Source organism: Thunnus albacares, chromosome 7 (genome assembly GCF_914725855.1).
Source record: "Thunnus albacares chromosome 7, fThuAlb1.1, whole genome shotgun sequence".
Lineage (NCBI taxonomy): Eukaryota > Metazoa > Chordata > Actinopteri > Scombriformes > Scombridae > Thunnus > Thunnus albacares.
The window spans coordinates 17458892-17703217 of NC_058112.1; the positions used below are offsets into that span (position 1 = coordinate 17458892).

The 244326-nt window shown below is 38.4% G+C and overlaps 2 protein-coding genes and 1 long non-coding RNA gene across 5 annotated transcripts; 2 read left to right on the plus strand and 1 right to left on the minus strand.

The window, feature by feature from the left end:
• Window positions 1-19535: 19535 nt before the first annotated feature.
• Window positions 19536-166162, minus strand: nr2f2 (nuclear receptor subfamily 2, group F, member 2). Of its 3 annotated transcripts, XM_044355800.1 has the most exons (5): window positions 166019-166162; window positions 140292-140326; window positions 80376-80430; window positions 23626-24153; window positions 19536-21573 (listed from the first exon to the last, which is right to left on the minus strand). In XM_044355800.1, exons 1-5 carry the CDS (start codon window positions 166041-166043, stop codon window positions 21299-21301), a joined length of 918 nt encoding a protein of 305 aa, XP_044211735.1. In that variant the 5' UTR covers window positions 166044-166162; the 3' UTR covers window positions 19536-21298. The 3 variants fall into 3 exon arrangements, with proteins under 3 accessions (XP_044211735.1, XP_044211733.1, XP_044211734.1); XM_044355798.1 differs by lacking the exons at window positions 80376-80430; window positions 140292-140326; window positions 166019-166162 and adding an exon at window positions 25143-26415 and having other exon boundaries at window positions 23626-24171; XM_044355799.1 differs by lacking the exons at window positions 80376-80430; window positions 140292-140326; window positions 166019-166162 and adding an exon at window positions 25143-26404.
• On the plus strand, window positions 27768-32706 carry LOC122985275. Its single transcript, XR_006404087.1, has 2 exons — window positions 27768-28168; window positions 30176-32706. It is a non-coding gene; the product is annotated as an uncharacterized LOC122985275 (long non-coding RNA).
• A 68492-nt stretch (window positions 166163-234654) lies between the features above and the next one.
• lysmd4 (LysM, putative peptidoglycan-binding, domain containing 4) lies at window positions 234655-240313 on the plus strand. Its single transcript, XM_044357558.1, has 3 exons — window positions 234655-234761; window positions 238132-238409; window positions 238529-240313. Exons 2-3 carry the CDS (start codon window positions 238146-238148, stop codon window positions 239084-239086), a joined length of 822 nt encoding a protein of 273 aa, XP_044213493.1. The 5' UTR covers window positions 234655-234761; window positions 238132-238145; the 3' UTR covers window positions 239087-240313.
• The last annotated feature ends 4013 nt before the right edge of the window (window positions 240314-244326 follow it).

Here is a 244326-nt window from a genome sequence, read left to right on the forward strand (position 1 = left end):
TTGATTATTTTAGTGTGTTGCAGAAATACTGGTTAATTAGGTGGATTGAAGCCTCCGTGAGATCAACAGCATTAACATCAAATCCTTTCCCTCTCATTAAAGGAAACAGAGTCAATTTAATTAATGCATATTAATCCCCGCTGATGCTCATTTTAGGAAAGCGTGGCAGTTTGGACGTCAGATTCATCCGTTTCAAAAAACTCAGGTTTGATCACTTTCTGAATCAACCTCAGTCTGAACATTTTGACAGCATTTTTCATCATCTTTAGCTCCCAATAATTGAATTGCAGGTGGGGATATTGTCTGTAGATATGATCGCCAACAATGTTGCAAATTGGATTTTTTTGTGTGTGTTTACCTATTAATGTTCAATTAGGACTATAGGTGATAATTCATTAATGTAATTTATCGTCTCTTGATATAATTGTGTCAACAATAAATGCCCATAGCGATATTATGGTTCAGTTTTTGTGTCCTAATAAAAAAAATATACAATTTAAAACATCAGCTTTAATGGAGAAAACATCAATTTAACTTTATCATGTGATTTTGTACATTTTAGTTAATACACTAATAGTGAGAAAGACTGTGATAATTATGACTATTATTTATTATCCCCCCTGTAGCTTTCATTACATTGACTGGCTTAATTTCTTGTTTGACTGTTCCCTGCTGTTTGCTCTCTTAACACGGCTTTATGAATGTCACTGGATGCCACTTTAAGTGACTCAATCATCATGATCAGACAGTTAACCACAGTGGGTGAAGTTAAATCAAACCACCTAAGAGCAAAATTTTCACAGAAACAGCTTCTTCTCCAGTGTTACCTGTGTGCTCTTGAGCAAGGCACCTCTATGCCTACACAACTCCAGTCAAGCTGTCTTAATAACATCCTGAGTAATTCCTCATTGACGTTCAAAAATTGCAGCAAAAATTTAATTTGATTACATTTTTTTAATGTTTTGTTGCTCATTGTCAGATTTTGTGTGATTGTTTTTGTATCCACATATTTGAGTTAAAAGAAAAAAAAAATCTTTTGTCCTTCTTAGAATTAACAAATTCCTCTCAGAGAATTTAACATATTGTATTTCTTTTAAAGCACTTTATCCGCAGTTCTTCTCAGAAATAATACGATAACCACACAAGCTGGAGACTGAAGTAGGAGAGAGAAAGAAAAAAAAAAAAGCACAGACCAGAAAATGGAGATCCATTCCCTTCAGATCCCATTTAGAGAGGCCCTGCACATTTTTAAAGTGTCAATTGTTTTTGTCTCTTGAAGTGTAGATGGAATGTTTGAATTCCAGTATTAACTGTAGAGCCTGCTGAGTTAAATTATGGTCCCTGGGCTGTGGGGTGGGAGTAATCAATAAGAATACACGAGGCAGTGTGTAATGTGTCTGCTCCTAGCAGCAGGGACACTGTCCCCCTTACCCTGTCCCCCAGCAGGTTAGATAAATATGATACTGAAACAGGGCACACTGGATTATATGATATCAATGTAGAATCAGGGAAGTGCTATTACACTCCCCTAGCCCACTGTGAGTACTATTGACAAGGTTGGCTTTGAACACGGTAGTGTATTGCTCGCTCTCTCTCTCTCTCTCTCTCCCTCTCTCTCTCTGTGTTTCCTCTCTTTTTTCCTCTCTCTCTCTGCATAATGTGAGGAACCACGGGAGGAAAGGGATCTATATTTCACTTAGCTTTGATTAAAATGGCTATTTTATGCTTGTGCCTTGAAGTTGTGTTTATTGCACTCACAAGTTAATCTGTGAAGGGCATGCTGTGATCATAATTTCTAAATTTCTGGATGCTTTTTTTTTTGCATAAAGAGCCAATAACGTGATGTACAGTCAATATACAATTGATTTGATTTTTAACGCTGCATGACATGGTGCTCATAACATTTTTCTATTGATAACCGGGTCTTTTCTCTTTCTCATGTTGACCCTGTCAGACGTCTTACCAATTAACCAGCGTGCTGATGTTGTTGTTGTTGTCGGCTGCTTAGTAGTTGCTCGTACAGTAACCTCATATCACTGATCTACTCATACTATTGATTAACTTTCCCTCTTCAGTGGTGAAAGGATCAAACCTGGCATGTCTAAAAGGCCATTATCAGCATCCACTTCAGATAACCTGCTACAACCTGATACAGCCCTTTTCACAGGTCGCAACCTCTCTGCCCTCTCCAGCCATCTAACCCCGACCCCACCCTCCCAACCATCATTATCATTCTTGTGTTAAATGACACACAGGTCAAGAAACCTGCACCGTGTTGATGTCTCACATGTGAATAATCCATGTTGCTGCAAGACATTTCCTGCAAAATGTCATGCTGCTGGTTTATCGAGTAGATTTCAGCATACAGGTTAATAAGAGTGTATTAAAGACAGTTAAATTTGTGAAAAGATGCACTACTTTATATAATATGTAATATACTGTATAGGTGTGGGAGAATTTTCATACACAAGGAAATTTTGGAAAACATGTCAGCTCCTTAAGTTCTTAGAGTTTCGTTTCTTAGAATTAAAAAAAACAAAACATGTATAGCAGACAAAGTAAATTCAATTACAGATTTACAGCAGAAACCCTCAGTCTTCATTTTCACACTTCATTTAGACATCCAGTCATTCTTTTATTTCAATTAAAGCCCTCGTGAGTGTGCTGAGGTCTGGATTTCTTGCACTGCTACACTTTTCAAAGTGCATTTTGCATTCTGAGAGGAATCTAGATATTGAAGCTTTTTTTTTTTTAGGCCAGGTATTAGTGACATTGCGGCTGCTTTCACACAAAAGATTTGGCAGAAGCTAATTTGCATAAGGTCAGAGTCAAGCTCCTGATGGAAGTTGTGCAGCATCCCTGTCTCTTAGCAACACTCTGTTGCTCTTGGTGTCTGTGTTGAATTGACTGGTCCTTGGCACTCATCTTTCACCAAGAAATTCATAATGAAAAGCCACCCGGCAACCTGCATCTATCACCAAGAGACACTCCTCACTTCCCTCTCTGGGTTGCAATACTTTTACACTGACATCAGTAAATCAGCACATTGTTTAATGGCACAGCAGAGGAGAATGACACTGCTGTGTGTTCGCTCTTGCTCAGATTTTCTGTGACTTTGGTTTTAGGGGGGGGGGTAAACATATTTATTAAGAATTGTGCCAAGATTAGAGGCAAATTAGCAGGTAATTGGAGACACCTGCAAAACAAAGGGGAGGATGGAGAGGTGGTAATGCGGTGAGTGATAAAGGAAGAGATTGGGCTTCTGGGCTGGCCTCCACTCATCTATTGGTGGGGGAGGCATTTAAAAAGAGGGGATTTGGTATGTTGAAAAAATGACTTTTGTCCTCTTCCATAGTGACGGGATCCAGATGCGGCCAAGAGATGTTAATAGAGGGTCAAATTTTGGACAATAGTATCCATCATTGCTTTCACAACTGCTTCCATCCTCCAAGCTGAACGCTTTCTGTGGTTAAAAGAAGAGATGTGCTCCAATTACTGTTTTTGGCAAAGGCAGCCAGCCATAAACTATACTGTAATTACCGCTCTGATGATGATTTCTATCATCTTGGCCACCTTGGTCACATGTGGTCTTTGCGCAGCACATTTCAACTTTCTGTGAAAGGTCAAATCCATACACCCTTATCGCCCACTCCCTCACGTCCTCCTCGTCCTTTGTCGTCTCGCAGCTCTTCTTCTACGTCCTGCTCGTCAACAACATCCAAGTCAATGACAGGTGCTGGGCGGACATTAAACCTGCTGTTTTCTGTTTCCAAGTCCGCCGTGTTTCACGACTCATTCCCAGGCGGTGCGGAACAAGAAACTGGCTCAGAGCAACTCCGCCTGAGGAGATGTTTCTACGCACTGGGAATTATTTCAGCTTTCAGCTCTCCCTGCTGCTGCACCCAAACACATGCAATCTGAAACTGGCTCATGTCACTGCGCTTCTGAAAATTACGCATTTATTATTATCATTATTATTATTATTATTATTATTATTATTATTATTATTATTATTATTATCTGTTTATTTTAATAAAAAAAAGAGAAATGATTAAAAAATAATAATAATAATAATAATATGTATTGGCCAAGTACACAAGCTCATCACATTTCTACGCAGTGATATATTTTATTTAACAACTACTGAGAACTAAATGAAGAAGTAATGGAGAGGAAGAAGTATGTTTTTGTGTCTAAATTTATTTTATTATTTATTTTATTATTTTATCCATGTAACTCAAGTGTATTATAACATTTGGATTATAATGCCTATATGAGCCTTGTTATTTCAGGAATCGACGGAATGCCCTTTATATGCTCTCTGTCTATGAACTGCTCTATTTCTAGATATTTCTCAGCATGTCACACATAAGACATGCAGCTTTTAGAAACCCTGTGTATCATACATGCTTTGCCGCTCTGCTCTGCTACAACATCAGTATTTTCTCTCCTCTGTTCCGCTGCCAGAGGTCGTCCACTTCTGTCGCGCGGCTTTAAAGGAGCCCAGTGACCAAACGACTCATTAATTGCGACCTAATTTGGCCCCTTCACGCTCATGCAAAGCTGTGTAAAATTGTTCTCACACAAACTGTTGTGAATAACAAACCCTCTTTGTGTGAACCTTATCGATTGATGCACGTGTGAGAGAGGGAGAGCACCTGCTCTATCTGTCCATCTCGGGATCATGAACACACCAAGTAGGTCTAATTTCTGAGACATTCTGCTGGGATGTGTCTCAATTGGGACCGAGATCAGAGGCTGTGATTGTCTATTGGTTTAGATTGGGTTGCTCAGTGCAATTCTGGGAACTTTTATTGCAATCTACAGATTGTAATGATGGAGAGCCCTCGATGTGGCAGCGCTGATTACATCAGCCTGCCTCTGTGTCTACCTTTCATCTCAGGTATTTATTCGTTCTCCGCGCACCATAAATTGCTACAGTTTCCATACGTCTCTCTCATTGCTCATATAGGGATGGACTCTCCATTACTGAAGGTAAGATTTAGAAGCTGGCAGTTTCATTTCACTCATTTATTCGTTCATTTATGGATCTTAATTAGAGAACAGACAAAACACAAACTGCATGTCTTAAAATACAATTCTCATTTCCTATTGGCTGCTTTGTAATTAAATACAGAGAGTTTTTTCTGGGTGGAGTTGGAGGGCAGAAAGCTCCTCCTCAACAGTTTAATGGCCAAGTTATTCTCCACCCTTCAGTCCAGTTAAAGTTACACTGTACTTTTACTTCATAACTTTGATGTACATCACTATATGTATGTAAAGTGTATTTATGTTAATTCTTGGAATTTTTTGTGTTTTTTTTAATACCAGTGGTTTCTTAGTTAAAGGGACACATTCCTACTGAACCAGTGTATGAGGTATTAAGATCTTTTACTGAAGTAAAAGTTGTAATACAACAGTGACTAACTACTTTAAAAGTCCTGCATTTAAAGTTTTACTTAATGAAAAGCAAAGACTGATCAGCAAAACATAGGTAAAATATTCTCATTACGTGTTGTATTACTAGACTATATAGACTATATCACTATTATATCATTGCTGATACGTTAAAGTGGATGCAACCTGTTCGTATTGTAGCCTAGTTATTTTCATATCGAGGTGGGGCTGACTGTATATTGTTGAGTTGTTTAATCTATAACAATGCATCATATTGTATAAACTCAACATGTTTTGCATGTAAAATTTGCAAATGAAATGGAGTAAATGTGCAATATTTCCCTCTGAAAGGTGGAGTAGAGAATAAAATAGCAAAGAATGGAAAGTCTCAAGTGCCTCAAATTTGTACTGAAGTACAGTACTTGAGTAGATTTTCTCAGTTACTTTCCACCACTCTGACTTCTAATAAATCACCCTCATCTGTCTGCTGCTCTTATGAGAACCATTCCTGTGACATATGGAGGTGCTTCTTCCCACAGCCACACCTGACTGCTGCTCTCCTCTCTCTGCACAGATGATATCACACGGCTAACTGCGACAAGATTCCCAAATGGCTCTCCTTTACAGATCTGACCATGTCACCCAGCTAAACCCAAATATTGTGCATTGTTGGTAAAGAGAGGTCAGGCAACTTGTGAGTCGGGTATTTTCAGGATGTGCTCTCTAATTAACTATTCATGAAGCAGCAGTGGGAGCAGAGTATAGGTTTACACGACACTGGAGGTTCCGACGGCATCACCCCCCCACCCCCCACCCCCCCAACCTTCCCCATGTGTAATGCTCGACTTTCCCCCGCCGGCAGACAGGCCATCATTCCTAGTGTACTTCCAGCAATGATATCAAAAAGGTTTTTTGGTCAAGCCAAAGAGAGGTCACTGTAATAATACCCAAGGTCAGCGGTGGGAGCCAGCGAGTCTCCCAGTCATTATTCATTTGTTCACAGAGTTAATGACAGTTGCAGGGGGACGAGAACTTGGAGCCAGTAGCCATGTGATGTCACCAACACATGCCAAGGGATTAGGAGGGCAGGCAGGGGACAAGAAGTGTGGATTATACAGGGAGGGGTGGGGGGGGGACAACAACAACCTGCACTGCTCCGTCACTCAACTCTTCATGTTTAACTGCTGGAGTTATGACAAATAAATGGAGATGTCAGTGAATTATGAGAAGTGGATGATAACACTTAGACACAACTGGCAAATAAAAAAAAAGGAAGCTTGTATTTCCGTTAATAGTGCTTTTATTATTTCATGTTCATAATGCAGAACTGTGATATTCTTTTAGGATATATTTTACATGTTTTAAGCCCTCGGTTTGATAAAAGAACGCGTGTTTAAACAAAACACAATCATTCATTTGCAGTCTTTTGGTAAATGACAAAATATTATGGGTGTTTTCATGGTGAGAGGTGATCCAGCAATTTCACTTTCTCTCATTTATTTCCTTTTTTTTCTACAAATGACAGTGTTTTATAGTCACCAGATTATATGTGATGGCGTAGTGAAGCACAGTGACTATACGCTGACGGAAAACTGGAGCCTGTGGCTTTCACACACAGAGAGAATGAACAATGAACACACCTTATTCAGTCATTGGGCAGCCAGCGCACAGTAAACAATGAACCCCTCCCTCCTGTCTAGCACCATGTCTGATAATGACCACATCCACCACCGCTGATAGCGCTCCTCTTTTATGACCTACATGAGCATAAACACGGCTCAGATAAAACATTTCAGGAAGGATATTGAGAATATGATCAGCTGCGCACGTGTAGCAACAGAAACTGTGTTTTCATGTGTGTTTTGTTTTTTGTTTTTTTTTTTCATAACATTATATTTAAAAAGCCATATGTTGCACATGTACCTGCTGGTCACTTGATCCATGAAGTGAAACGTTATGGATTTGCTTTCTGCACCTAAAACTACTCCATATGTTGTTTTGTTTAAACAGCATTTAGTCAAACTCTTTGTTGCAGAGCAACTGTTAAAGGAGTTGCTCTCTTCTTCAGATACATCTGCTGAATAATGAGTCTGAAAATAATACGCATTTTTGGACAAATTATTCTTCAGGAATCCGCCATTTTTTTTTTTTTTTTTGGCCTTTTGCCTCCGCACCTAACATGTAGATACAGTAGATTCCCTGTTTGAGCGTAAGGTCAGAGTATAAATATGAACTGCATCTTGCATTACTTTCAGATGAGTGAAGCTGTCAGACCAATAATATGAGCTTTCAGTCCTACTTTCTGCCACTTATCCCCCATTCTAGGACCAAGGGGTCATGTGAAAATTGAAAGTGACAGTCAAACCAGCATGTTGAACAGGCTGATTGGACTAAGCTGTCATGGCCCAGATCAGAGCTCTTTAACACCAGGCCTATCAGAGGTCTTTCTGTTGAAGCCACTGGATCCCAATACAGACCAGCCAGAGAAAAGATAACCCAACACAACAGCCATATAAACACAACATTACATAAGAAATCCATACAATGAGCTCTGAGTGATCAACAAAAGTAATTCACAAGAAAGTTTTATTGAGTTGTCTTATAAACTTGAGGAATACCAAGAGCTTTTAGAGTTCACCGGAGGGCTTATTCAACTCTCATTTCCAGTTTCAGATGAATGAAGTCCAGCGTTTGAATGAAAATGTTTGTATCACCTGTTTTTCGGATGATTTAATGAGCGCATGATGCTGTCACATGAAAGACTGTTTTACTTCATCGAAAGCATTCCCTGTCAATTTATATTTTGTTTCATATGCAGCATTGCACGAAGCTCTGTCGAAAGCAATCAGCCCGCCGTCACCCATTCAGATGATAATAAATCACGTCATTATCACTTTTACTTGGGTCCATCTTTGAAACGAGGAGGGGGGGAATGAAATATTTTTTGTCAGGTGGAAGAATAACTTATGATCCTTTTATGTCCTGCTGAGAACCCTTGAAAATAATAATACACCACAGCAGAAGCACATGAACACTGAAAGGCACCGAGTGTTATAAATCTGATGGGATTTGCATATTTTGCCTCCCTAGCAGGAAGCAGGCGAAAGAAATCACATGGCTTATAAAAAAAAAAAAGAAGAAGCGGTTACAAAACACGCTCAGAAGTTAAAGTTCACGTTAAGACGGATATGTTTCTCCAGAACTCACTTGTGATTGAAAAAATCTGAGGTATTCAAGGTAAAAGCTTCTTGAAGAACAGATATTTTTTATTCTTGTATCTGAAGGACTCCCAGTCACAAAGATTATTAACTAAATAATCAGTCATACTGTGCTTATTTGACCTTTGCTCCTTTTTTCTTTTACCCTAACAGTTTCTCTTTAGTTCACTTCTCTCTTCTTTCATCTTGAACAGGTTTACTTTATTCCTGCATTCAGAAATGCTTCAAGTGCCTTCAAAATGCGCTGAAAACCTTGCTGTCAAATAATATTAGTCCTTACTGAGGGAGCACTGTCATTTCACTCAAGAATCAAAGTCTCGCATCTTTTCTTTACTGTCTGTAGTGTCACGGTGGAAGTGAAGGATTAGTTTAAGGTTTGTTACATGTTTAAAAGAGAAAGTTGTCAAATGTGTTAATTTATTCATGTGAATCATTCTGGTTAAACTGTAAGTCTATTATATGATTGTTCTGCAGGTACATCATGTAGAGGAAGAGCAGAAAACCTTAAACTATTGACTCAAGTTTAAATAACACCAGTAAAACTTTCCTGACTAGGATTATATACAAAGAAACTGTTATAATCAACACTCATTCATTTATTTAATTACACATTTTTTTTATTTATTCAAAGCCTTGAGATGCAAAACCTTCAAACTTTTTATAAGAGAATTCACACTGTTGGTTTCTGTCCTTAACTGAACTGCCTACTTTGCTCTGTGTCATCATACATGGGGTGTGTGTGTGTGTGTGTGTGTGTGTGTGTGTGACAAAGAGAGAGGAGGGTGAATTTACCAGGAAAAGATACGATCTTGTTATTATAAGTTAAGATGTTTACATAGTTGTTTTAATTGAATTCATTGTGCTTTCATTTGTAATATTCAGTTGATTGATGACTTCATCATAACTTTTCTACTCACCTTCTTTCCTCTACTGCTGTTCAACACTTAAAACTTGCTCCTGCAGGTTCAAAATCTGTGGTATCATCTGAAAAAAAGGCTTGCAGATAAATATAATGTTTGATCAATCAAACAAGACCCAGAATTAGCAAGTGATCACCACAAAATATCAACTCCTAGCTGCAGCATGGCGTCCTGTTTGGCAAAAAGATCAAAAGTTCTTCAAAACCACACACAGCAAAGCAACTCCAAAAAAAGGTGAATTATAACCTGAAAGAACATTTTAAAAATCAATAAACTTTCAGTTTAATTCCTGCTTTTTATTTTCATGTGTTGAAGTTATACACACTGAAGAGTTTTCCACATTTTAACTATAAAGGTTCTCCAACAGAAACTGCGAGAGGCATGAAACACTTCAGTTTGTTTGCTTCACTCTTTCTTTTTGCACACACACACACACACACACACACACACACAGCAAATTAGAGGCGAGTGTAGAGCAGGTTTTGTACATTAGATTTCCTCTCACACACGCACGCAGACATTAGAGACACTGTTGCTTTAATTGTGTGATACATGTTTTAATGTAAGAACAAAAACTCGGGCTCTCCTCTTTCCTCTAAAGGATCAGGTAAAAAAAAAAAAAAAAAAAAAAAGGCTTGTCTCCTGCCTTCCAATCCCGTGTCCATCCCAACATCAGAATTCTCCAACCCATGTTCTCCTCTTTTTTTTTCTGATTCCACTGATCTGAGCTTGAAATGCGAAGACAGCAAAGCACTAAGCCTTCAAACGTGTGATTTTTTCAAAAGATCTCTAGAAGCAATCTCTGCCTGACTGACCCCTGACAGCTGCAGATCTCTTTATTTCTCTCTCTGCTGGCACTTCATTTGGTAGAAAAGCTCTCAGATTCACACCTCTGTCAGGCAGCACAAGTGTTTATTATGTGCATACACACAGAATATCCCATATAGTGCACACCTCAAAGGCATGTCTGCAGTCTTTTAATAAACATCCTGGACAATTTTACACAAAAACACATGTATCTTTTTTTTTTTTTTTAACTTCCTTCATTTCCCCCCCCCCCCCCCCCCCTCATATTTATTGCAGAAAAATCATCAACATCTAATTTCTTGCTAAACTAAAACTGTATAAATATTGTGACAGGAACACAGTTTTTATATTTATATTCATTCCAGATCCTTGGAGTCAAGAAACCCAGTGTGATCCATGAAATATGTTTCCTTAATACCAACGAAGAAGCTGAACTGTGTGCTCTGCTCTGGCTTATCTGCTCCTCAGTGCAGACACATCAAGTAAAATGGTTTGACTTCCCCTCATGTTTGCATTCCTTCTTCCTTTTTTTTTTTTTTTTTTTAAATCTGATTTTTCACAGTCAAACACAGAAGATCTCACACACTTAATATTACTACAATAACAAAAAATAAATAAATAAAAAACAGACAGTGGTGTCCAAAGGAGAAAAAAAAACAACAACAATGCATCACTGTATGATAACATGGTGCAAAACAGAGGATTTGATTTAAGACATACATACTGTAAGTGACAGTTAAATTTAAATACACGCACATTTATAGATTATAAATATCCCCACCACAACAAATGAGCTGAACAATAACATATATTCTTATGTGCAGTTTGTCTTGGTTTTATCATGGCAGCCTTTCCTCCTCCGTCACGCGGAGAGCAGGGTTTGCTGGTGCCTCCCTCTCTGGAAATGAGACTGCAGGCTCTATCATTAGATCGGATGGCAAGTCTTTATGCAAAGTGTTTTGCATAATTACATACCAAAGCCAGAATAGCCACCCTCAAATTTTATGGGTCACAAAGCATCAACAATTGCCGCATTATTGTCCACCAAAGTCCAGCCCCACCAATGACAAGGAACGAGAAAAAAGAAGAAGAAGAGAAGAGAGAGAGAGAAAAAAAAACTCGTCTGCCTAATCTAAGCTTGGGAGATTGAATTTTCATTCCAATAAAAAAGTAAAGAAGATTATTCCCAAACTGACAACTTGTTTACACAGGACTCGCCAAAGGCTTCAGGGAGCTTGATCACTGAGTCCACAACATGTGAGCTTCATGAAATGGCTCCATTTAAGTCCTTCATATTATTCACCTTCTTATAATAAGAAATGGGGAAACTCAGAGGAAATTAACAAGTTTGTCCTCTGATTTTGTTGATTTGTAACTCGTTTTAAAACATTTTGTAGAGTGAAAAATACACAATAATAATGACAAAATTAGAGAAGTAAGTTTGTGTATTTTATAATACAGTAGTTCAAGTAATTAGAAGTATTATTGTGGTTAAAAATAAATGAATAAGTAAATCTGTCCTAATATTTTGAGCCTACAGGAGAAATTAGTTTCAGCAGCCTTCAGTTCAGACGTGCAGATCACAGCGCGTTAATATGAACTCATTTAGGAGCTTTAATTTTTACTGTAAATAATATAAATAATGTAAATGATAACAATAATAACAACAATAATAATAATTAATTGAAATAAGAAAAATCCGATTGCATTCATTGTAATGTAAGTTTCAAGGTATACAGAGGAGTAAAATCTACAATAAAAAGCGAATTAAAATCACCAAATTACCTCAAAATTACCTCATTTTATTTCCTACAATCCGAAACAGAATATTCGTTTTGTTTCACACCTTAAAAAGGTTCCAAGATGAAAACAGAAACAATATTTCCTTTTCATAAAGGGCAATAAAATAAATGAATGAAAAGAAAACACGGAGCTGGTGACAGCAGAGCGTGTTTCACTTGTATAAAATAACAGCAGATGTGAGAACATGAACATCCTCAGTGAGGGAAAAAAAGGTTTTTCGATGGTTTTGAGACATAATCTCTTTTCAACGAACATAAAATGTGCTCGGTGATCTATTTGAAGTGTAAAAAATATATATATTCGATACATGAGGCACAGATTTATGTGACAGATCAGATTGTTTTAACAAGAACATCTGATTTTTTAAAAAAAAAAATCGAAATAAACAGCGGTGGTGTCTCTACTGGAGAGATACAAGGTTGTTTAGGGGTTTTTTGTACAAAACAAAGTGTCTGAACTTTAGCTTCAATGTGTTTTGTCGAGGTGTTTGTGTTAATTTTTGTTTATATATTATTTCCCTACTAAAACCAATCATTCATTTTTAATTTAACGATTAAATGGACGATAGAATAAATTATTTCCTTCAAAAATGTCTTTGTGCAATTTCAGTAAAAAAAAACAATAAAATGTATGAAATTCCAAACTAAATCCGTCTCACATGGTTACAGCACATTGATTGCATGTGTCTAATATTTTTTTAACATTTTTTAATTGAACCAGTTTGCAGAAAAAACAGCAAGAAGCTCAGGTGGAGATGTGAGACTGAGCAGCCAGTCCGGACACCGGAGCACAGGGAGGTTAAATGTGCAGAATAGCGCCATCTCGCTGTTGCACCACGTTATTCCTTCACCTTTTTTTTTTTTCTTCCTCTACCGAGACTCTCAGTGAAGATTTGTCCTCTCATAAGGTTGACCGATTTCTGTGTGTATAGCCAGCTATGACAACAGCCTGCGTGCTGCTGTCTTTTGGCGGCCACCAGTTCTACGTGTTATCGCTGTTCATTAGTGCAGGGGGTCCCGACGCGGGTCCCAGGACCTGCGAGGGTCAGTGAGGGGAGGAAGAGGAGGAGGAGGAGGAGGAGGAGGGGAGGGGGGGTGAGGCGCGTCCTCTGCAACTTGACAAGTAGGGTAATTTCACTGTAATCTAATTCACCAGAATCGTCCCAGTTGAACATATAAACTAGTTCCCAAAGTGAAGTCCCGGGACGCTGACGGAGGGAGACAAATCAGAAATCAGAGAAATAATTTAATTTCACTGCTGCACATTTACAGGATGTAGATCCTGGATTCAGTTTCTCACTTGCTGTCTGCCCGCCTGCAGTATGTGGACAATGTGCACAAAATCCCATCAAGCCACATAAAATGTCAGATGCGGGTCCCTGTGTGACAAAATCTTATCAAGCGGGGATCCAGGAGCTGCAACGCGTATCTGCGCAGTGTGTTCCTGACATGAAACGGTCTGGGAGAGAAAAATGTTTTTGAACGTGAGGAGAGAAAAAACAATACATATACATAGAACACAGTTTCAATACATATATATTCTGTATATAAGCCTGGTGTAGCTGTACGGTTTCTGCAACAACAGATACAATTAACAATAATCGAGGGAACAGAAAGGACTGGAGATTCCCTGCAAACTGGGACGGTTGAATGTATTTATTTATTTATTTTCGCCCCTTTTAAACGCTTTCTGCACCCTATGAGACTTTTTTCCGCCCTAGAAGAGACCTGGTCAAGAATAAATATTCACCTTCTGCAGCAATAGGGCACAGAGGTCAAATAAACCTAACTAAATAATGCGGGAAAATGCAGCCAGAGTCATTTAATAGTACAGGTTTAACTGTAAGCAGGCCTTTGTATTTTTCAGCCGCAGGTAGGATGCCTAATAAGCTCCGTTGTGCAGAAATGTCAGGCGCACCTTCTGTGCCATTTGTGCGTAGATGGACACAAGGAAAAGGATAAATAAATCTTCACTAGACGCCGCTTTTGTTGGCAACAGTTCTGATAATAAGACTCAACTTTTCGCTATAATGAAGAAAGTTGCGAGAGATTTGTACATTTTATGAATTTACACTGTGAAGATGAGATTAGATTTTGCTTTATTTGACTTGTTTTTTTCACCTGTGGAGTATGTGAACGTGTGGGCTGTATGTTGTGTTTGTGGTGGAAATGATGATGATGGCGGTGATAATAATGATGATGATGACAGTGGTGGTGGTGGTGATGAAGACTGCACGAGAGAATAACGCTCAGGGTGTGAATTTTATTGTTAAAGCACCTTCAGTCTACCACCAGCATCGACCAGAATTACGCCAAATTAATTTCACAGTTCGAGGGAGCTTTGCCAAGAGCGCGTTTGAAGTTTCGGCAAAGGCACACACGTCGACACACACACACACACTCACACACACACACTCACACACACACGGTTCTCTATAAAGAGCATTTGCAGGGAAGAAAATAGAAAACATCTCCATCAGTGGCGGATGAGGACAGAGCCGCGTGTGGAGTGACACGAGCGAGACGTAGGCCTGCCACGTCTCGCCTAATTAATGCAAAATTGATTAAACATTAAGCTCTTATTTGAGCAATTTATGTGGCATTTTACGTCGGCATAAGCTAATGCCCAGTGTCTTCAATATTATCATCACCACTGAGGCAACCATCATCATCATCATCATCGTCGTGTGGCTTGAGTTGCACACACGTGCACCTGTACACCCATCATACATGTGCGCGTAAAGGGTGAAAGATCTGAATAAACAGACCTGAGCAATTGACATTGTTAATTATGTTTACTTAATCAGTCTTTTCGCAGTAACACACACACGCACGCACGCACGCGCGCACACGGGCCGAAACATACGCACGTGATCTCAAACTTAGCGTGTGTGTTAAAGCTGAGGCTCCTTCTCCAAACTACTTCAGAGTGACGAGCCTGTAACATTAATACTGCGACCCCTGGAAGACTGACAACCACTGCGGTGCACCTAATGGGGATCTTAATAAAGTATCTATGTACCCCGAGTAACAAATCAATACAAGATGTAGGCCTATATCGATCAATACCTATGAAGTAGTCCTGATGAAATAATGCGTTAGGGTTTGGGGAGGCTGAGGGGGGCTGTCTAATATCCAGGAGAGTGTTTGCGGTCTCTTCATCATCCCTCTGGCTCACTGCTCGTCTCGGCCCTGTGTGTGTGTGTGTGTGTGTGTGTGTGTGTGTGTGTGTGTGTGTGTGTGTGTGTCTGTGTGATCGTGTGTATTAAGACAAATCAAACTGCATGCTTTTTTTTTTTTTTTTTAAAGTGCTGCTTTAAAACAGTGTGCATACCGTTATTTGATTCCCACCCACTGGCCCGCTTCCCCAAAGTTAGGTCCTCTTACGGCTATAAATACATTTTTTTTTAATATAATAGACTGTAAGTTGTGCTACTCAGTGGCCAAATAGTAGTTTGCGATTTGGCATGCAATATTCAAAGTATCATAGGAAATGTTGGCTGCTCCACTGGCACTGAGATAGCCTCACTGTGAGCGCGCTTGAGTTAAAAGAAAACTGAAATAAGCTTCTCAAAATGGGGGAAATTCAACATGGGGTATATTCACACTCTTGGTCTACATCAGCTGCAGTTGTCTTTATCTCCCCTATTTATATCGCCACAAAGCGCTGCGCCCCTCTTGAAAGTCTGGTTTTTCTTTTTCTTTTCTTTTTTTTCAAATGAACTTTGCCATGTTGGTGTTGATTGGTCCTTCTTTCTGCATTTTTTTTCTTCTTCTCAATTTCGCTTTTCTCGTGTATAACACAAATGAAAACTCCTTGTAGAAGAAAGGTTTGGTTAAGTAGTATTCTTGTTTAAAAGATGATTACTATAGTTTGGTGCAGACAAGTCCTACATTACATGAGTCAAAAAATATATATATTTTTTGCCAACTACAACTTCCAAACCCGCGAACACCGACTAATATCTGGGGACAAAAAGAGCTCTGACTGATGTTGACAACAACATGATCATAGTTATAAATTATAGATGCGCATAATGTTCAGAGAGAAAAAATTTAGAGAAAACTCAGGTGTTATTTTATTTTTTTTTACATAAGCTTTCCAAACAGATTCCTACCGGTTTTTATGTAAATCTCTGCTTCTGCTTATCATGTTAAAATTTACAAGATCACATTTGGACTCTCCTTCAGGCAGAGGTAGCCGGCGGCCATATACTACCTTCCCATGCGCATAGACAGACAGACGCAGTGGGATACAGAGCGGATGACAGGTGCTTAAAACACACATTACTAGTAAAGTTACAGCCTAATAGCAGTCGGCAGCTGCTGTCGTGGATGTGCGAGGAGGCGCCTGAATGTGCAGCACTGGTTTCTTTTTCCCTTTGTGTTAAAAGTGAGCTGAGGTCTCCGAGGTCTTGGGAAGCTACAGTTCCGTGGATAGCGGGTAGATGGCACAATTTTCTTACATTTATGGGCAGAATGCAAGACGCCCTGTGCACTAAGTGTGAGTGAAAAGCAATTTATTTTAATGACAGATGATGAAGTGTGAAAATGTTTTTTTTAAAAAACAAAAAAACAAAAAAACAAAAAAACAAAAAACACATCAACAACTGATATAGTAAATAAAAATAATGTGAAAGAAAAACACTCACTTTTAATTCAGGATCTATGACTAGTTTGTGTTAGAAAAGACAAAAAACAACAACAGCAACAAAAAACAAACAAAAACAAAAAACAGCAATAATAATAAAAATAATGATATTACTAATAATGTTTTCTTTAAAGCCAGTGTACTAACATAAGGAACAGGTGCCCCACCTTGACAAGCGTTTGACTCATAGCTACACTGTGCATGAGATGCGGTGCCTGAGCCTATACAGGCTATGCAATAAAGCGCATGCTGTATGGGCTAATTTGTCATAGTGATAGTGCCAAAGTGCAAATAATGTGCATATTTGTCGCTTAACTGTGCGGGCGTGCATGTGTGTGCATGTGTGTGTGTAATAGAGACAGAGAGAGAGAGAGAGAGAGAGAGAGAGAAGGAGAGAAAGAGAGAGAGAGGGACTGCAACCCATATCCTCATCTTATTAAACAAATAGCCCCACTAATAGCCTGTGAGCCCTAAATAAGTTCTCAGCTTCAGCATAAACCCCAACAAACACACAGACTCTACTGTACAAACCCCTCATCTGCAGCCTGTATGATTTTTTTTATATAGATATATAATTTTATGGTCCTACGAGCTCGTGTGTCAAAAAAATCTCTCGTCACACATACGTAAATAAAAGTGACGTTGCAGCGAGTTACACCTCATTAGTTTTTTTGTGCAAAGCTAATAAATGAGCAGAAGTACAAATTATAGAGTCCAGCATATACACCACGCTCTGTCAACTAAAATCAGCCCCTGTCGAGATCTGACCAATCCAGACCTGTTCTCAATCTCTAGTTTTGATTTCTGAGGGTGAATTTTTAGAGGTGTGTGTGCTGATGGCGGATGTGATGGAGGTTTCCGTGATGGATGTTTTGGTCCAATGAGATCATACTGGCTTCATGGGGTGACGCTAGTGTGTGTGTGTGTGTGTGTGTGTTGTAGGGCTGATGTCCACCTTTAATTATCAATATGGGCTCATAGTGGCCTGAGTGTGATATATGCCTCCGAGACAGTTTGGTTGGACAGGCAGTGAAAGCATCACTGTATGGATAAATAGAGCTTTCAGCAAGAAGCCGAGGATAAAAGACCATCAGCATCACATCACATCATCATAATCATCATTTTCATCAGTATCAACAGCAACAAAACCACACACACGCACACACACACACATACATACACACACACACACATACAAACACACACACCAGCAGCAGCAGCAGCAGCAACAGCAGCAGCAGAAACCGTGGTAAAGTTGGCTTGTATACCCATCCTGATTAAGCCTATGGGCTAATTCTATTTCAGGCCAAACTCTCAACTAAGCCAATACTACTAATAATTACTGATAGGCCAATAGCACGCGCGTAAGTAATTGTCATTTAAACCCATCACATCCACTTCTTGGATACTGACATGTTTATAAAAATTTAAAAAAAAAAGTTCAAATGCATCATGTACAGTAGTGTTTAGCAACTGCCAGTATAAAAAAATACAGCCAGGAAGCAATTATATTTTCAGACAATAAATTGAACTTCTCTATATTTTCCTTTTCAATAGTATTTATGATGTATGATATATGAATTCACCCCTTTAATATTTATGTGAGCGTCCAAAGGTGAAACTGTATTCCGCATATGAAGCTGAGCTGGGTATTTCCTCCACTATATGGACCCTGTTCCGTGTGAGGGGGGGTCTATACTGTTATGAAATGTTATCTGTTGAGGCAGGACGCCTTATTTCAAGAGTTGTATCCAATTTCTGAAGTATCAATCCGGTATTATTTTACACAGTGAATTACAGATCGGGCGTTTTTATAATAAAATTTTTCTAAAAAAAAAAAAAAATCATAACCTTGTAGCAAAAATAAGTGAAGGCGATGAGCGAGCCTGTTGGGTGACTGATTAATTATTTTGTAATTCATTAATCACTCTCATAGGGCAAAAGGGCAACATCCTGCCACAGCAAATTGACTCCAGTCCCCCCATCACCACCACCACCACCACCACCACCACCACCTCCTCCCCCTCCTCCTCCCTCCCTCCTCCCGCCCTTCCCCTCCAGCCGACCGCACACCACACCACACACGCACGCAAACAAACACACACACGCACATTCATGGACAAGTTCACACAGTGCGTTTGGGAAGTAAAAAAACATGAAAAGCTCGTAGTTTCAAATTCATAAATTATAATTTAATACCAAGAACAAATTTACAGCAGAATGCTTGTTTACAATAAGCTAACACAAACAAACAAGAATTGTGTTCAACTATAAACTTTCACACACACTCACATATATCACTTGCAATTAATAATAATAATAATAATAATAATCATAAAAAAAGTATCTATACGTTATCAATACCCTGCAGTCATATATTTTTATATATTTATATAAAAACGTGGGTCAGTTTAAACTGTTCATAATTACAATCATGTATCATTCTCTGGTCCATATGTGGCTACGAACAGCCAAAGATCAGTGTTCAATCAGTGATCCCTTTTAATTCAACCACAACATGGTGTTTTTGTGTGTGTTGAAGAAAAGCCTCAAAACAAGGACAAAATTGCTAGCTTCCAAATACACACACGCACGCACGCACACGCACACACACACACTTACGCACACGCGCGCGCGCACACACACACATACACGCTCACGCACACCACGGCACCTGTCAAAGACCAAAAGGAGCAATAACACTAAAGTTAAAATATCAGCTCCTTTTTTTCCAAACCTGCACACCCTGTTTAAGTCTGTAGCCTAATAATGAACGTTGTTTCTTTTCTTTTTCTTTTTTGTTTCTTTAAATACAAGGGCTGATTACAGATTATATCTATACAGTCAAAAAAAAAGAGAGAGAGAGAGAGAGAGAGAGAAAACATTTACATTTATATATCAAAGGTAAAATAGGTTAGCGACCTGTGGCCATGCATTCACAGTCTAAATATACATGAAAAAGAAAACATTTTGTAGTAATATGTATATACATTAAAAACATAACTTTCAGTGCTACTAGCTAAGTCTGCCACTCAATTTGAAGACGTTGTATTACCGAAAAAAAAATGGCAACCACAGATTTTTCTTAATCACATATACTTCTGTATAAAGGAAAAACTCGTTGAAATGAATTGACCTATATTTACAAGAATACTGCCTCTAATCCGTGTTTTTCAAGTGAAACACACGACTGAAAGTTCTCAAATCTAATTGTGTTCCCCCAAAAATTGTTGCAGGCCTACTTTAACAACGTTTTGATAAGAAGTCACATCATGCTTGTCAGGCACTTAATGCTTGAAGTGAATAAAGGGTGACATTTCAGGGACGCTTTAATAATACTGCTATTAAACACTACTCTGGCTAGGCTTCAAACTTTTATGACCCTTGACCTCTCCATTAAAAAACAAACAAACAAAAAAACAAGTCAGTTATGCTTTTAGTGCAGTTTGAGCGACTGCAAACGCCCTTAAATGCACAAATTACGCATTTTAGAGCAACTTGTGTTTAATATCTTTATAACAGTGGGTCTAGCCAAATTGTAGGATTTTTTTTTTAATTTGCATCCAATTTGGGGAACTGATGCCAAATATTCAGAGGTGGATGAAATAAGGGAAGACTATTCGCCAAGTAATTCAAATTGTGTAAACTCGTCTTGTCTTGCGAGCGTCAAACTAACAAATCCTTATTTTTAAGAGAGCTTATGTGGCTTTAGTGGAAAATAGTAGTGGAAAACAAGTGGATCCTGTAACTTCATATTAATAAAGAGCAAATGTTTCCGCTGGGTCATAAAGTTGAACATGAACTCCAAAAAACCTCCCTTTTCCTCTCCAGATGGAATTGGTCATCCTAAGAATATAAGTGCGCTTGCAGCATTAAGCCTAGATTATAAGCCTATACTCCTATTGCTGTGGTTTTAATTCTTTTTAGAACTTTTTTTTGTACATTATTTCACCTTCTCAAAATAAATCATTGTCTTAAAAAATAACACCACCTGTACTACAGAAATCACCGGTTTGGAACCAGAAAGGAGGAACAAAGAAAGTACAAAACACAGCTATACATGGACACAGGACAAGTCATTTGAGAAAAGAAAATTCACGTTTCGTATTTTCCCTTTCTCCAGTTTTTTTTTTCTTTTTACCCAAATTATCATTTTTAAATGCACTTAATACTTAAAATTTCCTTATAAGGATCAACAAAATCCCTTTTCTTTTTTTTCTCATTTTCTTCTTTCATTAAAAAATGGATCGAAGCAGGTTGTTCTGCATGAACACTGGGAGCTTGTATCTGCCATTTTGAAAGTTCAGTGGATGTCTCAATTTTTTTTTTTTTTTTTCGGAGTAGGGGGGAATTCACAGTCATTTACGTCAATGTCTTTCTTCATGAAAGCCAGCCCCGTGTAACAGCCGGTTGGTTTTTTATTCCTTCCACAAAAGCAGCTATAATCATTGTAGTCTCGCAGCCCCCCAACCCCACCTTTTGTTTGTTCGTCTCCTTCTTGGTTTACTGAATTGACATGTAAGGCCAGTTAAAACTGCTCCCCGAAAGCAACATATCCCTGATGAGAGTTTCAATTGGGGTTTTACCTACCAATCGGACGAAAAATAACTGTTCTATGACCGAGGAAGAGACTGTGCGGAGGGAAGGCAAGCGGAGTAACAACTTCCCAAACCGTGTTGGCTGGTTGGGATACTGGCTCCGGACATATTCCTCCAGGGCGCACTGGGACTTCTCCTGCAAACTTTCCACATGGGCCACATCTGAGAGGCCACAAGCATCTGAGAGGGGGGGAAAGCAAATAAACATTAATAAAGTGTAACCTAAAGTGTTCCTCTCACTATGAGTTTTGTTTTCCCACTGTGGCGATAGCCTGTCAGAGTTTGAAAAAGCAATTATTTTAGGAAATTACTCTTATCCCATTATATCTAAAAAAAAAAAAAAATTGATTATTTGTCTCAAGGCTTGTTTTCATAAATAACTTAGTGCAGATATTTTCCAATGTGAGTGAATCAATTAACTATAACTTGTAGTAATAATAATAACAATGCGCTAGATTAATAATTACCACATCACAGATAAAAATATGGCTCTACGCTGTGATTGCAACTTATATTGCTTTACCGATTATATTATGTTTGTATAAAAATTATAATAAAATAAAACTTGAGTTTTCCACAGTCAAGAAGCAGATGAAAATGGGAGCTTTGCTTCAACTTGCTTCAGTCGGTGTTTATCGCTGTGATAAGTCGCTTATTTCTCTCGATGAAGCCACTTACAGGTGAACTAAATAATTAAGCATATTCATAGCTAAAGACTGTTTTAGATGGGCCTGTCTTTCACAGCCAGAGGGAGAACGAGGTGGAGAGGAGGGGGAGGGAGAGAGAGAGGGAAAGACAGGGAGACCTGCTGACCTTTAGTGAGCAGAGATTTAGCTTGGAAAAAAAGGCCCCATAGCCTACGGAGTTGCCGTCATACTATACCATCAGAGACGCATAATCACTATCTGTGCTGCTGCATGTGGGCGGCAGCTGACTATGTGCCAAAAACGCTTGTACGCGCATTGGTTAAGTTTGTAAAGTTTTATGCATGACAACAACCAAACCACCAGCAAAGGCGTGTCATTCAAGCTACAACACACAGCTCATGTTCAAGCCTCCGGGACTCAGGTATGGAGAAGACAAATTAAGCCATCGTGGCCCTATCAGGGTTTAATAATAAAATTCAATGACCTGTAATATGATTTTTTTTTTTTTTTTTTTAAAGAAAAGCCTAACAAGCCACCAGGAGAACAATAGAAGGCTGCTAGAGCTGAATGAAATACAGAGACTGATGGCTCGCAGGTATGATATCATTTCAAAGACATGCATTAACTCTACGGTGAAACCTTGTAAATCTCTTCCACATTTTTTTATTCCCCCCCGCTTTAATGGTGTAGCTAATGTAACAAAATATCTGGGAAGTTTAGGTCATGACCTAGTTCTGGAGCAAGTCCAGAGACGCCTTGAATCCTACAAGGCGCTAGCGCAGAGAATATTTCTGCAAATAAAAATTAAAGCCGCCCCTCCTGTCACTGCTCAGTATCACACAATACTGCTCTGTACTGACATATTTGCAATTACAGGCGGTGCATGGGTTTCTACATGCTTTTTCTCGGACATGCCTGTCCCCAAATGACAAGAGAGCGTTGAAACCTGCGCTTTGCTTTTACTGTGTGCAAATAGGACATTAGGCTTGTCTTTCTTTTTTTCTATTCCCCTCCCCCTCGGAGCCTGACATCATTTATATCTGTCATTGCCTACAAACAAGACGTGGGGTATACACACATTGATAAATGCTGGGAAAAAAAAAAATCAAAGTGTAGCAATTCATCTGCAAGCTATTGGACTTTCTAAAAGTGTACTAATAGCTATATTTTAGGATGCTCAAGGCTATTATTGTTGAGTTATCAGTCTTGTTTAACTCGAGCTTATTTACTGTTTCAATCAGGTTGTATTATTTCCTCTGTTTTGTCGTCCAATTTAATTAAAAAAAAAATCTTGCGTAGTCATGCCACAATTTTCAGTTTAGCCCTGTGTATGTGTCTGATAAATCAGCTGATTAATAAAGTGGTTTTATAATTTAGTAGCCTAAGGCCTATCCAAAAAAAAGCCCCTGACCATGAAGGCAACATAGGTGAACATTTAAGCAGGATGTTCATCTAAGACAAGCAACAACCTCTAGCCAGTGCAGATATATTTAGGTCAGCGGTGATTTAGCTGATGTCAGTGTGCATGTTATAGTGACATTCACAGAGGCTGAACTTGGGAGTGTGTGCCAGTCTATTGTCTTACCTGTGGTGAAGAGCACAATTGCCTTTAAGCAGCTATATTCAGCAGAGTCAACGTGCAAAGCTTTGAGCTTTTCCACTTGTTCTTGGAAGATCCTAATGTGGTCCATAAAGGCCACCACTCTGTCCGCAGACATGGGGGAGGCGTGAAGGCCAGCCGCCGCCAGGAGAGGAGCCACATGCAGGGGCATGGAGCACTGCGCGGCGTTGAGCACAAATAACTCACTCCACGTCAACCTCAGCAGAGCCACCTGGTCGGTGATCTGAAGGTCTGGAAAGAAGGGAATATTCCTGGCCCACTCCACGGCACTGAAGAGCATCCTGGCTGCTAGTTCACAAATGTTCTCGATGCCCATTATGTTGTTGGGTTGCATGCATTGACTGCCATACCGGGACGTCGGGTAGGGCTCCGCTCTCAACAGGAGAGAGATATATCCGGATAAGTAGGAATGGCAGTGGAGTGGGTCTCCATTTGTCAAGGCGAACTGACCGTGGTGTGGCTGTGTGGGTGGCACCCGTCCCCTTTGCACGGCTGCAGTAAAAAGAGAAACTACAGATATTGAAGCCTGAATTCTACAAATCATCATACAATCACTCTAAGCATGCTATACATTTTTTTTTCTTAAAAAAGTGCTTACACCTTCAGAAAATATATGTCACACAGCATGTTTGCTGTCTCAAAACACACACACATTGTAGCCTATTATTGCACACGAGTTTAAAAACAGACAGGTTGCACTGATAATAATGAAGCCCCCAGTGTGACAAAGCATGTACAGAAACGCCAGCGATGGCTTTAAACGCGTTTAACACAAGCCATGCATATGTCGAGCTTTAAAATGATGTTCTTTAGCAACAGCAACATGAGCTGGCTGTGAAGGAACACAAAGAGGGCAAGGGAGACCTTGCATGTTTAACCCTTAACCTACTTAGCAATTCATCTCGTTTTACCATACATGCAGGCCTATTTTCAAACCAATATTCTAATAATTTCTTGAGGTTATGCGGAGGCTTTGTATGCATAATTCACGCTGATGTCCAGTTTTAGACACAGTGGAGGAGGCAGGCAGCATAGATGTGGAGATGTAGCCTGAACACGCTCTCTCTCTTAGTTCGACACTCGCCATAATAGCGCAGAAGCTATATTGTATCATCTATTCAATACAGATGTATCTATACGCCCTTAGCTTTTGTCTAAATATAAATTCGATAGCCTTAGCGTGGATTTGGGTCGGATCTTATTTGTGAATTGCTGAGCTATAATGCGCTGTAGCTGGATAATAAAATGCAACGCTAAAAAAAAAAACAAAAAAAAAAAAAACAGGACGATCCGGCGAGCCCCGTCTCCACCACAGCGGAGAGCGGCTCCATGGCGTGCTCCAGCCGCACAGCCTCGGAGGGAACAGTCGGGAGGGAGAACAGGCAATAGGGGAGGGGGAGACGACATAAGATGGTTTCATATTGGAAAGCCTATAAACGCACAAACACATACATCAATAAGAAAACAAAAAGTCCCAATACCTTCCCGTCTCATGCCGACTTTAAGGCATTTTTTGAGGCGGCAGTACTGACACTGATTGCGGTGGTGTTGGTCGATTGGACAATTCCTGTTGGCACGGCATGTGTAAGTGAGGTTCCGTCGTACGCTCCGTTTGAAGAAGCTTTTGCACCCCTCGCAAGTAAACTGGCCATAGTGTTTGCCACTGGATTTATCCCCGCAGACCACACATTCAATGTGCTGTGGCTGTTTCTCCGACTGCTGCGTCGTCTGGTTCGTCGGCGTGGACTGTGTGTTGTTCGGGGGTCCTTGGACCGGAGTCTGAGGGGTCGGAGGGGCGACCTGAGAGGCTGTCAGATTCAACTGGCCTGGTTGAGGGGTGGGAAGAGATAGTCCTCCTTGGGTTTGCGAGGAAAGGGCGCCTTGGGTGTCAGCCACATCGTCCTGGGAGCCTCTCCACACTACCATTGCCATATCTATCAGTCAACGTAAAGAAACTTTTTGTCTGCCGTTTTGGTGTCGCGGTGAATAATGTCTCAAGGAAACGCGGTAAACTGTGATTAACAGCCGGACACACACAATGTCAAATCTAGCCTACGTTGAATCCACTCTGGATCTCCCGAAAACTGTCGATTTATTGCTGTTGGAGACGTTGCGAAGCACGTTTTCAAAACTGATGCGATGGCGAGCTGAGTCGCTGCCTTGCGCTTAAAGGCCAAGTCCAGGGGCGCTTACAGTCAGCCATCCAGTACACCCATCAATGGGGAAGGTGGGCTAAATATTAAAATAATCAGCCGAGGTAGCATGGACTATTCAGTAAATGATGGAGCAGGTTGGTGAGACCGTGCCTGCAGCAGCATAAAACAATTGGTGAGCACACTGTAGCAGCTACTATCAAGTTCCAGCACAAGTCTTGAAGAAAATCACCAACTGGGTAAAAAAAATAGCGTCTTCTTCCTTTAATTCTTGTGAGGTAGCGCCAGCAAGCGCGCAGCTGAAGCCAATGTTTTGAGAGCTTTGGAATATGAAGACAACTCTTCCCCCAGAAAAGCGAAAGCACTAAAACAAAAAACAAAAAAACAAAGATCACAACCTACAAACCTCCTCCGTGCGCTGAAAAATAATAGGAAAAAGGAGTAGAGAATCAAAGTGATCAAATATGTTAAAAAGGCGGAGGTTAGGAAGTGATTTGCGATTGGTAGGAGCCGGGCTGGCAGAATGCTTTCTCTCTGATCAGCTCACTGAGCTCTCTATATAGTGAACTTTGACACGACTGCTGCAACTTAGCACACGTTACCATGGAGATCAGCTGCCATATAAGGAAGGAGAGTGTGTTTGACTGGTCAGAGCTCAGGGACCTCCCCCTCAACCCCATTGGCTAGTCGGCACTTGTGCTACTTGGTACCTTGCCAGAGCCAGCATGGAGGTCGAGAGGGCCGCTTGGTCCTAAAAGGAGACGATTTTCGGGAATGAAGAATCATTTCTAGTCACTCAGATTGCCCAGACTATAGGAGGCTATACTCACATGCACGCTCGGTAAAGCCTTAGAAAATTCATGAAAAAGAAAAATCTTAATTCAATTATTTGCCTCATATCGCGTTACAGTATTGAAACAAGCTGAAATATCCAAACAGATTTTGTCCCTAAGACACAGTTGCGCCTTCTCGACATGATATGTGCTCATTACAATAAAACTGTCCATCTATTGTGCCCTTATCTTGATCCTTTAGGTCCGTGGATATGCACAGACTACATGTTTGAACAAAAAAAAAAAAAAAAAAAAAAAACACAAAAAAGACAAAAAGGATGGATGGTACTGTAGATGAGGATTGTCAATATAATAAGATAATAGTAAATACATGTAAAGACTTCTTGGTCTATGCATACACACAGTATAAAGCAGACACTGGACCAGGTGAACAAGACAATAATAATGCCTTTACTAATTTCTACATTTTACAACATGTTTGTGTAAATTCCTGGGATTAGTTTCGGGTTAATATATCTATTAGTGCTTCTAATGACACCAGGTACCATTCATCACAATCCACACCTCTTATAAAAATATTATGATAGGCTACTGACATCATCTGGACACCCGCTGCAGCCTGCTAATCCCCCCTGGTCACAAATATCCCCAACCAAGGCAGGTCAGAAAGGCCAGATCTGGGTCGAAAAAGTCAGAGCTTTGTCTGCATGCTTAAAACGTTAAATGACTGTCTTTAAATAGGGACTACATTTAAAAATGCCATTTGAGGTCAAAGGCCATGCCCTGCACGTTAAAAGTTAGGATGTCACTTCCTGATAGAAAACACTATAAACGCTGTTTGTGGTCATTTAGATGCTTTTTAATGCCTGTCAGATGTTGTTCTTTAATAAATATAATCTGAAGTTCATGACAATAACAAACGTTGTGAAGGATGCATGTAAAACAGGGTCAGTGGTTGGTCAGAGTTGCTTCATATAATATATTTTACTTTGTATTTAAAGAGCAGTAAAGACTGATATACTTCTACTATGCCCGGAGTCTATCAAACTTGTACTGCAGGTAAAAACTTACACAGACATACAGATGAACATATAGCCTGAGCTGTGTGTTGGTGAGCAGCAGCAGCAGCAGCATGCATTGTCCAGGATGTATTACAGTATATGGGTGCCCCCTAGCGTATGAATTTTTCGCTTCAAATAAGATTCAATTTAGAGGAGCCATCCGACACGGAAACTGCTTCAGTCTTGTCTCTCGCATCGACCAAACTAACGAGCCCCATTTTAAACTGATGGCTGTTTGTTTAAATTCTGTTTTACATGACTTGGACGGCAAAGCTTTGAGAGTTGCCAAAGTTGGATTTACTTTTTGCCACTTCAGGCAGTCCCAGCGGTGGTATTTAGACCAATTATGTCTTTATTCTAAAACAAATGAGCCGATTATATTTTGTCTGCATGACTATTTTGTCGGTTTTTATTTACAGATCCCGAAAACACGGAGAGTCTGTAAATAAAATACTACGCAAGGTCTCGACTTATCAAGGATCCAGCTTTGCTCCAAATGGTAAGTATACATTTTGCAACCTTTATTAGGATAAGAGCCAAATAGCAATGCTTTATTCCTCGGCTCTGAATTAAATTTTGTCAAAATGAAGCTTATCTGAAATATAAAGACGGGCTGCTGCAGACTGAGCCTTTAACGTAACCTAAACGGTATTTCCACAGTGCGCATAGAAAACGGGCGACTCTGTCAGTCATTTTCGCTTATTAGCCGAGTGTTCATTTATATGATGATCACAATAAGCTGCACTACTTTGCAAATACTCATTCATAAAGTTATTTGCTAGTCATAGTGAGGCAGGAGGCTGTATTCTTATAATAACAGACCTACCAAATGCATATGTTGCGGATTCTTCCGAGGCGGGATGCATCTTCTCTCTTATTCAGAATATATTAAGTCTTCTCTCTTTTTCGACACAATGCTCAGATTGAAACTGGCAAAGCTTCCTCTTCAACAGACGGGATCAAACACAAAAAAAGCCCCCAGCCACGTTGTTTATTAGAAAACTGCAATGTCTGATCATGCAAAAACTTTGGAGAGCCCGAAACAAACAATCTGATTCACGTCAATGTGTTGCTGAGCGAGAAATTTGGAATATAAACTGACGTGTCGTCCGAGCAGACTATCATTTGACTGCCTCTGGAAATGATAAGTAGGCTTTACAGCAGCAGAGAGCCTGTGCGCCTTTTTCTCTCCTACAGTAATATGGCCAAAACGCGTTTGCACGCCGCTGCTTTGTGTGGGCTACAGAGGAGAGAGGGAGGGGGTGAAGTCAGAACAGACACCTGTCTTTAAGTATGGCGAGCATGCATTACGAGATTCAGCACATTAGAAATTATATGAGGGTGGAAGTAAAGATGCAACAAGAACTGTCATTACAGCTGTAATTAACAAATTACTAAATTTAATTTAAGCATAAAATAAAAAAATCCTCTACGCTGAACTGGAGCCTATAAAAACAGAAGTGTAGTTTTATTATTATTATCATTATTATTATTATTGCTATTTAGCATTAATAATTATAATATACATTAATTGTATATACATTAAAAAATAAAGACATGCGCAACTAAATAAACAATAATATCATGTTTTTTGCAGGCACACCTCTATCAATTATACTTTATGAAGAAAAAAGAAGGCCTATATAATAGATGAAATGAGGACAGCCTTAATTAACCTCGCGTAAATCTATAAGCTACTACCTTGTAAAAATAGAGCACCTTTCACACGCATAAACATTTCCACACTAACACAATTGATTTGCTATTAAAATCCCCCAATACCAAAAAAAAAAAAAAAGCTCTTGTGCTGCAGTTTTTATTTCTCGGGTTTAAAAGTTTCCTGTGTGATTAGTAGTTGTTCTCCCTTCCAGCAGAGGATAAAGCACTATATGCTCAGCAAGCCTGCATGCACACAACAATAGCGCAGCCCAACGGGACTAGTATCGATTAAGACGAGACAGAGGATGTCGCCTGCACTAAATATTTACTGATCACACACAAATAGCTGGATCTTTAACGATTTCCCATGCCCTGGCTGAGAGAAAGGACTAAATCACTTTATTATTGTTAGTATAACAAAGCACACGCTCTGGAACACAGGAGAGGAGAAGTGCTGATTGGGATAAGTGCGGTTAAATTAATCGATAGTGAGTAGATAATAGTTTGAGATTTACGGGCGTGCGAAGAAAAAGCTTCCACTCATGTATCAAGTTAAAGTGACACGTGCACTGAGATTGGTAATTCCCCTTATAAGCCAAAACGCGCGCAGTGGTCAAAACAGGGAAAAGTCAACAGATTATGGACTCAAAGTACGAGCGTGAATTCGGTTAAAAAATATGTAATTTTGCATATAAATCTGACTTTTTAAAAACGCTTTGAGATTGATAATCTAAAATAAAAAGTGTTATCTTATTGGTGGCAAAAGGATTCCTCTCACAGTAAAGTGTAAAAAGTCAAAACTGGAAAAAAAAAAAAGTTGACTTTAATCTTATCTCTGCTCACGCAGATAGAGAGAAACTGACCCGGAGGTCTCCAAGTTCCCGGCCTGATTAACCCTTCCAGACCCGCGCAGGAGCAAAGGTTAACCAGGCTAATCAACTTCAAGAGTCTGATTGAATTAGATGACTGTGGAATCAGGACAGAAACTAAACTGCACCATTTACAAAAAAAAGACACCATGACGTTGGTCATTGGGCTCAAATTAAATGAACTTAAAATTAACCAAAAATATAGGGGTTAATTTCAGATAACAGAGGAGATGGTTTACTTGCAGCCAACAGGTTTCAGCTGTTATTAGTATAAAATGAAACAAGTCCAGCATAGTTTCAATGTTAAAAACTCTCTTCAGCACCAACAAATAGTTTCAAGTTCCTGCTTGATTAAGATCACTTGATTGATGGTGGTTATGCCACATATGTAATGGTGTTTTTATCTGTTGGACTGCATAATATCAATAAGTATCTTTAAAAATATCTCTTTTCTCTTCTTCTAACGCTTCATTGTGATGTTGCTTATATGCAAAGATGAAAAAAACTAGACCAATTAAGTCTAATGTCTGCTTGTACATTTTGCTTAATTTAAGTAAATTCATTTTCTGACAAAACATAATTAAAGTTTCAAGAAGTTACTTTAGACGCAAGATTATCAGAGAGAGAAATACAGCAGCACGAGAAAAATACTCCCTTTTAAGCATATTTATTTAAAATAAAATTTTTAATGATGTAAAATATTTAATTATTGCATGAGTTATAAAATTATTAAACTTGAAACCTAACTTAAACTTAAATTATTATAAAACTACTGATATTGAAAGGAATTTATACATGTGGGTTTCATACATGCTGATAATGTCTGCATATTCTGTTATATATACAGTTTCTTTTGATTCGACTTCCTCTGTTTAAATAGCTTATTCTTATTCTTACTTTTGACCAAGGTGATCACATATCCTTGAAATTATGCTCCTGTTTTTTTTTTTTGTTTGTTAATAATATGTAATTACTAAAAACTGCATTTGATTATCACGATTCAGACCGCCTTATGGTTTGTGTGTGTGTAAGTGATTTGTCTGTGTGCATGCACATGTTGGCTACATATAGAGGCATTTACATACAATGTGAGAAAAAGAGGTGTGTATAACATTAACCTTTTTTCTTTGAACGTGTGCGTGTAAGCAGACAAATGCGTTTTGGTCGAGACCGTTAATAAAGAGTTCATTCAGTGGTGTAGATCACTTTCTCTCTGTCTGCATGCCCTAAGGGCCGCTATCTAAAAAGGCAATAGATCCCAGATAGCTCACTGTTCAATTTGCCAATGATAGATTATAGCGCCAATTTAAACAGATAGGGATCAATTTGTCTCAATGATCACTCTTTAGGCTGACTGCCAGCATGCTCTTAATGTATTTGTAAATGCTGGTTGTTTGAATCACAGCTGTTGGGTTTAAAGTGATCAAAACTGTAGAATGGAGAGAAATGAGCGGTGTAAATGATAAATGATGTGCTGTTTTGGCTGCTAAACACTGCATAGATGAAGCATTAGTGACAATTTCTTCAGGCAGCAGCGCTGTAGCAGCAATGACCAGGAGGTCAGTGGTTTAACTCTGAGGACTCGCTGGGAAAGTCTGGGTAGGGGAATTGTGTGATAAGTGCTCTCTAACCCTTAGGAACTACTGCTGAAGTGCCCTTCGGCAAAGCAGCTTAAACCCCATCTGTCTCATTGGAGCTGCACAGTGACCAGCAGTACAAGATTGCGGTTGTACTGGGTACTTGTGAGATGTGTCTCTTTGAGTGTGACCTGGCCTCCCTTTTTTTTTTTTTTTTTTTTTAAAGAGAGAGAGTGGGCAGTCCACTCGCCTCACACATTTTTTTTTATGTACTCAGACAGTGAAAAAGTTTGGGAGAAGACACAAGAGAGAAAACTCTGGCAGCATTCAGCCCTGCAGACATGGTTCACATGTGGCCCCAAAGGCAGCAGACAGTGTATTGAATTACTGTAACTCAAGGTGTTACATGGTAGCAGTTTGAAGTTTGAACGGCTGTAGGAGAGAATTATTTGAGCCTCAGCTTTCTGATAACTTTAAATTGTTCAGCATGTCTTTTTAAATATCAATTACCATCATTTCTTAGTAATAATGGTGACCTTACTGTGTATAGTGATCATTAAAGTCTCATTATCATTAGATTTACCAGTTACATCACATTGCTGTTGTCATGTGAAAGCACTTAATGTCCAGTTTTAGTGATCATGCATGTATTGTGTATATAGGGGAAGACGTAATACTCATAAAACCTTGCTGGACCAACACATAAATGCATGGTGGTAAAGCTAAAATGTAGTCATGTTTTGTTTTTGTTTTTTTTAACATTTTGGAAGTACATGGTTTTCATGTGACAGTGAAGTACGCACACTTACGGGATGACCAATAAAGTATTGCTGTTTATAACGAAGTAGCCAATTAAGCGGTGCTGTGTATAATTGCAATTTGCAGTGTTACACCTGCTACATCTGTGACCAATAAACTTTTGTTATAACATACTTCAGCTGTGTTTTTTCTCTGTTTAATGTATTCCAGGTACATTTCAAGTGTTTTCAGTTCATGATAGTTTACTGTAAATGAGCCAATAAAGTCTGCTTTTTCTTCTTTCCACTGGAGCTATTGTTTCAACTTAAGGAGACATGCTGTAACAATCTGTAATGATAAGTTGGAAACAGTAAGAGTGTGACTCCCTGTTTGTTACCCAAAGTAACTTTCACATTATTCTCTGCGGCTAATTCAGTCTCTGGCTTCACTGATTCTGCACGATATTTAGATTCAAAACACACTCATCAATGTTGTTTCTGGAGTTTTATCCAAACCACATGAGCATTGTAAGTTTTTTGACTGTCAGTTGTTAACTTCTCATTTAATGAAAATAAGATCAGGACATTCAACATTTTGTTAAGATTATTTCTGTAGTGTAAATAATGAGGACTCAAAAACTGAAAAACATGGAATATTGTAGCATATTATCTTGAAATTTAACAAAGTAGATTTAAAGAAAATGTGAAGAAATGTGCCTGAAGTCTTACCTTCAGCGTCAGGACTGAGAGAAGTATGTTTCAGTTGAACAGTACAGTATCGCTGTCTGAAATGAAAGAATAGCTGGAGGTTTAACACCGAAATAAACAACAGTAACATACACTTATATAGTTTCAAGCATAACGATTGCAGGCTGAGAAATCAATCAAGCTGAAATGTTTTATCACATCATGAAAAGACATAATTTTAGGAACTACAAACAAAATCAGCAGCCCATGAATATTGACGATGTTAACTACATCTTTACTTCCACAGATACTGATTCAACATTGGTGAATGCAACACAACGTATAAACACAAATATTGCTATTTGAGGTTTTTCAATCATAAAAAATCCACGTGATCAATAGTCCTTGAGAAGTGACGGAGGGAATAAAAGGTAAACGTGTGAATGTGATTTGGTACATAAAACCTTCACCAGAGTGATGACTCCAAATGAAGAGAAGACAAGATTTTCTCAGTGTAGAGATGACTTCAAGCAAACAAGAAACAGACTTCGCTCATTCACAGGATTTTAGCTACTTTATTGTCATAAGAGGACAAGCAGAAGCTGCTTTTAGAGCTCATGACATGAGCCAATACTCTGTGGATGATGTCATCAGAGTCAGACCTTAGACTTTCTCCACTGACAATAATTGAGAGGGGGTTTGTGGACATTTGATAGTGCCCGGAGGTTAGAAAAAGGCCAAACTTACCGTGCTCTCACATAAATGCTACAGGGTAAACACTATTTGTGTATAATGTTCCAGTTTATGACCAGGGACCTGCTGATTAACTATCATGGCTAGGAATCATGATATGATATGATGTAATTTTACTATTTATTCAAATTTATGTGACATTATTTTCTCCATAAGCGTACTCTCGCCAAGACTTTTCTACACACACAATGTCCATTGCAGTGCAGAATTTAAACACTATTTGAGACAGACAAGAGGACCAATTTTCTTTTATTAAGATTGTAAAACCCATTCAACACTGAGACAGTGACATGTCATGTCAGTTACTGAATATTTTATGTTTGGCACCAGTGCAGCAGTCAACAAAGAGCAAATAAGGAGTAAGTATTCCCTGCTGTACAGTAGCAGGATGACTGTTTGTCTACAAATAAAGGTATACTTCCTGTTCTACTGTTCCTGAGTCCACACGATGTGTCTCTAATTCATAATCTGTCAAGATGCTCTGTGCTAACAGCCTGATGACATCACAGATTATAGAAGAGTATGTTAAAAGACATTAAAAAGGAGGCGTTACCAACTGTGCTCACTGGCAATATCTTACAGCGACGAAATAAAACCCCTAATGATGTTTGCTTGCCACCTCCTTCTGTCACATAAGCAGTAAAGTGATAAATATTACCCAACAGAAATAATAAAGGTTTAAGACTGAATAAGTAGATATAATTTCTTCAAAGATGACGCTTGGTCCCAACAAGACAGAGATAAATTATCAGATTATCAGAGAAACTGTTATCTGTTTTCAATGGTTTGCTTTAGCAGAATGGCTGAAGTTGTTATGATTTATTAGTGAGGAATGAGTTTAGATAACTGTCACTGTATTTGTTACCAGCATTTTTGCAGGTGCAAGGTGGAAGAAAAAATTACGAAAAATACTAAACTTGTGTCATGTTCTTAGGCTAAGGTGAGCCTTTAATGTTATTTTTATGTGTTTTACACCGCATGAATACTGCTCTCTGTGCAATGGCAGTATTTTTTTTAAAGGATTAAACTAGCAATAAACTACTCACACAACACAGTCTCACTGCACTGAGAAGATTAAGGGGTGTTTTGCACTGCTATATATTTTATGATGAGATGATATTAGAATCTACTTCAGGTACGCCTAAAAACTACAACAAAGCAAAAAAGGCACACACAAAACGACAGGGCGTTGACATCCGAGGTGATTAAAAATGTGGTGAAACCACAGAAAGCACTTGTGGCGGTGGTGAATCACCACCACCACAGAGCTACATCTGTTTGTGGATCAATCAACAGGCGTAACAGAGCTGTAAACAGCAATGGTGGCTGCGGAGCGCTGTCTGTGCAGCCATAGCATCTGGCATAGAGAAACTGGAAGGCATTAAAGCAAATCAAGAACAAAAATGAACTTATTTGCAAAGTGTAAACACTAGCGAGGCAAGAGCAAATGGATGATTATCACTGTCTTTGTACTAAAAAAACAAATGCTATAAACTGGTATAATTTCCATGACAACAGCTGGCACAGGAGTATGTGCCCTCAGGCAAAACCGTAAAAGAAGAGGGTGGCTACACATGTCTTGTGCTGTGTTGAAGTTGAGAAGCCTCGTCTGGCTCGCAGGGCAAAACGTCCGTATGAAAAGAAGAAAAAAAAACAAAAAAACAAATCAAATGTGTCTTGAAGCCAACAAGACAAACATTAAATTACTAATTGAGAGAGGAAAGGCTTGGAGCAGCGGGGGTACCGAGGCGGTAGGTACATACTGTACTGTAGTGAGCAGTGGGTGGGTGTATTGTTAGTACATCATTTAGTTAAGTTGTTTTAATGATGATGATCTAACTGCAGCTCTTTTCTTGACATTTCATACATCATATAGCTTAAAAAAATCTATGAATTACTTATCTAAATGTTTTCTTTTCTGCTTTAATAAGGAAATCAGTCATGCACCTGGATTCACATCATCAATCAGGCACATGAAAAGAGTGTGTCTCTATTATTTTGTCCACTCAGTGTAAGTTAGGTTAGTAGTGTGTGAGTGTACTGTATTCTGCCCTGCAACAACAATTGAGTTACTCTTCAGTTTCTTAACATCTTAAACATGCTTGTAATTCTTTTAAATTAACGTATTATCAATTAAAATTCATTTAAATACTAACTGAATATGCTCTAGGACATGTTCATGTATGATTATCTTCACTTTTAGAACAACTGATGAGCCGCACAGGCACATAACTCTTTGTATGCACCCTTTGGTACATATGTATGTACAGTAGATACACCCACCTACTGGCTCACCTACTTACATCCCTTGAATAGCCGCAATCACTAGAATAGAACCAATGATATTCTGTTGCTTCAATAATCTGCAGTCTGATCATTTTTTTCAGTCATAAAGCCATTAACTACAATGGGTAAGGTAATAATCTTTTACACAGCTTATTTCAGAGGAGGATTTATAGCTTTTCAGATCATTAGACTGCTCTCGAGTGTTAACTAATACTAACTCCTGGCTCCTTTTTTGATCCAGATTTTCCTCTATGAAGGAAACATTAGTAAAGCTCAGCTTGTTAAAGAAGGGTGTGACTGATCCTTTGCAGGGAAAATGGGGGACAACTTTGGACAGTTTAGTTGTGTAACTGGCAGGGCAGTGAGCGTATAATGCAGGGATTAGGTTCTCTAGAGGAAAACTTTAAGGCAAGATGGAAAGATTGTGTACACCGGCTCAAATTTCAGGTTTGCATCACTTATTAAAGCTTTTTATACGAATGTTAATATTTGTCTGAAAGGTAAACAATTAAGCCATGTAGATACTTAATACATGTATAAACTGTTTTTTCTTTCTTTTTTCAGAATATACAGTACAAGTATTAATCGTAGTATGTTTTAATGAAGTTTTGGTGTGAAATGAATGCAAGAAGTCTGCACCCAAGTTATTTATGTGGCCTTTGGAGTTTGCACTGGTGTGATACTTGCCACCAACATCACATGACTTAAGCACCTTGTTTGTTTCTGAACTTGTCCTGCTCAAATTCAACTACGTAGTGTCTGTGCTTTTTAATACAGAAAAAAAGCTTCAGTTTATTTAAACACCATATTGTTTGCAGCTCAAGGTGAAAATAATACCATAAACTATAAGGCTGCCCATAATAATATGGGCTCACATAACCGGGCTGCGAAAAAAAGTAAGGCCCATTTCATCAAGCTAATTGCCTGTTTGTGAGCGGGAGCAAACTTTTCTACCGCCACTCTATTATGGAGGCTCTTTCTTAATCATAAATAGAGCCCTTGTATCCCAGAGGGACTTGCTATTCTAATTTACAATTGAACTAAAGACCAAAGCTATCAATCTTTCACAGACACTTTATTTTCTGCCCCCCTTCTCGCTTGTAATTGTGGTGACATAACCATAAACAACAGAGAAAAGGCTGCTGTGACTGATCTGTGGAAATGACAGCATTAACACATGAGCTGCACATAAGCACTCCCATCCACCATGCACGTGGTTGTGAGCAGGCATGCACACACACACACACACACACACACACACACCTAAAGGTGTATTGAGCAGCCAGGGCATACATGCAGTGACACAAGCTTGAAATTTAATCAAGGCCTCTTCGTGGCACATTAGGATTTGAAGGTTTATTAAATTTCACTATTCTGAATCAAAATAATAATGCATGGAAGCCAATGCAACACTTATGTAGACTCAGATCAACTTTCTAATATGACCCTTTACAAAGAATTCATTCAAGTTGTAACTAATGGCATTATTAAGAATTAATACATAATTTACTAATGATTACAGACGCAATCATCATTAGAAGCAATTTTAGAGAACAACTTTTGGGTTGCCAGGTTGTGAAAAATCCATTTGGCTGATGTTGCTCCTTTCTATTCGTTAGTAATGCAGTTATAAATGTTGGTAATAGAGTGATAAATGCTTGTGGGATTCCCACTTTCTAATAAGTTGTCAAATCTTTAATTAGAAATGATACTGTCATTACAAGGTTTGGGAGTTTCACACTTTATTTTGTTCCAGATGCTCTGCAAACCTTTCCCAGAGGGTAAGAGGTCTGGCAGTCTATTGAGGATCTTTCTGTTGTCTCTTTAGCTTGTTAAAGTGTCATGCTGGAGGAGATGTTTATCCTCCTCAGCTAGTGAAATTTTTAACAACCTGGAAACCCAAAAGTTGGTCTTATTGATGGCTTATAACTGATCTATAAAGCATTATTAAATGATGTATTAAACATTGATTAGTTGCAGTTTATAATTACTTTATAAAGGGTGTCTTATCACAAAGTGGGATTGCAATCTTATATATCATGTTGCATTCTTTCTTCATGTACATCCACCGCACAGTGTATATGAGAACAAGGGAAACTTGATAGCTTCACATCTGCAACAAAGCACTGAGAAAGTCTCATGCTGTCAGCGTGCTGCTGCAGAGCCTTCGACACATTCCTGCTTGCAGTGGCGATGCAGTGTCACCACCGCTGCACCGTGCCTCCGTGATGCCTTTAATGATGAGTCTTTTCGTTAATGAGTTAATGCAAAAACTCTCAATGTCATCAGCAAAGATAAGAGGGAAGAAAGCGGTGCATTGTACACATAATGACAGGCTCCCTGCTTGCCCCTGAGATGTCACGGGTCAGCCATGTTAAGAATGTGTGTGCCCAATCATCCACTGATCTTTATCTGGTGGGCCTGCAGCTAACCATGACATGGGCCCAATCAGGGGTGCTGATGAATGGACAAAGGGCCCCTTGAATTGTTGAAGCTGCCACATGACTGCTTCTCTACTAAATCATGATGACATTAGCAATCAATATACCAATTACTGAACAAGATATTAAACATGCAATGATCTTTGCAAACTATATGCTGTACAGTGCAAGGATCTGAGGAATTTTGTGCATCATAATGTCACTGACAAGTGCATTGCTGTTTTACAACTTTTTATACGGATGTTTAAAGGACAATTTCATGCTCAAGATGACAGATTCTAACAAATAACCATGACAGATTTATTTTTGACCATGCCCTCTCAATTTTGGAAAGTATAATAGTTGTAATCAAATACAACAAAAACAAAGATTATTTATGTTTAAGGTAAGTGAGTGATCACACCATCTAAATTTATTTCTTCCTTTTAACAGAACCCAGATCCATGAATGATGTGCATAGTGACAAATTAGGATCTTAGATGTCTTTGGACGACACAATGAGGTAGAATATAAAAGGTTGAAGAGATAAATTCCAGCTGTCACTGACATCATAAAACCTGACAAATTGTAATAACGGACTGTGTAATCCACACCACTGTCATTCTCATCTCTTCAAGCTCTCTCTGACACAGTCACAGTCTCAGATTCAACTCTGCAGCCAGGTTCAGACAAAAAGCCCCATCCGGTCCGGTGGCATTTGTCTCGTTCTACATTATCTGAAATCAAACGCTCTATTCCACTCCCTCCGTTCCATATAGAACAATCAGTCCAGCCCTAATGTGGGAATGTCTAATCCTCACAAAAGGACGCTGACATTTATACCCGGCAGAAATGAATCAGACAGGGCCTGGATTCCTCCAGTGGCTTTGTGCATGGCACACTAGACTGGGTGGATAGATAATGACACTTTATTACAGGGTCATTATGGCAGGTAGCTCTCAACGATGAAAAGGCAAATCTAGTCAACATGGACAGCTGTGAGACAGGTGACCCAGCATGTTAACAAATATGGCAAATGGGCATTATGGGACTAATGAATTCAAAAGAAGCTCTAGGGAAAGATCAACATAATGGCTGGGCCCATCCAAGGATTGCCAAGAAAGATACACATCTTAAGACTGGTTTAAGGAAGTATTCTCAACTATTGTGACCTTGCTTTCCCACAGTACTGGAAGGTGAAAAGGGGAAGAATCTGAAATATCACACATGTTACACATGCTTCATAACTGCTATGCACAATATCTAGGAATAACAGTAAAGTAGATGTTTAGTTTGGGTGTTGTCTTAGACACTGGTATCATTCTTCTTGTCTGATTGTAATTAGCAGACTGATAACAAATTGATTAATACCACATTCTATTCATAGTGTTACAAAATATGTTCTGAAGTACTCTGAACTCTGAGGTAATCTGTCAAATTTAGCGCAAGTTGTTCTGTTGTGTTCATGCTACATAGGTTGATTTTGGCAGAGCCAGACGAGGTGTTTCCCCCCAGTTCAAGTCTTTATGCTAAGCTAAGCTAACAGCCTGCGGGCTTCAGCTATGTACTTAATACACAGACAGAAGTGTGGTATCGATCTTCTGATCTAACTCTCAGAAAGAAAGCTAAAACTATAAACAACTTCCTCAATATCTTATGAATAGAGCAAAAAGTATCCGAGTAGCCACAAAGCCTGTATTTCAAGTTAAAATAGCTGTTGAGATAATATATTATTTTTTGTTCTTTGGTTCTTTATTTGTGTATATAAAATATAAAACAGAAGAGAAGAAACATACAATAACAAAAAGAAATGAATACAAGGGTTACAATAACATATGTTTGCACTGCTTTCATACACTGTTATCATACCTCATTTATATAGTACTGTACTCCTTCAAGAGAAGCTGTTTAAGATCTTTTTTAAAAATATGAAATGAGGAGTGACTGCGAAGTGAAGCAGAAAAGCTTTTCCATATGACTGGACCTCTGTACCTGATTGAAAACCAGCCATGGCTAGTTCTGTAGAACTGACTTTATAGAAGATCAACAGATCTGATGTGATAACAGTGGATCTGAGATCTAGATACAAAGAAACTGTAAAAATAAATGGGAAGTGAATTGTTAAGAAATCGAAATACAAAAGTACCTATCTGAAGTTTATTGATGTCAGATACAGTATGTTTAATAACCCCATGGTTTGAAATGACAGGGCATTATAAGCTTTCTAGCTAGAGATAGTGACCATCCTAGCAATTTTTTTGGTAATAAAATGAAGGAATAGAGACTGGTCTTATATGTGCTTGCCCATACTATATTGCCATAAGAAATGAAAGGATAAATCATAGAATAATATAGATCCAGAAAGTTTTTTTCTTGACAAAATATATCGCATAGAATACCAATATTTTTAACTTTATTGGACACATAAGAAATATGTTTTCCAATCAAGCTGATCATCGATGATTACACATAAGAACTTAACATGGCAAACATATTTAAGTGCATTATTAGCTAGATTGAAGATAACCTGATAAGGACAACATTAAGGGATATTTTATTGCAGTTGAACCAGATATCCATCCTTTCTAGAAAATTGTTCATATGAGTTATCAACCTATGTTCATCTTTATCTGTGGGAAATATATTGGTATCGTCGCACATAAAATGAAGAGTACTTCTTTTGATACCAAATGTAAATCATTTCTGTATATAAGAAATAAAAGAGGACCTGGTATGGGACCTTGTGGAACACCACACTGTATGTAGCTGTATGATGAGTTAGTTCAACTCCAAATGACATTTTTTCCTGTTAAGCAGGCAGCTTTTAAACCAATTAAGCTCAGTACCAATAATACTGATACCTGATAATGCTGATAATATAATACCAATAATACCATGAGCTTGTAGCTTATTTAATAATATATTATGATCTACAGTATCAAAAGCTTTTGACAAACTGACTAACCTATTGTAAATACTGATGGATTGTCAGCTTTAAATAATGGGATAACCTTGGTCCATTTCAGTTGGTCTGGTACAACACCTGTTTGAAATGAACAACTGAAGATGTGATACAGTGGTTGTAGAATAGCAGTGAGGCAGTAACTTCATTTTAAGATCAACATGACCAGCACCACTTAACTTCAAACTTGATATAATATTACATATTTCACATAGCAAATGACAGCATGGCCTGGAAAACAAGGTGCACCTATTAATTGACTCAATAAAAATGGGTTCAACATAACGATCTGTATTAGGATTACCAATTACTAGATCTTGTCACAGAGTGTACCTAATAGACTCTTTAACAAGGAGGGATACTCTACTGTCTGGTCTATGTTTTATATGATTGAAAACATGATTGTAGCCATTTATTGAGTAGAGAGACACTATAGAGTAATTTAACCAAGTTTGAATAAGACCCACAACAGAAAAATGTAAATGTAGTGAGGCAAAGTAGTCAATTAATGATTCAAAGTGCTTTGCCATACTCTTAACAGGAAGGTTAGGAATGAAGTCTTTATCTAACTTCTGATCTAAAACATTGAAATGATCATCAGGATCAGTGTGAGAGAAGGGTGACAGATATAAGTAGTTGGAAAATGCTGTAAAGTCACTCACTGGTTTGGAGGAGTACAAAACAGGGTTATTAGTGTCCATAGCATTATTGAGACTATTAGACCCAATCTGATTTCGATAATATGGCACATTTTAGATTTGGCAATGATGCAAATGTTACTATAATACACTGTAATAAGATTCCTGTCTTTAATACATAAAATTAAGTCATTTTGAGACATGCTATCGCTTCTTTTACTGCATGTTGTTTGCTGCCTCCTTACACCTGACTGAACAAAACATAAGCAAGTGCAAATTACGAAACCATTGAAAATGTTCAGTGTTGCCCCATATTGATCAATACATACTTAGGGTTCTCTGACCTGCAACATCCCAGTTTAACCACTGAACAAAACTCGAAGTCATACAGTATTTTTCCAGTTTCTTCCAATGTGTCTCAATGTGCATGATGTAAAGTGGGAAAGAAGTGTGTCGAATGTTGCTCCTCAGTCAAACACCAGTATATGGTGAAATGTAAAAATGGTAACATCTGCATTTGTTCTTTTCCAACCAGTCACAGGGGTCAGGTTGCTGTTGGTATATCGATACTACTCACTGAACTTGGATGTTCATCCTGTTCTTTTGTCACTGTGCCAAACGTTTACCCAATGAGATCAGTCTAGGTGGCTGCAAATCCTATAACACGAGATTAGCCCTTTTGACTTCACAGACAAGATAATGACATTAGCTAATGTCTGAACAATAGAATACCTCTGTGTGCATTCTGATACCTCACTGAGACACACACGCACTTTGTTGCTTTGAGTTCTCTGTCTCCACCTGATCAGCTACATTGTCATTCATCTTACATGAAACCTACTTTTCAGAGCAAATTAAAAACAAAGGCTTATTTGTCTTCTGTACTCTATTAATGACTGAGCAGTGCAGTTTTCTTAAAAGTGCTGACCAGAGAGAGTAATTCTCATCACGCACAGTGGTGCTATTAGTGGGTCACACTTAATGCACAAGTGGTTTAACACTGTACCCTGTGAATAGATGTTAACCTGACGATGGCAGGTTAACATCAGATGCTAGTAGCTCCTTCACCTGCAGTTTGATCTCTTTCCTGAACTGAAACTGTGTACTGTATGTTTTTTCTACACAAGGATAAGCCCTAACAGCCTCAAGATGTTGCTCAAATATGACTCACTGAAGACCTTGGAGGAAATTCTGAGCACAAACCATGTGGGAAGTGGTCAAAGACGACAGTGTCCCCTAATGTGTAGCCTGTATGAGCCAGCTCTGGTACATGTTGCATTGTCAGCAACTTTTGCATAGAAGGTCAAATGGGGGACTTTTTGATTTGAACTTTTCTTCACTACTGAGAATTAAAGAAGCATATTTTAACAATAAAATCACATTCAATCACGTTTTTTCACAGAAGTATGTGCATAAATTCTGATTATTATAGTTGCAATACATGTGTTTAAGATTTTCTCCAACGTGTTGCACTTGCACCCAAAATGCATATGAATGACAGTTACACCTTAAGGCAATTGAGGCAACATCAGGACTTGATTCAGTTGAAGGTAATTAAAAGACAGCTTGATTTGTTCAGCTGGATAACAGCAAAGAACATTTCACAGGCTCTGATTTCTTTAGGGAGGTGGCCACTGAATCTATCCAACAGACACAGAAAAAAATGAAACAATGATAGTTTCATAATGCAGTTACATATCATAACCTTATGACAATGAGAGAGGGCACATGCTTTAACATGATGTTATCACATAACAATTAGGAAAAAGCACCAGTGGGAAGGTTCAAAGCACAACCAAGGGTGAAAGTCCCTCAGCCAGTGAACTTTGTGACCTGTGGGTTTTCCATGTGACCCCACCAATAAGAAATGCCTTAGGTAATTTGAATCAAGTGGAGGTGTGTCACTTTCAAACAGACTTGGCTTGAATAGCCCTGCTGGAGCAGCATGCTGCTCCCCTGACCAGATGTGTGGGGCTTTTTTATTACAGGAGAAGGAGAAGCTGATAGTTGCAGGTGCAAGGCTGACATGAGGACCAGCTTTGCAGGCCTTCATAAAGGGGGATATCCATTGCCTGCGTTTAATCAGAGCCAGTGGGACGGGATGGGATTCATTGCTCTTTGATGGAGAGCACTGTTATGAAGATGGACAGTCACTTTGCTCTCTAAGTGAAACCATCGTTTAGCCTCAATTCCCAGAGAAAAGGCCCATTTGTTATCCACAGGGGAGTGCAGCAGGGGTGGTTATGCTAGGTGGAGACTGCATGCATTTTCCACACATTTACATTGCATAGGCATACATTTATGGTCAGAGAAAACTGACTATGCTAAAGCGAAAGTGACATACAATATAGACTTTGAATATCCTTCCCTCTTACACCAACAGAGTAAAACTGCCACACACACGCATACAAACACCTGTGCATGATCTGTGTGCGTGCCTGTGCATGTGTGCAGACATGCTCACTACCGTTTGCTTATATACTGTTAGTGTATATGTGCACATAGTCATATTGCAACTGTGTATTACCAATTTGAAGGAGATGCTGGTGCGTCAAATCATCCAAACCCTATTGCCAGAAAAGAACATCAATATTGGACAAATCTGTGAAAACCCAGATTAAGTTTAATTACAACGTTTTTTGTTTTTTTTTTATGTCCATTGCCAACGATTTTAAAATTCTTGCTCTCTTACAGCATGGCAACTACAGTATGGTAAAGGTTGTGGTACGGTTAATGTTGGACAACTAAAACACTTTATTATGGGAAGGATATGTTTTCAGTCATTAATTGCAGGTCTGTGACAGAGCACAAACTCTGCATGAAAGTCTGAAGCTCTACACGCCCATCCACCTCCACACCGTTAGTTTCCGTGTAAATACATAAAGGGCATGCTACTTCCTGCACTGGCACTGAGCGTTGGCACGAGGTGTTGAATCATCAAACAGGAACGTTATTCCTTTGGATACTGAGCTGAATTATCACCACTTGCCTAAACTGAAAGAGCTGATTAGATGCCTTTAAAAGCAGCTCCTATTAACAGTCTGTCCACTGTAACAGCACTGACCTCCATAAGTCTGTTAGGATTCATTTGGGGACAGGTTTATCAAACTGTTTCTTCACTAACAGGAAAAGAATGAGCCTTGTCAAAGGGAGTGACACAGTGAAGAAGACAAGTGTATATGTCGCCTTAATTCCTTACTCAGTCATCCAAGAGGATGAGAAGTACACCATGTATCATTCTGATAAAGAAGGTCTACTCACCTTGTTCATGAATTTGGACTCAAATTCTAATATGCTAAGTGGGAGTGTGTCTAAAAGGTTAATATATAGCAGAACAGGCCTTTGATTGGACATGAGTTATTGTTAATGATAATAACTAATCAAATTAAAGATTAAATTTGCTGAATTAGATGGTGTGATACAGGCCCACACCCCATACACACACACACACAAATGTGCACAGACATAGTCTCATGAAAAACTCGACAAACTCTTATCAGGTCTGACATGTCCCTAATTTTCTAAGTCTGGCACCAGGCCACAGTATCCTTGCCTTAGCTTTTAGTGATTTTAAATCTCTCTGCTGTATCCACTTTCAGGAATTTTCCAGATCCATTGTTTTGTTTCTAAATAACCTAACTTGACAGGCTCGCCTTGGACCAGTGCTTTATAGTATCAGGGTATCTGTGCCTTTTCAGCCACATGTTGTATTTCACACTTGCATTGCCCTGTCTCAGCTATCATGCCTTTGTTGTGTTTAATGGTATCTCTAGCCTTGGACCACTGATACCAGCTGAGCGGTCAGAGTGTTAGCACTCCTCAATATCTATTACAATTAGTTTTTGATTAAGGAACCCAGCGCGGCTGTTTGAGGCCTTTAATGTTGTGTCAACTGGATGATGATGGAGAGAGCAGCATGGATGCCTCCCAGTAACAAAGCGGCCAGTAAAAGGCTCCAAGTGAACCATTTTATCTTCTTAATGGAAACCAGATGACCTTTCTTTCCTTTTTTTTCTCCCTTTTTAATGTTGAAGTTTTTCTTGAGGTGATACAGACTCAGAGAATTCTCTCACTTATGTAATTTATGCCAGGGCTTTTCGTTTCACCTTTCCTATTTTAACTTTGGCCAGTGTTTTTTTGACACAGCGTTAGCTTTGGAAGAATAAATAATGTACATACCAGCTTAGTAAGACAGTTCAGCAGCTCTAAAGATGATGTGCTCATCATCATCAGGATTTATTCAAACAAATGAAAATATTATATTAATATTATTTGAGAGGTCAAGGTAAGTCACAATTCTATTATATCCTTATATTCTGATGTGTGTAGTGAAATGAGGTCTTTTTTTCATAATATATAAATGAACAAAAGTGCTCACAAAAGATATCTCGAGTGCGTGGTTTACGGACTGAGGTACAATCCAAGAGTAACATACAGTAACATAATATCTTCTTCTCTCATTGGGCAAAATGCAGTAACAAACTTTTTATACAATAAAACATGTATTTGTCAAGCAACAGCCTTCTCTGTCCCCAATCAGGTCTTTGATAATTATGTTAGCAACCATTAGAAATCTTTCATATACTCATTTTTTCTTAATCATGATAAATTAATATAAATCTTTTTTGTAGTCAATGTGTTGTCAATTTGTTGGATTTTTTTGTTTGAAGAGAGAAAGCAAAGAAAAACAATTCTACTTATTTGCTCTTCTTAATTTGACTTAAAATTAAGCTTCAAATATGTACACAAAAGTGTAATGTACATTTGGTAGAGTAACAGATGTTGTTATAAATTTAGCTGTGTGAAGGTAATCATGCCAGAAAAAAAATCCACCAAAAAAAACTTAAGCAAAGCAAATCTTCTAGACTTCTACAGCTGCCTTTCATCAATTATACTGTGGTAGATTATCTTTAAAAATGTATGATATATTATTCATTCATTAAAGACAACTTACATAATTCCTCTCAACACCGTGTGCAGCAAATACCATTATAAAACTTGGAAAACATAGTTGAACTCTAAACAGTGCCTACTGATAAATTTCAAAGTAGCCAAAGGATTTCATAAATAAACATGTCAAGGTCAAACAACCACTGCCTTTCTGTATTTTAAAAAGGTGCAAAATATTCAGGATCTGTGTTTTGGGCAATCTGGTGGTTTTGAGTGATCACATATTGAAGCAATTCACAGAGAAATAAGTTCTCCATACTTACCAGATGAAAATAAGAAAGCAATAAAAAAAAAACTGTTCTCTGCATTTCATCAAAATAAACAAAATGATCATCAGAATAGCTTCAATTATGTGCTGTTGAGGCAGAGAATTAAAGCGCTATTTCCTGCATGGCTGTGACTAGAGAACATGTTCACTGTTATTCATTCTGACACTGAATAACCAGATAACTTGCCTTCCACTCTGTCAGTAAAAAGTGATAAATCAGCTGGGTAATCAATTACTTAGGAAGTTAAAAAAAAAGCATGAATATGCTGCAAACAAGCGATCATAATAACACATGACTGTGCAATTATTATCAGCCACCACTCTAACATCACACATACACTGACTCCTTGTATTACAATTTTCCTAAAAACTGCACAATTTCAAATTCTTTTAATCCTCTTTATTGAGGAAAGAATATGAATTCTTAGCATACTGAAGGTCTTTCCAATGTTTGACACTGCTGAGGACTGTGAGCCCTCTCTGTCACACTCACAAACATGAGGGGGAGATAAAAAAGTCCTGGCATGCAAGCAGTCTGATAAGTTGCAGCTTGTGTAGTTTTGTTTAGTTTACTTAATCCCTGAGCTGGAAATGACCTTGTGAACTTAAGTTGGGTTGAATGTTTTTTTTCTTCTTCCGCCTTTCTCCTTTCATTTTACTCAGTCAGCAGCTAACTCTCTAAACAATACCTGCATTACAATTCGGATGGCTTTCAACAACTTAGATCTCATAGGTGAAGTTGCTATCAAGTGTCTGTGTGACTCTGCTGCTTGACCAAAGTGATCTAGAGCTTTCTCTCTACTGCATTCACACATCACAGGTCAAAGATCGTTGTCCTAGAACAATTACACTCACTCCTTAGCACCAGAATGAACCTGCTTTCATCCAACATACTTTTGTGCACACATGGCCTATAACCTGGCCAACCTTGGCTTAATCATTACCATGACCTGTTTATCTGATTGTCATGCAGGTAACCATTAATAAGTGTTTACTTACCGATGACCTCTGAAAATGTGCACGCCGCCTTTGCCCCACAAATGTCAGCCCCTGCCAGACGAGTTGGAATGATTTTTATTTATTTTTTCTCTGAAAGTGGCTGCACTCTTGGACAACAATAATTCGACTGGGCTAGTATGATAAAACTCCAGATTTATAGATTTGATTTTTCCGTAAATTGTTGCCAATTCCTTCTGAAAAAACCTCTCACAGAGTTCATCCCCGAGCACTGGGATTGCTGTTATTACTTCTTATGTTATTACTTATATTACTTGGAAATTTGGGACAAAGAAAGAAAGAAAGAAAGAAAGAAAGAAAGAAAGAAAGAAAGAAAGAAAGAAAGAAAGAAAGAAAAAAAGATTAATATTGAGGCAAAAATGAATCTGGCTGAGATTTGTATTGGCTTTGTGAAATCCTGCCATTTCCCAGTGACCAGCCGTGTCACCCATCTTGTGTTTAGCTGATGCAGAATGATAACTCACCAGTTGTCTTCCTCAGTGAGATGGGTAATATATAGCTGAGAGGTGTCCTGACATAGTTATATCTGTTGGTGTCCTCGAAAAGACAAGGAGAGTCAATTACAACGGCAGAGCAGAACGCCTGTACGAATGTCAACTCCCCGTGCAGACGGCTGTGATAAATAACACCTGACCTCACACCAGGCGGTGGTTTCTCTGCAGGGCCCGAGACAAGCCTGCATGAGGAAATGTGAAATCAAGGCAGAATGTGGGGCACTATAGGAGGAAGGGTGTAGGGCATAGCACAAGAGGACAGGGGACGTCTGAATGAGCAGCGAGACATGTCAAGAAACATAGTGCAATTGCACTACTGGTGTTTATTTTATGGCAATGCTGTGAAGATATGAAACCTCACTCGGGGGGTGTTGTGGCAGGCCCTGCTGTTATTCATACCTGTTTCTGACAAGAAAAACAAAGCTCCAACCCGTCCTGCGCATACTGTATTTGTCTGCGTGAGACATAAAGCAGCAGGTTGGTCTGCCTGGAACTCCCATTGCGCTTGTCTGAGTGTAATCTTTGTTGACAGAAAGCAAGTGTGGGTATCAGGTCACTTTCTATGGCTTCCAGTAATGCACCACCACAGTGTTCTGAATCCAGCAGAGACAGCGTGCAGATTGTTGATGCTCGAAGTGCACAGACTCTGTGCATGGTCGTGAACAGACTGGATTATTGGGCCCCCGCAAAGCTGACAGTAGCAAGGTGAGGGTAGCATCGAGCACTGCAGCGGTGAACGCAGCTGAATATTCTCACCCTCCCTCTGCATGTGCATGTGGTTTGTGTATATGCATGCACACGAGCGTGTGTGTTAAGGGGCAGAGAGGGGCAAGTGGGGGAGTCCCGGGTCCCATGGGAGACACGCTGGCTGAAAGAAGGGAGGAATGAGCAACAGGCAGACACAAGGGCACAGGCAGATGTGTGCAAAGATAAATGAGGGGATAAATCACTGAGTGTCTGGGCTCAAGGCATTTGCATTCCTGAAATGAAACTCCAAGGAGAAACACTGGTACTGAGCTTCAGGGACTTTAAATAAAATGTATACAATATGTACAGTGTTTGTCTATGGAGTATGTGTGTTTGAGTGTGGGAGACAGAGAGATGATATTTTTCTTTCAGGCAGTTAGACAGTAAAATGTATAACATTACTTCATCAAAACAGTACTGCAGTGATTAAAAAGGATACTAGCTATTCTTCCTGTAACTCTATAATGATGTAAAATGACTGTTACCAAGTGACAACAACTCCCGGCGGGTTCAGCTTGAATCACACGTAGCATTTAAATGAAATAATAGACTTGGGCAAATTGGAGGTAATTTTAATAACAAGCATTCCTCAGCTCTGCATGCTAAAATAAATGGTGGTAGGGGTCACCTACACATGGCTTATTTAAGGCAAGCCATGTTTGATCTATAGAGGTCCTGGGTTGTCTCAATGTCACAAGGAAAGGACACTCCCCTTTTGGGATCTCAGCGTTCCACATCTGATTTTCATGTCCACGGAACAGACAGCTCAGAGAAAAGTATGCTTGACAGATAAATGTGCTTTTAAATTCATATCCAAATCCTGATCAGATTTTTCCTGCCATTACCAACTGCTTTAAGGGATCAACAGTGGGTGAACATCGTTACGGAATAGATATTATGCTCGCCAGGAAACAGAGTTCTTTTGCTGTAAGGACACAATAAAAAATATTGCAGGCTTTGCAACTTATTCAATGCACACTAATAGAATGCTCGCACATTTACTGATTTAGTATGGAAAGTGATTCTTTTTTCCTGTTCCTACATAATCATTCACTCTGGTCATAATGTTACCAACCCTGGGACTTTCCCATGAACAGAACAGGCAGAGAACTGAGAAGACTCGTAGTGGGAGGCTCTGGGTGTGTGGGAGGGAGCATGAAGGAGAGACTGTCATCACTAATTCCTTGCCAGGCAGCCCAAGAAGTGTTGACTAACTAATGACCGTGTTTAACAAGTGAAGTGTATCATGCTTGAGGAAACACAGCTGGATATGGGCCCTGTGCATTGAGTGACTCAGAGAAAACAATTCGTTGTCTTAAATGCTATCCACCCACCGACAGTTTTCTCCTAGCGATGAGGATACGTGATCATGAATGAAGTGAAGAGGGAGTAAAAGTGGCGAAGGGAAACAGCTGGATTTTTTAAAAGTGTGGTTGGCGGTTAGGTCACAAAGGCATATCTCTGTGGTACTGTGGTGGGAGTGGAGGATAAAACGGTAGTCCAAGACTCGTAAATGAGGGATAGAAGGTTTAGGATACGAGTGCAAAGAAGAGGAGTGAAACTTCTCTAAAGGATGTTGGTACAAAAAGGATGAGAGAAACTGAGATATTTCCTCTGTAAATCATAACGCTGTGTCAGCTTGTGAAACAATCAACGGCAGCTCATTTAGAAGAGATTTCTGCACTAATAATAAGTCAAACTGAGTTCAGAGGTGTTGTGTGGGAACAGCATGATGAACATAAATTAGTCTGGAGAAATTAAATCACCTCTTTCTACCAGAAAATGCCTCAAACTTACATGGGATTTAAGCATATGTTATCAACTTGTCTGACAATTATTCTAACTCAGATTTGGCATTTGGCAGCAACACTAACATGTGTTGGGATGATGCAGCGGAGCCAAGTTAATGTTTTATATTATAACTACGGCACTCCTGGCCAGACTAAGGCTCATGCTGTTTTGTATTCCTCTCAAGAGTGTGTTCATAACTCATTTCACATGCCAAGATTCTGTTTGCCTATAATGAGGCAGAAAAAAGGAATTCCATTTTACAGCAGTGTTTTAGTTGAACGGTGAACTAGTGTTTCCCTAAATGTTCCTTCTAATGAGCATTTTTGCCCATTATCATTTATGACCAGGCCGTAGTTGCCTTTTGACCATGTGGTCGAAAAAAAGAAAGAAAGAAAGAAACTGTCCCTATTTATGGCCTCTCCATTACCTTATTACTTACCCCATACAGTATATGCTAAGTCGGTAAAGCAGATTTTACTAATTTATTTGTACGGACATACATACTGCCCTGTCTCCTAGAAATTCTGTTTATATAGTACTAATTTGCAAAATCAAATATAATATGATAATACATTTTGTGAGGAATGTATTATCAGCTGAATAACATTTTTTTTTTATCAATAATGTAAGTGAACTTTTAATGATTGCATCTGCAAAGTCACACAATATCATATTTGAACATGTCTGCAAAACACTGACTGACTTGGTTAAGGTTAGGGGAAAAATCATTCTTATACTTGAAGCAGCTATAATCAGTATTTTAACTACATGAGATCACATGACTATCACTATTATCTGTGATGAACCCACAGAATATCATTACTTTACTCTGCAGTTGCCCCCTACAGCTCTACAGAGCTTTGTAGCATCTTATAGATCATTGTTTTGGCTATGCAGCCCGCAACTTTACTGTTTTAGTTTACTTTGACCATTCTCATAGTGTAGTTTTCAGCTACAGCAGGTGGCTCAGAAAAAATGCTCTAAAAACTGACTGTACATTAGGACTATTTGGCAGACAGACAAAGTTAGCGACTAGCTTGTGACTATATCAACTAAAGAGACAGATATGGAGAGATGGTGGAGAGTCAAATGGAGCTTAACACAGAGAGAATATTAGACTTTGGTTTGTCAGGTGGCCAGAAGCATGACTACAATTGAATGTTGATGTTACCCTGCCCATCTGCTGGATGTGTAAATAAGCAACTGTTAGCTAACAAGTTAACCATAACCTACAAACAGATAATATGTCAGCGTTGTGTTTACAGCTTACTTCAGCCCATTCTCACAAGAAACACAACAGTATAGATCTAAAATTCGGGCCGGCAAATACGACATATAGTTACATTTACACCATCCAGTGGCCCTAGTAATTATGACCTGGGGAAGTGATGCAGCTGAGATGACGTCATTATAAGTTGACTTGATAAGATTATTTTTCCCTTATTGGGAGGAGGCAGGTTGGGTGGATAGCCCAGTGGACTTGGTTGCAGGAGACCACTGTTCACTTCCCGCTTCCAACCATGAGTGTTGTTGGGCCTCAAACCATGGGGTCATACAAAGTAGGCCCACATGTAACCTCTGAGGCCTGACCACGAGGCACCTCTTCTCCTTTGTCCCCCCTGAGATGAAGGAACAGCGCCAAAAAGGTTCACAAACTCCATTTCCCCTGATGCTTTGCAGATTTCGCACCTAGGTGCTAAACAGGAAACAGTCTCAACATACAGTCTCTCATTGGAAGAGAGTTGACTGCTGTTTTCTTCACCACACCGCTGAGGACCAGCTCGCCGTTAGGCCCGCTGACAGCGGCAAGGCACCATCAGCATCCGAGCTGGACCAAAAGAGAGACTGAACACACCCTGCTCGCTTTCTGTAGCGACCTGAAGTAAGAGGCTTAAGTCTGGGCAGAGGCAGTGTTATCGTGTGTTAGTTTCAGCATCGGTGCTGTTGTTTAGCTTTTAGCTTTTTAGCTTTATTGCTATTGTTTTGTTGTGTGGATTGACGGACCGCCGAGTTCCTTTGTCTGCTTTACTCTGAGGAGTATTTTAAGTTTGCTGCCTGTTTAGTTGTGTTCACCACGCTAGACTGTTTTGTGTTGCACGTTCTCTGTGGACAAAGGAACCGCTTCTCTCCCTCTCACGATCGCTTTCCCTCCTCTTTCTTCCCTCTCTTGCGACACACACACACACGCACTGACATCTTTTTGCACATCTGATGGTCAGATAACATGGGACTCGTCCCTCGCTATCCGCCATCAGACACGTGTGTTTTTCACAGAATTTGGTGGGTGCAAAACGCCGACCACCAGATGGCGCCATCTTGCTATTGTCTAACCAAGACATCGCCGTACACCGCCATTTGGTTTTCGCATGACGTGACTTCCTTCCATAGTTACGTTCGCGCCCCAAACCCTCGACGTCATCATGTCAGATCACGTTGCCATCTTGTCACACACACAAACACGCATTCACCTGCATGTGTTCACCTTGTACATAGCTTTGTTGTGTTTTGCTTAGGTAGAATTAGATTTTAGGATAGTGTTTATTGAATGACGCATTTGTTAACTTTGTTAATTCTGTTAAGTTTAATAAACACTTCTATATCTTTAAAGAGAAGTTCTTTTGTCATTATTGTGTTTAACATATTGTGAAAAGTGGCTGATTGAAGCAGTCAGAGCTCGAATTCACCCTTCTTTGTTCACCCTTGAATGTTTATCTCTTAGATATTAACATTCTAGGTGAACTCTTTTATGAGACTACCTTGTTTGGTTATTGGTCCTGGTTTCCGGCTGGTGCTCCGTAATTGTTAATTCATATTAATAATTCTATTAATTGTTATAATTAATTAATTATCATTGATAATTGATAATTATTGCAAATAATCAACTGTGCTCCTCACAGAGCCATCATATTGGTGCCTTCCTGTGTGAGACTCCCCTGATAGCAACAGTTGGTGCCTGAATTATTGATTGATATTAATAATCTCTTGATTTCATAATTCATAATTATCATGATAATTATGAATTATTACTAATAACCAAACGCACTCCTACCCGTCCCAACAGTGTCATGTTTCAAACCGTGAGTCAGGACATTTAAAAAAAAAAACAACAACAACGTAATGTCATGGTGTTTACTGTTGCCATAACAACGAAGGTTGCATAATTTTAAGGAAGTATAAACTGTGTAAACCACAATTCAAGTCATCATTTTAACCCAAACCTGTGTGCCTAAATCTAACTAGGCCTTAACCACAGTGTTGTCACACCACAAAACATCATTATTTTTTAACAGTGATTTGTAACAGTTTTGGAAAGCCGGATTGCATTACTACTGCTGCAAGATGGCGTAAACCTATCTATGGGTTGTTTTTGCCAGCCTGAATTTTAGACCTATACTGTCGTTGTTCTAATGAGGATGTTTTTGGCTTGGATGTTTGGATGTTATTGCAGCTTTAATATTGAGAAAATCAGACTTGAAGCACAGGATGTGTTTACTTTTTAATATTTATCCAAAATCATGATATTTCCCTATTCTTAGCCAAAGTGCTTTTGGAGTCTAAACATAAGCAGACTGTGAACTTGCATGAAAAGTCTCTGGTGTCAAAGTCCTACGTACACCATCATCCACCACAATCACCTCCCTAAGTGTGTGGTACAAGAACGTATGTAGCACTTCCTTCACTGGAAAAACAAAAACTTTGCCACTGAACATGATCCAGGCAGCAAAACTCAAAACATATCTGGGAAAACAAATTAGGAGTATATAAACATAATTTCTGGGAGACATGGCTGACTAATTAAATGTATGCTTTACAAATAAGTACAAAAACAGCAAGAAATCAAATTCAGATAGGAAGAGTTTAACGCAAGCCATTACATGCATACACTCACAAACACACACACACACACACACCACACCACAGCAACACTCTGTGAGGAAGCTGTCCTAAGCCACTTAAATCTGTGCTATTTGATAGTGTTTGTGAAACGTTTACTTGTGACCTGCGCTCTCAAACTCCTTAAGCCATCCACATGACTGAGGGAAGTGAAGGGCCTTTTAAGGCCCTAAGTATTGCCAGAGTCCTCCTTATATTACTGATGATATCTGTCCTGAGGAGTTTGCTGACAAGAGCCCAGGGATCAGAAATAGCCATAAAGCAGATGGGAAATTACATCTTATCCAACACATACTGAAATGGCCTGTCTGTTGATAGAAAAGGCTCACTACGGTGTCTTTAAGCAGGGATTTAGCCTTTGACCCATCCTCCTCAAGCCCATGGACACTACTACATCATGACTCAGTTGCCATAGATAGCTTTACACTGCACTGCAACACACTGTGCTGTAATACTGGTATGTCTGAAGGCTAAACAGGAGTCAGGGAAATCCTTCAGCAAACCATCTGGCAGAAGTACAAAATATGTTCTTGTACGGAGTTCAGCAAATAGATGTATATTGTTAAACTACAGTGATGAGGACATGTTTGTACAAATTGTCCTGTATGCGTTCTCACAGCAGAGTTTGATTGAATATTGGAGAGACAGAGTGAGAGCGCAAGACAACATTAATCCCTTAAGCCCTTCAATGATGGCCTCTGACCAGGCCATATGAGATCCACTACCCTCTACTAATCTGCTCCGAACAGTGATGAACCCAGAAAGTGGCTCTTGCATTTAACAAACTGTTGACAGCAGGATTATCCAGTTTGTGGCAATGCAAACGTCATAAATCCCACCATAAGCGCATGTCTCTTGATGTAAACATGCTATTTTTTCTCCAATCAAACCTATACTAAACTATTACATTTATCCTGTTGAAAATTATTGTTCCAATAGTGACCCAAAGCACCTCTGGAGCTACTGATCACTTATCCTCTGTGGGATATTTACAGATGTATTTACAGACAGTATGATTTATAGTTTAGACGACCACTACTGTCATTTCATGAAAACTGTACTAAACTTTGGAGACGCAATAGTATTTCAGGTGTATTTTTTTTGGTATTTTGGCTTAACATGGTCAAAGAAGGAATGCGTATTTCTCTTAGTAAGAATTGGCACCACACAGCCACAAAATCCTTCTTTGTGGTCTTGGCCTTGGTCTTTTCTGTGGTTTGCATGTTCTCTGTTCACACTTCCCTCCCAGGTGCAAAACTTCAAGGAAGAAACTGCCAGAATGTTGGTATTTTACACTGATTAATCTTTACCTGTTGTTATTATTTAGCTGTTTTAATTCTTTAAAATAGCAAATATTAGAAAGCATTTAATTTTCTTTTATCCCCAAGAAACCCACAGAATGGTGTCCTGCTTTCATTAGCACTGAAACAAGACGAAATGACCTTTTTTAAAAAACATATTGTAAACACAAAAAAGGCTTAAGTTCTACTGTATGTACACAACAGCAGCATTAAATATAGATTAATCAAATGATTATATAATTAAGATAATGAAAATCCCCCCCTTAGAGAATACAGAAAAATTATATTTTCTTAATTGGTATCCAATTTGTTGGAATGCTTTACATGAACCTAAAACAAGTATTTGATACAACATACAGCCATTAGTCAAACTCTTAACATTTCTTGCCAACAAGTTTCCTCTGTTAAGACTTTTCAGATTCAATGTTTAATTTCTGGCTAAAAATGTTATAATAAATATTGTACATTGTTCATAAAGAACACATTCTTCTTCAGCTTTTCCAAAAAAAACGGTTAAATGAAAATAATTGTGGGACATGAACAGAAGATTTACAATCATTTCAGACACTGAGGTCAACCAGATTTTTTTGTGCCTTTATTTCCCACGTATGACTTTCTTGAAACTTTATAAACTTAACTTCACTGAAGACAGAAACTTCCGTTAACCCTCTCACACACACACTGATGCACAATTAAAGTTGTTGTGTGTTAATTTGTGAGTGTGTTAGCACCTAAAAACAAATAACTCCACCGTTCAATTCATTATCTGTAATACCATCACCCTTTGTCTAAAAAAATCCTTGAGTATTTGACTGACACTCTCAGCCATGTTCACACTATGCTGATTAAGATGCATGAAGTACATAAAGTCAGCGTGTTGAGGTCAAATGAATTTCTTCTCTTTGAAAAGGGACAGTGTCAATTAAACAAAGAACCCTTGTATTACCTTCTACCAAAAATTGTCTTGTCACTATCCAGGCCTCCAACCAACAGATAGCAAGACACCAGATCATAAAAGAGTAATTTATTCACATAACAGTGATTTTTGTAGGTTTTTCAATCTGTTGGATTTTAACAAATAATTCACTGTCTTGCAACAAGACCAATCATCATGCATATCAAACCCAAATAAAACTTTATTAGTACAGTAATGGGTTAAAGCCAATTATCTTTTGTTCATCTTTCTTCAGGATGACAAACTCCTCATCTCTTTGGGGGAAGCGTCATCCTGTAACAGGAATCTATGAGATTGGTTTCTCCCATTTTTATGTATTTGGACACAGATAATTTTTATGAATATGCTCAGCCAGTTACGTTGAGCCCATTCAACCCTTGTCAGCAACAGTGAGAACATAGCAAATTATGGTTTCATCAGAGGACAGCTCAAAATTCGTCTATTCCTGCCCCGTTTTGGTTGCGACAGTTGACTCTCTATGGCAGTACCTCGGTGTTGAGTGTGATGCTATCCAGACCAGATAGAGTGTGCTTGTTGGCAGCGGTGCGTCTTTTCTTCAGTAATGTCCTCAAATGGAGCTTTGCTGTGATGACAACACGGCCAAGTGTTGCTGTAGCTGTTCCAAGCCACACCCCTTCATTGCATTGCACTCTCTGCATTATCTGGAGCTGCTTTTCTGATGGATGTAGTGATTCTATGCTTTGTGGTGGTAAAATTTGCCTCACAAATCTTTCTCCTCCTTTGCTCTAGTAATCAGAGTGGGAAGAGTGGCTAAGCTTTCTGTGGTTTATACTAGTACCTATGATAAGCTGAGCTAAAACTCACAGCTGAAGGCCCCATTCCCACTCCACTCTACGCACTTGGTCCAGGGTGCTGTGAGAGGAGTTGCCGACGACAGCGGCCTGTCACAACATAGTTTGGCAGCCATCAGGGACCAAATCTAGGCCCAGTCGGTGAGCAGGAGGCATAATCCTGTTTTTACACAGACTGGCAGCTTAAAGGAAAGTAGGGTCCACCATTTGGATTCGCAGATGATGGAGCTGTCTTCCCAGCTGGCCTCTAATCTAGTGACGGGTGAGAGTAGCTATGCTGCAACTCTCTGTAATATGCAGTCATCCTGCCATACAATGAGTGGACATGTTTGAGGACAGGCTTCTAAATTTAATGTGTCCGCTGCTTTCTCCTTATTGCCATCGGGTATGCTCTTTGGCAGTATGCAGTCACATTATGGGACAATTCAGAAGAAGCCGGGGCTAAGCCAACAATGTCCACAGCCTTTCTAATAGGTGGACAGACTGGCAGTGATGAGTGCCAAGGTGGCCCTTCCTTTCTCTTGGCCTGATGAGCCAGAGTGGAGAGCAGAGTTTGTGGCCCATCCAAGTGAGGAGGAAACCTTGCATGTTCTCAGACTGCCAACCGAATGCAAAGTGAAATGAACCTGGAAAAAGTCGCTCCCAGTTAGCAGTTTTGTTTCACATGTCAAAGAATAGAAAAAAATCATCAGTATGTTGTTTGTTCCGTCCAACAACTTCGTATTGTCAGAATGTATATGGCATCTGCTTGGGGAAGCTAGCTCAACTTTTAGCTCTCAAAAGTTCCACGAAGTTACGTGAAATTCATTTATGTATCCGTACGGAACTGGTCATGCTGGAGGCTTGGTGAGGTAGTGACTACCTGCAGGTCTCACTGTGGCTGGTTTTCTTAATGTAGATAAACCACCAATAGCAGAAGGCTTCACACAGTGTCTACAAGCCTATCAGCCATGTTTTTCAGTCCTCTGTCTGGCACATGTCTGGCAGAACAGATATGTTTGTATTTTAATCAATAAAGCTGTCTACACAGACCACATTTCACTCAGCGCTTTACATGTCTATTTTCTTCAGATTTACATGTAACTACAGTGATTACGTGTTGAGCTCTGAGCGCTGCCAAAACGTGACCTACACTCAATACTGTGCCCGAACATATCCTATGTTGTCGCAGATGGAGGACTGAAGCTGCTACTGCAGCTCTGCTAACTTGCTGCTTCAATTACACGCTGGCAGAGTGGAGTTTTATAAGATTGGATGGTGAAACACAGTTTATATGATATCTTCCTCCATTTCTCTCCCAGAACATTGAAGACAGTTTGCAATTAGTCAGTGGCACAAATTAGTTTGTCAAAGTTCACTAAAGTTGCACCAGACAAAAATCACCACACTAATTTTTTTTTTTTTTTCATTTGTCTTTGAGAGCAAATACTCTGATTGCTATAATTCCATTGAAATTGATTGATTTTGGGCCTTAATTTTGCTGCCATAAATTTTAGTGTTACAGGTCTTCGGTATTGTTTCTCTGTAAATTTCACAATGTCTACAATTGTTTGCTTTTTTTAAGAACATGTGAGAGAGGGAGATATAGACAATGTAGGTTTATGTAGAATAAAGATTAAAAAGTATGAACGTCGTGTTGTCGCACTATGCACTGAAGGCAAATATGTTGCAAACAAACAGAAGAAGACATTTGAAGATCCATAAGATAGGAATTTTCTGTGAGTTTTGTCAAAGGAGCACGAAACATGAAGCACCAAAACATAAGTGAATTATTTAGACTGGATTTGAAGAGCTTAAATATTGTACTGCTGCTGCACAGACCGGAAGATTTGCACAAACACTCCACACACACACAGACACACACACACACACACACACACAATCCTCAGTGTTCTCTGGTTGGCTAGGAATCAGACTTTGCTGGAAGAAAAATCCCTCCAACTCCCATCCTGATAGAGTCCATTGAAACCCAGACCCCACACCAAGACTAATAGCAATGGGAATCAGCTGAAAATATGTGACATAATCACATTAGTGTCTTAAAGAACACAAAGCGCATAGTCAACTTCCCTTGATCAAGGCACATCTGGAGGGGTAGGGGACTTGAAACACAGTCCTGCCTTTCCCCTACTGAAATGAAAACAAGCTGTTTCACTATGCTTCCAGGCCAAAGCAGAACAAGAACTTTGACACAGTAATGGATTGCTCCAGCAGCCGCACAGCTTAATGGGAAGATGCCAGAAAAAAAGGAGAGAAGGGAAGATCTTGAAAGGTTTCAGAATAACGCCCACTGCTTTCCCAGTGCGTTTGAACTCTGACCTGAAAGACTGAACATTCAAAGCTACGATTTTTGCTTGTTCTGCTCTGAAAGTGACTGTATAGCCCTGTGCTGTGGTCCAAACAGTGTTAACAGTGATGCCCAATTATTCCAATGTTTATGTCTATGATCTGTGTTTGATATAACATTTTTTTAAACAGTTAACAGTAAAATGGATTAAAAGTAAACAAAAATACTTGAAAGTCTTGAGAAACAAAGCAAAATGTATGAAATAATCCTTTATATATTCATAGAACATAATTCAAAATGATCATAATTTTTCAAAGCTAAACTGGAGTCCTAAAATTGTATACACCAAGTTGCCAAAGAGTTTCCAGCTGAGCACATATAGAGAGGTGACAGTCATTATAACAGCTTTGCGCTTTGGTCCAAGTGTTCTTTTAAAATATGAATGCCAGTTAATATTTTCCAGAGGTCCTTCTACACACTTTTAATGCCCACTTTTTGTCTTCTCCCTATCCAAGGAACAAAGACTGGTTTCTGTTTCTGCTCTCAGCCTGCTGTGAGAGTAAGGGCCTGGCCAGCCCATTAACACCCACCTCAACATGTTCCATTCCAACATTGGGAGCTAATTACAAACACTGGCTAGGCTTAAAAACCTCTTATAGACAGCAAAGAAAGAAAGAAAGAAAGAGCGAGAGTAAGGCGTTTGAGGGCGTTGGAGAGAGAGAGAGAGAGAAAGAGAGACATAGAGAAAGGCTTGGTGGGGATTGAAGAGGGGGGAGGCCCCAAAGAGGCTAATGAATCCATAGGCAACTCCACCGCTCTGCTACTGCGTAAATAATTGTTCACTATATGCACAGCTACTTAGGCAAAATGGGGCTTCAAAATGTTCTGCTTTTGTCGCTCATCAAATTCCTCAAGAGCACAGGCGCTGAAAGGTGTGGCTGTGTTTTATTCTCCTTGTGCCTCTCTTTCTTTTCGCCCTTTCAACATCTATTCCTGTGTAGTGTGAAGCGGGGGTGGGTGGGCGAGCAATGGCCATAACCCCCAAATAAAGCTGTTCAACTCTGCATTGTGTGTGTGTGTGTGTGTGTGTGTGTGTGTGATAGAGAGAGACCAAGTGTTAATGATAAAATTTTGTTCTATCTTCAATAAATACTAATTAATTTGGGTTAATTAGGACAGTTTGCATGATGTTTAATAACGACTGTTATCTGGAAAAACGTTGCATTTCAAAATCAACAGCTCTAAATTTCAGTAAGACTTTTAGTTAATTTGTTTGAATTTAAGAAACTCTAAAATTTAATGACATTTAAGATTATTACATGAGAGGTTTTAATAGTAGTTATATTGTTGCATTATATAATTGCAAATCTATGTGGTCTGTCTTTTAAGAAATTATTCCTACACAGCATGCATTTATTTATTTATTTTTTAAAAAAAGTAAGATTTCATGTCATCATGTGTTAATACAAAAGGATGAGAACCTTTAGAGGTAACAAATCTTTTGTTTGCGATGATCGACACCACCTTTGTACCAGAAAATGTACTCTCAGATCTAAAACTTTGAAAGAGAAAGTCAAAATACCTTGTGATCACTGTGAAGCGACTGCACCCCTTATCTTTGTAGTTATAACTACAAAGCTTTACCCCAATATATCTAAGCAAAAGACACATGACATGCATGCGGCTGACATTCGCTCCGAGTTGCGGTTAGCGCAGTAGTTCCCACATGTAACTGTCTCTAATCAAGTCCCGTGTCTCGACGCCTGAGGCAGAGAGATCAGACACATCTTAAAGTGTGCCATCAACCACAAATTACAGCCCTTGATTTGAGGTTAACTGAGTGCCACTCCTCCAAGAATAACAGAGACAGTTGTAATACCTAGATCGGCAGGAACCTTTGACAGAGCTTAGGAGTAATGCTTGGTATCAGATTTGGTATGGAATCAGACATTGTTACAGCCGGGTGGAGATGGAGACAAGGGACACCTTTCCTCAGATATATAACTAATGTTATATTATGTTAACAAAAAATTCTTATGGTCACCAGTGTATCCAGGGCAATCTGACCACTAACCTCTGTAATGGTCTAAGGTGATCTAAGGTTTTGAGGGTCTTTTTTTGGTCAGGAGAGGGGAAAACTGGGGGTCTTGGCAGAACACCTTAACTTACTGATAGTCTGGTTTACCTTCACATGCATGTGCAATCCAAATTCCACTTTTTGGAAAACTAAAGCCCTACACAGGTTACATCTCCTGCCAAATACCTACTAAAGTGACCCATAAAAATAAAGAGTGAAGACTGTTTTATTTCACCTCTCGAGGAGTTTTTATCATGTGTACTTTTTGGCACATAAATAAACAGAGCGGGGGTGAGTGGTAGCCTCATAAGGAGCAGCACAATGACATTTTGGGTGCCAGAGTTTAACTTTTGTTTTATGTCATGTCTTACTTTGCAGTCACCTTATTCAGCGCCTTTAGTTACCACATCATAAAGCTGAGGCAGACATTTTCCCCTACTTCTGGCACCTCTTGCTCTTAAATCTACTTTTCAAGAACGCTTGAACTCGTTTGTTAAGATGCAAGCCAAAGTAAAGCAAAAACATTTGTCATTAGTTGGCTGTGGTGGAGGGGTGCCCCAGATGTAGCCCTTGTGCTGGCTTAAATGCACAGTGTGTGTGTGTGTGTGTGTGTGTGTGTGTGTGCTAACCAGCCCAGCTCATGTGGCTGGTAGGCAAGCGGCCAAGAGAAAACAGCCTCCTACTGTTTAATGACAATAAATTTACTGCCCCACTCCGTACTGCTCTTGTATTTTGTAAACAAGGTTAATGCTCCTTTTAATTGAGCACCTGGTGACAGAATATGACCTTGCTCATGGTGACACTTACCTGAACGACTGCATCCCGCCATGGGTCAGGAATTTTTGGCTTAAACGCTCAAAAATCAAAATAATTCAGAATAACAGCTGCATCGTCTTTTACAGTAACTGGATTTCTTATTTTCACATCTGCATGTGCATTCGCTTGGCAACAACTAAAGCCTCGAGCACAAAGTTTTTGTGCTGTTTACGTACAATTACGGCAACTTTTTTTGCTAAGAGAATAATTTTCCCTTCCCTTTTTGTTAAAAAAAAAAAAAAGATGAAAGTGATGTATTTCTTATGCCATCTCACATAAGGTGGTTCTTATTCTATAAGTAAAACTTTAAACCCCTTTATTGTCACCTCAAAAGAGGGATTATGGCTAATTGAGCATTGTAGCCAGATAATTGGGCCCGAGGACCTATCCACATGGAGAGAATAACCCTCCTAGTCTGATTCTGAAAAAGAGACAAAGCCAGGGGGTGGAGTAATGTGAGTTAAGGGATTCTCACCAGCTCTTGTGAGAGCTTGTTTCACATACACAGCTCAAAGTGGAGCTAATAACTTAACGCTAGTGTGTTTTCACTCTTGAGGGGTCTTTCTCCTTGGAACCTAGAACATTCTCCCAGATCCTTTGGTAAGGACTCTTGAGGGACTTTGTTGAGCTTGCCAAATTCTTTACAAAGACTTTCCCTCTCTTTATCTCCCCCTTTCTTGCTCTCTCTCACACACACACACACGCATGAACACACGTACAACAAACACTGCACACCTCAGACATAATTATAAACTGTTTAATTGAAATCAGGTTTAACTGAGTTTGTTATATATGTCATCATCTAAGCGATCCAATTTTTTATATTTTGCTTTTCCAAATTACTTCGGCAAACATTAGTGAATAAAACGTTTTATCTTCCTTAAATATGTTTTTATTGATGAACAAAACTTTTCGTGATATACTTGTCACTTCTTTTTGTGGCAAAACTAAAGACAGTTTCTCTAATTAAGAAAATATTCAATAACTGATGTTCTGATAATTACATAAAACTGTGTTCTTATTTTTATTCTGATTGAACAGAGGATCTTAGCAGAGCTGTCTTAGATCAAACTTATCTTCTCGGTGCTCAGATAGTGATTGAGTTGTAACATTTAGTTCTTCTTCGAGTTGGCAACGGGATCATATCCACAACTACCTGCCTGCATTTCTCTCTCCGTTTTATACTCTACTAATTGATCATGAAATCTTGAAAACTCTGCCTATAATTACTGACGATCATTTAAAGTTTACCCCATGTGAAAAAAGTATCAACAAATACAAATACAGTATATAGTTAACAACTGCTCACTGAGATGTTCTGTACAACAGTTTGTTTTCATTGAACTGTTTTACTCAACTGAACGTCATCATGTTGGATTGCTTTAAGTGATGATAAACAAGCATCTTCTTAGTCTTTTGTGGTCACTGAATAATTTTCCTACTTATGATGCCAACCAGAAAAATGATTCCTCTGCTTAAAATAAGGGCTGCACACATCTGTGTTTTTCCTGCATAATGTAAATTCCCCTCTAGATACCACACTAAAGAGCAATAACAGCTAGCATCTTTCCTTCTCTTGGTGGTAAAAGGCTGAGCTCAATGTCCTGACATGCTAGAGTTTCTGTCTGCAGAAACACTAAAGTTCATCATGAGGAAAAGCAGCGAAATTTAAACTGAAAATGGAGAAAAACAACTGAAAGCCTTCTGTCCAAACTCACTACTACTGTCTACTATACTGCACAGTGCATTGTGGCAGGATCAGGGTCCCCCTCCTTCTTATTACATAACTGTCATGCTAAAGCATGTTTAGAGGTGTGGCCCATAAGGCCTATATTTTTATTTACATTTCTTTACCTGTGGCTTGTAAAACACATTAGTTAAAACATGTTTTCTTTGCAAATTATATTCCAATGTCCGAGAGCCTAAATGTGTAATTTCAGTAAGCTAAGCAGTCAAAAGCTAAGCAAGTGGAAGTAAGAGTAACACCGCTAATGGGGTCTCAATCCTTCTGCAGTGACCCTTACCCCCTCCCATCCTCTTTCAAGACAAACAGCCCATGACTGCCCTTGACTCCTCCTCTGGTGCTACAGCTTGATGCCCCAGTTCTCTCTTAGTGTGACCCTCGGTTGACAGTTCTCTCCCTGCCTTGAACTTAAGCTGCCTTCGCCTAAGCCTGGTCTGACGACAGGGGCATCAAGTGATCACTAGTCTCCGTATGAGAGCCCGCCCCCCAGCGGGAGGCTTGTTAGTGATCTTCTGTTGCTTACAGGAAGAAATGGCCTCACGTTTCCGCTGTCTAGAAACTGTACTCTGAGTCTGAGAAACAGCAGAGAGCAAATTAGTAACACTTTAGCTTTTTAACAGTATTATATCAGTTCAAAGTCTAAGCGATGGGCTATCTGACTTACAGTTTTCCATATTTACTGAATTCAGGTTTGCTTAAGCAGGAATTTTATACTGCACACTCTCCAAACAGATAGTTACCAATAGCAGAGTTCAATTGTTCAGGTACTCGTTTATCCAGTTTGGCTCCTACTTTAAAAAGTGTAAAAAGTTTCTCTGCAGGCATCCTTACTCTGCATTTAAATCAAGTAAGGGTTCGCTGCTAAAGACTCAGGATCCCATCCAAGTTTAAAAAGGTCAGAAAGTCGCCAGAGACCTGATAACAAGATGTGATCATCTACAAACCATTTGTACAGATGTTAAGAGTTAATACTGTTTAGGAATCGGCATGCAATAACACACCGATGCTGGAAATGCTTTATGAGAAATAAATTCAAGAAGAATAGAAAATGAAGAGTCTTGTTTTACGATCAAGGTTTGCCTGCCCGTCTGCATGTTGAAATAGACTACCTACAGCAATATTTTCTATCTTTTTGGTTATACACACATTAATCTGAATAACTACAGTCTGCATAAAAGTTCAATGCCATAGAATTTTCCACTCACTATTTGTGGACCACAATTGTTTGCAGCATTACGCGTATGTCGTCTAATAGCGCTGGCAATACAGCTGTGCTCATCATCATGGCCAGGTTTCTGATGAAATAATGGGCAAGGATATGATAGTATGCATTCTCTAACTGAGCTGCAGGAAAAGGTCACAAGGAAACATATGGAGAATAATAGCTAAAGAACCATCGCAAGCAGTATGTTGCCTTCTGTTAATATCACATAGCTTTCTATTGATGGTGAACTGTGTGGCGACCCTGGGACGAGAGCCAAATAATTCTGAAAGGTCAAAGATTTACTTTGTCTAAATTTTCTCTAAATGTGACTCATATACAAACTGTTTACAATTGCTCTGTCTCATTGCTTGAGGAAATAAAATATTGCCTACTGTCAGGGGAGAGTTACCCCTGAGAAATCGATTTAAGGCTCCAAAAAAATAATGATAGTGTATTTAAACCACAGAGAATGCTATGAAGGTATTTTTAAATTAATTTAAAGCCAGACCATGGAAATAAGAAAAGAAATTTAAAAGTGACCATTAGAACTGGCATTGCATTGGCGTTGCATCATGTAGATATAACCTGGATTTTATTCACTGATCACTCACACTCTTTGGGGCAGAGATTTTCAAAATGGGATTTATGATGACCCCCCACATCAGACGTGCAAAAGAAAATACTTTTTGATCAGTATGCTATTTTTCTGTTCACTGGAATTTTAAACTCCAGCATGGGAAAGTATTAGCTAGGATGAAAATCTCACATTCTCCTTTTACTGACCCCTCTGTGATATCTGAACAGAAACACTTCAGGTCTGCACTACATCAAATATAAAACCACAAATATTCTCCGTTCCCAGATGCTAAATCAACTGACAGGGGTCAGTAACCAACCAGTGAGCCATTTCTGCATTTCAGGGTATATAAAAATAAAGAAATCTAATTTGAAATAATTTCCCACTTAACCCAAACAAGAGCGCACAGTTGGTATGAAAACATTTCAAGCTAATTTGATTAGATAACAGCAACATCTCTTACTGCTGTGGTTTAAGTCCTCAGCACTGTGCGTGGGGACCAGTGGTAGCAGTCAGTGGTTAAACCACAGTAGCAGAAAGGTTAATACACTCAGCACATGTTGCCTCTTACAACAGGTGGTGCAGCACGATCGGCGGCTCCCAGCATTCCAGCTTTTCCATGCTGGTGGCCCCTGGTATTCTGGGATTTACGCTGCCTCCCCTCCTTTCAACCACAGAGGCCTGACTGACAAGCTAATCGTTGGGCTGGGATCCCCTCAGCTATTGATTCCACTGCAACACAACACCTCCCAGTCAATGAAACTGCAATATAATGCTTGAGCTGCAAAGAAAAGGGGAGTATTAGCGTGTTGAGCAACTGGAAGAAATTTGCTGCTGCTGCCTCCACTGCTTGCTCCTTGTTGCAGCTGCCGGTAGGTAGAAACAGAGCGGCACAAATAAAGTAGGAAAAATGTGTCTCAGGGGGTAGAAGCTTGAAGGGGTAGGTTATTAAAAGCCACAAAGTGGAGCCCATGCTGGGCATAGAGAAATAGCCGCAGCATGGTAGAGGCACAATGGAAAAGACGGGAGTCTGCTTTCTAAATTGTTCTAATCCTTTGAGTGTTTTATTTCATTCGGTTTTGTAGTTTAAAAATGCTGCCTTGGTCTGTGCGCAAGCTTTGGCTCAACTACAAGACATCCAAAATGTGGTATAAATATATATTTTTTAAGATAAAAAGAGACATCTGCTGTTTGATTGCAAGATAAATGTATTTAATTTTAAAAATGGTATCTTTTATAGTTTGTCAAATTTCCTCTTGTAAAAAGAATGATCAAAAGTTCTTACAGATTGCTATAAAAAAACAATTTGCCATCAAATTCCCCAAGCCATTTGATCACTCCTTTTACTTTTTTAGAAATCTATACCCAGCTACTCTAAATATTGATCTGTGAGGCACAATGGCTGCAACAGTAACCGCAATTAGTCGTATTACTGTTGGTTCCAGTCATTTAGTCAAGTATCCAATTTCCATGCTGTGTGAACACTTAATTAAAACAAATGTGTTACAAATATATATTGGGGATCAGCAGCCTTCAGAAAGCCTCTTGTGGCTTGGTCAGTCAATGCAACAAGGAGGATAGCAAATCAATTTTGCTGGGCACTTATGCCACAGGGATTTAATCTAACGTGAATAGTGACAATAATGCCAAGAGAGGACAGTGAAATTATGGCTAATAGCCTCTCTGGGAAAAAGACAAAACGTGCTGTTTATGTCCAGTAAGACTTAAAAATAACTGTCGACCATTCCTCATTGTAGATTATATTTAAAAATGCTGAAGTGCTTTCCGAAAAGCATACAAAATATCAATATCCAAACATTAATGAGAGCTGGCAGGAGTGTTCATATCAGTGTTTGATGGGTGGTCGTGTTTTCCAGTGTTTTCACGAGTGTCCTTTTGAATTTCAATATGAGTAACAATGTACTTACTGTAGTGTCAGTGTGACCTCTTGTGATATTTGCGGCCTGTTTATACTTGGTCTTAAACATGTCAAGATAATTGAGGGGATCATATTTGGATGCAGTGAGAGGGCTGTTATTTGTTTCCCTAGTATGATGTGCAAATAAATTATTGGTGGTACAGGCGAAATCTGTTGCTACTGTACAGCGTATAAGCAGAGGTCAGGAAAGTTCATGCACAAACAGTGAAAGACAAACATGCAAATCATCATCCTGGAATTTTTGTACTATATGATCACTAATTTAATGACAGAACCAGCTTCTCATGATAAAAACAAAAACCGCACTTTATCATCTATGGAGATTCGAGGAAAAAGCACTTGTGAACATAACCAGTTCACTGCCTAAATCAGAACCAAAGTTCACTGACTACTTATCTATGAACTTTTATTCAATCAAAGTCAAACAGTATGACAGCTGCCCTGATGATGAATATGACATGGTGGCTAATTAATGTCTCAAGAGTTAAGTAGAACCTTTTCAACAATTGAGTCACACATTTACAGTTGACTAACAAAATGGCTTCAGTTTGGGAAAGATTGTCGTCATGGTTAAAAGAAACCAACGTTGACTGCAGGCTGGACACCGCAACCTCTGGTGTCAAAGTCATACACTTTGTACAAAAGCCCCACCATACACCCTGACCTCCTCCCTAAGACTTTTTGGGGCGGTATAATAACATCCTGCCACTTTCGTTTTTGCTTCTGGGAGATGACAGTGTCTGCAATAGGTCGCTTACTGGGAAAACATAGCCATAGGTCATTTTAAGTGTCTGAACAAATGACCAGTGCTCTCGTTTCTCTGGTGAGGACACACTTGTATTAAAATTTGATCTGAAATTTGATATTCTGCCTGCTGAATGCTCAAGGTGGTTTAAAGTACTGTAAGAGATGACTGGTAATTCTTAAAATGCTCTAAATGTAAAAATAGGACCATTCACAGATGTATTAAACACTCAGTGACTGCTATTAAAAATACTTTCATCCACACCTGTCAATTATGAGCAAATGGGACATTCACAAATTTTCACTTTCGCCCAATGCCTATAAATCTTAAAGCGTCTGAGGCACTCCGTAAAACAGAGACCTTTTGGATGCTCAAATGTGGCGTTTCTCACTTAAAAGTTTAGCAATAAAGTGATTAGTGGTTTTAATTATTTTCAAGTGTGTTTGGTGACTTTTGATAAACAATATGTGATGACAAGTGCCTAACCTTGGCAGAGGCATGACTCTCTCCGACGATGCCCTAATCATTTTGTCGTGTTCAAGATAATGAAGGAATCAGTAGCAGATGGTTAGTGCACCATAAATAGCAAAGGTAATTAGAGAGCCCGTCATAATAGAAATGTGCTGTTGGTTCAGGTAAGAAAAAATAATGCAACCGATTCTATAACTGATAGCCCAGATTTTCTCAAGGGTGTTTCGGAGAATCCCTCAAAGAGCAGAACAGATGATTACATCGTCTTTAGGAGTGTAATTACTGGTTAGTTACTGTTTTAAGAAAATTTCCCAAAGCCAGATGTGTTATTGGACTCAGTGCCAGATGTGGATGTGTTACTGTGCAGCTCAAGTCAGAAAATTAAAATCTTCTGTAAGTGAGAAGAGTCGTTAATGTTGAGAGAACATAATGTACATGCTGTGTGGATGAAATAAAAAAATGCTCCAAAAGTGTCGAGCAAAACAAGATTACAAAACTGCATTCGAAGCAAACAGTATAAAGAAAACACAATAATAATGACTTGCAATGCTTTGAAAATGGAATGAGGAAGTCATGCTCTGTTTATGTATGTGAGCGTCTATAAAGAGCTTCCTCTCTGACCCTGAATAGACAGTGACATGGTTTTGAAGTTTTGCTGAGACATATTCCACATGTTGCACTACAACTAATGACCTTATAACTCAATTTTGTGAACATTTTAAAACAGTCCAGTCTGTGATTTATTTCAGGGTATTTCACTTTAAACTTAACAAACACACATTAATAAAAGTACTTGCAGCGACTCTGTGTGCATCAAGTTTAATCCATGCTTTAACATTGCATAAAATAAATAAACATGTAAGTTGTGCTGCATGATTCATCATTTAAATATGGTGGCAGTTATTATTATTCCTGGGCTTGTTTTCTTGAATTGTTTTAATTGGATGATAGAATCTAGGTTATGGTTTTCAGGTCATTCTCAGGGAGACATGGGCCAAAATATCTTGGAGTAAAAGAGGGCCAAACTGTTTTCTGAATATTCCCCTGCAACGAGCCTGTGCTCTGCATAAACAATATTGCTCCAACAACATATTTTCAGTCCTCAGCCATTTCTAGGGCAAGCTCAGACCCCTGGGAGTGTACAGAAATATCCACAATATCAGAGTGGCTGGCTTTTTCTGTGGCTCACCTTTTGTTGTTTCCAAGGGCCAGAAAAGTCAACTGCAGCTGCTCGACATCTGACAACAAAAGATGAAATGAAATCCCTCTAATTTGGGTTTTTTGGGGTTTTTTTGAATTGGCAGCACTGTACACCTTTTGTTCTTTAACACAATGTGCTTGCAATATTTTTTTAGGAAGTTCATGGGCGAATCATACCATGTTTCTAAACCACACTATACTGCAAACCTAAGTGATCTAATGAGTTTACAGTCTGTAATGACATAGCCAAAACATGTAACAGTAACCATATGTCACAAATGAACAGTATTTACCCAAAGTTTAAATCTACCTTAAAATCAAAGTCATGTTTCAAATTCCTGTGGTAGCATTACTGTAATCTGAGAAAGGAAATTCATATTTCATGATGTACTGATTTTCCCAACATGAAAGCAGCGGGTGATTTTCCAGGGATTTGGGGATGTAATCTGGTTCGGAACATTCAACAACTTTACTGAAAAATGTGGATCATAAGTTTTAGAATGAGACGGATGAGGACAAACTGTGGCTTTCCTGGGTTTTATTCAATTTAAGGGTCCATAAAAAAAAATTAGATTTACTTGTTTCAGTTTTGTACTTCTTATTCTGAGTGGTTAATAGATCTACTGCAAATGCAAGAATATACAAGGATAAACATCTCTAAACTTTGCTGGCTAACATCCAGCTAATGAGCCTGTTCTTCATTTTGTTAACAGCAGTAATCTGAACAATTTAACAGTATCATCGGGTGTGTTATGACCATCAGTTATAAATCGTTTAACTTGAATTAGGTTTTCTGGTCAGTATGGTAAGTTGAAGGGCAATAAATCCTAGAGTACCCATGACTCTCAGTGCCGATTACTGCTTAGACCACACACTTCTAGCATTTTCTTCTTGGGGCTTGTTGCTTACTTATAGTATCTTCTGAGGCTGTTGACTTAAGTCTTCCACTTTTGACTTTTTTCAGTTTACCGGATTTTTCAAAGCAGTTACTTCCCTATTTAAATGGATGATTTAGCTATGCTCATCTGACAAGAACAGTCACAGTTTGTCTGTTACACTATAAACCCACTTACTTACCAACTCTATTGTTTAATTTCTTCTTTTAATACCAGTTATTACTAGTTGATTTTTAAAATGGTTTAAAATACTGTGAAAAATACAGAACTAGTTGGTCTTTTACACTAAAAAAAAAAACAAAAAACAAAACACTTTTACAGCTGGGCTTACTCCACAACATCTTTGTTGATAAGTTAAGAAACAGCCAAAAACTAATGAGACAGAAAGCTGTGTCCTTAAATCTCAGTGGGAACAGGACGACATCACTTGTAAACAATTGATGTCGTCCTGTTCCCACTGAGCCGTCCTGTGCTTATCAACCTGTCAGAGGCTTTGTTGATAAGCAGGGCAGCAGTAACGCTTACTATCGACTGTATCTACAATATCATTTATTATCAGTATAACAGTACCATGGTTGAAAAGGACATTTTTTAAGTGATGAATTGATTCAAAATGATCAGTAGTGATTTTCTTGTATCTTAATTTCAAACTCAGATTTTCTCTTTGAATGTATCTGTGTTTCTGTAAATATCTCAACTAGGTTGAATGTTACAGTCTGCAGTAAAGCAGAAAAACTCTTACAGTCCAGCAGCATGTAACTTTGAACACTTGAAATGTCAGGCATAGCACAGCAAATTACTAATTTCCTGTCTGTGTGTATGGCAGCAGGAAGTTAGAGATACATCCTCCCCTCTGGCTGAAGGGAAGGAAACAGTGTGAATGGAGAGGGGATGTCACTGACCTCTCTGGAGAGAGTCAAGGCTTGACCTTGAAGCCTAGCTGACTAAACAGAGGACTTAAATCACACAGGGCTGAACATGGAGCTCAGTTCCTCTATGTTCTGATATTATTATGGTCAATATTGTGTACTTAATAGTTACTTCATAGACAAACACAGTACATTTAAATGTAGACTGCTGAAATTTGACACTTGCAATGATCTGCGGCTGAAACGACTTCAATGTACATTATTTTAAAAAATGTTGTCAAATGAAACACATCACTTCTCTGTTTATAAGGATTATTACATGAGATGCATTATGAGTAGTTAATACAGATGAAACAGTCACAGTTGAGCAGATCTACATTTTTTGCTCATTTAGCTGAAAAGACATACTGTCTTAAAGTAAACCCACTACTCATCCCACAAAAACTAACATGCTACATGCGTCGGATCATAAAGGTAAGAAGCAACTTCCTGGATTTATGAGCCTACAACATGGGATGAAACCATTTGGTTTTTATTATTCCATTTACTCTTAGCCGGACCACAAAGTGGTTCTGAGAGCCTGTTTTATGTATTCAGCTGCCTTCCCCTCAACAAGCATGTGGAGCCGCTTAAATAAACTATCAACCAGAGCACAGCTGCAACAACAACCGATCGATCGGAGGCAGGTTACCGTCTGAACACTGCGCCGCCAGCACGCTGGCTTCAGCAGGTGGGGTGGGAGTTGTAATTTGCTGCTGAAGGGCTTTTGTGCCTGCCTGACTTCAGAAAAACTGTAACTTGTGCCTCCCTTGATAGATAGCCATGAAGGCTGATAGAATGTGTGTGTTTGGGAGAGATTCGCCGCTGTATAAACAATCGACTCCCTACCTTCCACAACATCTGGGAACTCTCAAGTATTGAGGCTGAAACAAATAACCAGGGACTTGTTAGTTTCTGATTAGATTTTAAACAACTCATCATGGCTCATGGAGTTCCCCTCACTGTGCTGCGTGGCCGGTCATACAGGAATACACAAGGAAAAAAAATAATGGCAAGATTCAAAACAAATGAACATGGGGGCCTTTTCAGTATTCAGACATGCCCTCCTAGGAAATATCATAAACTACATGCTTATGTGTTGTTTTTTTCTTTTTTAAACTATTAACAGTCGAGGGTTTATGACTAGTGTTAAAGAAAGACTCTTCTGGTTACAATAAAGCAAATGGTGCAACTGCTCTGAAGAGTGGGCCTCACTGGTTTGACAATGATGGCAATCTCTCAGTGGTATTTACTTTCCTGAATTCTGTGTTCTCGCTCTCCTTAATCTCCTCGTTCAAACAAACAAGCAGCATCAGATTCTTCTCCCCGTCAGTCAACTCAGTCATGTTTGCCAGCTCTTTTTGAATAAAGACTGTCCACATTATCAGTAATCCTCTTGTCTGTCGTAGTCTAAAGTCTGGATGAGCATTGTGAGTAAAGTCTGGACCTTTCTTTGGCTTAGGAAAAAAAAAAAGTAAAGAGGGGAAAATAAAGAGGAATTCCTTTTTGCATGAGGGAATTCTATCTATCACATAAATTGCATAAAGTTTATCAGTTTGCAGAAAGAATTATATGTATCTATGCCAATTAAAGCCAGACACAAGAAATGTCCCATTGAAATCTTTCCACAGGAAATGGAACATATAACAAAATCATTAATGATGCATAATTTAATTTTGTGCTAAATTTATTGTAACACAAATTATACAAATTTGTAGTACGCTTGCAACCTTTCAAAACAACAGAACTGTGCTTTCGCAACTTTTACTGGCACAGCTGTACAACCTGTCTACCCGGTTCTACAAGCTGCAGGATAACAGAATGTCAAACAAATTAAATCTGTGTTGCATTGCTGTTGCAATTTCAACTCACACACCTTGTTGTGTACTTAATGTGTGTCTGCGGTCTATCCATGCGTTTGGCTTACATTTACACATTCTCCCTCTAACACACAAACACACACACACATAAGATCACACAATCATGTCAGCTGCAGCTGAACTTTTGCACTGCAGCATGGCGCAGGTTCTGCCCCTGCAAATCCGGTTGCTAGACAATCTAAGCCAATTACAGTATGAGGGCAAATGGTTAACCTCTATAATATACATTTCCCAGCCTCTTTCTCTGAGCTTGCTTGTCATCCCCGGAGCAGAGTTATGCACCAGGGCCCAGTGTCCCAGGCGACCCAGTTTGAATTGGCTCAATTCATTAAGCCAGGACCCGTGCACAAGCCTGAGTTCACACGGCGAAGACACTTGCAGCAAACAGCTGCTGCACATTCCTGATGGGAGGGCCAGGCAGATGTCCAAGGAAAATCAAAGGGAGAGACAGGGGAAAGTTTATGAGCCAGCGTTTGCCAACCTCAATGAGAAGCTCTCCATCCCCTCCTCAAAGACAGGGTGCAGCTGGCGGAACTCACGGCCCCGTCCCTGTTTGGGGCTCCCCTGGTTCTCCTTCTCCCACTCAAAACACTGCAACAACTCAACATGCTGACAATATCAGTTGTCTCCTCAGTGCTCTCTATTTGAACCACAACCACTTTGGCACCGGCAGCAGTGGTCTGGCTGAGAGGTTGGAGTAATCATTAAATTTCATTCCTTTGACATTGTTACCCTGACACAATTTATTGTCAAACATTAAGAAGAATCTTTGTAAAATACGAATAAAAAATGAGTCTGTACTGAGTTTAACATTTTGTTTTTGGCTTAGAATTTGAAAACATGTCATTTTGATTTTTAGATTCACTTTTATTGATAAAGTTAAGTGAGGATGAGATGATTCTATTGATGCAATTATTCTGTCAGTATAAATAAAGGTTTTCATACATAACTGAAGAACTTGCTTCTGATAGGAAATCATTATATTGTGTGTTCTTCAAATGATCGTAATGTAATCTTAACGTAAACAAACCTTTTACAGAATCAGAAAACAATTATTCTGAAGGTGAAGTTAGGTACTGTTGCTTTCTTTAAAGTCAACTCTCAAATAACACATCCGACACCACACTGTCCTCTCATTCATCATTTTACAAACAAGGACAGGAGCATGGTCATGCTTATACTTCTCTCTCTGTGATACTTTTTCTTTGTCCTGCATGCCACCTCCTAACCCACTACTGTCTCAGCTCTATCCCTCTTCAACACCCCCGCTCATCTCTGCCCGTGCTCCATTGCACACAAACACAGCGTGATGCCAGTTGTAATCACTGTTGGACACAATTTCAGGGACAATTTGAAGACTATTTATTATCCGTGGTCAATAAAAAAAAACAGGGGACAAGCATTTTGTGGATGTTCATTTAAAACATATTGACAGGTTTATAAGTGGATCACTGAGATAGTAATTTCTGTACATGTATATTCTTTGTGTGTTTTTTATTTTAGCTTTTTTCCAATGAACAACATTTTTTTTTACACTGTCCTCAAATGTTGAATACACTGTATGTGCACTGTCAGACTGATCATGTAATTTATATGTATAACAGTGACATGAATGCTGGCTTTCCTTTTACTGTTTTAACCTTCAGAAATGTTTCTAATACACACAGTATATATCTGTGATTTAAAAGTAAGCCCGATGTATAAAACGCATTTAATCTACAGTGGTGAGTAAGCTCCTGCCTGGTTACTAAATTGAATATGAAGCCTGAGAGAGTTCCCCTGGGAAAAAGAGTGATAAAACTACCGGTAAATGGTGCCGTATCCATTCGTGGCCTCCTCAGATTAGGTGGATGGGACAAACTCCCCTCCAGGGGAAAGTTCCTCTGCAGGGCTCCAGGTAACACAAACCTCTTAATCACACATGACCTGGCAGCTAAGAGAGAGTTAAGCAGCAGCATGGGGCCTCCCATAGTGTTCCCCTCCCTTCCTACAACATCATTAGCAGAGGCACATGGCCCGCCTGCATCCATCCCACTGTTTACAAACATCATCATCTGCGACATGCCAGGAAAACTGTGGCTTATTTTTGGAATTTGCTTATGATGAATTGGAAAGCGTTACAATCTATACTTAACTATTTGAATCGAGTGAATTTCATATTATGGATGGTGTAAACATTTTGTGTAAACACTTGTTATCTGTTGTGCCAAATGTGTTTAACCAGACTACCACTGTGTCAGTTCTGGCAAATTGTAATGGGTTTTCAGCAGTTAATATATAAATCATCATTACTAACACAAAATCTTTAAAGAGGCCATTACATCTGAAAAATGTGTCCTTTTACATGTGTTTGTATAGATTCTTTCCTCCTGTGTACTATAGTTTTAGTGCTGCACACACACACACACACACACACACACACACACACACACACACACACACACAGGTTAATTTATCAAAGTGAACTTGATCTGATGAATGAAAACATCCTGAACAGTTGTTGAAGGTTTGCTGTTAGAGTGACCCAGGGTGGTGCTCAAGTTAGAGGAACAGTCTGTATGCCCTTGGTAGAAGCTGTCAGCGGAGTCGACAATATTTTGGTACAAGAACTTCTAAATATAACATATGTAGCACGTACATCTGTGACAGGCGTTGGCTTAACATTGCTAAGTGAACTTTATCTGAAGTTTCTTTATCACCTCTAACTTTATGAGCTGGTTATGATCAAGATATTCGGTGTCTTGGATTGTAAAGTTGAATTATTTTTGCTTGATTATTTTATAAATGAAGGAACTCTGTGGCAGAAATCATGAAAATTTTGCTATATTCTACTTGATTTCTCTTTTTTAAATGTAAACTTGATTTCCAGCTTGACATGGGTGCATGACAAAATCTCAGTTGATTCAATCAACTTGGGAAGATAAGGAAAGTGTCTACTAAACAATAAATGGTAAGGACTGAGAATTGTTTTTCACAGTGTTGTTGGGTGGTTTAGTGTCTTTTTAATGATCACTGAACCAGAATACAGACTCCATCCAATGGAACATATATTGTGTTTTTGTAGCAGGTTCAATCAGTCAGTGTAATCAGTCAATTTAAATTATTTCTATTTTTACTGTATAGTTGTAAACTTTATGCTTTTGGGTTGTTTGTCAGTGAATCCGCATTAAATGGGAATTAAACTACAATTAACAGCAACCTCAGATTTATCAGCACCATATGAGAGTTCACAGGTTTTCATAGGCTGTTAGTATGACTGTGTTTGATGGAATCACTGTTAAGTTTACAGCTTGCAGTCCACAATGTGCACTCGTTTGTATCAGCAACCACCTTCAACATGCTTTGACATATCTGGTGACACGTGTGCTTTATCAATTGGTGATTGATGCAAAATGATTAATAGGTTATTGTGTGACCAAATGTTAAGAAGGTGGTTTGTGAAATTATGGCCATTGCAACACTCAGGTAGATTAAAATTTAGTCAGTCTTGGCTAACTATCGTGCATTGGCAGTCTAATGTTGATTAATGTACACTGTCCCTAATAAATAAATACAAAGTCCAGTTCCTTGAATATGTTACTGAGGTCAAAAGTGTAAAAGTTTTAAAAGTATTTAAGGGCAGCCTCTGCAGTAAAGGTTTAACTGCCTCAACTTACAGTCTTTTCTTTCTTTCTTTCTGTGTTTATTAGGATCCCCATTAGCACCAGCATAACCACTGGCTATTCTTCCTGGGGTCCACCGCACATACAGTCATACACACTTATACACACTCAAGCCACATAAACACAACAAACAAAACAGTTCATCTCACTGAATTAATGATTAGGTACATATGGAGGAGAAACAAAATTGTCATTGTTTCAATAGACATAAAGCCAAAGACACAATTATTAATCAATCACAATTCCTCAAGAATTCATAGCAAACTTTTTTTCCTTTTTCATACAAATAAATAGTCATTTGTAGTAAATTTAAATCTTTGTCTGAATGACCTTCTTAAATTATATATTTATTCATCCTGCGCTTTCACACATTTAATTCCAAGAAATAGGATATTAAAATACATTTCTCATTCTCTGCCAGGGGCGATTTATAGTTTCACCCAGGTTCACATTTTACTTCTTACACCATTTTTTCCTAGTTTACACACACACACACACACACACACACACACAATTATGGTTCCTAAAATATTTGGAGATACAGTTTTAACAAAATTTGAACCGATCTTTAGTATTATCATGAACAATATGTACTGGCAATGAATTCCACCTGCACATGGCTTTGTACATGCCTGTTTTCTGTATCCTACTTGTTTTCGCTCTTAGTAACATAACTCACATACAGAGCTGACTGATGAGGATGTATAGTACCACTTACACCATTAAGAATAATAAAAGTTGCACGAAGATAACATTAGAGTACCAATTCATTCGACACTTGAAGTTTAACTTGGCCATAATTCAGTTTGTAAACTGCATGGCTTTCGCAAAACACTTTTGCAAGGGGCAAAGGCTAAAGGAGGTCTTTAAGACCTGGGGCAGTTGATCCATGGGCTGGAATGCAGAGGGAGGCTTGTAAATTAGAGACCTAATGAAAACTCTCTGGTGTCCAACTGAAGCAATCATCTGGTTAGAATCAACCAGTTATTCCACTAATTTCCCTACCGCTCTCTCCAAGCCCTCAATGCCTAATTTAGAAGAAAAGTGCATGTTCCATTTTACACACCTGCAGTTTGAACTCGAGACTGTGATCCCTTCAGCAAAGGGTTTTTTTTTTCTTATTTTAAAAGCTGGTTAAAATAATAAATCAAAATGAGGACATTCCATATTTGTTTAAACTGATCAGCCAAAAACGATAAAATACCAAATTGACAGTAACAGCATAAAACAATGCTGAAACATTTTGACTAAATTGTTGTTTAAAGTTTACAATATAAATCATTTACCTGCAACATGCGTCTGTAAAATGCGATACACAAATGATCAATAGCACTAAATGTTTTCTCTAAGATTCTAAAGGATTAGATGGATCGTAGGATAAGAAGTTACTTAAAACGAGGTCTAAAACATCTCCCAAAAGACTTGATCACTACCTTCCTTGAAGTTATTCAACCTTTCACCCACTGGGCCCCCCGAATCTGACCTTTAACCAGATGCCATTTGCTTAAAATCTCCCTGCCAGTTTCAACCTCTGGAATCTGCAACACATTATAAGAGAAGAAGGGAACAAAGGCAGTAGATTAGAGGCCAGCCTGGTTATTAGTTTGCTGATACAGTTTTACAAGGGTCAAATGCAATGATAGAGAAAACAAGATGAGGAAGAAAAAGTGTTTCAGCAACTTAAACTATAGGTTCCTGATAGAGTCGTAGAAAACCTTGTCATGATGATGCAACTTTTTGCTAAATCCAGTTTGCAGCTGGAGATTTACATTAATCTACAAAAAGTGGTCATTTAAAAGAAATACTGTGAAGCATTGTATGTGCCTGTACATTTGCAAGTTGCAAGTTTTATATCACGGCAGCAAATTGTCTTCTATTGCATCGTAATGCTGTTGAATGTCTTGTTTCCATCTATTTTCAGGGGCATTTCCAATGCTACATGTGGACAGGAGATCAAATGATCTATTTCTCCTGTTTTCACTTCTCCTCTTTGCTTGCTTTAAATGTCTTTGTGGATTTCGTTCCCCCTCAATCTCACATTATCTCAGTTAGAAAGTGTGTTTTTACCAGGGAGGGCGGCAGCGAGTGGAGGTGCTGATGTATTGAGCAAAGTTGCTTGTCTTTGCTGAAAGCTTTTGTTTCCTGGGGCTCTCTATTCACCACAAAGCCTTTGGTGGGAAGAGACATAAAGACAGGCTCTGACCCTGGTGTGAGCCCTTTGACCTCTGTGAACCCAAGGGGACAGATTTTCAGCAACTGTGCAATCACTATTAGTTGACCGCAGGGTCTGTAGTGGAAAATGGCTGGAGCCAGACAAAATGAATGGAGGGACATGGTGGGAAAATCTGGTAATTTATAGAAGTTGAGAGTCTATTTCAAAAGAGGTGATGGTGGATCAGCTGACATGTGAGGTCAAAGGTGATGTTTGGGCATGATTTCCTGCCTGTGTTACTGTAACATCTGTGTGTTAAGAGACGTCTGGGACTAAAGTATTTTGACCCCCAGGGGCATGATCGCAAAAAAAAATAAAAAAATAAAGAAGCTGCAGTTTCGATTGCTGGTGTCAATGACCAGGTTTGACATAAAGCCCTTGAGAACTGCTGCTTGTGACAAAACAAAATCTTCTTGAACTGTCGCCATGCAGTTAAACATTATAATGATTAATGTAGCATTAAATTGATGTAAACAATTTTTATAACTAACTTATCACCACAACTTTCAGCATTGCACTTCATTAAATTAACTTTTAAAGACAAAAGATTCTCCCGTAAAACAGCTCCAGTCATGCATCTCCTGTGAGACTGGCTGTGATAAAGTGGATCGTTTTGGCTCTTGCACTGTCATCTACAAGTGTCCAAGTAAAGAAATACTGGGACTCCCCAGCCTCAGGGCTAGCCATTAAGTAAATTGGCCTCTCTAGACCTATAGCTGTGTCACTGTCCGTGACGAGCTGCCACCTATTTGACCCAGGGATAGTCCAGTGCTGACCAGCAGCTGTTCTGTGGGCTTGTCTTTCCAAGCCTGGGAAGTGGTTCCTAATTAGCCTCCCACACCCATAAATGTGTCTAGTAGGTCAGTCACGCCACACTCATTGATCGAACTGATGTTTTCCGTGCTGAGGTTTGACTTTAGCTCCTTCATCAAAACGAACGAGAGGCAGTAGGTGACACAAGCAGACTGCATGTGTCCATAACACTCTCAGAGATAAACTTCTCATTGGAGCAAATGGATGGGTTATCTGGAACTGATTTTTTAAATAGATTTACAAAATCCAACTTTAAAAAAAGAAAAAAAGGTGATTAATTTAATAAGAGATGTAATCCTTGACTGTAGAGGTGAAGCAGGATGAAAATAGTATATTTCTTGTTTCTATCGTCACCGGTTTTCTCCTTAGATTTATTTCTAATGTCCTATTACAGACATCATGACCAGGTCAATACTTCGGCAATAACAACCGCCGGTTATGACTGTAATGATAAATGGATGGAGCTACACTCAGCCCGAGCACAATATCATCTCTGGCATGTCAGACAGGGCTCTCTTTTAGCAGAGTCACAGGAAGCAAGTCTTGAGGGCCTGCCCTCCACAATCACTCCTCCAGATATTTTTCTCGTCCTTTTCTACCCTCCGTGAGTTGTTTTTCTTGCATTTAGCTGGCCTCCACCAATAAAAATGCAAGCCAATTTTCCAGCGCATTAACCCAAGAGATCTTTAATACACAAGAGTTTTGATGCAAAGGGGACGGCAAGGCCTCATGGAAAGATGGATGGGCCTGCCGACTAAGAGTGGGCAGTTTTCCCACTGCCCTGGTCTCAGCCTGGGACAAAGGCCTCATTGAGTGTGATGCTTGACATCAGCATCATAAACTAGTCATTGCTACAAAGACTCTGACACTTTAAAGTACCAGCTACTGCTGCTTTCTTTTCTCTCCTTGTTACAGCATTGCTTAGGCTAATCACATCACCGACAGTTGTTCCTTTTTTCTGCAGGTGCCAATACAAAGAGTTTAAATGTGAAATAATGTCAAGAGGAATTGCTTCCATTTTCACTTTCCTTTCTTTGCAGCTCTTTGCAGAATATTAAATAGACGGTCCTGCTGGATTCACGATTATCTTGATTTTGGTGACACCTTTGGTGATAAGCAGTCATTGCTTTGGTTATGTGATGGCCTGACATACTGTACAGCAATGATGATGCTCAGTGTTATAATGTATGGCTTTCTTCATAAATATTCATATTTCTTTTCAGGGTTTTAATTAAAATATATTTAAACCTGTCTGTGCATCACTTCCTGAATAAGTTTATGATGTTTTTGAGAAAGAGGGACCCTTTTACATGAAGCCTTGCAAATATAACATTTCATATGCTGTGTACATGTTCAATGACTATTGTTTATCAACTGGCAATACAGTGCAGATCTATAAGAGAAATAGTATAAGATTAATTTAAGCACCTGCAGTAATTGGCTTGAGGGCACAAACCTACGGATTTTTTTTTTGGGTCAATCTGATATGGGTCAGAGGTAGAACCTTTAATCTCCCTTACCTTTAATTTCTTTTGAATTATTCATTTATGTTACAGTATCATTTACCTGCAGAGTCTGATCACAGTGAATCAGACTTTTTTCTGACTGCATTTAACTCAAAAGTGCCCCTAATCAACTACAGTGGAAACAAGTAAACAGAATGAATAAAATTCATAATTTCTTGTAGATTATGGGTTTACTGCCAATTCAAATGTTCCTCTAAATAGATTATTGTCTACATTAGTCATTTAGTTGTTTGTGGTCCAGTTTAGTGTACACATCTCTCACTGTAGGCACATAAAACAATTCCAGTATTTTTCTTTTACAGAAAGGGATTATGCAACTGAAACAAAATACAGCTCAATAACCTTAAAGTCGTGGCATCAATAAGACAAGGAGATATGAGTATGCCCATGTCAATGGAAGTCTGATCCTCAAACATGATGTCAGCTCAAAGCCAGTTTCAGATTCTCAATGTCATGGAAAAAGGCAAGGGTGCACTTTAATAGATTAAACACCGAGAGCCAGACAACTGCGCTGCCAGGGAGGTGCTGATGGATGCAGTCACATTTAATATGAATTCATGCTGGATTGCAACAAAAAGTAAGGACCACACCACATGAAACATAAACAGCACGGAGCAAATGTTTTAACATGTTAACCTTGAGGGAAAACTATATAGCATCCTTTGCAAAATAGGTAGATTAAAAAAATGTAAATATAAAAAATGTACCTGTTGTGACTATAAAACCTTGATAATCTTAATAACCTGTTATTAGTTATTAATAACATTATTAATTATTTATCTTATGGAGCATACGCTGTCAAGCATTGTAGAATTAAACTCATATAGTCATACATATTAATTGAGGGATGAAAGCAGACAAATAAAACATACATTTAGCATACAGCCTACATTTTTTTCATGTAAATTATCAGTCACTCTATGTCCATAATTCACCCGTTTACATGTATCTACATTGTCTTCATTGATCAGGTCATAATGATGTTTGACTTGAAGCAATAATTGCTCTCAAGGGCCATAGCTGCAGTACATTAGGAGACAAAGCACCCAGACAGAGAGGAGTGTGTGAGGATGGGATGACAGACACAGTGTGTTTTTGTGTTTGTATCTGTGTGTGAGAGAAGGAGAGTAAGAAAAAGGGGGGGGGGGGGGTGGGTGTTGTGGGGTGAAGCTCAGACTGAACTCATATACAGGGAAACAGCTGCTTCACATTGCTAACCCCTGGAACAATGTCAAAATAGTATGTTTAGACAGGTTTGGGCAAGAATGGAGGTCACCAAACCTTTAGGGGAGATGTCAGTTGTAGCTGTCAGCCACTGGAAACACACAGTGAAATAACATTAGTCCTCATTGGCATCTACTGCCGTTTTACTGCGCTCTAATCTTGCAGGGTAATGCATGAAGAATTTGTTCATTCCTTCAGTGAGTTTGTTACAGAGATGCAATTAAAACTAAGGCAGCAGACCACCTGTCACTGATGTTAGTCTGCATGGATACAGAGCGATCCAAGTTGGTCTGATCACAGGCCCTAAAGTAGGCAAAGACCTCAAAGAAGTGTGACGCTATTCATCGTCGTGACTGACAACCTTGCAGCTGCCCCGGCGATCTATAGGGCGAAGTACTCCACTGTGTTTTTGTCACCTATTTACTCAGGCATGTGTAATCGATCCTTCATGTGTTTGAAAAAAAAAAAAAAGAATACTTCAAGGTCTAAAGATTATCACCCTTGCCAGCTGGCTCACATGTGTCTGCGAGTCTATATTTAAATACAGTAAAATTATGATGAATGACTCGACAAAGAAACCATTACACATTGGCAAGCCAGTGCCTGCTTAAACATACAGCATAGGTCAGTTCAATACAATATATCTGAGACAGTGTACCGTCTCTATCTTGTCATGATATATCGTTCTAGTCTGTGAATTTATGCACATTTAAGTTGCTCGTTTTTCAAAATAATACATTAATAGACCTTGTAGTTAAAGTTCCACTTTTAAATTAAACCTTTTTTTTTCATCTAACATTATCTAATATTGTTGGGTAACATAGTAATTGAGTTATTATGATAAACTGAAAAAGTGAGATAATCTTCTGAGATTATTTGCAACATCACACTAAACCAGCATCCATGCCGTCCTTTCTTTTTAAATGACTGTGGCATTATTCTGTTAATAGTAATCTGTCCTCAAGCCCTTGACCTCCTTGAGTTGTAAACACGTTTTTTACACCACTCTCAGCACTCTTTGACCAAGGGAGTTTTGTCGACAGTGGGGCCCAGAGATAAGCAAGCAGGGGCTGAACCTGTTCCGGCCTGCACTGCCCTCTGCAGCACCTCTGCTCCACACTCAAGTCAAATTTCTCCCAGCGCTGCCGGATCACATGGGTTAATCTCTCCTGACCCCGACTCCTCAAAAGCACAAGCCTGGCTCTTTTGGACTCAGTCCCGGTGTGAGCGCAATGCAGTGCCATGGAAGTAGACCCCACACACATCCCCTGTTCACTGGCACCAGTTTGCAGACTTCAGAATAGTGGAGATAAGGTACAAGAATGTCAGGAAGTCTGACACCAATGAGCGGTATGGTAAACAAACAGTTGCAGACGTCTGCCCGCATCCCCTGCCTCTTAACGACCTTCAATTCCACCCTTTTAAATGTCAAGCTGTGAAATATGGTTCTTTGGTAGGGCTATTAGTTAAGCAAATCAAGCTGCATTAACTCAACAGTCAAAAATATGAGCGTTCAAAATGACTACAAACTATTTACTAAATGGAATTAATCGAACCTGAAAACCAAATTTGCAATGTCAACCTTCAACAGATAATTATATGTATTACTATTTAAATTTTCTTTTAATAATTTACTTTTTCAGAGTGAACAAAATATAGCTGAGACATACAGTAAAACCTATAAAAGGCTGTATAGGCGATACTTAAGTACTGACCTTAAATTATAAAAATAATCAATGCAGTATTTATCTTTTAGTGTCATTTAAAAAAACAGGGCAGGTATTAATTAAAGCTGTATGTCCACATCCAAACTTAATTTATATGCATACTGCATACAAAGTCCAACAGTCCCAGTGCAGCCTCTTGCCAAGGCACTTACGTACATATCACACAATATTGTGTGTGACATGTCCATAGAGGTTGCAGGTAACCCTGAGTGGGAACACTGACAATTATATATGCATACAAGTTAAAGAAACAGAGCAGGATCTCTCACTCTGATATCCTTCCAGGGTATTTGATCCCTCTGGTGTAGTGAAGCAAAAAGCCAATCATTCTTAACCACATAAAAGTTAACAGAGCATGGCCTGGTATTTAGCTTTATGTTTATCTGTGTTATTAATGTGGGCAAGAGGAGCGTGGCCTGTCACTGCGGGTCAGATTGGCAGGTGTTGAGCTGCTCTGACGCTGTGATTTCACAGCCTCTTTGCTCTCTGCTTCAGGTGAGTGAAATGATCCCTGTTTTAATAGGGGACTTCAGCCTGACATGTGTAGGTAGTATCATATGCCTCGACAACAACAACTGTCACACTGGAATCGCTGGGTTTTACTTTGTACTAGTCTCCCTCAAAGAATAAATAAAGCTGTGAGGAATTGTAATTAGTGTGTTGAGGGTTGAAAAAGATAATTCGTTGATCTGCTAAATAGGCAGTGCTTTGAGGGGAGATAGCATCTGGGGGACAAGTGAGTGGCGGTGGGAGAAAGGAAGATAAAGAAATGTGAGCACATTTTTACACATTCCCCGAAACCACAGGCAATTCTGATGAAGATGATAGAGGGAGTCTCTGATTAACCATCCGGTAAGCAGGATGTATGTCCCTGCCAAGGCAGACAAATGGAACTATTGTAATGCTATGACAGTCTTTGATCATTTCTGTGTTCAGGGAGATATCTTCATCAGAAGTGCCCCTTGTTGAAGCTGTCACAGGCTAGCAGGCATAAATATTTGCACTATATTAGATTCCATGGGCCATCAATATATAATAATTACATTGAACATATGAGCACCCTCAGGCAATTTAGAACATTAAAGCACATGATTTGTCTTTCTACTTAATAAAATGAATTTATTTTTATTAAGCTATTCAAAAAAATGAGGGAAGGACATTCTATGGCACATAATGTAAAAAAAAAAAACATCCATTCATTATGTTTACATATTAGGTTCAAATTATCTTAAATTTGTTCTACCAATGTGATTTATCTGCGGTATGTACTTCACAGTGTATTTTTTTAGGCTAACTGACAAAAATCAAGATGTTGGACTGTAGACTAATTGACCTATAGCAGACAGCAGAAAACTTTTCACAGCCAGACGCCCATCTGTATGGTTCTGCTGAATATGCATGGGGCTAAGTATGGTCTAGCCTGAGCCATTAATAATCTTGTCATTACATCTCGGAAGTTTTTTTTTCAGTTATTGTCTAACTTATTTTCCTATCCTCTGGATTCTGACAACTTCCCATTACTACAAATGTCACAGCCTGAGTCCAAAAAAGCAATTGAAAGCAGTGGTTCACTTTTCTTTTCATCTTATAGTGGGATTAAACGCTTGCAAGGGACCGACCCACATACATACAAAACAACTCCCGGCTGTGTGCAGAGGAGACACTTTTAGTGATGCTAGTATGCTGAGGCTGTTACTGTGTGTGAATGTGCATGTGGGAGCTGCCCTCGCCCTATAGTGAGCAACTATCAGGAGTGAGAAAGCAGGGGGTAAGAAGACTGACGCAAGGTAGCATTTGCAATTGGGAGGTTTTGGTTTCAGGCTCTCCAGTCATCAATCATCCCGGGCCTATTCTGTTCTTTGACAGCTCACTACAAGGCTTGACATTTAACACTCACGACCCTGGACCAGGCTGTGCTCAAGACCAGAGACTTCAGAAAACACAAAAATTGAATAGAATGACACTTTCCCCCCTCTTCAGTAAGTGGTAGAACTGAGGCAAAGCAGATACAAATTAATAATTCCCATCTGCAATACACTTCACTCTGGTGAAATTACTGCTTAAGGCCCTGTGTTCCCCCTTTGCCCCTTACTCTAACATACACAAAAGAGCTAAATGAGAAAGTCAGGAGGCCTCTAGGCCTATTACACTAAATGCTAGTATGTTGTTGTTTTTTTTTTATGTGTGGATGGACTCTATGAACTTTGTGCGAGGCAGCTTTGAAAGTTATACAAGTCACGAAATCATTAGTACTGTTTTCAAAAAGAGAGACCAAAGATATTTTTATAGCTTAATGTTTCAGTTAGCAATCCAGCATGATGGAATTTGGATTAATTGTACACATTTCAAATTATGAGGGAGCATTGCTCTGTCCTTAAGCTGCCTCTGAAATTACATTCATTCAAATTTCCAAGGGGAAATGAGCTTATGTTTTGTGACCACATTTGGTTTTCTGCCTTTTTGGGTCAGTAGGTCGCTATAAAGGGAGTAATAATATTGAAAAAACACCGCTGTGATAATAACATGACCTGACATCAACTGGATAACACATGTCACAAATCGGGCTGCGCAGCCATGATGGAAAGAGGGAGACACACACAACCAAGCCAACAAACTATTGAAAAAGGAATAACATGAGAGCAGAGCCTAAACTAACAGTGACATGTGTAATGAGTGAGATCAGCAGTGTAGGTGAGCGCACGAGTGGGGAAATAATGTAGGTATAACGTCGTACAGTGCAGCAACACAAGCCAAACGCCAACCAAAAACCAAAGGGTGTCTCAAGGAGGAGAGCGCACGAGCAACTGAGCTCTAAGAGGGTTTTTAAAGGAGAACTGGCACACAGGGCCCATGTGTTGCTGATGACACTCTGCCACACCCACCTCCACTACCTGCAAAGACAGCAGCAACACAAGCCAAATAACAGGCAGACAGGGTGGGGGGGGGGGGGGGGGGGGGGGGTCATCACACACAACACTACAGCCTATAAAATACCAGATTTACCAAACTTGGCTTTTTTTTTCAATAAGCACAGCTGTCAATCCAGAGATGACTCCATGTGACCTCCCCAAAACTACAAAAAATGGTTCAGCGGCATTATATAACAAACCCCATGCACCTCTCTCTCTCTCCCTATCACACACACACACACACACACACACGTATGCGACCCACGATAACGCGACAAAGAGCGTGTTTTTCATTTACACTGTTTTCTCTCGGGCCATACAAGCATGAACGTCACTGTCTTGCTTCTTTCGTGGATTTAGTATGTGGACACCGATAACATCTCCTGAACATCAGCCATATCCATTCACTCTTATGTCAGGGAATTGATAGCTTCTTTTGGATTGTGTGAGCCACAGAAAATCTCTTCCATCTTTGTGTGTGATACGCTCTGCTTGCTGCATACTAAACATGTTGCCAGACAACTGGTCATGTCTTAACTGTGAAACTGGCAACTATTGTTCGTGCAGCTATTGAACATGCCTCTAACGACTCCAAGGGCAACCTTTCATCTTGCACAAGGTACCAGGGCTCTTAAACCATTTACTATGTTCTGTAAGGCCTCTTATATTGTAACATACAGTAACTCTTTGTGGTTGGATAGTTTAGACAATTATTGAACTATAAACAAACTTTTAAGTAAAACATGTTTTGCACTGTTTGTCTGTTTTACTGAATAACATAAACAAGTGCATTACTACTTGTACCACAAATGTAGTCGTGCAGTATGTCACTCGCGTGTCTCTTGAGGATTTCCGTCATTCTCCTTAATTTGTCACTTTTAATGTGCGGCGAGAGCCACATGCATGCATGACACACACAAAATATGCAAGATGCACACATGTGCACATGCACACAAACAAACACACACACACCAGTGCAGATTGTTGTACAGACGATTGGTTGTGATGTCATCATAGAAAACCTCTTTTCTGAGAAAGATTCATCAGATTATGACCAAAGCAAAGCCTTTCTTGCAACACTCCACTAGCTGCACCATATGGTTGGGTCCTAAAGCCACGGGTGGAGGGTTTAATGACAGAGCGGATGTGCAGCGCACATGCCGAGGGATGTTGGGGGAAGGGCTAAAAAAACACTCATCAAGTCTTTGGCCTGGAAAGGCTGCACAAGGTCAGCTGTGCGGCGGGGGCAGGGTGAGGGAGCCAGACACATGTCTACAACAAAAGGCAGGTTACCGGAGCTAAACTTTGTATAGGAGAAATATAAGAGTGCACAATAAAATATTTTAACATCTAGTATCCTTCAAAATGCTATTCATCATTTAGTATTTCAGTATTTAAACATTTATGATAGTGCTGACCTATTTAGCGATTAATAACAACCATCTTTCCTCAAATCTATGAGGTTGATAGTATAGGCATATCACCAAAATATAGTGACATGGAGATCCAATCCTCTTGGCAAATATGCACAGCTGCCAGTGTGGGGTGTAGGGATGAGTAAACAAAGATGGACTCATAATTAATGTTTACTAAGGCTGATGCAACTGCATGACATTTCTACTGCTGCACGACTTGTCCACTGACCACAAATGATCTTTATAAACACTTAGTTTGACATCTCTCCTTTAGAGCTGCAAACATGTTTAAACATGGATTCTTAATTCTCTCACAAATTGTAGCTGCCTGACACCTCACTTCAGCAGCTATATCGACCGGATCGGATGTGGAGAACAAAATTATTTGTAGCAAAAAAAAAAAAAACGAGCTCGATTTGACTTCTTCTGATTCTCTGCCCTCTAAACATCATCAATATGTATATTTTAAATCCCAAAGTTGTGGAGGAAGAATCAACTTTGTTTTTTAGTCAGTGCATGCCACTACAGACACAGCTTTAGATAATATTAGCCCAGCAGTGGTGAGGTGGGACATGGGGCAGCCTGAGGAGTAAGAAGGCTGGGCAAATGATTGATGGAGTTGTGGTTGGTCTATAAAGGTCTGCAAAGAGTGCTTGGAGATAATCAGAGAGAGGGTGTCTGCAGGCCTCATAACCACCCCCAATGCACACAAACATACCCACATGCGCACACATACGCTGACTCAAGAGAGAGATGAGACGGGCGCTTACGAATTATTAAGCAGACAGAAGCACTGATGATGAAATTCTGAAGGTTGGGCGTAACAAGAGGCACCTTACAAGGGTCACAACCTTTTCCTTGCTGGGTGTTTTGTTCTTTGTACCCCCCTCACAACATCACCTTCCCACCTTTGTGTTCACTGGGGGGCAGGTGAGTGGGGGAGTTGTGTTACATCCCTGTTTATCTGTTCATGACCTCTAGCCGGCAATTCTGCACTTGATAAGAGGAGGGCTCGCCTCATAATGTGCACGGCAGCTGATATCAGCCCTGTATCCTTGTGAAATTGATTACCAAGGCCCAGGGAGCGTGCAGAATATAATAAATAGAGATGACACATAAGGCACACATGGACTTGTAGGCTGATGGGTAACACCGCCTCAGCAATTACCTGCTACCCACTTAAAACAGGGGTCATGCAGGGCAGGCTGGCAGTGGAAGGAGTTATGGTTATTTCTTATTTTCTCTGCAGGGTGAGACACTCGGTGAAACATCTCTCTCTCTCTCTCTCTCTCTCTCTCTCTCCCTCTGCAAAATACGTGTGTGTGTGTGTGCAAGCAGGTGTGTGACAAAGACAAGTCAGAGAGTTTAAAATATGTGAGGTTTGGATGTAAAAGGCCCAGAAATGGTAGTTAATGGACTTTATTTCAATAATGTAGGCATGTTCCAATCATAACTATGAAACATAACAGGAATCATGAATAACAACCAACAATTTGATAAGAATTAGACTTAGTTGCTTTTTGTGGACATTTGTGGGTAATTTGCCCTGAAGCATCTCTCACCATTACTGAAAGATTATTTTGTTGTATATTTATTTATTTTTGTCGTACAGACACTGGTTCATATTGCTTTTATTTCTGTCTGTCTCGCCTATGGACATTACATGTTACATTACTGTAAAATCTCATAATCTAATATTTGCACATTGTGATTTTTGATCTAACACAGCACATTACAGTAACGCAATTTGTATTATTAGTATTATTATTATCATAATTATTATTATTATTTGCACACTGTATATATTGTTTACACTATGAACATTTGTGCATTCCTGTTCCATATTTTGTACATTTCATCTCATTCTCTTACATTTAAAATTTAAACCTGTAGCAGCACTTCTTACTTATATATTACATATTATATACATATTCTACATATTTTTTATTATAAATTTCTTTCTTTCTTTTTTATATTATTTAGGATTACTTAATTTTGTGTATATTTTGACTGTTATGCATCACAACACAAAATTCCTTGTATGTGCAAACCTACTTGGCAATAAACCAGGTTCTGATTTGTGATTTTTCAAGTGGGATTTCCCATCATGACGTCAATGTAAACAAAGTGAATGGGCAAAAATTCGAAAACACTGAATAACTGAGCCTTAATGGTAAAAGCCCTTCAGTGGGAGTGAATGGGTGCCACAGAGTAGTGATAAATATGCTGTAAAAGGAAGCTCCAGGCTTGTCCCTTCACCTGACCCCACCACCAGGCCTAGTAGGGCAATTAAATCATTGGGGCCCTTTTATGAAGCAACTGCAGTGGAGCACTTTTCCAGTTGGTCCATTTACATCAATGCATATAGGATAGGATCTGTATGCATGCTTTCTTTATTTTACTCTTTCCTAATTTAGGATATTTAGTGACTTTAATGGCATATTGGAAGTGTATTATGAAATCAGAAGTTAGTTTTTGCTGCATGCGAGGTGATGTTTCTTTCTTACATAAAGTCATTTTTAATCATTGACCTTTAATGAGGCTTGTAATTAGATAGATAGATAGACAGATAAATATCTCAATATCATCTCATAACATTTAAAGTTGAGACATAAAGTGATTGTTCTCACATCTGCAGTGAGAACATAATCACACAATCTAATCGACAGCTGTATCGGCTGCACAATAAATGCTATGTGATTAGTATGTTATCACTTGTTTATATTCCATCCTGAACCATTTCACTGTGCATTGATCGGTTTTATTGATTTCTTCCAAATATTATAATTTATAGCAACTGATATGTCGTACGAGGAAAAAATTAAACTGTGCTTCATATCTGTGTAAATAGCCAAAGAAAACATTGTTTCTGATCATCTTGTTCCTCACTGTTTATTAATTATAAACAAATAAAACAATCTATTATAATCTATATGTGCTGTCAGTATAGGAACGCTGACAGCATAAAAGTTTAAAAAATTGTTAACATACAACAGGTTGAATGAAACACACACAACGTTATGAAAAACAAGCTAACCTGTTATGATGACAAGGATATTTCATTCAAGGAGAGAAATGCAAATTTTTCTTGATTTAAAATTCTAATATTTTGGCTGATTGATTGTAAAAATAAACACTTTTTCAAATCTGTAATGTTGCTCTTATCCTAAATTAAAATCATAACGTTACGCTCTGATGAATAACACATTATTAGCCAAAGCTGCACAAAAACACATTGTACTTTCAGGCTGTTGTGTTTAAACAGAAACCACAAACATCACAGTTGATTGTGTACTTTCCCAATTAATTGGCTCAAGAGAAAATGTATCTATCCATGTAACTATTCCTAAAGTTTCCACCTGAGATATCTTAGCGAGTGTGGTGCATAATGTATGGTTCATTTCAAAAACAGGCACTCCAGTTGCTTAATGTTAGCATAAAGCAGGCCATGTAGATTTGGTGCTTGCCGTTTCAATGAAGAAATCTGAATGGCTGTAAGCTGCCAGGCAAACCTTTATATCTATTTGTTCCACTTGTCTGGCTCTCAATGAGTTTAATCAGCTGAGAAGAAGCCGTGAGGGGGGTGTTGCCTTACCCGCCCATACATTAGAGGGCCCCCCTTGCACCACACACTCACACTCAAATACACACAACCCCACAGCCCCATTCTCTGTGCATCGATGTGAGAGTTGAGGGTCTCCCTCTCCCCTGTTGCCTCACGGATTATCAAGTACACTTCAATTACTGCCGATCGATACACTTCTGGCTGCAAAAGGGAGTGTGAGGGAAATTAGACAGACTTTGGGTATGGCCGTGACTACAAAGCAATGGATTAACACTGATATGCATCTCTTCATTTACATCAGGAATGGGCCCATTCTCCATCAGCATACTGCACTCTCCTCTGAACGGACGCACATTCACATAGGCTTTAAGGGGACTTTTTGAAAGATTGCTTCTTTAAGTGCTGGGCAAGGTGAGGGCAAGCCTGTCATATACTGTAGGAGGATTAAAACCTACTGTAGTCACTACTGGAAAAGAGCCACTGTAACCAACTGGATACAAGAAAAGAGGTCTTGTGTAGAACCATAATGTCATCATGATAATACTACGTCTTTGTAGAGGTGTCTTGTGTGTGTATGTGTGTTGTGGTCCAAATTGGCTAGGACTCATTAAATGATTAAAGACACAGTAAGCCCAGAGTGCTTCAACACCAAGATTTATAATCCAGCCAGGTTCAAATATTTGCTGTAAGAGAAGAAAGGAGCATTTCCACTCTTTGAAAATGCATGTCAGCAGATAATACAATGGCTGGCGTTCGTAGGAAATAATGCCGGAGTACTCGTCCTCCTAAACTGAGAGGAAAGGGAAATGAAAGCAGTACTGTGGAAGAGGATAAAAAAGAAGTAAAAGTGTAGGAAGAGATAAGCAGTGGCTGTATCCCCCTGAGGCAGGCTGTGAAGGTCTCCCAAGCACGGCCCCTGCCTCTGAACCCCCTCCAGGTCATCTGCCCTCGCTCTCCCACCCTTCCTCTCTACAGAGGCAGTAAAAACACTCCAACACCTGGGTTCCCCCTCTGTTCTGCGCAAGCTACAGTACAACACACCTCCTACTACATTTTTCATCTGCAGAAAACACAAGCTCTCATACACACACACACACACACACATACAGAAAAAGAGGGAGCGCTTTGTGATTAGGGCTTGACATAAAAACAAAATCCCGTCTCTGATAGGTTATTGTGAAGGCCAAGTTATAATGAGTGCCATTACAACATCTGTAAAGAGATTATTATTGACTGACCTTCAAACATTCCTAAAACATAATGTCATTGATGGTTTTTATTTGAGGACTAAAAGGCTACAGGGTTTAATGTAAACTTTTAGAAATCATCAGCGTGTTTTCATCTATCTCAAATTAATTAGTGTTGCAAATATTACCATCCCCTTTCTGAAGCTTGTGAATCAAACAGATAATTTAGATTTGTCTGTCATCAAAGCCTGCGTTTACAAGGCCCGCTGAACCATATCCACTTCTCTCATCTCGGGGTCAGAGTCACATTACACATTACTACCCGGAGTGGGAGTTCAGTTTTGCGTCTAAAATGGCCTCCTTCTCCAAATAAAGATGCCTCTCTATTGAAAGCTCCTCACTCCGCCATGAATTTGGTCCCCCTCCCCTCCTTCCCTCGCACTGCAATCTGTCCTGCCAGCTCCCACGGTTTGTCTTTGGAAGTGATCCGTCCCTGAGCGTTGAGCAGAGCCACTTCATGTTCACATCGGCCCCAGAGGCATTCCTGCCTGCCCACTACTCTTGCTTTCTTTTGTCAGCCAAATGGATACCAATTAAATCAACTGTTCTCCAATTAGAATTTGGAAGAATCTATCTTGTTCAGCGTTCTAAATCCCACTGCTTGACTTCTTTCTCTCATGTAGCTCCTTTCCTGGAATCAGTTACAGAGAAAATGAGACTAGTTATTTCCTGCAATAGGATACTCCTGGGTTTCTTTGTTTTTTTCTGTTTGTTCAATATGTTAATAGTGCATTTAGTCAAATGTTTATAGGACTGTACACAAGGGACATCATTATGGTGCAAGTTAGGTTGAGGGCAATGGTCACTTCTGGAATAACGAATCAGGACTTTGTTACAAAGAATCCTAAAGCCGCGGCAATCATTAACAGCAACGATTTACATTTTAAACTGCAGCTTCTGTCTTTTAACTGTGCGATTCAAAAGCAGCACTTGCTCTTTTTCTCACTGGTGAAAAATAAAATGTAAAAACTTATTTCTGCCTTCAGAAATGTGCATAGGCACTACAGAGGCATGTGCTCATGTACTGCCCTCACACGGAGGCCACTATTTGATTAATACAAGGAGGGGCATATCTTAATCTGCAGACATGGACAGCAAATGGCTTGGACTTCAGCCACGTCATTATTGCCTAATAGTCGTGTTCAGAAAGTATGCCCCATTGTGTTTCATATGACCAGGCAACACCCCCTCCTGCCACTTGAAATCACATCCAGCTAAACAAACCAGCCGGCCTGCTTCCTGTGGAGCAGTGATTCAAATCCCAGGCACTAGTTCAGACCTTTCCAGTCACCATCCACATGTAGACCTCTCATCCCTTCTCCTACTCCTCTGCATTCATATGAATGTACTGCAAGATTAGTCTAGTTTAGTTATGTAAGATAGGATTTGATTTTCACATCCTTACTTGGCTTACATTGCCTATCTTTGTTAACATCAGCCTGTTGTTGGCTTTACAATACTGTTAGGTAATCAACCCCCTGTAGCGATTCAGGAATACAAATACCAATCAGGTCCTCTTGCAATGTAAAGACAATAAAGCCAGATACTAAATGAGGCAAATGTCTTCTCTTTGATTTGCTTGTGATTTATTGAAAAATAAATTGTATCAATTTAACAGCATAGAGTAGTAAAGCCAGTGACGATAACTGGGCAGTACTTCCATATCAAAATAAGTAGATTAGACATTTAATTCAGTTGTGCCTTCATCTAAAGAATCTATATAATTATTTTATCTGGGAGTAATATCAAATGACAAAAGGGTAAATGTGTGTGATTGTCAGGAGACTATTTCAATCAATACAACTTATTCAGCCTCCATGAGAATGGCTAATATGTAAATAGTGTTGCTTGGACACTTCTAGTTTTGGATGTTTGACGGCCCCCTACTTTTACTTTGTTATGCTTATCTGCTTTAAGAATGGAGGCTTATTGTGTCTGAACAATGGAAGCCCTTTTATGTCCATCACTGAACAAAGATGGTAACTGACATTGTGCAACAACACAGTGAGGGAACTAACTATTTCAAACTGTTTGCAGACTTGACATTTTCCTTCTCTGGAGATAAACAGCCTTTGTGATTTCTGAGTTTACTTCTTAAAACTTGGGAAACAACTCCCATTTCTACAGTTAATGTCTGCTTCGAATGGATTACCACTCTGCATATCTATGTATCTAAGTGATGCTCAAAGCAGCAAAAGAGACTAAATGTACATTTTGTCCACTCAACATCTTATTGCCACAAACAAATATATTTGTACGATTCAAGCGTTTTCTTCACACTGTTGCTTCTTGAATAAATACACGTTTATACACTCATGATATTAGTTGGCAGGTCAACAGAATTAAAAATGTAGTTCTTATCTAAGACATGACCTTATTCGGTCTTGATTTCACAGTATTAAAGAACCATTTATCCCCTTGTTCGGTTCTCACATCTGGCACATACCATGTCAAGAATGTATTATCTTTAGTAAGCATTTTGTTACAGAGAAAACAGAATTTATGTTAATACTTAAACTGATGGGATAGACTGTCAGATTCTAGTTTTCCAGATTTACTTACAGTTATACTGAAATATACTATTTTGCGATCAATTAGTATTAAAGAAGTGTTTGATAATATTAAGTAATTATGGACCAAAAGTCCTAAGTTTGACTGTCTGACACATGATAATTTATAATGGAACAATATATTTTTCATGGGGCATTCCTTAACCCACAGAAACTACATCAAATATATGATGTGTTGACTTAAATAAACTAAAATCCAAATTGAAAAAAACAACAGATCAACAGTGCAAACCCATCAGATAAAAAGACAGCAGTGCAGCAGACTAAAACAAACTAAAATAACATACTATAGCACACTGGCCTTAATCTAATCTGCAATTTAATACAAATGTATTCTTTCCACTTTTAATAGTGTTTTTTCAATATGGCTGTTTCATGCATGTTGGTGCATTTTCATACAATGCCCTGAATCTTATATAAGATAAAAACTGCCCATTTTTTTTATAAAGTGCTTGCTCCTTTTTCAGCACTTTCCAACCCCCAACCTCAGAGCTGAACTTCGAAATGCCTCCAGTCGGGAAACCATCTAAGTGAGCTCTTAATGAACACCATAATACAGCACTTGTTATTCCAGCTGTTGACACAGGCAGGTTACTGAGTGTATAAACACAAGGAATACATAATTTTCACTGTTCAAAGTAGCTTGATTTATATCATAGAAAACAGAATTAATATGCATAATTTGTATCACATGGAGAACATTTCCAAACATTAGTGCTACAGTTACATTAGAATAGTATCTTACTGAGTCTCCTATATAAGCAGTCACCGCCACCCACAGTTGAAAACCTTACTCACTGTAGGGTAAATAAAGGAACAATCACAGATTTTTTTTCCTACTGACTAATTCCAGAAGAAGACAAAAAAAAAAAAAGAAAAACAATTAAAAGTCCCTTCCCCTTCCCATCCAGACTATTCCCACGCATTTTTTGGCAGAGCTCTGCTGATGATCTCCAGAGGCTTTGCTTCACGAGGAACTTGTCAGGAAAAGATCTACATTTCCCAGGGATGAGTGTGGGTGAAAGTGAGAAGGAAACTGCAAGACAGAGCAGAAGTTTGAGCACAAGCCAAAAAGCGAGAATTAAAAGTGAAAAGAGGAGTTCATGTATTGACAGGGGGGAGAGATGGGGTTAAGAATTTGAGGACTGGGCTCAGGGTGCGGGGGATTTGTGATATCCACAGAGAAAGGAAAGAAAAGGCTAAAGTGAATAGAAAAAAAATGGCACCTATCTGTCAGTGATTTCAAGCTGACTTTTGTATGTTAAAAGAACTGATGGCATTAAGGAACCAAGGGAGAAACATAGATCCTTTAATATCACTTTTGTTCTTCAAACTGTGACCCACAGAACACAAGTGCATTGCTAATCAGTTTAACCCTGTTATAGTGGTTCAGCTCTGCAGTTTCACATGATGTGTGGCTGACAGCAGTGCCAGGCCCACTCTAGAGTCAGTGTGGCCTGGAGCCCAGGCCAGGGCAAAAGCCCCGACCTCAGAGGCATACTGACCTGGCAGGGGGACACCTCTCATGGCATTTTGACATGAGGTTCAGAGACAATAGAAATCTTTCCAACAGCATCTTATAGACTCCTCAACCTGCCACTATTATGATATTATCCTTATTCAAATGAGGGTTCATTTCTTTTGTTTTTTGATTTGTCTTCGGTGACATTTTGTTGATGGACTGGGTCAGTCCTATGAGTAGTGGGTCACAAGCTGACAAAAATGTCAAAACTGGTTTCCTTGGCTTTTCAAACACAAACACACACGCACCATGCCTGTTTGCTTTATCTCTTGAAATGAGGCAGCAAAGAGACAGATGAGTGACTGAAACAGATATCCAGCTCGGGGACTAAGGTTTTATATGGCTTTATTCCCAGGTTACAGTGGTAAAACAAATATACTAAACTGTTATAATCTCATACATTATCTACACAGTGATTTTATCTAAAAAAAATATAAGACATTTATATGTGCTGTACTTTAATCTACATATGCCATGGTTGAATAAAAAATACAACAGGAAAGATAATTTCAACTTAATGTTGAATACTTAATCTTTCCCTTATGAATAATAGTCTGACTCAAGGATAACTATCTTGTTTTCTTTCAGGACATTCATCTCAGGGGATCTTAAAACTTCACAAGCCCAACAGGAAGTCACTACCGTCACACCCGTTAGGTCAATAAGCATTTGTGCATCAGAGAGGCCCTACTCTCAACTGAGGATATTTATATAATGTAGACATGATTATTTCTTTTACTTCTTGTGCTCTTTATATTATAGCATGCTTTGATATGAAGTTTTCTAAACTTTATATGCTATTGTGAGAATCTTCAGTGGGCCTAGCTGGAGAAAACGATTAGGTTTTTTTTATTTGTGTTTATTAGTTTTTCAGCTTGTTGTCTTTGGGAATATGGCTAAACACTTAGATGCTAAGTTAGCATCACAACTCCCAGAAAGAACAAAACTGTATCAGTAAATAGTAAATCTACTATCATCTGTATAAACTTTGATTCAAACATGGACATCTCGCGTTGCGGATAATATGTTACCACTAGATTACTAGACTATGTACCCCAGATTTTTACAAATTAGAGGCTCATTGATTAATCAATCTTGTACCAGACCTACCTGTAATCCCACAATAATATGTAAGAAGGACTGATTTTACAATGTCACATCATTCTCTAATTCTTTAATATTATTCACTGAAGAAGGTTACGCACAACACATCTCCAAAACATGTATGTTAGATGAGCTACACTTCATGCTGACAGTGTCTGAGCGTCATTATACAGCAATGCATCTCTATCATTGCATTGCTGTTGTCAACTGAATGACTCGGGACATTAGTGAAGACACAGACAGCTACACTGGAAATTCCTTTATGATGCTATACTGTAGATCCCAGTGGATCATGTAAGTAGCAGATTCTTGAATGAGTCAAGGCCAAGGTCAATACTTGGGAGAACCTGGAGTGCCAGTGACCAGTGCATGGGTGACAGTTATGTATTTATTAAACACATTACTTTGTCTAGAGGCGTCATCAGCAGACCCACATGGCTGACGAACGACTAGCATCTTCCAAGACCCAAGTTCAATGGATAAAAGGACCCTGAGATCCACAGGTTACTCTTATAACATTTCATACAACAATAACTCTAAATCTTACACAAAGTCTACACAGCTTGTGTAGTGAAAGCAGCACATTAACAGAGCAGCCGCAGCAGCTTCACTCATCCGTCTGTCTACAGAGGATGTGTTCAGGCGCAGTACTGAGTGTAGGTCACCCACAGCACTCAGAGGCCAACACACAATCCCATAGTTATGTGCCTCAAACGAAAAAAGAAAATGATGAAGACTTGATATGTCTATAAATTTTCGATTTGGTTTGCGGTTATGCGCGTGTAGCACAAGTGAAACGCGAGCCGTCACGCAGCCTGTGCAGACAGCTGTACTGATTAAAATAGCAGCGCATCTGTTCCATTACGCGGCTGGAACGCTTTCTGTGTAGACAAGCCTTGAGGATTTAAAATGCATACTGTACTTGTAGCATTTCCTGATACTGTATATTTACTGCTTGTGTTAACATGCTTTGTAAATTTGTGATGCCAGATGGGAGATATCAAAACCTGGAACATTCTTCCACATATTCCGATGGTAGATATGATATTAATTTGAATGTTTTCTTAACAATCTGCAGATCATATTAACATAACATCTGATACATAATGAACACAATATCTAAATACTAGACCAGTGTGTATTTGTGTGTCTGTGTTGGAGAGCAGCGCTAACCAAGGCTATGCCAAGCTCTACAATAATGTACATAATAAACAAGGAAATGAGGTAGTTAGAGATTGAGAAGCAAATGTTTACACATTTTAGTATTGTGTATCTAATCCAATGTTGTTTATCGCACAATCACAGCAAAATACAAGTTCTGTTCAAGGATGAAACATTTTGAAATGATTTGGGCTATTACATTTATTCTATAACAAATGACTGCAAGAATCAGAAATTAAAACATACAGGTTTAATGTTTGATTCTTCTAACTATGAATAACAAAGCTGCTTAAGGTTGAGCTTCAATAATACTGCATTGGATTCAGTTTCATCCAAACCATATGTGCACCAGTGATAACTCACTGTTTTACGAAATATGGGTCTTATGTCTCTACTTGGTCACAGGCTACCAAAGAGTAGTGCATGTCAGTTTGTCTTTATTAAGCAACAAGCAAGTTTAATCAATGTTGGGGAAACTGTATGCTTTCTTCTCTCTAATGTGCCATTAAAAGCCATTCAGAGTGACTGAACAGTTGTCACAGAAAGTGGAGAAACACTAAGTAATCAATGATAGTTAAGAACTGTAATTTATCACCTTGCCACAACTGAGTGTTTGCAAAATGAGCCCTCCTGCTTGTAAGACAGAATGTGTTGGGGGACGCTTAGGTGATATGGTGGCCGAGGCACACAAGGGTCAGGGCCCAATTACTCTTCATCTACCTACTCCTCATCACCACTGGCAGAAGCACAGTTCAATTGCTGCATTATCTAAGCATATCAATAGTACGGAATTAAAAGTCATTGATTTTTTTGCAAGTTTTTTTTTTTCTTCCTTTGGTCCAAAGAAGGTAGTGGGAGCTGTTAGACTGACTGATCTGATGTCTTTAAATAAGTAAACGCTTGGTGAGATTGAAAATTGAATGGGAGGAGCAAATTCTGTTGCTCTTTGTAATATACTGTTTAAAATAAGTGCAGAGTCAGCTTTATCAAAGTAAATAGCATGGTACACTATCATGAACTTTCTGTCGATGTTAAACTTACATTTAAAAAATTAGTTCAGCAAGCCTACATGACACAAATAATGAAGTAAAACGAGACCCACCCTTTCTACTTTTGAATTTTTTGTTACAAACTTATATATTTGGCTATGAAGTAAGTTGAGTTCACTGTAAGCTGAAGTCTCTATCATGGCCAGAGTAGACCATTCTGGGAAAATGACCCAATAGACATAAACAAAAATCTCAGCAATCATGCATCAATCACATTGTGCATGAACAGTCAGAATGACCATAGCAGGGAAGGGTTGAAAGGGCCAAAAAAAAAAAGAGAAAAATTTCAATTTCAAGAGCATTATTATTTTCATTAATCATAGCCCTGCCATCAACCTATCCTTATGCCTTAGTGAGAGATCTATTATACGCTCCATTTAGCCTCAGCCATATTACCTCATATGTTTTCCTGGCTGACCAAATAAGACTTAAGAGATAAAACAATTTACTGTTCATTATGAGCCATGTCACTGGAATCAATCTATTAACCTGTGTTAACTGGGATGGCTGGCAAGATCTCGTGGACTGTATTGAAGTAAAAAAAAATGGATATTTATGTTTTGTATGTCTACGGTCATAAAATGACTGGGCATTTAATTTGCCCCGCTCCAACTCAGTGGATGGCTTTATTTTTCCGGTGGCCAAGGCGCCCTCCTCGCCTTTAAGCAGCCCCTGACCTGTGAAAGATTCTAACAAATTAGCTTCTATTGTGAAGCCAAAGGTGCCATCAATGAGGAGACGCTCCACTGCGCCTAAAGTATGATGGTAGAGGCAAGCAACAGAGCAGAGAACCTTGACATGATTGAATTAACCCTTTGTGGGAAACGTGCTGATAAGGATGGTGGTAGGAGGTGGGTTAAAGGGTTGTATTGTTTGCCTCATCTGACAAGAAACAAGAGCCACGCCTGAATCTAACTTCCTAAACACAATGACTTTGGAGGGACCCCTTGATTAAAATTAACTGATACACTAAGTATGAAATCCCTTTTTTTTCTTTTCATATATGAGGAAAAAATACCCACAAAGTGCATTCCATAAATGTCACTTTTTAAAAATACGAAGAGAAAAATACCCAAAAACTGGCTAAACCTCAATTAAAACATTATAAAATTTAAATAGTTTCTTTCTGTATATGTTCCTGAATCTAATGTAGAGGCTGCTCATGCTCAACAAATCAGGAGCAGCTATTCAATCCAAAAAGAAGCAGCAACATCACTCCTCATACACTTTCTTTTTCAGTTCCAAACACGGCGATATAGGTAATGGTGACTGCTTGACAGACTGTCCATCCTGCCCTGACTTGGAAACTGTAGTTGGTCTTTACTAGTTTTCCATAATGTGCCTTTATGTTAAGCATGCCATCAGGTATCACATTCTTTGCTCTTATTGACAGGTTTTGTCAGTGGCATGATGAAGAAGTACTTTCAGGGTTCCTCTGCAAGAAAGGCTGTGGCGGCATCTCTCCCTTGCTCGGCTTCAGTCCTGAATTCTCCACAGTTGCTCAATTTTCCTGATGAGTGATTCAATGCTGCTTGGGGGACCCAAAGACAATCCCAACTTCATTTACCTTTTGCTACCTTTATGGCCCCATTAGGAGAATGGGCCATGAAACACACTGTCCAACTTCTGCAGCATGTACACAAGCAAAGATTTGATCAAGTGGACAACTCTGTTTCCTAGAAACTGCAGTACGTTTATACTACTAAACTGCAACATGAAATACGTTTTGAGGGAAACGTAATACCACCTGAATTAAGTTTGTCTGTCAACATAATGAGAAAATGTTGTCTGGTAAGTCTGTCTGGTATCAACGTCCTCTGTTTTGTACCTCCGCCATCGACCCGGACCACCTCTATCCAACTTCTGTGAGGTATTTAAAAGTAGCGCTTCATTCATTTGAAAAAGACATTGCTTATGAACAAAATCCAGACAGTAATTACAACTGTCAGCACAATGTAATTGTGTTAATAAAAGTAATAAAATAGCAGTCAGGGTTGAATTGGAAGATAACTACATCTGATTCAAGCCAACATGTGTTGTATTTGGGTGTGCAGCTGAATTTTTCCACATTTACAGACGCCACACAAATTACTGTTGTGGAGCCAGTTTGGAAAGTGCAATACAGCACATTTTCTGCATGTGATGCCTCTGTTTAATGTCTGCTGCTCATCTCAAAAAGTGCTACCCGAGAGCAGCAACGTGAGTCATGACCATCCGATTAATGGTCAAAAAGAGCTAGAAATTAATGTAGCTTTACTATATTTTAAGCACTTTACTTTAAGATGTTTTACATTGCCATTGTTACAGATTGATATTGCCATAGATTTAAAGGAATAGTAAAACCCTTGATGTACAACTGTTTATAGCACGACCAGCTGTACGTTGTCTACACTAGCCATGGTGAGCAGAGCATGAGCGGTGCAGCAGCTTCAGTCCGACACCATTGTTTACACTGGATGCGTTCAACCACAACAATGCTGTGTGCTCAGATTTGATTTGGCAGCACCCACAGCTCAACGCACCATCACTGTAGTTACGCACATAGGACGGGGAAAAAAATAGACTAGAAACCTAAAAAGATGCTCCGAGTCACAGTTACACAGATAAAGAGCGAGATTAATGCAAGCCGTCATCGGTGCAAATAGCTACACTACCGATTTACAAATGTGGCTGAAATGTATCTGGGGTTGACAACCTGTTAATTTTCAGAAACCTACATTCTGATAGAGCTTTTAGCCAGTCTTTCAGTGAGCAACGTCCGATGTGACATCAACTTTAACACCAGAAAAACATGATTAATCTCCTTTTCTGTTGTCCACAGGTCTAAATGTTCTAAGCTTATAAAGAGGGTGCATTACAACATTACGACAACATCATTTAGGCATAAAAAACCCCCATTATATTCACCGTGAGAGATTACCTATTTCAAGTTTCAAGCCTCTGCAATATTTTCAGTACAGAAAAAAAGGTAAACTAACTATGGCGCATGTGGTGGGGGATACGACTCATTGAACAATTTTGAAAACAAAAGTATGATTACTAAAATGGATGGCAGTAATGTGAAGTGTTGTGTGATAAAATTGTGATGACATGTTCTTACCTCAATGATCCAGTATGCACTACGCACAGTGTACAACTGTTTGATTAAAAACAAAAACAAAAAAAACAAAACAAAAAAACAAACAAACATCAAAGGCTGATGATGTTGGTGTATTGTCAGCTAGTTATGGAGACAAAATGTGCTTCACACAAATCCAATCAACATTAAGTTGAGAGCTACAAAAACACACACAACACAATGTAATTTCACAGTCAAAAAACTGTATATTGGACTACAGTAGGTTTGTAAAACTGCTCCTAAAATATGTTAGATTCTGTTTGGATTATTCTTTCATTGCATTGTCAAAAGACTTTTGAACAAGGATATTTATATTATCATATTTTTAATCAGACTTCAACACCTGTGACACTTTCTATCACGGAAAAAGAGGGTGCCACCTATGAATATATGTTTGAATAGAAAATTAAGTTCATAGGTCACTAGCATGATCTGTGGGCTAACGGGAGGTGAAATGTGCTTATTTGCTTTTTAAGTCAGGACTGATTTCATTAAGACTGGGAAAGGTCAACGTGACTCGAAAAAGAGATTCAGCCTCTGTGGTGAGATCCAGCCACACACCACTGACTGAGACACTGGTGTGTCTGAGGATGCTGGGTTGTGCAAGAATCTTACTGGTTTATGCAAAGTCTTAATTCAGGTTTAAGGTTATCTTTAAGGTTATATACAACATGAAGACATAAGTATCAATAGTAAAATGAAAAAAAACTAAATATTGTCTCCGATTATAAATCAAAACAATGTGTTCATCAATATGGAAACTAAACCAAAGAACCTGCCCAGCTGATTATTAAGCTATCACCATGGGTAAACACCATTTAAAATCAAAACGTTAGCAGACTCTGGGTCTAAATGTTGGTAGGTTTACCCAAGGAAATATATGTACCTTATGCCTTTAGCAGGAGCCATACAAAGGGAAAAAAATAAATAAAGAGAAGAAAGGATCCCATACCACAGTATTGCCTTTAGGGGACTAGGAGTGTGGAGAGGACAATGGGGTCAAAGCAACTTGATTTGTATCTTATGTCCTGTGGGACAAGAGAATACACCAGTCAAATCCAAGTTACCTGGCCTTTGGCTACCCCTTTGCTCCTGAACAATAAGCTGGGATACTACTAGATGTCTGCCCCAGAGGTGGAGGAAAGGAAGGGACTAAAATTGTGTGTGTAAGAGACAGAAGACAGGGGAAAGACTGAAGGGCAGAGGTATGATTACAAATAATTGCAAAGCTACAGGGAGTGTTTTAGTATCTTTGCAATGACCATACAAATTTCCATTTAAATGTTGGTCAAATTCTAAGCAAAGCACAAAAAAAAGGCAAAACAAAATGCAAATCAATGTATCAATAAATTATATTAATTTATAAGACAGCCTAATGTTCTGTAACTGTTTTTTTGTTTATTCTTCTCCAGATACAGCTCAAATAAAATGTGTTGCTTTTTTGGGGGCTTGCCAGTCGAGTGAAGACATGTAATGGTGAGAAGCAAGAATGCAGTTCACTGATCCTGCATCTACACTATTGGAAACTAAAACAAATAGACGGACAAACTGAGGCAGATTCAGCAATGTCATCATACATCTGAAAAATCCATTTTTGATCACAGTTTTGCACAACTTGTTTCTATTCTCATGCCAACTTTTGCAGGCAGGGGCTTTGCAGCGGTTTTCTCAGCCAAGTGTAAAAACATTTTTTGGAAATCTGGAATTTCCACTCAGGTCTTTAAATGGACAAATGAAAAATGTGAATAACAACAAATAGATGCAAACTTACTTAATGCCACACAGATGCGCTCTGTGAAGAGGGTAATGATGTCAAACTGTGAGGCTGCCATCATCATGAGCACTTTACTCATCAGCATTGTAATCACTCAAGTGTTTTTGTTATGTGAACATTTTACTTGTCCACACAGTGTGTGTTTCATAGTATTCAGAATAACAACACTCTACCATTGTACTGATAATTCATAATGCTTTTCTGTTATACATATGTAGTGCAGAATGAATAGAGTCAAAGCAACAGAGAAGGAAAAAAGATATGAATCCATCAGTCTTGTTTTTTTAGGATTTCAAGCACAGAAAACCTGATAAAGCACATGGTACTGTAGTATATCATTTTTTCCTTGTAATCCAAGCTCAACAGACCAAAAAAAAAAAATTCTATGAGGGCCAAGATACCAATTTCTCTTAAAACAGAGAAAGCAAATCTAGGCCAGGCTTGCTGAGGAGTGATTTAGCACATAAGCTCCTTGTAATTTATCCTCTGAAATATTCAGCTAAACGTTTCATCTTTACTGTTTCATCATCATAATCAGGCACTGTGATCAGACGCCGTTTAGTAAAACACTGACCATCACCCATCCGTGTCCTCTTGACACGACTCCAAACACCTTTAGTACTGTGATTGCATTATATTTATTGGACACCTCAGTCATGGCACAGAGGTGTAATTACCAGAATAGAGAGGAACTTTGCGAAATAACACTGCAGGGTTTAGTTAAGTGTTGTAGCTATCATGTGATTAAATTACAAGTTGCAAATATTTTCCAGATGGCAACAGAAAGTCATTAACCTTTTCAAAGGTTTAAACATCAATGTTACATACACTGAACACACTGCTGTATCATATTACTGTATGTCCAGACATCACCAGATGGAGATAACTGCAAGAAAAACGCATGACTATTTCCCAGACCAGCTTAAGTTGTTGCTCCGTGAACAGCTCTAGTCAGAAACATAAAGACTTAAATTCTTGTTGAAGACACTTCAGGAACTGTTTTGAATATATTTTTTATCGTTTCACACAGATTTTCTAATCCAGTCAGGGGACTTGAACAAGCAAGCAATTGGTGCCTCCAAAAGTTTAAGCCTGTTAATGTAACTCGTGAGAAAGACTGGACAAATTTAGTTACCTTGTAAGGTCAAAAGTTTAATAATTAGGAACTATAGTATAACTACAAACAGTTCAAATTGGCTGACAGGTGTCTGCATTGTACCAATATTGCAATGGTTGCAAATTTTGCTTAAAAACGAATATTTTGATTGGTTTTGCATAGAGAGGTGTTGGGACGGGTAGGAGTGTGTTTGGTTTTTAGTAATAATTCATAATTATCATAGATAATTATGAATTATGAAATCAAGGGATTATTAATATCAATCAATAATTCGGGTACCAACTGTTGGATCTGTGAGGAGCAGTTGATTATTTGCAATAATTATCAATTATCAATGATAAGTAATTAATTATAACAATTAATAGTATATTAATGTGAACTAACAATTACGGAGCACCACCTGGAAACTGGGACCAATAACCAAAACAAGGTAGTCTCATAAAAGAGTTCACATAGAATGTTAATATCAGAGATATCAACATTCAAACAAGGGTTGAATTCGAGCTCTGACTGCCTCAATCAGCCACTTTTCACAATATGTTAAACACAATAATGACAAAAGAACTTCTCTTTAAAGATATAACAGTGTTTATTAAACTTAGCAAAGTTAACAAAGTTAACAAATGCTTTATTCAATAAACACTATCCTAAAATCTAATTCTACCTAAGCAAAACACAACAAAGCTATGTACAAGGTGAACACATGCAGGTGAGTGCGTGTGTGTGTGTGTGTGTGTGTGTCTCAAGATGGCGTTGTGGGTCTGGGACGCTGACGTGACTATGGGAGGAAGTCACATCATGCAAGGACCAAATGGCGGAAGTACGGTGGTGTCTTGGTTAGACAATCGCAAGATGGCACCGCCTGGTGGTTGGCATCTTGCACTCACCCAATTCCGTGAAAAACACACGTGTCTGATGACGGATAAGGAAATACAAAGCAAAGCTTTGTCCGACATTATCTGACCATCAGATGTGTAAAAAGATGTCGGTGCGCGTATGTGTGTGTGCACGCGTGTGTGGGGGTTAGTCGAAAGAGAGGGAGGAAAGAGGTAGGAAAGCCATTGTGAGGAGGAGAGAGGCAGTTCCTTTGTCCACAGAGAACGTGCGTACGGATGGCAGTCTGTGACGCACGTTGTCTGGTTTCTGATCGACAAAGCAACTTGCTTTCTCTTTCACGGTGGCACAAACACAGCAATAGTCTCGAGCGGGACAAACGCAAAACAGTCTAGCGTGGTGAACACATCTTAACAGACAGCAAACTTAAAATACTCCTCAGAGTAAAGCAGAGCAAATGGACTCGGCGGTCCGTCAATCCACACAACAAAACAATCGCAATAAAGCTAAAAAGCTATAAGCTAAACAACAGCACTGATGCTGAAACTAACACACAATAACACTGCCTCTGCCCAGACTTAAGCCTCTTACTTGGTTGCTTCAGAAAGCGAGCAGGGTGTGTGTTAAGTCCGTCTTTCGCTCCGGCTTGGTCCTCAGTTCGGATGCTGACGGTAGCCGTCCTCGCACTGTCGGCAAAGGTGTACGGCAAGCTGGTCCTCAGCAGTGTGGTGGAGGAAAACAGCAGAGTCGACTCAGTGGAAGAAGAGTGGGACAGAGAAGTTCCGTGTCTCTGTGAAGAAAATCCGTTTCTTTCTTCTGCAGGAAAATGAGAGCGCTGGTTGCAGCAGTGGTCAGTCGCCCAAAAATGGCCTATAGCTATGTTTGAGTGATAGATGGCATCTAGCAGCCATAGTAATAATGACCTGGAGGAGTGGCGCAGCTCAGATAACATCTATATAAGTTGACAAGTTTCCTCATTCGGAGGTGGCAGGTTGGGTGGATGAATTAACTCAAACCTGCAAAAAGTGGACTTCACAACAGGACACCACTGTTCGTTTCAAAGTAATTTCCAACAGCGAGTTGGGACAGTTTTTTAAAAACTGTTACTACAATCATCTCCTATCTGTGGTTCCAACAGTAAACCCTGTGGTGTTTATTGTTGCCATGACGACAAAGGTCACCTAACTATAAGGAAGTATTAACTTTAACCCACACCATGTTTCTCAAACCTTAACAAAGTGATCATTTTAACCTAAACCATGATCTTTCCCCAAGCCTAACCAAGTGTTTTTTGTGCCTAAACCTAACCAGACCTTAACCACAGCGTTGTCACATCATAAAACATGAATATTTTTTAACAGTCATTTGTAACAGTTTTGGAAAGCACAGCTTTGTGTCACTCTGGAGTGCATGGTCAAACAACGCATTTAGTTGTTTAATTTGGAAGACTTGTTGGAGCGGTGATGAAAGCTCTGCTGGCTGGTATATGTACACTCAGTAGGGCTTCTTGAGACTAACATATTATTGGAACAACTGTCCGAAATTTCATCAATTTCATAGATGGCAGTAAAAGTCTGTGGGTTTTCTCTTCAGACCAATATTTTAAAAAGTTGCTGAGAGCAATTTTTACAAAAGGATTGGAGTGAACAATCCTACTTTATGCATGTGGGTAGGTAGGTAAGTACAATATATTTTTATGTATTCCATGAAACAGTGTTACTGATTACATACATTTAACCAAGTGATAAATGGTATCTGGAATCATATTGTTTTGCAGTTCAGTCAGTTCTGAAGGGGGTATTTATGGTTTTATGACTAATTCTGCTGACAGACGGCTGGGATATTTCAAGTTCAGTTCAGTTCATCAACACTACATCGTAAAATCTTCCATTGGCCAAGTAGTGGAGAGTTGTGCAAACCCTGATCTCCAGGGTTATTGGATTGCTCCGATTTATTAGCGAGTTGATTGCTTTCCTTATTACCCCAAGCACCATCAAAATACCCTTGTAATTGATTTGATTGATTTATACCCTTGTGTATTTTACCAAAACACTAATGTGATGAGGAATGCTACAAGAAGCAGCCAATTGATAATGATTAGGTCTTAGTGACCCAAGAAGCTTTTGGAACTACAGTATCACTAATGTCTCAAATTTAGGAGGTTTTAGAAAATACTTCGTCCAAGTTAAGTTGACTGATAAAGCTGTTAGTTACTAGCTTTACCAGTAAGGAGCTACTTTTAGCCCTGTTTGAATGCAAGCCCGCATCTATTTAACATTACTACCAATTTAGTTTATTAAGTTTAACTTATCAATAAGACTGCAGTGCAGCAGTATATTTTGGTACCTTGTCTTTAGAAGCAAATTTTCAAAGAAAACACATGAAACAATAAATTGGTGACATTGCTGGTCAGTCAGCTGAACCCCAGAGGTAATCTACTGAGTATGTGAGGAGGTTCTTGTCACACTTCTCTAACTCATACACAGTAAATGGCTCTGGAAACCTATTATCAAGCTACGATATGACATGACTCACATAAATAACAGCCTCAATTTATGTTTTTCTTTGCTTCCCTTTGCCATAGGAGTTCATCAGCTGTGTATTGACATGTTTTGGCTTCCAATGAAAGCATCATTGAAAGCATGGTGGAAAATCAATACAAAAAATATTACCTAGTTTAGATGAGGTTGTAAGGTTAGTGCATTAAGATCACAAAGCAACAAACCAACACCATGGTTCATATCACCTATAGGGTGTGGGGTAGAGACGTGGTAAATAGACACAACAACATGTAGAAGACTTTGTTCAGTATACTTTATATTGAATGTAGGTGTGAAAAAGCAAAAATATGTTATTAAATTTGCACTGCATTTAAAAAGCGCGTGTTCAGGATAATACAGGAAAACACAGAATGATCTGTTTCATTTTAACAGTTCGCTCTCCTTGTTTCATCAGTTACAGTTCATGCTCTAACCAGTTTCACTTCAACAAGAGCCTATTTACTCATGTCAAATTGAATTATATACAAATTAGTTCTTACTCCTTCCCTATTATCATTCATTTTTCAACTCAGTTGCTATTTTTTCATTTGTGCATTACATCATGACATCATATTTCCTTGAATATCTACTGAATTGCTCGTACAGTACATTATCTTCCATTTCTGCTTCTAAATTGCTGCTCTTTCTTCCACTTCAACTGGTCAATCCATGACTGACTTTCTATTTTTGCTTGGGTTTATTCAAAAGTAAATTACTAGGGCAGTAACCAATGCCGGACTCACCTATTTGTGTGTTTAATTGGCCATGTTGTCGCTGGAGTTAATTGGTTCTCTGAGTCCAGGTAGTTACTAAATGTTTGGCAGCATTAGAACCTCAGCACTTTTCCATTAATGGTGCGTGAAATGAAATGTTTGATACTGCAAATAAAATCAGTGATATTCAAGGATGTTATGGTTGGTAATGTGTTGAAACTGCCATTTAATGGGTCCTGGAAGATTGGGGTAGTGTCAGCCGGAACCGCCTGGGCCCTCTCCTGACATTGCTAGTTGCCTCTCCATTCCCTTAACGACTGTCTACACTGATTACACAGACCCCCCGAAAGCTTAAAGCTGGGGAAACAGTCTCTATTAGTAGTCCAATTAGAGTCATTAGCATATTCTGCTTCATTTTGATGCAATGATTATGCTGCACAAAATATAAACCTTATATGGAGGAAAATTACAGTCAATAAGAATGTCTAAGAAGAAAAATGACTAGATCTGTTAAGGAAATAGGGGGAAACATGCAAAAAAACATGCAACACTCTTTTGCCCTGATCATATATTTTTGTGCATTACTGTAACGATTAAGTATTAAAGCCTGGAAGGTGCTCTAAGCAGGGAAAGAAGGAAAAACAAAAACATTTTAGGACATCATTTTCTGCAGTGAGAACAAGAAATTGTCCATATTTTTTGTTAATTGTGCTTCCATTATTTTGTATTAACATTTATTAATGTATTAATATGATGATCTTTTTTTTTTTTTTTGCTACCACTACATAAAACACAGGTGGTTATTTGCAACCTACATGCGAATACGGCAAATTCACACTGTTATAAAAGGGTTGGTAAAAGATAATCTTGGAAATATAGGGGACTACCATATGCAATCACCAGTAGAAGTAGAGGAGGAAGATCTTGGGCAGAAGAGGAACAACACTGAAAGCGTAAAAGTATCTGAGGATGTATTTTTCCTTTAAAACCAATAACAAACTTTAAAATGTGAACATATTTATTCAACATTTTCACTTCATGTCAACACCACTCTGAAATACTTTCTTTAAAAATAGCAAAATTTCACCACAGTACTCTCAGTCAATATTGCTGGAGTTAATCAATCAGTCAAATATTGATTCATTCTCAAAAATGAGCAACAATTAAAGAGATTTAATCTGACCATCAATTGCAGTGACAACCAGAATTGAGCAATGTACAGATGTGAGTAATTCTGATTCTCATGACAACTCTGACATTGATAAATGGTGAAAACAAAGCAGGGCTGTTTGCGAGAGAGAAGGGTGACAGACAGGTTTTAATGAGCACAGCAGTGTGACAGTATCAGGTGAGAATAGAAATGAGGCCTCAATCTATCTTTGCAAAGGTTATGTCCCTATTTCATAAGAACATACAACCAGACAGTCTTTTGTAATGTAATTGATTTCCTATTTTTGAGCTCCAAAGTGGACACTGTGAGATGACAAATCAGCCTCTTCCAGCTTAAATAAAGTCCAAGTGTTTCACACAACAATGGCATGTATTTTTTTTTATTTTAATGCAAATTACCGCTCTAAACACTTGTAATGTTTATGATTGAGGTAATTCTTTCTCGAGGATGATTTTTTTCCCCCCCTTTCTCCCCAAAATTGAAGTAAAACACACACACACACACACAAACCATCTTTTTTTATGCAGGGGGCATTGCCGCTTAGCAATATACATTAGGCTACTTAACAGTCAAACCAGTCAAAAGAATGAGCCATGTGAAAGAGCAGATGTGTGACGTGTTATGGAAATCAATTCACATTGTTGAATTTATGGCTCATAATTCCTAAATCATTTAAAATTAAGCTCAATTCTATTGATAAAACAATATGGTATATCACCCATTGAAAAAACATAAATTAATCGCCCTATGAGCAGTCAAACACATAGCCATACAATCATTTAACTTGTGTTAAACTGCAATTTAAAGGACCAGTGTGTAAAATTTAGTGGCATCTAGAGGTGAGGTTGCAGATTGCAACCAAATCAATACCCTTCCTCGCCCCCTCCCCTTTCCTACCATGTGGGGGAACCTACAGTGGCCACAAAACTCACAAAAAACATGAAAGGCCCTCTCTGGAGACAGTGTTTGTCCATTCTGGGCTACTGTAGAAACATAGCGGTGCAAGATGGCGGGCTTTGTGGAAGAGGACCCGCTCCCTATGTAGATATAAAGGGCTCATTCTAAAGTAATGAAAACACAACTATTCTTATTTTCAGGTGATTATACACTAATTAAAACATACTTATGAATATTATATTCCATTTCTACCAATATTTTTGCCAATAGAGCCCCCTAAATCTTACACACTGGTCCTTTAAAGTTAGGTGAAGAGAGAAACGGTCAGTATCACTGTAGGATCCATCATGACAAGCACAGTTACTAACTGCCAGTCTTAAATTGAATATCTTTACGTTTTAAGGGGTTGGTCGGACAAACAAAAGAGCTATTTGATGATGTCACCTTTAGAGAATTGTGATGGGCATTTTTCACTACTTTGAGACATTTTATCGACCAAATGAAGAATTGCTTAATAAAGAAGTTAATTAGCAAATTATTAGATAATGGGTATTATCCTTATTTACAGCCCTGATCAAGAACATGAATTATTGACTAATTAGTGACTAAATTCAAAGAGTGAGAATGATGTGATATAAAAAGTCATCCACTATACATTTTTTCTACTGATATTCTACCAACATCATTGGGAAATTGCTGTATAGGTAACTGTTAACAGTGGGACATACGCAACATGTAATTATGTGTTAATTTTGCAATTAGGATTTATAAATGAATAAATAAATAACTGTGTGATTGGCAGTAAGATATTCAAACTAATGAGACCCTTATCTAAGGCTTGATATATGTGTAAAGACTATTAAATAGAAACAAGGAAATACAAGTGAAGAAGTGAAAAAAACACAAAACAACACAATCCACAAGAGGGTATATGAATCTCCACCTACATATACTAATTAAGACTTTTTCTACACTGTCAGAAAATAAAGCAATGTTTAATTGGTCAAACTGTTTGCACATCCATTTTGTTTATATTAGTAGGTAAAGGGTTTACATGCTCCTGGTTCAAATATCGGTTGATATTTCTTGAGAAAAAAAGACCTCTAACTTGTGTATAATCTGGTAAACATGCAGGCAGGAACACAAGTCTGTTCTTTGCGATAAATATTCAGTTGCTGATGACTGAACAAGATAACCAATGTGTCTTCGGAGGTTATCAGGAAGGCTGCCACATTTGGATATATTTTATCAGAGTTTATCTGTTATCTGTTTAGCTAGTGGCTACCGCAGAAATCAAAACAGGGGAGATTTTGAATCAAAATGAGATTGCACTTAGTGAAATCAATATAGCTCTCTACACAACCTTTTGTGTAATGTATGGACAATGATGCTACTGTACATATTCTTCTGCTTTTAAATGTTAATAGAGCATTTTATAAATGCCTTAAAAGTTGTAATCTGTGTTCATCTCACTAAAATGTCTGGCTTATTTGTATTAAAGAAATGTCAATTATGCCATACCAAATTGTGTCATCAACATCAATATATTGCATTATATATCAATAAATTACATATACAAGGACCTAAAGGTTGAAAGCTTCAGAATATGAGATTACCAACATCATATTTAATAAATGCCATATATATACCCCTGCTGATTTGGTTGATGAAAAAACACACTGGTTCTGTTTCCGTTGGTAAATAAGTGAATGAAGTAGATACAAATTTTATTTTCTATCACCTACACTTGGTGAGAGAATAAAATTGTAATTAATAAAACACCCAAGAGCCCACATCTCAGATTTATTCTATACCTTTTTGCCAATTAGGCCTTTGAAGGTGGGACCTCTTTTGAAAGAGGCTTTTAGATTAATCATATTATCTGTAGGTTCTGAAACAAGAATGGTTCTTGACCTCCTCTTCCATAAGAATCCATTATCTTAAACTATCACAGTAATCCTGGCTTTGGGAGGGGAGAGAAGGAAGCAAGAATCAAGCCTAATAGATAGCAAATAAGATTAATCTATGATCTAAGTGCCGATTACACTTGGACCTGCCCTTGAACACTCAGGTGTAACCTTGAGATCTGCATCCACTCTTAGCCAGCAATTGGATTGAAAGTCCCTTAAGGGCCTCGGGTGGTGGAGGGGCACTTTGCCAAGACCTTACCCCTGAGAGATCAAAGGCCAAGCAGCTTAACCCTTACAAAACCGAAGGTGTTAAATATCATAGGTAATGGCTGGTTATAACAAATCTTAGGAAAGCATTTATTGGTGTGCCCCCTATGATATCATTTAGTGCCACATTAAGCATATTTTGAATTCCATTATATATCTATTCACATTAAGTGGAATATAAAAAAAAAGATATACCCTACTGGTAATTATATAGCATTGCTTTATTTGTAAAGAGGACTATATGAATTCAAGTACATTAAATTAATTTTAAATACATTAATGATGATATTCTGGTAAATCTTAACATGCTGTCTGGATATATTCTCCATTAACCACAGAAACGGGTAGCAGCAGGTAGACATTTTGTCTCTGCTCTGAATAATTGTTTTGTGATGGACTGTACATGTTTAACATATGGAGATCAATATATAAGACTTTCACTCAAGGTTCAGATCTGCAACAAGAACCAACCTTAGACAAACACAGACTTGCGGATCGATGCTCCCCTCAGTTTGACTCTGAAGCTGACTATTTGATTAATCTGCTGGGGCAGCCGGGGAAGAGAGACCAGGCATACAACAGCTGATAGTTTCATGCCATTAGGATGGCTAGAGTAATGAAATTTCATTTAATTTGTCAGGAAGAGAGTGCTAATGTTAAAAAGCTTTTGGGTAATAAAAAAAGTCTTGAGAGATGTGAAGGAAAGCCTTAAGTAATTACTCCGTGTATCTTGGGTCCTCATGATGGAATATTTACATTACTGTCATGGAGGTCCTAAGAGTAATTAAATTAGTGAGGTGGGTAAGCTCTTTATTCCCACATTTTTCTACCCTTTTGTGAAAGAAAAGACTAATATGTGAACAAAGCCACTTTTCCCCATGATGGAATTGCTTTGCAGTCGAGCCATGGTGTGCAGGCTTAGTGAATGACTGTTATTTTATAGCATATTAAGTGTATGGCACCTTTACCCTTTTGAACTCGAGTATGTGTAGTACTCCGAACCTTTGATGGTGCAGAATAAGCTTCAGTAAACCTATCAAGGCTTTCTTTAAGATACAATATTGGATTGGTACTTTTGTATGCAGCACTTCAATTTATGCTATTTTGAATTTTTTTGAGAGTGTCAAATTAGCACATAACGCTCATCTGTTAAATCTCAAAAATTGAAGGCAGAAGATAAAACGCCTGTGATCATGCTAGGTAGCAAGTTGAGGATGACAACTGCAGAAGTTAAGAAAATAAATTGTATGATGAAATAATGAATGATGTGTATTAGAGCAGGAACAAGGTTAAGCGTAATGCTATTCCAGTTTACATTCCAAGGGTACAGGCTCCATGATGGTGTTAAAAAAGGTCTTCAGAACAAAATAATCATAAATCCAGAAAGCTGTGTGTTGCGTCTGACATCTCTATCAGGGTATATCAGCATCCTTTCTCACTCTATTCGAGTCTTACCAAGACAGATGTGTGAAAGGGCCTGGAAATGTATCTGACCGCTGGCTTACTCTAATGAATAACTTCCACTTTAGGTCTTGCAATGTAAGCAGAAAATCCACCTTGCAGACGCTGGAGCCCCGTCATGAATCTAACCCGACAGCCGACATAATATAAAGGCGACAACACTTGTATGACTTCCATTTTCTTTGCTTTCTATTGATTTTCAGTTAATAACGGAGGGAAATACTAAACGTCCGTGCTGAGTACCTAATAAATCCTGTCTGAGCTTTTTTATTGAGGCGAATTTAATAAAAGCAGTGGGCTAGGCATGGGGATTTGTCTCAGCGAGTGAAGACAAAAAATAGAGATGAGTGGGGAAGGGTAAATCCAGATGCTAAACACTCAGGCCTGATAACCATGGCAATTTATCCATCTGTTTTACGACTCTATGGTCTCCTTTCACATTTAAGGAAATCTTAGCTCTTCACACAGTGGTTATCAAAGAAGTATACTTTTTTCAATACTGGGTGAGATTTTTAATCCTAGTATTGCATGTTTATATTGTTTTGATGACATTGAAAAGGTAGTTCATGTCAAGTTTAAAGGCCATGGCCTGATTGTCACAAATGTATCTAGTCACAAACGACGTCGTGTCTCGTTGAATTCCTGGAGGCTTCAGTGACTGCAGATACGTTATTAACAACAACTAACTAATGACATGAATGAAAATAGCAAGTAAGTGGAGAAAAACATCCCCCCTCAGGGTGAAATATGTCAACCAATGCATAATTTGTCCTTCACAGACATCAGAGCATTTTATTAACTCAGATATCCGTGTGTTTTAAATTAAAACTAAAAAGAAAATGTCCATTTAATTTATATCAAGGTAAGAGAACTACACCACTATCTCTTTATTCACCCTCAGGTAAAAAAAATAAATAGACAGCCAAGATATGTTGTATGAAGGTAAAACATCAGCTGCGTAGCTATGATGCCAATCAGTTAAGGCAGGGGTTCATTCAGCTAAAGGTCTCTATGAGGGCTTATTATGTGCCTTTAAAGAATAATTTAGAATACAGCACATCAATGCTTCAATAACAGAACAAAAATAACATACGAAGTCGAGGTTGATAACATTTTGCAGTTTCACATTCAGATTCATTACTAGTGCTTATGTCAACGTCAATGACTTCTTGACCATTTAATGTCTCTCTATTACATTTATGAATGCAATAACCGCCCTTGTATGCAATCTCATTATCTAATTTGAAACACAGATTTTCAAGGTAGTTCAAACAGTGAAACAAGCTAGTATTTTTTTCTCATACCATGACTAAAGAAGATAGTTAGCTTATATTAGATATTAAAATCTTGGAAAAAAAGATAAGACCTTTCTCTGCTTCAATAAAGACAGAAAGAGGACGAACCTACAAGCAAATGAAGGCCATTAAAACAATCAGCACACATATCACCAATGATAAGTACGACACTACTGTGGGCACCATTGCATCAACACTTAAAAGGACCCATTACACAGGACTTGTCCTAAATGTGAACACTTATTAATAGGGACTTTAGTACTCTATTAGGCAGGCACCCAAAATGTCTTATTGCATCATGAACATTACCATCACCAATCACATAATCATTTACCCAAACTGAAAAACAGTATTACAACACATCCACCTGTGACAGTGTTAATGTTTTTGCACTATTTAGTTGATATTTAACAGAAATATCAAAGTCCCAGGTCCATTTTCCATTGCAGATGTACTGTGGTATAGCAATTTGAAGCATATGGCTGGCAATTTCTTATTCTTACATTTTCTTATATTTCTTATTGTCAACAAATCTCATGTGCAGAGCCAAACAAAACAAACCAGCAATGAACTCATCCTACTTACAAGTATTGTGTATGCATCCCAAGCTCTGAGCCGTAGATCCCCATTGTTGTCCAAAATCTATTAAAAGTGTGCTACATATCACAACCTTTTGACTTTGTACTAGATTATAAATTTCTCATAGAACTCCAGTACAAAGTCAAGAGGTTGTGATATGGAGCACAACAACCTAGCAAAGCACTGTAAATAGCACCACGTTCCCAGGCATGAGCCCTGGCATCTGCTTACACAGAACTTCTCTCCAGAGACTGAAAATGCAATTGCTGTTATCAATTTTGGAGCCATTTCTAAACAAACTAACATGACCATAATATTCATGGCGAAGGAACATGTAACCCAGTGTGATAGTGTGGCTCTCTGACATGTTTTTGTTTCATGTTTCTACAAATGAGATTTGTCCATAATAAGAAAAATACAGAATATCGCCTGCCATATCCTTTAAGTCCTGAGCATATTTCAACACAGTAAAAAATCTTCTATCCTCATACAAGATACATCTTGTAATCTCGATTTTCAATTTGACTGTGGGAGTCACATTTTTTAATCTACTTCACCATGGTTGCTGCCTTTTAAACTTCTAACTTCACTAACAAACTAATTAACCTAGGAGTCGGAGGTTTAAAATAAAACATGGATCTCTCTATATATGTATTCAAGAACTGTTTTCAATGATTATCACATCTTAATTATGATGCATTTACATGTTGCTGTGTCCTACAGTCATGGATGTCTACTGTATGTACCAACTGAATTGTTAATATAACAAAGTAGAATTTCATCAAGTAGAATAACAATCTACCATCAGCAAAATAGTAGCTTGGCACTGTTTCCTAGAAATTATGCTTATATAATTAGAAAGAAAATTAATGCCCCCTGAATTATATTTCTTATCAACATAATGAGGAAACTTTTGTTTTGATGGACATATTCAATTTACTAATTACATATGAGTATTATTATAAAAACATCATCATGATTATATTATTGCATAACTGTATATCCACTTTCTTAGTATATTTATATATTTAGGATAGATGTTCTATTAAACTCTCAACAGACACTTAATATAAATGTTAATCAGCGTTGAATAAAACTGTATTTCATTGAAACAATAGTTGCACCATTTTACTATTAGGCTATTTGTTTTTTAAGGAAAACTTTTCTACAGGTCCTCCTAAAACCTACATATACAAATATGTAAATTGTGAATTTTTAGTCTAAATATGCTGTAGTAGTGATATTGCTTTTTAGCCCCTGCACCAAAAGAATTCTCAACATTTATTATGCTTCTCTTTGATTTCATTACAGCCCTTTTGTTTGTATGAGAAAAAGCCACTCGGGGTCAAGCCATTAAAGGACTACCCTTGCAGTGGCTACATTTTCTCACAATTGAAAGCTAGAACAAGAGATTAACAGACAATTGATTCAGGGGAAGAGGGAAACCAGGTATTCAAGAGTGATAACCTGCACAGGTCAAGTATCAACATCAGTGACGATTACGATTATCTGCAATTACAATTCCATGCTAAGTTCAAAAGAATGAGCAAGTTGTGTTTAGACTAAAACAATTACAAAGCCATACAAATGGTTAAATACCATATGCTCTTTGACTTTTTATCGAAATGCTTCTCATGCACAGTGATAACATTGTCTGCAACAGTGGTTCTCAACCGTCTGAGTTAGAGCACTGAAGCACGCTTTCTGAAATGAAAATTAAAAAAAAAGATTCCAGCAGACCACTTCATTGCCAACAAAAATATAATGTAAAGTCATATTTAGGAACGACTGAGACACAATGCTGCCAAATACTGGAGTTTGAAATGTCATAATCCTCATGTATTTTTGTGTGTGGTTTTCAAATTATTTACACTGTTCACAGACTGTGGAGAAAGAAAACAATAGGTCAAGTCTTGATCCGCATAGAGTGGAGTCTCAAGTAATTGAGTGGAGACATTTTAATAATCCAAGTTATAAACATCAAGTACATCAGCTTACAGGACTCACAAACATATGGTAATTAACTTTTACTACACTGGTATAATATACTGACCCCCCCCCTCCTAAGAACACGAGAGTCATTACCATATTGCACAAGAGGAATCACTTGCTTGATTGGACATAGCTTTTAAATGCTGAAGAGGTTCAGGAACCCAGTAGAGGTCTTTTAATCTCCTCCATCATGAACAAAATACAAATTGGTATCTATGAAAGATTCACAAGCATTATATGATTTTTGAAGTGGCCATTTGAAGTATTGCAAGTTTTGTGCTCCACCAAACTTTATTTTCTTGTGTATTTTCTCGTGGGCTTACTAAAATATACTCATCGACAAAACATAACAGTTTTAAGACTCCAGCAACAAACTACTTCATTCCTCCTAAAAGTTTTAGCTCCTAAAATGGTTCAGGTCCACCATACTGTCTCCTCACATCGGCCGGAAAGTGAAAAAAAGTAATAATTTAAGTTATTTTCACTTAATTTAGTTTAGTTCTGTTTACTCAGTGAGTAGTCTCAGCAAGTTAACAGGAAAAACTTTTATGGGTTCACTAAACTTAGTCTGTTTTAGGAATACAAAATTCTGTGTTTCTGCATTTCAGACTTGCAGGTTTTTGTTGAATAATGTGATAATATAATCTGTTAAATAAAAAATATACTATTTACATATACTTTTTGTATTTATTGTAAATTAAATTAATGAACTTTCAGACTCAAAACCCAAACATTCAAGTTGCCTTGAAATTTTGAATTTTCCTAACTTTGTTATTGCAAAGCAATGACGAAAGTCAAATTCACAACAGTGTTGTCCTACTCTTGATTCCCTATAAAACTGAAAATTCCTTGACTTTCACTAACACACACACAAAACTTCAACTAAATACTGAAACACACTATTATTTCATGCTCAGGCCACATCCCATTCTCACACTTAAAATATATTCAGTCATTAGTACCTTTCAATTGTTGAAAAAATAAGTATATCTCAAATAAATGACACTTAGATAAAACAACATTTAAATATGCTGTAAAATCCTGCCGATGATTAAAATCATTTACACAGGACCTTGCATTTGTTTTGAGGAGTGTGTCTGTTCACTTTTAATAAGGCGAGCAGGCGGCACAACAGTTTCCTGTGTTTTAGAGCTGGTGGTACCAGACCTTCTCCATCTACTCAGCTGCTATTATTCTGTCAAGAGCTGCCGTGTTTTCCCGAGGAAAGGAAGTTATTTCATTTCCACCTTTTGTCTGTGTCTGAATGTGAGCGACGCTCTTTCAGCAATATTCACTTGATTCAACTCCCCTCTCCATCCTAACCAAAATATACAAAGTTTCTATGGCCTATAACTCTTGTTGGTCCCAGAAAAATAGGAATTTCCTCAATTGGTGTAATTCCCCACACCAGTTTTCAACAGTTTTTTCTCCTAGCTTCAGTGGATTCCTGCCTTTCCATCAGCTGCATAGACTGATGTCTGTCAATTGATTGCACGATGAGGGGACAGACAACAAAGTAGATGCCAAAAAATATCTGCTAAGTTGAATGAAAGGTTATAAAAACCTAGTTGGTTTTAGAAAAAATGACGCTTCACAATGTGTAATGTATTTCTAAGAAGTGTATGTCTATTAGCAGTGCATCCTGAACAATAAATAAAGCAACAAGTCTTCCAAATTAAACAACACAATAGGTAATTTTCTAATCTGGCGCCCCTATTGGCAGTAATCAGCAGGACAACATCATTTGTCGGTGCTTTCCAAAACTGTTACAAATTACTGTTAAAAATATGGATGTTTTATGATGTGACAATGCTGTGGTTAAGGTCTGGTTATGTTTATGCACAAAAAACACTTGGTTAGGTTTAGGGAAAGCTTGTGGTTTAGGTTACAATTATCACTTTATTAAGGTTAGAGAAGCGTGTGGTGTGGGTTTAAGTTACTATGTCCTTAAAAGTGACCATCATCGTCATGGCTACAATAATAACCACAGGGTTAAGGTTAAGCGACAATCATATCTTTAAAAAAAAAAAAAAAAAAAAAAAAAAAAAACTGTCCCGAGTTGCATTTGGAAATGTCACACTCACAGTTACAAACAAGAAATGAATGAGGAAATTTGTTGACATATATACAACAAATGCGCCACTACTCCAGGTCATAATTACTATGGTTGCTAGATGGCATCTGTCCCTATATAAATGTAACTATATGTATGTTTTTGGCTGACTGACATTATGACCTATTGCGTTGTTTTTCTTGGGAGGTCAGTTTCAAATAAAACATCTTGATGAGAATAAAAAAGGAAGCTTCCTTGGCCCATTTTACAAATGTCCTTATAGGTTTGAATAATGGATAGATTTAAAAACACTATGACTACACTTGCGAATAAAATAGACAAACCTTCACTGTTGCAGTAACTTCTCACCCACATCACGTTTATTTTCAAACGTGAACCAAGTAACATTTGCTGTCATCAGTCTGGCAGCCACAAGCCTACAGCACTGTTGGGTGATTAATTACATTGGATTACTATCCTTTGACCCTTTGTCCTTGACCCTCGTTTGTTGAAAATATTAGTTGGACTGAGAAGAAGGTTTTATTTTCATTAGACTGAGCCCAAGTGCAAGCTCAGAGTGGAAGTGCAACTTTCTCAGTTTTGGTAACCGTATGCTCAAACGCAATCTGGTGCAATGAGGCACACTCTGGAAAAGAGGCTAGAACGGGATAAATACATTATTAATAGAGTTAATTAATTATCAGCAGGTACAGTGTGGGTGGACTTGGCTGTTCAAATAAACTCATTTCTTTTTTTTTGTTAAGCTGTGCTCTGCAATAATGTGTTAACAGTTTTCTAGTGGGCCATGAGGAAAGTCCAGTATGGCTTCATATTAGAAAGAGACTGTCCTTGTCAAAGAGGTGCATGTCCCAAGGTGCAATTACAATGTGCCCAAATTATGTAATTATACAGCACTGCAAGTATGCTTCAGAGGACATATGATGCCTCTTTCAGTTGAATTCAAGTTTTAGGACACACAGATATGATAACGGTGCTATTAGGTCACGATTTGAGCAACTTTTAGTGCAATAAGATGTTTAAAATGCAAGTAATCTACAGCTAAGATGGCAAAGTTGATGTGAAAGGTTGGTGGAAACCATGTCAATTAATTTGAAAGAACTATTGAGAAATTGGAAAATGGGTCAGGTACCAGCTATATTACTGAGCTTTTTGATTTGAATGCAAAGTGTGACAATAGAAACTGTGAGAGGGCGTTAAGCCAACACAGAGGTGACTTACTTTACAATTCATCTAATGCTTGCTAGATACTGGCTCTAAGACAACGCTGTCTGTTACAAAGTCAGTGAAGAAAACCTCTCGTGAAATGGGAGTCTCCTTGGATCAGTAGCCACACAGATCAAAGGTGAGGAAAGTGATACTTTGACTCTGCACAAAAGAGCTATTTTTGTCAGGTACCCCTAAAAATTGTTACATGACACAGTTGAAACATTTCTGCAGCTTGGATGTACATGAAACTGAATGGAAATTATATCATCAGTACAAAAGATTAATGACTGTGTTAGAAAATATCTGGTTACTTGATGAAAAGTCAAAGGTACAAGCCTGTGTACATGAGGTAGAAGTTAACTACAGCTCAAAGTGCATTTTGGCAAGAAACATCCAGTCACAGAGCTTAAAATTATGTTATGTGCGACACTAATGGGGGGCGAAAAAGCTAAAGATTACTATTTTGTATTGTTAAGAAAACTGAAAACACCAGCTTGAATCAATTCACTGTTAAATCTTTGGTCAATTTTGGATGAATTCAGCAACTACGATCTTTACGTTTTATTCTCAACTGCAATCGCGGAATGTTTTGAATACACTATAAATCTAATTCTCACCTCTGACTGACCTCTTCTCCATGGCATACCAAAATGAAAGACAAAACACAATTTCTCAGATATGAAGCTGAAACTATTTAAAATGGTGGTAATACCATGAACCAATAGGATCGTTACATAATCAAAGAGAGTCTGAAAGAAAAAATTAAAATGGGAATTCACAATAGGGAGAAACACTTCCAGCAGCTTGTCCCATTTTGAAACTCCATGCAGGCCCTTCCATCTTTTGAATATAAGGATTCAGGTTGACAATTGGTGAGGTGTCTCTTTAAGTGATGGAAATGACTCAGATGCCTTGCACTTCATGCGGCCAGGTCACTTGCAGGCAATAAGTGTCGTCATCAATGACATTAAAATTGTTCTGTGCCACTGAATTGCCAAACAAACACTACATCCTCATTGTGCCTCAAGAAAATGTAATTTCGCCTGTGCAAAGCTGTGTCTTGCGCTATGCACCTGCATGATATAGAACTAGTGTCCCATGCTCCTAAGAGTCATAATTTAAAAGTCATGGGTGTCCTTCACATCCCACCACTCCTGTTATTGTTGCTGCCTGACCTAGATGGCCTCTCCAAAAGAGACACTTTGCTCTGCAGGACTGCTGTTAATCCTTTAAGAGAGCTATGAGCTTACCCATCTGCTCCTGCAAAACCTGCAATAAAAATGCAAGTCTATTTAATGGCACTGTCCTTAATATTGCTATCATCTGAAATGTCATCTTAGTTAAGCAACTGGTATCTTAACTGAGTACACAACTGTTTTGGGTTTATATTATGTTATTATTAGTTCATGAAACACATTTTTTCTCTTTTTCTAGTGAGAAAGCATTTATCCAGTAATCTCTCACTCTTGGCTTTTGTCCACTGATGTGCACAATATATGACCTGTCCTCCTGCAGGGGGGAGCAGACACATTAGGAGCAATGAAGCTAATGATATCAGAGCACTCTATAGAGCACATCAGTGCACAGGGATGACAAACCTGTCAGAAGGCATAATCTAGGAGGAGGTCGTAACATCCTCAGAAAACTGTAGCGATTTGCTCTTCTTTCTCTGCCATCCCGTAATAATGGAGCACCAATAAATTCCTTACCTGCCACAAGGCAGTGAGTTCACACGTAATAGCCAATGGCATTAAGGGATGAAACATATCAAAGAAATTGGTTGTCTTGCCTGGCTCCCAAGACCGTGTTACAGTCTTAATTTTCAAGATGCCCAGAAACCTTTTATCACTGGCTTGTTTTAGGGTGATTTCTCTTCTTAACACTCCTTAGCAATACAGTTTTCATGTCACCAGATGTCCTGTGGGTGTGAAACAACAGAATATTCCTCTGAGACTCCCCAGAGGTATTTGCACTGTAGCACATTGTAGTGACGTAACTGTAAGATTGTCTGAAGCAAAGTGCCATTGTTCTTCCTGGAACTGACTGAGACCATCTTATTTGTTGTTATCATTAATTGTATCAAAGATGGACATCATGACAGCTCCCTAAAAGTGAAGCCAAAACTTCTCGATCACCCCTGGTGGCTGGCTGCAGTATAGGTCATAAGTCCCGCCCCCTCTATGTTCACGGATGGGACATGAGCCAAACTAAAAACATCAAAGTACATGTAAAAAAGAAATGTTTCCCAAAGATGGTTTCTGTTATTTTTGGTAGTTCTTACCATGCTGATGTTTGTTCAAGTGCTCATTTTTCCGATGTTTGTTTTTAATAAGTTATTTGATGATATAAAAAAGGGGGTGTGACATCATGATGGGCAGCTCTAACGGCCACTCCATCAGGCAGTGGAACAGCTGAGGGGGCCCAACTCTACTGCGCAGACTCTGGCTACAAATGACGTCACACAAGCAAGATGGCAGCTTCCGGAAGGGAGATAATTTGGCTTCACTTTGGCATAGCAGCAGGAAGTGGATACGCGTTGTCCAAATTTCTATCCAGTCAACACATGATTCTGCAACTGCATTGTGTTTTTGTTGTTTTTTTGTTTTTTTGGGGGGGAGGGTTATATTTGCAGAAAAATCTTGTTTTTTTCCCCAGGAAAAAAATATTGAAAACAAACATGTTTCTGATTTGAAAATCAGGAGCAAAGACCAATGACAGCAAGAAGTATGTTCATCCAATCAGGTACAGGAAGGGTTTATGTTGTTAATCATCTTGAGCCCAAAAAGATTACAGGAAGCAAACTGGTGTTGCTGGGCCAATACATCATGACTGTGAGATCTCTCACAACAGTGTTCACATTCAAAAATAAACGTGAAAATGTTCTATTTTCTCAAAATATGATTAGTTACTGTTTGTGTACTTGTGTTTGTGTCTGTGGCTGGATGAGGGTTTTGTTACAGGGTTTGGTTACTGACATGACAGCTATAAAGAATTTGCCATAAACTGTTTATTATGATGATATACATAGCTGTTTTCTCAAAAACAAACTTGGTATCACTAGTTCATCCCTGAAAAATACATTAAGGTATTTGTTTTTTTAAAAAGTGATACCTAATTATGTTAATATCTACCAGCACTAACTGCTTGCCGAAGACTTCCACAATAACTCCTTAAAATATAAGATTAATCTGTTATATCATACATCTTATCTGTGTTTGTAAGAAGTGTGTTATGACAAGATGTATGTATCTGGATCAGGAGAGAGGAAAGGTATGTTGGATGTCAGAGATAATAGAAAAGATTGGTGAATAGGTCTGAATCCTGAAGCATACTTGTGTTAATCCTGCTCTAGGTTGCTGTGCTGAGACTGCTTGTATTTACATATGCAGAGGATCCCGCTGTTTTGAGCACACCATTGACAAGACAGAGCAATTAATCATCCCCAAATACTCCCGCCGTGCAACAGACGACCCTTGCAGAACATGCTGCCACAGAGGGTGTGCAGGTGTGAATCAAGCTGCAAGAAAAATCTTCATGGCCAGCCTCTTCCTCAATCTTCCATGTTTGTCAGGACTATCTCTATATTCAACAGAAATCATACATCTAATATTTGCTCCTACCCTGTTTTTTGAACAAGAGACACTGTGTGCTAAATCAATTTAGATTATATTGCAACTCACTGCAAAAATATGTACTATCTGTACTTGTACTATCATCTTTGTTACAAGCCCAGTATGTATAGATGGGTGCTTAATTCCCAGAGGCAAAAAACAAAACTCAGGAGAAGAACAGCACTCTACTTAGGCTAAATTGGTTATTCATCTGCTAAAAATGGCTGCTGTGGTTGATGAAAGCGAAGAGACTTAACTGTACAGGAAATGTGGGTATCATAAACCCAAACAATGAGCTAAATGAGGCTAAAAACTTAAGTAGAGCTACAGAGTTGGATGATAATTCTCCAGTACATCACATTTTTTTGGAGAAAAACACAAAGATCTGAGAAGAAATGTTTAAATCTTAATTTTTGGTGATCTGCAATCATTACAAACTGTATCTATACTACTATTACATCTATTTGTCATAAGAGTTAAACAGCAAATCACATTAACAACAAATACAAAACCTAATTGGGTTCACTGCTTGCAAGAGTCCATGCCAACAAATCACATGCTAGGTTGTCTTATTTCATATCAAGAGACATTGTCTCCCAATCGTTTTCAAACCCCTGGAGCAAGGGAAGATTGTTGAATTTCTCTGAAAACCATCTGCTTGTTCTGAACAACAGGGGATAAGAACATGCTGAGGAGTAAGCTCTCCAGATAGCTTGCATTGGCTTCTGATTCTCTTGCCTTTAACGTTCCTTCTGGCATCCTATCTTTGGAGATACCACATCCACAGGCCTCTGGGAGGTTCGACTTGTTGATGAGTTGAAATATATCAGCTGTCCATACTTTGTATTTAAGGGTAATATCTCGTCTGAACCATGATGTCTTACACTTACATTTTCCACATTTTTCACAAAAAAAGCTCCTCAGTGATCACCATAATCAGTTACACTGTGATAGATATTTCTTGTTTTTTTAAAAGGAGGTACTGTCCAGCACTGATAAATTCAGACCAGGTTAGACAAACGGCACACCTTTTTTAAGTACTGCCCTTACAGCCAAGGGCAATATGAAGTACAGAAAATAACACCATTGGTTGTATGAACATCTGCTCCCTGGGTATTCGATTTCCCAGGCAGATGTTAGACCCCAGCTGCTATCACAAGATAATTTGTATGTTTGTGGTGAGAGCTCCCATTTGGCTCTTCTGTTGATGGTTATGTCTTCCTTTTGTGAATCAGCCAGTATCATTGTTAAGTATATTTTACAGTCGCTCCCCCCCAGATGCCCTCTATGCCCCTGACTGTATGAATCCACCTTAATGTTTTTAGATATTTTGTCAGACTAAAAGGTCAGGTGAAATATTTCCCTCCCATATACTGTACTGTTTATACATATAATAAGTGTTTTGTGCAATTATTGTATGCTGTTCATTCTAGCATGAAATAAAGGTGATGTCAAAACCCATCAAACAACATTTATTGTTGGTTAGCATTCAATTTATTTACATTTAATATTATTGTATTTACCTCTCTAGAATAGTAGTTTTTGTTGGTAGTGGTGGAGTCCACCATTCCTGCAATTGATTCAGATTGTTTACCTAAGCACGACGGATATACAGGAAAACATGAATGCACCAGGACTGAAATCTTTATAATTACCAATTAAAGTAGAGCCAGAGCAATTAATCGGCTATGTCGATATTAGCTTATTGCTAATTTATTAGTATCAGCATATAAATTGGCTGAGTTACAGAAAATGCAGAACAGAAATCCCAAAGATGTGTTTGGTAATTTAAAAAAGTTTTACCATTGCAATGGTTTTGCCACACAAGAGCAGTGATACAATGATTTTTCAATTATACAATGCCCTGCTCAGTACATCCTGGTCGCAATTCTAAAGTAAATTTAAGTGATCCTTATAAAAATGTTTATGCTATGTATTTATTTTAAAAATTAAGCCAATATATAATTACTGAATTTTAAAACAAATATCAGTATCACAAATCCAGCATGGACTGGGCTCTAGATTTAAACATACTACAAAGTCCAACTTTAAACTAAATACATATGTGTTTTTTGTATAAAGCTTTGTGTAATGAACTAGTATGAATGTCAGTTAATCTTTTATTTAAAGTGAAATAAGAAGCCATTGCTTTACTTTTCATGTTTTCCTGTTCATTCAGTGACCTTGTCCCACTCATGACAACACTGGACTCAAAATGATACTCCCACTGAAACCAGCAAGCACACGTTATTGATCTTGTCATGTTTAGAACTCAAAAACTACGTAACTGTTGCAGCATGTTCCCTGAAGCCTGTAACATTATCTGCAGGCATGTATGTGTGTGTACATCAAGCGAAAGATTAGGTAAAACAGCACAAACTGTATATGACAGTGTTTTCAAGCGATAAAGTGATCACACAATCTGGACAAACTATAACTATATTTTGCAAATATTGAATATGTAATTGTACAGTGAAATGATAATGGCAGGCTGCTCCTTCACAGTATCTACAAAAGAAATGCCAGTTTAAATCAATTTGGATTGAAATCAAATGTACTTCAAATTTTCTTCATTTTATTTAATTAAAATATTCCGATTCAAGTTGCTGCCATCATTAATACATAGGTCTCCATATCATCAAACTCCTCTTATTCTAGCTCAACACTACAACTGCATAGCTTTGTCCTTCATTCTGTGGTTTCACCTTAGCCCCACACACCAGTTCACATGCAGGTAATGTCATCATCTATGACATGTGAAAGAGTAGGCAGTCTACGAAAAAGATAACTCAAAAGATATTAGTCTCACACCTGACCCGGGAAAAGAAATGTAGCATTATCTGCTAGAAAGAAGCATGTCAGAGTCTCACAGGTCTTAACTTGACCCCACCACTCCTCACTTTTGTTGAAGGCTTTAAATTCTCCCCTCCCAAGTTCAGAGTCGATTTGTTATCAAATCAAGCGTCGAGCATCTGATTCATTGCTATTCAGCACTCTGGCTGATTTATATGCAGAATGTAAAACAGATGCCTTATGCGATACATATTTATGGTGAGCCCTGCTCTCAGAAGATTTATTATAGGTTCTTTCATCGGGGTGTGCATGAGCTGCGCTATGATGACTTGTATTTCCTCTCAGCTGCCAATGCCAAACTCATTAAAAAGAGGTGTGACTATTAATATACATTGTAATACTGACAGCGCCTAATTTATAACCCGAGTACATGTTTGGGGTTTCTTCTTTCCTCTCCTCTCATTGTTGGGGTGGGGGTAGTGATCTTTTTCTATCTTCATATACTGTACATCCTTGAGTGTCCTCATGTGCATGTGCTTGTTTGGCTCATGTGTGTACTTCCATACATGTACCACACAAACGGAGACACCATTTTTCAAATGCTTTTTTGTTCTCTTATTATATACCATATTGATTTATTGGTAGTAGTCCCTTGACCCTTATATACCCTCCTCCCTTTGGGCAATATGAAGTCTAAACCAGATTCTGCTATGTTCAACCTTACCATGAGCTCCTACTAACATAGATTTATGTTCCTGACTTTTTGACGGTGAGTATTTTGTTTTTGTTTGTATATGATTTTTTTAGTGGCAATGTTGGCATGTCAGTTGGTCAGTTGGACTGCCACTTTGGTCCAGACTGAAATATCTCAACAACTACTGGATGGATTACCACTACATTCTGCACAGACATTCATGATCCTCAGAGAATGAATCCCACTGACTTTGGTGATCCCTTGACCTTTCCTCTAGAGCCACCATGATGTTCACATTTGTGGTGTGGAATGATATGACTCAATAACTATTGGATGGATTGCCATGAACTTTGGTCCACACATTCATGGTTCCCTCAGGGTGAATTGTAACCACTTTGGTGATCCTCTGACTCTTAATCTAGCACTACCACTGGGTCAAAATTTCAGTTTGTAAACTGCCATAGTTTATAACCAAATACCTACAAAACTTCTGGCATTAGTATCAGCCTCAGCTGTACTTTGTGTTTAGTGCTAATTAGTACACATAAGTATGCTAACACTCTGAATTAAAATGTTGAACATGGTAAAAAATACCTGCTTAATAGCATTGCTGTGTCTCAGACAGCTTAATGGAGCTGCTAGTGTGGCTCAGGGACTCTTAGTCTTGTTTTAAAATGACACTTTTACATTTTTTGAACATTTCACCAAACTAGAATGATAAGTCTTCACATTCTTGAAAAAATATTCTGTACAAGTATTCACAGACAAACACACACACAGAAAATATGAGTCAGTCTTTGGTAGCTGATGATTAGTCATCTCTCTTGTGATTACTAAAGCTTAGTGGTTAGGTGCAAAAAGGGCATATGAGCAACATGTTGTTATAGTCTCAGTACAAGCAGGTTGAGGCAAGTTATGGTACCGTACCAGTGGTTTTACATATTTTACTACAAATCATGTTCTTTGCTGGTAGCAATTTTCCTCCCTATACTCGCCTAAAGTAAAGAACACCTCTGCTAACATCAGAAGAAATTACATTTTTATCAAAGATAATATTATATAATATATTATAAGGCTTCTTAAGCTTCAGGGAAAACAAGTAGTGGCACTAGCAAGAACTACATATTTAATGAGTGAGGCGATCTTTTAAGCCAACATGTCGTAACTGCATTGATAACGAGATAAGATGTGTAAGGATCTGTCAACTAAGCAGGTGATTGAATGATTGATCACATTGCGTTGTTACTTCGCAATCAAAGTAATTAATCAGAGCAGCACAACATCAGAAAAAAGATTTCAGTCATTATACAACACCAACTGAAATCTTCAAAATGTGCAATTTTATCAGAAAGTATGCCGGTGGCACCACAAAACCTGCAACTCTTTTGAGAAGGTGTCATGTGATTGTAGAGTTACCAAGAGGCACCATTAACACAAGGCAAATAATGGTAGCGTTTGCAACTAATGCTACTTTCAACTGGCCCCAACTCCTCCCCATTACTAAAGCCATAATCTGTTTTATTTACAGGGAAATGCAACCATACAGCATTACTGAAAATACCAATTTCAGTAGGATGAAACTAACTGGTTTCTTTGGAGGAACCCTACATCTCCTTCCTTTCAGTAAGAAAAAAAAGCTGCTGTCACTTTTCTAAGGGCTAACAATTATTCTACTTCATAAGTAAAGATCTATTTTATATCAAGAAATAGAAGCTAAAGGAGACAAAACAGAGTACATATGAGGCAGTAAGAATATGGAACAACTTCATGGCCAGGTTCATAGTGCATATGTGTATATTTAAAGGAATGGTTCAACATTATGGGAAATGAGTCATTTGCTTTCTTGCTGAATTAGATGAGAAGATTGAAACCATCCTTAAATCTGTCCATTAACTATGAAACTAGAGCCAAGAGGAGATTAGATTAGCTTAGTTTAGCTTAGCGTAAAGACTAGAAACAGGGGGTAATGGCCAGCTTGGCTCACCCCGAAGGTAATAAAATCTCCCTAGCAACAACTCTAGAGTTCTCACATTAACATATTATATCTCATTTATCAATGTAAATGTCTTGGAGTCTTGTTGTCACCGTGATATTGACAATCAACAGCAGAGATGTAAGGAAGTTACTGTTTCCGGCTGATAGTCACCGAAAAATAGTTATATAATTTTGATGTACATGAGTGACTGCACTTTTTGTGAAGTTCAAAAACTCTCTAAGTATGATGCAAATTCATCATCAGTCAGAAATGTTTGAACAGAACACTCAAAGAGGCCATTATATTTAAATTCAGTGACAAAAACAGTGATCTGTGGATTAACTGAAAAGCATGGGTCCAGGTAGCCTGACGCTGTGGAATTTATGCTGGATCTTCTTTCAGCTGAAAATTATTGCAGAAAAACAGTCCAAAATATTAACTGATTTTAACACTCTTATGTTAAAGTCACCTAAAACATAAGATTCAAATAGCCACTTATTAGATAGATAACAAGATAGAAGAACAACACTTCATCTCAAATAATTCCATAATGATATATTACGTTTAATTATTTGTGAAGCGGTTTTAATGGAAATTCTTTGCAATTTAAATGTACACAAAATATTTACATTGGAGTAAATGTGATGGACTGTTTTGAATAGTAAGCTAGCACTGTTAACTGAAACAATGTAATTCAAGGAGAAACCACTAGCTTGCAAGAACAGTCTGAAATAATGTATTAATACTGATATACTGTAGAAATATGGACTGGCTGGAGTGCTATTGTTTAAATGTTGGCACTGACATAAAAGCCATTAGATTCATTGCACTCACTACCTCTTAATAAATATTGGCATTTAAGTAAAAAGGTTGAGTTTCTTTTGCAATTGTTTATTTGAGCTTTTGGAGTACATGTAAAAGTTAAAACGTAAACGCTTCTCCTACTTGACATAACAAATATAAACAGCGTTTTTCTTAAGTAAACAGTCACAGACAATAAGTCACCTGGCAAGACTACACAAGCTAGAGCAGAAAAGAGTAGAACAATTTTGTGCTTTTATCCCTTCTCGTTCTAAACGCATCCCAGTCATCTATCCCCATTTCTGGCTCTCTGTGTCTCTCCCTCGGCCCACACTTGAGGTGCTTTTATGTTGCACGACCACTCGAATTTGAGCCCAGGGGGACTCTACGGGTCCCTGAGCGAGAAAGCCCCAAAAAATCTATAGACCAGATGTATGATGTTATATGGTCAAACTGGCAAACACAAAAGGTCTAAAAACAAAAGCCATGAATTAACCGAGAGGCTTTCAACAGTGTGTTTTCAAAACAGCCCAGCTGAGAGCTCAGATGCCTCTCCTCCCTCTCAGTCACTCCCTCGCTCCAGTCTTGCTCTCAGCATTACCCCATCTCTCTCCTTTCTCCTTCACTCACTATCTCCCCCTTTTCCCTGTCTCCTCCTCTCTGTCTTATTCTCTCTCTGCCACCCCCCGAGACTAAATGCTTAAAAAGAAAAGAAAGGACACCATTTTTGCTAATTAGTTGAGGACTTAACAGGCGCAGGATATGCTGCCTTAGTTTTTCATCTGCTGTCCACGGGCTGTCGACTGTCCTGTGAAGTTGAGCCTGTGTGGCTAAAAGTAGAAGAAAGGAGTGGGGTAGACACACACAAATGCCTCAGTGGAGATCCTGAACAGGCCTCCAGTGGGGGTTGAGCTCAAAATGGGGGCCAATCATTAGTATTTAACATTTGGGAATAAAGAAGCCTTAAATTAGAAGTGTAAATGGCTCGGTGCCCCACCTCCATCTTTAGAAATGTTCACAGGCTTTTTTTTTTTTTTTTTAATCAGTGGGTTGTTGTTTTTTTTGGTATGTTTGTATGTGTGGACTTTGCTTGTGTAGTAACAATAAACTTAAAAAGAGAAAGAAATCAATCTAAAACAAAGTTTTTAGCAAAAGTTTTGGCAGATTTTTTTCAATTATTTTTTAATTTATTATACTGTGAGTGTTATGCTTTACTACATTTTTAAAAAGCTTTAGAATCACTTAACATGTCAAATTGTGTAAGTGTACATAAATGTGTCTGTGCAGTGATATATCAAAACCTCACATACACTAGTAACACTAATGACAGAAGACCGCACACATTCTGCAGACGCCGCAGGATGGTATGGACAGTGATCTATGTTGTTCATTGCTAAATGTTACATAACCTATGTTAATGACATTTAGGGGATTGATCTCACTAGCTATAGACAGTATGTAAAACCTGGTTTCACATATTTTCTATGAAATATGCTGCTGCTTGTTGAGCAAACACACTCAACATCAGCACCATGTTCCCAACTACTCAGTACGGCAGCATGCCAATACTTCCTTAGGAACCAAAATCATGTCCAGCAAGTAAAAACAACAAACACAGAGAAGACAAAAAGAAGTTCAAGGCATAAACTTGATTTACATTTCACAAACCGCCAGGTCAGTTACAAGGTTATTCTAAAAATATGTATTCATAATCACATTAACATATGCAGGACATAGCAGACAGCTTTCAACTCTAAACCCTCTTAATACCCATAACGTATTTCATGTCACTGAGTCAAGGGGGGGGGGGGGGGGAAGGAAACTGATGTTAAGCCCAAGCGTCTGAGGTTTAGAGAAGCACAACAAAGTGGAAAATTAACAGAGTGGAAACTTAATAAACAGTTGCTTCACTACAACACAATTTAGAATAATTCCCGCAGGAAGAGAAAGGCCAAGAGCAGAGGAATGGCAATGAGACTCGCAGCAGAGTCCTCTGCTATGTTAAGACAGGAAGTCAGGGGTGAGGAGAGGGAATCTGTGAGTCAGAGTTCAGCAATCACTATTAAAGAGGGGCAGAGTGTCTCTGACTTGGAACAGCCTTTCAGCCTAAAAGTGTTCTTACAAACACTTTATTTTCCCTGATAACTGAATCAGATAAAGCAGCTGTCAGAGGTAGAATTGGTAGTTTTGTTGTCATGTCCTAAAACACTGGTACAGAGATCTCTAAGTGTCTGTTATATTGTACATTAAAAGGGAAAAGGATAAAACGACAGGGGCTGCTAGCATTCTCAGCTACTTAGCTCAAATGGGTGTATTTATCAGAGATGTAAGACACACATCCTATTAAACCAAGGGCACCAGAGAAATTCCTCACATGATCACCACAGCCCCATAACTGTCTGGGACAAAAATGGAGGCTGCGCCGTATGTCAGTTATATGGAGCAATAACCAACTTAAAGAAGTGTGGTAATAAAACCATTTACCTGATCCTGAAAAATGAGGAGAGGAGCCCCCCCTACCACACTAAAACATAGTTGCATAAACACATGCTTAAAGTTTGTGATCTTTGTTATTTTGAAGTGGGGTTTTTTTTGGCAAAAGATAAAATAAATATTGTATTTTAAGATCCATATAGGCAAAAAAGCAAAAATGCACATAGAAAAAACTGGATGGGCAATGCAAAATAATTATTTCACTGTTATTTTCCTAATTTTAGAGATTTTTTTTTTTTTTTACAATTACTAGGGGGGTAATAGTCTTAGGTACTGTATCACTCTTTTTTATTTGGTTGTTGATGTCATGGTGTATAACGAAACATCATATTTTCAATATAATTAGTGCTGACAGTATGTAAGAATTCAAACTTTCTTTTGTATGATTTGTGCATTCAAAGGTGTATTTTTGACAAGAAAGTGATACAAACAGTAAAAGTGTCTGAAATGAAACACGTTCTATATGTTATGTTATTAGAGAGCAAGATGAAGAATTACTTGGCAGTTATTTTTGTCACACGGCATGAAGCTAGTGAAGACGTGCCAGGAGAAATGGATTAAGCAATTAATTACTTTTATAATGGTACATACACTGTGCTCTGTTTGTTCTAATTCAGTCATCACTTATTAGTGTACTGTACTGGATATTAGACCCGAAACAATTAGCTGTTTAATCGATTAGTCGATCAACAGATAATTTAATCAGCTATTATTTTGGTAACCTATTGTAAAAGGTATTTTTTAAAGAAAAAAAAAAGCCAAACAGTATCTAGTTCCAGCTTCTCACTTGTCAGGATTTTCTGATTTTCTTTGTTTTATGTGATAGTAAACTGATCCATCTGTGACTTTTGGACTGTCGGTCGGACAAAATAAGTAAATTGAGGCTTTAGGAAATTGTGCTGGGCATTTTTTTTTTACATAATAGGTAAAATAATTGACAAGTGTTAGTTGCAGCTCTACTGTATATAGTATATACAGTAAATGTTATATGTGCTCCACTGGATTTGTGCAGCGCTCCATTTCCAACCGCTGACATACTGTTACTGAATGTCATGATGTATTACCGGCGTGTGAAAAAATGTTTTGTTGTTGATGTTGTGGTTTGTCTTGTTATTGTTGTTGTCATTGTGGCGGCTGTTTTTGTCACACATATCTGCACAAAGACTTGTGTTATTGAAATTGTTAGAGATTGCTGATGCAGGGAGGTGAACATACAGTAGTTGTATATTGTGTTTCTGTCTTTTTTGACAGGCAGAATGGAAGTGCTGAGTAAACTGACTGAAAGAATAAACTGACTGAAAGAAACAATATGAGGGTATAAACCAGCTCTCAAAGACTGCTGAAACGTGGAGTAAAAGCGACTAAATGGACCACTGCTGTTAGCAGGCAACACTAAATTTGTTGTAGGGAAAGCTTAATAATCATTGTGAACAAGGTAACAGAATTAACAAAGATTAATTGAAAAATAGTCAAATAAAAACTGCCTTCTAGTATCCACCTATCCATTCTTATAGTAATATCTATTTTGATTGCATCATTTTAGATTGTAGCAATAATTACAGAGCACAATTTCATAACAGTACAACCTGGGAGAGTGGGTGTGTGTGTGTGTGCGTGTGTGTGTGCGCACATGTGTTTGTGTGTGTGTGTGTGTGTGTGTGAGAACAAGCATGTTGTTCAGGAGTCAGGCAGGATTATGCTCTGAAATCCTCTGAAACAGGAGCAGCGGGGGCCACTTGAGGCAGGGCAGTTGGGCAAACTGTGAAGCTAGTCTCCAGTAGAAATGTGCTTATTTATGTAATCATCCAAGAAATATCTATTCTATTGCTTGTGAAAGCATCTAAGATGGGAACTCCGAGCTCCTGTTTTCTCCAATTCAGGATCAAAATAACAGTATAACTGCTCCCCCTGGTGTGCTTATTGCTACATTGCCTGAGAGAATAATCTGTAGTGTAATTAGTATGCACCCTTAGGTCAAAGTACTGACTTGGTACGAGTGCGTTTTCACATTATGCTCCAGCTCAGCAACCTCTCATTCACCTCTCTTGGCAGCTGGAGTTTCTTGCAGCTCTTCACTGAAAAAAAAAAAGAAAAACACAATACAACTGCTTTAAATGGTTAATTGCACGGCTCAATAGATTGGCTATCAAAATATTTCTTAAGTTCATTTTTGTCTTGAGTGTTACACCTTGAAAAAATAAAGATTTTTATCTCTCTCAGGGGTTCCTGAATGGAAACAAGTACATTAGGTGACACACTTTCTTCCTCCCATCCCCTTGCCTTCCCACACACACACCCACACACACACACACACACACACACACACACACACACACTGTACAAGCTCACACATACACAAACTTGTGTAAAGACAAAATGTACTCCTCATAATTCTGTAAGCTCATAAATCACAGCAGGTTAATGCTCCGCAAAACCCCTTCAACATCCTTTAAGTGTTAAATCATCACTTTGTGGAGGGAGTGGGAGAAAAGACAGGAAAAGGGGCAGGCGGGCAAAAGAGATAGTGCTGTACTTTTTCAAGTATGAAGTCTGGGAGTGTGTAGATCGAGCCCTTCAGTCAAATATGTTGCCATGCAAGGGATTAGAGCTCTGTGTAGCACTAGGTCTTGACCTGCAAGTCTTGGAGCCTGGATGTAACCTGACCCAATACCAGGTGTATGCCTGTGGGTCAAAGGGTTGGGAAAGCATGCAACAAAAGACAGCTCCTCAATAAAACCCTCACTGCTCCAATTAACCATTTTAAACCTTGTTTTCAAGCCCTCATATAGCCCCTGTAGTGTACAAGCATGAGTTGCAATGTGTGGTGAAAAGCCTCATATTTCCTTAATTGTAGAAGCCCACACAAATGTCAGCTAAATGAAATGTGTAGTGTGTATATCCTAATAGAGGGAATGTTAATGGCATGCTTACTCCCTGCACCCGCCCGGCTTTGCTTTTACTTTCAAAATAATTTACTGCGCCTTTAAAGCACCCCGTCATCTGCAGCCGGAGACCCATAACTGTCATGTGAGTCGATCATTTACCCAGCGATCTCCTAAGTGTTACGTGTTAATGGGTGGAAGCTGTAGAAAACATAGGGAAATAACTAGAACCAACAGATCATCTCTTCAGAGAGGAAAGCTGTATCATTTCATAACACATTCAGGACTGCGGCGGTTAAATCAAGCTACCTGACAAGAGGACCGCTATATCTCAAGAACATGTCAGAGTAGAAGTCTTTGAGTACGCTCATAGGGAAGTGTATAACTGAGTGGGATTCTTCTCTCACTTACATTAGTTGTTGACACTTGGGAATTGGGAACATTATATTTTGTTGTGACAAGGTTAATGTAACATAATGTGAGCTGCTAATATCTGGTGCTTATCTTTGGCCACATGGAATACCTGATTTTGCAGATCACCTACTATAGATGTATTTATTTGTGTCTAATTGTCTGATTTGAGAACTCTAAAATAAATCGATGAAATATGCGTACACATGCATGCGCACACAAATCCACCCTGAAACCATTTCCATGATGAATTTTCTGCATAGAGATCTAAAATAACAGTAATTATAGTCCTGATTATTTCAATATTTATAAGGCATTCCAGGCTAGGGTGACCTACCGGCTGAAATTGACTACACTTGAGCAAGTCTACAACTGGCTGGACTCGGAGGGTTATTAATTGCTCCAGCATGCCCTTGCACAATGTGTTTGGATAGGTGTTTCTTGTAGCTAACAAAAAAGCCTTTGTATTGCTTCACTTTAGTCTGTGACTCAATTAGGGAAGGAAATGAGAGTAAATACAAAAAGCCATTGTCTTTCTTCAAGCCCCAGCTTGAGCTGAAGATGTTACATAACTATACAGTATCTTGTCTGTAATATGTATTGTAATTTTTATTTGTAGTGAGGGAGACATGGAGGGTCCCGCAGTAGGTCAAGGTGATGATGCAATATTGGTGAGATGAGAGGTAACCGAGCGGCATTGTCAATACAACATACGCTGTACTGTTGAACTAAATTATTCTTGCTTTCTTAGTATGGATTACATGTCTAAAATCATTAAAAACATGCCATAAAACGCAATTCAGCATTAAAGTATGTATGTATGTGCATATGTGAACAATAGTAAATACAAAATAATTTTACAGTGTAAGCTCAGCTTTAAGCTAGTTTAAATCTCTACAAAAAAATAAACAATACGGCACAGTGTGAAATAAAAATGTATTAGGGTCACATTAAGATGTATAACTGGTTAACATGGAGATACATCACTATGCCATTAAAATCTAAAAAACATACAAGCCTTTCAGACAGTTTCCTTTGTAATACTGTCTGCTTTGTCTCTCTCTTTCACCTCTGCATGTCTCTCCCTGCCCAGCTCCTCTCATTCACTCAACTAGCCTTGGAAAGGGGTTTCCTATTGAGGCGAATTCCAACGTGTACTTGCCAAGTGACCCATGACCATGGGCGGACAAGGTTACCAGTCCTGACTTTTACAGCCATTTCTGCCTCCATACGTGTCTCTGTGTCTCCCCGCCTGAAATAGTAAGTCAGATACCGTCGTAATGAAAAGCGCAGAACTGTGAGGCTCAGGACGAACCTGCTGCTCTGATGCCCTCCAGGCTCAAGCTGACAAAAACATCAAGGCAATGACAGCAAAGTATGAGAGGTGAACAAAACCCCAAAGGATGTTAGAGAGAGAAGGGAGCAAAAGGTGACAGAGCACTGGAATCTACACACTAAATAAAAGTGCAATTTAGCACCTTTATGGGTTCTTTGTGTTGTACACTGCACCTGTGAGGTGGAACTCATAGCTGCAGTGTACAACCTTTTGTAAAAGGACCCTTCTACATGGATCTACAATAGAAATAAAACACTGTACAATACAATATTGTTGATCCTAGCTGTACAGTCACTGTTTAATAATTAGCTCTCCAGCTGTTCTGTGGTAAATCTGTGAGCTGACATATTGTACATCTGACATTTGATTCAAATCAACTTGTCAGCTGTTGATGTATTAGAGTAATTTATTTTTGAGATGAGTTTTGAGATAAATGTGTAACTAATTTTCATGTCCCAATAACATTTTGTGATACAGACCTGTTATACTGTACATGCAAACAGAAAATAATTTGCACTCACTTATTACTTATACAGCATATAATTATACTTAAATATTAAACCTGCAGTGCAGAACTTTGGTCTCCCTCTTCCGACAGTGAGAGTAATTGTACAAACACTTTCAACGTCACGCTTTTTATACGTGAGCCGTTCCCCACCCTGGCGATGCAACACAGTTGGGGCACAAGGAAGACAGTCCACCCTGGTCGAGAGTCACAAACTAGTCATTGCAGGTTGACATAAAACGCATCACTACCGGTGCGCCAGCGCAGGAAAGTCGCCACAGACACCAGATTTTAAAACTCCAGCATACCACGAAATATGGAGAGATTTACCTGGTGGTGATAGGCTTAATCAGCATTGTGTGAACTCGCTCAGCAAGGGCCTGAATGTAACGGATGTTCATTTATATGTAAAAGTCCCGCACTCCAGCTTTAAATTATTATAATGTATACAATTGCCAGTTGGAGGAGTTGTGTCTTTTTTAAGGGTCTAATTATTTTACGTTAGCTATTACATACAAGAAACATGTGCTTCCCATTGTTTACAACAAGAAACATAATCCAGCACAACAAAGAGATGTCTCCTGTTGACATGTACTGTAGTCTAAAATCTTTTTGTGAGTAACGCAGTGTGACAGAATGGTCAGGAAAGGCTGATGTGAATGTCAGTCATGCAGAACATGGACAAAACAAACTGTACTAGAGATATGCAGTAAAAATAATCTGATCTATAATGCAATAAGTATTTATATATTATAGTAAATAATAGTTTTATTTATATAGCACCTTTAAAAAAAACATTAAATGGCGCTTCACGATGAATATAATTATGCTTAAAAAAAAAAAAAAAAAAAAAAAAAAATATATATATATATATATATATATATATATATATATATATATACATATATATACATATATATATATACACACATATATATATCCCTTCATTCATTTGAATGGGACCACTCATTGACACAGCAGGGCGCCCAAAAAAATGCAAGTTGTTAGGCAGAAAAGTTCAACTTGGCTCAACCTTTGCCACAACACAATGCAACATTCTGGTTAGGTGCTGCAGCAGCTACCAGAGAAATGCACTGCAGAACTACATCATATATAAAATGTAGATGCCTCACTCACATTATCACCTTAAGACAGTTATTTGGCTATTAGATAAAGGTAGTGAACAAGCAGCAGTAGAAGACAGTCTGAAGGCTGAAGTCTACCATCAGGAACCTCTGGGTCAAGTTTGAGCATTAATTTTTGCCCTACACCTGGTTGTCATTCATAGATTAATCTTGAATTGCTGTGGAGCGCTTAGACAGATTCATAGAAAAATACACAAACATAAAATAATTAACACAATACATATCTGGGTGTTTAATACTAACACTTAGTATATGATATGATTTTATCCTAAGTATGATTGAAAGACTAAGAGGGACAGTAAAAAATAACCCAAATATAAACTCCAAATTATACAGCAGTTATTTGTGTGTGTATGTTTATTTATAAAGATTGCATCAAGGGGGAGACAGAGGACCAAAAGGGAACATGGCTTTTTTTTTTAAGAATCAGATGAAGAATAAAAAAGGAAATGTGAGAGGAAAAAGCATGCATGAATGGTAATCGGTGCAGGGATGGCAGTCAGCAGCCAGTGTGTGTGTGTGTGTGTGTGTGTTCATGAGAGTATGAGCTCCTGGTCCCTCAGGGTGCACACTCTGTCAGAGAGATCATAATAAACTGTCATCTGTACAGCCAGGGGCAAAAGTTCCATGCTGGTGCTGAGACCACAGGAAGACTGAAACACTAAGTGATGCCATGCTTTAGAAGGTTTCTGTACACACAAGCTGTGAACACACAAGCCTGGAGACAAGCATGAGCTTTTTTTTTTTTTCTCTTAAATGACAATGACACAGGATCAGATCCACATACGTATATATATGTTGGTGAGCTACAATCCAGTCCCAGTCTCCTGTTTTTACCAATATGTTTTTGGGGGGAAATGTACTTGCTACATGAATTATGTTCAGTGGCAGCATTTTTTTCAAATGACGGAAGTGTTATGTTCTTATTGAAATTATGCATTTCAGCAAAAAGGAAGTGCTCTGAATCTGTTTTCAGTTTTTTTCTTTTAACTTCCTGTCTGCACCGTAAGTGGGAATGTGATGCGTTGTGTGAGTTGACTCTTGTGATCACCTCGTGCCTGCATTTTATAAAATATCAGACCAGTTTTACAATAGAGCGTACAGGACTACCATTGGTGTAAGAAACTGAGACACATCCTTTTACAGCAGTCTTACAAACACTAACCGCTATTTACATAGCTGCGCTAATTATATCTCTTGCAATTTTTCATCATAGAAGCATCGAGCTACTGCTGCAACACAAAGTATTGCTACTTGAGCTAGTTGTAAGCTTGTTAACACCAAACACAAATTTGTGCCAAAGATCATCTTTTAATCCCTCATCTGTGGTGGATGTTGTGGTGTCAGGCCATATAAAATGAGAAATGTTTGGCAGGCTGTGTGAAACTTTTGACTTGTGTTTACTACAGCCATCAATAGCAAGCAGAAGTTTAAAGACAAAACCATAAATAGGGTTGGGTGACATAAGAATTGCAATTTTGATTTTCTTTGTTTCTTAAGCCATTCACAAGTGCAAAAAATACATTTCTGTAATAATGCCAGTTAATAATGTTATGTTGATAAAAGAGAAAAGGCTGAAATCAACCACAAGGGCACAGTGCAGCACTCAGGCAGTATACAGCGTCCACATGCTAGTATTATCTTGTGGTTTCTAACAAACAAGATTAGTGGACAAAGACACACTGCAGTAACTTACAAAACTTCAACCAACTCTGGTGGGACAAAGAAAATAAATCGGTCTATAGTTTCATTTCAAAGGCCCCGCATCCATACAGCACTATGGATAAAGATGGCTTTCTCCAGCACTAGTGTAGCAGGGAGGCTGTTCTCCTCTGCTTGACACATAACACACTCAACGTCTGTTGTTACAAAAAACATTTAACCTGTGAGGTTGGTAAATGACACTTTCATTTCATTATTCTCATACAGGCAGAAGGCCGCAGGATATGCTTCCAAATTAACGCAGTCAACTTTTTTAAATCAAAAGGTTGGGTACTCTCACACACTGTTCTGTTTTTTTTTCTGACAGTGTGACAGTGACCTTCATCAAGACCTGTTAGCTTAACTGTCAGTTATGTTTCATATTGCAGTTCACTGGACAAAGGACACGAGTCAGAGGTTTGGCACACAGTGCACTGGAGTCAGGCCTAAAAATAGTGTGTGTCCCCTTTTCTATTCATTGGATCAAGAATGGGCTTTGGATTGAGAAAAGATTCTGATTTGAGTTGTGCCACAAAGAACCTGAATCGAATCATGAGATTTCCAAACCTGACCGAAAAAGGAATAAACAAAAAAAAATGGGTGAGCTGCAATAAAGTAGCACATGCAAATCATAAGCAGGTGGTTGTTGCCGAGGGTGGACTTACGAGGTGCAGGATTTTGACACTGATGACCCAAGTTCACATCCTGAATTCCTTGTGGGTACATTTAGGCACTCAAAGCACTTCAGTTAAAGTTAAGAAAAGACTGTGGTTTCGGCTAAATGTTAAACACATCGTGTCTTGTGCTTCAGGGCAGTGTTGACTTTTTCAGTATTTAACAAATACAATGATCTTTCCCTAAATTTAACCTCAAGTGCTTTAAGTGGTTTAACATAACCATAAAAATCATTGATCATGCTGTTTCTATATGCAGATATTATACTGAAAGAGTGGAGACTGAAGGGAAAACAAACAAACATTGTCAGTGAACATTTTGCAGACACGTTGTTTATGAATAGCCTATATCAGGCCTTGGCATGTATGTTCCTTAAAAGACTTTTCTTATTATGTTTAGGCAGCATGTTTCTCTCAAAACATAATTGCTGAACGTAATTTCTGGGAGATTAGGTTGGAAGTCTCTGCTTCGTACAGTAACCACATTATCTCATGACAGTCATGTGTAAGTGCCAAACTCTTGAGGCGTTTGACCCGTCAGTCCCAGTCATTCATGTCCAACTGGTTGGTCATTAATATGGGTAGCTTCAAAAAGTCATATATACTTTGAAATAATACACAGAACATTTACATGGATTTAGTGAGGCTGACATGGCCCACCCACTCTCACTCCATTACAAAAACTAGGAATGCCACTTGCAGGCTTGGGGGTCAATTGTACATGTTCAGTCACTGTAGTGTCATGTGAGGAATTCTTCACCAACCAGCTCCCAATTTCATGGCAAATTTCCACCACGGACTACATCTGTTTGGGGAATGTAAAGTGAAGCAGCAGGGGGCAGTTCTACAGGATTAAGTCTGCTCATCAGTTTATCATTCATCAGACAGCGGGAGTTTCAGTACAGAAGAAAAAGGGAGGAGGAAGAATCCCCAATTTTCTACAGCCATACCTTCCTTTGTACTTCAGGATTAACGACAGGGCTGAGAGAACCTGATGAGTTTAAAGCTTCAGAGGCAAGCAGGGTGAAAGAGAGCCAGATCAGAACAGAGATACCATTAGAGAATCTCATAAATCAAGGGCGCTTATGGCGGGGGAATACAGTCTTAAAGACCATCTGGACTTTCCAAACTTAACATTTATTTTGAGCATCCTCCGTTGGGAATATGCTTTTAAGGATACAATTTTTTTCAGTATCACTACACTTAAGGAGGCTCACTTTATGTTCTCTCGACATTTTCTGTTGAATGGTCAGGAATTTAACTGCAAGGGCCAGCAGCTAGAAAGCAGCACTGATGTCCAAAGTTCAAAAAACATTGGCAAGAGTCTTGCGGTAGCTAAGTAATGAAGTGTATACAGTTTTGTGATGACAGCCGATAAAAAGCCTGTCACCCATTCTCCATGAATATCATGTCAGAGTCGGGGTGACACCCAGGCTTCTCAGAAAGATAAGTGTGATTCTCACTGAGGCCTTCACAGGCCTGCCAACTTCCTGCAGACACCTCTTCCTTTCTGCTACTCCTGATGTTATCATAATCCGGGACCCAGAGTGGACCTTTGTGGCTCATGGCCTCGTTTTCCGCTAGCACACGTGTGCGTCACATTATCTGCTGAGAGGCCAGACTCTGCATCCTGTCAGGTGGGGGAGGGGTTGTCCAGCAATGTCGGGAACAGGAAAAGGAAGTGGACATGACCAGGATTAGGTGAGAGAATGGAAGGAACAGAGTACAATATCTATCCCCCGTCTCCCTTCAATAATTTATAAACAACTGTGTCATATTTTCAAAACTGTAAAAACAGGTTTTGTACTATGTCAGCATGGGTAAAAGCATCAATTGGGAATCAAACTGGCTGACCCGGCGGTGAGCAGTTTCAGCATTCATTGGATTCCACTGGCGGTCTGCTGCTACACTCTGACACAGCTAGTCCTTAAGAGCAATAGCCTGAGCAGTTAAAAAATTGAAAGAAAAAATGTATCTCGATGTGAGGTTGTGTATGTGTGCTTGTTGACCCATCACTTGGCTGTAGTGTGAGTGAAAGTCAAGCCATGGTCTTGGTCTGACTCTGCACACTTAACTGGGCTTGAAGCTCTTATTTCAATGGATGCCTAAGTAGAGTTTGACTTTGAAGGCTTTGATCCGGAGGCAATGCTATGGCATTTGACTTCTAACTAAAAAAAGCAGTGTGTCAGACCTCTGGGGTCACTGGGATCACTTATCGCGGCTGAAAATAACCAGTGGCAAGCCACGTTTTGGGGAATCTAAAAGAGGGCTGACATTAGCAGGTGCCCTGAGGTGGAATAGAGACAGCTACAGAGCAGGTCACTGACCTCAGACCACAGAGAACGTCTTTTTCTTTTTCTACTTTTTTTTTTTTTAAACCCGAGGGCCTAACTTCCAAAGCTATAACTAAACTGAGTGATTCCACAATCATGCACAAAATCATTCATAGAGGTTATAGGTTTTTGTTCCCAAAAGGAAATTCAGAGCCTTTGTAGCACAAGGGCATGAACATGAATACTGCTGTTCAACCTCCGTCTCACCACTTTCTCTGTCCCCTGTTATTGTGTGTTTTTAAAAATCAATAGATGTACACAACTGCGTTTACAAGTTCATCTGAGGACAAAGTGCCACAAAGGATTAACCCGCCGACAAGTGGTAGTGAGGATTTTAAGCTATTGTATTCATAAATTTAAAACAGAAAAAGAAAAAGCCTGACTCTGGAACAAGTCAGTCATGTTAAGACAATTCAGTCCTCCATATCAGAGCTCTATCTCTCTTTGGTAAAAATTATTTTCTACATGTCATATCTGGTTTTTATGATATGAATTATATATTGTTTAAACTTAATATAACAGAAATGTTGTAGTATGGTGCAGAAGTAATTTGACTTTACTTGATTTAAGTAATTAAGACTTAACACACTGGAAGAAAATTGACTGGCAGACCATTGTACTGCCAGTGGTTGTTGTGCCAGTTACTACAACATGTATTCATGAAAATACAATGAAATGTGGTACATTTTTCCTTGATAAACACTTTGATTGGTGAAAAGATATCTCAAAAATGAATAAGGAAATTTCTCTTAAATCTGCTATGGATGTTCATGGGCCCTAAAGGATGAATCTCACTTTTATTGGTAACATCTGGATTTCTCTTAAATCATCATCAGGCCAGAAATGTACAATTATAACATGTAAATAAAGCATCCTGGTTCACTCTGAGATTAAAATAAAGAGGGAGAAAAAGACGTTTGCTGAGCACATATGTGCTCCCAAGAGGACAAACCCATTTCATTTTAATGACCCCCCCATGGCCTTTTCTTTTTTGCCACCATCAGGACAAATCTACCACGGTAAGGCTCTAAGATCAGCAAAATTGCCAGTGCATTGTTTGTTTAGTCGAATGCTTTTGTGTTGCAAGGTGTAATGAACATTGCAGGCTGTATGAAAGGTTCTATATTTTTTGACTTGTTAAGCCCAAACCAAGCACTGTCCCTGATTCAGCGGCTGCTCATCCAAATAAGAATGGTGTCCTAATAATGGCAATAATGGTGCCAAAGGAGCCCTTGGAGCCCCAGTACAAAGAATCCCTCTTCCATTAGCTTTGGGGTCAGAAAAGGGAGATGCAAGCATTGATGGCATTAATGAGTGTGACTAGGGCTGGGTACCGAACTTCAATACTTTTATGGCACCAACCGAATTGCTTCAATATTTTCAAGAATCAAAAAAATTCTTGACATTCAGTAACAAATTTTGATACCTAGCAGGATCCTGCTGGCAAATGGCTGACAACAGCATCTCAGAAGGCTTGGCTAACATTAGCTAATGTTAGCTGTGGATTCCTGTGTTGCTATGGTCACACAGAGACTGCTTCACTAAGTTACGTTAGCGGCCATTCACCAGTCACCAAACCACTGCTGTTTTGATGTCAAACAATAGGCAGTACCATTATCTTCAGACATACTACACAAAACAACTGTCATGAAGCAAAATGATAAAACCAGTTATGCTAATGTTAACTAGCTGTACAGAGGCACTCAACACACTTTATATTTAAAACTAACCAACGTTAAAACTAGTGGATTTTGCTGGTTGGTGAGTTTGACTGTCATTATAGTATAGTATAGTATAGTATAGTATAGTATAGTATAGTATACTATTTGCAATTCAATCAACAATTCCAGCTGCAAAGTTCAATTTATAATGGTGAAACAAAAATTTGTGAGTACACACTGATAATAATAATAATAATGATGTTTTCTTTTTCTCTGAACAGAATTAATAAATACATTTACATGAATGCTGTGTTTGGTGTAATCAAAGAAAACAACAAAATAATTGTTCACTTAATAACTCAATAAAATATGTTTAGATTAAAAGACAGTTACCCATTTAAAGTACTCTTTAACAAAACTAAAAGTCAAGCCATACAAAAAAACATCTGAAAACCTCATTCTTTGTGTGTTCTACACAGGAATGTTTGGAAAAAGATTACACAAAGCAGAAAAACTGTTCCTTTATGCAGTTAATAGCCCATTAAGGGTCTTAAAATATGGTAGGGTTGAGGAGACATGAAGGGGAGAGTGAGGTGGCATGTGAAGGAGCAGAGTGCAGAAGGCAGACGGGGAAAGGAGAGACAGATCGATACCAGTCAGGAAATAAGCTAGAAAAGGTTATTTACTTGACATTGATCCGTTGTAGCAGCAGCAGAGCTTGCCCTGTTTCTCTTTTGTTAACCTTTAAGCCTGAGTATACTCACAAATGATGGGGGAGTCAACTAACAGGTGTAAATTATGGATCGAAGAAGGTCGCAGTACCCCTTGTCACTGACTGGTGTCTATATAGTTACGGCCATGAAGATATTTCAACATCAATGAGGATAATAAGGACAATTTTACTATGCACTGAGGAGGATTGAACCAGTTGGGAGACATAACATTTACTTTACTAATCCTAGATGCATTATTAATGCGCATGTACATACAGTATGTACAGTATCATGTGACTCCTGCAGTTTATGTCAGGAACAGAAACCACTTAGTTAGATAATAAGTAGTCCAGTATTCCTGCAGTACAGTCATAAAAGACAATTCTGCATTACATGATTTACATATCCAATGTAAAATGAAGGAATTAGTGTGCCAAGGTGAAAAGCATGTACTTGGAGGTCAGGGTGGTGGATGGGAACGTAGCGTGTCTGATTTTTATGATTGAGTCCTGAGTGTGCGTCTGGTCATAGACTAATCTTACTTAACCATAACCACAGCCGTTCCTTAACCTGAGCCAAGCCTTTTAGTTGGCTAATGTAAACCACACCTAAACAATTTTTTCTGACAGTCTGGATTTTTTCCCCCCAACTTGAATGGTTTTAGTTGCCCAATTTTAACCACATTTTAATCATAATGTAGATGTCATGCACAGATAAATCATAAATATTTTTGTTAAGTTTGCCGTCAAGTCATTTTTCAAGCAAAAAAAGCCAAATGTTAACACAACATTTTAAAACATCATCTTGAGCTCTGGGAAATCCTGATATACATTCTTCACTCTTTTCTGACATTTAGATATAGAACAAAATATGAATTGATTAATCAAGAAAATTATCCTGAAAATGATTGTTAGTCGCAGTCCTAATGATTACCCATGACCAGATTGTATTATTTTAGTATTATCAATGTAATTTCATTTGAAATGGCATTGCAATGAGGGGCTAGACTGAAGGCAGCACCATGGAAAAGGTTTAAACACAGTAATGACATATCTAAGAATACCAGGCAAAGACCACCCTGTTTCCAAATCATTAAAACAGACCGTCTCAATCCTGATTGTACAAAAACATGTAAACATTTAGTTGAAAGGACATTTACTGTCCACAGAAGGGTCATGCAGCACTCTTTCACCTCACATCAGCAGAACCTGGCCCCAGCCCAGTGAGCACTTCCACACATCCATCATGTCTCTTTTTTAGTCCATGAAGATGGCACAGACCTGATGCACTGAATGAGGAACTATTTGTTGTTCCATATGCCGGTACTTGTAATCGCTTTCTCAGGATCCTGCCAAATTTTGTCCTTTGCCAACAAGGGCCACATGTTTCCACAAAGGAAAATCTGGCAAACGGTGCGCTGATGATTTTGTAGTTTGATACCACATAAATTTGTACAAGCATATTATTGTTTCACCTTACTTTCTTAGAGTTATTTCTTTCATTCTTTCACAAATTAGAGATTACTATTCATGGTATTTATCTAAAAAATGTACAACAATGTTCACAAAATCAAAGATATATGTAGTAAAAAAGAAAGTAAAATCTTTCTTTTACTTTCTTTCTTTGTCTTTGTCTGGCTGTAGTAAAGACCCGCCCACCTTCAGGCACTTTGTGTCTGAATGCTGACACCCCGATAACCTCACACTTCCTTCTACTATTACTGTTAAGGCATTGTAATTTTAAAATATGGAATTTTTTCATTGGCTACACTAACTGACTTAGTCAGTCTCACATAGTTGGCAGGGCTGCTAAATAAACATGCATTGGTTGCTGTGGTTCACAACCTTTCCACAAGGCACAACCATTTGTTCTAATGGAAACATTCAATGTTGCGCTAAAGGCTGTTGTTTTTTTCACTCACCCTCTCTCTCTGTCACACTCCTGAATTTCATTTAGGTAGACAAAGATGACTGCATACACTAGAAAGCAAATGTAGGTAAACATTTATGCTAAACTATGAATACTTGAGTAAATACATGCCTTGCCTTGACACAAGGGTCATGCAACCCTGTAAAAAGAAGAGTAAAAATATATATACATATTTTAATGTCTTGATACAGGTGAATGTGGAGGCCCTTCTCAAGAAATCAGTCCATTGTGTATTCTGGTGACTCATTTTCAGGGAGGAAGTAGACCGATGGGGTGAGTTGACCCTAAAAGAGCCAGGAAATTTGTTTTTTTCCTCCTGAACTTGGCTATATCTCACTTTCTAGAGGTGCCTGTCCCACTCACTCACTCTCAAGGACCAAGCCAATCTCCCTTTGTAAATAGAACTATGTTTTATAATTCCCCCCTCTCTCTCAGATGACCATATCAATAATGCAGAGGAACCGCATCTGTCCAGAGCCATGAGATTATTTCTCTGATTTGGGCTGACAGTTATGGTAATAGTTTGGCAAACAATCTACTCTAGCAACAATGACCACAGATTACAGCTGTTTTCAGATCAAAGAGACTGCAGAGAGGCCCATGATTGATTGTTCACCAGGAGACAGAGTCAGGCAGTTCAGCCCCCCACATCTTTTGCCTCCATGCTCTGATAATGGAAACATTTCTTTATTTCTAATCTTCCTGGGAATTCTATAAATTTCAGACACTGGAGGGTCCATTTAAGTACTTAACAATCTCCAACAGGAGCACTTCTGTGAAAACACTGTTTTTGTTTATAAGCACATAATCCAAAATTTATAGGGAAAAAGTATTTTTTAGTAACTGTTAGGCAAATTTAGCAACAAATAAGGGACCACAGTTTATATATTGCCAAATTTAACTATTTTGGAAAGGGTGCAAGCTGAGTCTAAGACCTACAAGAGGCCAAGCCACATGTCCAATCTGACAGTAAATTATGTATGATACAAATCATGCTCTAATCTGAGAAACTTTGCTATACAGTAAACCTGAAAGATTGTCAATTTACTTCCAATTTCTAGGAACAGATTCTTTTTTCCTGTATTTGCAGACACAGTGTAGCAATAAATATTTTACAAAAACTTGCAGTACCAATGCTTACGAGAATTTACATACTACAATTGATCAATTGATACTTTTTATATTTTATGGAATGTATCTTAAAATATGTGATGTACTAAAGAGTATTTCTTGGTCACAATTAGTAACACTTCACACCATTACTGAAGTTACCTCTTACATTGTCAACTGTTACTGATAACTGTTAAACCAAATGCTTCTTCAAAACTAACTGCATAGTCAACAATACATCATGTCTTCAGTTATAATGTGCCTGAACAATGACGAGCTCAGTGCAGGCTTTCATATAACTTCAGATTCCCTAGCATCCATACAGCAAAGCCCTTAAATGTAAAATTACACAGTAAATCTGACTCACACTCGCTTGCTGCACATCACTGTTTACTAGTGTGAAGACTTTGTATCTAAATACCTTAGATATCCAACAAAGAAGCTCATAATTTATTAATGACACAAAAGCTGTAACACCATTTGGCTAATATAAATTTGCATATTTATTAAAAAGGAGACATTTGTGATTAATGGCATCCGACCATGTCACATGTGGATGAGGAGAAAAGTCATGGATCTTTGATGCAAAGCCCTGTTCAGTACAATAGTCTTCTAACATTGTTCCCTACCAAGAACTGTGAATTACTGGTTATACAGTATTATGCACATTTTGGAACAATTATGCAGTTCAACAGCATTACACCATACTGTTATGGAATATCATTTTATGTATAAATATAGCAGTTTAATCAAGCACATATCTTGTAATCTGAGCAGCACACTTCATGACACTACATTACCAGAGAGGTGTGAATAAACACTAATCACAAGTTAGTGACTGTATTGAACTGTAAAATACTAGGCAGAAATACTAGCTTGTCTACCCTTGATTCAAATGTAACCTATAAAAATGGGAAAAATAAAAAAAGAGAATAAAAAATTGTCTTGACGACAAGGACATTGTCAGATAAGTGGAGAAGGGCAGTCAGAGAGCTATTTAGAGTGACGGTAAATGGCCTTTTTACCATTCCTACTACCCCTGCCACCCTTCCCCCGTTTAGGGATGGCATTAGAGACTGCAGACTGACATACATTTTTTATAGCTTCATAAAGTCGTCCAATGACCAGGTCACCCTTCTCATAACTAGGGAGCAGAACGCTTGAAAAAAGCCATTCATCACCATGAAAGGGCCTGCTTGTCCAAGCGCCTTCAAACATGCACACAGTCTGGCAAGAGACGCTCAGCACAAATGCTAACGTACTTCTGCCACTAATGCCAGATGACCTTCTCACATCTATTAGCGGGCTGGCTGACGCAGAGGGCAGACACGAGCCCCTCTTGTCTCCTGCAAAGATTTCAATGACAAGGAGCAGAAAATATCATGCATGATAATGGCTGTTGCCACCAACAAAGCAATCTTTGGCATTTTTTTAAACAATGCAAGGTAATGTCAGGTGAATATTAAATAATCTGTGATTAATTACAAACGCAAGAAGTCTTTGCCTGCAAATACATTGCCCTGTAAATTAGTCGTTATTCTAGAGGTGCAGTTAGAGGTAATATAACAGAATAACATGACATGCTTTTTTAAATGTGTCCCCTTTGATTTGGCAAGCCAGAAGGACCCCCAGTGTAGAATTGGAACGCCCCTCACAGATAAACCATCAGACCACCAAACCCCATTAGTGGGCAATTAGTGACAGCTGGTGGGTTGTCAGCTTGGTAATGGCCTCAAAAGGAGTACCCATGGAATACAAAAACTACCAGCGACGCAACGATTTAAACCTTGCCGATAAAAGTCAAAGCAGAGAGCTTGTGGTATGGAGAACTCATGTCCATTGATCTCCATTTCTAGATGTAAAAACGTAAAATAACATGTTAGTCAATACTATCAATCTGAATAATTGCTGTTTTTAAATGCATGGCATTATAACAAGTAAAAAAAACATAGGATGACTGCTTTTGAACCTCGTGAAAATGTAGAGCTATTCGGCTAATCTCATTTCAACCAAAGGTGCTATTTTAGTGCTCTACCAGTTCCTCCTCTTGTTGGCCTTTTATTTCAAAAGCAAGGGCTAAGCTATGAGAGGCACAAGAGGTGGACGGGCAGAGAAGGAGGAGGAGGAGGGGGTGAAGTAGTTTAATAATTTATTTAAGAGGGAAAGAAGGCAGCCAAGGGGAACAAATAGTGTTTCTCCCAGAACTAAGCCCCTCTGACCCCAGCCCTTCGTACCTGAAGCCCAAGCCCCATCGCATTAGTGAAATTCTTATTTGATGGCATTTTAATATTCTGCCTTGATGACTTTTTAGCAACATTTACTTTCGGAGGTCTCGAGCGCTTCCCCCAGAGGAAATGAAACATGTCAAAACCCATTACGAAAAAATCAAAATTTAAATACCTCAGCCGTGTTAGCGGTAATACACACAATCCCCACCGCTCAGAGGCAAGGCTCACAAACACTCATCTGCTTGCCGGCTCGTAATGAGTCTGTTTGATGGGTAAGCGATTTGTGGGTCACCGAGCATACGTTACAGATCCAATTTAACCCTTGATTGCTTGTACTCTGGAGGACCTGGGAAAACGTGTTATTGAAATTTAATACCAGATCATTTCTTCTTCCTCCCATGCAGGGACAAAGGTATGCTTACATGACTCCTTCGATGGCCTGTGCAGATGGGGGAGGCAGTGGGAAAAGCAACCAAGGAAGAAAAGGGAGAGACAAGACAACAGAGAAAAACAAAGACAATTTTATGCATGAATCTTTGCCTCACCTGCAGGTCTTGCTAAACACCAATCCAATTAGCCCCTGCAGGCGCTACAGAGAGCACCAACTCAATTGAGTATGTGTTTCCTATCTTGTGATATATCACTTTTATAATAATCTTTATAGCAGTTTGCTATTGAGTTCCTGCTCTCCTACAAGGACACAGCCATGTTTAAGGCAGAGTATTGTAGGATAACAAATATTAAAGGTACCCTGCGCAGATTTCTTGTAAACAAACATTTATGTTAACATTCTGTGCTCTAACCACAACACATTGTGTGTATCCTTGAGGCCAAACAAATGTTTCCTTCCACATAAAACATTTAAAAAACATTTTTAAAATATGTATATCTAATAGTATTTTGAAATCTGGATTACTTGCATCCATGTTGATTTCAACCAAGAGACACAAGACAGTATTTGTATCTAAAAAATAATTCATTAGGATTTTATGATGCACTATGATTTTAAAATCTTAAATAAAGAAAAACTCTACATTGCCCAATCAGATAAGCTGCATCCCAGATGAGAAACATTAATGGGGTCTTTGGGGTAAAACAGCAAAACTTTTGGGATTTATTGAAAAGCGTTTTTGCTTGAAAGATTTCAGTCATGGTTGATCTGGTGACCGTCATAACAGTAAGTGTAGTTTAATACTACTGGAAACACTCCCGTTGGCTGCTCTTTCTTGTTTCTTTACTCCCTTCAGTATTTATCACCTGTCCACTGTCAAACACTCCTGAAAATGACTATTGTCTTGTTTTATAGTAATATTTTTGATAAGTCACAGTTAGTGCTAATTGTGACAAACACACTGCGTTTCATATTTTTACATTTTTTTTGTAAAAATATTTAATGAAAAAAAGATGACCATAAAGAGTATCAAAAAGTATCAAAATTGTAATGATTATAACTTTAAATATCATACTTGTGGAAGTGAGAGAGCGGTTGCATGTCCTACTGAAGTATCCTTGAGCAAGACACTGAACTTGAGTCATTACTGGTCAGTCTGTATAACAGAATCTGCCAACAGCTTTGGGTTGGATTGAAATCAACCCTGAAGTTTAGAATTGCTCTTTGGGTAGCTCAGAAAAACTCTTTACAGTTTTAAAATGATCGCTGCTGTGGACAGTTTTTACTTATTAACCAGTGCTGTCTAAATCTTTTTGTCACTGTAGTCTGAATACTACGAGAGCTTTGAACAGACTGGTAGAGGAAACTTACTGGTAAGGGGGCTAATTGAGAGCTCGAGTGAGCAGTCGGCAGGCTGGCATGGCTCATTCACAATATTTGTCATTAGACCCGACTGGAGTGAGAGAATAGAGCGCACCGCACCATTCGTGTGTAACCAAGATTTATGCTAATGTCTCCCTGCATATGCTTATTCTACATATCTATATTAAACTTAATAGACTGTTACATTGCTTCTTAACCTCGGCTTCCATACATGATTACCTTCTCTGATTTCTTTGCAAAATGGCATATAAACACGGGGCAGGGATTTTATCAGCGTGTCAGTGAGTTTGTTTCCAGTGGCAGCCCATGGCTCTCATAATCGTTTTGATACTTCAGGGACTCTATCAAGAATGCTTGCCTAAGAGGCTACAGTTAACATGTCACTCTGAAAGCTGAGTAGATCTTGTGGTAGATTTTTTACTCTACATTTGCCCAGGAAATAATGAGTTATGACATGAATTTGACACATCTACTGTTTTTCAAATAAATCTGAAACAACATTATTACAGCACATATCAATTACAAAGAACGTGTTAAATGTGTTCAGTACTAATTTGTACAAACTGTCAAACTATTAATTTGTTTGGTTTAGAATATCATTTGCACTCATGAAGTGGGTTGCTGAAACAAAAAAAAGTACATTTAAATGTAATTATGTTAAAGCTAATCTAATACATATTTTTATATTCACAATTAATCAATCAAATGACTATGTGTTATGTGAGAGGTGTTGCATAACAAATCCACAGATAATTATTACCAACTCTGCAATTCCCCTCAGCTCTATGGAGCATTTCAGCATCTTTCAGTTCATAAATATGGTTTTGGATTCTTTGATAAAATGTCAAATATACAACAAGCGTGTGTACATAAAAGAAACGAATTACAAATCGCAAGTTGCATTTTGGCGAGGAACATCCAATCACAAAGCTTAAAAATCTGTTATGTGCATGGTTAACAGCAGGCAGAAGCTAAAGATTACTATATTGAAAAAACTGAAAACACACAAAATAAAATCAATTCACTTTTAAATTTTGGGACAGTTGTGGGTGAATTCAGCAACATTGTTGTGTTTTGTTCTCAACTGCAACCGCTTTGATTTACAACTCAGGACTGGCTTCTCTATAGCAGTGATGGCCGAGGTTCATGCATACTGCAGTATTTTGAGCCGCCTGCTATGCCAAAATGAGGGACAAAACATGATTTCACAGAAACAAAGCTGAAATCATTAAAACTGGTGTCTATACTTATAGGATTATTAAGTAGCATTGAGGATATCTTCGACAGAAGAAACTGAAATGAGAATACTGAATGGAGAAAAACACATCCAGAACCAACGGCTCCTCCTCACACTTCACAACTCTGTTTCAGTGTTTTTCACAAATCAGAACAAAACATGGCAGTTCACTATGTAGCGCTATGTAGTGGAGACACTCTGCAAATAGTGTATATATCAATTTATCAATAACAGAGAAGTTAATTATGCTGCAGGAGTGGTTCAGGAGTTCATACGGACATTTTGATGTTTTCTGGTTTGTTTGTTGATTAGTTTTGCCACTGAAATCATTGTATATGTTGTGAATACCACTAACTACATCCATCTGCTTTCCCTCACAATGGAGAAAGCTATAATATTTTAGAGCAATCTCTCATGTCTACCAAATCTTTTAATGTGTCAAAATTTCATATGGGTGTAATGTGGGAGCTTCATGCTGTTGAAATGACATTTTCTAGAGGTGCAGAGAGAGGTACTCATCACCTGCACCCATTTGGCATTTTGGTGACTCGCCCTGTGCTGAAGTTGGAGGAGAGCCGCAGTAGGGATGTGCCATTGGCAAGCCAGCACTGCACTTTTGGTGTCAAGGATGACAATGCTTAGCACTGTTCGCCCATCTACCAATTAGACAAGCTCAACAACATCGCATTTTCATCAGAAAATACAGTTTTATTCAGACTGCTATAATGTCAGTGAGGCAGGATCTAGACTGATGAGTGATTCATGACATACTGTATATGATTTATTAAGTACGTCGCCATGTCCTATGCACATGGTGCATTTGACTGCATTTCAAAAGTCTGCTAAGTGTCTAGGAGAAATTCAAGCATTACTTGCTCACTTTTTGAGAAAGTTCAGTGATTCAAACACAAACTCACACAATCGTAACCCTAAAAATCTTCACCTGTTAAAACTGTTATGTACCAAGAGACTAGCGCAAGCAGTGCTATTACAAGTTGTTTTTTTCCTGACTTTAGAAATCACATTACCCAAATCTAAACAAATCTTTAATATGTATGCCAAGTCCTAATGTTCTTCATTTGAACACTGATGCCCATGTTTCAAAGTGTGTGAAACTATTGAAAAAATAAACAAACGAGTCTTATATGGTCGTCTTGTATCTTTGATATTTTAACTTTTTCATATATGGGATTTTCTTTAATGATGATTATCTTTCCAGATGAATACATGGCTAACTGAGCCAAGCTAAAATCACTGATCATCTGTTTGCATGTGAAAACACTACCAGGGATTAAAGCAAGAAAAGATTTGTGAGCCTGAAAAGTTGTCCAGGAGGAAATGTGTACAATGTATTGAAATAAGTACTTAAAACTGCTCTATGCCTGGAATTGGGCATGGTGCCTGGGAACTATAAGCCCTGCACTACAGTAGTTACTTCTCAAATGCCATTTATTGACTTTTCTTCTGACATAATTTATGGTATCGAACAACAGCATATAACAGTGACTGATATATCTATGGATAAAAAGGGCTTTTACAGTGTTGGTGGTGTCTATACAAGCAAGCTGCAGGAAACCACTTAAGTGGCATGCAAAGCTGACCAGAGCTCCACTTGCCCCAAACAGACCCTCGGCTCTCACTTTACACACTGTGCACTTTCAACTCCCTTTTCTCCCCACACTACCCATTTTGCCAGGCTCTTGACTTACAAATTGCTGCTTTAGACTTGGTTTCATTCTAACGGCTTTCTAGGGAAAAGGGAAGAAACATTTGAAAAAAGCCCACTCAGGACACTTATGTCCCCATGCAATACAGCAGAGCTGGTCCTTGGCTAACAGTCAGCACATTGTTTCCGCTTGTCCCTCAAAGTACAACCTCAGCGCTGTCAATAACCTCTCTATCCATTCTCTAACCTTCCCATCTTTTCAATCTACTTGGACGACTTCCAAGAACCATGAAAAAAAGTTAAAATGCCTTGGACGTAAGCCCTCAATAGCTCAGCGTAATTCCCTCTTTAAATGTAAGACAAAACTATCAGGGCTCTTTAGCATGCCAATGAGACTGCACAGAGAGCAGTGTTCCCAGTGGACGGGTGACAGGAAGAAGGACAAGTCCTTCCTTGGCATAAAGAGGCACTGTGTAGAAGAAAGACATTGAGTAAAGGAACCATTTGAGCTCAGAGGTGACACACACACGCACACAATTACCCACACACTATGCTAATACACAGATATTGAAACTCTAAATACAAACATTCGCTGAAAGCTACATGTGTTCTTTCTCCTGCAAAATGTCCAGTACATGATAATATGCTTTATCATATAACATATCTCAGTGCCAAGAGTCAAGGTCTCATCTTGTAAATGTTTTAATCACCTGCAGAACATTTACCCTTTGGTTCAGATCTACTATCATAACAGCAAGCTTTTAAAACTCCAATCTCATTGAAAGCAGTGCAAGCCTTTTTTTTTTTTTTTGTTCTACCTAAAATCTCAAATACCACTCCACTCAACAGCCTTGTACATTCCATCACACTCACCATTGCTTAGAATTAAAAGAGTAATCCAATGAAATATTAATTAAATTATTGTGGGGTTTTCACTTAAGCGCACCATTTTCATAATTGTTCCATAAATTATATTTTCCAGTACATTTGCTTTAGATGGATAATTAATTTCTGGCTTTACCCTTTTCAATTTGATTTTGTTTATGGAAACTGCAGAATGCAAATGTTTGTGTGTGTGTGTTTGTGTGTGTGTGTGTGTTGGTGGTGGTTTCACATACAGATTTAACAGAGCCATGCCAAAACATGATAGTTATTTGCTCAACTGTGTATATGACAATTTCACACTAAAGTTCAAAGAATCAAGAGGGTCATGGCCAAACAGATGCATATTGCAGGATTTTATCATAATGAAGAAGAGCTGAGAGCTGCATGACAACAGCTCATACAGCATTTTAATGCTTCTTATGTGCATAATAATGTTATCTGGTGTCACAAAGAGCTCATGAAGAAATAATCGATTATGAGCATTATTAGTATTATTAAACTGCAAATGGACCGTTGTTATGAACAATGACAAAAAGCTAGAGACATGACAAAAAAGAGGCGTATTCTAGAGCAATATTACAGGGAAATATTGCTGCTTTGTCAAGCATTTTAATTGACTTAATTGACTTACTGCCAAAGTAGACAGAGTTGGATACAAGCACAACAGTTTAACAGCATTTGACTGTGTGATTGTTCAGGGAAAATCCCTGTACTCACTCCCTGTACTCTGATCTGCATACATGTTACCGTGGTAACCAAATAATATGTATAAATATATAGATAGTTGACAGATTGCTTATTATTAGATTGATTTCAGAACAGATCACAATCAGCAGATGGATTTAATAGTAGTTTAGCCTTTGAAATCATGATAAAACCACATATCTACTATCACATGGTCCGTTTACTACAAACAAACCACACCAGACTCTGTGTAGTTGTTTAGTCCACACCAGAGTTTGACTGACAGCTGTCACACTAGCCCAATAAAACCATACGTACTGAACAGGCAAAAATGAACCAGAGTTTGTTTTAACCAAACAAAACAGGTTAGGTGTAGAAGTACCCTAACTGTGTCTTTCTCCCAGCTCATGACTATGCTGGCAGAAAGCAACGACAAAAAAGTAAAGATACAGCTAATTTCAGAAGAGTCGGGAAAGCAGAGAAGCTTCTGAAAGTTAGAGAGAGCTGCACTCATCGATAATTCAATACCGGTAAGTTTAAAAATTACTATATGTAATGTGAACAGTGTCACTCGTAGTGACAAACTCAGAGAGAATCATCACTCAGTCAGCACAGTTTTAGTGTCTTTCTGCTCACAGTTTTGGTTTTATAGACCGCAACTTTAGTGTTTGTAAGAGCCAAATATTTCCCTTAGGAGTTTGTGGAGTCCTAAACAGTGATGAAAAAAAGAGTGAATATTGGACTTAAATTCATCACGTAGCCAGAAACATGACTCCAAATTAATTCTAATGTTGCTCAATGTCTTCTGGACATTGGCTATATATACTGTGTACAACACATTCACTATAACCACTTTATAAGATGATAATATGTCAATGATGTGTTTACAGCTTCTTGCGCTCACTATACATGATATTCTGTTAGTCAATATTCCTTAATTTCTATGGTCAATGTTGTTACATGGACTGGAAATATAAACAGCAAAATATATTTTACTACAGTACTACTTGAAGTGTTAGTTTTAAGTTAAATGAAGTGTCAACAGTTGCTGCAGCTCGTAGTGTCACCCGAAACACTTACAACTTAGACCATCTTAAATAATGAAGTGGGTATTGTTGCTCATGCTGCCGTGCCAAAATCTGGATATAAACACTGAAGTCTAGTAAAAATTGGAGCATTCAAAATACATAAAAAACACCATTTCCTAAAATATTGGTCAACATCTTCAGATACATCTACAAAAGTGAAATGATGACCATAAATGTAGCCAGAAGTTCATTTTTCACAGTGCTGCTATGTTGTGGAACAGTCTTCCACTTCACATCCAGTTGTTAAAAATGAGAGGGGCTTATAGAGGTCAGGTCAGGACTTATTTATGAAACAGGGTCACAGATTTATAATGAAATCTTCAGTGATGTTTTTAGTTATCATATTGTCCTTGTTGTACTTAGGCAATTTGATGTGGCCTTTATTGTTTTTTTAATTTAAATCCCAGTGATGTGTTTTTGGATTTCAGGATTTTATTGTTAGTTTTATGTTGAATGTCTTGATTTTCTTTGTCTATTAATATCTTGGGACGATGTTGAAAATAAATATTTTGACTTTAATATATATATACTCATATAGTGTATATAAACAAATCCATGTTTCACTCAACTGTCACTGTGTTCAACAGTTAAGAAAGGTGGCGGTGAAAGAACAGACTCACAATGGCACACATCAAACACATATGAACACTCAAACACACACCGCCATTAACACACATAGTTGGTCAGTCGGTTCCTCCATGTATGTCTTCTGATATTTCTTGCTTCTAAAAATGGCAGCTCAGTAGCTTCAGAATCTTGTTTAAGTGAGGCCACATTATCATTTCACAAGGCAAAGACAGAAGGCAACATATGCCCAGCACTGTCCTTTGGTCCCTCTGACTCAAAGTATTCATCAAAAAGCTATACACTCCCATGAGCTTGCTGCCATATGCCCGTGGAAAATGTCACCAGTAAAAGTCATAATAATTCACCGGTCTCAGACTTGCATTTGATATTCCTGTTTTTCAAATATTGAGACCAGAATCTCGTAGTATGGCATTATGTTCTGCTCAGTAGCTCTGAACTTGGATTGACATGGGTTATCTAACCAGAGTTTAGATCTGACATTGTGTGGCTTTGGTATTAAAAAGGTGACTACAGGTTAGTATAAATTAACTATGGTAACTGTTCTTCTTGCCATTTGCCTTAAGAAAGGCTGTTGAACATGATTGCAAGTAAATTTTTGTATCAACTTTTTGAAAGGTGACTGCAAAAAGACAAAAATCTTACCATGTTATACCATATCATCTAGACCATTAATCATGAAATGAGGAAGTATAAGCTACATTACAGCAAACATTTTTGTTGAATGAGTGCACCAACCCTGTTTAGCTCTTAAATTATGAGGTCTTCTTTAAACCACACAGAACCACATCAAGTTGCATACATTTGTCTTGCATGAACGGCGATGATATGTTATTACACCAATGACAATATACCCTTTTCATGCAGGAGAAATGAGTACAACAAAATGTACGTGGATCTATTAATATGAAATGCTGTCACCGTAGACTGTAAATAAAATAATGCACGTAGCCAGCGTGACCTTACCCACTGGTTTGTGGTCTCCCGTTCTGAAGCCTCGAATTCGGCATTTTGACTGTCGCCATTTTGGTTTTTTGGAGCCAGAAGTAACCATAATTGGACGAGAGGGTGGAGCTGACCCTAACGCTAGCGTTAGCTGCTAGCTTGATTAGCACAGTGCTTTTACGGCATGGAGCTTTATAGTCTATGGTCGACATTATGCATTATGCTAATGCTAATTATGGCTAGCAAAAAACAGGCTTAAGACAAAGTGTACTTACCCGAAAAGCTGAGCAGCCGATTCATTAGAGGGTCTTTCAGTGAAACCAAACACTGAACAAGACTTTTTAGGCAACCAAGATGTCACAATTAACTTCCATGTACTGAAAACACACCGAAATGGCGACAGCTACGCCTACGTTACGTAACGTACGTAACAAACGTTGTCGCCGAGGTATCGAATTGTCAATCACAAGGTAGCCACGCCCTACATCATACCCTGCTTTATTGTCTATTTTACCCTAAATGGGACCATTATCGACAAAATGAACATCATGCTGTATTGACGAAGACATGAAACTAGCGATTGTCAGGAAACACATTAAGAAAGTGTTTACTAAAGTAATAATGTATGTTTGAAGTAGGATAATTTTCCCATATAATCGGACTTCTTTTTGCAACTAGTGGAGTCGCCCCCTGCTGGCTTTTAGAGAGAATGCATGTTTAAGTCACTTCCGCATTGGCCTCATTTTTCAGACCCGGAGCTAATCATTTGTCGTCATGATCAGCATAGACTCCAGTCAGGAGTGTACAGTAGGTCCATAGCTACACTTTTGATTAAATTTACACTGAATTACACTGCATAATTACCATATTAAGTTTCTGTTGCAGCTTCTTTTGCTCACACACACACGCACGCACACCTTGCACAAATTGGTCTCTCGTGCTTTGTTGAGTATTTTAAAATGAGGTTAAAACTCAACATTATTAAAATTAAGTTCCCATCTGTAATGAAGACTCCTTTTCACAAAAGGCAGGCAGTAACTGACCCACATTCAACTTCAAACACATCCAGGTCAACTGACTGGCGCTGAGCCATTCAGATCTGCTGTTCATGTCACTGTGTCCATCTGCATGGGGTGAAAGTCTGGTATAAATGTTCAAAGGCAAGTTGAACGTGATAAAGTGGTTGAATAAATGCCATATGGGTAATAAAAACTAAATTCAAAGAAAAATGATACTTTCTTTTTAATGCAATACACTTTGAAAACATGTATGATTTTAAAAAGCTCTTACAAATTATAGTCTGACCATTGGATACATACTTCTCTCACAGGGCTGGAAGTCAAGAGTCAGTTCTAATTAACCATCAGACCACCAGTCTACTTGAAATATGCAGCAGCTTTGAGTTTGAAAATAAAATTTTAAACTTGTGTGGCAGTCATATCATTACCATTCTGTCACATGTTCCTGCGCTTCTTTCGGATGTACCACCTTCAACAGAGAGGTTATGTTCTAAGGTAGCAGAAAACTGACCACAACTCCAAAAGGCTGTTGGCGGTCAGTGAAGGAAGTATCAACAAGACTATTTTTTTTTAATTAACACCTTCAGACCTAATTATCTTTCCAGTTTTAATGCACCACCACAGAAAATTAGTTGGAAGAACTGAAAATGAGTAACAACAACCAAATAATGTTGCATTGACATCGCTCTACTCTGAAACTGGGGTGTTGATTCATTCACATGTGCATATTTCATTATGTGCATACAAACACAATGACATGGACCTCCTTAAAATAATATTATTGAAGTAGTAACATCATTAGTCCTTGCCTACTTAATTTGGGGAATGTGAACAATAATATACCATCTAAATAAAAGGTAGACTGAGAAAATCACAAATTCAGTGATGTCACCAGTAAGATATCTGCTATATCCTTCAGTGTCCTTGAAAAATCCCCCTGACATAAGTGTAAATGCTTGAATAACCGGAAAATTTAAATAGAATTGACACCTACAGATTATCATTTTATAATTGGTTTTGAATACGGGAACATGGGTCCTTCGTGACCACTCTTCTCAGATAGCACTAGATTCCGCTTACATTTCAAAAGAGTGTTACAGTTTGCATGATGGCCCACTGTGGAGTACAAAACTCAGGTGGGAGGGATAATAGTCTGTTGAAATCACTAAATTGGCAACAAAGTCCAGACAGTGTAATGCAAAATGTTTAAATGTTTAACAGATAGTATTTTCTAATTACAAGACGAATTAACTTTGTAACACAAGATGTTGAAGTTGTATGCGACAAAGAGTATATCATTCATCTTGATTTTAGAGGACAATATTTTATACTTTAAAGAGGAAATTGTGGGGTTTTCCAAAGGAGAATGGCACTTAGGTCTAAATAATGGAATTTTTCAGATGGTTAAAATCGGTGTTTTCCTTATTCATGCAAGGACAGAGAGACAGAGAGAGGCAGCACTATTCTGCGTGTCAGATGAGGGAGCTGTGCTGTTATCTGCTGATCCCAGAACTTCCCTTGGAGCACCGGAGTGGGTCTGTATCACGTAGTGCACCCTGCACTGGGACCGTGCAGCCTGCTGACAGGAAAGCTCGATTAGCGAGCCACAAAGAGGCCAATATAGAGGAGCACTTCCTCAGCCAAAGAGGGTTCGTCCGGAGAACACGCTCCAACCCTCTTTCCTGACAGGGGACAGTGACAAACACACACACTGGCTGGCCCACCTTGGGGAATGCATGATGGATTGGGATTTGGTTTCTCCGACACATGTGCATGCATGGATCCCAACACACAACATGACATAACATGCACACACATACACACCTACAAGAAGCTATGTAAATAATCACATATACATTTTTTAAAGGGAAAAAACAGACTGTAATCTTTGTTCCATTATAAGAGACAACTGTTAAATTGATTTGGAAAGTAACAAAGTTTACATTTTTCAAAGAATGCTGGCAGCCATCCAGAGAGAGAGATGAGTATGTTTGGACTGGCCCCAGCCCTGCGCGTGCTGCCTTCACTCAGACAATGGGATGTAGATGTGGAAGTGGGCCTGGGCCAGATGAGGAAAACGAGATAGCGAGGGTGGGATGAGGGGTGGAGGTGCGCTGAGCACAGACTGGTAGGCTGTTATGGGACCCTGTGGCGGAAGGGCATTGTTCAACAGAGGAAAAACACAACAACAATAAAAAACAACTCTTCCTGAATCTTTTTATATGATTATGCAGAGAACAATTGAGTGGGTGGGATCCGCTACTTTGAGGATATTGAAAGAAGCCTCTCCTTTGAGACTTGGAATGATCCTTTCACACCTTACCCTGGAACACAAGCAGGAAAATAAAACAATGTGAGTTGCTGAGCAAGAAGCATATTGATCAAGAACAGTGTGTCCATTGAGAGAGATTACAATGGCCTTTGACCTGTGACACATTAAGCAATGAACCAAAGGTTAATGAGGGGAAAATTGAATGATAATGGATATATTTTATTAAGAAATCGCACATTATGCATTATGTTTTGGCATAATGCAAAGTCAATCTGTATTAAACCAAATTCAATTTAAAATTAACTCATTTATGCTATTAGCATGTGGAAGACTTGATCCAAACTATCTATCTATGTATCTATCTATTCAGATAAAGTGCTATAAAACCTTGTGTTTGTGAAAGTGTGTGAGTATTGTACGAGGGAGTGTGTATAGTAAAAGAAAGAAGTCGCGTGTGTGCATGTGTGTGTATAATTGTATACTGGCCACAAGATATCTAGTTCTGTGTCGGACTTTTTCAGCTGATACTGCTTGGTTGTGGATTTCAGTAACCCTAAGGTCATGCACCTGATATACCTTTGAATCCTGCTGTTTGCTGGAGTGTGGAATCCTCTCAGGGGAGAGATGCATCCAGAGATAAGAGTCTGGTGTGATGTTGCGCATCTTTTCCCTCAAGGCCCAGACATTGGTTTTCTCTTCATCTCGTTCTCACATTTTTGCAGCTTTCCATTGATTTAGTACTAGTTCAATTTATGGGTTGTTCAAGCAAGGGTTGTATTAGCTGGTGTTGCTATTGTCTGGATGCAGACAGTTGGGGATATAAACATTCATCGTAAGTCCAAATTTTATCAGCGTAGGTCAATGTAGACACACACTGTTATCTCCTTCACACGATTTATCAGGATTCCATTAAGATACGTTTTCAAGCTCTTGAACAATGTCTATGCGGTTGAGAGCATTTATGAGTAATTATCACAGGAAACACGATAAGATTTTGAGAATATTACAAAAAACATATTCTAAATATCCTCAGGTGTTACTTCTTACAGGTTTGTGGTCAGCTCTACTAGAAATACAACTTGAGGTCATTCATTTTGATAAAGATAAACAGCTTATCATCAGTTAAAACAGTGTTTCAAGAGACCAGGGGTGTGATTTCACTTTTCTTACACAAAAGATTGCAGAGGTCACTGGTTTGCATAGAAATCTGGTTGTTTTACAGTGTGAATTACAGGTTGGGTGACACTGAGTTATGAATTATGTTGGTCATGGCTGTGGCTTTTATCATCATGAATTTCTCAACAACGATGTTTTTGGCTATATATTTAAATACATTATTATTATTCATGTATGTGATTCTACTATATGTTGCTGTAATGTTTGCAATATTATATATAGTTCAATCAATCTTTTTTTTTTTTGGCGGGGGGTGATACTCTTTGATGTTGATGTATGAAATATGCCTACCATCTTTCAATCCACTTAATTTTTTTTATCTTTCTGCTGAGTAACTCAATTTTTAACTCAATAACAATTTCACAAAGTCGGTAATGGACTCCACTCCCATCAAGGCAAAGATAATACTGCCATTTAACTACATTTATTTAGTAATATACTTCATGGCAAAAAAAAGAGAACACATTCTAATTTTAAATACAGTTTATGTGACTAAAAAAAAAAGCTAATGTGAATAGGTATTAAAGCACTAATACAAATGAAACCAATTTCTTCACTTCGGTGTACATTTCAAATAAAGGTGTATAGATGTGGAAAATAAGAACCCAGTGTACAAAAGAACCTTCTCACATCTAAAGAAAGAACCTGAACCCACAGACCTCTTTCTTAAAGGTAAACATTTATTACTTCTGGGGTGCCTGAAGGGCTAGCTGGCAGTCACTTCAGCAGGCTGTAAATGTCATCTTCTCTTTGACACATTAGTGACAAATGAGTCAAGGCTCCGGTGGTAAGAGAGATGCTTTGCCCTTCCTTTGACTGGCTCAGCTAAAATCACGAGCAGTGCTCTACAGAGTACTGATAGTAGTCCAAGATTCAAAGAAAGTTTAAAGTATAAATCAAAAGTAAAACCAGTAAAGACAAAGTCCTCATAATCATTCTAATTGCTTAGCTCTATGGCTGGACTACAGTCTTGAAATTTGAGGCCTGACAGAGGGTGGACATGTTTTCATTTTTTTCTACTCTAATAAAAGAATGTATTAGTGTTGTTCTTGCGAGTGGTGATGCTAAATGTATCAATCAGTGTATCAATTGTGTAAAAAATATTTAAGGATTAAAGCATTAAGTCCTACAGGATTCGAAAATGTCTGACTATGGTGACAGATATTTGGATGAGGAAATGCATGAAAATTTATGACATGTAGTAAAATATATTTGAATATTCATAGTAGGACATTTTGACAAGATTAAGTGTTGCAAAATGAATGCAAAGAGTAAATAAGACAAAGAGTGCAAAGAGTGAATAAGACAACAACATCTTCAACAACAGCAGTAAATGTCCGGGACAGTTGAATAGATTGTTTATAAGCTCTATTAGATTCACTAAAATTACGTTCACTAACATGATAATTCAGCTAGTTAGTACATCTTCATTAGGAAAAAAAATACAAATTTTCAATTTTTCTTATTAAAGATTTTACATCCCTTCATCAATTAATTATTTTTATAGGCAACTTTTTACTGTCAGAACTAAAACTAACTTGGGTACATTACGTCCTGATCATTTTAAAGAGAGCACAACAATCTCTGAGGGTTTGTTTTTTTTTTTTTTGGAGTAACATTAGGTTGCCTTCTGGAAGTTTTGACCTGGGCCAGACAGCAAGGCTTCAGAACTGGCAACTGTCTCTCCACGCCATTAATCAGGCACACAGAGGACTGTCTTCCATCCAGATGGGGAGCCTCTCTACAACCAGAGAAAAATAAGCAGGCTAATTAATTCTTATTGTTATAGACAGAGGGAGATTAGATGGAGAGAAATTGAGAGAGGGACAAGGAGGGAGAGAGAGTGGAGACTAAGTCACCTTTAACGAAGCTGCAAATTCACAAGATATTCTCCCTACATAAGCATTGTTTCTTCAGCAAAATATATCTATGACTTGAAATGCTGTATGACTGGGGTTAACATTATAGCTGGAGGTTAATGAATGATAAGGAGGCTGGAGCACTCTGGGACACAGTGTGGCAGTGATTAGACGGGTCCAATATGAGGCAATCAAACTTTGAGCCACTTTACAAGGATGAGTGAGATAACAGAGAATAATTCCCACTGGTTATATTATAATGTAACTACTCTTGAGAACCAGCTTCACACTGATGCTATAAGATTAACGTAGCAGACAACTACAGCATGGAGTTAAACGGCAGGGATATCTGAAATTTCTCTCTTTTTTTGCCCATTCTAGATTTATTAATTGTTGTGATAACTGGGTAAATATGAAGGCAAACGTATATTAGATGGATAGTGTGCACACATCCAACCCCAGATAGGTCTTTTTCCACCATAAATGAATCTAGCCTTGAGTTTCTTTCAACACTGCAACATATCCATTGAATATGTGAAGACACAGCATAGTTATTCAAAGTGTTAAGTAAACACTTTTTACATCAGCTTTAATTCCAATGAAAGGCTGCTATGCTCATCAATATTTCTGTATATTTCATCATCATATTGCTGCAAGTATTTCAACTATAGTTCAGGTATAACCGAGAGTAACATTTTTTCAGGGTCAGTCAGGGTCAGTGTGCAGCCCTTTTGTGTCCCTCATGTGGCACTTCCTGCTTTGGTGGACTTTCTTATGCTACAGCAGCATAACACCTATTGTGCAAGCATGTTCGGAACACGTGAGAAGAAAACACCATCTGAAAAACTTATAACAGTGTTTATGTTCATTGATCCATAGGCTGATTAGTGAAGTTTCACATTCTATTCACAAGAACATTAAAGATCACCTCTAAGCTTGTTTTAAGACACATACAAATAACATGCTTTGAATAATAATCTGTCTGATATGCTCTATTACCTTGTTAAAGATGTCCTAAAAATTACAACGACCTTTTCTCCCTCATTGAAAAATCCAAAATCTATGAATATGCAAATAGTAACTTCTCAAGAGAAGATGTAGTCCATCCTCACTATGTGTGCTGGAGGTTTCAGGATTCCACATCACACTTGTGTAGGTCGCATATTGAATCACGATTGGCTCCCAAAACCATCTGATGTCACATAATTATGTTTGTAGGTACACATCGTAAGCAGAGGTTTAAAGTGTGCTCAGAGTAATCAAATTAAATCAAACGGTAGATGTAGGAAAAACAGCCTTCCAGTGTCCAACTTTGTACACACATCATTTATTGAAGGTCAAACAAAACACATATTTAGGTGGAGGGGAACTTTAAATAGTTTGCATATTTTATGTTTACATGCACATAAATACATTGCTAAATGAAATACATTACTTGCACAAAAGATGACTTTTTAACCAGATGTTTTTGCATGGGGACATCTTTTTAATACCACCTGTATAAGTTCCAATAGAAATAGACACTAATCATACTAAGTGTAGCACTGAATGGTTTTGGATTAGCCAGTAGTTAGGCGCAGTCAGGTACTGCCAAGATGGCAAAAGCCGGAGCCGCCTACTTTGAGCTTCTCTTCAGAAAACAGTGGGTGACATCACGGTGGATACGTCCATATTGTTTTACAGTCTATGGACCAAATACACCCTCCAACAGCTCCAGAGCTGTCTTATTACATGCTTTATACTGTTAGCTACATAACGCCAAGAGTTACCTGGAATTTTGTTCAGTGTTATGAAAGTGTGCAAACTCCACTATTAAATGAACAGCCTAAAGAGCACCTTAGACAGCTTTTTATTAATCATAGACTGTAGAAAAAAGCATAACCCAGTCCATTCCTGTCATCAAGGGCAAACAAACTGCAGCAACAAACGGTGGATAATGATGGAGGGTGTCTCTGGAGAACCTGCGCAATTACCTCATCTACCATGAAGGCATCAACTGGCATCTGTGGTTCCCCACCTGAAAATGTGACTGGACAACTGGATAGTAACAGAATGCCACATTGTGCTTTGGTGATACAGCATACAGTGTTGCTACTGTTTTTTTGCTGACCTATGTTCCCTTAAGCATTCACAACTGCTTCAGTTAGCTGTGTGTGGAACGACAACTCATAATTTGAACAATCCTTGCAAGCACCACCTAAAAAAGGCTGGTAAGAGAAATATACATGAACTCTTACTTTTGCCTTTTTTTTATAAATTTCTATTGGACAAAATGAGTAAAATTAAGGTATATCAAGCTAGTAGGAATAGTAACTATAGTCAGATTTTGTAAAACTATCATTTAGTTACAGGCTACGAGGTCATTGTCATTATTTGCGCAGATAAATCTTGCAGCAGTTTCTGAACTACATTAGGTGTCCATTATGTGTCCAACCACAACTAACAGCAGAAGTTTAATCAATTTCATCCCTCACAGTCACTGCTACACCACTGGTCAGGTCCTAAAAATAAGTCTATATCAATGTTTTGGTCCTGCTTATTTGAAAGCACCATTCTACAAATTGTCATGAATGACATTTTATCTTTATTTGCATAAATATATCCCTACTCTTGTTCATTAACTAAGACTAACCCACCTAATGGGCTGTTCTATGCACACAGCGATGTATGTATGGGCCAGGGACACTTGCTCTCTTTCTTGTGCAGACATTGTCCCTCATGAACCTGCGAGCATGCTCCTCAACCCCATGTGAGGCTGTGAAGGAATCTATTATTTTTTCAATCCTGAGGGAAGGAGAAAGGTCTCCAGCATCATTATTTTCCTTCAAAATGTAACTGACTTTACTGCACACCCTAATTTGCTTGCCGTAATTATAGGTCATGCTCCCCTTTTGTAATTTATAAAACCTTTTGTTCTTATCAATAATGAATGGGCTTTAGCAAATCATGGTGCTATAATATTTTGATATTATGAAAATGCTAATGCGTCAGGGACCTTAAGCCTTATCGGCCAGGTCCGATGCTCTATTAAACAGCCGGCAGAAGAAGTTGGACGCAAATTGCTTATGTTAATGCCCCAGTTGTACCCAGACAGCATGAGGAGTCTGCAATTAATTTCATCCAGGCGGTGGATGGACAGGCAAATTTATTTCCCTTCCAGAGGAGGATGGCGGTGGCTCCCCCTCCTTTCTCACAGGTCTCTATGCATAGAATTGGAAAGGCTCTGAGAACAAGAGATAGAGGGTAAAAGGGAAAGTGAGAGGGGAGCGGTAACTTAGGAGCAATCTGTGACCTAATTGAACAGCAGCAAAATAGGAGGGCAGCGTCAGGGAGACAAGAGGCGAAATCTTCGTTCATTCCGCTGACAAGTGTTTTCACAACTTAAACCTGTTTTATTAATTATGTTTGACATTTCCCTAATTACTTTCATTTACATCACATCAGCTCCTAGCAGATGATTAGACTGCATATCAATTCAGTGTGGTGTTAGAGCACAGGGAGAGGAGTGGATAGTGACTTGAGTTATAAAGTGCTGTTTTATTACAAGTAGTCTGATACAATAAGCTCTCACATACTATTTGATTAGTTTTCTGTCAACTTTTTCATGTATTCGTAGTGTGTAAATAAAGAAAATAAAGTTTCAGCATGTTAGATGCTTGACTAATGAACATACAAGTCTGCAGAGAGCCCATGTTTCAAATAGCCGTCTTTGCTGAGAGTAGTAAACTTTGATGTGTTGTAGAGCATGGCCTATAAACACTTGATTAATTGACACCACTGTTTCCAGTTATATGAGCCCCTGCCTTCCAAATGCCATACCATGACAGAGACACACACAAAGTATGTTATTTTTATCCTGCCATGAGATGGAAAGCAGCTTCTCTCAGGAATATGGTAAGGGAGAGAGCTTAGGCATAGTATCTCTGGCCTCACTGCTCATCTTGTTAAGAACCCTCATTGGAGCTCTCACAGGAGACTCCACACCTTCTCTTTCACTGTCCTTTTATTTGTAATCGCATACTCCCTGGGCAATTCCCACCGCCGTGATGACAGCATTTTTTAAAGAGTTTTCCTCAATAGACAGGTTGTGGGACACTGACTACAGACCATGATGCCTCCAAGCTAACCTCAAGCTTCTCTATATCATAACCTGTACAAACATAACCACAATAAAATGGTTACAGAGCATTAATTAACAACTGTGGTTCCATAAATATATTGTAAGCTGAAAAATGTCCCATCAAATTGCATTTTAGTTTTCATTCACTGCATTCTTTGTGGGGCTGTCAGAAGAAAACTGCAGATTCCTGAATGCAACCTCTAACCTTTAATCTGTCTGCTTGAAGGAATGCACTGTATGATTGTCTGTTTAATCCAAATAACAGTGATTCTTTCATTTTTAAACACATAATAGAAATAGATGAGGATGACTCATAAAAATTTATACCTCAGTTCTCCATTTTAATTTATAGCCCACCCTCCAGGCACATATTATTCAAACATTAATATAAAAAAGAACTATACATCAAAAAGTGTCGGGTTTCACTTTTACTTCCATTCATAGTCATGCATATTATATGTAGACTAGGCTTGACTGCTGCCCGTCTTATAACAGTCATACATTAAGTAATAAGCAGATTGATGGATTGATAGATAATGTCCATATTCTACATTCAATGTACTTAAATTTTAATGACCTTTTCAACACTCTTACTTTTCACTTATATGTTTAGATAATACACTTTATGCAAATTGTAGAATTCTATAAATTTTAGATTTGTCTCTATTCATCTTTCTCTGTGTCTGAGAGAGATGTTCATTGTGAAATGTGATTAAAATCAAGCTTAAACCATTCATTTTCTGTGTCATAACAACATAGTCATAGTCTCTGCTTTGTGTACACACACACACACACACACACACACACACACACACACACACACACACACACACACACACACACACACACCAAAGGTGGTGTAGAAGTGAAAACAAACATCCATCCATCAATCAAACTAACTTATGTCAAGTACAGTATTACACTTCCTCATCTCTGTAATCAGTATCAATACTACTGAGATCAACTTCTGGTCAGGGATAAATTAGAAAATAGATGCAGGCTAATCGTCCTGTATAATGTATTGATGTGTAATGTTCTTGTTACAATCATTAACAATCCACTCATGTGATTTGATAATAACAAACTGTTTGTCTTAGCTGCAGGGGGCTAGGCAAACACTCAAATGGCAGTTGCTGCTTTTTTCTTTTTTGTCCTCACCAGTTTCAGTCCCTTATGTTTGGTAATCGGCACTGGTAAGTCAGAAGACATCGGCTTGACTCTATTAATTACCACCTGATCCTTTCTTCCTGGATAATTAGGTACCCATTAGTTCTAATCAAGTAGTTACTTAATTATTGCAGTAATTAGTCTAATGGTCTAGCAAATTGAAGCTTTATCACTTTCGGATACTTAATGTTCTTGGCAGAGTACATCACAAGTGTCAAGGCTTGAGCTTCAGCAATCAAGCGGTAGAAAACAAAGTTTATACGATACTGGTTTATCCGTGTTTTAATATGCGTATTACACAATTTCATGTTAAGTGTAGCTTGGAGTTCAATGCACTAAGCTATGACACCTAAATTCCTACTTCCAACATGCTGTGTGTAAAAATGTGTACTGGATTGCATTTGGTGTCAGGTTATTGTGATACACTTGCATTAACCTGCTTGAACGAGGGAAAACACCTTTGATACCACTGAAAGAGCGCAAGGTAAAGAAAGCAGCAAGGCTAATCTACTAGCATTTTTTAAAAAGAATGCATGGTATTCGCTTCATTCATTTTTCCTTATGTGTTATTTCAGTATTCCATCACACAGTTGAGACATCACACTCTAAATGTGTGCTTAGGTGTGGGTGAAAGCTGTGCTCCAACATTAGGACCTACCCGGGCCACAGTGGGAAAGTGAATGGGTTGTCTTCAAACTGCAATAAATTGGGCCTGGCTTGTCTGTCATCACCTACCAATTAGTTGCAGTTTATTGAGTCTGCCAGAGATGGAGGACGTCAGCAGGTGAAGAGAGGTGTCTGAAAGGTGCCTGCGCCAGTACACTACAATAAGACAGAGCTCACTTGTGACCCAGACATCCACCACCAGCCACCTTGACCCAAAGACTTAACAGGCAAAGGCCAAATGCATACAGGCACACACAAAGATACTGCAGAAAAAAAACAAGCAACTGTATCCAGGCCACAGCCTGTTTATGCATATTTAAGACTAAGAAGGCTAATTTTCAACTCAATAACAAAAAGTATGTGGGAGAGCTGGGAAATATGGATAAAAAATAACATCTCATGATTAAAGGCTTGATGTAATAGTCTCACATAATATACTTCAAAATCAGAACAAGAAACATATTTACATATTTTATGACTGAAATATCATTAGAATTTTTAATTATTTTAGCTACAAAACAGCATTATACAAATTTAGAGAAAAACATAGCTTATGGCTAAATAGCTAGTTGGTGCTGCAAAATGGTTGGAGCGGAGCAAATTGTGTGTGTAGTAAAAACAATCCTGATGGGATTCAGACAACACAGTAGGCTGATACAGAATTCACACACTGTCTTCCTAGTCCATGAGTGAGTGACCCCAACTAGCAACTTTCCGGCTATTGGCGTATATGCTAGCACCTTAGCCAAAAAGACAAAACAAGAAACAAAAAAACTGACCAGTAGTACTGTAAAGGGGGCTGTAAAAGTCATGCACAGGTGCAGTTTTGCAAACTTGCCCTCCCCTTGCAAAGCTCAGTATTGGATCCAACCTGTTACCTGCAATTATCTCTGAATTATATCCAGTCCTGACAGGTGATCAAATAGGCTTAGAGTGCTACATGTAGCTGCTGGCATAGGCAGTATGGGTAAAAGTTGTACTTTAGGGGCAGGGGAAATTAATTAATCATAAAATAAAACAAAACATCAGTGATATGCTCAGTTTGCAGAAGCAAAAGCTTGATCCATGTGGCCAATGGATTATATTCACTTGTGTTTGCACCTTGTCAGTACAACCCGTTGACACAGACGCACACTCAGACCTCCGCAAAATCCTGGAGACCCACTTCAGGACTGTACAACACATTGTGGCTTGAGCTGTAAATATAACCAATACAGATGTGTTACTGTTTTCATACCAGGCCTGGCCAAAACTTTCCGTAGGCAAAAGAAATCAAGACTCATTTACAGAGTGCAGTTTTATGAATCTTTAAAACAGACATAAACTAGTCCTCTTTACTTGACCTATTTGTCAATGCAGAATGCCCCACAAGACGCCTTCACAGAAAAAAAAAGACAAAACTCTACAGTGCTCCTTGCCATATGATGAGAGTGTGTGAAAACTGACACGAGACACAAGAGTTTTCAAATTGGGGCCCAGGGAGCCGAAGCATAAAATAACTTCAATCTCAGCAGCTCTCCAAGGAATAGAGCAGAAGTGCGACCAACAACAACAGAACAACAGAGAGGCAGGAAGGGGTGAAGGTAGGAGTTATTAGAGGATAAAACATGCCTCTCCATCTCACTCCCTCTCTCTCAGGAACCCCAAGGATGATCAATGGATTTAGTCAGAGGGATATTCAAGCAGAAAATTGCTGCCTTTTTGCTTTTCTTTGAGGTATTTCCAGAATACATACCAAACCCCCTGTCCACCAAGGTTGAAAATAACAGCACAAGTGCAGTCTCTGCCAGTAATCCTGGAAAAGGGAGAAAAAGGTGGGGGAGGGTGTTGGTGTGGGCACCAAATGTTAAAGGACGCAGGGAGGGCCTAGATTGAAACTTTGCAGGTATAAAATTGAAGGCAGCCAGCAGAACAGACATACTCAAACTATGGCTATTTTTCAAAAGGGAACCGCAATGACCAACGTGGAAAGTTAAAAACAAATAAATAAAACAGGAACAGTCTCCAGGCCAACTCACAGGGCAAGGCTATGCAGATATGGTAGCATGATTTATTAGATGCGATTCACAACTATTAACTTTAAAGATCCAGTTCACTTTACTGTAAAAATGTTTGCTATACCTGTAAATCCTAACTTGTGTAGCTTGCATGTTTTAAAATTGTGAGCTACTGTATGTATTATCAATTTACAAACCTAAGTGATTGCTTTTCATTACTTAATGGGGAAATATCATGCTTTTTGTGATTTTCTGTTATTTTTATACTGTTTTGATGTCGGATGTCTATGTTAAACATGGTTTAAGTTCCAAAATTTGAGGTGAACGTCTGTAGAAATGCTCCCTGCAAGTCGAAAGACTCTGACACTTTGTTAGCAACGTTACCTCTACTTCCTCCTCGTGATGACGACAGATTGTTCACTTATTCCCACAAACGGACGTCCATTCCATAGCCCTTTTTGCTAAGGTTGTTGCTAAGGTTGCTCCATGGGTCATTCATGTTGTGCACATGAACGGATGTATTTAAGAAGTTTATCTTTCGAGAAAATGAAGTGAAATCCTGCAACTATTGTTTGTTTACGTAGCCTCCAGAATCGATGGAAGTGTCCCAAGGGGCAGCTTCAGGGAGCTGGCCAATCAGGACAGAGAGGGCTCTTTAGGAGGAAGGACTTAAAGGGTCATTATGTTAAATAAGGAGTTTTTGGAACTGTAAATCATGCAAAGATACTCCAGCAGAGCCCCAGAATATGAATATAGACCTGGAAATGTGCATGATATATCCTATTTAATAAGAAACAGGTTTATAGGGGCACTACAATGGTGAAGGTTCTCTAAATGAGTCAATGAGTCTGAAGAGAGAGGCTGAAGTGTTGGACAGAGAGGACCTCCCTGGCCCCTGGGGGCCCCGGTGGCACTATGCAGATGACAGCAGAGGCTTGTGGCACACTCGTGGCATTATGGATAGGACACAGCAATGGGGGACCAGACTCCTCAGTTCCCTGCTGTGTGGTGTGATGGCCTCATCTGTTTTCCCATTGCTACTCTAATACATCTGCAGTGAATCTCCTCCTAATTAAGATTCCACTGCTCTATTTGTAATAGGATGGAAAGGATATCACAGAGGGTAGTTTAGCCACAGTTTTTGGATTAATTGCTGGGCAAATCACCACACGAAGAAAACTCAGTGAGCCTGAACAAGAATACCAGTGATACATGTTTTCTTATGTTATTTTTACAAATAAATCTCATGGGGAGCCGGATCTAGAAACTATTAATCACAGGCTGTTCCTCGCTTACATTGTTAATGCTTAAAAGTGTGTTGCCATTGTTGTTATTGTTTATAGGTAAGGTTGCTGAAAATTGAGCACCTTAAGTATTTGTCTAGATACACACAGATGAGGTTTGGTTTTATATCATATGGCTCGCAGTATTTTTGTAAACATGGTGGTCCATGTTGTATATGGATTTCCCAAAATCAGTGATTTTAACTACACAGAAATATTATTTAAGTATCCTGTCCAATATTATTACATTTAGTTAACCAAAACTAACTCAAAAACCTTTTAAATTCCAATTCTCAACATTAAAATTCAGGTCTAGTGCAAAAAAAGCCACTCAACACAATCTAACGATCACCTGGGTTACGATAATTTGATGTATTTCCATTCCCATTTAAATTTGGGAATGGAAAACAAGTTTTACGACAGTATCAGCAAATAAAGATATACCATTATGTCCAGTCTTCACAACTCCCTTTGTAATATTGGGTGTAATTCTGTTAATGGTAGCTCTCAGTTGTGAGACACATCTTCGTTAGTTATGTCCAGTAAACTCTGTAATCCAAATGACAGATTGAAATACTGTAAGTGACTTGTGAACAAAAAGGAGTCTCATCGATAGACAAATATCCTATTGATTAAAATTTTAACACTTAAAAAAATATTTATGGAAAATCATTCCTCTTCAATTTGAAATAGTTTGATACATATTTGCACATTTTGGCAGTCTTATTTGCTTTTGCTCTTTAGAAGCTACAGTAACAGTGCTGATATGAGATTTTGTTTTTAGTTCTCCATATTTTTGTAAATAACATTTTGTGTAAAATATCATTTGAAAATAGTATGAAGCACTTATTTTTCTTTATAGCTTTAACATTAAATGTCATACAACTAAAAAAACATATAGTGCACTTTCAAGTGTCCTCTTTCATGCGGGGAGACATACAAACACTCCATTGCACATGAACCAAAATACTGCAGGTAAATCCTGGAGAGAAAAAAAAAATCCTCCATTTTCAGCATGGTTTCTATCATGTCAAGGGGGAAGGATTTCTTTTTATGGTTTAATTCAACAATAGCATTTGCGATTGGGGTTTTGGGCATCTCAAGGGCATTCCTGGTGAAATTACTGAGACTCTGCACCATTTATCACAGCCTGACATGTGTCATGTTCCAGATTCTGGTGCAGAGAGGTTACAGCTGAAGACAGCTCTCTCTTTGTTGAGCAGCCATCAAAGACAACATCTCGTATTTATCAAAAAAAGGAAACCTGACAAGAGAATAAGAACTACAAAAGTGCTGTCATATGTTCTCAAATGCCCTCATATTCAGACATTAATCTGATACAATATATATATATATATATATATATATATATATATATATATATATAAATATATATATATATATATATATATATCCAAGGACCTGTTATTAGAATGTATCCAACCAGAACACCATAAAAACATGAGTTCATTGGTATGTTTACAATCTGGTTGGAGATACACTACATGGTGCACTTTCACTTCAAAAGATGATTATCTGGAACAGAAATAATACATTTTGAATGGAATCAGGACATGATCCACACAGGACAGCTGAGATTTCGTGTCAGCTGTTCTGGTTCAGACAGTGTTTGTATTAGGCAGCAAAATCAACAATAACTGTGTTTAAGTTTGTAAAACACTATCAAAGTCAAATATGACCAACAGTATAGACATTTCTGAATGTGTTTTTTGCTGTTTACATGCTAGTTTGTGTTTTTTTAAGCATATATGTTTGTTGAGTAAAATGTTATTTAATTTTTTTATAATTTGTTAATAAATACTCTTTTATACTTTACTCCCTGCATTTACTATCTACGTGGCCCCGACTGTTGTTTTTGCAGTAGTGTCATTATTGTTGTATTGTGTTCAATTATAATTAAAGATGTGATTGCTCTGTAACTTTTTGTAGTTGCAGCCTAACTGCACAGGACAAGAATTTTAGAGGTCTCTCTGTAAATATTCTTCATGTTCACACTGGCCGTGAAGCGATCACTTTCCAACACGTTTCAATATGACATGGAGGACAAATCAGTCCAAGTTCCATGCAAAACTGGATTCAGAAGTTCAGCTGAAGCTAATAAGGGGATTCAGAAGTTAGAGTTAGTCCAATCACATGGATATCTTTATCCTAGTAGTCATGTGTGGGTATATTGCTGGTGTCTTGTCCCAGCAACAAACCTACGTTTGACAACCAGGGCATATACCTCCACTGTTGCTCAGCAAGGAAAGCTCCCTGGGAAAACATAAAGAGGGAATTATGTAATAAAATATTGTAACTTTGAAAGTTAGACACTTGATTTGGCCTCAACTGTGCTTTTGAGAGATTTTTTGTGCAGAATGAGGACTGTGGATTTGTTCGATCATATTTAATAGAATAGTTGCATTAAGACTAGAACTCTTCACAGCCAGTATAGAGTAATTACAGTGGCCAATAACTTTTTCATGTGATTACTTTAGTAAGATGTACTGTAAAATCTCAGCCCATCCTTTTAAAACTCACAAGGAGAGGGGAATTTGCCCAATGGTCATTAATAACATTTAAAATCAATGGTAATTTACAACCATATCTGTACCTTGTCCTTATTGGGATAATTGGCTAATTTGCTGATTAAGGTTTAATGTCAGCATACAGCCACTTAATGTGTGCAGCTACTCAAATCAACATTTAAGCAATCAGGTAAAACTCTGTCTTTCACAGATGTAAGGTAAACTTTAATTAATCCTAGATAACTGATTCTTTAGGGGCAACAATTGATTTGAAAACTTAATCTTTACAGATGTTTTGTGGAAAAAGAATGCTAAACCGTACAAACACTTTAAACCTGTTTTCTTTGCAAAATCCTGAAGTTATCTCTAAGTAGATTTTACCATCAGCGTCAGCGCCTCACAAAAATAGCTCCCTTTAAAAGGCATGTAAAATGTCGTTGTTTAAAGAGTGCATCAATAACTGCTGACATAGTTAAATGTAAAGTACCACACAAGGGGGAGGGGTGTGTATAAAATTAATTAATTCTACTGGCACATTATTTATGACTTAATATGATATACTGGTGTGCTTTATAATAACACTGAATGTGCATATTTCTGGAGGAGACAGTGGAGTAATTATGCAGAATGCCTTTTACCATGAATGTACAATATTAATTACAGGCACGGTTGTTTATCAATTGTGAAACACTGTTTAAAAGCTGTTTGGAAGATTGCCATGATGACCCAGGCTTGTCTACTATCTTTTACTTTCAACTGCTTATATTGTGACACGAAACATCCCTTTACAGATCAACAATGTAGCAGGCAAGCAGCGAATAGAGGGACGGACCCATGTGTGTTTGTCCTTTCATTGGAAGTTAACCACTGTCAACTCAGGTGGATATGATCCCAGGTCCCTCTGTCTCAAGAGTGGCCTGTAATAATCATCTGACATAAGTGGCCAAGCACCATGCACTGATGAGTACACTGGTAGAATTGTTTGTCTTCATATGTGAAGTGCCTACTGAGACCGGATATTTTTACTGCAGCCTACATATAGGCAAAAGGTGTGTTCGGAGGCTGTGGACTGAAAGATGGAGGAAAAAGATTGGTAATTAATTTTTTTTTTTTTTTTTCAGATTTTTAAGTTGCGATGCAGACATTAAACTCTTGTCAGTCGGCATTAAGATACAGAAAATGTCAAAACATCCTGCTTAAAAATCTGACCCTGGATATTTTCAGCATGTCATCTCCCTCATTGCCTCTCTTACATAGCTTTGCTGTCCAATAAAATAGAAAAGAAAAATTAAGCAACAAGGATCCAAAAGATCAATACTTACCTGATTATGTCCCTTATAAAAATGGCCTCAAACTTTCAGAGGCATGAGGTTTCAGCAAACCGATGTGTGTACAGTTTTTTTTTAATAAAACCTATAAATTTACATAATGGCCACACAGCAGAAACAATAAGGAAAGCAGAAAAACCCAACAATTCTGATATAAAAAATTGTGTCAAAGAGGCAGAAAATTATTAATTTCTCTTCACTGGCAAAAGCAAATTATTTAGTATCTGAAGCATTTTATGGCTATAATGACAGAAAACAGAACAATTTACAATATAAATTGAAGACAAAAGCCAGATGCCAGGGTCACAGGTAAAAACAGAGGGAACAAACAAGTCAACAATCCAAACTCAATCTTCACCAAGAAAGAACACAAAGATCCAGTTCTGAAACACCAGGAGGGTACGCTACTACACTCACTGTGTATTTCATCATAGCTGTAGAAAGTCAAGCTGAGTTTTGAATGACATGGCTGTGTAGATAATGACCAAATTCTCTATTTGAGGAATTTAATAATCTAGAATTATTTCTACTCATTTAGAGAACACTTTAGTCCTCTCACTATGGTGATTAAGTGAGTTTTGAAAGCCTCCAGAAAGGGATATTTCTATAATAAAAGCCTACCTGTATTGTTAAAGGGTTGCTGGTACTACTGAAACCACTGATATTCAACAGTCTCATCAGCAGTTTACAAAGCCTTTAGCTGTTTAAGTCCTACAGTATGGTTGACTCTTAACAGCTCTCATCACCCCTAGTACATAAAACCCAAATAGCTGCTCCCGACTCACAAGAACTAACAATTGGCTGGTAAAGAGTGTTAAGAATTTTGTACTTTATATTTGGACTAAGGCATTTAACTACTACTAGACTTTATTAGCTGTTTCATTTGCCAAAAAGAATTGTACCGAAGTTGTGTTATGTTCAAATTTAAAAGCAGTACAGGGATCCTCAGTGAAAAATGTAATGTATTATGGCCAACATGTCTTTTTATTCAACTTAAATACGCAAACTTTCAAACAAAGTTCACTAGATTTCAGGCCAGTCATTTATACTTTAATGGAGAACATTTTATACAAAATAACTACTTTTAACTTAAGTAGAGATTTTTTTTCAGCCAACTAGCAGCACTATCACTGGCAGTTTTATCCTGTAGATGAGTGGTTCTATAAAGGTTTCATTTATTACATGCCACTACTGTATGTATGTATTTCTGTTAGAGCTGCAATGCTTGGAGAACATTACATGCACAGCTGTGAGAAGACAGGACAGAGCCCAGGCTAACACTGTGCCATGTGTCTTCACTGCCCTCTACAGGATGAAGAGTACCTAGTGATCTATGATATGTCCTTTGCCCCCCCCCCCCCCACACCCAAACACTATTTTTACACCCACCCCTTGCAGCACTCAAACCCTTTGCCTTACTTTACACACTTGGGTTCCACTATACAGTAAAGGCTGTCTGTATTGAAATAATCAAATTAAAGAGGGCTCATTAAGGTGGTATGAAAATGACGTTTGCACCCTGGCATAATGTGTCGTTGCTCAAGGGAGCATCATAAATTATCTTTTTATTCTTACATCCTCTGACAGGTTTAAAAGTTATGATTTCCATCCAGTGTCTTAATGGACCAGGTTAGTTGTAGGGTAGTTGTGTTGTCTGTCACCTGCTGCACTTCACAAAGCAAAGAATAAGATTATCGGGAGCTAAAGTCATTGACCTGAGTGGCCGAGACCTTAACCAGCAGAGCAATTAACTCAAATCTGAAACAGCCAGTTGTTCTGGGAAATGTATACAAACCTGCTTATCCTAAGAGCCTAGTTTGTCTGCATATTTGTCAGATTCAGAACCATTTTGCCTTGAATCTTACAGATTAGGAAATAGGACAAGAAATGTTTCAAATGTACAACAGCTGATACACTTATCTTCCTTGTTATTAAATAGTCTGATTATACAGTATGTAAACTTTTCAGCACTAATCTCAAATTACAGCTACAAGCAGATACTTGTTACAGTATGGTACCACCATCATCATACTGAGATGAGAGAGGAGCCTTCTGCTAAGTTATCTTGTTGCATTGACACTTATGGCAATTTTGTGCACTTGTAGAGAAAAAGAACTGAAAGTCTTAAACGTTTCACAGTTTAGATAAAAATCATAATGATGGGCTTTTCTGTTTTCTTCTACTGTACATTTAACTGTCTACAAGATTCCCCTCAGTTCTCCAGATTGTAAACTTTAAGATTTTTCTTTAAGATTCAGTAAGAAAGCAAAGCAGAGCTAAAAAGAAAGAAAGAGAGAAACAATAGCTCACTGCCCCTTTGGGTCCAGCTGCCTAATAAAAAGTCAAAGTTACTCAACATACGTAGTCATGTTGGTATATTTGATGACACTGCTTATGATAATGCATTATAACTATTGAAGAATAAAAGCAACATTGCAGTGTACATAAATACATGACAACTGTAAGTGGTCATCGACACTAATCATTGCTTTTCACTGAAAGAGTTAATAACTTGAACATGTCAAGTCCTACACATTTTACATTTGGCTGTATTATTGTGTTTATTTAGCACTTGCAGATTGTCGTTTGAGATAAGAGCACTGGTTGCCTGTCTGTATCTCACAAATGAACTAGTCAACACAATAATAACAGTGTAAACTGTGTTGTTTACGGGGTTCCAGCATTTAAATGTACTGATGACTTTAGGTCATTATTGTACAAGTCGATTGATGTAAAAATAGTCATGCATGTGAATCATTCTTCCATGTTACTGATTCACATTTTGCACTGATAGCTGGATCTCTGACAATAGTGCCTGACCCATTAGCTGCAGAGTACAGAGTGATGAATATGTGACACACATTTCAAAGAACAATTTTGTACAATATTTTGAGCTGAGACACATAGCTTTACACAAAACTTTACTTTTAACTGCTGTTGTATTTGGGATGTATCTTTTAAAAACATTATTGCTGAATTTGTCCTCAGTACAACAATTTTGCCAAAGCATCGAAGTGCAAATTGACCAAATATTTAGACAAGACACAAAAAACAGTAGGATAGCAAACAGAATATTAGATAAAATACAGTATATCAACATCAAAACCGTCCAAATGTACGTGTATATGTATCTTTGTGTGCGTGTATGTGTGTTTCTGATATAAAAACACAAATTTCAGACTAAAGACCAGTTAACTGGGGACTGCTTGTCCAATTGGGAAAAAGATAATTTTTGGGCAAGTGGTTAAGTTTAGGGTTATGTTAAGGTTAGATTTAGGGTTAGGCAAGTAGTGGTTATGGTTAGGGTTAGGGTAAGTATCCAGGAAGTGAATGTAAGTCCATGTATGTCTCCAAAAGTGACCTAAATGTGTGTGTGTGTGTGTGTGTTAATAAAGTATTACTATAACTACTCTATTAACTATATAGTCACATTTACTGTACAGTGCTTGCTTTGGCAGGACTATGTAGAGTCACAATGTTGCCATAGAAACAGTGTTTAAATAAAAAGAAAAAACAACAATAACATGCCATTCACAAAAGTAATCAATAGATTAGATAAAGATATCCATTTGTATAATAGGCTATGTCAAGATAATTATTTGTCACATTCAGTGATGTTGTTTTAATTATGTGTCGCTCAGTTTGTGACATGCTGTCACATATTTTGTAGCTAAGTTTGCTGCATGTCCCTCCTAGTAGAATCTGTTGCTTTTCACTGTCATCTAGCTTCATGAAGTTTGGGATTAACAAATCAAATTTCTTGATGATATTATGATATTTGTCACATTTTAAGAAGAAGTGCATCTCTGTCTCTACCTCACTTGTGGTGCAGTGACCACATACTGTTTTCTCTGTCGGTAGACATGACTTCTTGTACCATCCTGTCTCTGTGGCTAGACTGTGGTCACTCAGTCTGTATTTGGTCAGGCTCCGTCTCTGCTTCGTATCTCTGACAGTAAAGAGATATTCTACCTGATATTTTATATTCATGGTTTAGGGCCAGATAGCAATTAAGTTTGTTTTGAGTTTTGGTTTGATTCGTCCAGTATTCCAGATAAGCACCTTTTGTTAGTTTAATAATTTGGTTTACTTTAAGGTTGGAAAGCAGTGCTGGTCTGAGTTAAACAGTATTGGGTGTTATTTAATCATGTAAGTCTCAGGACCAACTGACAGACGGGACTCTTTTGGGGGTTCAGTTCCTGGGTTTGTAGTGCCTAGAATCTCAGTGTCTCTTGGGGGGCTCAATTTAAGATGTAACCAAAATTTAAGTGTCCTTTTTTTAATGTTAATAATCAATAGGTAACACTCTCACTCTCTCTCCTCCTGGCTCGACCTCTTGTCCTCCTCTCCATCCTTCTTCTGTCTCTGTGGGGCAACTGAGGTTAATGTGCCAAACTGCCCTATTTAGGTCAAACTAATGACACAGCAGAGCTCTCTTGGGATTTAAACCAGCCAACTTTGACTGCATATACAGCGATAGTGCATTTCAGGACATGGCATCTTCACTGTGAACTCATCACCATATATAATAGAATAACTGCACCACCAACATGAATGTGCAAGGCAGACTGATCTATGGATATTCTATGCTGCCACACAAAGAAACACTTATAAAAAGGGTGGTCATGTTGTGTCTGAGCACCCCTATAAGTACAAGGGCTCTTGGGTCAATAGAGGTAAAAGTGACCTGGCTCTTTAAGAAGTGGCAGAGGGAATCACTGATACTGTGCACAAGGACAGACAGAGCAGCTGCTGTCACTTTTAATGGCATCATAGATTGCTTCAGAAGCACCACCGCTGGCTTTAGGTTCTTCTGTGATTCTAAGAGCTGGACAGAGTAGCCCAAGCCTCACTGCTTCATTGCATCCTCTGCCCAAATGGTTTTCATCCATTGTCAGGGGGAGGATGTTATTTTATAAATCTTTGAAAATATATCTCACAGTGAGCCATACTTTTATGTGGCTACACCTTTCCTGCAGTATATTGTGAACACTTTTTTTTTTTTTAGAATTTGCTAAAAATATAATATCTCAAAAGACATTTTCATCCAAAGTAAGTTACATCACCATATATGTATATTTTTAGCATGGGTAACAGTAAGACCTGAAGCCCCAGCCTGCATATATGTGTATGCCCACATCAGCCACTCAGAATAAGTAAGTAAGAATAAGTAATTTTTGAAGAAGGGGTTCTTTAAAATCTTCATGGTCTGACTGACATATCTTACTCCCAAGTATATGACAGGATTTGTGCTTTGTTGTCCTGCCACTCATTCTTCATCTGTCAAAATATACTTGCTTCCACACTGAGAGGGCAGCAGTGACAAGCTGACTGTGTGTATGTGTGTGTGTGTGTGTGAGAGGCGTGGGGGCTTCAACCGCCAAAGCAAAACAAGCTGCACTAATCTGGCGTGATCTGTGACTTCCCCTCATCATCTCATTGGGTGTGAGGTCTTGGGTGTGGTTATTAAGGACACTGATCTTAAATGGGCCTTCTGCTTGCTCACTGATTATTACTTGCCGGGCAGCTGTGGATGGGATCACTGAGCTGTTAGAACTTATTCAAGTGAAGCCAGTATAAATATTGCATGGGCGAGATTTCCTGCAAAAAAAGTATCAAATAAAGATTAAGGATCAGGTTTAATAAGCATCTACCTCAAACCACAGTCATAATTAATTTGTGCACATGCTATAGCTGCCACAACTACAGCTGATTTTCTTGAGAAAGTTCTCAATTGAACTGTATGTCCATGATAATTTTCAAATGAGACCCAATGTGTGTTGTTACTCATATGTCAGACAGAAACTTTTTTTTTTCTAAGGAATGATACCTTTTTTGAGCTCTGTGTTTATAACTTTAAAGTTTTAATTTGCCTCATGTTAAAGAAAAAGGCATCTAGTAATTACAGCAAATTGATAGTCTATCTAGTCAGTTGTGGTAGTGTGGTACTTATTATAATTCTAGTTCACGTGAGGGTCGTTAAGTGTGGCGAATACAGTAACAAGTTATAGTACTTAGCTGATGCTGGAGGGAAGTAGACTTGTTCAAGCTTTGAGAATAAGCGGGAGCTGAGTGTCAGGACCTGTTAGAGGTTTAGAAGTACTATCCACAGTTTACACCCATGTCCAGGGGTGCCTGAAGTCCCAACCCCCAACATACCCTACCAGCAACCTCTGCCCTATCCAGTTTAGCTGTCTCTGGGGTTAATTCCATGTCCTGGAGCTGAAACAACAGGATCACAGCCACAGCACTAATACTCAATAGACACTGACCTACTTTGTTGGATTATACGGGGGAAAAAACTGATCCGCTGCCCTAATGCCAGCAAAGAAAACGATCTAATGGTCCTAACTGCTCTGTTTAATCTGAAAGCATGCTCATGTTATTAATTTCTCATTATGGGAATGCAGTTCTGCTGATGGGATTAAATGCCTGCTCTGGCTCTCTTTCATTTGGTGACCTCTCCACAGGAACACAAAGGCTAAAAACCATCTGGCTGGACACTCCCTCATGTCCCTTGTTTATTTGTTTATGTCTCTCATGTGTTTGTGTGTGTGTGTGTGTGTGTGTGTGTGTGTGTGTGTGTGTGTGTGTCTGTATGTGTGTGTGTGCGAGAGGCAGTGGGTTACTCATCCATGTTAAGACTTCACAACAATTTGAACCCAAGACAGTGGAAGGGCTGAATTTTTGTGATTATGCTATGAGAATGAAAAAACTGTCTCACAAATATTGCTGTTATGTCTCTCAGTAGGTTTTATACAATTTTGTACATTAAAATATTCCTCTTTTCTCTATATGGCAGAGTCATACATTCAACAGCAATATACAACCTAACATTGTTTGAGGCTTGTATAAATGACTTTACATGCTGTTTCTTCCAACGCAAATTAATGCTCAAATGGACGTAGAGTGCCCTTGGCTGGTTATACATCCAATTTGAACAATCAAAATCTATTTTTCTGGTCCATTACATCACCACCAGGGGGCACTTGATTCCTCAAGCATGCAGTGTTGTGTTTGACAAATTGCCATAGAGGTAACACATGCATTCAGCAAGGGAATTAGGGAATATGACTGGGTTTACAACCAGCCTCCCACCAACCCACCCATCCCTGATTTTCTATGTGTATAATCTGCTATATCATGACAGTCAGCAGCTGCAGAGGAAGAGGTGCTAAACAATAATATCCCTGGTCCATACTGTGCCTCTATGGCTAAATAACAGTAATAAAAAGTTAGTGATCAGGAAAGTAGTAAAACATAAAACTGATGTAACTCACAGAAATATTGTGTCCTAAGAGAAAAAAAATAAAAATAAATAAAATGCTTTTCCAGAGGTGTATAATCACAATACTTCACAAACATTTTTTTTTACTGCTAAATCATTGGTAGTAATCCTTGGTAAAATGAAAACATTGCAAAATGTCAACAAAGTTCTACCTAGGATTCAAAATAGTGGTGACAAATTTACTGGCCATGAAATGACAGTTTTATCCAGTGTCAGGATTTCTGCACATATGTATTATAACAGAGAATATAAGACAACAATGAAATGTACTTATGCAGTAATAGACACTTGTACTGAAGTGATCACCTGTGAAGAATTCATGTTGAATGTACTGGTCTATATTTATCACTATCTTTATCAACAAGGAGAGAACATCTTTAAAGCTTCTCTGAATATGCAGAGAAGCTTGTAGCATTTCCTCCAATCTATCACAGCAAATTTGGATATGAAAGGTAACAATTCAAATGGCTGAATAAGCATAAAATATGTCCAGACCTAAGGCTTTCAGTATACCTAACAATACAAACATGACATGTAATACATCATATCACCCATTACCAGTTAGCTGTATAAAACAAGATGAAAATATGCAGGCTGTTGACAGATCAGAAAAGGTATTTGCATTACCCTATGGTATTTTCTTTTCAGTCCCACTAGCAGTAGTTGTAACAGTGTGTGATATTTTTGTTAAAAGACTATATTCAGGGCAATAACCTTTTTATTGCTCTGCATTTTAGCATCCATTCATAAACAGAGAGCCGTTTAACTCTTACCGTCAAAAACTGTTTATTTTTTTAAATGTGACAGATTTCTCTCGAAAGCACAAAATATATAAATTTGTCCCTTTGCTGTAACAAATTTCAAATGTGACATTTTTAAAAGCACATCTATAACAACTATATTTAAAGCTTGTACCTTTAAGTTCAAAGACTAAACCCTGGGGGGCTAGTGCTATAAATTATTTGCAAGGGAAAAGGCATGATGCATCTTTTAACATGTGCAGTCATTTCAGAGTGCAAAACCTACAAATGTCATGTCCTCTTAAGATCAAAAGTAATTGGTCAGGCTGCGCAACGAGGCACAGGGGTAACGAGGCAGTTTGCCACTGTAACAGACTCAAATGACATACTGTGTAGCATGTCGGTGAGCTAATAGACCCCATCGCACAAGGAGAGACCACAGTTTCACTCTGTCTTATTAAATTAAGCTAAAGAGGTGTGCTACTTTTTCACCCATAAGCAACATTATTCCCCTGTACTACCTGAGCCTTCAAAGCTACTATGGCTTGGCAAATATTAGTAGCTACTGTGTATCTGCATTAAAACTAAACATTATATCACCAAGTGCTAAAAGTATAAATAGATATTATTTTTTACAGTAAAGCATTAGTTTTCATCTCATGAAGATGCTAGTACTAAAACATAATATATTGAGATGAGAGGGATATATGATATCACAAGGGACAATTGTGACCTAAAGAGATAAGCCTTTGCATCTTAGTGCTGTGGGTAAGCTGAGGAGTGACATTGAAGTGTAAAGGCCAATATGAGGGCAAATAGGGGGATGGTGTGCATTAGCGTTGGCTCATAGAGCAGTGACCAGACCCTGTGGTGCCTCACAGCTGCAAGGAAGAGGGTGACAACAAGGGAAGCAGGTGATGTGCTCCAAGTGGCCCTCCACCACTTTGCAGCCTGCAGTGTGCTTCTTCATACCCCTAAGAGATCAGATGTCAACTCTGATGAATATGGTTCAGATAACAGTGCAAATGTAGTTCCAGTTTAAAATGAGGTCTGTTCCAACTTCAAAGCGGAAATTAAAAATATAATAAAAGTAATGTGACACAATTTTATATATTGCATCCTTTAGAATTGCTTAAAGGTGCAGTGTGTAGGATTTAGTGGCGTCCCCTTCCAAGTGTGTAGGAGAATCTACAGTGGAATGGAAAAGGCCCTCTCTAGAGCCAGTCTTTGGTTTGTCCGTTACTGGCAAACCGGCTACTGTAGAAACATGGCAGTGCAATATGGCGGGCTCCGTGGAAGAGGACCCGCTCCCTATGTAGATATAAAGGGCTCATTCTAAGGTAACGAAAACACAACGATTCTTATTTTCAGGTGATTATTCACTAATTTAAACATAATTATGAATATTATATTCCATTTCTGCCACGTCCGGTCCGCTAGATGTCACTAAATTCTACACACTGAACCTTTAAGATGTTAGCGCTATTAAGGATAAGATAATATGCTATTTTAGCTTGTTTGTTGATCTAATCAACTTTCAAACATATTTTTCAATATTTTATGCACTTGAAGTGGGCACTAAGTAGTTATATTAAGCAGGAAGATTCAAATGTGAAACTATGTGTTAGTAGACCCTAAATATCCAGTTACTGCATTCGAGATTGGGGCAAATCAGTCTGAATGATACATCACTAATGATAGCAAATGGCATTTTTAAGTGGCTTAAACTAGCATACAGTATTGTTTACTCTTCAGGCTGATATTCTCAAAAGTAAACTCAGATGAAGAGGCAAAAAACTTTTTGGTCTTTATTATACATCTTTGTGCCAAACACGACATTAAATGTATCTATTCTGACAGTACTACAAGTTAACATTGCAAACAGCAGAACTGTTATTTGAAGGTGAAGTTGATGCTGCTTCATAAGAACATGACTGTCACATTCCCATCAGTTGGTAAGTGGGTCATAGGACTGTACATGACCCAGACATGGGTCTTGCCCCTCAGGGTCATGGGCCAGTCAGGCATGAGGTGCCAACTGAGCGCCTCTGATTCGACTCCCTGTTAGGTGGCCTGAGCTGAGCCCCTTAGTTGAGCCCCTGGCTTCCACTACTGACACAAGGCACAGTCTGTGAGGAACCTCGGGGTTCACACAGTCACAGTCACATGTCTTGGGCAGTACACTGCTATAGTATGCTTGGACTGACACCACTATCCTTCAGTTTCTCCTGCTCTCCCTGTTTTTTCTCATATTAACTTAAAAACTTGAAATGTATTTATAAATGTGTTAATAATGAACTTGTATCAACCTAGTTTTCATATATAAGCATTTTCACTTTCAATGAATTCAACCTTCATTTAAGATACATTTTAGCTATATTTCTGCCTCTTTCTAAAAAGCTAATTCAGTAAATTAAGGATAAAGTATGGATCAAAAAACTAAATCTCTAAGTAAATATAATTATATCTTTGTAATGTGATACATTTGAGATAATCAGTGTAATTATGTAATGGCAGCAATAATATGCAGGGAAGAAGTTGTTCTTTTGATAAAATAAAACAAAGGCTCAATATGGCATCATGTCACAGAGTAAAAAAATTATCTTTATCATAATATGTATAAAGATTGTATAAAAGTTCAAATTTTGTGTGTCAATTCCCTGTATCAAAGCATATACCCTGTGATTCCTGTGTATTTTCAAATTTTGCTTGTACTGATCGAGAAAAATATTGTTTGTCTTTGTCAGCTGCCTTAAACATAGCGGAAAGCACCTACCTATGAAGCACACTGTGGCCCCAAAATGTTCTTTTAGCCAAGAAAAGTCAAAAAAGCAATTCTGTTTTACCTGCCCAGAGCCTGCTGATGGAAATCACAGTAATACAAAGAGGGTAGACATCAGTCTGTCTGTGGGACCCCCTGCAGAGACAGAAAAGCTTTTTCCAGAGCTGGTTGATTGACATGATTTATAAAACTGTTGCAAAGAAAAAGCTGGGCCAAAATGGACAGGAGGACGTAAACAACAGCCAGTATACAATGCAGGAGGCATACCTTGGCAATATTTGTACAGAATGAAATTCTCATTTTTAGCAGTATCCACGTAGCATTAACCAAAACACCACTGTATGTGATGGACAACAGCTTTGTTTCTCTCCTTAATGAAACTACCCAACAGCAAATAAAGAGTCAGAGGCTACACACATCCAGCACCCAAACAAATGGTGCTTGGTCAGAAAGTCAGTGGGGGATATTAGAACGCAATACTAATTAATTCAGCCGGCCTGTGTAACCCTAAGACAATTCGTACTCCAGAATGTAACATCTTTATTGATCTTGGGAATGCTTCAGTAGACTCCCAGTGCTTATCTCGCCATTAAAAGCATCTCTTGTGACAATCCACGATTTAATTAGATGACAATCACAGTTAACAATGCACGGCTAACGTCACAAAATTTGCACATTAGTGCTGGCAGTGATAAATTTCAATGTCCCAGCATGGACAACTCACATCCTTTACTTAACCCTTTCCTCACAATATTGTGCAGTTCTATGACTTCATAGTGCAGGATGACACCTAAGAACATAAGAAAATACCAGCAATCATGAATATAATCTTTGCACAGATCTGTTCACAGGATTTTACTGCTGTGCTACAAAATATCAAAATTACATACTAGTGAGATTATAAATGCAACTAGTTTGGTCCCTGCAACAATACCAAAGTTTATCTCAGGTCACAGATCTCTCATCACACTCTGCCATGCAGTCTAGCAACAAGAGCAATGTATGAAAACAACCACTAGAGGGCAGCATACAATTTAAACACCATGAACACGTACTGTTATTTTAGACAGAATATCATAAAATGAAGAGGAAAAAATGTTTTTTTTTTAAAGATATTAGAAATATTACTCAAAAAATGAATGTAAAAAAAGTCATGAATCTTTGTTCTTTTGGACAGCTAAAAAAATGATATATAAGAGGTATAAGATACTATTACAGTGATATTCATTGGATGTTGTCAACAGTATGATTTGTGTCACTTCACAACCAAGAATTTGGTCTGCAAAGCTAACACTAAATACAAAGGGTCATCAAGACAACAATAGGAACATAGTCTTTTTGGCAAGGGGCATAGGTGGAGGCCAGGGGCTAATAGCAATGAGGGATTTGTCAGTCATCCCAGTATTTAATAATCCCTAGCTCTCCATTTTCTGCTGTTTGTTTATATTAACCTGTGGTTGAACCCTCTTTAGTGGCAGCCTCTTTTGCCAGAAAGTTCAGTGAACATTCAGCACGGAAGCGGAGAGCATGTCATCTCGAATCTATTAGCCCACAGGGGAGATTGCAGCATCCAGCAGTCTCTCTCTCCCTCTCTCTCTCTCTGTGTCTCTCTCTCTCTCGTTCTTAAACATGCACATGCGCACACGTACACACACATAAACTAGGTGAGCTTCTAACACACACATTTTCCATACTGATGGTGCATGTAAGTGAGATTATTGCATACAATGCCCTGGTTCTGACCTCGCCTTTTCACTCATGCCTAATAATCTCATCATACCATGCACTACATCACTCTACCAAACAGCTATACTGAGCTAAGAAACTAGAGCTTCAGAAACAGAAAAGAGTAGATAAGTTAAGTTAAGTTTGTAACTATTTATTTTTATCATATAATGTGTATAATTCTTTTATACTGAATCTTGTGGCTAGAGAGAGAAAAGAAAGAGGATGCTATGTGACACACACAGGTCACATGCCAAATTTAACTGCCTGATGTTTACATAATGTGCACCACAGTGTGCTGTGTCAGCATGATGCCCCTTTTCTTACAAAGCTATTAGCAAAGCCGTAGTGACTGTACATTCAAGTAGGCTGAAGGAATATTAAAGTTGAATATATGAGGATGTGTGTTAAATTTTTAACTGCCAGCCAGTGGTCAGGTATTCAGATTATTTACATGTAAGTAAAAGTAGCAAAACCACCATGCAAAAACACTCAAGTTCAAGTCCAACATAAAAAAGAATATATATATATATATAACATAAATATCATCAGAAAAATGTACTTATGAAATGTAGTAATTACAATGAAGAATAGCTCTTTTCAGAGTGACAACATGATATTTTTGGATTATTACTGATGTATAAACGTTCAAATAGCATTTTATTAGTGTTATTCATTATTTTATGTTGTCGCTGGTTGAGGCAAAGCTAACTGTACTATACTTTTGGATAGTTTAATGTATAACAATGCAGCATATTCTATAAACTGTAAATGTAATGGATTAGAAATATACAGTGGCAAAAAAGGAAATACTTAAGTCAAAGTAGGTCAAAATTGTACTTATGTTAAGTACTTATATTCACCACTGCTGCCAACATGTTTTTCCTTTGTCCCTAAACCGATACACGTAGAAAACAGTAATGTATTGGAAACATACAGAATCACCTCAGACTGTAACAACAACACAACAGACTTTCTAAATATAGCACATAAATGTGCTAGAACCGTTTTTGCTGTTTTTGTTTTTGCAGCTAATTAGCGATCAAGCCTGCAAACTGACGTCATCAGTGCTCTTTTGATCATTCATTTAACTATGCTAAAGTACAGGACTGATCTCTGGGTTCAGATTTTTTTCTCAAAGGAAAACACAGGACATGTGATTTACAGAGCATATATACTGTACATGCTGTAGCATAGTTAAATCCAGATGGACTTTAATGTGAAGGCAGGTTGATATAAGCTTTATTGGCAGATGAATACATGATCCTATTTATTGTATTGTTTTCTGTTTGCGAGGTCTGTGTTGTGTCAATCAAGATATTGACATGGATGGATCAAATGGTGAGGTGGAAGAATAAGATTGTGAGAGCTAAGTAGAAAAAATGCATGACACTTATTATATCCCCAAGTATCCTGAATATCCTGCAGGTAAAAACTTAAGGCAAAAGTTGCAAGAAAACCCATTCAGCTCCCATGCACTCAACAGTTTTATGTGGCCACATGAATGCTTTAGATGGAAAACCTGTTAAATGTTAAGGTCTTACTGTTCATTAGCTGCAGTTATGAAGCCATTTGTGTGACACACTGGTTTTAACTCTATCTTATCTTTTATTTTATTGGTGGTACAGTTCATTCAGTTCACAGATCATAATGTCATCACTATTTTTTTTTTCAGATCTGTGTTGAAGATATTATTTGTAAAAACGTGACATTATTAGCACATTCTAGTCACAGGGAGCTCATCATCAGAGTGTGACATACTTGGGCCAGTAAACATCTGATTTAGTCACCTTCTAGTTACCTCTACACATGACAGATTCCTATCCCGTCGCCATCTAGATAAACATGAAGTGCTGAGACATAAGACTAGACATATCCTTACTTGAAATGCAGTCAGTGTACCTTAAATAATAAGATGCAGTTTAGTTTATTCTAATGCACTGTTTCTTTCTATCAAATCATGTCTGGAAAGCCGCGGACCCAAGGTCACAATTTAATATACAGTATATAGAGTACATTTACCGTAGATGCTGTTCTTCTTCACACCTAACACAAAATATAGCCTATGAAGAAAGTGTATAGATTAGTCAGACAGAGAGAGGGAGACATTTGATAACAAATTTTTTGATTGACAATAACGACATCAAAACCTGAACCTGAAGCTTTACACAACAGAACGTCTGGGAACTCCATTTCAAACTCAACAGGAGGTTGAAAAAATTAGAGACACAAGATTGAAATGATCTCCTTTTTACTGACCCCTCAATATCACAGGAACTTGTAGCTTGAGACTTATTTATTTCATATATTTATTTATTTATTTATAAGGAAAGTGACAAAATCTGTGATAGAAGGCCATTTTGATTGTAATAGGCCTTTAAAACAGAGTCATAAGTTGACATTTTTTTTGTTTTGTTTGGTTTTGTAGTTCTCAGTTCTCAAAGGGGGATTCAAAGCATCACATTAGGAAACAATTCATTTTAAAATTGGTACTCAGCAGGTGTGAAGTTAACGCTTTATAAACCAGACATGCTCCAATTATTAAAGTTGACCCTGACACTTTTTCCTGGACTGTTAAACTGCAGGCTGGATATTCAACTTTAACCTTGATTGTCTGGATTTGATATTGTTGTTCATATTAATCTAATTTAATTTTAACTTACACCATTTTCCTAAATCAACAACATTATGAGCTCTTTACTTTTCTCACACCCCCACGATCATTCAATAACCAGGAACATTTGACAGTCCCATTCTTACAAATTCACAACTTGGCTAAGATTATTCCTGTTGGGGGTAAAACTCATTAAGCATGAGTAGAGCCTTATGGGAGAAGTCAGTTTCATCCTCATTAAATACATTTTAGTGTCCCCATTTATCTTGCTGGCCCATTTTCCTCAAAAACATGCTACTTAACCCGGGCTGTCTCCTGAACACTAGAAGACCTCCAGCAAATACCCACAGCATTTCTCTGCTTGATCATATTAAAGCAGCCAATTCTCTCTCTTAATTTCCAGAGGCGTGTTCAGATTAGTATCCCACCACACTCTGGGACTCTAGAGATTTAATACAGAACCTTTTATAAGATCTGCATTAAGATTCATGAGGGTGGAGCAGGCCACAGTAGTTTAACATACACACAGTTAACATATACCCTCCAAGGCTAGAGAAGTAATTAGAGGAACTTTATATGCATCTTCAGGTAAAAAGGAATGCGTGCTATCCAGGGGTGCCACTTTGAGAAAAGGGTTACAGAAAGAGCAGAATAATGTTCAGTGTATTTTTTTTTTCTTTAAAACCTACACTGATGATTTTTTGGGCTACTGGGGAGTCAGTAAAACACTGGAACAAGCTGACAAATACACAACCATCGATATAACACTGGTTAATCAAGTTATGCCTTATTTTACCTAACAACTGAAAAATATGCACATCTATCAGATACAGCAAATAATATTGTAAATCCAATATTCCAATATTCACTCCCCTGTTGGCTCCGTTTTGGTCTCCTTCAACTCCAGAGAAAAATAGCTCAGTACAAAGAAGTTGTTCATTCTCTCCCATCTGAAGAATTTTTTCTGCATGGAGGGACTAATGGGCTGCACCAGACATGTTTTAGTAGTGTATTTCACATTTCCACTTTACCAGCATAACTGCAACCCGAAGTATATTTTTACACTCCAACTCTATTTTCTTTCTCTCCGTCCTCCGACTTATATCTTGATTTTGTATTGGGCTATGAACACTGCTGAAACATCCGTAGTTTACAACAGCACTATGGCTGAACACATGCAGTGTAGATGCTGACTCAGGACTGAAGCTGTGGCTGACATGTTGCTTTCACTATACAGAGTGATGTTTGTGTTGTTAAAACTAAGACATACTGTACATGTCAACATTATTTCAAGACTGACAAAACCCTCAGTTCTGTTAACCAAGTTGCGCTTAATCTGATTACAACTCTCAGAGTAGAGCAGAGTATTGCCTTATTTTTGTTATGTATAATATATATATGTATAAAAATATATAAATTATTTAAATGCACTCAATATCAAAAATACAGCATAGTGTAGTAAAACAAATAATTACTTAGATCACACAATTTGTTTACACAAATAGTTGATTATGGAGACACAATCTCACGAGAAACTAATTACAATATAATTTGGCATTTTTGCTGTTTATAGGGAGTTATGATTAAGAGAGTCAGAGTAATGAGGTACAATATGTAATTTCAGGTCATTATCTGTAGGATAGTCCCTGCAGCCAAATACGATGGGTCTATGAAGATACAGAGATGATGCAGAGAGGATATATTCTAAGAGAGTATTACATAAACATACATAACAAAGACAATCTAAGTTCAGCTCCTTATTGAACAAAAAAATAAATAAAGTTTGTAAACTGCTTCACATACATGGAACCTGTGGTCCATGGCCACACCGTCATGGCTGTATGAATTCAATCAGAAATCTTTGGGGATAAGCCTCTTATTCAAAACCCAAGGGTGATGTTACATGTTTTGAAGCCAGTATTTCCCCTGTATTTTTATGAGAGGTTAAGTGACGGTAGTAAAGGTTTGTTTGCTTCCATATCGCTCCCTGTCGTCACCAATAAGCAGCTACAATGTGTCTTGAAAGTCAACTTATAAAAGTTTTATGAAACTCAGAAAGCTTAAGTGATCTTCCCCAGCTCTGCGGTAGCCTGCAGCGTGCAGGATGTCTGCTTATATTAATTTCATGGAGTTTAAGAGGTCACCAAACTCATTTGGAGATTCTTACTCATTTATGAACTCTGCAACCCTTCTGTTCTGCAGTGCTCTAAGCTACCGGTCTTGAGATGCTTACATTTACATGGAATATTATATGGCTAGGTGGCAAAAAGTATGGTGCATTTGGAGTTTAAAATACATGGGGCTGAATGAAAATGCACTTTGAAATGACATTTACCTGCATTTTAATGAAAAGTAAGGTGAGCAAGCTGGTGTTTCATCTGCTTTGTGTGTTGGGAATTGGGCGGCTGGGGCAGAGGTGGCTGGGTGGGGATAAGGGCTCTGGGGAAATTGGTTTATCCAATATTCAGAAGATTTCCAATAAGACAATGGACTTCTCAGAAAGCAGCTTAGCTGGAGAGCAGTGAAACCGTGAGAGTGAATCTGAGTAAATGAGCTCACTAGCTGGTCTTAACTCACAGAGAAGCCATACTGACAATGAAACAGAAAAAAATAGAGAATTCCTTTCAATTAAAATGAAGATACTAAAGCAGGAATACAAGAGGGAAGTAGTTAAGGCTCAGCTCAAAGGTTAATCTGATGGTGATCTCTCACACTGACCTTCCCTCAGAGCAGCCTGACATCCATACTGGGGACAGCTTCACTGTCCACTGAAGCCCTTTGACAAAGCCAGTTTGTGGCAGTCTTACGTCTGCAGCAGATCTCCCAGTGAGAGCGTTTAAAACCAATGAGGCCTCACATCTGTGCACGGACTGAGCTTGGTCAGGGGGTAGTGGGTGATTAATTGATGGTCACATCTCGCTGACTGCTGCCCACACCGCTTTGATGAAGAGGGATTAGGTTGTGCACCACAGGCTCAGCTGATAATAGGAGAACGGAGAGGAAATGCTCATGTCACGCTCCATGGCAAGGATTTCAATCAAAGAACTACTTCATTCAGAGAGCCCAGACTTTATAAAACAAGTAAAACCCTTAGCTTCCTGAAGCCTTTTTTTCAGAAAGTGACTGTGTCGCGATTAAAAGTTAGGTTCTTTCTAATTGGCTTCATGATTTGAAGTAGGGCTCACTTTTTATTCGAAATTGCAAAGCTTTTGTGCGAACATGGGGAAAAATTAAATATCCGAACTGTAATAACCTGTTTGAATTCAAGATTTACAGTCTATAACTTCAGACTGTTTGAAGTAGTTTGCCTTGTAATCCAGCAGAGGGCCTTAAAATTTATTATAAGCTTGACCTATTGCATGCTCTTTGACCTATCAGTAAACTAAGCTAATAAATAAAAATGGAGAAGGACCATATCAAGCAAAGCCGTGCTGATCGGATAATCACAACACCAAAACATCTGAGAAGCAGTGTGTAGAAGTATTTTGGTAAAAAGCAGCTGCCTTACTCTACAATGACAACTAATCTGAGGACTCACCAGCGATCTTAACACACAAGTGAGCCAGAGGAGGCAATTAATGAGCAGAGCAGCGTCAACTCTACAACCTTGTCTGACTGCCTACTGCAATCTCAAGACACATAGTGCAGTTGTAATGACACCACACGGGAAAATATATAGGCTATACTGAACGGTAAGACACTCATTCTGACCAGTGACATCTCTGGCCATATATGCTTATGACAGTCACAGCAGATTGTATCTGAGACTTTACGAATTAATTTGAACAAATTACTTGTTAGTTTGAATTCGTTTGAACTTGACTTGAGAAAGTGATCGCCCTAATTTGGGGGGCCGTTTTTTGATAAAGAAAAGAACCCACACATTGCAAATAGACTAAGTGAGCAAGTCTTTGTAATATATACAGAAATTTGTGTATATTTTTGCTAAACAACACACAAGGCATTCTGCTCCCTACAAGCCAATGTATTCCTCACTTAACATATTTGGTGTGGGTTTTCCCCTTGAGACATACAGGGTTAAGTGTTACAAACATTAATACAGTAACTGTGATGCAATGATGTAATGTTAATGCAATGCTATCCACCTACTTAAACTGTAGGTGGATAGCATTAGAGCAGATTATCCCAGTATTTTTACATTCAATGTGATATCCCTGTGTGTTCAGTTATCGTAATACTACAGATAATGTTAGCCTTGTTCACATTATAAACTGTACGTTAATCCTTGTTACAAACATTGATCGTCTTGTGAATTATAAAAAAGCAAAAGTATAAAGTATGGTAATAAACAGCATTCATTTCAAATTTAAATTTAGGGACGGAAGCGCTATATTTTGTATAATCTGTGTTTTTTAAGAAGAAAATAACATTTATTCTCATATAAAATAAGAATCTTCAAGTAACGATATTGTTTATATGATGAACATGCACGTCATAGAAGGTGGAGGGAAATGATTTTCTTGAGGTTGTAAGGTTTAGGTAGAGTTTCATCTATCTGAGCCTTTATTTAGCCCCCTATCCTGTCTCGGTACTTGCTGAACTGAGATCACTCTGCAGTTTTCCCTGGAGAAAACAGTAATGTCACATACCGACTTGGCACACCAATATTTCACATCCAAACCAAAACCTATTAAGAATGACTACTTACCATAGACAAGATATGTCCTTCACAGCAGCAACCTTCACATTCGGTGTAATCTACGCACACCCACCCAGATACATACATGTACACATACACACAGATACAGACTGCATATTTTGTTGTGTTATATTTCATCCACTGGCACATGTGATGGTGTTGTCCTCCCTACAAACACCCTTATCATACCCTTGAAATCACATATCTGGATCTGTACTATCTTATTCAACAAAATTGTGGCACAGTACAATATTGTTGCAAACTCAGTATACTGTATATAAATTTAATCATATTCATCCAAAGGCTGAAAGAATGCTTAACTTTTTTTTGTAAAAGCCCACTCAAATACTGTAAAATATCAAATGTGGAAATGTGGAACCCAAAAAACTTTAAACCTACACAGCAATTATTTTAATTTCAACTTTTACGAATTGACTGGCGGTACCACACCACAATACACTCAACTGTTCACTCCATTAAAGAAGCTCATGTACAGTATTGTGTTTCAGTCAGCACAAAGACTCATTTTATACACACTGAAAATTGCAGAGCCTAATAAGTCTAGGGGGAAAAAAACACTATTTGCTCTCAAGTACTTAACTCATGCTCTCATATAATAATTTGTCTACACAAATTACATTTTACCAGTATAAGGGATAGGGGTCGACAGAAACAGAGTCAGAGACAGCTTCAGGACACACTACAGTAATGTTACTAGTAGTTGTGGGTTGAGACTGAGAGTATGACCGGCCTTGATAAATGACGTGTTGTGCAAGAAATAATGTTTCAATTTTTGCTGTAGTCAGGTGGCTAAATTATGGCTCAACAAATAAACCTGCTGATGTTCACTATCGCATTCACGTTAGCTCTACGAGACTCAACATTAGCTTAACTTACGTTATATCACTGCAACAAAGTGCATTTTTGGGCATTTTCAGCTGTGTAACTGGGAAACTGGACATGCTTGTCATCATAGAAATAAATCATAAGATTGTGGTGTTTTTACAACTTCAGCGTAGAGGACTGTGACGTTTATTGCAAATCCACTCCAGTCTACAGACGCTTCTCTGTGCCGTCTGTGGCACGGCAGCATGCGCAGCCTCCAGTGTTGATAGGCTATTACTCGTGACGTGTAACTAATCAGATAATGCTGCGGGCGGGACAGTGCTCGTGACCACAGAGTGGTGACTACAGACAGAGAGAGGCGGCTGCATCAGTAGCACATATTGGCAATCAGATTTTAAAAAAAAAACAATTCTGATAATCGTAAAAATATTGAATATCGGATCCGATAATCGGGCAGGCCGACGATTGGGCAGGCCGATGATCGGTCGACCCCTAATAAGGGATAACAAAGACAACACAACACTGGTTAACAGGTAAAATCCAGCATAATCTAACAATATTAATATGACAGAATAAATTCACCAATTGTTGACACTTCAAAACCAAAACACACAGAGTAGCCACAACAACCTGTAACTTCAATTCCTGCTGTTACATTACATGCAACTACTATTTCATTGTAGCATCAGTTCCAAAATTGATTACATTGGGCTGTTTGATCTGCATTGACACTACCTCAGCTGCACCACTCCATGAGTTTGTTTGGAGCAAGGAAATTACCCCAAACAGCTGCAAAAGCAAAAAGCAACGAGTTGCACCTGACAGAAATAACATTGTGAATATAAAGGCCAAAGTCTTAACCTAACCAAATCCATGTTGTAATCCATATTTATCTCCAACTTTAACACCACAGAAAGTTGCAGAGAAGATGAGGGAAGTTTAATCTTTCTGGAAGCACTGTACTTCTGTTTTCCAGTGGAAAATATTTTGTTAGTAGACAAAGGTCCAGCAGATGACATAATGTCATAATGTATTTATTGTAACATGGATGTTCCCTCAAAAAAAAAAAAAAAAAAAATTGGCTCATGGAAAAAACTCTGTTTGTGTTTATATCAAGCTAAATGACAATAATTTACAACCAAAATACTAAAACAGGATGGAGACATCAATCCAGAATTTAAAAAAAGGCACACTGTTTTGTGCTCAAGAAAGGCATTGTTTTTATCTTCATGGTGTGACTAACATGCTGAATGTATTTCCTACTTCATGAACCATTTGTAACCTCAAGCCAAGATAACCAATGTGACATAACTAGGGTTGTTTTTTTTCTGACTTTACAAAGCCACTTGAGCCACAGGAGATATTTGAACAACTTTTTACACAATGGTTAGTAGCGCGTCTCATGATATGTGATATGTCAAATCGTGGTTGATGTGTAAAATTACTTTCTCTTTAAAAGCATATTATAAATTTCATGTCTACCCAGTCATACCCAGTCATACCCAGTTATTGCGAGGAGTTGTGTATACCAAAACTTAAAATTTGGTGTAAAAATGTTAACATAAAATCTTATGTTTTATTTTCTCATATTGATAAGCATAAGCACAGTCCATCTAAGAGTGTTTTTTATCATGTTAGAGATTAGAAAATACAGCATATCTGTTGCCTGTACCAAAGAACAGCGGAGTTTGATTTATGTTCTCCCCTATTCTATTGAACTATACAAAGGAACTCTCCACCTTGACCGCTCTATTAAAGTAAGAAGCAAAAGTTATCAATCGAGGTGGTGAAAGGAAGAGAAGTCTTCTCAACAAGCCATGCTTTCTCAGCCTAATGGATCATACTATGCTGCAGAGAGCAGAAGAGAGAGAGACAGAGACCGAGTGAGTGAGACAGCGAGAGCAAGATGTTGCTTCTACTGTATGCTTTTGACTGATTATGCATTTTTTTTTCTTAAGCTATTCATAGAAGATAGATTCATCATTCCAATTTGTCAAGCTAGCAAAGATTTCAATTAATTATGTGCAGCGAAAGACTGGGTGTATTAGGCCTCTCTGTCAGCACTAGTCTGAGTCCCCATTTACCGGACTCAAAATAAAGAGGTATCAGAGAGGTGCTTGGATCCACAAGTAATTAATTTGATGAATGCCTTAGTGGCACAAATAGTGGCAGCCGTGCATCTTTTCATCACACACCAGCAGTAGTCTCCATGCTCGGTGCTAATTTGAAGGGGGCAGCTCATCTGTATAGTGGATGTGTTTGTGGCTGGGTCTATTCTTCAACCCATGTACTCACAGCCTCCTGCTGTCCAGACAGTGTGTGGGGGCCTTATGTTTTCTGTCAACTTTGTCCTTGTGCCAAGCAACTTGCCCAGTTTTTTGACTTTGTGGCCTGAACTTGATAATGGCAGGCCTACTGGATTAATGGAAGGTACAGTCATGTTGTTCCCTGGCTGCTGCTCTTGTGGTTTCCCCAGACACAGTATTGCAGTTATCGCCAAGGTATCACATACTATACCTGGCACGTGTGAAATTGATAAACATTGTGATGAAAACTCCAATCTCATGAACTACCAATAATCCATTAGGGGAAAATGTCTGACTACAAAATTTAGGGATAAAGGGTGCATCTACACAGTGATAGATGAAGTAGGTAACGTGGTGGGAGGTGTGATTGGGCCAATCTAAAATGATTGATCATATTATTGTTATTAGGTGAAAGCTTCAATGGCAGCTATTTGTGATGCACACCGTCAATGTCGACAGGAGCTGCAGCCGAACAAAGAAATAATTGGACTGGTGCCACATAATTCAGGTTCATATTTTCACAAGTGGGGGAACCTCATTATAAATCAGGTCAGCCACTGATACAAGACCATAAATCAAAGAAAGACATAGCTCGAACAATTAGATAATTACTAGACCACCATGTCACTGCTGCTGAGATGTTTTGCTGTGCCACTGAGATGGAGCGAAGAAAGTAACGACTAGTGCTAAGTGCCCACAATCACATTTTCACCATCAAATGAGAGGAGAGGCAATGTAGATTTTTAAAAAGAAAAGGCATAAAAAGCCAATTTGAAATGTTGCTTCTGCTTTGAATGGTCTATAAATGTACCTTTTGCAGCAGTTGCTTTGTAATAATGATAATTGCAGGACCACAAATAAAATTGCAAAAAAATGAGAATTGCTGCTGAAGTGTTGGTGAACATAAAAAACATGTCATCTTTGGTCACCTTCTATAAATTCTGTCCTCTGATCACATCTAAAAGTGATGATATCCATGTTGGTAAGGATCTCTTCACTACATGATTGCATGGATTGCCACTGACCCCTAGTGTTGCTCAAATGCTCAGTTACACTGCTTGAACTACAGTATGAAAGCCTGTTACTCTAATTATATCTACAGCCCTTCATTACCCCAAGGCAGAGAAGCTGCCTGAAATCCAGAGGCAGTACTCCAATTGACCCCAATTGAAAGTGTCATTTCACAGGATTGCCAAGTTGGAGATGCTGTTTCGGCCCAGGATGAGCGGATGTTAATTCAATGTTCCTCCTCAGCTTCACTGTTTGATATTCGAGCAGCTATTCCACTCTGCCCCCCTTTGCTCGGCTGGGCGGGTGTAGAGCCGCCTGCGCTGTTCTTGTGTCAAACCAGAGTGCAAGGAAGCTCCAACAGCAGTCAAAAATTGAGGTCACAGCACAAGAGTGAACCAACTGGAACAGATTGTTGTGGAACCTCCAGGCTTTTGCAGACACGTGTTGATCCCAGCCCAGCATGTCCTAGCTTTTACCTTCCCAAACCCTTCTTTGCAACTCCCCTGACAGCAGCTTATGGACAGGGAGTCAGAGACTATGACCAGGTCTTTCAACTTAACTGCAGCCTTTTATTATCACATGCACTGCACATCTCCATCCCTGTATAAACTATATGACATGCATCCCAATTACCAACAACTAATGTTTTAATGTAAAATAGTGGGTTTTTGTAAAATTAACTTTTTTAGGGGTTGTTATTTTCAATTTATACTTTTCAAAAAATAGAGATCTGGGAGCTTCCTAGAGGTAAAAAAAAAATTAAATTAAAATTTAGATAAAATAAATACAGTATATAATGCAAAATTTCAAAAATAACAGTTGTAGCGTGGATAGTAGCCATTTATTTATTTAATATTTTATAGGGAATCTGGTGCAAATTCATAATTTTGAATATGAATATGTATGCTGCAGTGATATCACATGACATAATAAAATGGAATATGAATTTTTCAACATTTTATCAATTTTCCACAAAAACAAACTATGTGCAAATGATTATTATCTTCACATCTGTAGCCTAAGGCCTTAGGTAAATAACAAAAAAAAAAAAAAAAAAAGAACTACTTACATTTTTATCACAACTGTCCATATTCGTTTCTGTGAGATATTTACAACAAACAACTATGTTCAAATGTTAACTGTTTTCACATTTGTAGACCAGGGCCTCAGATGAAAAACGAACAAAAAATAAATAAAATCTCTATTCATAAAGTCTCTATAACACAGGAAAAACAGAACTATTTACATTTTTAACAAAACTGTCCATATTTGTTTCTTGCTGTGTTTTTATGAGTTTATTGTTTAATGGAAACCAGCATTTTCACCACGTCACTTCCACCGAGCTGATTTTGTCATTCCTCAATTTCTGTTCAGTAATAAACCTTTTGCCAAAAGAATAAAACTCCAAACAGAATAAAAACACACATTGCGCTTTATGCGTAATGTGATCATGCTCCAATGGTCAAACTATGCACGGAGGTAGGAACATGTCTCTACGTAGCTCAATAAACTTCAGATAACTATCTTGGCACATTATTTCTGTGTTTCAGTAGATTTCTAAATGTTCAGGACACAGCATTGATCTATCCAATCACGTTTTTAAATCGGCGATACCCATTTTGCAACCATCATTGGTTCAGCTCTTTGCGCACGATTCACCAACCAATAACACAACTTGTAATTGGACGAGAGAGAGTCAACATGACTGCCTGAGTTGTTTGTACAGTCAATATTGGATAAATAAGTTCATAAAACATAAAATTATCACTTTTATCATTTTTCAAAAGTGTCCAAAAATAACACGGTGGTTCCCTGATGAATTATCAAGCCCCTGGACAGATTATAAGAACAAGTTAGGGCTTGTTGTAACGGCTGGACAGTGTGCTGCAGGGCAGTTTTTAAAGTAAGTTGCTACATACATCCGTTACAGAGATATTCTAAAAATAGTAATTTGAGTACTTTTATGTCTTTGCAACATCCTCGACCCCAGAGGCTTAATACAAGACGCGTTTATTTAGCTGTGTCCTCTGTGTAGGAGCACTTTGTACACTCAATACTGTAGTGATAAACATCTTCTTGTGGCAGCAAAAAGAAAGATCTTCCAGATGCATAAAAAATCCAGATCAAAATAAATTCAGTCAATCTGCTCCTTAAAAAAAATGGGGGGGATGAAAATTTGTGAAAACCAAAAAAATGCCCTATACCCTATAGACTTAAGTTTATACCATGCATGTGTATCAGCTAAATTTAAGGACATTTATGCTGGCAATATCGGTTGACAGTTGCTTCGGTCTGAGCTTTCTCAACCCAGCTGAACAAAATGTAAATGTCTCATTAGATCATTGTCTCTAAAGCACTTTAAATAGATATTAAAGCCGCTCTGCATAAGCCCCATCTGTTCCACTACATATCCCCATGGAGGCGAGGCAGTGTTTTAAGGCACAATTGATCCTTTAATAATGTCATGACCGATGTATGACCCATAGCAGGGGGTGTGTTTGTTCTGGGGGGGGGGTTGAACAGAGTGTGTTAAGGTCTGGTGATGGGTGATGGGTGATGGGAGAGAGACAGGTACGATATCGCTGTTTAAGATCACTGGAATTCAAAGTGTCGTCTTGTGTTAACTGGCTACATTTGGTAACATTTCTGACATTCTGTCATTATTGTCACTTTACATGAGAGCTGGGACAGCAAAAGGGGAGCACTGACAGCAGATTGACCCCAGATGCTGTTCATTTGATTGATATCTCTACAGACAATGATCTTTTTCTGCACTGCAGTGGTGGTTACATAGGGAGGCGTTGGGAGGGGGCAAATACAGGAGAAATGTCACACCAGGGAAGTCAGCGAGGCGTAAAGCCCTGCCTGACGAGCACAGGGTCAGTGGCTCCTCTCTGCCCCCTTTATGCCCCGGGTAAAATGATCTAAGTGATTCTGGACCTCTGCCACCGATCCGCTGGAGTGCAGGAGTCAATCGCGTAGGCATGGCACAGTGAAGGCTGGCAAAGGATTTGCTGGTAACCGCATGTGCTGTAGTGTGCTATCGCCTAGAGGACAGACTCATTCCTTTTAGCTGGTTTCATTATGTTTTTCCATAACTAGGACATAACACCTAATATGACTCAAACTATTTAGATGCTTGTGTTATACCCTAAATATACACATTAAGAAAACTATTAGGAAACACAAAATAGTGAAACAGCCATTTCTATCAAATAGTGTTGCAAAGCTTCTCAATTTCAAGCCATACATAGAAAGATTTTTGATGCTGACAGTGTTTCTTTATTTATAGCAGGATTGAGCCTCCCAGACGATGAATAAAGGCGAGAGGTTAAGATTACATTGTTCTGCTAAATTACTTGCACAGAATGGCTGCAAGGCAGAAACCATATCAGTAGATACATCCTTAAAGACTGCAGTGCAGAATGCACATTATGTCTAAGCTAGCTTCTGGTTGTAAGCTGTCCGTGTTTGATGATTGTGATCAACCTTAATTAAATGTGCTAATACTGTCTTTGTCTCAGTTCATTTAGGGAGATGGAGAGTACAATAAGCAATTCTGACACACATATACAAAACCAACAGCTTCTCTTTTCTTACTGACATATTCCAGGATGGTATCCACACATTCAGTAACACTGTCTTATTTAAGTATTTAATGAAAATGTCTTGTTATGGTTAATGTGCTTTAAAGGTTTACATAATTGTATATTTTTTATTGTATGAATTAATTGAGGTATAGTCAATATATTTCATATTTAAATGTTTTTTATGGATGTTTATAAGTAATATCTGCATCTAGATGTGTTTGTGTGTTAAAGAGTCAGAGGGAGCAATTTATGTGGCAAGCTCGTCACTGTGCAGGGTAATAAGGTCAATGCAAAAAATAACCCAGGGGCACATTTCCCAGCAAATGTGCAGAAACACACATACACACACACATAAACACACATACACACCACTGTCCCGGCCTTATGTTGCAGAATCCAAACCAATCGAGTCAATTGCCAGAAAACATGACATGACCTTTCAGATTCACTGAGCATCAACCGTGAGTGGGACTGGCGTACTTTCCGTTTCAGCGCACCCTATGCCCCTCCCGCCCACTCCGTCACCCCCAGGGCCCTAAACCCTCCACAAATAATTACTCTCAGTGGAGTTTGTACTCCACAAGACAGAGCCAAAAAAACTTGACTCTGATCTTGACCCATACTTACGGTACTCTCACTATAAAATCATCCTCTTACAGGGGGTTTTACTATTTGAACAATTCAGTCACTATAAATTGAAAATGAGAAAGGTCAAGTTCACGTTTAGACATATTGTGTTTGAAATATGTTGTTGGCTATACTGCATTCTGAGGAAAAATACAACTTTTTTCTGAAAGATATATGTATTTTTTTTCTGAAAGGTATGATATAAGAATTTTCTTTGATTTTGCAAGAAATAAAGACTAAAACCTTCCGAATTGCTTAAAACAAAGCTCAAAGCAAAGCAGTTATACTACTCTTATTATCATTATAAATTTTTGCAAGCCAAAGATGGTGTTATCATGCCTGATTACATAAACCCACAAATGTATCTCTACTTTCAGAAAATCCATGAACCACAAAGCAAAAAACAGCAAACAGAATCATGTTGACATGTCAGTAACTTCTTTAAAGTCCCTGTGAAACAAAAGTTAGAGCATCTTTAGCTTCTATACTGTGACGTATTTCCCGGTAAAACTGAATATTTGGTTGGTCTACAGTTAAAAGTGTCCAAATATGGTCACTTCTGGTTCCAAAAATCCAAGATGGTGACGGTCAAATAGCCAAATTCGAGGCTTCAAAACGGCAGTCCACAAACCAATGGGTGACATCATGGTGACTACATCCATATTTTTTACAGTCTGTGGTTCAGCCCCGACATAACGTAGCAAAACATTTATTTAAACGGAAACGGTGGTGCGTTGAACACCCTGTTGTGTTACGCAAGCACACTGCCTTTTTAATTCAGTGGGGTTTATATACACGTCACTGCTGCTCGCTTCCAGCAGTTGGGGAAACAATAGACAAGACTTTTTTTTGCCTTGGGAAGCTGCAGTGTTTACTAAATGACACACTGTAGCCTGTACTGTACATTTACTGCCATATTGACAAATTACTGCTAACCTTTCATTCTGCTCCGCTCACTGTCACTTTTCTGTCACTTGCTCAACCACACACTTGCTACACACACACACACACACATACATTATGCACTGTCCTATTCCTTAACAGAGCTACGCTACTCTTAACAGTCTTAACAGTACCTTTCACGTAGAGGTCCTTTGAAGAAGTAGGAGAGAGAGGATTCTGGGATTTCAAGAACTAGTCGATGAGTCAAAACAATTCCACGATAACGTAGGGTGTTGTTGTGCTTGCACATTATCTGGAAGCTGTTCAGTTGCCTTCCAGCGCTTCAGCTCTCCTAACCAGAGATGATACCTGATTACCAAATGCAAACCAAGAATGCAGACCAGTGTGTGGAGTCATTTTCAGAGATCCCTAGATCTCTAGCCACCTGGAGTCACGACAGGCCCATGAACTGCAGCAGGTACGCAGGTAATAACTATTCACGTCACAGTTTATGGAACTGTCGTGGTTTAAAACAGCTAATGTAGCTAGCTCACTTGACTACCGCTGTTCTCTTCCTCTCTCTCGCTCACTCGCTCATGGAGCCAGGGAGAAGGGGCCAACATTGAATGCTGTTTGTTCACAAACACCAACCAACAAATCCTGCATAGTATACCTTTAAGCTAGCACCCTTTGTTGATCTGCATACAGCTAATTTTAGTTTAGATAAACTAATTAATTTGTACAGCAACACTCATTTCCTAATCCTGTTTTTAATGGCTGCCAGAGTCAAAGCTGCCACTACTGCATTAATTCATTCTTCTTTTGTTTTTAATATTATATATGGCAATATGATGCCTGTGTTTCAACTGTAAACTGTAAGTAATGCAAATCAAAACTGTAAGTAAAGCAGGTCTTCCTTGAAATTTAAACAAGTGTGGGTTTACATTGCCTATAAAAAAGACATCTAACCAGGTATTTCTGTCCAATTGTGTGATGCTTGAATTCTAGTGGACAAGGTCAAAATATCAGAGGTCGAACAACCGGGTTGAGGCAGTGAGTGGACTAATTCCTGGTTTGTGCCACCATTCTGCATGGCAGCACCTAGTAAAGTCATGGATCACTGGGGATTGTAGCAACTTACACTCAATAGTGAAACAATGTCATCAGTAACCTTAATGGTTATCCACTGAGCTGTAACCAAGAGACTGTTACTCACCAGGGTGCAAAAAGTATCTCTTCATAATTCAACGGAGCAAAAATGATTCTCTTTGTATGTTCAAATTGTTTGCTATTGATATAAGACACAGTTTGTATGTTTTTCACCAAATAAATCACAGATTCATTATTATAGTGTTTGGCCTCTAGATAAAAAACAGCATTTTGTAATAGTTAGCAGATTATAATGTAAAATATAAGCCTGTTTTACTCATAGACTGTAAAAAATATGGACGTAGCCATCATGACATTACCCATTGGTTTCTGAAGAGTAGTTTTGAAGCTCTAAGTGGGCAGTTCTGGCCGTCATCATCTTGGCAGTGCCTGACTCCACCTCACTCTCAGCTAATACAAAATGGGCAAAGAGGTGGAGCTGAGGCGGGCCAAGTGAATCCTGGTTGTTGAAACAAGCCACCTAGTGGCTAGCAACTTGTCACTCAAAGCAGCCACATCCTTAATTATGCATAACTTTACTGCTTAATAAAATTTAAACGGGTGAATTATAAAAACATCCACAGCCCGTACAGTTGTCATGAAAGGGGAAATTAGCTATAGAGACCAAAACCATTTTTTTTACCAGGCTGTAAACATGTTTATTTCTGCTGTAAAGTTGGGTATTTTAACATGGGAATCTATGGGGATTGACTCGCTTTAGGAGCCAGCCTCAAGTGGCCATTCAAGGAACTGCAGTTTTTGGCACTCCGTGCTGGCTTTATTTTTCAGCCCCAGAAGTTGCCATTTGATTTTACTGTTGAGTTTCCAAAGATTACTGGTATGATGAAACCTTTAACCCCATCAGGACATTAATAATTTTGACTTAGTTGTTGTATTCTGTGTGCTGAAAAGTCAATCAATTTTAAAGTTATAGCATGTTCCAATCTTGTGTTTGTTTTCTTTTGGATCATCGATTGTGGGGTTTGTACATGTTTTAACCTATTAACTAAAAATAACATTAATTTTATATTGCTTTTGGTCACTTTTACAAAGCATAATATAGATTTTAAAATTCATTTTCAATTAATTTAAAAAATGAATGAAAATCTACTTGCAAAGATTTCAGGTACTGTTTCAGATAAATAATCAATCACAATCCTTGTATTCTTCTTTTCACAACATCCATGTTTGCTTAGAGTGCCTAACTGCTTGCTCCAGCAGACGAGTTTAATTGGTCGTGTTCGAGACTGTAAGTGCTTGTACTGTGTTCGTTATTAGAAGGCCAATAGCTCAGGAAACTAAGTTTACGGTATTTCCCGTTTTTGTTGCCACAGATTTTCGGTAGAGTTAACAATACACTTCACTGATCTGTTTCCTGTTGGACTTTTGCCTTGCCCCATTTAGGACTGTCTCATCTACTGGGTGGCCAAATGGGGCTTAAAGTAGCCACAGATGTCTTGTTATCTTGTTTATCCCCAACAGCTCTTTTAGTTTAATATTGTGAGGACTGTTGATTATTATTTCCTGTCTTTTCCATCTATCCAACTTTTGATACCAAAATAATAGCATGTGGTGTGTTGGTTAGGCACAGATTTATTTTAGTGATAGGCAGAAATATGCAAAACTACAGATATAGTATTTAAGACACACTTATTAAAGAATTATTAGTTGCACAAGGCTACAGTGTACAAAAGGAAATATGAACATTCATTGTCTTAAAATTGATGATGCTTGATACCAAAGAGTTTTTTTGTTTTGTTTTTTTATTCAGCATAGGCAAAATATACACACATAGGAAAAGTGTGTAAAGTTCAAATGTCAGGATTTTGATCACTGGTTTGTATTTTGCCTTTGATTGTGGCTCTTCTATTATCCTGTTTCCTGCTAAACAGATTTAAAGCCTGCTACAATGCAAGGTCAAGCACAGTTAACCCTGAACATTTAGCTTATTCCACTGTCACATCTGCATCTTCGAATTAATGTCAAGCTACTACACATATTTGTCCTGTGAGATGCTAAACCTTTGTGACACACAGCAGGGGGGATCCAACAAGTCTCTTTTCATTTACCTCAAAATGAGGAAGGCGGAATGATACGGGGCCAAAAGTCTTAATACAACAATCTTATTTCATGGAGGATACGGCCCTTTCCCCTTTTTTGTGCCTGTGAAGTTGATTTGAAGTCATTGTTAGTCCTTTTGATATGAGGTTGGGTCAGACCAATTTGCCACCTGGTGAGGTAGGGGAAGTAGGGAGGTACATATTTTAATTGTCAGGTCACTTGGTGCAGGGACAGAGGATCCTTTGGGCACACTGTCTGTCTTTGTGTGAAGGACCAGCCATCTGAAATCCCCCACCTCATTATGAGAGAGGGAAGATTAATTGACCAGTTCACTAACTGGCAGCCTCAAGACTAGATCAACTTAGCAAGGGAACTCACCAATTAAGACTGGACTACAGCACCTTTTCTTATACCAAGACTAATCATTTTTATTATCATTAGTCTCTATAGTCCTGTGAGGAAGATCAAGGCTTAGGTGCCCTTTGTCAAAGGCACAAAAATGACTATAAGGCACGAGAGCAAGATTTAATGTTAGTGATAGTATGGGTTACTCCAAGTACTGTAGAAGGCTGCACACTAAGGTTGCAATAAACATGCACATGCGTGAGCTTATCAATTTAATTAACAACACGGTGATGGAAATGGTCTGAATCTGTTCTACTATAAATGTCAAAGCAGTGGGTTGTTAATTTTTTCCCCATGAGATTTCGATTTTTTCTAACTAACCTAATAATATTAACAGATGGGGGCATGATCAAAGGCAGATTTAAGAGATATTACATTCAACAACACGAGGCAGAAAGTATGAATTTCATGAAATCCCTGGGGCACTACAGTCCTAGATTATACTGTACATCAAATTGCTCCAGGTCAGAGAAAATGTAAACCCATTACAAGCATAACAACTGTGTATGTGTAAAAACCCTATGTGGCAACTGTTTTCATTTTCCCACTGAAGGCCAGGCCAATTTCCTTTATAAACTGCTGGACTGATGAGACATTTTGGCTCAGATTAACCTTAAAATAGAGCATTCTTCTTTTCCCTTCCCTTATAGCTTTTAAGTTCCTGATCAATCTTTCTCTTGAGACTTCAATTTCAGTAAAGAAAGATGTAATCATCATTCAAAAACACACAAGCAACTGAATTCACACCTGTGATTTGTCAAAAGCTACCACGATGAAAGCTTTTCAAAAGTGTTTAAAAGTCTTGAGAAGCAGACTTTAGTTTTACCATAATTATCACTATTATATTTGTCATATTTATAACAAAAGGCATATCAGGAACATAATGTCATTTATATTCTTCAGCAGAGAGGATGTTGTCAAATTACCATGTGTTATGATAGAACTAACTGGAGGGGATGGATATGTCAAGACCACAGAGGTGTCATAGATCTGGTGCCAACACCTGTCGGTTCCCAGTGAGCTTGCATCTCCAATAACAATACTGACTTTGACATAAAGCATAAAACACATGCATACATATACACATACTCGAACACACACACACACACACACACACACACACACACACACACACACTCTCGCTTTGTCTTCTATGCACACACAAATGCTTTGAGGGGGAACAGAGTGCTGAAAAGATGTCATCATCACTCTCTTCAGGAGGCCATTATGGATAGGAAGCTAATATACTGGGCAGATATTCCGGCATCTTTTTCACCAAGGGCTGCATATCCCTCGCGGGTGATCGGTAAAATTGGTTGACATTTTCCTGGCTCCAATTAACCTTCGATTTGACTCTCAGTTTTGCCTGTCTTCTTTTATTGTCTTCTTGGAAAAGTGGCAAAGGGATAGCACGGTTGGAAACAGTAGCATTGTTTCCTGATGTTGACCATTTCCTTTTTTGGCCTAATTGTTCTCTTTCCCAGTGGATGACCACTAAATGGAGAGAAGATGTACTTCATCAGTAGGTCATGGCATTCTCCACAGAAGGTTAATACAGTACTGCTCTTTATTGTATTGTATGAAATTCCTTTTCAAATGAAAGATGAGGGTCATTATGTTTTGTTTTTGATACTATTGGCAGATACTACCAATAAAATAATAACAGCAATATGATGATGGATAGTTTAGTCTCCTTGTTGAAAATATTGTTTTTTTATCCTTTAAATAATTAAGTTCAGAGTTATCGCTATTGATCACTAGGAATTCTATTTTATCTTGAGCTGAAATAACTGTGGTATTATGGGTCAGCAACTTTTATTTTCTGGATTTAAAATGATTACAATAATGTATTTTTCGTTATTACACCCCTTCCCCATCTCACTATTTCTATCTTATACTGTGTTTTATTCAGAAGTTATTGACTACTTGTGTTATGCAAGACTTCCTCATGTAACAACCATCAAAAGCATTTTACACATCGCTTCATCTTTTACACTCTCTCCTTCCAGTCAGTTATGAATTGTATTTATTAATATTCTCAAATAAGATAAAGGTGCTTCAAGTTTCTTGTGGTGATCAGCTACTTGCATTGATGACCAGCAAGCTGCCAGCTCAAACATCAACTGAAAGAACTGGATGCCAATACAGGAAACAGAAGAAAACAGCTTACTCAGTAAATGTTCTTTGTAATATAACTATATTTATAATTCTCAGGCAACCACAACACAGACTGAAATGTTGATATGCTTCAATTTTAACCTTTAGGGTACTATCACAATTCTTGTCAATAAACAGACACTCCCAGCTGTGGCTGACGTCCACAGAGACAGGTGAGAATTCTGATGTCCACACACACCTCGGGTATGTGTTGATTGGCTTTGTGATGAGAGTATTGACAGGTTTGCACTAAGTATTGAGTATTACTGAAATAAAGTGAAATAAGAGTTAAAGGATAATTCTGGTTTATTTCAGGCTGATGTATTTCCCTAAAATGTGGCTATTGTGGCTCTATGGGTCATGCTAACTTTGCTCTCTCCAGCTCCGTTATAGAGATTCGGGAAAACGCACAAAAAGACGTATATTGCACAAAACAACTAATATCGGGGCAAGCTGCTGAGCCTCCAACATCTTTCCAAATAAACATTATTTTTACACAAACATTTTCAAACGTTTGTGTCTGAGTCTGAACGAAAGTAAACACAGAAACTAGGCCACTACAGGCGACTAGTTTGAAACGATTCATGTAAAAATCTGTAAGAACGACACATTTCTGTAAAGATGTTCTCGTAATTAATAAGAAAATCAGAGATCCCCTGCATAGTAGTATAATGCAGTCAGATGCTGGTCAAATGCAGGTGATGTGAAAGAAGGAAAAATGAAAAAAGTGATTGCCGCACATCAAAACTCTGCTCTGGACCAGTTTAAAACTTCATGGTATCTATTTAAGCATTGTTTTTCTTTTAAGAAAAAGCTTTCCTCATTTTTTACATTTGTCTTTTTCTTTATTTTTGGAAAAAGCCAGAGAGTATCTTCACACTGTAGAGTGTGTAATTGTACAGGCAACACTTTGACCCTACTAGATCCTGATTAGGAAAAAGGCTTTTTTTTTGTATTTTCACTCCCATTCCTCACACTCAGGGGTATTCATCAGATCCATGATGCATGATACAATAATCAATATTTTAATGCATCTCATTCTCCCCATCATCAGTGATGGTTTAACGGCAGGAAAGTTGAGGTCATAGTGGTTCAACTAAGGCATATCACCACAGTGCAGTGCCTGAACACAACTGGCATACATTATTAAAATCCCATGGTCACAAGGAAGCTGACATCCTATTAAACAACACAGCAAAGGATGTGCAGCTCGTGACTGCAGTTTGAACTCGCTCTGAGGATACCAAGCATTACAAGCTAGAAAGTCTTCTCTCAGAGGGGGAATATTTTTTCCAGCATAGAGCATTACATGAAGCCTTTCAACTCAATGTTTCCTGAGAGTATATGCATTAGATGGATAGCTTAGCAACCCAGCAGAAAGGTAATTAACTTTGGCTGTCACTAGTATTTCTAGGTTTGTAAGTCACATACCTGGCTTGGAATGCCCCTGGTGGTCATTTTCATACTGGAGTAGCCATTTGGTTGTACCTCAAACCAGCCCTGCAGAGCAGCAAACAGTGAAGTACTGACATTTGGGAAAAAACTTTGTCAGTTTTAAGCCCAAAGCTCGTAGGTTAGCCCAAAGCTATTTTTGCTCTAACAAAAATGCATACTCATACCTATCAGTCATGGCACTACGTTAAAGTTTTAGATGTTACTTACTCATGTAAAAATAAACTCACTGAAAACTGAAAAAACTAAAACATTTAAACAAATTTACAAACACTTGTGACAACAGAAGTACAGGCCACAAACACAGATGGCATCATGATCCAGTACCATGCCCCAAATGTCCTAGCCCTGGTACATAGCTAGGGCGAGGTTATACAGAGCCTCAGATCTCATAGGGCTGGAGTGCCGGCTCAACGTCAATCACAGTAACGTTAGCTGACACACTGGTGAGGGTGGTGACAGGGCAAGGTTATGTGTCACTGTATGCTCATGGCCTGCATGAAGACCAGGACTGCCAGAGCTCTGTCTCATGTGAGGGGTCACCCTTAGGGTCTGGGATCCAAATTAATATACCCCACCAGAGTTGCACTGCACCTATCAGCAAATTGCTCCCCCAGTCCTCTGACTGGAGGCCTTCCTTGCCTGAAATTGTACCCATGGCAGCCTGAAATATACCATCACTGACACGCCATTACAATATGTATGTAAGCTTGCTTTTTTTTAGCCAGCATGTTAGCACTCAATCGCTGTCCTCACAGAAGCATAGTTAACCTTGTATTTTGTCATCTAATATTCAATTACATACTTAATGTTATTATGAAAACTCCGTCTCATCATTATTACTTATCTGCAATTAAGAATAGGGCCACGAAAAAAAAAAAGAGTTTCATTATCATTTAATCTGCCAATTGTTTTGGTCTATAAAACATCACAAAATATTGGAAAATGTCCGATGTATTGCATTGTTTTTAAAGCCCAAGGGGATATCTTCGAATCACATCTTTTATCCTCCCAAAATTTGCAAATATTTTCCTATTTGAGGAGCTGCAACCATCAAATGCTTAGCTTTTGTGCTTGAAAAATTATTTAAACAATTAATCCAGGGTTTCCACCAGTGTACTGCAAGCCCGTCAGCCCACCAGGCCTGAGATGACCCCCTGCTGGGCTTAAGCAATTTTTCAATGTATTTTAAGATGTTTTCTAAACTAAAATATGTTATACAAGTAGTGTGGCTCCTTTAAGGAATAGCTGAGTGCATAGCAAGTGTGTGGTCAAGATTATGTGACAGCGAGGCTGCGACGCAAACAGACGCGGAGATTAGCCAGAGGATGGCCGCCGCTTAGAACCAGATCCGGAGCAACCCGCCTGCCATCCAGAGATAGACACACTGAGAGCAGGCTGAGCAGGCAGAGAGCAGGAGAGTTTGCACAAATGCACATTGGTTGATCTTAAATCAAAACTTTTCTCTTAGTTCACAAAAACATGGCATTATATGAAATGCCACGCATATTTGTCATAATCTTTAAAGTCTTTGCAGAACTTCAAGAACAACTACCTTTTAAACAGTATTATTGCTGATTCTAAAAGGAATTTGAAGGATAAAATGGTTTTTGGTGAGTTCCTACTCATAACTTCACTGCAGACAGCACTTCAGCTATTCCATAATTTTAGCTATAACGACCCAACTTCCAGCACAAAATGTGTCATCAGTCTTACAGTGTTGTAAAGTTATATTACAATATATGATCTAAACATGCGGTTATGATGTGTTGGTTTGAATGTTCCTCCACTGGTGATGGATTGTTGAATTAGGCTCCTCTGAGATGTGAATCACATTCACCTGGGCAGTTGACATTTAATCAATAAACATCTGAACTGTTGCCATGACCCTGAGCCATATGGATTCAATTTGGTTTCCCCACACCAACTGCTGCAGACCCCCCACAGATTTCCAGGACAACCCTCCAATCACCTGTGGTTCATCTCAACATCCACCCAGCAGATGAAAACAAAAATCTTATGCTCTATTTTTTTCAAGACAAATAATCAAATGTCTCTCACGGTGTACAACAACAGGGTGTAACAAGACCTGTGTCAACACTTCAATAATTCGTACAATAACTACTGTTGATACACTGGAATAACTGTAATATGTTGACATGAAAGATTTGCCCTTGATGTGCATGTGTATAGATTTGGAAGTTACCTGCTTGCAACACTACCTGTAACAAGTTTAAACAACACAATGTTCCCTGTAGAGATTCTGGGTAAGGAATCTTGATGAAAACAACTTGTGCTTGAGAAACTGAAGAAATATTAAACTATTTCACCAAACGAAGCGTTCATTGACATTCATCCCTGATCTGTTACCACTGATTAATCAAAGGCATAATTAGAGCATTAAGACACTGCATTTAAAATTTGTATCAAAGCAATGGTGAATTGTGGGTACGTACTTTATATCTGAAACGAGCTTCCCTTCATTTATAGTGTATGTGAGTGTGTGTTTTTAACATTTCAACATCATGTACATGAGAGCAATGGTTCAGTCCTTTAGCTTTAGAACTATTTGGGGTAAATCTCTCATAAACCGATGAAATGACGACAAAAACTTTTTTGTTTTTAGTACAAGATACTGGACGACATAATCCAGCCATACAGCAATGAGTTCATGGATGTGGCATACATGAATCTTTCACCTCAATAAATATTTAATCTTTGCTCTGAATCATTTAAAGCAAAGCCCTTTCTGTTGTTCTTCGGGCAACATGTGCATGCAGTGTACATGGTTTTATCCCCACTTCTCTGTCCCAGCCTCCCTCCCTCCCTATCCCCTCTCTCTCTCTCTCCCTCTTTTCCTCCCTCTCACACACAGTCTCGTTCTCTCTTTCTATCTCTCTCTGTCAGTTGGACAAGCTGCTCAGTGGCCCTGAAATATGGCACATTATGCCGCTCTGTTGATCATCGTTCAGCGTTACACCCTGAATCTGAATGCAATGTAAATGATATGATGATTCCCTCTAAGGCAACATTAACTTTACTATCGTTCAAGCTTTTTCAAGTGCAAAGGTTGACTTCATGAGACAATGAAGTAAACAGTAAGGCTCACTTTAATGTGGTGGTTGTGCTGGCAGATGAACATACAATCATGAAAACAATTTCTGAGCAATCGAGGTTAAAAAGGGGCAACAGTATAAGCACATAAGGCAAATGGCTATCATTTTTTTTTTTTTTTAAATTAAAACACTGGTTTATATCCTTACACATAAAATCAGATCTGCTTTGAGTTGACTATGCTGTCTAGGTAAAGAAGTCAACTGGAGGTCATTTGTGGTTTCCAGCTGAATGGGTAAGCATATGTGGAGAGAAACACTAGAATATGCATGACTGCTATTAACTTCATGTTTAACCAGTCTTGCTTGTAGCTTAGCTCTGTATCAAATGTGACTTAGAATAATATAAATATATACTGTATTTCATAAAAGGCAAAACTAAAGTCACTGAAAATATGAAATATGCTCAGTCCTTGACAAAGTGATTGTTCAAGCCAACCCAAATGAAAGCTTATTTACACAAGTTAATTTAGTGAAAGCATTCGCCCACTGCAAGGGAAAATGAATCAAGTGACAGGTCAGCCACAAAGATTTGTGCACACATTATTCTCATGCATGAAAATGCACAATTCTACTTGTGAAAACCAAGAATCTTGCAGTTGTTCTAGTCTTGACCAATTCACACTAAACCATCTAATGTTTAGTCACAGATTCATTGCACATCCCAGCTATAGTTATGAAAGCCTATAGGGGACTATATTAAAATGATAATGTAAACTTGAAAATGAAAATATAATTCCACAATAGCATAATTTCATATATGTATGTGTTATTTGAGTTAAAATGAAAATGCGATAATCCAATTTGTATTTTCATTTTCACATACTCGTATGGGTTGTAATATGGTCATATGACCATATTAAATAGAAAAATATACCATTTAAATAGAAAAGCTGTTCGACATTTAATTTTCAAAGTCGCACCCCGCTGTACAGCGGACAATATTCAAATGCAATAAGTGAAACAGCGCCCCCAGTCAACTGCATTTACACTTACGTCATCACACTCTTTTGGTGTCAAAATGAAAATGAAAATGCAATCTGTCAGTCCTCCCATCAAGCCGTATCTTCTAATATGTAAATGTAAATGCAATAGACTGGGGGCGCTGTTTCACCTGTGGAAAACGATAATACTATTGTGGAATTACATTTTCAAGTTTACATTATTATTTTAATATAGTCTTTATAAAGCTTTTAATCAAGCTACAGTGATGCTTTATTCTTTCATCTCTATAAAGTTTTGACAAATTTTAAAATATAAAAACTATGATCATGAGAGAAACAGACTTGTAGCAATCTAATCTAAAAAACATGACATTATATCCATTATATGCAAACATAAATATAATGATTCCTTCAAGTTTTTTCAATGTCTTACAGTCGTATTTACACAGAATCTTCCCTCAAATTACAGGTCATAGTGGTCCATCAAGAGTCTCCTGTGACAATCTCATCACGTTTGTCAACATTTTAGATGTAGTTTGTTGGCCAACACGGCTCCTTACATCTCTACCTCATGTCTTAGCGCCTCCCAGCAGGAATGGAAAAGAGATCCCAGGAAGAGACACAAGGATGGAGGAACTTAATTCACCGGACATCCTTGCTCACTCCAGCATCACTTTGAGGAGAGAGCAATTACTCACATGATGCACAGCATCTCCACTGTCAAAGGTGTCGAAAAAATTAAGTAACAGTAGCAGTTTAAAAGGAAAACACCAGGCGCCGGTAACTGCTGCTCCTATAGTGATTATGAAACGACTGCAGCCTCAGCCCTGATAGAAATAAAACTAATAGACAATTAAAATGTGTTTATTACTGAAAAACAAAATGGACATCGGAGAGCAATAAAAACAGCTATAAATGTTCTAAATAAAATACAGCCTAATTAGTTTGTGAAAGAGCACAGGTACAGTAATTCTGACGTCCCGTTCAGGCTCAGACTGATATTATGGGAGTAATAATAAGACTACGCAGCTGTATAGGACTGTAAAGCTGTAGCCTAGATGAACCAAAATGCATTTGGAACAGAAAAGATCAAAAGAAGAAAATGAAAGCCTTTAGGCTTATGAAGAAAAATACACTTACAGCTTACAAGAATGTTTTCATGATTCATTCATAATTCAGATTCTACACCCATGTAATATTTTTATTTCATGAATTAATATGAATAACTATAGAGTGGTGCTGTTGGTGCTGTCATTCCTGTTTTCACCGGTATTTTTCCTAATCTACCATATTACAATCATGCAATATTATTAATATTACAGTAAACCTGTTTCCACAACAGCTCGATTGTCCTTTTACTGGTTTTACTTACCCATCAGAGCAGCTGACCAATCAAAGACTTTCTGATTGAAGGGGTGTTGCCATCCGATAAAAAACTTCTCATATACAGTACTTCTCATATACTATAATATAATGTGTGTGTGTGTGTATTATAGATATAAATACACACAGAGACATTATGAGAAATATTATTCATGCCCTATCCAGCTGAAGTACAATCCAGCACACCTGCCACCCCCCACTGACCTCCTATAACAGCCTGTATGAGTCTCATGTTTCACCTGTAAGACTTACATTTTAATGGCGTTGTTCACCATCTCTGATGTTAACAGTCCAAAGTCAGAAATAAAAAGTGAGCGTCCTGGTATTAGTTTAGTTCAAAAGTAGTTTAGCCGACTTCATTGACATTTGATTCCGGAGCAGAGAGCGTTAGAGTCAGAGCAGGAAACAGAGTCACTCTGCTCTGCATTGCACTGTCCCCGGTTTCTATCACAGTTATGTATTTAGGTCCTTTTGAGACAAGAATCTGTTAAGTTTGCAGCCTCCCATGCTGTCGACCAGTGTTACCACTGTTGCTTGTTTTTTTAGCTGTGTCATTGTAAACAGTGACAAAATTGACAAAACACGAGTCGACTCAGGGGCTTCTCTGCTGATGCATCAACATTTTAGGGGGCAGCCCTAGCAAATACCATAAACCAATCTTATGAACTTCTTGCTGATGTTGTCCTCTCTTATTTGATATCCTCTGGGGAAAATGCCAACTATGACTGACATTTTACCAAAGCTCAAAATCCATGGAATGTGAAATTATGACTTTAAATAGACCAACTGAAATATGCAGATAAATCGCTATCAGTGCTCATATTGGCCAAAAAGTAATGGATAAATTAAAGTAATGGATAGTCAAAGATAGGTTCTTGAGCTACTTTATTACCAGTGTTGTTATTGCATAGTTTGTCCAACAGCGACCACTGTGACTCCACTGTTGTGCAACACAATAATCTCTGTGAGTTCACTGAACGTATTAAGCCTTGTTTATACCCATGCGAGACACCGTGGTGAGGGCCACCACAGATGGCGCGCAAGCTACGAGCATGCAGAGGCGTTTATGCTCAACATGTTGTTCATTGTAGTGTTCTCCTTCTCCGAAACGCCAGGGGGTGTACAAACAAAATATAATGTGAATAAGCAAGAAGTCAACCAGTGCAACTGGAAGAACGTCACTATCCAACACGGCTACACACACTGCCCTAGTGCTCATCATTGCTGAGAAAGAATTTATCTGCTGATAGATATTAAAACTACAAAGGTTAGAAGAGTGTAATGCAGACACTCGTCATATCATCCCTCTCATTTATCTTGTTTCTGCAGCAACATTTACTCTTAGTCACTGCATCTGTTGACTGCATCATTAAACACCATATTTTTAAACAGTGTTTTAAATCTGGTGACATGAATAATGGTTGGAAAATGCTTTTGTGTAGCTTGCACCGTATAGATAAAATAGCCTGTCACCAATGATAATGTTTCTAACTATCAAAAAATAATTCAGCCCAATACCTCTTATATGATTTGTTTTGTCTACTTACTCTTACTTGCCAATTATAATTAACAACAATAATAGTAATAATTCCAGTGAAGTTTACTGTTGCAGTTGCTGCTATGTTTTACATTTTGACAATAAAATGATTTATTTTTCAACTGCATAACGTACCACAAACTACATATCACGTTCAATAACTAAATGTAGGGTAACCTTATTAAAAATGTTTAATGTTTATGTTACATGTTTCCGTTTTAGAAAAAAATCATATCGGCCGATAAAATTGTTAGCAGATTTTTTAAATCCTAAAATATTGAAATCGGATTTGGCCTTAAAAATCTGTATCAGCCAGGCTCTATTCTGAAACGTGGTTGGCTCTGTTTTAAAGCTAAGCCTGGCTAGTTAATGTAGCTTTTACAGATTAAGGAAGGAGATGAACAAGAGATTATCATTCTGTGGCAGTAAACACAACACATCGGCCTGCGGATAACTATATCATACTCACCTGATTCAGACTCGACAAAATATAATGTTAACCACTATAACAGCGGGGCTACGACTAACATTATGTACTGGCACAGCGGGAGTATGAATGTCACAAGCCCAGCGACAACACTGTTACCCACACAGTGACAACAACTTACCTCCTCACGTCTCTCTCTCTGTTCTGGGTGTTCTTTCTCTGTCTCCATCTGAAACTCTGATGCCTGTTTTGACAACACATAATGTCATACACTGATGTCTGTTTTGACATTTTTTTAAGTTTTGTTCATGCACTTGATATGAATTACCAAAAAAGACATAAATTGCAGTGACTATTCAAATAACATGGATTTTGGCCATATTAGATAACATTACTGTGAGGTCTAAATTCTCACCTGTTCATCCTTCTCTCCCTGATTGGCTTGGGCTCCCTCTGCATCACTTTCCTCCTGAGACTGCACCTGTATTGAGCACAGGTAAGTATCAATATCAATGTATATAAAGTCACAAATCTTTGGAAACACAGTTTAATTGCTTTTGAGAAGTTTTTATATTATCTAATTCCAAAGTCTCAGTCCAGTTAATCTCCATCAACACACTTTGTGTAATTTATTTCCGATTAGACAGTGGTGGAAAGTAACTAAGTACATTTACTAAAGCATTGTACTTAAGTACAATTTTTAGGTAATTGTACTTTACTGAGTATTTCCATTTAATGCTACAATTGATTACTTCTACATACGTTTACCTCATTACTTTGACACTCTGGCCATGTTTAATATGAACATCTGACATTGTAACATTATATATATGACTGAAGATAAGGAAAAACATAATAGGTCCCCTTTAATCTACAAATATAAAATGTCATATAAATGTAATTATTTCTTTCTGTTGATCAGTGTCAAAAAAGCCACATTAAATCTCCTCTGATTCCATGTTGTAAAACAATAAAACATGAAAAAGTGGCAACTTCTACATTTGTTCTTTTACTAAAGATGACCTAACTTGTAAATGAGCATTTCTATACTGTGGCATTTATACTTTTCCTTAAGTAGAAGCTCTCAATACTTCTTCCACCACTGCAATTAAATCACCTTTGCCTCAACCCCGTAAAAAAAGTACCATTTAACACTACAGAGTGACTAGCAGCACTACAATGTGTAGTTCAATCTTTACAATACCATGAATGTATCAAGCAAGGCCCCAAAAAAGTAGCAAGTAAGTAAAGTAGCTTCATCTGCTGCTTCTGCCAACAGCTTTGCACATTGTCGCGTTCCCCTGAGCGTATTTCCTTATAGGGCTCTGCGATATGACGATATATATCATGTGACGATAGAAAAACGTCTATCATTTCATATTACACTCTATCGTTTATTTTGTTGTGTCACAAATCACACTCTTTACAGCAATATTTTTCGTCATTTGGAGCCTGTCCATCTTTTGCGCGGATTACACATATAAATTACTTTTCTTGGCTTTTTACTTGCAAAGCTTTTATTGCACTTTTAGTAATGTAATGAGAGTAGCTGTCATTAACTTGAATACTTCACCTGGTTCACTGTCTCTCCACTGCTGCTCTGTGTGTACAGCACACACACAGAGGGCTCAGCTCTGCCCTCGGTGAAACACAGGGAGCAGAGGAGAGTAGCGCGACTATAAATGACGGCAGAGAGAGAGGAGAGGCAGCGAACCAGGTGAAGTACTCAAGTTGACAACAACTCGTTATGTTAGTGTAAGCGGACCTGCCAACCCTGGACGAATTTTTTGAGTACAACTTCGGTGACCTATATGCATCAGATACGAATCACTGCTGTTCATGCAATGAATTATTGTACATAATTTGCATACATATGCATTACAGTACATCATTTGTATACATGCAGCAACCAGACAAAAAAGTGAGAGATGCACTGATACGAAAGAGTTGGTCATTTATGCCTATGTTTGTCCATTTGTCTTTCACTTGCCTAAACATAGATTACCAAGGAACACAATTTCACTTAGGCTACACACTAACCCACCACCAGTGCTGTTTCTATTGTTTACATCTCCACAGTAATCAAATTTTAAGCCAATGTGATTTCTGAAAATATGATTTTCGGCTAATTTAACAAGATGATGACAATGTAGCTGTAAAACCCTAACTAGCCTAAACAGACTATTTTGTGGCCATGGTGAAATAAATATTTTAGAGCTGGTTAATACAACTGTTCTCAATATAGGGAGGGTATTTCTTAATGGTTTGATGACCTAATAACAATACAGGCTTAATATGAACATGGCTGTTCAAACTGTGGAAGCAATCACATCCCTCCTTACATATTGAACTTAATTTGCAATGAGGGTATTTCCTTTTCTTAAAATTTTCCTTGAGTAGGCTAAGTTGTAGACTACACAGTGCCAAAACACACATACCGCTCTCTCCTTCAGTTTATCATGATAACTTTTCCTTTCTTTCTTTCCGCACTTCAAAGTGTCCTCAATGAAAAGCTAGCCAGGTTAACTTACTTCTTGTGTGTAACGATAAGTGTGAAAGAGCCGGTGGGTAATGTAGGCTAGAGAAGGTTTACTGCTGGGTATTGTGCACCCTACACTGCATACTGGTAAAGTTAAAATAATGAAAACGTCTGTGTCAGCAGTTCAGCGGCTGAAGACAGCAACGCGTCATGTAGCCCCAAAGTTAGCAACAACCTGTTAGCGCCGTTAGCTAACGTTAGCGCTACTGTATATCAAACTTGTGAGTGCTATAGCTCATTTCGTTCAGAAAAATTAGGACTTTCCAGTCAATACAATCTCACAAACAAGCGGACATATCTCAGAGCGTGACAAGTGAAATAGAAATACATGGGCTTTACCGATTCGGGAGCAACTTCTAGGTCCACACAGTGTGGCATGACTGACATTAAAAGCTACTTTAGGAGATAAACCGTCATTGGTAAATTTTTGTTGATAGGAGAAGAAACAATCATCCCAGCTTAATGTCTCGATTGGTTCGGCTATATTTTTATTCATTCGTTAGGTGTAAAATTTTAAAAAAAGATAACTTGCCTGTTTTTGCGTACCTTAAAGTAATAACTCACCAGCTTACTTTGATGTCAAAATGCCTGCTACGCAAAATGCGTATAGGTTGGAGGGTCTGGGAAAAGGTTTTGCTGAATAACTTAATTGACTTGGGAAATCCATGCTTTTGTTTGGCACTTGGTACCTAAAAGATTAGATTTAAGGTTTATGAGGTGACTCAAGGCTTAACAGCATACTTTGAGTTAACGTTACCTGTTTTCATCAGGGGTCCATGAAGAGCTTTCAAAATTTCAAGATGCAGTGTGGCTTGAATAATAACGATTTTAACAGATTTCTTCATGCACTACAATGCAAAATTAAAGAAGGTAAATTAACAAAATTACTTGGATAATATTTTACTGAAAGTCTTCATAGAGGCTTATGTTTTGAACTCAAACCAAAAAATCATCTAAAAATAGGGGTAATTTGTTTTCAGTTGATTTTTTAAGCTACTAATTTACCCTCTTGTTAATGCTAGCTCAGTTATACATCATATTTATGCTATCGAACTAGATAACATTTTATGACCGTGGATGGACAACGGGTCGGACCAAGTTTACTACATGGTTTACTAACTAATAGTAACTACCGTTAAACCGCTGACCATCTTCGCCATGCATACTGCAGTAGACTGGTTGACTGAAGGGACTAACGTTAATGGTTGGCAATAACGGAAGAAACTTTTCTGAGTTTGGCCTGGCCAAACCCCTATCAGAAATTTCCCTTGCCGCTCCCATTTAAAACAAGCCCAAGAATCACTTTTCTGTAACTAAATTTGTACATATCCAGGGTTTATTAGCATTAGCAGCTAACAGACAAAAATTCAAATGAAGGTGGGCGACGTCCAGCGTCAACCAATCAGGTTCCTTGTAGGCAGGACGTTGGTCACGCTAACGCCTGGGACACACTGGATGCGTGAGCAGCGCGTGTGCTTGTGTGTCGCTGAACTGCTGCGTCTCTCACGCTTGCAGCGTTCCCACTGGAAGCGTCCTGCTGCAGCATGACACGCGCGCCTCACGCGGGCAATGTGGCCGCTCTAACCTGTTAACATCATGGATGTATAAAGAGAACTGTTGAAGTTCTCTTTATACACAGGTGTAAGACCGACCGTTGGCGCACAAACAAGCAATGCTTTTAATGTTAACAGCAATAATTATGGAAAACAGAGGAGGCATTTTTAAACAGTTGATGTACACAGATATATGATTTGCTCATGATATAGTTATTTTTATACTTTGTAAATTCTGTCTTGAAAGGACACATTGTATAAGTCATGTGTTAGTGTATCAGCTATGAAGGTCAGCCGTGATAATCTCGATAATTGTGGGCTATTTTTCTGAATGCTTAATACAATAGTGCATTTATTTGTAGGATCCTGGCTTTCACTTAAGATAAACTTTGAGTTATTGTGAGGAAAATGGTCTAACTGGGCAAAGTTTGGGGTAATAGTGGTGTGTACAGGCCATGAATATCTTTAAAAAAACATGGACAGAGGAACAGAGCAATATCATGCTGACCATACTTTTAACTTGTTCTTCTTGTAGTGATGTAATTGGGCAGAATAATTTACTTTTATTGATAGGGTACATGTGTAGGACTCATACCTTTCTTCCTGATGGTCCTTATATTCCATCAGTTTAGCACAAGAGCTGCTCTACGCAGATGGCCTAACATATGACAGACCAATAGCCCCATCTAGTGGTATGTTTATACAACAAGAGGGCATCACCACTACTCTGGCCTTTGGTTCTTTCCCCAAGGATCCAGAAACTAGTATTCACTTTCAGCATCCTCTCAGCCCAAGGCTGTGTGCTATTGCTGTCCTCACCATCACTTGTCTCCTACTGGAAAACTTAAAAAGACATAAGGTAGAGAAGGAAAATTGACCTCACATATGCTTGGCTTAAAGGAGATGTAATATGTATTTCTACCAACAGATGTCAGAAGAAGAGGAGCCTTTTAGTTACCAAGTATTTTAACATCTGAGTTCCAGATTTAACAAGCAAACAATAAACTGTGTCCTGCAGTTTTAGTGCTAATGTTTGAAAAAATATTTTAGTGCACTGACATAAACTACTTAGTGACAGGTACTTCATGGCACAAGGCAGAAAACCCAATTATGTGTAGCTGTTATTTTCAGCTAATAATGATAGTGGTCAAAATCAGAAATGAAAATGTTTTTGTTTTTTGCTTTGTTTTTTTTCACTAATTCACTGTCTGAATATGAAATTACTCACATGTGGAACCTAGTGTTTGCACAGTAGTGTTACGTGCATCTTTACTTTATATCACAAATGACTAGAAAAAAAAAAAAAAAGTAGCAACAACAATCATAATCATCATCATTTTCATCATGTAGCGTTAGTTTAACTTTTGTTTGGTAGATTCCTTAGGAAATAAAACGTGTGTGTGACATTCCAGGTCAGTGGGAGGCAGTAGTGCTCCTTTTCTTTCTACCTGCCACTTTTATAGAGGGTGAAAAGAAGTAGACTAGCTACCGTCTGTCTATTTTTTTTCCTAGGACGACGAAGTCATGACCCGCCCTACTCTACCTCTGATTGGCTAGTACTCGTTGCCTTCGTTGGTTGGGTTGGTTAGGTTTAGGCACAAGAAGTGAGATTGGTTAGGATTAGGGTACGAATATTACGCTAAGCCAATTAGAGGCAGAAGAGGGCGGGTCATGACTTCGCTATCCTAGAAAAATAATATCGCCTACCGTCAGCTACTACTCACTTCTTGATGTTGTAATAAGTGAAATCCGGGGAGGACCGCACTGGGAAGGCAGCGGCATATATTACTGTTGGCAAAGCATTTGGAGAAGGTAACTAGATGGGAACAGGACAGTCTAAAAAGTCTGTGAAACTGTGTTTATCCACCTGGTCGGAAGCACGTGAACTAACTGTCATTGTCGCAGAAGCTTGTTTTTCTGCCACGGTGCCGATAGTTTGGTGAACACATGCTTAACGTCAAAGGCTAAAGCTAACCTGCTAGCTTTAGCCTTTTAGCTAATGAAAGCTAACGCTAATGCTGCCTTCAAGGGCTTCTGGTAAGCCCCGCTTTCTGACAACATGACACTCAATAAATCCGGCCTGGCCGTGCTAATTATGAAGTCATGTTTCGGTTTAAAGTTAAATTAACACCAGTGATGTTGGGAAAGCGTTTGGCTATTGCTGCATACGTTTTTTTTACTAACAAAATCAAAGCGATATCTTTCAGAATGCTTCACAGTTTTTATCCAACTAATCACTCTTTGTGGACAGTCATTGATGTAAGTTGCACTTTCTGTGGGGAACTCAGAGAAACGCTGATATATTTATATTGGTCTGTGGTCCACATACAAAACACCTGTTGAGTGAATTGTCACAATTCATTGCCGATCATATCTATCTTCACTTTTTATTTCTTTGGAAAAATGTATTGTTTGGATTCACTGAATATGACAGGAAGCTATTTGATTAATTTGCGTTCTATTTTGACCAAATTTTATATTCACAAATCCAAATTCTTAAGGAAAAAGACAAACTTTCAGAGCTGAGTGTCCATATCAAACAATACATTTCTTCGGTATCTGAATGTACAAACAAAACAGCCGTTAAAACATATAACTACTGTAAGTTTTACAAGATATTTATTCAACTTTTAATTTTTTTATTACAACTTTTAGTCCCCATGGTGTGTTTGAGATTGTAGCCTCAGGTCGTATACACAAGGCACTGTAAACTTGTTGTATATTTGTTTCAATAAAGCTGTTTAAAAACATCAACAACACCAATGAACTGTTGAAAATATAGTTAACTTAAGTTTGTAATCTGTGTAAAAGTAATACTTTTAGTAACTTTAAACATTTTGTAACTCATGTTAGTAAGGGTGCTCTCCCTCCCAACCTAAATCACTATTAAAGGTGCAATATGTAAGACTTTTAGTTTACAACATTCAAAAATTAACTAGAATTATCAACAAAATGTGAAGAAATAATAAAATGAGACCTTTTTCCAACTTTCTGGGTTGCCTGTAACAGTCTGTGGACTAATGTCTTTGTAAAGGACTTGGGATGGTTTTGCCAGGAAAATCCAAAGGATGTAATGTTTATGTGCTCCTGAGTGCCTTGCTTCTCTCCCGTACTCCTACAGCGGTGCAACACTAGCTAACGTCAGCTTAAAAATGTCAATGTCTGACCGCAAGCTGATTTTATTCCTGTTGATTGCAAGTAAGCTAACATTACTGCAAAGCATGTGAAATTTTGTGATATTGTGGTTTTAGCTGGCTAATGTTAGCACCATGGCTAGCTTGCAGAGATGGAGTGCGAGCATGCACGCAAGCAACAGGATGCTGACTGCAGCTCATTTAATGGCCACTGGTGTCATTAATCTATCTACTAAAGGAAGGAATCCCTGTCTGTCTATATGTATGTATGTCCTTTGTGTATGTCTTGAACCATTCATCCAATTGACTCCACACTTGGCGGGTGTATGGCTGGGGATCCAAGGGAGTGCTGTGTTGGATGTGGTGCAATTTGGACTTGTGATACATTAAATGTTAAGAAACTTTGAATAAACCAGCAATCAGCGAGCCGCTCCATTCTGTGCAGAGGCAGGGCAGAGCTCCAGAGCTCTGCTGACTGAGTCCACAGAAAAGTAGACAGCAAAAAGCTTTTAATAAAGAATGGACTCTCTTACCTGGTGTCTAGATGGAAAGCATAGTGTTAGCTGCACATTTAGCAGAACAGCAGCGAGTTACTACACAAGAGGCGTTCAAGTACAATGTTGAGCGTAGGTCACCCACATTCTAGAAGAGCTCAGGGTCCAATACACAATGACTGTAGTTATGCATGTAAATAGAGCAAATACTTTGATGGGCAGTTCAAAAGGACCAGTTTGTCTCATATGTTTCAAGACTGTGGCGATTGTGAAGCGTCACTACAGACAAAGCACAAGTCTTTTGAGCAAATATGGCATGAGCAGCACGTTTAGCAGAGCAGCAACAGCGAGGGAACCACATGTCTACACAAGAGGTGTTCAGGTACATGGTTGAGTGTAGGTCACTAGCGTTTTGGAAGCACTCAGAGCCCAATACACAACGACTGTAGTTATGCATAAAATGAAGGAAATACTTCCTAATACTTTGTCTAATATGGTCTGAGACCAGCGATTGTGAGGCGCCACTACAGACAAAGCACAAATCTTTAGAGCAAACATACTCACTCAAATCCGAACTGAAGGCACAGAAAATAGGAACGATCTAAGAGATAATATGATCAATCCATGCACATTATTTTATTTTGAAATGCAGCCTTTATTTTAGGCTACTTGAAATGAGAACATTTATTTACTAATTGAGAACTTATTATTTATAACCCGTTCCGAACAGACACTAGTGAGAAGGAATTTCAGGTTCCTACATATTGCACCTTTAAATTCACAAGATTCATCTAATGCTCATGGGAACTGCCAAGAAAGTGATCACCTATATAACTATTTCTATTCAAGCTCTGGTAACCATGGTAACATGTTTTCCTGATACCTAAGAAAGTTTAAAAGCATTTGAAACATGGTACCCTACAGACCTATCATCTCAATAAGATGGTTATGACGTGGTCTTCTTTAACTCTAGACTTTCTCCGTTGTTAATCACCTGAGCTCTTTTTGACCACCAGAGATGATGAATAAATCTAAGGTGCATAAGTTTCTGTCAGTTAAAATAAACTTACTGTTTTCTTTGGTGTAGCCCTGATGAGTCACCTAAGCCTCCAATGAATGCGTTGGTGCTTTCCACCCACTGAATATGACACAAATGTACTTTGACAAATCAACATTATCAGTCAGCACTGGCATGGAAAATTGATTCTGTTATATAACATGAACCAGTTTAACAAAACAAAATAAAGATACCTGTATTTCTGTACTGAGCAGATTTTTCAGTGCTTGGACTCTCACCACCTCAGGAGAGATGCAGTCACTGTTTGACAGTGTGTTAATGGCTGATACAAAATTTTCATTTGATATGTATTAGTCTTGATTGATGAGGCGTTTAAATTTCATTGTCAAGTACAGTAGTGGATATGGACAGAAACGGTCCAAAAACATGGTTCGATGTGTCTATCTCAGATGAGAGCTAAGTTTTAAAAAACAAAAAAACCCTCTATTGTGACTTTTAAATGTGCTTTAATGTTGGAATTGGGTTATTCCTTACAGGCTGGATTGTAATCATGCGGCGTGGGGAGCATGTTCCACAGGCTTTCCAAGCTCCGGTGGATGTCCACGCCAGTGCAGATGGCCAGGTGTACATGTTCAAGAGGAGGCCGAATGAGTCTGCTGCATCCTCAGACGATGACGAGCTCAGTGTCATGGAGATGAGGCCACGGGCTTTCCAAAGGCAGGAGCAGGACAGACTGAGGAATGTCCAGCTGCTCGAGCGGGAGGTGTTGGATGGTGACAATCTCAACAAGCTCGCACTGCAGTATGGCTGTAAGGTAAAAATATTTTATAGTCACAGGAGTTTTTCTATCATTTCTGGTGTTAATGATCTGTCTCTTCAGTGACCTTTTAAGTGTTGACATTAATTTACCTTCATACCTATTTCTGTTATCAGGTGGCAGATATAAAGCGGGTCAACAATCTTATACAGGAGCAAGATTTGTTTGCACTGAAATCCATCAAAATACCAGTTCAGAAACACAGCTTTTTAACAGAGACTTACTCAGACCTAAATGACCCTCAGGAGGAAATGCCACATTCATCAACCACACTGGTGGAGCCTCAAGACAGAGCCAGAGCCCAACCACATCTACATGAGGTCACAGACTTTCTTATGGAGGTGGACAATGATATTGAGAAACTGATTCAGACCACAAATGATCATGATACGGATTTCATGGATGACTCTGAGAGACCACAAAGGTTTGGGTTCAGAGGAAAGCGCCTCATCAGTCACGGTGCAGACTGGGGCATCCAGTGGTGGAACGCTGTGGTTGCTATGCTCCTGATAGGCATTGTCCTGCCATTATTTTATGTGATTTATTTCAAAACAAAACATAATGGAGTAGCTTCGCCAGCAGATGGTAGTGGTGCATCACTGTCAACTGTCACGTCTTCAAACAGCTCAGAGCCAGGCCTTGGTACTGGAGGACCTAAGCAAGAACCAGGATAGTGCAGACTTCAGTCTCAACAAAGCAGTCATTGTTAGGAATTTTGGGTCTCATAAGTAGGCGACAATCAAGATTAAGCCAAATCTCTTACGATGTAAGATGAACTCAATACCAGCATGGGTCAAATTTCCAGCAGTTAAGTTTTATTATACTGTAACTGTGATGCAGATACTTGAACTGAAATAGCTGCACACTGGTTTCATTTTTTACATTTCATCAAATAGCTTTATAAAAACTTTATGAAATACACTTTATAAAATACACTTCCCTGAAAATGTCGCTCTTGATGAGGTTGATCGCTGATCCTGTGACAAAATTTTGATGCTTGTTGGGATTACTGTTCCTTGGTTGGTTTATTAAGTTTGATGATTATGTTTTAAGTTTCAAGCTGAACATTATTTGCAAATGGAAATATCTTTTTTTTTTCTGGGGAAAAAAAAATCCACCCTGTATGCATTTCTGTATCACAACCTGCCTTTTCAACAGTGCCTGTTGTCACTATCTACACATAATGTATCATCATATCAGTATAATCTATCAGGCATCATTTTGATATCTGTCCCAATAGAGAAACATATTTTTACAGCGCTCCCCTCTTTAAACTGTACTCCCCTTTTGCAAAACCATGTTGGGTTACCAAGTATTTGACACGGGTTTGAGCTTTATTTGTGTGCTTTTTTGGATATAACTTATTTTGTGTGTTTATATGTCCTTTTTTTTCATTGTTTATGTTCCTCGTGCCTTCTCTCTGGGTCTGAATTCAGTGCCAAAAGTGTGAATTGTGTTTACAGTAACAGTGTGGTGCAATATACTGTATTTTGTTAGAGGTTGTATTCATTTGACAGTGCAGTCTTTAAAATACAAGGATGAAAACTACATCAACTCATCTACAAGTTCTCTGAATTAAATGTGAGCAATATTATTAGGAAAGTGCCTTAAAGATTTCTTGTCAAGTTTATATAACATTGCACACTTCATCTTACATTGTTTGATGGGCAATTAAGTCAAAGTGGATTTGTGTGGCTTGTCCAATGCACTTTTTATAGTATTTTAATTTAATGAGCCTGGAACGATTCTTCTGTTGACACATTTTTCAAACTTTTAAGTCAATTTGTAAACCATTTTTAGATGGGAAAATTGACATGATGGATGTGTTAGACTGAATCTCTTCATTCAGCATGTTCCTATTTGAATACAAACTTTAAAGTGTGAATTGAAGTATTCTCTGACATGTTGATGTGTTTTCTTTATTGTGACAGATTTTCCCCCAAACATTATATTAGCACACAGGGTTGTGTGTAGATTACACACAGAGACAGATAAACAATATACTGGGACAAGTCAATCAGTCAATGATTACTGATAGCAAATACAAAACAAAATGTTAACAAAAAGTTAACAAAAGATGTTTGTTTAGGAGTGATCAGACAATCTTATTGCTTGAAAGCTCCCGAGGACTGCATGTAGGATGATTATATGGTTTTATACATCAATTTTAGAAATGCAACAATTGACTAAATAATCATTTAAAGTGAATTACATGGTATGCAGACTTTTAAAATATATAATGAAATACTTAAATTATCCTAAAGCTACAAACAAGGTTCTGCATAATAGCAGCAGGTATAAAATGATTGAAACTATTTTGGCATTTACATCTGACATTGTGGCTCCATACTTTCATGTCTTGGCATGTGAAGCTATACCTCAAAGTCTTCTGAGCACACCTGATTGGAGGTGAGGTCAAGTGAACTCATCAGAAGTTGAATGTATTCCCTTTCTAGAGAAGCCTAGTTTGTCTCTGGCCAGTTCCAATGAGATTTTAGCCAAAATATTAAACTACACTATGTGAGGAACAATTGCAATCAACATTTGATGTGGATTTGGAAACATTTCCTACAGTAAATATTCTCATCATCATACAGATGTTCTGGTTTAATGTTTGTCTTCCCAGTGCTTGATTCAACTTTTAGAGGAAACCAGTCTTCATAACTTGTAGCTTTGGTCAACCAAGTGAAAACACATCATGTAGTGATTGAATTTAAAGGAAAAATCCACCATAAAACATGTCATTTTTACATCCTTGGACACCACACTCAATTCTTTATATGAATACTTTTGCATAGGAAAAAATACATGCATAAAGAAAAATACTTCACTCAGTGACATAACTGGCAGGATTTTAAAACCCCAAATGTAAAATAAATTGTTTCCCCATCCATGCAGAAGTCAAAGCAGAAGGTCAGCATCAGAGCAGCACTATAGGAAATTCAATGTCTGGCCCATGGATACTCGCTGTAATGGGGTCTGAATTTGGATTTTCCGGTTGAAAGATTGTATCCCCCAAAACTGCTGTCCAAACAATTTGTACCTTAAGCAAAAAAACAGATTGATGATACATCCTAAAGAGACATTTAACTGCTGTAGGAACTTAAAAGCACAATGAAAGCTGAATTGGTTTTCATTTTTGTGAATATGTAACCACTGAATTTCTCAACTGTTGAATATACGTCTATAAGACCTTTATTTCAAACAGTAGTCCCATACATTTAGATTCCAAGTGAAAGGAAAACTGAGCTATATCAACATTCGCCGAGCATAATCGCCACAGAGGAGAACAAAAGTTGTAGTTTAGCTCTATTAATGCAGAGGCTCTATGCCTTTTATTATTCCATGACCTGGGACCCTCGTCTCATAACTACAGCTCACGAACCCTGCTCTGATGTAGCTCCAGGCCGCAGAGCTCTGGCCTCCTGCCAGCTCCCAAGCTGGGTCTTATCCTACTGTTGATACACGGGCCTCTCCCCTTTTTCCTTTACCTCCAACCTGGACAGTTCTGCTCCCAATCCAAGCATTCCCTTATTTGATGAAATCCATATCAAGTCTGCTCCTGTTGAAGAATATAACCTGATTCTTACCTTGAACAATCCAAACATACATACATATACAGTAGGCTATACACCCACACACGTTGTATATGGGTGTGTTTTGGAGGCTGGTGTAGAATTCAGCGCTTTTTTTTTTTTTTGAGTGGAGTGTGCTGTTTCGGAGGTGGGGGCCGAAGTGGAGGGGGCTTTCCCCCCTGAACAAAATACAACCATCCATACAGTCTGGGTGGAGGGTAAATAGATGAGAAGATTCATGACCAACCCGAAGCTCTGCAGCTTTAAGAAGTTTGCACACTTGAGCAGCTGGCAGCGGGCCACTTGGCCAACATAAACAGCCCTAATCCTTTTTCCAAGGAGCTTTCAACACTCATCTCTCTGGCACATCGGCCACTGACTCACTCTCGCTCTGACATTCCTGTCTGTTTGGAGTTCTGCAGAGCCGTCACCAGGAGGCACTGTGACCCTTACAATGTAAATGCCAGCGTTCATGCTGTTGATCATTATTCACTGCTAAAGTATGTGCCTTCCTTTGATTTTCCCCTGAAGCGAAACAGGTCTCAGTTTTCACTCTTTTTTAGTGGGAATGGAGGCTTAGTTTCACAATGTCATGTTGACCTGAAGCCCACAGAAGTGAGGGTTGTTCATAAAATTGGTGTTGACAAACATAAACTAAAACCTTTCATATGGTTTCTATTCTTCACCTCTAGACGATTTTATTCAAATCAGCTTTTTGGTGAAAGTTTAATAGTAGTTTTTAAAGCTTTTCTCTACTTTTAATGCCAAAATAAACTCAGTTAATACTTATAAAATAGTGATTAAAGCCCTAAAATTCAGTGGAACAAAAATGCCAAAACATATTATATACATTTAAATTAAATAAAAACAGTTAGTCCTAGTATTATAAGCAAAAATACAGTCAAGATATTTTCTGTGTGAGTGAGGCTAAGGCCTGTAGCTGTGGGGGCAGGGAGATCCAGGGTTTTGATTTCCTTCGCTCCCGGGGGGATTTGGCAGACACAGGGTAATTTGTAGTGAAATTTCCAGCACAGTTTGTTTTGCAGGTGGCTGAGAATGAAGGCAGGGCGTGGTGGGGAATGAGAGAAGCAATTTGCTGTCTGTGGGCTGTGAATATGTGTATTGTTGCACAGCAGTAGGTTTAGTGTTGTGCCGGTATGTGCTATGGTCGGGGCTGGACTAGTGGAAGGGAGGCAGCAGGACAACCACTACTACTGTATATACTGAAAAGGATTTCAATAAAATGCATTTTTGATCTGTGTGGTGACTTCAGTTGTTAGAAAGCAAGTATTTCCTGACAAAACCAAGAAGTTATTTTTATTCTTTATGTATCAACAAGGAAAAAAACATATCAGTTTGACAGAGTCAAAAAAGGGCAAAAGAAACCCCCAAAACAGTTCCAATCTGTGAAAGAGGTCCCATGACAAAGCAACATGAGTATGTATTTGAAGCTTCTTGCCAGAAGACATTTCAGTCTCGCTGGCTTCAGCGTGGATTCAATTAAAAACTCTTCTCTTTGAATCCCCAGCCAGGATTTCTATGTATAAATCCATACCAGATGTTACAGCGCCACTTGAAGAACACACAAGGTGTCAAGAAAAGAGTGAAGATTCTTTCATTTGTTTTCGTCTGCATGTATTTAGTCTTATGAAAAACATATATATATATATCTGTGCTATCCAAACTAATCCACCAGAGATAACAGAAAATGTACGATCGAGAAATATTTAATCACCAGAGTGTATTTTTTTTTAATGCAGTCTAATATGAATCCATATTGCACACATGCTGTATGTTATCTATGTTATCCCTTAAGTCTGACTCTGTAAGTAAGGGATCATCTGGAGATACAGCTGGCTGGAGAATGTGATGTTCTGTCAGTCATGTTCCTGCAGGGGCGGCTGTTTTTCTTGCGCCCCTCCTGTGGAGGAGCCAATTGTGCAGCACCTGTTTTACATTCCACCAACAGTTTCAGGGGGTCTTCACTCAAGGAACAGTTCTAGTTAAATGACACAGAAAGAGTATATGAAGAGTACAAAGTTGTACTGTGCTTCATTATTGTCTTGAATAATTCTTATGACACCTCTCCGATACTAGTAATAGTATCTGTAGTGGTTAGTGAATGATTGTTTGGACCAGTCTCGCGTGTTTCCTCTATTAACCACACAGTAATAATATAGTATTCCAAATATTTTTGAAATGATTTAACAACGTAACATGTTAATCCTGTCAGTCATAATCATTAGCAGTGGCTGTTCCATTTTGGATACTGAGTTTATTGTATTGTATTGTACAGTATGTATTATGTATAAATAGAAAGATAAAGTGGTGCATTTTTT

Coding starts and splice junctions, on each gene's coding strand:
- nr2f2 (XM_044355798.1), bottom strand. CDS start 25,593: ATGGCAATGGTAGTGTGGAGAGGCTCCCAGGACGATGTGGCTGACACC. Junction 24,172..25,142: donor AGTCGGCATGAGACGGGAAG/GTATTGGGACTT, acceptor CAATATCTGTAG/TTTCTCTTTTTACTGCAGCC. Junction 21,574..23,625: donor AATTGTGCTCTTCACCACAG/GTAAGACAATAG, acceptor CCCCCCTCTCAG/ATGCTTGTGGCCTCTCAGAT.
- lysmd4 (XM_044357558.1), top strand. CDS start 238,146: ATGCGGCGTGGGGAGCATGTTCCACAGGCTTTCCAAGCTCCGGTGGAT. Junction 238,410..238,528: donor CACTGCAGTATGGCTGTAAG/GTAAAAATATTT, acceptor TTCTGTTATCAG/GTGGCAGATATAAAGCGGGT.